General features: G+C 59.1%; 2 protein-coding genes across 10 annotated transcripts; one reads left to right on the forward strand and one right to left on the reverse strand.

Annotated features, from left to right (window-relative positions):
• The first annotated feature begins 22,833 nt into the window (after nucleotides 1-22,833).
• On the forward strand, nucleotides 22,834-194,785 carry HSPG2 (heparan sulfate proteoglycan 2). Of its 7 annotated transcripts, XM_065574960.1 has the most exons (105): nucleotides 22,834-23,314; nucleotides 62,997-63,132; nucleotides 64,721-64,816; nucleotides 69,856-69,930; nucleotides 78,306-78,415; nucleotides 78,689-78,747; nucleotides 79,268-79,428; nucleotides 80,128-80,166; nucleotides 81,802-81,927; nucleotides 82,882-82,989; nucleotides 83,668-83,958; nucleotides 85,530-85,649; nucleotides 87,064-87,195; nucleotides 87,404-87,548; nucleotides 87,968-88,119; nucleotides 88,492-88,638; nucleotides 89,344-89,507; nucleotides 90,018-90,197; nucleotides 90,840-91,036; nucleotides 92,549-92,696; nucleotides 93,070-93,197; nucleotides 93,326-93,412; nucleotides 93,761-93,819; nucleotides 94,025-94,092; nucleotides 95,575-95,715; nucleotides 98,026-98,202; nucleotides 98,744-98,923; nucleotides 99,313-99,431; nucleotides 100,348-100,459; nucleotides 101,287-101,400; nucleotides 102,646-102,773; nucleotides 102,931-103,017; nucleotides 104,433-104,482; nucleotides 104,863-104,942; nucleotides 106,366-106,506; nucleotides 106,610-106,801; nucleotides 109,173-109,211; nucleotides 110,317-110,418; nucleotides 111,652-111,945; nucleotides 112,850-112,939; nucleotides 116,517-116,600; nucleotides 118,222-118,314; nucleotides 121,351-121,431; nucleotides 123,740-123,970; nucleotides 124,090-124,203; nucleotides 124,595-124,722; nucleotides 125,462-125,548; nucleotides 128,156-128,214; nucleotides 130,295-130,459; nucleotides 131,618-131,728; nucleotides 132,422-132,522; nucleotides 133,492-133,672; nucleotides 134,974-135,033; nucleotides 136,159-136,281; nucleotides 137,128-137,280; nucleotides 139,309-139,451; nucleotides 140,743-140,823; nucleotides 146,922-147,057; nucleotides 149,110-149,261; nucleotides 149,625-149,763; nucleotides 150,457-150,596; nucleotides 152,623-152,761; nucleotides 153,635-153,786; nucleotides 154,572-154,707; nucleotides 155,631-155,782; nucleotides 156,179-156,305; nucleotides 156,689-156,840; nucleotides 157,238-157,376; nucleotides 157,551-157,702; nucleotides 158,099-158,237; nucleotides 158,879-159,030; nucleotides 160,244-160,382; nucleotides 161,447-161,598; nucleotides 161,996-162,134; nucleotides 162,559-162,702; nucleotides 163,623-163,757; nucleotides 164,391-164,572; nucleotides 165,219-165,411; nucleotides 167,472-167,651; nucleotides 168,537-168,797; nucleotides 169,984-170,161; nucleotides 170,678-170,775; nucleotides 171,009-171,275; nucleotides 171,520-171,632; nucleotides 177,614-177,761; nucleotides 178,648-178,764; nucleotides 179,122-179,139; nucleotides 180,690-180,774; nucleotides 181,240-181,384; nucleotides 181,618-181,717; nucleotides 181,984-182,093; nucleotides 182,345-182,453; nucleotides 183,839-183,937; nucleotides 184,042-184,263; nucleotides 184,898-185,142; nucleotides 185,608-185,779; nucleotides 186,112-186,234; nucleotides 187,823-187,879; nucleotides 188,200-188,275; nucleotides 188,661-188,739; nucleotides 189,859-189,900; nucleotides 190,388-190,458; nucleotides 191,210-191,293; nucleotides 191,605-191,708; nucleotides 192,897-194,785. In XM_065574960.1, exons 1-105 carry the CDS (start codon nucleotides 23,249-23,251, stop codon nucleotides 193,067-193,069), a joined length of 13,602 nt encoding a protein of 4,533 aa, XP_065431032.1. In that variant the 5' UTR covers nucleotides 22,834-23,248; the 3' UTR covers nucleotides 193,070-194,785. The 7 variants fall into 7 exon arrangements, with proteins under 7 accessions (XP_065431032.1, XP_065431033.1, XP_065431034.1 ...); XM_065574961.1 differs by lacking the exon at nucleotides 179,122-179,139 and having other exon boundaries at nucleotides 158,099-158,252; XM_065574962.1 differs by lacking the exon at nucleotides 189,859-189,900.
• A 1,603-nt stretch (nucleotides 194,786-196,388) lies between these two features.
• Nucleotides 196,389-233,567, reverse strand: LDLRAD2 (low density lipoprotein receptor class A domain containing 2). 3 transcript variants are annotated; one of them, XM_065574967.1, is made up of 5 exons: nucleotides 233,435-233,567; nucleotides 201,956-202,462; nucleotides 199,871-200,020; nucleotides 199,458-199,598; nucleotides 196,389-196,900 (listed from the first exon to the last, which is right to left on the reverse strand). In XM_065574967.1, exons 1-5 carry the CDS (start codon nucleotides 233,565-233,567, stop codon nucleotides 196,485-196,487), a joined length of 1,347 nt encoding a protein of 448 aa, XP_065431039.1. In that variant the 3' UTR covers nucleotides 196,389-196,484. The 3 variants fall into 3 exon arrangements, with proteins under 3 accessions (XP_065431039.1, XP_065431038.1, XP_042712179.2); XM_065574966.1 differs by having other exon boundaries at nucleotides 196,508-197,084; XM_042856245.2 differs by having other exon boundaries at nucleotides 196,684-197,064.
• Between the last annotated feature and the right edge of the window lie 5,679 nt (nucleotides 233,568-239,246).

Consider the following 239,246-nt stretch of genomic DNA (forward strand, 5'->3'; position numbering starts at 1 on the left):
AAAGGGTAGGAATAAATGGTCAGTTTTCAGAATGGAGAGCGATGAATAGCAGTGTCCCGTAGGGGCCTATACTGGGACCAGTGCTGTTCAACATATTCATAAATGATCTGGAAAAAGGGGTAAATAGTGAGGAGGCAATATTAGCAAAAGATACAAAATTATTCAAGATAGTTAAGTCCAAAGCAGACTGCGAAGAGTTACAAAGGAATCTCACAAAACTGGGTGATTGGACAACAAAATAGGAAATGAAATTCAAAGTTGATAAATGCGAAGTCATGAGCATTGGAAAACATAATCCCAACTATACATAGAATCATAGAATCATAGAATATCAGGGTTGGAAGGGACCTCAGGAGGTCATCTAGTCCAACCCCCTGCTCAAAGCAGGACCAACCCCAACTAAATCATCCCAGCCAGGGCTTCATCAAGCCGGGCCTTAAAAACCTCTAAGGAATGAGATTCCACCACTTCCCTAGGTAACCCATTCCAGTGCTTCACCACCCTCCTAGTGAAAAAGTTTTTCCTAATATCCAACCTAAACCTCCCCCACTGCAACTTGAGACCATTACTCCTTGTTCTGTCATCTGCTACCACCGAGAACAGTCTAGATCCATCCTCTTTGGAACCCCCTTTCAGGTAGTTGAAAGCAGCTATCAAATCCCCCCTCACTCTTCTCTTCTGGAGACTAAACAATCCCAGTTCCCTCAGCCTCTCCTCATAAGTCATGTGCTCCAGCCCCCTAATCATTTTTGTTGCCCTCCGCTGGACTCTTTCCAATTTATCCACAAAATGATGGGGTCTAAATTAGCTATTACCACTCAAGAAAGAGATCTTTGGGTCACAGTGGATAGATATGGCCATTCCTGTATTCTTATGTTCTTAACTTCAGCTCTGACAAACCTTCCCAATGGACAGATTGGAAACAATATTTTGCAAGATTTTGGATTGCAAACCAACTCCACAAAGAAACTTGAGATCTTCAGGTATTGTCTCTAGTTTATGCTATAGGGAAACAGGCAAAGGATATCTTTAAAGCCGTTGACTTTACTGAAGACAGTCATAAGACCAGGGCCGGCTCTACCATTTTTGCCACCCCAAGCAAAAAAAAAAAAAAAAAGCCACTCGGACTGTGCCGCCGCAAGAATGGACGGAATGCCGCCCCTTAGCATGTGCCGCCCCAGGCACGTGCTTCCTCTGCTGGTGCCTGGAGCCGGCCCTGAGGATGACTATGAAAGGTTCTGACTATGTTTGATGCATATTTTATACCTTAGAGAAATGGGGTTTAGGAAAGACCATGTTTTCACCAGAGAATTAAAGAACTAGAGGAAAACATTGACTGTTTTAGAAGAGGTCTGCATACACTGGCATGGGCGCCAGATTTGTATAATTTTTGGTAGTGCCCAGAACGGGTCCAAGCAGAGCCATCCCGTCCATAGGAATGACTGGGGCACTTTGGGGAGCCCCACACTTCAGGGGGACGTGGGGTCCAGGGCAGCCTGAGGGGTTAGTGGGGGGTCTGGTGCCGGCAGCAGCGAGCGACCCGGCCCCAGTCCACCCCTGTTGTGGCCCCTCCCTGTCCCCATTCCACCCCTTCCCCGAAGCCCCGCCCCACCTCTTTCCAGCTTCCGTCCCCTCCCCCGAGCGATGCCAGGAACCGGTGGGACAGAGTGGAGCAGGGCGGGCTCAGGCCAGGTCACTCGCTGCTGCCAGCACCAAGACCCCCACTAACCCCCCAGGCTGCCCTGGATCCTGCGTCCCCCTGAAGTGCGTGGCCCCCAATGTGCAGTAAGCCCAAACATTGGTGGAGCTGGGCCCATGTTCCTAAATATTGGTGGATCATGGGCACCACAGGCCCATAGAACTCGCTGCCTATGTACACTGGCCAAAAACTGTGATTTGGGGAATGAAAACATCAGAGACAGGCTGGTTATTGGGTTAACAGAAAAAAGCCTTTCACAGCAGCTCCAGCTGAAGAGATTTAACCCCAGCCACAGCTATACAGAGAGCAAAGCAGTCAGAATTAGTCAAACAAGAGGCCAAATGGTGGGGGGAAATTTGAAAAACCTGAAACTAGCTTAGAAGCTGCAAACAGACACTTGGGTGTATCATAAACCCTTGATGCCAGGAGAGAGACCTCCTAGCTAAGAGGGACAAATTCCAGCCTAGTGCCCAAGGTGTGGAAAAAGTCATGTCCCAAGAGATGATTCATGTCCAGCCAGAGGCGCATGGTGTAATATGTGCATGAAACATGGACATTTTGTGGCTGTTTGCTGCACCAAAGCAGTCAGGGAGTTGACTCATATTACAGACGATCAAGGCAAGCCGTTGTTCTGGGATCTATCACTTGTGATGACACAGAACGTGCCTGGAGAGTGAAACGGACTATTCATGGCGAGACTATTGACTTTAAAATTGACTCAGAGCTGACATCATCTCATCTCAGAAGAGACAGCTCTGACTAGCCCTGAAGGGATTCTGAGCTACATGGGCCAGCTCACCACAGAACAACTTACAAAGACAAGAGCTTTGTGTTCAGAGTGTATGTGATCCAAGGACACAGACCAACAGCCTTCCCAGCCACAGCGGGACAGCCATGATGGGCCTAGTGAGAAAGGTGGACGAACTCAATGGAATATTTGATGTTATTGGACGTCTGAAAGGCGATCCAGTGAAAATCAATCTAAAGAGAGACTGGTGAGCCATAGAGAGGGCAAACCCCCCTAGCAGACAGCCCTGGGAAGAGACTAGCTGCAGATTTATGTACATTCAGAGGACATAATTACCTGGTCGTTCTGGATTATTTTTCCAGATATATAGAAATAATGTACTTGAAAGACATAATGTGTCGCAATGTCATGGAAAACCTGAAGTGCACTTTTGCTCACTTTGGAATTCCAGAAAACCTAGTGATGGACAATGAACCACAATTCACGGCAGCAGAATTTAAGTCATTCCAAATGAAATATGATTTTGATCATATTATTAGCAGCCCACATTACCCACAAGCGAATGGAGAGGCTAAAAGAGCTGTACAAACAGTAGTGAGAGCCATTCCTTGCTCCTCGGAGTTACAGATCAATGCGAAGAGCGGCTACTGGATATAGTCCAGCATGACTCCTGATGGGAAGACAACTCAGAACAAGAAGCGAGTAGCCAAATCAGATAAAAGAGGCTAGAAGAGCTTATGAACACTTTTGCAATAGACATCACTCAGCTAGAGAACTGCGAGGTCTAGAATGTCCTGTGTTCATAACAAATTGGAAGGGGGAAAAGGATGGACAATTCCAACGATTGTAAAGAAAAAGAATTCCATGCCCAGATCATATGGGATTGAGTTGACTGCAGACAGTTCAACAGAAGCCATTGACATCTACATTTTGTTCATCAGAGAGAACAATCAACAGAGCAAACTCTGCAGCTGGCAGATGCAGAACAAGAAGATGGGGACTCAAGGATTCCAACATAGCCAGTCATTGCAACTACTAGACAGCCAGATGACAATGTCGTTATGTGTCATTAGAAACCAGTACAATTCAGAGACGCTGAACAGATTGATCCGTACTGAACATCAAAGCCAGCGCGACAGTGTAAATACTGTAGCTGGTAGGAATGTAGAACTGAAAGGGGGAGATGTAATGGAACGCTAAACTGGATCACACTATTCAGCCACTAGCCGATATACCGTTTTAAAGCTAATATTAGCCGTACCTGGCAGAGCATTAAAGGATCTAACAATGAACACAGCTGGGGTATAAGCGTGCTCTGTGCCCAGCCCACATCTGGTGCAGAGACATGACTACCTGGACAGCCAGATTTGCAAATGAGCTCATCTCTTATCAGCTGCCATGGAGTACAGTGGAGAATCCCCTACAAGGGAGTGGCTGGATGATGAGCTATCCTGAAGTCTGGCCTGTGTGTTTTGCAGGCTGTCTCTCAGTGTGCAGAACGAGGACGGCCATGGAGAACTTGGCAGACCTGCTTTGCCAGTCCTGTGGACCGGTGCCCCAGCTCTGCCAATGCCCCTCAGACCTGACCCACAGTCCCTCTGCTCTTCCAGTCTGGACCTCCATACAGCTCATTAATGCACTTTGTCTCTACCTGCTACCACAGCACAAACGAAGAATAACCTCAATCCTGGCCTGCTGCACCTTGGCCATTGCAGCCCTGGGCTCACACACAGCGCTGCTGCTGCACCTCCGTGCCACCCACAGCCCCCGCTGCTAGTCCAGTCCTGGGATCCCAAAGCACAGCGCTGCTGCTGCCACTCAGTCCTGGCCAATGGCACCTCCAGTCTTGGATCTTTCAGGAACGAAGATCACCAGTCACCATGAATTGGGGGGTGAGGCAGCGTGTGCATGTCCGTGGGTAGGGGTGTGGACGCGTAAATGAGAGAGGAAGGATGAGACACGTTGGTTGTTATTGTCTAGCTCATTTTCCCAGCATTTGGTCCCTGCAGTGTCATGGCTCATTGTCTCCTCTGAGTCTCCGGGGTGCAGCTGCCACATATGCCCCCCATATTTCACTCTGATGATGAGCCCCCCTCCAAGCTCAGTAGCCTCCCAGGCTCTCTTTGCAGCATGCACCAGCTCTGCTCAGACATATGTCACTCAGCCAGGAGACAGCGTCCCTGGTTACGGGAGTTGGTTGAGATGCCACCTCCTACAGATCAGTGCCATGCTGAGTTGGCGCCACTCTTCACTGGCTAGGAGATGCCGTGATCCCAATATAACCCTAAATCACGCTGCCTGGGTTTATATTTCCCCCCTGCGTGCTAGTCTGGGGGGAGATTGGCCTGTGCTGGGATCACAGAGTTAGATCAGCTAATTAAAAAGTAGCCTGTTCTCTCGCCGGGCTGGCGTCTCTGCACTCCCCATGCACAGAGACAGGCTCTGATAGCAGCTAACTACTCACACCTGTGAGGTTCCCAGCTTCCCCCCCCACCACCACATAGTCAATTGCAGGGGGCTGTTAACCCCTCCCTGCCACGCTGGGCACAGAGCCCATCTGGCAGGCTATGCAGGAAGAAGTGACTCACCCACTTGGCATCTCCCAGTGCAATCAGCCCCCGGCTATTTAAAACGGCGAGCTGCAGTTTGCTGTCCGAGCTGCCATCCCGCCGCTGGCCCCACAAGGTTCTTATATCAAGGCAGGGATTTCGCTAGCCACAGGCAGGAAGGGACAGGATTCAGGCCAGGCGTGGTCAGGCGAGATCGTGGCCATGCGCATGAAGCCAGCATGGAGCACTCAAGCTTGCCAGCTGGTGACAAACACCAGCTCGCCTCTGATACTAGGAGCCCCCTGGCCAGGTGAGCACCAAGGGACAGGGTACCGGGGGGGGCACGTCGCAGTAAGCTGCCCCAGCCAGGTCGGGGCCTGGCCAGTGGTTTGACAGAGCAGGATTCCGTCAGCCAGAGGGGGGCCTTGGTTTTCACTCAGCGAGGTCGACCCAGGCCGATCAGCAGGGCGGGTGGCTGTAGCTCGGGATGCTGATTTCTGGCTCTGTCACTGACTCCCTGTGCTCCAGTTCTCTCTGCCTTGCCTGTTGCGGTGAGGGTCTCTCTGGGGCATGGCCTGGGTCTCGCCCACTGTGCAACGTGGCTGTGGAACATCAGAGACCAGGGCAGCACACCCAGACTGCACCCGGCTGGCTAACAGGAACACAGGGGCCGTCTCCATGCTGTGTTTGTCCAGCCTGGGGGATGCCGTAATGCAGATAAGGAATACTGTTGCCCTTGGGATGCCATGTCCAGGTGAGTTTCTGGGCACCGCATGGCACAGCATTGCCAACCACAGTGTTCATACACCAGGTGTCAGACCACCACCACCAGGAAACTGTCTTCAAAGCCATGACATTAAAATCAAGAGTCCCCATTTTGCCGTGCTTGGGTTGGTTGGCCTGAAGTCTGCTCTAAATAGCCCCCAGGGATACCCCCAGCTGCACCCCTTTGCCCCTGGCCATGCCCTCTCTGCCTGCAGCAGGGAGATGACTGGTACAGGAGCCATGCTGGGGGCTGGATCTGCGGCTCCATGCGCAGCTGGGCCAGTGTAAAGCAGCCCTGCGCGGAGGGGCGGGGCTGGAACACCGGAGGCCTGGAATCTGCATCCGTTTCCCATTGGGTGCAAAGCGAGTAACACACACAGTGAGCTGGAGGCTGTGCCCGGGGTCCCAGGAGGCAGCCTGCCGTGCACATGTAACCCCCCCTCCCCCACTCCTGGTAGATCAGCCTTGCGCCCAGGCCAATGGCACACAGGTCATTCCCATCTGGCATAGCAGCTGCAGGCGAAGGGGTCGATCTGTCCCCTCAGGCAGGTGGAGAGCGAGGGGGTTTACACTGCAGCAAGGCCTGCTGTCCCGTCCCTCACCCTGACAGCTCTGGCATCTGGAGGATGGCACCCAGCGCCTCCATCATGATCTCCCCTGCGCTGGGCACCGCCAGCACCTGGCTGCAGGGAGCGGCCTTGTGTGCAGGGAGCACACTGTCTGAACTGGCCTGAGTCCAAGGGTTTCCAGTGTTTACAGTTGGGAAAGCATCCCATGGGTCCTGACCTGCTCCCAGCCAGCCAGGGGGCCTTCCCCTAGCTCCCTGGTTGGGCTAGAGCGGAGAGCTGCAGAAGGACAGGAGTCCCAGGGATGGAGTCTCCTTTCATGGCCCAGGAGTCACTCCAGCTACGCCCACAGGCTCACACTGGGAAACCAGGCTGCTACGGGGAACTGGGGCTGGATCACCCGACCTCATTCAGCCTGGGGCAAAGGGGGGACCCAACCCTATTCCCAGGGGGCCACACGAACCCCACTAGTGGTGCCAATGAATTAGGCCTGATTCCCCCCACTGCGCTCTGCTGGGGTTGTCACTGACCCTGGGGCAGGGCGGCTATAGCGATTGGATATTGCCTCATCCCCACTTTGTTCCAGTGGAAGTGATGCCATTCGGTGCAGGGCAGCAGTGGATTGGGCCCAAACTAGCATGTGCAATCAGCAAGGGTGTTGGCCAAAGCCACCAGCAAGGATCTGGCTGTTCCCGAGTCCAACCTAAGCCCTTTGGCTGGAGTCGGGACTCCGCGTGGCCGTGCCCATAGTGGGTCCGGAGAGGCCAGGGGCAAGGCACCCGAGAGATGGAGCAACGCCTGCACAGCAGCTTCCAGGGCACGGCCTTCACACAGATCCATCCTCCAGGCAGCTCAGAGCCTGGCCCACTCCAGTCCCTGCGGGCGCCTCTCCCAGGGCAGGCCTGGGCTGACAGTGACCTGACTGCATAGCCCCTGGGCCGGGCAGGGTGCAGCCCCCAGTGCTGGTGCGGGAGTGAAGATGCAGCAGAACATGGCCAGGCTCCGGCAGGGCCCCTGAGCACCCAGGGGAGCAGCAGAGGCAGGTTGCAGCTGGCCTCTCGGTACCAGAGAGAGCTGGCCGAGGCCTGTGGAGGCGGAGAGGCCTGGCTGCTTGAATTATTTTGAATTATAATGAACCAGAGCCCAAGAAGGATTCATGAAAGCTTTATGTGAGTTACTGGGGGGTTCAAGAGGGGAAACTGAAGCAAGGTGCTGCAGAGACTCCCCTGGCCATAAGGGGCGTTCAGGAGGCGGCCAACCTCTTACATAGTCACTGGGTGGGGTGGGGGGAGAGAAGGGCAGCACCCTCTCCTAGAAGCCTGGTTGAGGCCTTGTCTGCACCCTGCATGCTGCACCGATGTCAGCCCTGTGTGTCGACAGGCTGAGCTGCAGCAAGCTCTGCCTGGCACTGGTGTAGCCTGGCTCTGCCTGAACCCAGCCCTGCTTGTCTGCACTGGGGGGTTGCACTGGCACAGTGGATGAAACTGGGGCACATTCCCCCCACAAGCAGGCTCAGAGGCATCGAGGAGCAACTATCCTTGCAGCCTTTGGCCTGTGTGCAAGCTGTGTGCCCTGGGGAAACAGCCCTCCCATGTGGATGGAGGTGGCAGGTACCTGCTTTTGGTGTGGCGGTTGTGACGGGTTTGATCATAGAGACCCCCTTGGGACTGTCACCTGATGTGCTGAAATTACCTCTGAGCCTACTTTCCACTGCCAGCTTGGAACTCCAGAACTCTGCCTTGTTGAGCCAGACACGCTAGCCTGCTGCAACACAGACCCAGGTCTGGTCCACGCCCCCAAAGCTGCAGACTTAACTGAAAACAGCTCAGCAAGTCACCTATCTCCAGCACCCAGACACCCAGCTCCCAATGGGATCCAAACTCCAAATAAATCCGTTTTACTCTGTATAAAGCTTATACAGGATAAACTCATAAATTGTCCACCTTCTATAACACTGATAGAGAGATATGCACAGCTGTTTGCTCCCCTGGGTATTAATCACTTACTCTGGGTTTACTAATAAACAAAAGTGATTTTATTAAGTATAAAAAGTAGGATTTAAGTGGTTTCAAGTAATAGACAGAACAAAGTAAGTTACCAAGCAAAATAAAACAAAACATGCAAGTCTAAGCCCAATACATTAAGAAACTGGTACAAGTAAATCTCACCCTTAAAGATGTTCCAATAAGCTTCTTTCACAGACTAGACTCCTTCTTAGTCTGGGCCCAATCCTTTCCTCAGTACAGTCCTTGTTAGTTCCAGCTCAGGTAGTAACTCAGGGATTTCTCATGACTGGCAGCCCCCTTTGTTCTGTTCCACCCCCTTTTATAGCTTTGGCCCAAGGCGGGAATCTTTTGTTTCTCTGGGTTCCCACTGCTCCTTCTAAATGGAAAAGCACCAGGTTTAAGATGGATTCCAGTATCATGTGACATAGTCCTTATGTCCACAAGACCTCATTCTTCATTACCTAGGTCAGGTACACAGGAAGGCTTGCAGGTAAATAGACCCATTCACAACCAATTGTCCTAGTCAATGGGAGCCATCAAGATTCCAAGCCACCATTAATGGCCCACACTTTGTATAATTACAATAGGACTTCAGAGTAATGCTTCATATATAAGAATGATACAGTCATACAAATAGGTTGAACACACTCAGTAGATTATAAGCTTTGTAATGATACCTTACAAGAGACCTTTTGCATAAAGCATATTCCAGTTACATTATATTCACGCTCATTAGCATATTTCCATAAAAATATGGAGTGCAACGTCACAGTAGTCCCAGGGAGGAGCCTGGCTTCTCAAGGGTGGAGGCAGGCAGTGGTGCATGCCACGGGGTGAATTGCACAGGCTGCACCATATCAAAGGCCTGTGTGGTTCAAAGAGCCTTTATCTGTGGGCCCGGGGTGAGGCAGGATGTGTCTGGGACTGGGACAGCCTCCTTCTGGACCCACAGCAACCTCTGTTCAGTTCCCACCACTTGGAAGCACAAAGGACAATGGGAGGCGGTGGATGGAGGCAGCTGGTCGGCTGGATGGAAGGCTGCTCCAAACGGAAAACATGCACCAGGCCATTGTCTGCAAACAGGGCAAAGCAAATTCATCCCAGAGCGAGATGGGGAGCGAGGGGCTATCGCAGCAGCGTCTGTCTGATGGGAGCACCCAAGAACAGCCACGTCTCTGCCAAGCGGGAGGATCTCACCAGAGGGGGTGGGTACAATGAGCCAGAGCAAACCCCCTCCCCCTCCCCAGCTCTGCAGGGGTGGCCCAGTGCGACCTGGTTAGGAAATTGGGGGAGGGGGGGAGATTGCATCTACATTTGGTCAATTTTTTCACAATTTTTCTTTTTTAAATTTTGAAATTCAAAATGTGCAAATCTGACAAAAGTCTCCCACCTCTGCTGGTCAGTGCGTGGCCTTATAGCTAGGCTTCTACGAACATAAGAACGGCCAGCCTGGGTCAGACCAAGGGTCCATCTAGCCCAGTGTCCTGTCTTCCGACAGTGGACAAAGCCAGATGTTTCACAGGGAATGAACAGAACAGGGCAATTTCAAGTGACCCAACCCCTGTTGTCCAGTCCTAGCTTCTGGCAGTCAGAGGTATAGCGATACGCAGCATGAGGTTGCATCCCTGACCGTCTTAGCTAATAGCCATTGATGGACCTAACCGCCTCAGTTTTTTTAGGATTTATTAATTTCATTTTTCAGGGTTTATTTTTAGCATTTTCTGAGTTCTGTGTAGATGTTCAGAAATCGGGAGGGGGCCTCGGGGCTTTTTCTTTGTATGTGCCCGTAGCACTGTTGCAAATGGTACCGCTTTAAAGTGAACGAGGGCCCTGTTAGCATGCACCAGCAGGGTGTACACTGACCAGTTGGTGTCCAGCACATTAGTGCACTGTAGAAAACAGAACCCTGTAGTCCGCAGGCCCGCGTTACTACTTCAGGTAGACAAGCCCTTAGCTCTGAGCTCAGGAGAGGGACATCACCTGCATAAACAAACTGTGCTGGGTAAAGGATGAAGCTACCACGAACCAAGTAATCATCGCCAGGGGATTTCCAGCTTTTAGTGGATGAACACTGAACTCTTGCTTTTGGATTGGTTTTTTTTTTTTTGGTATCTAGGGTGTTTTATTGGTTGCATCCTAAAGTATGCAGCCCCACTCATAAACTAGGAGCCCAAGGGTACTTGAGGAATGGCACCTTCTGTGGTTTATATGTAGGCTTGGAAGGATTAGATTTTTATCTCAGCGGTTTGAGCATTGGCTTGCTAAACCCAGGGTTGTGAGTTCAATCCTTGAGGGGGCCACTTAGGGATCTGGGGCAAAATCAGTACTTGGTCCTGCTAGTGAAGGCAGGGGGCTGGACTCAATGACCTTTCAGGGTCCCTTCCAGTTCTAGGAGATAGGTATATCTCCATATATTATTATAAACCCACAGAAAAATATTCCATTGGCAACAACTGACATTTACAGACAGGCAAAGTAAGAAAAATAGGGCTTGAGAACTCCTTGGAGTTTGATTTAAGGATAGTTATTTGACAGCTGATGTTGACAATTTGTTTGAACAGTTACTAAGTGTTAACATTTCCAGGCCTACCTTCATTAAATAGCTACTGTCCGACCTTCCATTCTCTGACCCCCCATCATTTCCTGCAACTGTAAACATTTCAATCAATTAAAATCAAAAAAATATTGCTTAAAAATAACCATCAATGTTATCCATTAAAACGATAACAACCACCAGTGAATGCTGCCCAGGCCCCAGGCTGTGAGGCTGGGGGTTGGAGAATAGGCAGTGGAGGAGCAGTGTGGCCTAGTGGACACAGCAGTGGCCTGAGACTGCTGGGGTCTGTGCCCTGCCGGGTGACGTTAAACATGTGCCTTCCCAGCTCTCGGAGCCTCTGGGCTCTGTGTCTGTGCAGCACCCACCGCCGCAGGGCCCTGCTCTTGGGGGGGTGTCTGGGTGCTCCTGTGCTGTAGGTAATCTCTGCTCTTGCTGCTTCAACCCACCAGAGAACAGCAGCTCCTCCCCGTCCCGTCACGGGCGAAGGATTCCTTTGCTGCCTGCAGCCCCTGCAGCGCAGCCCAGCTGACAGGAGGCCATGGCAAGAGGGAGCATCTTCTGAGCTGAGTCCCGGGTGCACGTGGGACACTCCATGGAGAGCACAGGCCAGTCCCAGCCCAGCTGGGGGTGTGGGATGACTCCTCACACAAGCAGGGAGAAAAGCATCCTTGGGCGACAACCCGGAGCAGGGTGTTGCACCCCCGCCTACCAGCCACACCTGCTCTGGTGCCCTATCCCCTTGTGGCTGCAGCCCAGAGCTGCTCTAGGCCCTAGCGCAATCCATGTCTCTCGGCTTCCATGGCCTGGATTTGGGCTGTGGTCCAGGTTCTGTGATGAGAACACATTGAGCTCTGGGGGGAGGGGGAACCAGAGCCCAGGAGAGCTTATCCACAAAACAGCTTCTCCCCCACGGCTCAAACCAGACTGGTGGGGGGTGGGGGGGGTGTCTCTGCTGAGCCTCACACCCCTGCCTGCAAAGGGACAGCACAAGCTCCCCACACTCCTGGGGTTTCCCATCCCACTCGGGTGTCTCTCTGCTGTGTGGAAGAAAGCCTGCCCAGAGCTCTTCCCCAGAAGTGGATGCAGTTGGCAGCTCAGCACTGCCGGTCCTGGGTAGGGTGACCAGACAGCAAATGTGAAAAATCGGGATGGGGGTGGGGGGTAATAGGAGCCTATATAAGAAAAAGACCCCAAAATCAGGACTGTCCCTATAAAATCGAGACATCTGGTGACCCTAGTCCTGGGCTCCCTGCTCATAGCCCATCTCTCTGCTCTCCCTCTGGTCTGGTCCCTCGGAGGCCTGACAGGGTCTGGATTTAGCACCCTGGGCTGCAGAGATCCCCATCCAGAACCTGAGTCTGGGGCCAGAAGCCTTTGGGGCTGTGGAGACCTGTCTTCTCAGCACTGGGCTGAGCTCCAACAGCTACTGTCACTACTCCCCAGGGAGCCAAAGCAGAACGGTCCCCAGGTCCCTCCTACCATACACCCCAGCCTGAATCCAGCCCACCCCCAGGGCTGGTGTTGGGCTCCCATCTCATTAGCAGTCACTCCTTGCTCTAGCAGTATCTTTTCAGATGGTCCCTGCTCAACAGCTCTGTTTTCTAAAGAGCCCTGAACTTTAGCCCCAGTCCCTTGTTGCCTCTGACCCCCGCTTTAATCTCCCTGGGAATGGCAAAGGAGCCCTCAATGGCAAAGCAGTTTAGCAGAAAATGATTGACCCGACCTCAGTGTTTTTCAACAATAAAAAACACAGAGGCAGAACAAAAGGGGACAATTCCCTTTGGAAAAAGCCCCAGGCCCGGTCCCACCCAGCCAGGGATCTAGGGGAGAGCACCCGGGCTGTAGGACTGTGCGCTCTGCAGGACCCGCTGGTCCTAGGGCTGCAGGCATTGCTTATCTTATCTGGCTTGTGCTTCAGACTCTAGCAGCCTCACCAGGGGAGGGGGCGGAGTGTCTCCAGGGGTGGGTAGCCACCTAGAGGGCCTTTCACCCAAATGTGACCTGTTCAAGCCAGGCCTGGGTCAGAAGTCCCTGCAGTGGCCTGCCTGGAATGAGACAGGTGCTCTCAGTTCACACCCCAGCAAAGAGGCTGCCTGCCACCCTGGACGGACCTGAGTAGGCCCTTCGCCAGCCATGGCTGGAGATGGAGAGTGAGCCCTTGATTCTCCAGGGTGGGGGAGGCTCACTTATGCTGCTTGTGTGGCTCCGGCCCCATGGACAAAGGAATCCAGTGCCAGGGACCCAGCACAGAGCTCACAAGAGGCAACCTACCCTTGAAACAGGGCCGCCCGGGGGGGGGGGGGGGGGAGTGGGGCAATTTGCCCCAGGCCCCGGGCCTTGCAGGGGCCCCCGCCTCCGCCTTCCCCCATCCCCCGGCGCCTCAGCGTGCCGCGTCAGGAGCAGCTCTGGACAGCGCTGCAGCGGCGTGGCTCCGGCGGGGCCTGAACTCCTCCCACTGAGTCAGAGCCGCGTAGTAAGAGGCAGGGCTGCGAGCTCCGGTCCCGCCGGAGCCATGCCGCTGCAGCGCTGTCCAGGGGCCAGGGCAGCTCCTGGACGCGGCGCACTGAGGCTCCGAGAGAGGGGAGAGGCGGCGATAACTCAGGAGCGGCCCTGGACAGCGCTGCTGGGGGGGTGGGCGGCGGTCAGGGGACGGGGAATGGGGGGTTGGATCGTGGGCATTCTGGGGGTCTGTCAGGACTCAGCGGGGGGATGGATGGGGTCGGGGCAGTCAGGGGACAGGGGGGGTTGGTGGGGGGTGGGGTCCCGGGGTGGTGGTTTGGGGGGCGGTGAGGGGACAAGGAGAAGGATAGGTCAGGGATTCTGAGGGGGGCAGTCGGGGGGCAGGAAGTGGGTGGGGGTCAGATAGGGGGCAGGGCCAGGCTGTTTGGGGAGGCACAGCCTTCCCTACCCTAAAGCTCATTCAGCAGTTGGAGGCTTGCAGACAGCTATTTAACACAAAGAGCCAAGCTGTTACCTTTTCCCTTAGGGCTACCATCCCTTTCACTTCTCAAATGCCAAATTACATTTCATTTCAGTGCCATAGGGAGAGTCATGTCATTTCAAATTAGCCACTTTAGATTAACTGATAGAGCCAAGAGAGCCATAGGGGAGGGATCACATGAGAAGAGCAATGTCCTACACCACCTACCTCCTTCCCAACCCTACCAAGGGAGACCCCCCCCCCTGCATTCCCCGAGGCTCCAGAGGGGTTAATTCAGTGGTTCTCAAACTTTTGTACTGGTGACCCCTTTCACATAGCAAACTTCTGAGTGCAACCCCCCCCCCTTATAAATTAAAAACACTTTTTTATATTTTATATATTTAACACTATTATAAATACTGGAGGCAAAGCGAGGTTTGAGGTGGAGGCTGACAGCTCACGACCCCCAGTAATAACCTCATGACCCCCTGAGGGGTCCCGACCCCCAGATTGAGAACCCCTGGGTTAATTTAATTTTAGCACCCTGTGTCCATTCACAGGCATGTGCTATTTTGAGCATTTCAGTTTTCACAACATAGGCTCATCCCAGATTCTGGAACAAGCTCAAATGCTCAGTTCGTGGAGTATGTACATAAGCTATACTAAAGACAAACCCACAGTAACCATCTCCAGTTTGTGAGGGACCCCATGGAACCAGGTCTGGTCTATACTACCTGCCTGAATCGGCGGGTAGAAATCGACCTCTCGGGGATCGATTTATCGCGTCCCGTCGGGACGCGACAATCGATCCCCGAATCGGCGCTCTAACTCCACCAGCGGAGGTGGTAGTAAGCGCCGCCGACAAAAAGCGGCAGAAGTCGATTTTGCCGCCATCCTCACAACGGGGTAAGTCGGCTGCAATACGTCGAATTCAGCTACGCTATTCACGTAGCTGAATTTGCGTATCTTAAATCGACTCCCCGCTGTAGTGTAGATGTACCCTAGGAAACAGATAAATTCATGGAGGTTAAGTCCATTAATGGCTATTAGCCAGGATGGGTAAGGAATGGTGTCCCTAGCCTCTGTTTGTCAGAGGATGGCGATGGATGGCAGGAGAGAGATCACTTGATCATTACCTGTTAGGTTCACTCCCTCTGGGGCACCTGGCATCGGCCAGTCGGTAGACAGGATACCGGGCTGGATGGACCTTTGGTCTGACCCAGTACGGCCGTTCTTATGTTCTTATGTTCTAACCTAAATGAACCCAAAGTTATGGAGACAGATATGAGTCAAGGAAGCCAGCAGAGTATCAAAACCTGGAAAAATCTCTGACTGGATGGGCTCAGGCGTTTAGTCACAAGCTGAGGTGGTTCAAAAGTTTTGGATTTTTTTTAAGCACAATTTTTTTATTGTTTCTTTAAACAATCAAACACAGCAAGCAACAAATATTTGGCCACACACTTCTGAAACCCCAAACCATGTTCAGGTTTTGGCAGATTAAGTTTAGCTTTTCAATTAAAAAAAAACACAACAAATTTTGAAGGAAAGCAGACATTGTGTGTGATTTTTTCTGCTTTTAAAAAACCCCTAGTTTTCAATCCAAAAAAAGTTTTGATGGAAAATATTTGTTCAACCCTTTTAATGAGCTTTAGTGCCTTTTAGCACTAGCTGATGCTGAGAACCAGAGATACTTTGTAAAGAAGTTTTCTCAAAACTGGGTTTGTGTCAAGATGTGGAAGGTTTTTAAATGTTTATTTTTCCCAGGGCCGCCCTGGTGGAAGGGGGGGGCAAGTGGGGCAATTTGCCCCAGGCCCCACAGGGGCCCCCACGAGAATATAGTATTCTATAGTACTGCAACTTTTTTTATGGAAAGGGCCCCCCAAATTGCTTTGCCCCAGGCCCCCTGAATCCTCTGGGCAGCCCTGCCTTGAACCTCTATGCCAGCATGTGGAAAAGAGGCCACTGGCTCTGCTTTTGGTGGCCTAACTTGACACCCCTGATTTTCAGGGGAGCCAAGCACCCCTGTGTCCAGCTGAAGTCAGTGGGAGCCGTGGCACAGCACCATCCAGTGGGCCCTGCAGGTATCTGGCAGAAAGTAGGCTAGAGAACAGGGTGACCAGCCATCCGTCTCTAATTGGGTGGGACAGTCCCAAAATGTACATTTCCAAGTCCCGGTCCTGGGCTGAATGACTGGGACAGCATTTGTCCCAGATTCCCTGTGGTGTCACTCCACGCCAGCCTGGGGCTCAGGGGCAGCGCCAGGCTCTTCCCAGTGGAGGGGGCTGAGGTGGGCCTTAGCCCCCTCTTGCCACAAAGCCCCGCCCCTGCTCCAGCTCTTCCCCTAAGACCCCGCCCCTGGCCAGGCTGGAAGCCAAAGCCGGACCATGGCCATGGTAAGAGCCGCCCAGGGAGTCTAAAGCACAAGTCGCTGTGGGGAGCCTCACCTGTCCTAGGCCGCACAACCCAGGCAGCGGGGACACTGGCTGGGAGCTGCTTTTGTGCACCTCGCCCAGGGCAGATGGAAAGGCCGGGGCTCCCCACAGCGGCCCAGGCTCCCTGGGCAGCTCTTACCATGATCCGGCTCTGGCTTGGCCAGGAGGTGGGGCCTTGGGGAGAATAGGACAGAGCCATGGGGGGCGCAGCTCCTGCATGTGTCCCGTTTTTACATTTTGAAAAGATGGTCACCCTACTAGAGACCTGGAGGCAGACAGTTCAGGCGTCTGTGAGTCCACCCTGTTTCATTGTCACCAACCCTGGGCTCATAAATCACGTCAGGGCCAAAAAATCCAGCAAGTCATTAAAATATAGTAAACCTGGGATGCTTTTCTCTGCCTTCTGCTCCTTCAGAGCGCACACTAGTCACCTTTGCAGGGTTTCCTCTGCTAGCAGTATGGCTTGAAACTGACCTTTTAAAAAATGAAAGCTGAGTTCTCACCCATTCCCCAGCCTCCAGGAACTGGGGCTTTACGGGGAACACCAAATACCATGGCATGGCAGCACGGCTTGTCTCTGAGCCTCCTTACGACACAGCACATCTGAGACTTGGCCCCGGGGTCTCTGACTGGGCCCGGACACTCCGCTGCTCTCAGAATCATTGAACATATGTAGCCCTTATGCATCCGCAACCCAGGTGCGATGGGGCTTCCCCAGCTGCGCTGCTGAGACTGGAGGGGACGCACGGGGTGCACCCGGGGCTGATACACAGTGCTCTCTCTGCAAGACCCTTTGTCGGGGATGTCCCGGAGGCTATTGCCCTCATACCCTTTAACCGCTGACGCTCTTGTCCTCCTTCAGCACCCCAGGCTGCATATTGGCATCTCCATCTCCCGCCTGTGAAACACCTGGAGCTCCGGTGCCAGCTCTCTCTTAAGGGCTCTGGCAACCCATTGAGAGAGCCCGCCCTCCTTCCAGTTCCACCACTGCGCTGCCATCTCTCATGCCCAGCAGCCCCTGAGTGGGGCACTTTCCCAATCCAGGCTCTAGGCAGGAGCATGCAGCGTGGCTGCCTGGCATTGGCGTGCCTACAGGCAGCAGCCTGCCAGCAACGAGTTGGGGAGGGGCGGGAGGGATCCCCCAGGGCAGCTCGTGCCGGAGCCTCGGCCCCACTCGTCTGGGCAAGGCCAGTGGGGCAGCTGAATGCTGCCTGTCCTGCCCTGTGCAACGTAGGCTTCACGTTTCTCCAGAGAAACCCAGGCTGGGAGCACCTTGGAGGGTTGGATCTTCTCTGGGCAGGGCAGGCGCTGGGGCCAGGGGGCTCAGAGCTGGTGCTGTGGGGGGAAGCTGCTGGGGAGGCAGAGGAGAGAGGCTATGAGGCAGTGGAACTCCACGCTCATGGGTGACTTGGCAGAAATCAGTGCTCCCTCGTGTAACCCACTTGTGGCAGATTCATCTCCCCCCACGATGGGGCAGCATTGCTCGGAGGGGGGGCACAGCCTCTACTACACTGGGGTGGGCGACTGCACAGGCCTGGCCTTGCTGCTAATCAGTGGAATTGCAGGCTGGGCTTCCCCTGTCCGGGGCAAAGGAACCTGTAGAACAATTGGGGGAAGCTCAAGACAGGCGTGAGTCACAGAAATCCAGACAAGGTCACCTCCGGCCCAGCCTGCTGGGACCAGGGCAGGACAGTTCCCCCTCCCTCTGCTTCACAGGCTGCTCCACAGGGCAATGGGTAAGGGAGAGGGAGGGAGTGCCTGGGCCCAACCCACACAGCCGCCAGCCCCTTGTAACTGACCAGAAGAATGTGCCAAGGAGCCAAGCAACTACTCGGAATTAGCTCAGGATGCGAGGAGCCGGGAGGTGGAGGCAGGTCCCTCTGTGTGGGACCTTGCCCAAAGAAGGGTTTGGCTTCCTAGGGCTGCTCCTGCAGTTTCCCTCTGGTCACCCTCTCCTCTGCCCCCTGCTCCCCCCAGGGCTGGTACAAAAGGGGGCTGTTCAGTCCCTCATGCAGGAAATCCAGAGTTAATCATTAATGGCACCTGGATCCCTGCAGTTCAAGGGTGTTACACAGGAGGTGGAGGCCCCTCCCGCGCCGGGTGTGTGTGTGTGTGCAGAGAACTGGGGGGTGCTGGGGAGGTGAAGCAGAACAGGCGCCTTTGGGATGGGGGTAGAGCTGCAGAGGCAGAAGTTGAGTCATTGGCCTGTTTCAGAGATGGACAAAGCCAAAGGGAATTAAAAATCCCCAAGAAGAGAGGTTCATTATCGCCCCTTCCCCAGAGTACTAGGCAGTGTGGCGTGGATGGCACGGGGCTCAGGGCACCTCCCTGCTGCGTCCCAGAGCCTGCAGTAACCTCAGACACGCCAGTGGGGTTCCCTGGTTGTCCTCCCCTGCTCGGCAGTTTGCACCGGGGAGGAGCCAGGGTTCACAGGAGACAGACAGGTCAGAGGGTTTCATGTGCAAATCTGATGGGCTCCACGACCATAGTGCAGAGGGAATGGGAAAGCCACCTCGGCTTTTTGTAGCAAACCGGCGAGGCTTCCACTGGTCACAATCCATATAGTGCCCTTGGTGCTCCCTGTAACAGGCAGGCTGGCAGACTTTGTGAGGAGCTTCTCAGCAATTGTAATGCGGGGGGCGGAGTCAGCGGATGGCTGCAGGGGTCAGGAACCATGGTCACTAGCCGTATGGTATGGGGTGTATGGTAGAACAACTGGAGCACATACTTGCCTGTCCAACACACCCTCTTTGCACTCACTGTCCATGCAAGTCCCAGGAGCTGAGTTTCAGCAGCACAAACTTCTCCAAAGACTTGTCTGTGTGGCCAGTGAATTTTTAATTTGCTCGTGCTCACCTGATCAGCGAGAGGGAACAGGGCCATGTGATCTGTTCAGCCAATCACAGCTGAAATTTCAACTATCGGCCATGGACCCTGAGGGTGAAAATCAGATAGGAGGTTTGCAGAATGTGAGACTATGGGATGAAGTCACAGTGGTTGTAATCTGCCCAGAGATGTCTCCTAAGTGGGAAAAGGAGCCAAGATTCAACCAACAGATTATTGGTTGTTAATTATTTGCTCATCATTATAATGCTGGGCTTTGATTAAATTAAAGGTAAGTGATAGCTTGGCCCATCACTGAAATGCAGCCTCCTCTGGGGTGGGATGGTTAACAGCACACAGCAATGCTGCACGCCACTTTGGGGCAGGAAGTGAAGACGGATACTGTATTCTTTTGAAATGCTGGAGTAGACACAATGACATCACCAGAGGTGGAAATAGGCCAGGACACATGGTCTCAACACCGTGGGACTCTCCCATTGCCCCCGGTGTGACAGCACCCCCTAGCACAGACAGTGCATTGCTGAGCCATAAACATTGAATCTATCTCCCCTTGTAAGTATTCTCACACTTCTTATCAAACTGTCTGTACTGGGCTAGCTTGATTATCACTTCAAAAGTTTTTTTCTCTTACTTAATTGGCCTCTCAGAGTTGGTAAGACAACTCCCACCTATTCATGCTCTCTGTATGTGTGTATATATATCTCCTCAATATATGTGCCACTCTATATGCATCTGAAGAAGTGGGCTGTAGTCCACGAAAGCTTATGCTCTAATAAATTTGTTAGTCTCTAAGGTGCCACAAGTACTCCTGTTCTTTTTGCTCAGCAGTGACAGAGATCCATCCCTGCTGCTCCCAGCCTCCCTGCTTATCTCCTGAGGGTGACAGGCCCCAGACTGGCTGAGGGCTGATCCTTTGCATTGCACAATTGGCCGGGGGCGGGGGAATTGCTTTCCCAACTGCTGGGCATCAGGCATGACTGGAGGCCGCACGCCAGCCTGGAAGGAGCAGTGGTTTGATCTGCAGGGCAAATCCTGTGTTCCCCGAGCCAAGAAACATCCTGCATCCTTCCCATGTCGAAGCGCAGCCCTGGGCCATATACAGCTCTGTCTGCTATCTCCTGTGGGGGAAGGGACTGGGTCTCACCCCTTCTCTCCCCCACTCCCCGGAGACTGAAAGGGGAGGAGGAAAGTCCCTGGGGCTAGGGGATCCTCTCCTGCGATGGAGAACAGTGCTTTGGACAGGCACTGTCTGATGGTGCATGGGGGAGGGGCTCCTAGGTGCAGCCCAGTGAGCAGAGCACTAACCAGTGCCTGCTCTCTGCTCTGCCCCATGGCATGGCAGATGGGCACAGCTCCCCAGTGGTGCACGCCTCCTTTCATGCTGCAGCTGCCTCCCCATGTGGCCTGTAGGATGAAGGAGCCCAGCTGGGCAGGAGGAATGTCCTAGCTAAAGCAGCCGCAGCGTGACCCCATGCAGCACCAGGATCTGCTGTAGCACTGGGCATTGAGCAGAGCTCCGGCTGGGGAGACTGGGCCAAGGCGCTCAGATGTGTATCAGCCAGCTGGGGAGAGGTGGTAACCCTTACCACAGCTCCCTGCTCAGGCAGCCTCTCCTTTGAGTAAGGAGGTCTCTGCTGGAGCAAAGGGTCCATGCTGTAATCCCAGCACTGCTGCTTGTGTGCACAGAGGGCAGTGTGTGTGCGAGAGGCTGGTGCCTCGGCTGCTCCCGCTCTCTGTGAGTCACAGGCCACAGTGCGGCGCACGTGCACAGTGCCAGGGCCTGGCTGTGCTCTTGGACACTGGGGACCCTGCTGGTTTCCGGGGCTTTCAGCAGCAGCAGGCCCCAAGCTCGGTGCAAAAGGCTTTGGTTGTGTCTGCTGGTGTCCGGGGGTCGGCCCCGGCGCTGCAGGGACTCGGACACACAGCCGCTGCTGTTCTGGGGCTGGGATCAGTGGACTGAGCACAGGGCTGAGAGTGGGGACGATGGACTCAGCCTCTGCCACTGATATGCTGCGTGGCCTGAGCCTCTCGCTGGCCTGTACAGAGCCAGCTGAGCTGTTGCCATTATGATTTGTACTGAGCTGCGCATGCCTGGGGCCGAGTGCCGGGGGGTTGGTGCCTGCCCTGGGTTCGGTCCCTCTGTCATTCCCCTGGCTGGGGACCTGAGTTCCCAGCTCACCAAACTGGAACCTCAGCTCTCAGGGGAGCACTGTGTCTGGCTGCGCCTAGCTGGGCACCCCATGACTGGTTCCTGGGGGTGTGGCTGTGACATGGGCTAATTTCCCCAGCTCCATTCTCCCAGGGGCCGGCTCTGCTATGTGTGGTTTGTGCTGTGGGCTGGGGCCACCTGAGGGCTCGTCATCCCCCTCCCCCAGCGCCTGCAATGAGGTGACCATTCTTACCAAAGGTGGGGCCGGGTGTCCTTTCAGGGGGAGCCACAAATTTCCTGATGGTAACACACAACGGCAGAGTGTTGACCTTTGTTTCCCCCTAATGATTGGTCCACATAAGATAAGAGCCTACTACAGGTGCCAACTAATGGAGTTGGTTCCTTTAGTACAAGCTGAAACAGCCCATGCTTTTACTGCAGAAAGTTCTGGGTTCAGACCCTGGGGAGGGGGGGGGGGGGGCTACAGTGTTCCCAGCATCTCCTGGTGCAGCAGTGCACAGGAGTAACTTTGCTGTGGTCATGTGCCCCATCCCATAGCCTGACACACAGGTGGTTCGTGTACCCGCTATTGGCAATATCACACTCATGTCATCCCCCCAGGAGATATTCCCTGCTCTGCTCACTTACCCAGCAGCTACCACTGCTGAGAGACCTAGCAGGGTGTGATTAAAAGGCCTGTGGAAGAAACCATGGGAAAACAGCCAGTCACTGTGAGAAACGGTGCCCCCAGGAAATTAAAACTGCACTCTGTGGTGAGCTGTACATGATGTTTGCTTTGCCTGCTCCACCCTGCACAAGCCTGGCTCCATGTACCTCCACCAAGCTCAGCAAAGCAGGATCACGAAATGGATCTTGCAGTCAGACCTGCACCATCAGATCCAGGGACCAATTCTATAATGAGCTCTGGGCCGTGGTCCTGCCAGCGATGGGGAAATCAGCACCCGGAGCAGTGAGGAAATCAGTTTTGCACTGTTTTAAAGCGACTCCGAACATTTCCCACATTTCAGCCAAAGCAGTTTGTTTTGTCTTGAGTGGCCCCTGAAGCGTCCGTGTCTGAAAACAGTGCAGCGTGTGCTAGGGCTTGAGATCCCTCAAGTGACACAAAGGGGAACCTGGGCAGTTTTATTGAGCTGCCAGTGCAGAAAGGGAGTGAGCACCAGAGCTAGCAGGAAGTACGTCGTTGTTACGTCAAAGTACATAGTACAAAGTACGTCAAAGTTGTTCTTTGCCATGTGGTTTGAGCCTTTGCAGGTCAAGTTTTCAGGCTTTTCTCTGGTCACAGGACAGAGGGCTAGGAACTGACTGTCTTAAAAACTGGAAGGTGAGATTCTCACCCAATCCCAGGACTCCAGGAGCTGGGTATTTAAGAACAAGCACCAAATACAGTGATGCAATGGCAAGAGACAGAAACACTGGATATGGGCCTGGATCTTCCAAAGTGACTAGCGGTTCTGGGTGCCCACCTCAAGACACTAAAAGGGGCGTGGTTCTGCAGGAAGGTCCCCTGGTGTACCACTAGCTTCAGCTGGCAGGAGGAGCTGGGAACCTCACTGTGCAGGGTGAAGTCACTCAGGTGTGTCCTGGTTTGCAGGATCAGGCTCGCCCCCTGCTCAGGATGTGCCCCCCGTTCCTAGGGGCCTGACTGGGACTTCACCCAGCAGGAGTCACTCCTGATTTGCCCCGGCCGCGGCTCCTTCCCCCCGCCCCCGCCCAGCTCCCTTCCGGAGTCCGGACTCCAGGCCGGGTTTGGCCGCCAGCCGGCCGGGAGTGAGGAGCCGAGATTCGAGCGGCGCTGCTGGGACAGGGCAGAGCGCAGGGGAAGAGGGAGGCGAAGGGAAAAGTTGCCAGTGGCCGGAGCGGGCGCCCGGCGGCCCAGCCAGACAAAGGGACGGACCCTGTGCGCGGGCCGGTGCCGGGCGGGATCCCGGGAGCAGGACGCCGCGCTCCCCGACGGACTTTGATTCCTGACCCGGCTGCGCCCCGAGCCGGAACATGGGTCCCAGGCAGCGGCTCCCCGGGGCGCACTGCTCGCTGCTGCTGCTGGCTGCGCTCCTGCGGGTAAGTCCCTGGGCGGGGGACCCCCGCTCCCGTCTGCGCGGAGCCTCTGCCCCGAGCCCTGCGGGAGGGCGGAGGTTGGCCCCCGGCAGCCGGCGCGCAGGTCCCCTGGCCTGGGGCCCCTCGGGCTGGAGCCTGGAGGACCGCGCTGGGGGCTGCCAGTGCTCGCTGGCTCTGTCCCCGGCGGGCTGGGAGCGGCTGAGCCGCGAGTGGGGACCGCGTGGTCCCGTGCGAGAGGGAGCGGGGGCCGCGGGGTTCAGCGGCGCGGGGCTGGGCTGGGGCCCCTGCTCGGCGGGCGCCTCCCCCAGGAGGGCTCCCGGGCGGTAGGACGTGGCCGCTGCCCTCGCTCCCTCCTTCGGCGCCAGCTCCGGGTAGGAGCCGACGGGCCCGCGCAGCAGCCAGCCCCAGTGCTCGGAGCGGGCGCGGTAAAAATAGCCGCCTTAAAATAAAGGCACTGCCCCCCGGTGCAAGGCGGGAGCGGCTTCCCCAGAGGCGCTGGGCGCGGTGCCCGGCTAGGGGGTCCCGTCCCCGGGGAGAGCCGGAGTCAGCCCAGGGTCTGTCTCCCCGGAGCTGGGGGCTCCTAGCGCAGCGGGCTGGAGGGAGCCAGGCAGGGACCCGCCGAGGGGCTGGCACGGAGAGCGCTCCGCTCTGCCAGTCCTGCTGTGGAGGGCAGGGCGCTGTTGGGCAGCTCCTGGGTGCACATGGTTTGGGGGGTGCCAGGGCAGGGAGCTGGAACCTTTCCCCCACCCCCGGCTGCCAAGGGGAAGGCGAAGGCCACTGCCGGGACGGCATCCCAGCAGCGTGGGGGTCCCCAGGGGACGGGGCTGCCCCCTCCTGCTCACAGCTGGGAGACGATAAAATGTCCTGTACCAGCAGCAGGGAACAGCCCCTTTCCAGGGTCTCTGCTCAGCCCCTCCCCCCTGCAGGGGAAGGCAGCCCCTGCCCAGCCAGCCTCCCCCAGGGCAGCCTGCCTCTCCCCTGGACAAGCACTGACCGCCCTGAGTTAGCCCAGGTTAGGTGGGGACCTTACTGCGAGCTGCTCCCATGTTAACAGCCCCTGCAGGGCACTGCTGAGCTTGGCTCCCTCCCCCGATCAGACCAGGGAGCCTGTGCTGGGGAAGGCGCTGTCTGGCACTCCACGCTGCCCTGCTGTGGGGTCCCTGCGCTGGCAGCGGCAAGGGGACCCAGCATGGTCTGGGTGCCGGGCCGCTGTTTGTTGCACATGGAGCACTGGGTTTCGCTGTGTGTTTGAGGGGCAGGGAAGCCAAGCTGGGTGAAAGTTGCCCAGAGTATTTTTGGGCCATTGGCAAGAGCCAGCTCCCCATAGTGCCCTCTACTACTCCCACTGGGCATCGCTACCACTGCTGGGTATGGTGCTGTGTAGACACTGCACCCACTCAGCACCACTGATGCTGTTCAGTCCTGACCTGCTGCCTCTCAGCTATCCCAGCCTTGGGCCCCCCCAGCCCTTTGGTGCCCCTCAGTCCGCACCCACAGGCCTCAGCTATCCCAGCCCTGGGCCCCCCCCAGCCCTGCTGGTGCCCCTCAGTTCCAACCCACAGGCCTCAGCTATCCCAGCCCTGGGCCCCCCAGCCCTTCTGGTGCCCCTCAGTCCGCACCCACAGGCCTCAGCTATCCCAGCCCTGGGCCCCCCCCAGCCCTGCTGGTGCCCCTCAGTCCCGACCCACAGGCTCAGCTATCCCAGCCCTGCCGGTGACCCTCAGTTCCAACCCACAGGCCTCAACTATCCCAGCCCTGGGCCCCACAGCCCTGCTGGTGCCCCTCAGTCCGCACCCACAGGCCTCAACTATCCCAGCCCTGGGCTCCCCCAGCCCTGCTGGTGCCCCTCAGTCCACACCCACAGGCCTCAGCTATCCCAGCCCTGGGCTCCACCGGAAGATCTTCAGTGCAGGAGACCTCTGGGGGCTCTGAAGGTTGTTACATAGTCTGCCCTGCCTGCTCTCCACCCACACGGCCCAGGCCTGCATGGGTAACAATGGACAGCTTTGTGTCTGAGAGTCCGCAGGCTCTGAGAAAATGCAGGCAGCTTGAGAGACTCCTGAGCCTGTTCCTGAAGGGTGATTCCGCGAGCTTGCCCATCTCAGGGGTGTGGGGCACCCCTATCCAGGGGGCCCGCCTGTTGCAGAATGGGCGAAAGCCTGTTGAACTTGGTGCTGCAGCCCTGGCCATGCATTGGACACGATACCCAGGGGTGGCCTGGCTCTTGGAATAGTCCTGGGGGCGCTGGCAGGGCCCAAGGGCACAGAATATAGAGCTGGAGGCAGGTGATGGTGGGCAGAGGCTGCTTGGACCAGGTGGAGCAGTGCATGCTGGGTAGCTGCACTCTTTTCGAGCCCCCTGCCCTGGGCCTGGCTGTCTGACCTGTGACCTCCCCCAGCCTGGGGCAGCGGAGCCTGGCTGCAGCTGCCTTCTCCCCAGTGGGAAGCTGCTCCCATCCGGCCCCAGATTCAGGAGCGGCTGATGACTTGCCCCATCTAGCATGCTCCATCGCAGGCTCCCAGCCTCCCCACATGAGACCTGGTCTCTCCCACCCCATTGCACAGATGGGGAAGGTGAGGCACAGAAGGGGGAGGGGATTTGCAAGTCAGTGGCATAGCTGGAAATAGAACCCAGGTGTCCTGCTTCCCAGGCCCTGTTTGGCTGGCCCTGTCCTTAAGCAGTAGGCCACTTACCTGTCTGTGGGCCGGACTGGGGGGTGGAAGCAGGAGCAGGGCTGGTCCGGGGCTCTGCTGGGCAGCGAGTGTGTGGGGACTCTGGGTGGTAGGGTGGAGGAATCCCTAGGGACTTGGGGAGACTGTGTGTGCTGGGATTGGAAGGGGTATGAGGAGGGGGCTTGCAGGGCGGGTGTGCGAATAGTGCACATGGCCACCGACAGCAGAGGGGCCACATTCCCCAGCAGCTGAATGGGAGAGGATCATGTGACAGGCAGCTATCCTCCACCCCACCCCCACACACCTGCCCAGGCTTGTTCTCAAAGCAGAGGGTCCACAGGGGGTGGGATCTGCTCCTCCCTCCCTGGGAAGGGGGTGGGAGGGGACTGGAGATGGGATGGGATGGCAGGGGGAGAGGAAGTGCGAGGAGGGGGAGGCAGGATTGTAAACATGGCTCTAAATAGAACAGGGATTGAGTGACTCCACTGTAGTATTTATACAATACAGGAATCTCTCCCCGGCACTCTTGCAGGGAGCCCAGGGCGCTGGAGTCAGTCTGCTCCCGGGACCTCAGTGGGAGGGAGCCCAGGCTGTGGGATGGCTCCTGGGACCCTGATCTGGCCACAGCTTAGCAGCCAAAGGGGAGCGTGCAGACCTGCCGCCCTTGGATGGGACCAGGCAGCGCGCTTGGTCAGACAATCCCTGGGAAATGTGCTGGCTTCTTTGTGAAGCTAAAGCCCAGTCCCTGGAATCGCCTCTAACCTCCAGCCTAGGCCATTGCAGTCAGGGAGCTTCCCCCCAGAAGGAGGGCTCTGAGCTGCCTGGAGGATCCCTGACTGGAGGTTCCAGTCCTGTGCTCAGGTGCAAACCACCCCATGTTTTCTTGCCCCCTTGCACCACCCCCTCCCTCAGGGATCTCTCCCTAGCTGGGGTTAGAGAATGTGGGCCTGGTCCTGCCACCACGGACCCCTTCTGGAGACTGGGATAGCCCCCATGCCTGTTCTCTGGAAACCCTGTGCTGGGTGGGGCTGCAGAGCCAGGAGAGCTATCAGGGAGCTACAGGGGGTGGGGCCCCGCAGAGGTGGAAATGGCTGTCGGGGGCAGTAGAAAGACCCTGAGGCCTAATCTACACTACAGTTATTATACACTGAGTATGTCAGTGTCCACACTGCAGCCGTGCTCCCTACTACACCGACATCACACCTCCACGAGAGCAGCAGGGCTTCTGTGGGTGTCGTTAGGGCCGCGCAGTGTCGGTGTAAAGGCTGCGGGTTACTTACAGTGGTTGTCTGCTGTCATTCTTGTCAATTTCACAGCTCCACACAGAGCCATGAAATTGACAAGAAACCCCGGCTCTCCGCTCTACTCTGGGAGCACAGCAGCCTCCAAGAATCCAGGCTGCGCTCAGTGGGGAGCTCCGCGCCTGGAGCTTGGGTGGCTGACGTGCTCCTCGTGGGAAGTAGGGAGCCGAGAGCCCAGGGGGCAGCTGGGTTCCTGGTGGGGAGATCAGTGTCTGGAGCCTGCCATGCTCCTGGCAGAGAGATCCGAGCTCAGGCAGCTGCCGTGCTCCCGGTGAGGGCAGCCAGGCTCCTAGCAGGAAGCCAAGAGCTCTCAGCCCCCGACACTGCCCCTCTTCAGTCGATGGAAGTGCTCCTGGTGAGGACGTACACTATGGACAGAAGGAGGGTAGTGTGGACATGATCCACTGCAGTAATTGTGTAGACATGCCCTGAGTTACAGGGCCGGAGCCCTGCGGGGGAGAGCCTGGGCTAGGAGATGTGCTGAGGTCAGGCTTCCAGCTGGCCACCCCTTCCCACCACTCAGCTCCAACAGCTTTAGATGAGGTATAGTCTCTCTGGGGAGAGGAAGGCTGGGGAATCCAGGATCTTATTCCCATCAGGTGTCTCCCAAGGACACCTCCCTCCCCAGAGGTGTTTACTGCCCCCCAACACCCTGCCAGACACTGACATGCTATCCTGCCAGCGGTGGCTTAATGCAGTTCCCAAAGTGGCCAGAGGGGGAGCTATAGAGCAGTGCATGGTGCTGCCCCAAGCACCTGCCTTCTGCTACCGTGGGGGGACTGGCTCCGTGCTGGTGGCTTCAGCGCTGGGCTCTGGCTCACTTGGTTTTTAACCGGGAGGTGGAAATGACCTGCAAGCAGCCACGGTGGGTGGCCAATGCCAGCTCCAGCTCTGGGTGTCATCCCATAGGCCCCCAGAGGAGTCTTAGCAAGAACCCACAGCCTGTGCTTGGGGAGCCCTGGATCCAGCTTAGTAACTGGTGCCTCTGCACTAGGTGCTGCTGGTTCTTAATGGCGGCTCGCCTTTGCTGAAAGGCGGCCAGTCCTGGCATCACCGGCAGATGGAGCCGCCCCATTGGAGAAAGGCTGGGAGCGAAGGTGCCCATCAGGTGGGGGTGCAGTGGGGGAGGAGGTGCACACTGGGTGTCTCAGTTGTTTGCTAAGTGGCAGAGGCAGCCGTGTGTCTGGGAGGTGCACAAACACACCTCTCTTCGGCTGGCCTCCGGGCCTCCCCCCGCCTGCTCTCCCCTCTTCCTCTGTCTTGCTCGTGTTCTCCTTTGCACCACAGACCCAGGATTCTTGGACCAAATTAAAGCTGACAGTGGCTGAGAAATATGCCTGGAACTTGGGCTGTAGGAGCCGAGATATTTTCCAAATGAGGCGGTTGTCGGAGCGCTCCCACTTGCCTTCTCCCCTCTTGTCAATTGCTGCTTTGAGGAGCCGGGGTGAGGTGGGGCCAGGGCTGCAAGTGTGTCAGAAATGCAATGGAAAAGCCAGCAGTAAAGCCCAGGGCTCTGTGAGTGCCTGCACCCTGGTTCTGGGCTCCCGGCCTGCTGGGGATGAATGAGTCAGCTGCGCTGTCCCACTGCACCGCAGGGACTTTCCCATGCAGATCTCTGGGAGAGATGGATGGGGAGCTGCAGACAGTGATATCATGGCTGTGGGGGGTGATGTCATGCTGCTGATGTCACAATGGGAGGGTAACGTGGGGCTGCCCTGTTGGTCTGGCTGAGCGAAGTAGAAGGCTCTGGCCGTGTGTATTGCGGTGCAGGCCAAGGCAGGCTCCTAGCAGCAGTGTGGAGCCCCACATGCCCGGCTCCACTCCAGCCCCCTCCCCCAGCACCCTCCTTCACTCCTGTGCTTGTCCTCTTCCACGTTAGTATTTCTGTTACGGTAGCGCCTAGGAACCCCACACAGAGCTCCAGGCCCTGTTGTGCTGGGAGCCAAGGGACTAATGGCAAAGCAGACAGCTCTCTCAGCCCCTGTGATGGGGAGGCCATTGAGGGGAATCCGTGGGCACTGGACACCCACTGGCTCCCCTTCATGGGCACACAGCACAGGCCACCATCTGCCCTTTTGGTATGCCTGCTCCTGCTGTGCCCATCTGCCAAGCCTCCATGTAGGCCCTGTGAGCCGCAGTCCAGCAACAGGAACGCCACACACAGCAGGGAATCAACTGGCACACCCGTGGCATGGCCAAGTGCCGCCAGGTGATTGCTGGCATGTGGCGTGGGTGGGGTGGGGATATTCAGTGTCACCAACCCCAAGCATTCAAAATCCCGAGCCAGTTGACTAGCTTAAAAATCATGAGACTTTTTTTATTAAAGTAAATGTAGGGCTTCTCTCTCTTTGCCTTCTGAGCTTCAGGTCACCCTCTGGTCATGTTTTCTCCACTAACATTTGGGCTAGAAACTTTTTTTTTTTTAAATGAAAACAGAAATTCTCAGGTATTCACATGACTCCAGGAGCTGGGGCTTTAAGAGTAACTTCCAGTGTTGTGAGGCTCCTGCTTAAATGGCGAGAGCTGGCGATGCTGGATGCAGGGCTGGATTCCCCTCTCACTTGTGTTGGGAGTAAATCGAGAGTAACTCAGAATCTCTGTGGTGTGAGAGGAGAACTGTGCCCCTGGGAGTTCTCCCTGCGTTCTCATCCCCTGGAGAAATGAGGATGGTCTCATTGAAACAAACTGCCTGGGAAGGGGGATTCTGCTGCTGACAACCCCAACACAGGACAGCCCGCCAGGCCCCCTGGCAGGGTATAATCCTGCTTGTGGCTGCAGGCTGAAGCCAGACACCTTCAGACTAGAAATAAGAGCAAATGTTTAAGGGCGAGGGGCCTACTGGCCTGGGATGTGGGGGATTCTCCAGCACGTGGCCAGTCTTCCTCCGAGCTCTGCGCTGGCTCCACCAGGAGGTCAGGGCGGGATCACGTGGGGAGGCTTCTCGAGTTGTGCTAGGCGGGAGGTCAGGCTCCATCACGCTGGTCCCTTCTGGCCTGATGGCTCGAGCTGCAGAGGTGTGGAGGAGCGAAGAGGGAACTTTGGTCAAGGGGGAATTGCGGGCAAAGCACCCGTAGCGTCTGAGCACTAACAGGTGTAAGCGAGGGTCAGGATTGGACCCTTCGTCCAGCACCGCCAGGACTCTGATTCCCTGTTACTCAGCTGTCCACGCGGGAGAAGACAGCACAGTTATTGAATTAATGTGTCCCTGTGACTAGCTGCCAGACGCCCCTCGGGGGCCAGGCCAGGCTCTGGGCCTGGTGTAAATGCCCCAGCTCCAGTCTGACCCTGTGCCAGGGCGAGCAGAGTCTGGCCCTGGCTGCACAGGGAAGAGGGAAGGTCTGATGTCTTGTGGGTGTGGGTGTGTCCTTGTGGCCAGCCTGTCTGTGTGCAGAGAGACACGTACCCCATGGGCTGTGGGTGGCAGGGTTGCAGCAGTAGAGTGGGGGGGAGGGGCTGGCTCTGACCCTGACCTTTCACTATAGCCCTGCTGCTCCCAGGCCCCCTTCGGTAGTGACCCCTCCCTGCCGGGCGACCCCCACTCACCCCGGGCAGACCCCTGGACAGCTAATGTTTAGTTCTTTTCCCAGCTCAGGTCTCGAGCTTTTATAGGTTGCTGCGATGAAGGAGATGCCATCACAGTGCCCGGAAGCAGTGCCTGCGGGGCAGGGGGCACCCTGGGGGGCCAGTGCTTGCCAGCTGGCTTAGCTGGGTCCCTCTGGGGCCCCCCATGCCCATCCCTAGAAAGGCCCTGCTCCCCTATTCCTTTGGCCAGCACTGAGCCCACAGAGCACAGTCACCTCTGTGCCCCACGGCTGTCCCTAGATTGACAGTGGGGGTCCCCTCCCTCCCAAGAGGGAAGGGCCAGCGATGGCGATGGGACCTCTGCTGGCGGGAGGGGGCTGAGGAGAGAGTCCCTTTCACTGTGGAAACTGGGGAGGGGCCAGACTCCTAAAAGAGCGGGGTTGGGGGGGATGATGTAGGAGGGCTGGTGCCTACAGAAGATGGGGTGGCGAGCTGTGGGCTCGGAGGTTAAGCTGGGGCTCCCAGGCATGCCGCCCCTCCTTCCTTGCTGGCTGGTGCGAGGACATTCCTGTGGGCTGCAGGCGTGTGTGAAGAGTTTTTCATGTCAGCCTGTGGGGCGCTGATCGCCCCTTCATCCCGCTGCCCCCGTGTAGGAAGGGGTTACGGCTCCTCCCTGGCTGGGGGGCCAGGGAAAGGTGAGGGGAGGAATGTTTGGTGAGCAGGCGAGCTGTGTCAAAGCCTGCCATTCCCCTCGCTGAACAGGGTGTGAGCGTGGTGGGGAGGGTGGATGCCAGAAATTGGAGCAGACGGCAGGGTTTCAGGGGCTTTGGCTGGGGCTGTGGCAACCCGAATGCGGGGCTCTCGGGGCTGGGGAATCCATGGCGTGGAACCTGCAGCTGGGCTGGGGGAAGGAGCACCACATGCAGAAAGGCATTCGTGTGCCACCACGTCTATCCTGCACCAGCAGCTGCCATGCTGGGCCAGCCCAAGGCAGGCAGAGAGGGAATCTGCACGGATGGGGGGGCGGGCTCGTGGGCTGCACCGAAGGGGGCCATGTCTTGCTGTGAGTTCTTGTTCTCAGCAGCACATGGAGCCGTCTGAGCCCAGTGCAGTCGCTGCGTTTACAATGTGATTGCTCCGATGTGCAGCTAGAACAGGGATGCCTGGGCAATACCAAGCTCCAGGGGTCCCGTGCTCGGGTCAGGCTGGAAGCACAGGGCCCAGTGGTAGCTCCCACCAGTGCCATGTGGCCTAGGACGCAGCCTGGGAGCTGGATCTTGGAGCATGGTTTGGAGACTCAGCTCCGCCCTTGCCAAGAGAATGCTCAGTGCTCCTCTTTCCTCATTAACTCCCAGCCCCACAGTGCCCAGACTGGGAGCTGCAGGGGGAGCGGCTGCTGCTGTGGGGGGCTGATTCCATATCTGTTTGTGAGAATCCACCCAGCACACCTGCTGCCACGAGAGCTGGGCACAGTGATTTTGGGTGACTAGTGAGAGTCCATTTGTCCTGCTGGGGTTCTCTGAGTGCCCTCCTCTAGGGCGAAGGGCAGGGCAGGGCAATGGGAAATGCCTTTGGAGGCCCCACTGCTGTGGGTCTGATGTACCCAGTCGAGTGCTGCCCCTCTGCCCTGGTGCAGGCTCTGTGTAACGGCTTGTGGGGAAACCAGGATTCTGTCTGGCTTTTCCTTTGCACGCCAAAGGCAAGAGACTCTCTGGTAACAAACCAGCCGAGCCCAGTACTTGTGAGCAAACCTGGAGTGCAATGGAAGTGAGACTCTCGTGGGGAGAGCACAGGCCTCAGTCCCTCGGGGCTATGATAAAAGGTGCCTTAAACCAATTAACCCTGTGGCCGTCTGTATTTCAGACTGTGTGAGAGAGTCATGCACCTTCAGTCGCGCCTCCTGCTGGCCAGCTCAGGAGAGGCTGTGCCAGCTGCTGCAGCCTGCTTTGGCCTGGGGAGATGGATGGTCTTGGAGGTGTTGTGTTCTTGGCTATGGAATGATCCAGGATCGCTGTGCAGACTGGAGGGGGCTTGGGAGAATTGGACTTGGCTTTAGTAATTTTGATGGCTAATATCCATGTTTGTTGTCAAACATTTTTTTCTGTGTTTATTGATTTAAACTTCCACAGGTGCAGGAAGTTATGGGCGCATCAGGCAGTTATTTACTGATAGGCCTTGAGATGCACAGAGTTAAAGCTGCTAAAACGCATCAGCATCGTCTGTGGAAACAGACTAAGTAAATAGCCTTAGACCAAACTCTAGCTCGCTGCCTGCATTCTTCTTCCTTTGCCTCTCTGTGACATTTGCGTATGATCAATGGAAATGTTTTCCCCTTCTGTGTGCGGTGAAATTAGGGTGACCAGATGTCCCGATTTTATAGGGACAGGCCCGATATTTGGGGCTTTGTCTAATATAGGCACCTATTACCTCCCACTCCCTGTCCTGATTTTTCACACTTGCTATCTAGTCACTCTAGGTGAAACTGACACCCGCCGATGGTAATCTAATCCTTCCCAGCCTGCACACGTGGGGCAGGCCGTGCGGGCAGGCTGGGTGCACCCGGGGCAGGCTGAGGGATGCGTGTGTCTAGGCATCTCTAGCTGAATTGGGAGCTCAGGGCTTGGGGGGGACTGGTGCTGTATGGAGCTCCCCAGAGCTGTCTGCTCTGCTCTGCCCTCCCCTCCCCTCCTCATCTTTCCTCTCCTTCTGCCCCTGCTTTGATGTTGCTCCTGCTGCCAAGGCAGGCAGGCAGCTGCCTCTGGCCCTTGGAGGTGGTGGTGGCTGTCTCAGCTGGCTGACACCCATGAGAGGCCCTTGGCAAAGGCTGATGAATCTAGAGTTGGGTTGTGAGAGAAGCGACAGCAGCTGTGACCTCTGGGGTGTGGTGAGTTTGTCAGGCCTGGGCTGAGCTCTGCGCACACGCTGCTTGCTGGCTCAGAACCACCATGGCCTGGAAGCTATCTAGCGCCTGCTCCAAAGCAAACCTGGATGGACTTAGGGCTCATACCTGCCTGCCCCAGGACCCCCTCAATCAGCCAGGGGTCTGGGCCTGCCCTTCTCCTAGGATAATGCACATGCCGGGTATTTCTGTGGCCTCTCGCATCGCTCTGCTCACAGCCACTTGCTGGGTTTGCTGGGAAGAGAATCCTGGAGTCCTGGCACCCAGTCCCCTGCTCTGACCACTAGATGCCACTGCTCTCCCAGAGCTGGGAAGAGAACCCAGGAGTCCTGCCTCCCAGCTCTCTGCTCTAGCTGCCCTTGGAGGTGGGGGATGGACCCTTGCGATGACTGTTTTGTGCCAGCTGTTGGAGTCCATGCAGGAGCCTCCTACCCTGCTGGGCTGTGTTCCTAGTCACAGAGTTAACGATAAAACCAACTCCTTCTGCTTCTTTCTCCATGGGCATTTCCTTCCAGGGAGGAGCTTTCCCCCGCAGCCCCATGGCCAGCTGGTCCCTGGCATCTGATCCAGGTTCCTCTTCTCTCTCCGGCACATGGACTCTGCCAGCTCTTTGGCCAGCACCTGACCCTCTTGATCCCTGCACCCATGGCCCTTGCCCCTGGGTGGCTCTTTCCAGCACCTCTTTGGGCTGCACGGTGGGTTTAAGACCACTGAGCCATGGTCGCCATGCAGCCTGTGTGCCCTCCTTCCAGCCTTCCTCACCCCTGCGTACATGGGCTGCTTGTCCTCCCTCCCCTCCCAGCATCCTTGGTGCCTCTCCAAAGGCCTCGCTGGGCCAGGGTGCCCATTGGCTTGTGGGATGTGGTTGCAAGTGTCAGAGCAGATGCGTTAGTGGGGAGGGCAGGGATGGCACTGCCAGCTTCACGCCCCCAGGCAGACTGAGCAGAGCTGGGGGAGCCTGATGCTGTTTGTGGTGCAAACTTTTGAGGCTGATGTGGGGGGCAGGGGTGGGGGGCAGCTTGGCAGCCAGCAGGAATCCTGGGGCCTCCGAGTCACCTGAGCAATGTGCCTAACTCATCCAGAGGAGTCGCTGCGGAGCAGCACCAGCCCCCGCCACGCCCCTGCCCCCACCTCACCTTCAGAGCCAGCAAGCTGAGTCCTGCTGGCGCCATGGCATGGGTGCTCTGTCCCTGCACAGAGCTCCCCACTGGTCCTTGGCCGGATCCAACTTACTGGGCCCCATTTCCATTGGGAGCCTGGACTGGTTTTCTAGGACTCCAGGGTTCTTTTTAGCTTCCCCATCTCCAAGGGCAGCTAGAGCAGGGCCCAGCAGTCAGGACTCCTGGGTTCTTGTCCTGGCTCTGGGGGGCCAATGTGACTGGGGGCTAGAGCAGGGTGGTCTGGGAGTGTGACTGGGGGCTAGAGCAGGGTGGTCTGGGAGTGTGACTGGGGGCTAGAGCAGGGTGGTCTGGGAGTCAGGACTTGAGTTCTCTTCCCACCCTGGAATGTTTAAATTCAAAGGGTCCGATCCTGCTCCTGCTGAACTCAATGGGGTTTTTGCCACTGACTGCAGGGTGAGCAGGAGCAGGCCCCGCCCAGGCCGCTCCAGCATACGGTGTGAGCCCCTCGCCTGACGGACGCCCAGGCGCTGGACTGTTTAGTTTGGTAATGTTAGGGGCTTTCCCCCCTTCTTTCTCCGCGGCGGCTGCTATTTTGAGTGCGTGCAGAGAAGGAGCTGTGGATAAATTAGGTAACGTTGATCTGGGAGGAATGTGCTAAGCATGGGGCCGAAGCCTGAGGCAGAGAATAGCCTCGTGGGCAGCTGAGACGGAGCCACGCTGTGGCAGGGCGAAGGGAGTGCACCGGAGCTGGGGGAGCTAGCAGGGAGCTAGGGGCGATTGCTTTGGCCTTGGGGCAGGGCTTGGCCTGCTCTCTGCGCCTGACGGCTGTCCTGGGGGCCCTGGGCTGAGTGCTCTGAGCTGCTGTGGGTCCAGGGCGGGGGCTGAATTCTGCTCATGCAGGGCTGTTGGGGCTGGTTCTCGGTGCTGCCCTGTGGAGATCTGGATTGAGGCCCAGCCGCTGGAAGAGCTAGTTAAGGTCAACGGGGGTGTGTGTGCGGGGGGTGCTCCATGGCGCCCTCCCCAGCTGGAAGAGGCCCATTGCCAAGGGGCCCTGTCTGGGTAGCTTTTCGTAGCATTTGTGCTGCATGGTGGCGGACCCTTACTGGCCCCCTACTGCCAAAGAGACTTTGCAGGGCAGAGACTGGCTCGGGGGGTGACTGGGATGTGAGGGCACCACGCGCCCTGTGTATGGCCCAAGGCGAGATGCCATGAGGTTCCCTAAAGCTAGACGGGGCGGGGCCTGGCCTGACCCTGGTGGAGAGGGGCGGGGCGGGGAGTGAAAGTGGCACGTTGGCCTGTCAGCCATCCACTTGCTGAGCTGTCAGTGGGGCAGGGCTGGCGTATGACCTGGGGCAAGGGGCCCTTCCATGCCTGTGTCACACAGGTTGGTGCATCGTATGGACAGCCTGGTGTGCAGGTTCCAGCCCGAGTTAGTTCCACTCTGTGTGTGAGTCCCGCGTTGCACCTGCCTTGGACCCAGCCCTGGACTGGCATCAAGAGCCTCTGACTCATGCCTCTAGGGAAACGGCCAGCCCAGCTGGACAGCGCTTTCCAGTTCCCAGAGTTTTTGCCTTTCCCCCCATTGTTTCACTGTCACTAAGGAGATTTGATAACACAATCCTGCCCCTTTGCTGGCACCTGCTGTCCAGGGGTCTCCAAGCACTACACAGACGGGAGTGACTCACCCAGAGGGGGTGATGGGGAACTGTCACCCCCGTTTTACACCTGGGATAGCTGAGGCCCAGGGTTGCACAGCAGGTCGGATGCAGATCTGGGACGAGGACCCAGAAGTCCTGATTCCCAGTCTTGTGCCTTCACCATGACCTCATGCTGAAAAGCCCTTCTCCCTAAACCCCTACCTCCCCCGCCCGGATACCAGCTGGACCCGGAGACTAGTCCTGTATAAAGGAGAACTGGCTGGGCCAGGCTCCCGGGAAGTGAAGCCCCAGTGCAGGTAGGCTGAGAGAAGTGGCTGGGCGCGGCCCTACTCCCTAGTGCCCTGTGAGGACTGAGCAAAGTCAAGGGAGCCGTTGGGAGATTGGACAATGATAAAGGTCGTGCACTGCAAATGTGGCAGTGGGGGCCGGGGGTGGGAAGAGCCGGGCATGTGATACCGCTGGGTCTTGCCAAAGTGCCAGCATGCTATCACTATTGGCCTGGCCTCTTGGTGCTGTACGGAGATGAGGCCAAAGGCCCCTGCCCTGCTGCTGTGAAATGCTGTTCTGATATTGCCAGGGCTGAACAAACACTGCAAAGCCTCATTTCAGCAAAGCAGCGAAGCGTGTGCATCCGGCCATCCCTCTTCAGCAAAGCACCGAAGCACACGCATCACCTAAAGCGCATGCGTCGGTGCTGTTCAGAAGAGTGGCGGACTGCTGCTCCAGACCTGGCAGTGCTGCTAGTGGCAGAACAGATAGTGCGGCCACTAGCCTTCAGCTGCAGCGGGGTCCGCGGGGAGCTTGTGGGATGAGCTGTTGGCGGTGTTAGGAGAGAGCCAGAGACAGGCAAAGGTTCAGAACATGTTTGGAGACTCCTACAAGTCTGAGCTAAGACCTACTGTTGCCGAGCGGGCTGCGCTGATCAGAAATGATACAGCAGCCATATCCGTCCCCACACAGCCACGCGAAAGGCTGCAGAATCGAGTTAAAAGCGCCAGGACTAAGCTTGTCTGTGCAACCCTAATTTGGTCCCCTTGTACGTATGTATTCTGGTATCGTGGTTTAATGCCGCGAACGTGCTGTGTTCTCCACAGCGCCCCCCTCGCCCAGTGCACAGGACACACACCGCTCTCTGAACGAGCAGCTAGGCAATATTTCCTTTTATCTTCATTGTTCCGGGTCTGGCCCCAGGCCTCATTTACTGCCCACTGCTCAACCCCTGCTCTGAAGACCAAATTTGATTTCCCCCTGGGCTTTTCTGTGGCTCTCATTGCAGTATTTATTCTCCGAGTGCTTCCCAAGCAGTAAGGAACGGATGTCAATGAAATTATTTCCCCAGCCCCTGGGAGGGGGGGGGGGGGGTGTTACGATCCCTGTTTTGCAGACAAGGAGCAGAGGCACAGAGAGATTGAGGTCAAAAGCAGGGGTGCTACAGACCACTGCACAGCTGTGGTTCATCCCCAGGGCAGGTCTCTGTGCACTGACTGAGGCAGGGGTGTGTGTGTGATCATGTTACCAGGGGGGCAAAGGGCAGAGGCAGCCTTCATTCCAGCGTTTTCTGACTTTGGGCTGCTTGGCTTTGCAGCCTTAATACCCTTGTCACATGGTCAGTTTGGCTGTGACCAGTAGAATAATGGTTTGCAGGTGGAATTTGATGAACGTTTGAGGAGCACATAGAAGACTTGGGCAAAACACTGGCTGATAAAGCAAGGCCTGGGCTTTCCTTGGGGTAGACCTTCATCTGGAGTACTGTGTCCAGTTTTGGGCCCCACACTACTTACTGGTTTGAACTAGAGTAAACGATGGATTCTCTGTCTTGCTCAGCCAGAGGTTAGGGGCCCATTCCAGGAGTGGGTGCGTGAGGTTCTGTGGCCTCTGATGTGCAGGGGGTCAGACTAGATGATCACGATGGTCCCTTCTGGCCTTAAAGTCTATGATGCCAGAGTGAGTCCGACTTCCACTGGCTGTCCCTGGGCTGGGCTGGCTCAGCTGCACTGCCTCCAGGTATTGAAACCCTCCAGCCAGCTGCCAAGACACCGGGGAATGCCCCGAGGAGCAGATCTGCTGGGGGAGATGTGGCCAGCTCTGCACTCTAATATAGACGCCATCTGGCCTGAGCAGGATGCATGTATGCGGCGGCAGCAGCTGTGCGGGGCAGGGGTGTTAGGGGGGAAAAAGGATGAGCTGCCCCCCACTGAACATCTGAGTTTAAGTTCCACCCTCCTCCTGCCCCAGATTAAGTTACGTGTTCCCCTGATTCAGCCACTTCTCCGAGCAGCGCCTGTCACCAGGGGTGGGTATACCTGGGCGCTGGCAGCCCCATCGCTGTGCCTAGGGCACTTGTGGAAGAGAAGGTGCCACTCCCCAGCACACACACACTCTACAGCAGAACCGCTTAGCACTGGCTGCAGCTCAGGGAAGGTCCCCATTGTGTCTCTGCTAGTCCTGTCTGGGGCCATTCTCTGGGTTCTGCCTGGGCTACCTCTGCCCAGCACCAGTCCCACCCCATGGCATTGGCCAGGCCTCTTCTCGCTTCCCTCGTTTGCCCCTGAAAGGGAGATTAGGGTTTGTTGTGACTGGGGTCAGTGGGCACTTTGCCCATTCCCTGAGTGCTGGTATCTAGGTGCCAAGTATTTGCTGTCTGCACTTGGCTAAGCCCTGGGCCTTGGCCCCAGGCCCAAGAGAACAGGCCATGTCTGGCATCCTCTGATAGCAGAGGAGATGCTATCTCACCTTTGCCAGTGCACCACCTCTGCTGAGCGCTTGAGCCTGATCCTGCCAAATGCTGAGTGCCTTCCTCTGGGTGCTCAGCCCCCTGAACTCCTGGCTGTCCCAGCAGCAGTAGGGCAGGCTGACTGGCTTTGCTGGTCTCTGCTGCACAGTATAGCGTTGCGTGTCGATGGCCATTCCCACCAGTGCTGCCAAGCTACTGTAGGAAACAGGGAAGGAAACACCTTTAATGCTGCTGAAATCCGCTGGCCTTGGAGGACAATGAGTGAGAGGTTGCTAGGGCTCGGAGTTGGGAGTGGAGATGCTATTAATAAAGTCACGGGTCTATTTCTGGCTGAGCTAGGCTGGTAGGCCACTAATTTTGTTCTTGTCTATTGAGTGTGTTTGGAATGTCAGCATAGACTAGTCAGTGCATGAGCCAGAGAGGTGCTCTACCCCCAGGCCCTCAAAGGTATTTAGGCACTAAATCCCATTGAAATCCATGGGAGCGAGGTGCCGAAATACACAAAACAGCTAAAGGAAGGAGCATTGCCCATTAAATAGATGGGGAACTGAGACTCAAAGAAATCAGAGCCAGGAACCAAACCCTGCTGTCCCAAGCCCAGCCTAGTCACAGGGCCGTCCCTCGTCACTCAGCAGAGCCTGTAATAAACAGATGTATTGAAGAAAAGGCCATTTCTCTCCTGAATCCTGCCAGCCTCTGTGCACCACCCTTCATGTTCCCAGGTCGGTGGGATTCCAGACCCAGGTTGCTGAGAGTGTTTGTAAATGGACAGATTTTCAAAAGAGACGGGCACCCGCCCTGTGCTGAAAATCTAGCCACGGGTTCTGGTGCTTAACTGGGAGCCGTGCTCCAGGGCAACCTGGGCTGTTTTCTCCATTTCGTTAACAGCTATTGAAAAATCATTGGCCTGTGAAGGTTGACAGGTCACTGTGAATCCTATTGCAATTCCACGTCAAACACCATCCCCGGCTGGGTGGGAAGATCTCTCGCTGTGTAACCTGCCCGTAAAATGTGCATGGGGAGGGAACATTAGAGCTGTCTCTCTCTCTCTCTCTCTCGCTGTGTAACCTGCCAGTATGATGTCATGGGAAGGGAACATCAGAGCTGTCTTTTGACCAAATGAGAAACGATGATTGCCTCCTAAGGTGAGCTTGCAAATGTAAGAGGTGGTTGTAACTCTCCTGGCTCTGTTATGATGTCAGCTCGAAGGAGCTAGAATTCCTTTGAATTCCCTCATAACTACCTTAGATATCTTCCTTTCTGGGGTGAAATTTTGCCCTAGCTGGGCCCATCCAAAGGTGAACTTCTTCAGAAAGTTTGGAGAAAATCCACCCAATCAATTACCAGTCCCACAAGTGCATGTGCCCCTTTAACGAGGCTTGTGCTGGGTTAGCAGCTCGGCTTATGTGCATCAGGCCTCTGCAAGGAGGTGAGGCTTTGATGGGGTGGAAGGGACTGGGCTGGCAAATGAAAAAAGAGCCCAAACTGGATGGAATACTGCACCTGGGTACTTTGTCACTTGTATTTTCAATTGCTGGCAGCTTTATTTCCATTTGTAGCAGCAGATTTCTCTGGTAAAATCTGTAGGGAGTTTAATGAACTAACCCACTGTTCAGTCACTAAAAAGAGAGGCTCCTTTTAACAATGAAAACAGGCCGTGGTTTCCTGCTTGTGTAACGCAGGGACAGACCTTGGCTTGGATGGCGATTCCCAGACTTTGGGGGGATTAAGGTGCATGATGTCATGTCAGTAGGACTTGGAGGAGTCAGGGTCCCTAAGGCCAGGTGCTGCAGAGATATGTGATGGGAGACAGTCCCTGCCCCCAAAGAGCTCCCAGTCTCAATAGAAAGGCGAGGCCAAGGTGTGGAAGAGAAATATGGGGAAATGCTGCTGGGCGTGGGAGTCTGAGAGGGGAAGTGAGTGGCCGAGCTGGAGGAGAATCCAGGTGTCCTCCTCCCAGTCTGGTGCCATGTCTTGTGGGCCACACTAGGCAGTGAGCCCTGTCCCATGCCTTCAGGAGGTGATCTCAGCAGCAGCTGGGTCAGGTCCCTGGGCTGCAGCTGTGGAACTGGTGGGGCAGTCCGGCTCTCCTGGGCGGCTTTGAGGCTCCGGCAGTGCTGCCAGGGCAGCGCCAGGCTGGGTGCAGACGGGATGTTCCCTGGGCAAGGGCGCGAGATTCCGAGGTGGAGCTGGGGGGACTAAAGAACTGTGCTGTTTCCGGTAACCTGAGTCCGAACGAGGCAACTTTTTCCCTTGAGGCTCCTTCCCTCTGCTGTCCCGGCTCTGCCCTGGCAGCCCCCTCCCCCTCCCGACTGCCCCATGACAGGTGCGTGAGTGATCACTGGAGCAGGCAGCTCTGATTCCCAGAGCTCCTTCCTTCCCTGCCCAGGATCTGGGCTGCAGAGGGCGGGCGGGCTGAGTCCCTGTAGCACCCTGCTTGCTAGTGCTCCAGCCAGGGCCTGATCCTGGGGGGAGCCAAACCCCACAAACTCCCATTGGCTTGAGTGGAAGCAGGCCCAGACCCGGTAACTTCAGCAGCAGGGACTGAGCCCCGTGCAGGGTCAGGCCTGATCGCAGCCGGCGGGACTACTCCGAGAGATCCTGCTGCCTGGTCACCTTCTCTCTGCCACTTGGCATGCCAGCCACCCAGCGCGTGGGGCAGGCGGGGGGCAGGGTATTTGCACTACAGCCCAGGCCTGCGCAGCACTAGGGGGTTAGCAGCCAGCAGCGCTTGGGGAGAATGAGCCCACAGCTCAGGATGAAAGGGGCATGGTGATAAGGGTGCAACCAAGCCCGGCCTGCTCTTCACCTGGGGCTGGTCTACACTGGGGGTGGGAGGGGGAGGGGAATCGATCTAAGATACGTGAATAGCGTAGCTGAAGTCGAAGTATCTTAGATCGATTTACCTGGGGTCCTCTCGGCGCGGGATCGACGGCCGCGGCTCCCCCGTCGACTCCGCTACTGCCGCTCGCTCCGGTGGAGTTCCGGAATCGACGGGGAGCGCGTTCGGGGATCGATATATCGACGTTATTGATATAATCTGGGACCATATATAATGAAAGGTTTCAGAGTAGCAGCCGTGTTAGTCTGTATCCGCAAAAAGAAGAATAGGAGGACTTGTGGCACCTTAGAGACTAACAAATTTATTAGAGCATAAGCTTTCGTGGACTACAGCCCACTTCTTTGGATGCATCCGAAGAAGTGGGCTGTAGTCCACGAAAGCTTATGCTCTAATAAATTTGTTAGTCTCTAAGGTGCCACAAGTCCTCCTATTCTTCTTTCTGGGACCATATAGATCATTGTTGCAACCAAGGTCCTGTAGTGGCACCCAAATTTTGTATAAAGGGGGTCAAATGGGGTGTCTAAGACAAGGTTATGGTTTACTGGTTATGATTATGCTGTCTGTATGTGTGTATCAGTTTTGTAGTTGAAGTTATGAATATTGGCTCTATACTGTCTGTATTGCAAACTTATGCTATGCTTCTGGGTGACATCCCAGACAAGCTGGTGTTAGCTCTGCCTAGCCTGCTTGATGGCCCATTAAGGACCATCAGCTATACAATGGACCCATTGAGAGAAGGCAAATATGCCTTGAGACTCAGCAAAGTATGCAGGGACTGGCCCATGTGACTCCAGACTCCATTTTGCTGTAATTTTCCACGGTAAGGACAAAGAGGTGTTCTTAACACCTGGAAAAGACTATATGCCTCATCTCCATTTTGTCTTCAATCCTGCTTCTTACCTCTGGAGGGACTTTGCTACAACTGAAGCTCTAAACAAAGGACTGGGGACCCATCCCAGCTGGGGATGTATTCCAGAGACTTGATTTGAACCTGCAGTTTATTCTATCAATGCTACAAGCCTGAGCCAAGAACTTTTCCATTTCTGTATGTAATTGATTCCATTTAACCAATTCTTACTCTCATCTCTATCTTTTTACTTCTATGAATAAACCTTTAGATTTTAGATTCTAAAGGATTGGCAACAGCATGATTTGTGGGTAAGATCTGATTTATATATTGACCTGGGTCTGGGGCTTGGTCCTTTGGGATCGAGAAAACCTTTTTTCTTTTACTGGGATATTGGTTTTCATAACCATTTATCCCCATAACGAGTGGCCCTGGTGGTGATACTGGGAAACTGGAGTGTCTAAGGGAATTCCTTTTGTAACTTGTGGTTAGCCAGTGGGGTAAGACCAGAGTCCTCTTGGTATGGCTGGTTTGGTTTGCCTTAGAGGTGGAAAAACCCCAGCCTTGGGCTGTAACTACCCTGTTTAAGCAATTTGTCCTGAATTGGCACTCTGTTGGGTCCCGCCAGTACCGCATCGTCACAGTGATATATCGATCCTGATAAATCGATCCCGTATCGGCGGGTAGTCTGGACATACCCTTAGGAGTAAACAGCTTTTGGGACCAGCCAGAGGTGCTGATCCTAGGGGTCAGTGCTGCTGAGTGCGATCCCGGAGACCTCAGCTACGGGTCTGGGAGGGGCACTGCTGGGGTGGGCTGTGAGGGGATGTGGCTGCTGCTGGGTAGAGGGGTCCGTGAGGGGTGCTGCTGCGTGGTGGGGGGCTGTGAGGGGACCCTGCTGCTGCTATGGGGGGAGATGGTGAGGGGGCACTGCTGGGTTGGAGGGGCCATGGAGGTGCTGCTGGGTTGAGGGGGCTGTGAGGGGTGCTGCTGCTGTAAAAGGGACCTTTGGGCTCCTGATTTGTATCCCTTCGCTGTCTCAGTCACCGGCTCTCCCCCTCGAGCCAGGATTTCCGTGCGTTCCTGGCCAGCTCCCCTCCACCCGCTCCCTGGCTTCAGGCCTGGCTGTGAGGCCTCGCTGTGGCTAGCCCTGCACAGGGTGGGACCCAGGCCTCTGACGTCTCTGGGTTAGGCTCAGGCGGGACATCTGCAGCGTGGCACCGGGGGAGGGGTGGATAATTCCTTCCCACACACTGGATCCCCCACCTCCCCTCTGCCGAGAGCCCCAGATCCCTGGCTCACAGACAGCCCCTGTCTGAGGCCGGCTCCTCTTGCCTGGGGGTACTGGAGCAGAGAGGCCCATGGGCCTGCTCCAATGGGGCAGCTGCTCGATGCTTTCTCATAGCCAGTTTGGGGGTCCATCTCTGGGCCCTTATCAGCCTCAGCCCTTCCCCTACTCACGGCACCCCCGGCCAGGGAAATGGGCAGGCCAGTTTGGGGGGTGATGGCTCTGCAAGGGCCTCTCCCTGCAGCTGGGCAAGACGGAGTTAAATCCCTCTAAGCTGCCCCAGACTCCCCCCCCCCCCTTGCCTGTAGCTTCCCCATACCCAGTGCCCAGGAGCAGTTTCCCCTGCTGTGGTTTCAGCCCATCGCTCTCCTGATGAGGGAGGTTAACTGACCCCGGGGCTGTTTATAATCTGGCCCTGCTGTGGGCTTGGTTCGGGGCCCGGGGGGAGGGCTAGCTCAGTGGTTTGAGCATTGGCCTCCTAAACCCAGGGTTCTGAGTTCAATCCTTGAGGGGGCCACTTAGGGATCTGGGGCAAAATCAGTACTTGGTCCTGCTAGTGAAGGCAGGGGGCTGGACTTGATGACTTTTCGAGGTCCCTTCCAGTTCTAGGAGATAGGTATAGCTCCATTAATTTATTTAGAGCCAACGGGCTGAGAGGGGTCGACTGTGTCCCAGCTTAGAGGAGAGACTTCTAATGTGACCCTCTGTGCTGCTGGAATTTACTCAGTCGGGAGTGCTCTCCCCGGCAGTCAGTGCTGACCCCAATAGCCCTGCGTAGCACTAAGGGGCCGCTGCGAGGCAGGGAGCAGCGTGGGGGGCTCTGCAGGGGGCGCTCTCCTCGGCAGTCAGTGCTGACCCCAATAGCCCTGCGTAGCACTAGGGGGTGCTGCGATGCAGGGAGCAGCGTGGGGGGCTCTGCAGGGGGCGCTCTCCCCGGCAGTCAGTGCTGACCCCCGTAGCCCTGCGCAGCACTAGGGGGCGCTGCGATGCAGGGAGCAGCGTGGGGGGCTCTGCAGGGGGCGCTCTCCCCGGCAGTCAGTGCTGACCCCTGTAGCCCTGCGCAGCACTAGGGGGCGCTGCGATGCAGGGAGCAGCGTGGGGGGCTCTGCAGGGGGTGCTCTCCTCAGCAGTCAGTGCTGACCCCAATAGCCCTGAGTAGCACTAGGGGGCGCTGCGATGCAGGGAGCAGCGTGGGGGGCTCTGCAGGGGGCGCTCTCCCCGGCAGTCAGTGCTGACCCCCGTAGCCCTGCGTAGCACTAGGGGGCGCTGCGATGCAGGGAGCACGTGGGGGGCTCTGCAGGGGGTGCTCTCCTCAGCAGTCAGTGCTGACCCCAATAGCCCTGCGTAGCACTAGGGGGCGCTGCGATGCAGGGAGCAGCATGGGGGGCTCTGCAGGGGGCGCTCTCCCCAGTGCTGCGCTAGGGGCACTGTGCTGCTGGAGCTGTTGTCTTACGGCCGAGGTATAAAACTGAAGCAGGGTCTTGCCAGGCTAAACTGGCAGCGGCTCGACAGCTGGTGGGGGTTGGTTGGCCCCTTTAAAAGGCAATGCCCCCCATGCACCCCTGCGAGCAGCAGTGCAGCTTCAGTCTGGCCAGGCTGCCCTCCCCTTGCCAGCAAGGCTCTGCCCCATTAGAGGCACAGCTCTCTGGCAGCTGAGTGGCAAGGCAGCAGAGCACAGTGGTGGGGCTGTGGGTCAGTGATCCCTGTGGCCTCGGCTAGGGGGCGGAAGGAACCCAGCTCCGGATTCTCGCCCCGTCCCTTCCCGCAGCAGCGTTCTTTGCCTGGCCCGTGGGATGGATGGTTTGTCCGCCAGGCCCTGCTCCTCGGGGCATTGGGTGGACAGCAGGGCCAGGACACAGGCCTGGCCTAGTTTCCAGAGCCCAGTCCTCCCCTGGCCAGGGACAGGTGGGCAGTTCTGTGTCTCCCATGGATCCCACAGCTGCCCACTCAGTGTGACTGGAGGCCCTTGTGGCCTCCCTGGGTGGGTTCATCTGAGTGTGGGCTTTCACTGGGGCTGGAATAGGCTCAGGCCTGGGAGTTAGACTCTCCTCCGCCCCCTCACCAGAGCACAGGGTGCCCCTATCCCAATGGGAGCTGGTGGCAGGGCACCGTCCATCCTCCTTAGCACCCAGCCTGAGGAGGTGCTATTCCAGCAAGTAGGGGAGTGGGAGCCTTCTGCAGCCACTCCCCTCATACAGCCCCCGTGTCCCCCCTTCCCTGGGCAGGACCCTTTCTTGACCCGACACCCTGCCCCCCACCCCACGCTCCTGTCCTGTCCTCCCGCTCCCTTCCCCTCTCCATGGGTTGCATGGCTGGCTCAGACTGGCGGGCGGCAGGGCTGGGAGGGGCGGGGGGACAGGAGCCCTGCCACGCCCCAGCCTGCCGCAGGCTTGCAGGGTATTTTGGGCTGGGCGGGCCAGCAGGGAGACAGGTTATTTTGGGGATGCTTTGAGCTGATCCATTTTCAGCAGCACTGAGCTCTGCCCCTCCCCACACCCCGCATGTCAGAGCAGCGTGACTCGGGGGGGCCCACGGGTCCCTCCCTCCCCCTTCTGCAGAGCTGGGGAGTCCAAGAGGGGGACAGCCAGCTCAGATGCGCCCCCTTGTGGCAGCGCTTCCCTCCTAGTGATTGATACTGTCTTCCCGCCCGGCAGGGACAGACGGGAGGCATCACCCCATGTGCTTGGTGCCAGGGTTGGAAGGTTAGTCTTGCTGGGCACAGTTGCATCTCCTGGGTAGGTTCCCAGACCTCTCGTGCCTTTCACCCTGAGCAGGCAAAGAGACGACTGCAGGGCCGTAGGACTGGGAGGAATGGGGCAGAGCGGGTGCTGAGGGTCAGGGAGGTGAAATCCTCAACCCAGAAAATGGGGGGGTTTATCCCCCGATTTCTGCCTGGGTCTCAGGAGTGGAACGTGGTTGGACTCTGGGAAATGGACAGGGGAGGGCGGCCCTGGCATGGCGATTGCTGAGATGCTTTCCTCTGCCAGTAACAGGAGGGGCTTTGCAGTGCCAGGCTTGGACCAGCAGAGGTGTTGGGGGATGGGCTAGCTGGGGGGCTGATGGTTGGCACTGGGGGCACCGCCAGAGCTGGGCAGGCAGTGCTGAGCTAGCAAGGCAGGTGAGGAGCTGAAATAAATAACTGGCTCTCAGTCCCACACCCCGCAAATCCCCAGCCACAGGCCCAGGGTGGGGCCAAGCGTGTGAGAAGCAGTGGGGTAAAGGCAGGGCCGAGTGGGCCAGGTTTGCTGCTGATTCACAAACCTCTCCTGAGTTTGCCAAATCCCTGAGCCGCCCCCAGCCACATTCACTTCATTCCTGGAGCCCTCCCCCCCCCGCCCCCCCGATCTAGAACTAGAACCACTGTCCACACACAACTGCTGGACCTGGACCAGCCCTGACCCCCACCTCCAGTCTGCTCCCCTGCCAGCCTGATTGGCTTGCACAGCCAGCTCCTGAAGGGGCAGCTCTCCGGTGGGTTCTCACCTGGCACCAAGCCTGGTGCATGGGCCGCACCATGCGCCCACTCTGGGCTGGTGAGAGGGCTTGGGAGGGGGAGGGGTATATGAGCCAAACCCAGACCCTTTGGCCCTGGAGAAGGGAGCGGGAGCTATGGCAGTGAGGGAAGTGAAGGGGAAATAACCACAGATGCTGTTCGCAGAGGTGGGGACAGCAGGGGCTGCAGGTCAGGAGTAAAGGGGGCTGGCAGAGCCATGGGGTGGGGAAGGTCAGGTCAGGACGGGAATAGCAGGGGGGTATGGGTAGGGATTGAGGGGCACCGTCAGAGCCGTGTGTGGGTAGAGCAGGACTGTGGTAGCCGGGGCGGTGGGATGAGCAGCCCCGTAATGTGAGTTGGAAAATGCTGGGCCGGAGAATGGGCAGGTTTTTCTGGTGGCGAATGAGGGGGAGTTTCTGGGAAGGCTGCAGAGACTGGCAGATTTTGGGATGAGCAACAGCCATTACAATTACCCTGTAAGCAACTGTGATGGTCCCGAGAGCCAGCTGCACCCAGCAGCTCAGCTCCAGGCACTTGGAAAATTGGTTGTAATTAAGTGGTTATTGGGCCCTGATCCAGCCCCTGGCTGGTGGGGCAGGGGGAGGGCAGGTTGGTGGGAAGGTGGGGCCTGATCCAGGTCTCTGGATGGGGGGGTGGGATGAGGGGGATGGTCGGGCTCGGCTGGGGGTTGGTGGGGCGTTTTGCCATTGATTTCAGGCTTGAGCACCGTACTATGTGTGGGGACCCTCATCCTGGGTTGGCTGCAGCTTAGGAAGCTCAGATGGGCTCTTCCAGAGGCGGCAGTGGAGCAGAGGTTTCCTGTAGCTCCAGCGATTGGGCCCTGTGTTGGGAGCCGTGGGGCCTGGGTTCTCGGAACCGGGGGCGGGTTTATTTTGGCGGGGAGATCTGGTCCTAGTTCATGTTACCAAAGGGGCCTGCTCTCCGGCAGCCCTTGCCCTGGTGAGCTGAAATAGGAGTTTGCCTCCCTACTAAGAGTTAGGTGTTCAGTGGCCAGCGCCAGATTTCCGAGGCCCCGAGCACTTTGTTTCCTGGTGCTCGGCTGGGGGCTGTCAGTGACCGGGACGAGGCACAGGGCTGGCATTTGGCAGCCGGGGCTGGTTTTCCAGCTCGATTTCTGGAGTAGAGTCAAACGGCAGGAATTTGGGTCGGGGGGGAGGGCTGCACCAATGGGGACAAAGGGAGCAGTTAAGGAGGGTGAGGACGCTGCAGGGAAGCTCCCTGATTTCTCTGTGCCAGCCTTCAGCACAGCGGGGTGGGAGATGCCTGGACCCTCCACCCTGACCAAAGAGAGGAGTTGGCACAATGCGGTGTGTTAGAGAGCAGCAGATCGCCAGCAGCTGCTGGGACGGGTGTTGGGCGATGCTGGCCAAGTGTTCTGAGCGGCTGTCGCTGAGATCAGGGGATGTGGCAGCGAAGTGGCTGAGCTCGCCGCTAACGCCAGCTCCCGTAGTGGGGGGCAGGTGGGCAGTGACCCTGGGGATTGCAGTTCACTGGGACTCGTGGGCGTACTGGGTACACTGCCTGGGATCTGCTCAGGTGCCCTGACGGCCATGAGCTGAGAGTGAAACCGACACAGCTGCTAGGAGGGCAAGCCAGGCCGGGGCGTGGCATGGGCTGCCCCAGGTGGGCGCTAACAGGGCAGTTCCTGTGTGCTTTTAGCAGGGCAAGGGCGGTGAGCTCTGCGGCTTTGCCAAGGATTGTGGCGCTGGCTGATGGGAGGATGCAGGTGGGTTAATCCAGTCACCCTCTGGGCGGGTTCCTGGCCCTGCCTCAACAGCGCTGGTGCTGCTGCTGTTGGGGCAGACTGGCCTGGCTGGGCCCCTGGCTGACCCCCTCTGGCAGGTCCAGGGTCCCATGGCAGTGGGCCTGGGCTTGGCACAAGCTGGAGACGCCCCTGTTCTGCCCCTGGGTTGGGCTTCAGGCTGCCTTGGGGCAATTCAAGGAGAACCCTCCAATCCCCTGGCCTGGGCCCTCCTGCCCATCTGGCAGGGGTGCTGGTGGAGCAGGGGGCAGTGGTTGGAGACGAGTGGCGAGCAGGGACACGCAGGGGGGTTGGATGTCTGTGTTTGGGGTGGGGGCCCTCTGTTAGTCCCTGCTGAACCGCCTGCTGGCTGGTGCGCTCTGTTCCAAGCACAATTTCAGGAAGTGTCTCATTCCTGCCGAGGCCTGGGGCGGGGGCAGGGGCCTGGTGCTGCCCGGAGCTTTAAATAACCCCTGGGCCGGCTCTGAGGATTGGGAATAGCTGCCATTGTTCTGGTGGCGGAGGGGTCCTGGCTCCCACATGGGGCCAGGCTGTCGGGGGAACCCCCATCCCCATCCTGCAGGAGTGGGATCCAGGGGGCCCGTGGGGTGCTGTGCATGGCACGTGGTGCATTGGGGTACATGGGTGTGACTCGCACTCTGGGGCTGAGGGGCGGGCATATGGACAGCAGGCCCTGGCTTCCTAGCCCCTCTCCTGGGGGTTTAACACCCTTCTGCCTCCCTGGCGTGTCGGTTACACTCCCTTGCACCTCCATGTACATCAGCTCAGCTGTCAGGCCAGGCCCTGGATGGTGACCAGGCTGGAGGGGGCAGCTTGGGGGAGAACTGGTGTAACACAGTGCCCGGTGGGATTCCAGAGCCCTGCGTTCAGGCCTGGGGCTTTGCTCCTCGCCTGCTCTGGGCGATGACCCCCCCAGATGTTAAACATAGCCCAGAAGTCAGCCATGATGTCAGTATTTCCTGGCTGCAGGGCAGGAGCGAGCGAGACAGTGGTGCGTGTGTGCGCGTGTGCATGGCTGACGGCTATGTGGGCGCCCGCCCGTCTGTGGGCGTGCCGGGCCTGTGCACTTCTGCCCACCGCTGCCTTTGCATGCGGCTGCAGCCCATCCCCGTGCCTGGGCGCCCTGGCTCTGCCCTTAGCGCTCCTTTGTAGCCAGTGCTAGCAGTGGGTTGGTGTCTGCTCTGCAGCGTCTCTGGATTTTTGTCACAGCCGCAGGGCAGGGATTTGCAGCCTAGCGCTACCGAGGCATTTCCAGCAGCTTCCTGGGTTCATTTCTTTTTCTTCTTTATTAGCTATACAGCCGGAGCGGTGAGCTCAGGGCCCATTGTGCTGGTGCTGCACAGACACAGAGTAGGCCAGTCCCAGCCCCCCAGAGCTGACAAGACAGAGACAGGCTGGGAAGGGAAACTGAGGCTTGCTTTCTTTCTTAATGTATCCTAGTGAATTTCGGGGAGTGGGGCAGTTTCCAAACTGGCAGCCGCTAGACAGTCGAGTTCCCCTTTACTATGGGGTGGTGGTGCCTGGGGCTTGGGTGTGTATTGGGCCCAGAGCAGCGATGCAGCAGCAGGATCTGAACGGGACACTGAACCACCAACCAGCTCCAGTACCCCAGGATTCCAACCCAGTGGCCCTGCAGCATTACCCCACTGCAGAAATGTTGCCCCTTGCTCAGCTGAACTGCCAGGTCTCCTCTGGGGACAGGGCCAAATTAAAGCTGCCCAGGGCCATAGGCACACCCCAGATAAGACTCCCCCTGGCATGGGCCTGTCCCTCACTGGAATGGCAGCAGGTTTCAGTAGCTCTCAGAGCTACTGGTTCAGGCTGCTTGCAGACTCAGGCAGGCAATGCTCATACTCAGGCCTTGGCTTCAAGCTTTTCTTTGCCATGGCGGAGTAGGAACAAATAGATCTGTAAGTGAGAGCTGAGACTGTGAGCTCAGCATGGGACTCTAAGAACCGGGGCCTTTCTCTGGTCGGTGAGAGAGGCTGAACCTGCAGGGAGATGGTGCTGGCACCCGGCCGCTAGAGGAGGATAGGGGCTAGAGTCCATCCATCTGCAGGCCGACTGAGTGAATCTGTGCCCCTTGCCTGCTGCCTGCAATCCCAGAGCCCCTGTGAACCCTGAACCCGGCCTGGCTGGAGGGAAGGTCTGAGTCACAGGGCCTGATTGTGGGGGCCTTCTGGGAGGAGCTGTGCCCCCTAGTTCCCAGCAGGTCCACTCTGGGAGGCACTGAGGGTTCCCCCGCATGGGGCCATGAAACCACTTGACTCCTGAGGGAAAGTGTCCACATGGGTCTAATGCACTTTACGCTGGCAACGCGCACCTTGAGCTGACTCCCCTTCACGTTCCTGGGTGCAGACGAGCCCCAAGGGTCCCTAGCGGCTGCAGGGTGTGGCATGGCTTCTACCTGCTGCTCTCTCCTCTGCGGCCGTGCTGCCCCTGCCCACAGGATGGTGGTCTGCGCTGGGGTCTTGTTCCCGGGAGAGCCGGTCTGTGGGGGGGGTCTCACTCCCTGGCTTTTCAAAGGAGGCCTGGGGGAGGAGGGGCTGGTGTCCAGGCCAGGGCCTCATTGGGGAGATGTAGCAGTCCTGCCCAAAGGACACACGTTGCTTCCTCTGGGGGACTGGGGCTGCGAGTCGGGATTGAGGGGCACTGGCAGAGCTGGGCGTGGGGAGCTCAGGGCTGGGCGGGCCATGGGTGAGGCATGGGGGGCACTAGCAGAGCTGGGCGTGGGGAGCGCAGGGCCGGACGGGCCGTGGGTGAGGCATGGGGGGCACTGGCAGAGCTGGGCGTGGGGAGCGCAGGGCCGGGCGGGCCGTGGGTGAGGAATGGGGGCACTGGCAGAGCTGGGCGTGGGGAGCTCAGGGCCGGGCGGGCCATGGGTGAGGAATGGAGGGCACTGGCAGAGCTGGGCGTGGGGAGCGCAGGGCCGGGCGGGCCGTGGGTGAGGCATGGGGGGCACTGGCAGAGCTGGGCGTGGGGAGCTCAGGGCCGGGCGGGCCGTGGGAGAGGCATGGGTGGCACTGGCAGAGCTGGGCGTGGGGAGCGCAGGGCCGGGCGGGCCGTGGGTGAGGCATGGGGGGCACTGGCAGAGCTGGGCGTGGGGAGCTCAGGGCCGGGCGGGCCGTGGGTGAGGCATGGGGGGCACTGGCAGAGCTGGGCGTGGGGAGCGCAGGGCCGGGCGGGCCGTGGGTGAGGCATGGGGGGCACTGGTAGAGCTGGGTGTGGGGAGCTCAGGGTTGGAGTACTTGGGGGCTGCAGGTCGGGATTGAGGGGCATCGGCAGAGCCGAAGTGAACTTGCACCATGCTGCCCTCTGTATGTTTCACTCTAATCTAATTTCGCCCATAATTGTTTTAAAGAAGAGATGCCAATGCCCACGCCAGCAGAGCCCCACAGCTCTACCCCCATCTACCTGCAGCTGGGCGATGCTGGAGGCACTGGCAGCCAGTTGTCGTTACCAGTTACTGTTTCTACTTTGCCTGAGTGTCCGGGGGGCTGGGCTCCATTGTCCTGCGGCCTGCAGGGGTGAGAGCCACGGAGTGGCCCTGCTGCAGGCTCCCAGCTAAGGCCCCACGGGGAAGGAGTCCGCATGTCCCACTAGGATGCCTGGCCTGGGAACGCCTGTTCCTACCCCAGCGGCTGGTGTCTGCGGGCGGCCAGAGCTGGGGTGATTTTCCCCTGCTGCTGCGTGATCCCATCCTTGGTGGCCACCAACACCTGCTTTGCCTCTCTGGTGCACCAGTTGTGCAGGGCACGGGGGGGCCCAAGTGCCCATGAGGTGCCCAGAGACAGGATCCCTTCCCCCCTCCTCTGCCCATTCCTTCCCAAGGTCGGCTTGAGCTGGGGAGCTGGTGGGGGCTGTGGTACCATGGTACATCTCCTCAGATGGCATTCCCAGAGGTCCCATGGCCCTCCACTGATAACACTCTGAAGGACCCCAGAGAATGGGGCAGGGGGCTGCACCCATTGGGTCACCCTCCTGCAGGCCTCTCCCCAAAACCCCGTCTCCATCCCTGTGTCTCTGGCGCAATTTTGACAATGGTCACCAGGACCGACACACGGGGCACAGAGCTGGGAAGACATCTCCCGGGCCCCTGGCACAGCCGGGCACGGCTCTGTCCCCCAGCCCCGGTCGACTGGGCAGGGCTGTTACCCCCTGGCACAGATGGGCACAGCTCTATCCCCCAGCCCTGGGCGACTGGGCAGGGCTGTTACTCCCTGGCACAGATGGGCACAGCTCTATCCCCCAGCCCTGGGCGACTGGGCAGGGCTGTTACCCCCTGGCACAGATGGGCACAGCTCTATCCCCCAGCCCTGGGCGACTGGGCAGAGCTGTTACTCCCTGGCACAGCCGGGCACGGTTCTGTCCCCCAGCCCCGGGCGACTGGGTATGGCTATTAACCCCTGGCACAGCCGGGCACGGCTCTGTCCCCCAGCCCCGGGCGACTGGGCAGGGCTATTAACCCCCGGCACAGCCGGGCACGGCTCTATCCCCCAGCCCCCGGCTGCCAGGCAGAGCCCTTGGCTCCCTGCCACTGGGCTTTCAGGGTAAGGCAGGTCTGGAGCCCCGTCCAGGAGCAGGGTTACAATGGTTGTGTCTGTTAGGGTGGAAATTACTCAGAGCCCAGGGGCCCCAGTGCTCAGCCCCAATCTCGCTTCCCAGACTGGTGCCCTGCGCCCCCCTCCCCCGCTCAGTTGAAAGCGGGCCCTGGAAAGTGTGAGGGAGGGGGAGCCAGCAGTGCTCCGGGATGGGGGGAGGGGGGGAGGAAAGGTGTCACAACTGGAGGAGGTGCTGCTACAGGGTAGCCTGGGGCTGGGGTAGGGGAGAGGGGTCTGGAGGCCAGTGCATTTTTCTGGGGGTTGAAGCCTCGCCCTCCTGGCCTGCTTCTGCTGCTGGCCCTCGGCTGGCAGCTGCCTGGCAGTGATGGAGGCGGGCGTGGGCTGATGGTGGTGATGGGTAGGGGGTGCAGGGGCTCAGTGTGGGACTCTGGCAGTGATGGAGGCGGGCGCGGGGGCCAGGCACAAGGGAGTGGTGCTAGTCACAATCTCTGCTGTCCCGCAATGACAGACCCAGCCACTCCATGACTGATGCTGAGCAGGGTCCATGGTCCTGTGGAAGCCTGTGGGCCCATGTACTTGTGTGCCCTGCTGCTGTGGCACTGCCATGGGGCTGAGCCCTGGCTCCTGGCCTGACAACCCAGCAGTTGCTGCAGTGGGAGGGCCGACAACCCGAGGTCACGGTGGAGTTACTCGCCTGGCCCATGGCTGGAGATGGGAGGGATTAGACTCCTTCTGCCGTCTCTTGTCAAGGCTCCTTGTAGGTGCCCAGGCCTGTGTGAAACCCTGCTGGGCTCTTGGCCGCAGAGACACCTTGTGACAATGAGTTCCACAGGCTGACCACACTGGGGGGCATCAGCTTGTGCCTGGATCGTGGGTCCAGGCAGCGCCCGTTTGCCTGCCCTGCTCCTTTGTGCCATGTCTGGGTCTGCACATCTCCCATCATTGCTGGCCCTGCCAGGCATGGCGCTCAGGGGCAGCGCATCAGTGCTCTTTGGCTGGGATATGTGGGTTGGGGCGAGGGTGCTTCTGCTGGGGGGAGCCCCCAGGAGCAGGGAGGATCCTGCTGAGAACGGGCCGGGCCAGACATCACGTCAGGCTGGGGGCAGCCTCCTCCGAGCGGCTGGGCCAAGCCCCAAGACTAAGATTAGAGCCGGTGATGGGGTCTGCCCTGAGCAGTGCCAGTCTCAACCCTCAGCACCCCCAGCCCTGGGCTTAGGGGCCCCTCCAGCCCAGAGCCGCCGGTGCCTTGGGGGTACGGCCAATGCCCTGTTTTTTTGGGAGACATCTGTGAGCCTTAGACCCATCCATGAAGCCTGGGCCCAGCACCCTCTGGCTGCAGCAGATCAGAGCCCTCCAAAGGGGCTGCTGGGGCGGCACTCCAGGAGAGACACAGAGCGGAGAGCCCCTCAGCATGCCCACCCCATGCGGGCTGGGGCTGGGGCACAGACCAGTTCAGGTGGTTCCAGCTGTAGCCCCTGGCTGGCTGCCCCCTGGGGGGACCCTCAGCCGCAGTGCCGTGCCATGTGCCCGCTGATTGGGTGCCCGGGTGCTGGCTGGCAGACACTGCAGTGACCCGCCTGCAAACTCCAAGCCACAGCGCTGTGGCTGGTGTGCCCCGAGCCTGGCACAGGCCTGGGCATAGCAGCTGGTCCCTTTGAAGTGACCTCTGCCCACTTCCTTGCTGTGCTAGAGGGGCTGCGCTCGCATCTGCTCGCTGGGTCAGTGGCTGCCACTCACTAAGGCTTGTGTGCCCAGGGTCTGGGCAGGTCCGTGGGTGGCTGGGACATGAGGCCGTGCCAGGCTGGAGCTTAACCCCAGCTGGGCATCATGTCTTCATTCCACTTTCAACAGGGCCCCTGTGCCAGGCTGTACCCCAGAGATCATGCCCTCGTCTCCATCAGTGCGTGTGGCATCAGTGCCACAGAGTCCCCTCTACCTGCACCCTGATGGCACCTGGTTGTAGGAGATCTCATTGTTCCCAGCGAGTTCCGGGAGAGATGCCAAGCTGGCAGAGGGTGGCATAGGGGGGTAAATAGGGACACCTAGTGCCATCCAGGTTGGGAGCGCAGCAGTGCTGGGCTCTTGGGGGCGGTGTGTGTGGAGCCTGGCATAGTGCCATGCTGGCATTTGCAGACTGCATGGATCGCCAGCTCCTGTTTCCCCTTGGCCTTTTCATGCCCATTCAGACAGCTGGGGCTGATTAAATACCTTTTCTGTTTCCATCAGGCCTTTGTCCCCGCGCCGATCACCCGGGAATAATGACCCGGTGTGTTTGCACAGGAAAATGCTGCTGTGATGAATTCCTGCCTCGTCGCAGTCTGATGCCCCAGGCCACTCACTGCCAGCGGGGTGGGGGGAGAGGGCAGGGGAGTCGGCGCCCAAGCTGCCCTAGGAGGGGACCCTGCCAGGGCCACCGGCTGCCAGTAGGGGCTGGCTGTGGGCGCGATCACGGTGCTGGGATGTGCTCCCTGTAAGGGGATGGGCTGAATGAGTGGGGCTCAGGGGAGGAGACTGGGAGCGCTGGCCCTGGGGGTGCAGCAGGGGAGGGGGTTGCTGATCTCTGGGGAGAAGGACAGGAGGAATGGGGGGGTTGGCCCTCAGGCCATTCTGTGCCCTGGGAGGTGCCCACCCTGCCACCCCAATGTGTCTTCTCTCCCTGCTCCTGGACAGGGAGCTGCCTTGTGGGGCCCCTCCCCCTTCCCTTGCCTGCTGGGGAGGGTGAGCCCCCGATGAGCTGGGCCGTGGTTGGTTCTCCCAGCGCGTGGGCTGGATTGCAGCTGTTCTGGGCGGGGCACACGGTGGGCAGGGGCTGGATGTGCTCAGGGTGGGCACGTGGGCTCAGAGCTGGTGCTAGGTGCTCTGCCAGGGTCATGTCACTCCCTGCCCCGCCCAAGCCCCTGCCAAGAGCTCCCACTTCTAGCTTATTTCATGGTGGCTTCAGTCCTGGGCAGGCCCGTGCGGGGCTGTGAGGGATCCAGCAGGGGCGTCCTTCCCTTTGCACCTGCCCAGAGTAGGAAGTGGAGAGACGCTGCTGCAGGGAGCGGGGTGGGTGGCTCTTCCCTTGCAGTCTGTGCTGAGCCAATGCCCAGTGTGGCACCAGGGCATGGTGCTGCAAGGACCCAGTGGGGGCGCTCTCCCCTCTGAGCCAGGGGCACTGTGCTGCAGGGAGCACAGGAAGGGGGTTTGCTGCCGCAGGGGGTGTCTTTCAGACACCACGTGAAAAGGGGCCTGTGCCCTGCTTTGGACACAGGAGGGAAGTGAATCCTGCCCCCCGAACCTCCTGCACTTTCATACAGATTCTTCTCCACTTCACATCCCAAAGCAGCATTGGTGTGCACTGGTCAACACCTGCTGCCTCCCACCCAGAGCTGGCTGCATTTCTGTGAGCTGAAGCAGTTTCGGCATAGCTTGTGGGGCAGGAGAGAGCCCCTGTCCGTCCCACCACAGGCCCAGGGCTAAGCGGAGGAGTGCAGGCCCCTGCCCCCCACGTTTCCTGCTGACGGCCTGGCCAGCTTGGGGATTTTGCTTTGCTTTAATCATTGTAAGACGAGTCCCGGGCGGAAGTCAGCGTCCTGCTTCCTGCCAGAGCGATGAGGCAGTGCTGGGAGCTGGCTTGGGGGTTCAGCTCTGCCCGGGGGGCACATGGCCCGGGCATGTGGATCCCCTTCAGCTCCACCCCAGGGCGAGAGACAATGCAGCCACCTGGCTGGCGCTGCCGCCCCAGGGCCAACGCCAGAGACAATGCAGCCACCTGGCTGGTGCTGCCACCCCAGGGCCAACGCCAGAGGCCAGATCTTGTTTCCTCCAGTCTGAGGTGGGCTCCTCAGCTCAGGGGCAGGAGCACGTGCCACAGTTCACCCCTAGGTAGTGGTATGCCAGCCCCCATTCGTGCTGCAGAAGGAGGCTGCAAGGGTGTTGCTGCCAGCATGCCCACTCCCTGCTGCCCCTGGGAGCAGGGGGCACATGGCCATCTGCCCTGGGCCTCTTGCATGACATGCAAAGTGCTGGCCCCAGCCCTGCTCTGAGCTGCACTGAACTAGTTCCCACTGGTGCCGAGTTTGCTGCTGGGGGCCGTCCCCTCGCGCCTTCCTGCCTGAAGGATCTCAAAGGCTGGACAGTGCACGGGCCAAACTCTGCTCATGTTTTCCCTGGTGCAAATCTGAGTCACTCCAGGTTCATGGGCCGGGGCTCAGTCCCCCCTGCCATGGAAATGCAGCTGCCTCCGGGGTGGAGGCTGTTGAACAGTGCACAGCGGTGTGTGCCCATGGGGGAGTGGGTGTGAAGAAGACTGACATGGGGTTACCCAGAATGTAGGTGGCCCGAGCTGGCATTTGCCAGGATGCTGCATCTAGCGGCCACGTCCACTCCAGGGAGCAGTGCCAGGGAAGCCTGGGTGGCCGCGGGTGCTGTGGAGCTCAGCTGGAGTGTGGGAGGAGGGAAGGGTGCAGCAGGCCAGGGCCCCCAGTGCGGTGCCCAGAGAGGACAGTCCTGATGCATTGGGGTGCGGGGCCCACTGACATCGGGAGGTTCAAGAAAAGAGGCTGCTTTGGAGCAGGTCTTGTCTGCCCCAGGAGTCTCTGTGGACATCTGGGAGCTGGAGACTGGAAGCTGCAGTCACCACACGGTCGGGGAGAGGAGAGGAGGGGTTTCTGAGCCAGCGGTGCCAGTTTCATGTTGGCACCGAATGAGCAGAGGTAGGAAGGACGTGTCCGGGGAAGACTTGGGGCAAGAGCGCCGAGCGCCCAGCCCTGGCTCCCCGTCACCTGAGATCTGTAAGGAAAAACCCGGCAGGCTGACAACCCCATGGACAAACGCTTTCAGGCCTTCTCCGGCCTGCACGGGCACCTCAGTGCCAAAGACGTGTCTCCCCTGCGGGCAGGGCCGGCAGCGGGGCTGGGGGTGACTGCAGCTAGCGGTGGAAGCCCCCACAGTGAGGTGGGGCCAGTTGGAAGGGAACGTGGCTCTGGTGGGCTGAGCTGGGCCCTGCGCCCAGGGGGAGGCGGTTTCAGTGGGGTGATCTGGGCCCTGTGCCCGGGGGAGGCAGCTCCGGCGGGGTGAGCCGGGCCCCGCACAGTGGGCACATCTCTGGAGCGAGCGCCCAGTGGCCTCCCTTTCTGAGCTCCGTTCAGCCTGTGCCATCTGTGCGGTTGCATAGCCACCCATGGGGCTGTGTCCGCTCCCCAAGGTCACTCCTGGGGGGCTGGCCATGTGGGGGGAGCAGAGCCTGAGCTGAGAACAGCCCCCCTAGGAGCAGCCGGTGGCAGGGGACGCTCCGACACCACGGGGAGGGGAGGCGCGTGCTGAGCCCTGCTGAGGGGAATGATGCCCCAGCTGAGGGGCTGTCTGGGGATCCCCCCCCTCCGCACCGGAATTCCATGGGCTGAGCTCATGGCCACAGCACAGGTCAGCTGCGAGCACGTGGCCCTGGGGGGCGGTGGGAACATCCTCCGAGCATCCCAGGAATGCGGGTGGGTGGCTGGAGATGAGCTCACTGCCCCTTCCCCTCCCGCAGAGGCCAGCATGACTTTACTGCTGAGCAATGTCGGTGAGCCCCTGCCAGGAGCCTGCAGTGAACACTGGCCCGCGCGGGCGGCTGCCAGGTGGGTGGGTCCAGCTGGCGGCAGCGTCAGTAACGAGCCAGCGCCCGCGTGTTGGCTGGGGCTGAGCTGCTGGGAGCTCAGTCAGGGGGATGCAGCAGCGACGTGCGAGCCCCCAGATCTGCTTCCCACGCGCCCATCCCCAGCTCAGCGCTCTCCTCGGGCAGCGCTGCCCTGGCTGAGGTGCCTACATGAGCCTCGGCTGCAGAACTGGCTTCTCATGGAGGCTAGAGATGGAGACTTGTGGGCCCGGGCAGGACTCGGCCCGCAGGGCGGGCTGTCGGTCAGAGTCCCCAGCAGAGGGAGGGTCAAAGGCCCCCCCACCCCAAAGAACTTCCCCTGCTGGTCTGCGTCTCCCTTTCCTTTGCTGCTGCCTGCACTCTGGACATGGACATATTGTGTTCCTCGGGGGGGCTGATCATTCTGCTCTTTACTATAGTAGCAACCGATTTGCCTGGTACTGAACTGGGGCTGCCTGCGCTCCTGCTCAGGCCCCCGCAGAGCTGGTCAGAACACAGAGCCTGGCAGGGCCTATTCCTCCCCTGGCACCCCGTCATTGCAGCAGTCCTCAGCTGATTGCCTTGGCCCCAGCCCCCAGCCTGCTCCGTGTGGGGTGCTGGCACCTGGCTCCACAGCAGGGGGGAGACCTCTGACCATCCCTGATGTCCTGGGGCTGAGGGCCCTCGGGGACTCCCTCTAGCCAGTCACCTCCACACTCCAGGCTCCGTTCAATTGGCAGGGCCTGATTCCCCATTGCCTTGTGTTCTTGCTTTAATGTCCCTAATTAACAGCCTCTCCCCCCACCCCCCGCAGGAATTAGAGACAGCCGAACAAAACAAGATCCAAGGAGCTGCCCCAGATTGAGGGGTCCTTAGAGGAGGTATTGGAACAAATGCATAAATTAAACAGTAAGGAGTCCCCGGGCCCAGATGGGATTCCCCGAAGGGTTCTGAAGGAACTCAGATATGAAATTGCAGAACTACTAACTGTAGTTTGTAACCTATCATTTAAATCAGTTTCTGTACCAAGTGACTGGAGGACAGCTAATGTGATGCTGATTTTTTTTAAAAGGTTCCAGAGGTGATCCCAGCAGTTACAGGCCAGTAAGCCTGACTTCAGTACTGGGCAAACTGGCTGAAACTATAGCAAAGAACAGAAGTATCAGACACATAGATGAACATGGTTTGTTGGGACAGAGTCAACATGGTCTTTGTAGAGGGAAATCATGCCTCAACAATCTATTTGACTTCTTTGAGGCAGGTCAACAAATATGACAAGAAGATCAGGAGTACTTGTGGCACAATATGACAAGGGGGATCCAGTGGATATAGTGTACTTGGCCTTTCAGAAAGCCTTTGACAAGGTCCCTCACCGAAGGCTCTTAGGCAAAGTAAGCTGTCATGGGATAAGAGGGAAGGTCCTCTCATGGATCAGTAATGAATTAAAAAGAGGAAACAAAGGGTAGGAATAAATGGTTAGTTTTCAGAATGGAGAGAGATAAATAGTGGTGTCCCCCGGGGTCTGTACTGGGACCAGTCCTCTTCCACATATTCATAAATGATCTGGAAAAAGGGTAAACAGAGGTGTAAAAATTTGCAAATGATACAAAACTACTCAAGAAAGTTAAGTCAAAAGCTGACTGTGAAGACTTACAAGGTATCTCACAAAACTGCGTGACTGGGCAACAAAATGACAGATAAAATTCAATATTGATAAATGAAAAGTAATGTACACTGGAAAACATCATCCCAATTATACATATTTAATGATGGGGTCTAAATTAGCTGTTACCACTCAAGAAAGAGATCTTAAAGAGATAATAAGACAGAAAATATCATATTGCCTCTATATAAATCCATGGGAATTATTGCTTCTTTATAAATCCATCTAGAATACTGCGTGCAGTTCTGGTCACCCCATCTCAAAAAAAGATATATTAGAACTGGAAAAGGTTCAGAAAAGGGCAACAAAAATTATTATGGTTATGGAACAGCTTCCAGATGAGGAGAGATTAATAAGACTGGGACTTTTCAGCTTGGAAAAGAGACGACTAAGGCGGGATATGAGAGAGGTCTATAAAATCATGACTGGTGTGGAGAAAATAGATAAGGAAGTGTTGTTTACTCCTTCACATAACACAAGAATTAGGGTCACCAAATGAAATTAATAGGCAGCAGGTATAAAATAAACAGAAGGAAGTATTTCTTCACACAACACACAGTCAACCTGTGGAACTCCTTGCTGGGGGATGTTGCGAAAGCCAAAAGTAAATCTGGGTTGAAAAAAGAATGAGATAAGTTCATGGAGGATAGGCCCATCAATGGTGATTAGGCAGGATGGGCAGGGATGCCACCCCCTGCTCTGGGTGTCCTTAAATCTCTGTTTACCAGAAGCTGGGAGTGGTGGACAGGAGATGGAGCACTCGATAATTGCCCTTTGAGGCACCTGACATTGGCCACTGTCGGAGGGCAGGAGACTGGGCTAGATGGACCATTGATCTCACCTAGTAGCGCCATTCTTATGTTCTTGAGACTAATTGGAACCAGGTTTCTACACATGGTATTATAATTGTCCAACCTATTTTTCCTTTGTACAATTGATTTAAAGCGAGTTTGGTGTCTGGTTTGGCTTCTGTGGGGCGTCCGTTCCCCTGCTCCGTTACTCATGTCCTAGTGCACCTGGCTTGTTACTGCCCCTTTTGCCCCTCAGGCAGCCATCACTCACTGGGCTCTGCTGCTGCCTGGACCTTGGTGGCTCCCACCAGGAATTTTTAACCTGCTGATCTCTGAGCCAGTCCCAGGGCGTTGCCTGCATTTGAATGGCTCGGAAGCATGCTTGTCTCTCTCACCTGGTCCCTAGAGCTTCTCGGGGAGAGCCCTCCCTCCATCGCAGGCTGCTAATCCCCTACCGCACGCGGCCAAAGAGGGAGTGTGGGTCAGACACAGGGCAGAATGCAGCCCAGTCGTAAATCGTAGAGCAGCCCGACAGAGGGGCACGGGCACTATCCGGTGTCGCCTCCTGTGCTCGACGCCGGGTGGAACAAAGCCAAGTGGCCTGGGGTGTGCTTGCACCCAGGCAGCTGCACAGTGCCACCCCAGTGCCAGGGAAGTGACTGCATTCCTGCCAGCGCCGCTTGGCCCCTGGAGCATTGTTGCAGTGAGAGGGCGACTCTTCCTCGGCCAGACAAGCCCTGAAGTTTCCCCTGCTCAAGGGAGCACTGGGGCAGTGTGCCGGGTGCACCCTCAAACCCTGCCCCTTGGATCCCATGCACGAGGGGTGCTCTGGGCACTGATCCTGCCCGGGTTCTGATTTGCCAAGAGGAAGGGCTGGCCACTGACTGATGCTGTCTGGGCTTCTCTCCGGCAGGTCTCTCACGCTGCCCAGGGGCTGAACGAAGCCTCTTTCCCTGAGGACACAGAGTCTGACCCAGCGGGCACACCCTGGTGGAGTGACGCCGATCTCTCTGATGACGAAGACATGCTGGCAGATGAGGCCTCAGGAGGTAGGGGCTGCGAGGCTCCAGTGTGCCCTCCCCAGCCTGGACTCCGAGATCTGTGCTTCCCGCCCCACTGACAGCCCCTGCTCCTGCTGAGAGAGGGACAGGGCCAGTTCTTGTGGCCCCCAAATGCACGGCTGCTCTCATATCCCCTGTGCCCCTGCGCCCTGGGGACGTGGGGCAAACGCTCCCACCCAGGCAGGGGCTTTGCAGCCCTGACGTGCTGGGGGGAAGTGCTGGGCTGCCCCGCCTTGGAGAGGGGTCAGCGGATACAGGGGGAGTCCAGCCTTTCCTGACTGCTGCCATCCGCCCTCGGCAGCCTGCAGTGCTGGGCTCCATCCTGGGAGCAGGCATCAAAGCAGGTGGGAGGGAGCAAACTGTCCCCTTCAGAGCAGGCTTGGTAACCCCGCCTGCCCCAAAGAGCTAGATCCTGACGCCCCTTTGGGCCAGAGAGCCCCAAATCCAGACCTGAGAGAGAGCCCTGGGGGTGGCCGGTGCATGAGCGAGGGCGGGTCTGCACTTAAAACGCTGCGTTGGTGCAGGTGCAGCTGCGCCACCGGAGCCCTTTAATGAAGACGCTCTGAGCCGACCAGAGAGAGCGTCTCCCCTGGACTTGGTTAATCCACCTCCACGACCCAGAACTGCCTGCCCCAGCGCTTAGCTCAGTGCAACTGCGGCTACCCCAGCGCTGTAATACAGAGAGAATTTCTCAGTGGAGAGCAGGGCTGAGTGCGTGTGTGTGTCTGTGTGTAACCCACATGCTTGCATTTCAGGATCTAGTGATGTAAGCAGGAGAGTAAACCGAGGGGTCACGTGGGCATGCATGTGCATTTGTGCTTACATGCACGGGCATGCGTGTGTGCACGAGTGTGTGTGCAAGCGTGTACAGATGTGAATGTGCAGAAATGTGTTAAAGCGTCATCTAGCACCCCCCGCTGCCAAGTCCTGAAGGTGTCGTGTAATGGTTCTGGGGCCCCGCAGGACTCTTGTCCTCCCAGCCCCTGCCCGTGTGGCCCCGGGGCTCCATGAGCCAGCAGGGACAGACAGCAGGGACATCCCCTCCGGCCGTAGCCAGGACAGGTCCAGATGCCCCCGTGCAGGCCCCCCCAGCAGGCACCTGTGAACCGGAACCATGCCCAGTGCAGTAATGGGCAGTCCTGAGCGGGGGCTGGGCCCTGGCTTGCGAGCTGGAGGGAATGTTTTGGGAGAGAACGAGACGGGCACCTGCTCTGTTTGCACAGCGCTGTCCCTGGGAGTTACCAGCTCCAAGCGCGACTGTTGCCCAGGATCCCCACTCTGGGGCCTGCTCCTCCAGGCAGGGAGCTAAGTAAGAAGATGCCACTTTCACCAGCCCAGCTCTGCAGCAGCCTGGCTGTGGCCCGTGGCTCCCCGGGCCGCCTCTCACGAGAGAGGTGGGTATTCAGTGCCAGGGAGATGGGCCTGGAACCCTGCACGGGGCTTGGTCCTTTCCTCGCTGGCGTGACTGCCCAGGGCGACTGCCCTGACCCCAGCCGGCCCTGGGGAGCTGGTGCTGCCAGGAGCCCCATGCCGTGGCTGCAGCTCATGGCCCCTGTTCTGTCTGCTTCCATTCCAGATGGCAACGGCAGCGGGGAGAACGGCAGTGGGATCGCACTGCCCGACATGCTGCTGTCCACCAGCCAGACGCCGAGCGTCACACTCTTGTCAATGGGTAAGGGGTGGAGCTGGTGGGTGCTGGTGGGCGGGGCTGAAACTGCAGCCAAAGAGCAGCAACAGAGCGGTCCGGCTTCCTGCTGAGGGGCACCAATGGGCTGGCATGTCATGGGTGTGCCCAGGCCTCAGGGCTGAGATGCCCGGATGGCAGCTCTGAGGGGCTGCTCCGCCTTCCCCAGCATGCTGTGCATCACACATAGCGCTCACTCGCCTGGCTGGGCTGGGCTGGGCAGGGCAGGGCTGGGCAGGACAGCTTGTAACAGGCCTGACAATGCTGCCTGTTTGCCTGGGGTCTATGGAAGAGTCTGAGCCGAGCGTGGAGGGAGGTGGGGGGTATCATGGGGCCTGGATCCACTCTGACCCCAGGGGAGTTACCCGGGATGGGTGTGAGTGGGCATATCCCTGTGCCTTGCCTGGGGCATGGCCTCCATTTATGGGTGGCACAAGCAAAGGAGAGGAGCAGGGGGAGCCCGCGGGGGTGGGGCTGGGGTGCAACCATGGCAGAGAGGCGGGGCGGGCAGGGTGGCTGCTGGGGCTGTGAAGGCCCTGGCTCGGTGGTGGCAGGAGGCAGCGTGGCACTGTGTGGTGGTGGTGGCAGGAAGCACCGTGGCACTGTGTGGCGGTGATGGTTGGAGACAGCGTGGCACTGTGTGGCGGTGACCATTGGAGGCAGCGTGGCACTGTGTGGCGGTGACCATTGGAGGCAACATGGCACCGTGTGGCGGTGATGGTTGGAGGCAGCGTGGCACCATGTGATGGTGACGGTTGGAGGCAGCGTGGCACCGTGTGGCGGTGGCGGTTGGAGGCAGCGTGGCACCATGTGATGGTGATGGTTGGAGGCACCGTGGCACCATGTGATGGTGATGGTTGGAGGCAGCGTGGCACTGTGTGGCGGTGACCATTGGAGGCAACATGGCACCGTGTGGCGGTGATGGTTGGAGGCAGCGTGGCACTGTGTGGCGGTGACCATTGGAGGCAACATGGCACCGTGTGGCGGTGATGGTTGGAGGCAGCGTGGCACCATGTGATGGTGACGGTTGGAGGCAGCGTGGCACCGTGTGGCGGTGATGGTTGGAGGCAGCGTGGCACCATGTGATGGTGACGGTTGGAGGCAGCGTGGCACCGTGTGGCGGTGGCGGTTGGAGGCAGCGTGGCACTGTGTGGCGGTGACCATTGGAGGCAACATGGCACCGTGTGGCGGTGATGGTTGGAGGCAGCGTGGCACCATGTGATGGTGATGGTTGGAGGCAGCGTGGCACCGTGTGGCGGTGGCGGTTGGAGGCAGCGTGGCACTATGTGGCGGTGACGGTTGGAGGCAGCGCAGCACTGCATGGTGGTGGTGGCAGGAGGCAGTGTGGCACTGTGTTGTGGTGGCAGGAGGCAGCGTGGCACTGTGTGGCGGTGGCGGTTGGAGGCAGCGTGGCACTGTGTGGCTGTGACGGTTGGAGGCAGCGTGGCACTGTGTGGCGGTGGCGGTTGGAGGCAGCGTGGCACTATGTGGCGGTGACCATTGGAGGCAGCGTGGCACTGTGTAGCTGTGACGGTTGGAGGCAGCGTGGCACTGTGTGGCAGTGGCGGTTGGAGGTAGCGTGGCACTATGTGGCGGTGGTGGCAGGAGGCAGCGTGGCACTGTGTGGCTGTGACGGTTAGCGGCCGCGTGGCACTGTGTGACAGTGACGGTTGGAGGCAGCGTGGCACCATGGGGTGGTGATGGTTGGAGGCAGCGTGGCACTGTGTGATGGTGGTGGCAGGAGGCAGGGTGGCACCGTGTGGCGGTGACGGTTGGAGGCAGCGTGGCACTGTGTGGCGGTGGCGGTTGGAGGCAGCATGGCACTATGTGGCGGTGACGGTTGGAGGCAGTGTGGCACTGTGTGGCAGTGACGGTTGGAGGCAGTGTGGCACTGTGTGGCAGTGACGGTTGGAGGCAGCGTGGCACCATGTGGCAGTGACCATTGGAGGCAGCGTGGCACTGTGTAGCTGTGACGGTTGGAGGCAGCGTGGCACTGTGTGGCGGTTGGAGGTAGCGTGGCACTATGTGGCGGTGGTGGCAGGAGGCAGCGTGGCACTGTGTGGCTGTGACGGTTAGCGGCCGCGTGGCACTGTGTGACAGTGACGGTTGGAGGCAGCGTGGCACCATGGGGTGGTGATGGTTGGAGGCAGCGTGGCACTGTGTAATGGTGGTGGCAGGAGGCAGTGTGGCACCGTGTGGCAGTGACGGTTGGAGGCAGCATGGCACTGTGTGGCGGTGGTGGCAGGAGACAGCATGTGTCACGAAGTGTGGGGTAGTCAGGGCCCTGCACCCCTCTCTTCCTGGGATTCATCGTGACTCTCAGCCAGCCAGTAAAACAGAAGGTTTATTAGATGACAGGAACACAGTCCCAAGCAGAGCGTGTAGGTACAACCACAACCCCTCAATCAAGTCCTTTTGGGGGGTTTAGGGAGCTTAGACCCCAGCTTGGGGTTCCCTGCGTTGCATCACCCAGCTCAAATGGAAACCAAACCAAAACTCCTCCAGCAGCCTTCTCCCCCCTCCCTTCTGCTCCTCCTCTCCTTTGTTCAGTCTCCTGGGCAGAAGGTGTCATTTCTCCCAACCCCCGCTCCTGGCTCAGCTCAAGTAGCTTCCTTCAAGGGAAGTCACCCATCCCCAGTGCAACCCTCCTGCAACATTCCCAGGTCGAATCTGCCCCACTCCCTGCTCCGTCACAGCATGGCACTGTGTGGTGGCAGGAGGCAGTGTGGCACCATGTGGCAGTGACGGTTGGAGGCAGCATGGCACTGTGTGGTGGTGGTGGCAGGAGGCAGCGTGACACCATGTGGCGGTGACCATTAGCGGCAGCGTGGCACCGTGTGGCGGTGGTGATTGGAGGCAGCATGGCACTGTGTGGCCGTGGCGGTTGGAGGCAGCGTGGCACCGTGTGGCGGTAACGGTTGGAGGCAGCGTGGCACCGTGTGGCCGTGGCGGTTGGAGGCAGCGTGGCACAATGTGGTGGTGATGGTTGGAGGCAGCGTGGCACCGTCTGGCAGTGACGGTTGGAGGCAGTGTGGCACCGTGTGGCGGTGGTGGCAGGAGGCAGCGTGGCACCGTGTGGCGGTGACGGTTGGAGGCAGTGTGGCACTACGTGTCGGTGATGGTTGGAGGCAGCGTGGCACCGTGTGGCGGTGACCATTGGAGACAGCGTGGCACCGTGTGGCGGTGGCGGTTGGAGGCAGTGTGGCACAGTGTGGCGGTGGCGGTTGGAGGCAGTGTGGCACAGTGTGGCGGTGACGGTTGGAGGCAGCGTGGCACTATGTGGTGGTGACGGTTGGAGGCAGTTTGGCACCGTGTGGCAGTGGTGGTTGGAGGCAGCGTGGCACTGTGTGGCGGTGACGGTTGGAGGCAGCGTGGCACTATGTGGCGGTGACGGTTGGAGGCAGCGTGGCACTATGTGGCGGTGACGGTTGGAGGCAGCGTGGCACCATGTGGTGGTGGTGGTTGGAGGCAGCGTGGCACTGTATGGCAGTGGCGGTTGGAGGCAGCGTGGCATTGTGTGGCAGTCACGGTTGGATGCAGCGTGGCACTGTGTGGCGGTGATGGTTGGAGGCAGCGTGGCACTGTGTGATGGTGGTGGCAGGAGGCAGCATGGCACCGTGTGGCGGTGACAGTTGGAGGCAGCGTGGCACTGTGTGGCGGTGATGGTTGGAGGCAGCGTGGCACTATGTGGCGGTGATGGTTGGAGGCAGCATGGCACCGTGTGGCGCTCACGGTTGGAGGCAGCATGGCACTGTGTGGTGGTGGTGGCAGGAGGCAGCATGGCACCCTGTGGTGGTGACCGTTGGAGGCAGCATGGCACTGTGTGGCGGTGGTGGTTGGAGGCAGCATGGCACCGTGTGGCGGTTACGGTTGGAGGCAGCGTGGCACCATGTGGTGGTGGTGGCAGGAGGCAGTGTGGTACTGTGTGGTGGTGACGGTTGAAGGCAGCGTGGCACTATGTGGCGGTGATGGTTGGAGGCAGCGTGGCACCGTGTGGTGGTGGTGGCAGGAGGCAGCGTGGCACTGTCTGGTGGTGGTGGCAGGAGGCAGCGTGGCACCGTGTGGCGGTGATGGTTGGAGGCAGCGTGGCACCGTGTGGCGGTGACGGTTGGAGGCAGCGTGGCACCATGTGGTGGTGGTGGCAGGAGGCAGTGTGGCACTGTGTGGTGGTGACGGTTGAAGGCAGCGTGGCACTATGTGGCAGTGACGGTTGGAGGCAGCGTGGCACCGTGTGGTGGTGGTGGCAGGAGGCAGCGTGGCACTGTGTGGCGGTGGTGGTTGGAGGCAGCGTGGCACCATGTGGTGGTGGTGGCAGGAGGCAGTGTGGCACTGTGTGGTGGTGACGGTTGAAGGCAGCGTGGCACCGTGTGGTGGTGGTGGCAGGAGGCAGCGTGGCACTGTGTGGCGGTGACGGTTGGAGGCAGCGTGGCACCGTGTGGTGGTGGTGGCAGGAGGCAGCGTGGCACTATGTGGCGGTGACGGTTGGAGGCAGCGTGGCACCGTGTGGTGGTGGTGGCAGGAGGCAGCGTGGCACTGTCTGGTGGTGGTGGCAGGAGGCAGCGTGGCACTATGTGGCGGTGACGGTTGGAGGCAGCGTGGCACCGTGTGGTGGTGGTGGCAGGAGGCAGCGTGGCACTGTGTGGCGGTGGTGGCAGGAGGCAGCGTGGCACCGTGTGGTGGTGATGGTTGGAGGCAGCGTGGCACCGTGTGGTGGTGGTGGCAGGAGGCAGCGTGGCACTGTGTGGCGGTGATGGTTGGAGGCAGCATGGCACCGTGTGGCAGTGGCAGTTGGAGGCAGCGTGGCACTATGTGGCGGCGATGGCCTGGCTTTCAGATCGTGGCTGGGGCTCTCCTCTTCTGCTTTGCGGTAGCGTCGTGCCTGTCTCTTGGGTTGCTGGCTCTGACCCTGCATGACCTCGGCTGTAGCTCTTTCTTCTCTCTCAGTAACTGACCCTCTTTCTCTCTTTTTTCCTGTCCTGTCCCTCTCCGTGCTCCATCTTCTTCCTCCTCCTGCTCCTGGGGCGCAGCCCAACCAGGTGCAGCAGGGCAGCCCCATGTGGCGGGTATGACTGTGGCTGACCCGGACGATGAGGCCCCGCTCAGTAAGTGAAGGGTTTGGGGGCCCAGGCTGTGTGTGGGGAGGGGGCACAGGCTGGGCTAGCTGGGGAGGGGAGGTCAATGGCAAACTTCAGCATGTCGATAAAAATGTGAATGCCAAAATATTTGAATTCAGAATTGCTGCCGCAGTGCCTCATGGGAGTTGTGGTTGGGCTCTCTCAAGCTCCAATTCTCCTCTATAGGCCAGGTCTCCTGGTCGGACTACATCTCCCATGATGCACTGTGATCTCCCCTCTTGGTGCAGAGAGGCTGTGCAACATGGGAGTTCCTAGCCATGGTGCATCATGGGAGCTATAGTCCAGATAGGGAGCTGGCCCATAGAGGAGAATGGGGACAACGAGGCATCCAAACTACAATTCTCAGGCAGCACCGCGTCGGCCTCTCCAAATTGAACTGTTGTGTTTTGGGGGATTTTGGACAAAAAATCCTGTTCTGCAGGAAGCTGACGCTATTTGTGAAAAATGTCATTTAGTCGAACCCCGTTTTCTGTTGGGAAGCAGCTGAGATGGAACCTGCCCACCCCAGCCTGTGGTTCCATTGCAGCCGGCATCGTGGGGCAGCAGCATCCCGCCTGCGGGAGCAGGGTCTCAGTGTGGGGCACCGGGGCCGCCCCGTCAGGGACAGGCTGCCATGGCCGCTAGCAGCAGAGCCGGTTCCCTTGCTGCAGGCCTGGGTGTTTGTTACAAATAAAACATTTTATTTCCTACCCCAGTTGGCAGATCTCTCCACTGTGGGTCGCTGGTAGGCTGGAACTAGGGTTACCATATTTCAACACTGAAAAAAGAGGACACTCCATGGGGGCCCCGGCCCCGCCCCAACTCCACTCCTTCCCCGCCCCCACCCCTTCCCCACCCCTATTCCAACCCCTTCCCCAAAGTCCCTGCCCCAACTCTGCCCCCTCCTCTGAGCGCCCTGCATTCCCCCTCCTCCCGCCCACTCTGATCTTGGTTGGGGGTTGCTAAGTGCTTCCCTGCTCCCCACTCGCCCTGCAGCCCCTGCACCCCCCACCCCTGAAGCCTCTGTGACCCCTGCTCCCCACTCGCCCCACCACCACCCCTGCAGCCTCTGTGCCCCCCGCCTCTGTGCCCCCTGCCGCCCCTGCACTTCCCCGCCCCTGCAGCCTCTGTGACCCCTGCTCCCCACTCGCCCTGCAGCCCCTGCACCCCCCCTTGCCCTGCAGCCTCTGTGACCCCTGCTCCCCACTCGCCCCCCACCACCCCTGCAGCCTCTGCGCCCCCCGCCTGCCCTGCCCCTGCGCCTCCCTGCCTCTGCAGCCTCTATGCTCCTACCTGCCCTGCTCCTCCTCGCCCTGCAGCCTCTGCACCTCCCTGCCTGCCCTGCTCCCCGGCTCCCCCGGCAGCCTCTGCCTGGCGGGAACTTCGGAGGCTCAGCGGCGACTGGGGCGGCGCGGGTCCCTGCAGCCCCGGCACACGCCGCACTCCCTGCTGCCTCACACGTTCCCCGGCCTGTCTGTCCCCGCTGGAACAGCTCCCGCGGCGCCGGGTTCTGAGCTGCAGGAAGGGTCCCCCAGTGGCTGGGGGGTCTCCGCCCGCGAGGGAAGCCCGAGCAGCTGGCTGGGCCCGGCCTCCCCGTGGTCCTGTGGGCTCGGCTGGGGCGTGCGGTCCGCTCGGCCTGCGGGGGCAGCAGCGGCCCTTCTGCGGCTGCGCCCTCCTTTCCCCCGCCCGAGCTCGCTACAATGTAGCCGGGCGGCTGGGCTGCGCAGCGGACCCTGCGGATCGTGCTGGGGCCGGGCGGACCCTGGCTTATGCCTCCCTATTTCCCCGGACATGTCCGGCTTTTTGAAAATTCCCCCCAGACGGGGATTTGAGCACCAAAAAGCCGGATATGTCCGGGGAAATCTGGACGTATGGTAACCCTACTGGAACCCTTCCCCAGTCCTCGAGCTACAGGAGTAGCTGCCCGCTCCGGGGCTCAGCTGTTAGCCAGGCTGTAACACTTGGCCAGGGGGCTGCAGGTGAAGGGTGGTGATCAGGACTCCTGGGTTCGGTCAGTGGCTCTGGAGGGGAGCATGGGTGTCACTTTAAGATCTAGTCCCAGCTCTGCCTGAAGTGCCCTTGTAGGACGGCCCCATTGGCTGCTGTATAAAAGGGGAGGGGCCTGGTGCTCAACTGGCTGCTAGGGCGAGGGGCGGAGAACGTGGGGAGCAGTCAGAGCTAACAGGTGCTCAGAGGGCAGCCAGGAGAGGGGAGAGTAGAAACCATCACTGCACAGTTCAGTGCTGCAGGGGATCAGGGCACTGTGCCCCAGGCCCCACCCAGGGCGGGGCTGGCTGGGATCAGGGCACTGTGCCCCCAGGGCCTACCCAGAGCGGGGCTGGCTGGGATCAGGGCATTGTGCCTCCAGGCCCTACCCGGGACGGGGCAGGCTGGGATCAGGGCACTGTGCCCCCAGGGCCCACCCAGAGCGGGGCTGGCTGGGATCAGGGCACTGTGCCCCCAGCCCCCACCTGTGCGAGGCGGGGCTGGCCGGGATCAGGGCACTATGTCCCCAGGCCCCACCCGAGGCAGGGCAGGCTGGGATCAGGGCACTGTGCCCCCAGGGCCCGCCCGTGGTGGGGCTGGCCGGGATTAGGGCACTGTGTCCCCAGCCCCCACCCAGGGCGGGGCTGGCTGGGATCAGGGCACTGTGCCCCCAGGCCCCACCCGGGGCGGGGCTGGCTGGGATCAGGGCACTGTGCCCCCAGCCCCCAGCCAGGGCGGGGCTGGCCAGGATCAGGGCACTGTGCCCCCAGCCCCCACCTGCGCGGGGCTGGCTGGGATCAGGGCACTGTGCCCCTAGCCCCCATGCGGGGCGGGGCTGGCCGGGATCAGGGCACTGTGCCCCAGGCCCCACCCAGGGCGGGACAGGCTGGAATCAGGGCACTGTGCCCCCAGGCCCCACCCGGGCCGGGGCTTGCCAGGATCAGGGCACTGTGCCCCCAGCTCCCACCCGGGGCGGGGCTGGCCGAGATCAGGGCACTGTGCACCTAGGCCCCACCCGGGGCACTGTTGGCCTCCCCAGTTCATTCCCTTGCTAGGTTGGCCAGCTCCAGCTCCTTCCGTCTCTCCCTATAAGGCGACCCCCCGGTCACTCATTGCTCGCTCCAAACTCCCTGCAGTTTGCTGACCTTGTCCTGGCGCTGAGGATGGGTTCCCATTGCAGTGTAGAGGGGATCTCTGCCCGCCGGGCCTTTACCTTCACAGCACCAGCGCGTTGTGGCCACGTCACATGGCCGGACCGTCTCCCCTGGCGGTGTGGGTACACTGGGGCACCACCTGCCTCCTGGCCCTCATCCTGATTCTGGGACACAGCCCCTGTGTGTGAGCTGGGTAATACCAGGGCCACCCTGCCCCCTGTCAGTGGCATTCGCTGGACTCATGAGCTCAGAGATCTCCCCAGGGCAGCGAGCTCGGAGCAGTGGAGAGCCCCAGGGTCCGTGCTGAGCGTGAGCCCCTGGCTGGGTATGCCACCCCCCACACGCCCTGCCCCACCAGAGGAGCCTGCCACAGGGCTGGACTGGGCTCCTGCTCTCAGCTCCAGAGATCCCAGGCACCATGCGGGGAGGGAGTGGGCCAACCGCGCCGTGTCCTGGGGGTAGGGGAGTGATTTCCAGGGCACACTCTGCCTTCCACTGGGTCCTTGGGAGCCAGGACTGCCCCAGGAGCCCCCAGCTCCTTGCAGCACGGAGCGGGCGCCCGGGAGGGGCTGACTCAACTGGAGCCGGACGCAGCAGCAGGAAGCCAAGGGCTCTGCAGCCTGAAACATTTTTTCCATCTCCCTCCCCAGCCAAGTGCAAACAAAGCACAGCCGGGAACCGAGGGCTCCTTAAAAGGAGGAAAAGTGGCTGCTGGGGAAGCCAGGGAGCCGGCTGGGCTTCCTGCAGCAGGCTGCTCTCTGGCCCCCAACGTGCCACTCCCAGTGCCCGGGTACGGACGCAGCTGCCAGCCCTGGGCACGTGGCTGCACCTGCCAATGCCTGGCACTGAGTGTTATGGGCATGATTCTTTGTGCCTTTGCCTGGGGGCATTGGGCATGTTGGTAGGGCAGCGTGGCTGGTGCAAGGCTTCCCATGGGCACCCTCTGCTTGCCCACTCCCATTGTACCCCTGTGTGCATCCCCCGTGTGCACACTCCTGCTTTTGCACAGCCAGAGAGCGACACAGTCTGACGTGAAAGCCTTTGAGTTCTCGCTCTTGTGCCCAGATGCCCATGGTAGCCAGTGGGAGGTGACAAGGGCACATACCCAGCTGGGGCAGGGCTGAAGCTGCCCTCCTGAGCCCATGGCCTAGGCGCAGTGAGCTTGGAGGCTAGGGGCCAGGGCTGTGCCTGCTGTGAGGGCCATGGCAGAGCCCTGGGGCCTGCTGCAGAGAGACCCAGGGCAGGGTGGATTTTACTAGCAAGCGTCTGGCCCTGGCACTGCTTTCTCGGGTTCCTGGGCTGGAAAAGACATTCAGTTCCTCCCCTGGGCAATGAACTCTGGAGGCACATTGGCAGGGCAGTGTGGGAGGGCAGCTCGCTCTGCCCCTGATGGTGCTGCACCCGTCCTGCGGGTGGTAGGGGGCTCCAGGCCAGAATCTCATGCTGGAGCCTGCGGAGCTGGCCAGCAGGTCCAACTCGATGCCTGGCCTGGCGCTGGTTGGGAGGAGGGGGCCACGTCCCCACGAGGCACCCAAGTGAAATCCCCATCCCCGCAGGCCCCTGAGCAGCGTGTCAGCATCTGGCCTCTAGAAGCCATGCGGGCCGGAGCCAGCCACACCCTAGGCTCACCCTGGGGCCCTGGCGCCAGCTATGGGGGCGATCACCCAGTGCCAGGCCCAGGGCGTCTGCAGGAATTGAATTTCCCGTGTGAAGAGGTCCCAGCTCCCTGGCGGGAGGGCTGGGGCGTCGCCCTGCCTGCGGCCAGGCTGAGGGGCTGGCGGAAGCAGAGCAGTGGCTGAGCAGAGAGCTGGGCTCTGGGCTGGTGGTAGTTAGCCAGGACCAGCGGGGACGCGTTGCCGGCTTCAGGCTGAACCCCCGCCCCAACTGCTGCAAGAAAAGGGGCTTTGTAGCGTGAGCCACACGCTGCCTCCCCCTGAGCTGTTTCCTGGCTGCTGTCTTTGGGGTGAGCTGTGCTGGAGGGCAGGGTGTGAGGGGTGACCCCACCCCCTGGCTGCCCGCCATCCCCGAGGTCACAGGGCACTTTCAATGGGCTCTTTGTGTGCCTGACAAGCACCCCTGTCTTTCCTGGGCTGTGGGAGGGGCACCTAGGCGGGGATTGGCAGCACCTCGCTGTGAAATGGGGCGCTGCAAATGGGGGGAAGCCCCTGTCTTCAGGCAGGGCCTGCCACCCCCAGCCCCAAGCGCTCTCTGGCACCCCCCTCTCTGGTGCTGGTGGCACGGGCTCTCCCGCGCCTGGGAAGGGCCTGGCTGGGAGCAGAAGCAGCCCTGGAACGTGGGGAGAGCTCTGGCTCTGTGTGCAGGCCTGTGAGCCAATGTTGCAAGGCACAACCCCAGGGAGCAGCCCTGGAGCAGCTCCATCCAGCCTGCAGGAGACTCTGGCTCTCCTGGGCTGCTGGGGGGTGCCTGGGAGGATGTGTGTGGGCGGGGTCTGGCTGGGCAGCTGCAGGGGAGCTGCTGCGTTCTGAAAGGGGCCTCTGCCCCACACATAGGGCCCCTCTCCATTCTTCCCAGCCCCTGGGATAGCGAGAAGCCTCGCCTGGCCCCCCTGCCCTGCCCCCAGCTGGTTCCAATACCCTTCAGCGGTCCTGCTGGCACCCCAGCCCCCACGCTATCGGGCAGGAAACAGACTCTCCTTGCAGACAGGCTGCCCACTTCCATGGGGTGAACCAAGCTAGGGGCAGGCAGCACCAGTGGGCACAGCAACAAGCCTGCCCCATCCCTACCAGGATTTCAAAGTTCTGCACAACCTCCCCAACAGGTCAGGATCCTTCTCCCCACTTTATAGAGGGCAAAGTGAGGCACCTTGGGGGAAGGGAGTTCACCCAGTTGCAGGACTGCGAATAAAACCCAGGAATCTGACTCCAACCCTCCCCGGCTCTAATCCACTAAATCCTACTTCCCTCCTCAAGCAGGATAGAGAACCCAGGAGCACTGACCCCTCAGCCCACCCCCCACTCTCTACTCCAGGGGGAATTCTGCGCCAAAAAATAAAAAATTATATGCACAATATTTCAAAATTCTGCATATTTTATTTATCAAAATAAAATAATCAGGCCAGTTTCAATTATTTTGGTAATTTATTTCAAAATACTTGTCAGCAAGTATGTCTGTAACAATACAGTAACAAGAAAGATGAACGCAGGGCGGCGGCTGCTGGCCAGGTGCCCAGTTCTGAAGGCAGCACTGCTGCTAGCAACAGCACAAAAGTAAGGGTGGCATGGTATTGGCTTACTTTTGTGCTGTTGCTAGCAGCGGTGCTGCCTTCAGAGCTGGGAGGCTGGAGACCAGATTTCGCTGGGGAAACCACAGTTCACGGTCTGTGATGCGATTTTCATGGCTGCGAATTTGGTAGACCCCCTAAATGTAAGAGGGAGGGCAGCACAGCTAGGGTCAGACACGAGGAAAAAGGAAGCATTTTGGTTGAAATCACAAATTCTGTGTGAAAAAAAAATTCAGTGGGGAACACTAATTCTGCACAAATTCTGCATTGTGCAATGCCGCAGAATTCCAGCAGGATCACAGTCCTCCCAAATCAGGACAAAGAACTCAGGAGCCCTGAGCCCCCCAGCTCTAACCCATTAGTGCCTACTCCCCTCCCCAAACAGGAAATTGAACCCAGGAGTCCAGTCTCCCATGCCAGGCCCTTTTCTCCTTGGAGAAGAGCAGGTAGATTGTCCAGCTCTGCCCGGGTGGTAGTTTGCTAGTGTCAGACCGCACGCTGGGGAATCTGAAGCAGGCAGGGCCCAGTTTCTCCCTGGCACCCGTGGGTGCATCACCATTGTATGCGGTGGGGGATGGGGCTGTGTTCCTGATACTGACAAGGTGCTGTGGAGCGTGCGGGCGGGGAAGGGCATAGGAACTTCCCTGGCACAGTCTCTCTCTCTCCCCTCTGACAAGGCCGAGCCGTGTGCCCCCTCGGTCCCGCACCCTAGGGCGTTTGCTAGCCCAAGCCAGTGCTGCTCTCAGCTGGGGGCTCCCTGCGGGGAGAGCCCGGAGGCCCAGTCAGAGTGCAGCCACACGCTGGAGGAGCTCCCACCCTGCCCTGGGACTCCGGTGGTGAGGGGCTCCATGGGCCTTGCCCCTGCCAATGGGGGGCTCTGCTCGGGGGCAGGCCGCAGGGACTCCTGTGGTGTCTGGCCTGTCTGCAGGGGCTGGGGGAGGTGGTGAGCGGGGCTGCTGTTACTGCAAGGAGCTGAGCAGCTGGTGCTGGGGAGGGGCCCCCGGCTGGATGCAGGCAGTGTGGTTCCCAGCGCAGGGCAGCTGCGAGCGGGGGATGAACTTTGGCAGCCGCAGCCTGATGCAGGGAGCCAGGGGCTGCTCCTGGCACAGCATGTGTGTGAAGCTCGGGGGTGTGAAGCTCAGGGATGCAGTTAGCAGGACTCCACAAACCCCTCCCCCCGGCCCAGAGCTCCCACCTGGGCCCGGCCCCTGCGGCATGGCCCCCTTCAGGGCTGGCTCTCACTGGAGGGTGCAGCTGGAATTGCAATGGGGGCTGAGGATTTTCCCAGCCCGGGAGCCAGCTGGGCCTGCCCCCTCTACCCCACGACCTGTGGAGCCTGGCCCTGGGGAGAAGGTCAGGGCTCTGCTCCCTCTGTCTGCATGGGCGGCCAACTCCTGAGGGAGGGCTCCTCTGCGCCATCCCCTGCCCTGCTGTGGTCCCAGGGGTCCTGGCTGGTCTAGGTGGGAACTGCCTGGGTTGGGCAAATGTCACACTGGGAGGGAGGTGCTGTGCTGCTGGGGGCAGTGTTGGGGGCTCAGTGGGGGGCACTCTCCCACCACAGTCAGTGCTAGCGCCAGTGCTGCAGCACAGCACTAGGGGGCGCTGCGCTGCACAAGGTGCACAGCCAGGGTCCTGTCTCCTTGTGGTCATTAATCATCCCTCGGCTCTTTTTGTCAGAATAAGGGTGTTGGCTCCACTGGCCTGGCCAGGTCCTAACCCAGCGGGAGGCCTTCTGGTGTCCCAGGGTCCTGCAGGTTTCAGTTGGATACCATAGTCTTCCTCACTTCCTGTCCTAACTGTTGCGCTGTGTTGTTATGCGGCTGCAGCAACCCACCCCAGAGGTGGCTACATCTCAGGGCTAGGCAAGGTGATCCCTGGAGATAGCCAGTAAAGCTGGTCGGTGCAGAGGCCCTAGAGTTGGTTCTCCTGGCTCAGCTGCGTCCTGCTCTCACGCTGGCCATCTCTCCTCTCTGCATGCCCAGTCTACTTCCGCGCTCTGGTGAATTTCACCCAGTCCATTGACTACAGCCCGCGGCTGGATGACGCCAATTCGGAGGAGTTCCGGGAGGTTTCGGAGGCCGTGGTGGATACGGTGAGCCCCGGCCCCTGCTACTCCCTGTCCCCTGCTCGGCCCCAGAGGCCTGTCGGCGCTGGCTGCCCAGTCTGGGCGCAAGGGGCTTCAGTCTCTAAGGCCCTTTCCAGGCAGGGTCACTGTCCCAGGGCAAACTGGGGTGGGGGAAGGGCCTGGAGCTGGTGGCTGGGTCAGCAGCTTGGTTCATGGTGCCCTGCGCTCACCATTAGGCCGTGCTTCCCACAGGATTTCCCCACGGCCATTTGCTGATGCTCTCTCTGCCTCTCTCCCCAGCTGGAGTCCGAGTACTACAAGATTGGTGGGGAGCAGGTGGTCAGCGTGGTGTTCATCAAGTGAGTGAGATGCCCCTGGCAGTGCCATGGGGTGGGGAAGGCAATGGAGGCCCCTCTGCCCCCGTTCTCCTGGGCATGGGGCATTTATCTCTGAGAGACGGCGCTTTCCCTGCTGTCAGCACCATGCCCCTGCTGTGCCCCAAGCACCCTGCGCCAGGGTCCAGAGTGCGCATGGGGAGTCACACACAGTGCCCAAAAAGAGACCCCCCGCCCTCCACAGCTGGAGACATCGCAGGGGACGGGTGGGGGTCACGGCTCAGAGTCCCCTGCAGACTGCAGCTGTTTCAAACACACCTGAGCGTGGGAGCTAAAGGGGCAGCCCCATTAGCACAGCAGTAGTAGGGCTTTTATCATCTGTTGAGGGGGAGGTAACTGGGAACACACGAGATGGGCGGATCCCAATTGGGAGACCCACGCACACGTGTGAATCTGCTTCCATCCAGTACGGAGCAGTGGCCGGAGCACACGCATGGACACACGCACACCTCCCCCCATTCAGCCCTGCCCCCACTCTCCCCAGGGAAATCGATGGCTATACCTTTGTGGAGCTGGATGTGGGCTCAGAGGGGAACCTGGACGAGGGGGAGATCCGCGAGGTGCTCTACTCTGTCATCGAGAGCGGCTCCATTGCCTCCTACATCACCTCCACGCAGGGCTTCCAGTTCCGGCGCCTCGGGGCAGGTGAGCGAGCCCCTGCCCAGATCCCCAGCTGGGGTCACTGCCCTGCGCTCTGTTGGAGTGTGCAAAGGGGGCCCGGAGACGGGGGGGCAGCAGCCTGCCAGTGTGTTTAGAACAGATCCTGGGTGTGCGGGGGGCCCCCTCCCCAGCAGTTGAGCCCTGGCGACTGGCAGACTAAGTGAGGGGTGGGGACTGTGCCCATGATGGGCAGTGGCTCAGAGGGGCTGGCACAGATTGGCCTGGCCTGCGTGGACAGGACTGGACTGGTTCCGGTCGCTCTCCTATAGAACCAGACTGCTCCCTGGGCTGTGTCCGTCCATCTGTCTGCAGTCACTGCGGTGCTGGGTGCCGCGGTGTCACTCTGGACTCCCTAGCCTGTCTGCTCCCCTGCCCAGGCCCAGCAAACCCGCTGGAACCTGGCGCCCGGCACAGCAGGGGCTGTTCCGCTGGGAGGGTCGGCTGGCAGCCCAGATGAACAGGCGAGGGGCAGTGCTCCCTCTGCGGGGCAGTGGCCCTGCCACCCATGGGGCCAGACGGAGGGCAGGTGGGAGGAAGGGCAGTGTTGGCTGGTCCACTGAGCTGCTGTCTGGCCAGGGCTGGGCCGGGCGGCCCCGAGCCAGGGACCCCTGCTCCCCAGGTAGCCTGTGCTTAGGCCTGGGGGGGGCCCATCCTCCCCAGCTCTAACCTTGTATTCACTTGCAGCCCAGACCCCGCCTCCCCCCATTGCCAGGGAGTCGCCAGGTGAGTTGGGCGAGGCGGCAGGTGCAGGGGGAACCCAGAGCCTTGGCAGTGTGATTGGCAGCTGGGGGGGAAGGCAGGGGCAGCCCCTGCTCTCCCGTTGCCCCTTGCACCGTAGAGGCCCCCCGCTGACTGGCACAAGCTGGTTGGATGCAGGGTTTTGGCATTGGGCTCCTTCGGCCTGAAGAAACTTCCACTGCTGCACCCAGTGCGAGGCCTTTCCACCGAGCACCCGTGGGTCCCAGTTCGTGCCTCAGCAGTTGGCAGTAGTGAGATTAAAGATCTCAGTTGCCCAGCCTGTGGGTGAGCTGGTCTGGACTGTGCGAGAGGGCGCAGACAGCTTCTTTCCCCTCCCACGCCAGCTGTCAGCCCCCAGGAGGGCTCTGTACCCAGTGTGTTGGGGGTGCTGCCCGCCTGCTTTCGGCTGGTGTTAGGAGCGTAGACCAATGCTGGCCCCCCTGGCCTGGGCCATGCCCCATCGGCCCCCAGCAGGCTCCAGGTTCCCCTGCGCTTGGCCGTGCCCTGCTGTGCTGTGCTGTGCTGGGCGTGTTTGTGGGCGGCCGGCCGTTCGCGTGGCTCCGGTGCCTCTGGCTGATGCCGCCTGGCTGTTGGCCCTGCAGCTGGGGCCCTGGCAGGTGACATCCCCCTGCAGTTGTCGCAGACGCTGTCCTGTGGCTCCGCGCCGTTGTGCAAGCACATGGAACTGGCTTTCAGCCCACTGCCGCCACACCAGGAGACACAGGGCCGTGCCAGGGCGCCTGCTTTCGGGCTGGGAACCAGGGGCCCCCTTCCCCTCGCTCCTGGACCAGGTGAGCTCTGGGGCCTGTCTGTGCTGCTCCTGGGATTGACCAGAGGTGGCGCTGCAGAGCACTGGCAGTTACCTCCAATGAGGGTGAGCCTGCAGCCTCCACAGCACTGCCCCCTGCTGGTTGCATTGTGCGCTGCTCCCAGACCCCCGCAGACCCAGGCACAAGCAATCCCACCCCCACCTGAGCCCAGCAGACTCGACCAAGGTCAGAGCGGGTGGTTAGTGGAGGGACCCACCAGGCAGGAGTCCAAATCCACCAGGTTCTCTTGGTGCCGTGGGCAGGTGGGCCCTGTGCAAAACAAAGCACTGCACATGGCACAGGGCCCACCTGCCCACGGCATGTCTGCCGCATGGTGTGTGTGCTCCAAGGCATGTGCTGCGTGGCGTGTGCCACATGGCACATGCCCCATGGTGTGTGTACCCGCCGCCTGCCTCGAACCGTGTGCAGTGCTTGTTTTGCTTCCTGAACATGTAGCTCGCGGGGTTTCTGGCATTTCCAGTTGGGCAAGGGCTTGCAGGGGGCAGTGAGGGGATTTCTGTGCAGCTGCACAAGTCCGGGGAGGCGGGAGGAGGCAGAGTAGGGCGTCCCTGGGGGTTGGGTGGCAGCGAGGGGAGCTCTGGGGGCCCCCTGTGAGCCTGCGGAAGAGAAGGGGCTGCGAACAAGCTCTAGCCATCTGGCTGGGATTTGACATCCCAGTAGCTAGCTGGGCCAAGGTCGAACTGGGCTGGCCCTGGAGCCCTGGCCCCCGGGCTGAGAGCTTTCCCCAGGGGTTGGGGCCCTAGTGGCATCTCCCCTCGCCTGCGTGGCTCTGACTCCTGCCCTGTTGCAGTGCCCCCGGAGGTGCGTGCCTGCACCGGGGAGGAGTTCGCCTGCACCAGCGGGGAGTGCATCGACAAGGAGTTCCGCTGCGACCGCCGCCCTGACTGCCGCGACATGTCGGACGAACAGAACTGCGGTAGGGGCGGGGCTACTGACGGGGACAGGGCTATTGAAGGGGGCGGGGCCATTGACTGTGAGGCCTGGACCTGGCTGGATCCTCCCAGCTCATCCCCCGTAGTGGTCTCCCGTGTATGTCCTTCCTCTAACCAGCTCCTCCCCTCTGAACCACTCACAGCACAGAGATGGCCAGGCATCCCGCACGAGCCCCCCTCAGTGCCCACGGGATCTCTGGTGGGGTTAAATGCCTCCCAGCAGCTTCCAGGCCTCAGCTCCCTCCCTCCCTGCGACCACTGAGACCCAAGGAACCCCCTGCATGTCCCTGGCGCCTCCAGCTGAGGGGCTCTCCCACCTTGGAGGTGGGAGGGATTACGCCTCATGCTCCCTAAGGTGCTTTGCAGATGGGAACCTGAGGCATGGAGCAGCCAAGTTGAGAGCTGGGGCTAGAACTTGAAGCTAGAGCCCCGCCCGTCCTTGGTGATCCTAAGGAACAGAGAGCGCTGCTGCCCAGGCTGTGCCCTCTCTCTGTCCTTCTCTAGGCCAGAGCCGGAGAGGAGCAGACCCCTGTGTGGCGGCGGAGGGAGGGATTGCTCTCAGCAAGCTGGTCTCCTGGGTTCAGCTGGTCCCAGGTGATGCCCCCTGGGAGCGGATTGCACAGCCTGACCGAGCTCCCCCAGCGCTGGTCTGTCCCCTGCTGTGGCAGACCCAGAATATCCCCTGTAACTATGAGTGAGACCCTCTGTCCCCAGGCCTGGGGAGCATGGGGCTGGCCCAGCTGAGAGGGGGCACCTGCCCTGGAGGCCTGGCAAGCTCCCCAGGGCTCTGCGCCCAGCAGGACCTGCCTCGACCCCTGGGAACTGGAGGCCTCTGGCTGCAGGGGCCAGGAGTTCCCGGGCGCCCGTGGTCCTAGAGCCGTGGCTGCCTCGGGAATTAGCTGACACCGTGTCCTCCCCCTCTCCCCCCGCCTCCGCAGAGTGCCCCAGCGAGGAGTTCCAGTGCGGCACTGGGGAGTGCCTGCCCTTGGCCTACCGCTGCGACCGCAGCCCTGACTGCAGGGACGGCTCTGACGAGCACGGCTGCGGTAGGGAGCCTGGGGGCCCCAGGACTTTCCCTCGCCACCCGCTGCCATTGGGGGAGGGGCTGGGCACCCCTTTCCCAGGCTTCCAAAGGACCAGCTGTCAGGACAGCCCAAGGCATAGCCAGGCGCTGCCCCTTGCCTGGGCTGGGGAGGGGGCATGTGTGTTGTGAAGACTCTTCCCATGGGCATGCTCTGCCGACAAGCCCTCCCAGCATGTATGTGCCAGGGACACCCTCAGACTGCCAGGGGCATCCCAATGCTAGCAAAGAGGCCAGGGCCCAGCACCGCCAGACCTTGCCATGGGACCTCCATGCTGCCATGACCCCGTGACAGGCAGCTGAGATTGGATGGGAGGGAACTAGTAATGTCCTGTGCCCCCCGGCCATGGAGTCCTCATTCCCTAAGGGTGGATCCCACTCCTGCCTATTCTGCAGGCCCTGGCTGCCTGCCTGGTCGCTGCCCCTCCTGCCAGCTGAACCCCCTGTAGCCAGCCTTGCTCTCCTGATCAGATACCTTCCTTAGTGTCCCTGGCCTTTGAACTAGGATCCCCTGCCCCCAGCTCCCCTGCCCTGCCCGGCCTGGCCCAGGATCTCAGATCCCAGGGCTGGATCCTCTGCCCCCTGGCTCTGGCTCTCAGCCCGTTTCTCTCCGGTCGCTAATGTTCTCTTTGTCTGGTCCCAGATCGGCAGGAAGCGGTGATCCTCACACCCCTGCCCATCACCACCGCTCAGCCAGCCACCTCCCGGACACCCACAACCACCCCCTTGACGCCCATGGTCACTACCAGGAGGGTGCCGTTCACCACGCCCCCCCGGCTCATCACCTCCAAGCACCCGCCGGTTCGGCGCCCCTTGGAGCAGCGCCCCTGCCGCCGGGACGAGGCCGTCTGCTCCAACAAGCAGTGCATCCCCCGGGACTACCTGTGCGACGGCGAGCGGGACTGCCTGGATGGGAGCGACGAGCTCAGCTGCGGTAGGGGGCGTGCGGGGGCTGGGACAGGCCAGGAGGGGCAGCAAAGGGCAGCCAGACTAGCGGCTGCAGCACTAGCCCACGACATGGCCCTCGCTCGGCTGGCTCCCGCAATTGGCTGACGGATCATTCCTGGGGAATCGGGTCCCTGTGCAGCACTGGGGGGGGCTGTCACATGGCACGGTGCCGGGGGTACAGGCGCAGCACTGGGAAGGGGCTGTCGCATGGCACGGTGCAAGGGTAGAGGCGCAGCGCTGGGGAGGGGCTGTCATGTTACGGTGTGGGGGTACAGGCGCAGTGCTGGGGAGGGGCTGTCACATGGCACGGTGCGAGGTTACAGGCGCAGCGCTGGGGAGGGGCTGTCGCATGGCATGGTGCGGGGGTACACGCGCAGTGCTGGGGAGGGGCTGTCGCATGTTACGGTGCGGGGGTACAGGCGCAGCACTGGGAAGGGGCTGTCGCATGGCACGGTGCAGCGGTACATGCGCAGCGCTGGGGAGGGGCTGTCATGTTACGGTGTGGGGGTACACGCGCAACGCTGGGGAGGGGCTGTCATGTTACGGTGCGGGGTACAGGCGCAGCGCTGGGGAGGGGCTGTCGCATGGCACGGTGCGGGGGTACAGGTGCAGCGCTGGGGAGGGGCTGTCGCATGGCATGGTGCGGGGGTACACGCGCAGTGCTGGGGAGGGGCTGTCGCATGTTACGGTGCGGGGGTACAGGCGCAGCGCTGGGGAGGGGCTGTCGCATGGCACGGTGCGAGGTTACAGGCGCAGTGCTGGGGAGGGGCTGTCACATGTTACGGTGCGGGGGTACATGCGCAGTGCTGGGGAGGGGCTGTCGCATGTTACGGTGCGGGGGTACAGGCGCAGCGCTGGGGAGGGGCTGTCGCATGGCATGGTGCGGGGGTACACGCGCAACGCTGGGGAGGGGCTGTCATGTTACGGTGCGGGGTACAGGCGCAGCGCTGGGGAGGGGCTGTCGCATGGCACGGTGCGGGGGTACAGGTGCAGCGCTGGGGAGGGGCTGTCGCATGGCATGGTGCGGGGGTACACGCGCAGCGCTGGGGAGGGGCTGTCGCATGGCACGGTGCGGGGGTACACGCGCAGCGCTGGGGAGGGGCTGTCGCATGGCACGGTGCGGGGGTACAGGCGCAGCGCTGGGGAGGGGCTGTCGCATGTTACGGTGCGGGGGTACAGGCGCAGCGCTGGGGAGGGGCTGTCGCATGGCACGGTGCGGGGGTACAGGTGCAGCGCTGGGGAGGGGCTGTCGCATGTTACGGTGCGGGGTACAGGCGCAGCGCTGGGGAGGGGCTGTCGCATGTTACGGTGCAGGGGTACAGGTGCAACGCTGGGGAGGGGCTGTCGCATGTTACGGTGCGGGGTACAGGCGCAGCGCTGGGGAGGGGCTGTCGCATGTTACGGTGCGGGGTACAGGCGCAGCGCGGGGGAGGGGCTGTCGCATGTTACAGTGTGGGGTACAGGCGCGGCGCTGGGAAGGGGCTGTGTCTGGGTGCAGGCAGCGCTCTTGCTGTAGGGGGCCCAGGCAGCACACTGATGGATTCCCCCGCCCGACAGGCACCCCTATCCCGTGCGAGCCCAACGAGTTCAAGTGCCGGAACGGGCACTGCGCCCTCAAGCTGTGGCGCTGCGACGGGGACAACGACTGTGTGGACGGCTCCGATGAGGTGGACTGCCGTAAGTGTGCTGGCGAGAGTGCCACCCTGCCACCTCGGGCCATGCCAGAGAGCTCCCAGCCTTCCCCGGGCCCTGCCCAGCTCCCCCAGCCTGGCTCCGTGGAGCCTCCAGGGCACCAGTCCTTCCTAGCCGGGAGTGTGCGGGCACCCAAGCCAGCTCCGGGCTGCTCCCTGGTGCCCCTGGAAACGGCCCAGGTTGTTGCTCTGACCTCCTGGGAGCAAAGGAGGCCGAGCCGGGAGGACGAATAGAGCTGTCTCCTGACTCCACAGAGACCCTCGGGACTGGGGGCTCTGGCTGGCGGCAGGTTGGGGCCGAGGCGGAGGATGCTGCATAGAAGGGCACGGCTTGTCCCTGGGTGCCTCTCACCCAGCTGGCGCGCTGTGACCTGGGGCCAGGGAGTGATGGGCCAGAGGAGCTGCCACGTGATGCCAGCTGGGCAGGGGGCGATGCTGGTCAGGCGGGGGGGGTGACTCCAGCTGGGCAGGGGGCGATGCTGGTCAGGCTGTGGGGGGTGATGTCAGCTGGGCAGGGGGCGATGCTGGTCAGGCTGGGGGGGTGACCCCAGCTGGGCAGGGGACGATGCTGGGCAGGCGGGGGGGGGTGATGTCAGCTGGGCAGGAGGCGATGCTGGTCAGGCGGGGGGGGGGTGACCCCAGCTGGGCAGGGGGCGATGCTGGTCAGGCGGGGGGGGGGTGACCCCAGTTGGGCAGGGGGCGATGCTGGTCAGGCAGGGAGGGTGACCCCAGCTGAGCAGGGGGCGATGCTGGTCAGGCGGGGGGGGTGACTCCAGCTGGGCAGGAGGCGATGCTGGTCAGGCGGGGGGGCTGACCCCAGCTGGGCAGGGGGCGATGCTGGTCAGGCTGTGGGGGGTGATGTCAGCTGGGCAGGGGGCGATGCTGGTCAGGCTGGGGGGGTGACCCCAGCTGGGCAGGGGACGATGCTGGGCAGGCGGGGGGGGGTGATGTCAGCTGGGCAGGAGGCGATGCTGGTCAGGCGGGGGGGGTGACCCCAGCTGGGCAGGGGGCGATGCTGGTCAGGCGGGGGGGTGACCCCAGCTGGGCAGGGGGCGATGCTGGGCAGGCGGGGGGGGGTGATGTCAGCTGGGCAGGGGGCGATGCTGGTCAGGCGGGGGGTGACGTCAGCTGGGCAGGGGGCGATGCTGGGCAGGCGGGGGGGGTGATGTCAGCTGGGCAGGAGGCGATGCTGGTCAGGTGGGGGGGTGACCCCAGCTGGGCAGGGGGCGATGCTGGGCAGGCTGGGGGGGTGAAACCAGCTGAGCAGGGGGCGATGCTGGTCAGGCTCGGGGGTGGGGTGACCCCAGCTGAGCAGGGGGCGATGCGGGTCAGGCGGGGGGTGTATGGCCAGGCATTCGCAGGCTTATGCCCGCTAACCCCATCGTCTCATGCCCCCGCAGCCACCAAGGGCCCCGACGACACCTGCAGCCCCGACCAGTTCACTTGCGTGTACAGCCGCACCTGCATCCCGGCCAGCTACCAGTGCGACGAGGAGGCTGACTGCCCCGACCGCTCCGACGAGGTCGGCTGCAGTGAGTGCGGGTGTGGGGTGGGCTGTGGGGCCTTTCCCTCAGGGGGTGAGGGGTGGGATCAGCCAGCTGGCTTGGCAGTGGGGTCTCTGCCCTCCGAGGAGGGGTGGGAGAGCTGTGGTCCTGGGGTGCCCTCCCCTTGGAGCTGCTGTGGGGCAGCCTAGGCCTGGGGTGGGGGTCGCCCGCCTGCCTCACCTGGTTCCTCCCCCAGCACCGCCGCAAGTCATCACGCCCCCCGAGGAGTCCGTGCAGGCCACCCCCGGGCAGACAGTGCGCTTCCGCTGCGTGGCCGTCGGAGTGCCTACCCCCATCATCACCTGGAGACTCAACTGGGGGCACATACCTGCCAACAGGAGGTAGGCTGGGGGTGGCCCGGGACAGCCCCGGGAGTGGGGGAGGTGGTTTCAGAAGAGGGCTCTGCAGTGTGTGTGGGCTCTGCAGCGAGGAGGGGCGTTGCAGTGGGAATGCAGTGGGGGTTGGCGTGAGGGGCTCTGCAGTGCGTGGGGGCACTGCAGTGGGGGAGGGGCGTTGCAGTGGGAGTGCAGTGGGTGTTGGCATGAGGGGTTCTGCAACGTGGGGGGGCATTGCAGTGGAAGTGCGGTGGGGTGTTGGCGTGAGAGGTTCTGCAACGTGTGGGGGGGCATTGCAGTGGGGAGGCTGTTGCAGTGGGAGTGCAGTGGGGGGCTGGTGTGAGGGGCTCTGCAGCCCATCGGACCCTCTTGCCAGAGCTCCCTCCATTGGGACTTGCGGGCACTGCCCTTCCTCCCCTCCCCAGAGTGTCCATAAGCAGCGAGAACGGCCACGGGACGCTGACCATCCGGGACGTGAAGGAGGCCGACCAGGGTGCCTACACTTGTGAAGCCATCAATGCCCGGGGCATGGTATTCGGGATCCCTGACGGCGTGCTGAGCCTCATGCCCCGGCGTGGTGAGTCTGGGGCTCAACACCTGCCCTTCCCACCAGCTCTGCCAGCCTCAGACCTGGCCAGTGAGCGCAGGGCCCGGGGCGGGGGGGTGTTCACTTGTGTGTGACCTCCCCAGCTGTGGCCTTGCAGTCCCTGGGGAGGGGGGAGTTGAGCCTGGACGGGGAAGCAGGGTGGGCGGGAACGGGGAACCGACTGGCGTCTGGGGCTCACCTAGGTGAGGTGAGGCCGGATGTTCCTGGTCAGTGATGGTCCCGTCACCCCCACCGTGGGCTCCATGGCACCTCCCTGCCCCGCCCCATTCCCGTGTGGGGCTGCATCGCACCGGGTGGGACGTGGAGCCAGGTCCGTTCGTGATCTCTCTCCACTCCCGCCAGGTCCCTGCCCCGAAGGACACTTCCATGTTGAAGGTACCTCCAAGTGCCTGGCCTGCTTCTGCTTCGGCATCACCACGGCTTGCCATGGCACCAGCCGCTACCGGGACCAGATCCGCCTGCGCTTCGACACGCCCGATGACTTCAAGGGTGAGGGGCCGGGAGGGGCAGCTGCCAATACTATCCGGGCCCTGCCGTGCAACACACCCTCTTCCTCCCTGGGCCATGGGCACTGCCCTGTGGCTTTGCCAGGGCGAGAGTCTGGCTGTGGCTTCCCAGCTGGGCAGCACATCTCCCTGGGAGGAATGCCCCTCACCAGGGCTGTGAGCCCACCGAGGTGGCCTAGCCTCAGGCGTAGTGCTGAGGGCCTCGGCCCCCTGCTGCTGCCAGGCTAGCCGGGGAGGGCTGCCGTGGGCCATGGAAGGGTGGCTCAGGTTGGCTGCCCAGCTTGGAAAGCAGGTTAACTAGCAGTTAGTGGAACAGCCTCCAGAGTGGCTGGCTGCAGACAGGGCTGGGGTGGAGGGGTGTGTAGGGCCCTCATGGCTATACAGTTTTCTCTCAGCTGGCTCCTGGCCAATCAGGCCCCACTCTGGTTCCTGGCTTGTGCAGCAGGTACCTTCATGATGGGCCAAGGACTGGTACAGAGCTATTCCACGGACTCACTCTGGCAGCCAGACCAGCAGGGTCTTATCAGCCACAGCTCAGCTCTGGGGACAGGACGAGGCTCGAGGGAGGGCAGCAGGTCTTGTGGGGGGCCCCTCGCAGCAGCCATCTCCCCTTGCAGCCCTGCCCCTCTCCATGTGGGTGAGTGCTGTGCTGGGAGCAGGGGGGCACTGAACCTTTCCTCCTGGCCAGGTGTGAACGTGACGACACCAGCGCAGCCGGGGATGCTGCCCCTCTCCTCCACACAGCTCCAGATCGATCCCACCCTGCAGGAGTTCCAGCTCGTGGACCTGTCCAGGAGGTTCCTGGCACACGACTCCTTCTGGACATTGCCCAGCCAGTTCCTGGGCAACAAGGTGAAGGGCCGGGACTGGGCACACCCCAGGGCAGGGAAGGGACAGCAGCCTGGGAGGGAAGGTGGCAAGTGGAGTAGCCCATCCCTCCGCTGGCACTCACTGTCCGTGGCACAGGGAAGTCCCCGCTCTGCTGGGGGACTCTGGAACAGGAACTGTGCCACCGTGCATGGCAGCCCAGTGCCACGTCCCCAGGGACCTGGTGACTGTGCATCCCGGCTGGTGCTGGAGAGCAGAGGGGCCCCTCTAGACACACAGCCAGCAGTAGCCTCGCGTGGGGTTAGAGCAGGGGCGAAGGCTCTGGCTGTACCCTGCCCATGCCCCAGGAGTGCCCCCTGCTAGCTGGCCACACACGACACAAGGTCTGGTGGGGTCCCGTCAGCACCATGATGGCCAGAGGCCCTGTGGAGGGTGGGGGAGGGGCTGGCAGGAGGAGGGACCATCTCTGGGTTCTTTGCCTGGGGCTGCCAGCTCCCGACTGCACGCTGACCTGAGCTCTGTCGCTGGTTGCAGGTGGACTCCTACGGCGGGTACCTCAGCTTCAAGGTGCGCTATGGGCTGGCGCGCGGCCAGTCAGAGCCCGTGCAGAAGTCCAACGTGGTCATTATGGGGAATGGGCAGAAGCTCATCTACCGGGTGCAGGTGCCCACGCAGCCGTCGGTCGTCAACCAGCGCCAGATTCACTTCACAGAGGTGGGTGCTGCTGGAGAGGGAGGGCTGGGGGCGTGCGTCCCGTGCAGCATGCTCTCTCAGCCGCCTGTGGCAATGACCGCGTGTTCAGCCTACTCCCTTGGCTTCCAGTAGGGCTCTTGCACCGTGCGGTGGGTGCTGTTCTGCTGCTCATGCCGGCTGGCACTGCTGTTCCCGGCTGGCCCCTTGCAGCAGCGGGAGGCAGGCCCAGCCGGGCGACCGAGGCTCGTTCTGTGGCTCACCAAGTGCCCCCGCATGCCTGTGGGCAGCTCCAAGGCAGGCAAAGGCAGCGGGAAGCTGGGGTGAAGGAGACGAGATGCTGAGACCCGCCACTCGTCCTCAGCTCCTTAGCGAGACTGTCCCGCACTGGGCGTGATGCCCTCAGGAGAAACAGAGGCTGCCTTGGCTCCTACCTGGCCCCTGATTGCCAGGAGCACATGCCAGGGGATTCCCCTGCTCTCCAGTCACCGGGGCAGAGGTATGCGGACATGGTATGTCGCATCCAGTGCAGTTGTCAGCGCCATGAACAGGCTTCTGGAGCTGCTGGGTGCAGTGCTGGGTTGCCCTCCGGTCCGTATTGCCCTGTGTTCCTGGCACACACTCGGGAGGCGAATGCAACATTGTCCCTCCCTGGGCCTTTCCCAGGAGAACTGGCAGCACGAGTCGGGCGCCCCGGTGAGCCGGGAGACGCTGCTCCTGGCCCTGCAGAACCTGGAGAGCATCCTGGTGCAGACGGTCTACGACAACAAGATGGCGAGCGTGGGGCTGAGTGACATCGCCATGGACACCACCACCATGGAGCTCACCAGCCAGGGCGTGGCGCAAGGCGTCGAGGAGTGCAGGTGCCATCAGGAAACTGCCTGGGTTGGGCGGGGGGAGTCGCCTGCTTCCCAGGGAGCTCAGGGCCCCATCGTTCTGGGCCCAAGGAGCCTGGGACTGGCTGGTGCCTCTCTTCCCTGTGTGCACTGTATAGCCAGGATGCACCGTTGCTGCAACAAGGCCGGGGCCCAAACTCGGCTTGGTCCCCTGTGACAGGGCTGTGCCCTGCTGCTGTGCTGCAGGCCCCCCTGTGTGCCGTGGGTACCCCAGTGCCTGCCATGGGTCCCCCCTGCATGCCGTGGGTACCCCAGTGCCTGACACGAGTCCCCCCTGCATGCCACAGGTCCCCCCAGTGCCTGCCACGGGTTCCCCCTGTGTGCCGTCGGTCCCCCCAGTGCCTGACACGAGTCCCCCCTGCATGCCACAGGTCCCCCCAGTGCCTGCCACGGGTTCCCCCTGTGTGCCACAGGTCCCCCCAGTGCCTGCCATGGGTCCCCCCTGCATGCTGCGAGTCCCCCCTGCATGCCGTGGGTCCCCCAGTGACTGACACGGGTCCCCCCTGCATGCCACAGGTCCCCCCAGTGACTGATGTGGGTCCCCTCAGCGTGCCGTGGGTCCCCACTGTGTGCCTGGGGTTCCCCAGTATGTGCAATGGGTCCCCCAGGGCCTGACGCAGTTCCCCAGCGTCCGCTGCGGGGCCCCACTATGTGCCATGGGTCCCCCTTACGTGCTATGGCTCAGGGAGAAGGCAGGGGGGCGCTGCGGGGAGGCAGGGGGGCGCTGTGGGGAAACAGGGGGGCGCTGTGGGGAAGCAGGGAGGCGCTGCGGGGAAGCAGGGCGGCGCTGCGGGGAGGCAGCGCTGTGGGGAAGCAGGGAGGCGCTGCGGGGAAGCAGGGCGGCGCTGCGGGGAGGCAGCGCTGTGGGGAAGCAGGGCGGCGCTGCGGGGAGGCAGCGCTGTGGGGAAGCAGGGCGGCGCTGCGGGGAGGCAGCGCTGTGGGGAAGCAGGGCGGCGCTGCGGGGAGGCAGCGCTGTGGGGAAGCAGGGAGGCGCTGAGGGGAAGCAGGGCGGCGCTGCGGGGAGGCAGCGCTGTGGGGAAGCAGGGCGGCGCTGCGGGGAGGCAGCGCTGCGGGGAGGCAGCGCTGTGGGGAAGCAGGGAGGCGCTGTGGGGAAGCAGGGCGGCGCTGCGGGGAGGCAGCGCTGTGGGGAAGCAGGGCGGCGCTGCGGGAAGCAGTGGGGCCCTGTGGGTAAGTACTGGAGACTGTGCAGTACCCTCAGAGCTGGAGCATCCCCAGCCCCTAGTGAGTCGGGGGGGACCACTCTGGCTGGCTCCCCTCCCCCACTGTGGGGACCCGACCATTGCTGCTCCGTCGCCTGCTGTGCTCTGTCCTGGCTCACGCTCCATCCCCGCTGGAACCAGGGTGGGAGGGCTCCCTGGGCCCACGGGATCACCAGGGGGAATGTCAGCCGAGCCCTTGGCTTTCTGTAGCCTGGGATTGTCCCACTCCCTGCGTCCAGCTCCTCCTGCTCCCTTCCAGGTGCCCCATCGGCTACTCGGGCCTGTCCTGCGAGCGGTGCGATGCCCGGTTTGAGCGGGTACGCGAGGGCCCCTACCTCGGCACCTGCTCCGGCTGCAACTGCCACGGGCACTCCAGCTCCTGTGACCGGGCCTTCGGCTACTGTCTGGTAAGGGACAGGGCCTGGCTACCACCTGGCCCCCCCAGCAACGGGAGGGGTGGGGCAGACGCCAAGCGGGCTGGAGCGGGGCTCTGTGCATCACCCAGTCCCGGGCTCTCTCCTCTAGGGCATGAGCTGGCCAGACCTACACCCGGGCAATGCCAGGTAGACTGTGGATGGGCAGTGTCACTCGTGACGTGCCCAGTCCAGTGCATGCTGGGACATCTGAGCGCAGAGGGGAGTCACGGGGCGGGAGGGGGCGGGCCTGTGCTCCCTTGTTCACGGTGTGGTGCTGCGCAGTGCGGGTGGCATTGCCTGCCGGGGGCACCGTGCCCCTCGCAGCTTCCTGGAGCCTCAACGACCCATCTCCTCCCTCCCCCAGAACTGCCAGCACAACACAGAGGGGCCTCAGTGTAACAAGTGCAAACCTGGCTTCTTTGGAGATGCCACCAGAGGCAATGCCACGGCCTGTCGGTCCTGCCCCTGCCCCTACACCGTCTCCACGCGCAGGTGAGTGCTGGACGGGCACCACCCACGGCTCGCAGGGCATGGGCGCCCCATTGCTGGGCTGCTCTGCCTGGCTCCATGCTCCGCGGGGGCACGCAGGGCGCTAACCGTCTCTGCTTTGCTGCCTGCAGGTTCTCCGACACGTGCTTCCTGGACACAGACGGCCAGGCCACATGCGACGCCTGCGCCCAGGGATACACGGGGCGACGCTGTGAGAGGTGGGTCCCTGAGGCGCTGGTGGAGCAGGGGGGATGTTAACCCAGGGCACTGGGGGGTTCTCCTAGATAGGGAGAGGTAAGCTGAGGGGGCCAGCTGGGCCTGGTCTTTGTGTGGGGGATGGGCAGCAGGGATGGCCCTGGCTCCACGGGACGGAGAAGGGCAGGGGTTGGCATGGATCGGGGGAGCCCTTGGGGAACAGGACACTTGAGAGCTCTCCCACAGGGGGAGATGGATGGGTGCCCTCTGGGAAGTGGGGGGGTCAGGGAACCTGCTCTATAGAGGGGACACCCATGGCCTTGCTCCAGGAGGGCCCGTCTGACCTGGCGTCTTGCTCGATTCCCCTGTAGCTGTGCCCGTGGCTACGAAGGGAACCCCATGCAGCCGGGCGGGAGATGCGTGCCAACTGGTGAGTACCCCCACGTGCCCTCTACCAGTAAGTGCCCCCGGCCCTTGGCACTGTGCTGGTCTCCTTCCCTGCACTGCTCATTGGCATCCTGGGAGAGACACCTCAGCCAAGCAGCCGGGGCTTCCCCAGGGCGTGGTAGCGGGAGATGAGTGGTTTGGAGGGTGGGTGAGTGTCTGACTGGCTGCAAACCCCTCTGCTTCCCCAGGTCAGGAGTTCATGAAGTGTGATGAGCGGGGGAGCAGTGACTCCACAGGAGGCGCCTGCCGCTGTAAGGTACGGTGCGGTGCTGCGCGGCGCTGTGTGGTGCTGTGCGGTGCTCTGTGGTGCTGCGCGGCATGGTACGGTGCTGCGTGGTGCTGTGCGGTGTTCTGTGGTGCTGCGCGGCATGGTACGGTGCTGCGTGGTGCTGCACGGTGCTCTGTGGTGCTGCGCGGCATGGTACGGTGCTGCGTGGTGCTGCACGGTGCTCTGTGGTGCTGCGCGGCATGGTACGGTGCTGCATGGTGCTGTGCGGTGCTCTGTGGTGCTGCGCGGCATGGTACGGTGCTGTGTGGTGCTGCACGGTGCTGTGTGGTGCTGCGCGGCATGGTACGGTGCTGCATGGTGCTGTGCGGTGCTCTGTGGTGCTGCGCGGCATGGTACGGTGCTGTGTGGTGCTGCACGGTGCTCTGTGGTGCTGCGCGGCATGGTACGGTGCTGCATGGTGCTGTGCGGTGCTCTGTGGTGCTGCGCGGCATGGTACGGTGCTGCGTTGTGCTGCGCGCTGCTCTGTGGTGCTGCGCGGCATGGTACGGTGCTGCGTTGTGCTGCACGGTGCTCTGTGGTGCTGCGCGGCATGGTACGGTGCTGCGTGGTGCTGCACGGTGCTCTGTGGTGCTGCGCGGCATGGTACGGTGCTGCATGGTGCTGTGCGGTGCTCTGTGGTGCTGCGCGGCATGGTACGGTGCTGCGTTGTGCTGCGCGCTTCTCTGTGGTGCTGCGCGGCATGGTACGGTGCTGCATGGTGCTGTGCGGTGCTCTGTGGTGCTGCGCGGCATGGTACGGTGCTGCGTTGTGCTGCGCGCTGCTCTGTGGTGCTGCGCGGCATGGTACGGTGCTGTGTGGTGCTGCACGGTGCTCTGTGGTGCTGCGCGGCATGGTACGGTGCTGCATGGTGCTGTGCGGTGCTCTGTGGTGCTGCGCGGCATGGTACGGTGCTGCGTTGTGCTGCGCGCTGCTCTGTGGTGCTGCGCGGCATGGTACGGTGCTGCATGGTGCTGTGCGGTGCTCTGTGGTGCTGCGCGGCATGGTACGGTGCTGCGTTGTGCTGCACGGTGCTCTGTGGTGCTGCGCGGCATGGTACGGTGCTGCGTTGTGCTGCGCGCTGCTCTGTGGTGCTGCGCGGCATGGCACGATGCTGCATGGTGCTGTGAGGCACGGTACGGTGCTGTGTGATGCGGTGTGGCACAATGCTACACTCCCCCTTCCCCGTGCTCCAGGGTCCCCAGACAGACACAGCTCTCCCTAGGGCCCTTGGCACCCAGCGCCAGGACTTGTTGGTGCCATGCCCACCTGAGAGTGGTGGGAGCCCCTTGCCAGAGGCCCAGATCCCTGGAGGACAGGCTGTATTGGAGCCAAGCCAGCGCCCCGGGGCACGCAGGAGCCCTCGGCCCTGCCAGGCTGGGGCAGTGTGTGTGGGGGTGCAGTGGGAGCAGCCCTGCTGCGTGCCCAGCCTGCGCCGTGTTGCTCGGTGCCATCCCTCCATCTCTTCTGCAGCCCAACGTGGCGGGACGTCTCTGCAACGAGTGCACGTCTGGAGCCTTTTACCTGAGCGACCAGAATCCCGACGGCTGCTTGAAGTGCTTCTGCATGGGGGTGTCTCGGCAGTGCGCCAGCTCCTCCTGGAACAGAGAGCAGGTACCGCCCGCGGGCATCACCTCTCCCCCACGAGAGCCCCACCAGGCAGCACCTCCCCCCCCAGAGGCCCCCCTCAGAGCAGGTACCCCCCCGGGAGCAGCACCTCCCCCCCCAGAGACCCCCCTCAGAGCAGGTACCCCCCGTGGGCAGCACCTCCCCCCCCAGAGACCCTCCTCAGAGCAGGTACCCCCCCGCGGGCAGCACCTCCCCCCCAGTAACCCCCCTCAGAGCAGGTATCCCCCATAGGCAGCACCTCCCCCCCAGAGACTCCCCTCAGAGCAGGTACCCCCCGCGGGCAGCACCTCCCCCCCCCCCCCCCCGAGAGCCCCACCAGGCAGCACCTCCCCCCCCAGAGGCCCCCCTCAGAGCAGGTACCCCCCCCGCGGGCAGCACCTCCCCACCCAGAGACCCCCCTCAGAGCAGGTACCCCCCGTGGGCAGCACCTCTCCCCCCCAGAAACCTCCCTCAGAGCAGGTACCCCCCACAGGCAGCACCTCCCCCCCAGAGACTCCCCTCAGAGCAGGTACCCCCCACGGGCAGCACCTCCCCACCCAGAGACCCCCTCAGAGCAGGTACCCCCCACGGGCAGCCCCCTCCCCCGAGACCTCCCTCAGAGCAGGTACCCCCCGCGGGCAGCACCTCCCCCTCCCTGAGAGCCCCACCAGGCAGGTACCCTCCGTGGGCAGCACCTCCCCACCCAGAGACCCCCCTCAGAGCAGGTACATAAGAACATAAGAACGGCCACACCGGGTCAGACCAAAGGTCCATCTAGCCCAGTATCCTGTCTACCGACAGTGGCCAATGCCAGGTGCCCCAGAGGGAGTGAACCTAACAGGCAATGATCAAGTGATCTCTCTCCTGCCATCCATCTCCACCCTCTGACAAACAGAGGCTAGGGACACCATTCCTTACCCGTCCTGGCTAATAGCCATTAATGGACTTAACCACCATGAATTTATCCAGTTCTCTTTTAAACTCTGTTATAGTCCTAGCCTTCACAACCTCCTCAGGTAAGGAGTTCCACAAGTTGACTGTGCGCTGCGTGAAGAAGAACTTCCTTGTATTTGTTTTAAACCCACTGCCTATTAATTTCATTTGGTGACCCCTAGTTCTTGTATTATGGGAATAAGTAAATAACTTTTCCTTATCCACTTTCTCCACATCACTCATGATTTTATATACCTCTATCATATCCCCCCTTAGTCTCCTCTTTTCCAAGCTGAAAAGTCCTAGCCTCTTTAATCTCTCCTCATATGGGACCCGTTCCAAACCCTTAATCATTTTAGTTGCCCTTTTCTGAACCTTTTCTAGTGCCAGTATATCTTTTTTGAGATGAGGAGACCACATCTGTACGCAGTATTCGAGATGTGGGCGTAGCATGGATTTATATAAGAGCAATAATATATTCTCCGTCTTATTCTCCATCCCCTTTTTAATGATTCCTAACATCCTGTTTGCTTTTTTGACCGCCTCTGCACACTGTGCGGACATCTTCAGAGAACTATCCACGATGACTCCAAGATCTTTTTCCTGACTTGTTGTAGCTAAATTAGCCCCCATCATATTGTATGTATAGTTGGGGTTATTTTTTCCAATTCTGAGAATTTACTATTAATTCCTACCCTTTGTTCCCGGTCTTTTAACCAGTTCTCAATCCATGAGAGGACCTTCCCTTTTATCCCATCACAACTTACTTTACTTAAGAGCCTTTGGTGAGGGATCTTGTCAAAGGCTTTCTGGAAATCTAAGTACACTATGTCCACTGGATCCCCCTTGTCCACATGTTTGTTGACCCCTTCAAAGAACTCTAATAGATTAGTAAGACACGATTTCCCTTTACAAAAAACATGTTGACTATTGCTCAACAGTTTATGTTTCTCTATGTGTCTGACAATTTTCTATGTGTCTGACATAGAGCAGGTACCCCCCGCGGGCAGTACCTCCCCCTCCCCGAGAGCCCCACCAGGCAGGTCCCCCCCGCGGGCAGCACTTCCCCACCCAGAGACCCCCCTCAGAGCAGGTACCCCCTGCGGGCAGCACCTCCCTACCCAGAGACCCCCTCAGAGCAGGTACCCCCCGAGGGCAGCGCCTCCCCACCCAGAGAGCCCCACGGGGCAGGGGCACGGCCCCATCAGCTAACCATCAGTGGGGCTGGTAGATCCGCCTGTGTCAAGCCCCGTGTTCACTGGCGCAGATGGGTGTGCTCACCCCGCGCCAGACACAGAACCCCCAAGAGGGCAGTGAGGCGCAGAGAACCCAGGTGTCCTGCTCCGGGCGTAGGGCCGCCGGCTGACAGTGTTTGTGTTGCAGGTGCAGGCCATGGACGGTGAGCGGGCGCACTTCAGCCTAGCCAACCTGGCCAACACCCGCACAGTCAGCGAGGGCATCCGCTCCCTGAGCCACGCCGAGTTGGCCTTTTCCACCTTCCACGCCCTGCCCCGCGACGTCTACTACTGGGTGCTGCCTGACCGCTTCAAGGGAGACAAGGTGCCCCCCCCACTCCACGGTGCCCATGGCTGACACAGCCTCCCTCATGGCAGGCTGGGCTGGCAGCATCACCAGGCCTCTGTGCCCCATAGTGCAGGGGAAGGGTGGACACAGGGGGAGAGCGGGTGCTCCGGGGGTGATCAAAGGGATGGAGTGGGGGAGGCTATGGGTGGGGCCAAATGGTGGGAAGGGGGAGGCTGTGGGTGGTGGGGGCAGGGGACGCTGTGGGCAGGGCAGGGCGGGGGGATGGAGGAGGGTATGGGCAGGGGGCTGGGCGGTGGGGATGGGGGCAGGGAAGACTGTGGGTGGGCCCGGGCCATGAGACCAGGGAGGTTGTGGGCAGAGCCGGATGGTGGGACAATGGAGGCTGTGGGGTCTGGGGGCTGGGTGGTGGGGTCGGGGCAGGATGTGAACAGTGGGCTGGGCAGTGGGTGGGGGTGGCTGTGGGCGGGGCCAGGCAGTGGAAACAGGGAGGCTGTGAGTGGGGCTGGGCAGCCAGGGCATGTCCATCAGTCCAGCTGAGTGGTGCTGCCCCACGCAGGTGACCTCGTATGGCGGGGAGCTGCACTACACTGTTATGCACAGCGCGGCGCCCGGCGCCCAGCCCCTGCGCAGCCAGCCCGACGTGCTTCTGCGTGGCAACGGCATCTTCCTGGAGCACTTCGCCGAGACCGGCCCCCTGCCGGGGACCCCCACCCGCTTCACTGTCCCCTTCCGAGAGGTGAGAGCAAGGGTGGCCCCTGCAGAGCGACCCCTGCCGGAGCTCAGCCCCCAGGGAGTGGGATGGACCCCAGCACCCCTCACCCATCAGCACCTGCGGTGCCTGGGGGGCCCAAGGCTAACCCATGGTACCCTGCCAGGGTGCCCTGTCCTCACTCCCCAGTGACCTCTGCCCACTGACTGACCGGGTGGGAGCGCATATGCCTGCTGCTTGGGGACATGCCACACTATAAAGTACCCAGAATCCCCTGCTCCACCAGCAGCAGCGACTGCTAGAGCGCCCCGGGCTCCAACCTGTTGTAGCCTGTGTGCGGGGAGCGGGGCTGGCACAGATGGCACATGTGGATGGCAAGCGGCTGGTCACCCTGGCGTTTGCTGTGCCCTCCCTAGCGTGCCTGGCGCCGAGCTGATGGGCAGGATGCCACGCGGGAGCACCTGTTGATGGCGCTGGCCGATATCGACCTCTTCATGATCCGGGCATCGTACACGGACAGGCCGGCGGAGAGCAGGTAACGTGGGCGCCGGGGACCAGCCCTGGTATCGGGCTCCAGCCTGGCAAGAGGCAGCGGGGGGCTCGGAGCAGGGGAGAAGCCGTCTTTGCTGGTGTCCCAGCTGTGCCTGTTCTGTGGGGAAAGGGCCAGTCTGCCAGGCTGAGACACGGTGCCAGCTATGACCGCTCCCCAGCCTTGTGCACACCCCACACGCATGCACCATACACACACACACATGCACCACACGCACACCACACATGCACCAACTGTGCACATGGACATGCCACACACACAAGTGTGCACACACCACACACACGCACCCCCATCCCAGCCTCATAGACACACCCTCCGCACCAGACCCGAAACTCTCCTGCCAGTACCAGTGCAGCTCCCTGCTGGGGAGCCAGAGGCTGCAAGTTTTGGGCTCCCCCCTTCTTGTCCCCTGAAGCCTTCCTGCTCTTGACTCTGGCAGAGCCTCGGAGGAGGCCCTCCCTGGCAGTGGCATGGGGCCCAGCTGATCTGGGGGGTCGGAGGCTGTTCCTTGGCCCAACTTGCCAGAGGGCAGTGCGATGGGACAGCAGGAGAGAAGCTGCTCTGAATTCAGCCGTGGTAGCTGCCTCTGCGTGCAGCATGGGTTGCTCCAGGGACCCCCCCTTCTCAAGCTGCTCTGTACCCCTCTGAAAGGCGGGGGTGCATCCCCTCTGCCGGGACAGGTGGGCATGGAAGGCTCCTGTCCCCCAGACGGGCCCACGCACAGAGGCTCCAGGATGGAGGGTGACCCTTGATCTCGCCGTCTCACCTGGGATCCCGTGAAGTCTGGCTGTGACCCTTGGGAGACCCCGGCCGGGGCCAGGGACTGGCTGTGCCCAGGCAGCCTGGCCCAGGCCTGTCTCTAAGCGGATGCTGAGCTCCCTCCTGGCCTTTTGTCTCCCAGGCTCTCCAACATCCACATGGACGTGGCCGTGCCCCATGCCACTGGCCTGGAACGGGCGGTGGAGGTGGAGGAGTGCACCTGTCCCCCTGGCTACCGTGGCCCTTCCTGCCAGGTGAGTCTGGCCCTGGAGTAGGCAGGAGCCCGTCCCCGCACACAGGGCAGCAGCGCCCCCTTTGGCTGGGGGGCAGCCTCCTCCGTGGCATTGGGAGCCATGCAGCAGGGGCATCTCCCAGGTCCAGAGACGATGACGCCTGGCGCTAGATGGCAGCTGTGGAGCGCAAGCCCACTGCTCCTCCCTCCAGCTGCCGGGCAGCCCAGCTGGAGGGGCTGGTGTCCTGCTGGTGCCAGGCCTGGGTGGCAATGGGGCCCTCACCGGCGTACAGGGAGGCAGGGAGCGGTCCCAGTGTTGGGGAGGCTCTACCTGTCACCTCGGGACAGTGTCTGAGCCGTATCATGGGGGCCGGGCAGTGTGCCCCATGCCAGCATGACAGCTGCACGGCCCATTTGGAACCAGAGGGCCAGGGGGTCCATAGGCCCATGCTGAGCTAGTCTGATCCATGTGCCAGACCAACCTCACTGCTGCTATGTGTGGCGCTGACTCTTCGGGGGAGGGGGGAGGGCGCATGGAGGGCAGGGTTGTAGCAAGAAAGGCCACAGCCTCCCGGCCATTCTGAGCACGGAGTCCAAAGGACAAAGCTCCCTGGGAGACCCTCCCTTGGCCTGAGATGGAGGGAGGAGTCTGGGGGCAGCATACCTTGCCTGGCACCGGAGGAGGGTCCCAGCCCTGCCTGGCGCCGGGGGAGGGTCCCAGCCCTGCCTGGCGCCCAGGCCCCGGGGGAAGGTCCTAGCCCTGCCTGGTGCCGGGAGAGGGTCCTAGCCCTGCCTGGCGCCGGGGGAGGGTGGATTTAGGAACCCACTGGCCCTGTTCTCTCCCCCAAGGACTGCGATGTGGGCTATGTTCGCACCACCAGCGGCCTCTACCTGGGTACCTGCAAGCGCTGTGACTGCAGCGGGCACTCTGGCGAGTGTGATGCCGAGACAGGAGACTGCCAGGTGAGCCCTGCCCCTGTGAGCCGCCCATGGCTGGCGCTGCTGCCCTATCTGGGGCGTGTCCGCGAGGACGTTGTGTGACTCAGCAGGGATGTCCAATGCCATGTGACATCCTGCACTTTGCCCTGGCCTGGCTGCTCCCAGGGGTTTCTGTGGGGCTTGGAGCAGAGGGCCTGTGCCCAGAGCCATGCCAGCCAGCTCCCCTCAGGGACCCCTCGGTGAGCTCCCTGGCTCTGGGGGATGAGGCTGGCCTGGGACAGGCAGTGGGTGCCAGCAACCTGTGCAGCACCTTGTGGGGTATCTGGGGCTCCAAGTTCCTGGGCAGATGCCAGGCAGCAGTGAGAGTGAGGGGGCGTCAGGGTGGTGCTGGCAGGGCCTGGCTATAAGAGATAAGAACATAAGAACAGCCAGACTGGGTCAGACCAAAGGTCCATCTAGCCCAGTATCCTGTCTTCTGACAGTGACCAATGCCAGGTGCCCCAGAGGAAATAAACAGAACAGGGAATCATCAAGTGATCCATCCCCTGTCGCCCATTCCCAACTTCTGGCAAACCGAGGTTAGGGACGCCATCCCTGCCCATCCTGGCTAATAGCCATTGATGGACCTATCCTCCATGAACTTATCTAGTTCTTTTTTGGACCCTGTTATAGTGTTGGCCTTCACAACATCCTCTGGCAGAGTTCCACAGGTTGACTGTGCGTTGTGTGAAGACATACTTCCTTTTGTTTGTTTTAAATGTGCTGCCTATTAATTTCATTTGGTGACCCCTAGTTCTTGTGTTATGTGAAGGAGTAAATAACACTTCCTTATTTACTTTCTCCACACCAGCCATGATTTTATAGACCCCTATCATATGTCCCCTTAGTCTTCTCTTTTCCAAGCTGAAAAGTCCCAGTCTTATTAATCTCTCCTCATACGGAAGCTGTTCCATACCCCTAATCATTTTTGTTGCCCTTTTCTGAACCTTTTCCAATTCCAATATATCTTTTTTGAGATGGGGCGATCACATCTGCACACAGTACTCAAGATGTGGGCGTAACATGGATTTATACAGAGCCAATATGATATTTTCTGCCTTATTATCTATCCCTTTCTTAATGATGCCCAACTTTCTGTCCACGTTTTTGTCTGCTGCTCCACATTCAGAGAACTATCCACAATGACTCCAAGATCTCTTTCTTGAATGGTAACAGCTAATTTGTACCCCATCATTTTATATGTATAGATTCCTTCTCTTTCCTTCTCAGAACTGCCAGGACAACACTGAGGGCACCAGGTGCGAACGCTGCCAGCCAGGTTACTATGGCGATGCCCGACAAGGGACCCCAGCAGACTGCCAGCCCTGCCCATGCCACGGGCCATACGCAACCAGCCAGTACGTTCCCTGACAGCCTGGGGCAGTCCCACCTCACAGGGCTTCTGCTCACTCCATGTCTTGTGTCTGTCGGTCCATGGGGTGGGCTGCGGGGTGGACAAGGCTGGGCCAGGGGCAGGGCTGGGCTGGGCATGACTCTTCTTCATCCTCTTCTCAGGGCCACGAAAACCTGCTTCTTGGACACGGACGGACAGCCCACGTGTGATGCCTGCACCACGGGCTACGTGGGACGCCAGTGCCAGAGGTATGGGGGGTGCCAGTCTGTCCCTGCCCAAACACCACTCAGGGACTGCCCCATGCGCCCTACTTGGCTCACCTGAGTGTCAGTCTGTGCCTGCCCTGGGGGTCTGGGGCTGTGGAATCGGCACTGACTTCATGGTGCCAGGGGTGCCCCCGAATGCAAGTGTAGGCCCAGCAAGGCTCCTGACACTGGCACTTGGAGAAGGGAACCCCTCTAGGCCCAGCTAGCCCAGCCCAGCCTGTCTCCTGCGGAGTCGAATGGGTCTCGGAGCTCGGGGTGCCAGGGCTCTGGGCTTGGTTAAGGACTGTGGGGCTGGGGCAGGGGGCTCAGGTGGGAAGGAAGCTCCTCCAGCCCTAGTGCTGAGGCCAGGGCTCCCCATGCTCCTGCCCAGCAACCAGCCCCTGAATGCTCTGGGGGGGGGGCCGGATTCTTCCCCCAGGGGGACGAGTAACCCCCGTCGGGCCAGCGAGAGCCACGCATGTTGGGGGGGAATAGGCCAGATGGAGAGCTCAGGGTGCCCAACTCCAGGCTGGAAGCAGCACGAGGGCAGCAGAAATACAAAGAGCCAGACCAGAGTTGGGGGGGCAGGGAGGGTGGGGGGTGAGGGGCTGTGCGTGAGTGGGCTGTGGGGTATGGGTGTGGGGGGTGTGGCTATGTGGGAGGTGGAGATGCAGGACTGTGGATGAGGGGTGAGAGGTGGGACTGTGGGGGCATGGGAGGTGGTGTGGGAGGGTATGGGGGGAGGGGTTGTGGGTAAGGGGGCTATATGGGGTATAGGTGTGGGGGTGCAGCTGTGTGGGGAAATGGGGGGTAGGGCTGTGAGGTGTGGGGAAATGGGGATGGGGCTGTGCGTGAGTGGGCTGTGGGGTATGGGTGTGTGGGGGGGTGTGGCTATGTGGGAGGTGGAGATGCAGGACTGTGGATGAGGGGTGAGGTGGGACTGTGGGGGCATGGGAGGCGGTGTGGGAGGGTATGGGGGGAGGGGTTGTGGGTAAGGGGGCTATATGGGGTATAGGTGTGGGGGTGCAGCTGTGTGGGGAAATGGGGGGTAGGGCTGTGGGGTGTGGGGAAATGGGGATGGGGCTGTGGGTGAGGGGACTGTGGGGTATAGGTGTGGGGGGGTGCGGCTGTGTAAGGGGCTGGGGCTGTGGGTGAGGGGGTTGTGTGGGGAAATGGGGGTGGGGCTGTGGGGGGTGCGGCTGTGTGAGGGGGTGGGGCTGTGGGTGAGGAGGCTGTCTGGGGAAATGGGGGTAGGGCTGTGGGGTATGGGGGTGGGGGGTGGAGGGTGGAGGTGCAGGGCTGTGGGTGAGCGGTGGGACTGTGAGGGAATGGGGGGCTGTGAGCGGAAGGAGCGGCCGGGGTTTGGTGGGCACAGCCAGCTCCCCATGTGACCAGGAGGTCTCTTCCTTTGCCCCCAGGTGTGCTCCTGGCTATGTGGGGAACCCCAGCCTGGGACAGCCCTGCAGAGGTGAGTGCCATGGAAGCGAGTGGCAGCTGGTTCTGGGGGGGTCCTTGGGATGAGACTAGGGTTCAGGGCCCGGCGCCAGGGCTGTCAGGAAGGAAGGGGCCCCACTGAGTCGTGCGAAATCCCCAGTGCCCAGGAGCCAACCCCATGCAGTGCCCTCGGGGTGATGGGGCCCAGTGCCTGTGAAGGGGCCCCCCTGCGGGGTCCAATTGTGGGGGAGATTGAAGGAGCCCCAGCCTGGGGGAGCCCATCCTGTGGGCAGGGCAGAGCTGGCAGTTACCCCTGGAGCAAGAGGGTGCTGGGCTCGGAGCCCCTCCATTGCTCGGCCCCCAGGCGACCAGGCTCAGGAGTAACAGCTCTTCTCTTCTGCCTCCTTGCTCTAGAGCTCACCGGACACTGCAGCTGTGACCCCCAAGGCAGCGTGAGCAGGCAGTGTGATGCCAGCGGACAGTGCCAGTGTAAGGTGAGAGAATACCTCCCTGCTAGCAAGTTCCTCCGCCATGGGCTGTGGCTCACCTGCCAGGGACCCGTCGGGGAACCTAGCTCCACTCCTCCCCAATCGCCACCCCCAGCGCGTCTCAGTGGGCCAAACCCCCAGGGGTCTCACTCTTCCTCCAGGGCAGGGCCCGTGGCCTGACCACCTCCTAGCCTGGACTTCTGGGGCTCCAGTCCCCCTGCTTCACACTGTGAGCTCTGTGCAGCGAGTCCCACTGAGCCAGACTCCCGTGGAGCCTTGTGAGCTGTGCAGGGGTTAACGCCCCTCACCCAGCGCTGTCACAACAGCCGGGTTTATTCAGCAGCTGGAGCCCAGCATGGGAAGTCCCCAGGTTAGCCCAGAGAACTGAAGGTGAAAGCACGGCCCATCCTGGTCAGCCCAGGGCCCAGCCAGGGGAACAGTGAACCCACTGGTCAGGCTCCGTCTGTCTCTCTGCCTGACCTCCTTGGTCAGTTCTAGGTGAGAGCTCCGACTCCTTCCAGCAGGCACCTCTGGGCACCACCTCACACCTCTCCAGTCCTTTGTTCTCCAGCTGTTGCTTAGCTCCTCTGCAGAGGGGTGGGAAATCCATCTTCCTCTGGACCATTGGTTCCTCGGGGTCAATGATCTGGGATTGGGTTGGCCGTTGGCTTCTCACATACTCCACTGATGTGGAATCGGCCATCGCCAATCCTTTTTAATGACCGGGTCCAGCTCAGTCAGCCTGGCGACACTCCTACCTGTGTTCCAGCCTGCCCTGAGAGCCCTTCCTCCCATCTGAAAAATATAGGGGAAACTGAGGCACACATAGGAGACATATAAATCTTACAGAAAAGTCCCACTTTGTGACACCTACTCCCTGTTCTTGTTAACATCGTATGCTAAGCGTAACTGGCTCTCCTGTGTCTGACGCTGAGCTGTCCTCGGTTCCCCAGAGCCGCACTGAGAACAAAATTCCCAAGCTGGGTTGTTCTTTGCACCTCACCCTTGTGCCTGCCCCGTGCTGCTGACAGCTCTCACTGGGCTGCCCTGGCTGTTGGGTAGCTGGCCTATGCCCATGTGCATTGAGCCTGCACCCTCTGCCTGGCCCCCACCAGTGATGGCTGAGATCTTCACCAGTCTGTGTGCCTGAATGCGGGGACTTCCTGCCTGCCCCTGACACGGGGGAGGGGAGCAGGGTCCCTGGGGGAGAGGATCCCTCCACAGCTGCCCCAGGATTCTGCTCCACTTACCATTTCGTTCCTGTGCTCCTGGCCCAGTTCATCGCTGGGACGTGGAGGATGCTTGGGGAATTCCAGCTCTGGGGAACAGGATGGGGCTGGTCGGACCCCCAGCCAGTTGGGGTCACTCAACCATCGCCCCGGCTGTTGGGCCGTTTCCTCAGCCCCTCATCTGTCCCATTCCCTTGCAGCCTCACGTGGAGGGTCCCTCCTGCAGCAGCTGCCGTGCCCACCATTTCCACCTGAGCGCCGAGAACCGCGAGGGTTGTCTGCCCTGCTTCTGCATGGGTGTGACCCAGCAGTGCACCAGCTCCTCCTACTACCGGGGCCTGGTAAGAGCCCATCTCCCCAAGCCTCCCGGTCCAGTCCTGCAGGGTGCCTGGCTTGCAGGGGCCCCTGGTTGGATTCACGTCCCCCGGTGTCTGTTCCCGGCAGGTCACTAGCCCCTTCCTCCCGGGCGACTTCCAGAACTTCGCCCTGGTGAACCGCCAGCACAGCACCCGCGTCGTGACCGGCTTCGTCGTGGAGCTGTCAGCCGAGGGGCCGCAGCTCTCCTTCGGGCGCTTCGGCCAGCTGGGCCAGGAGCCCTACTACTGGCAGCTGCCCGGGCCCTACCAAGGAGACAAGGTATGGCAAGAGCCCAGGGCCCTGCCCGTCTCCCTGCCCCACCGTGGCTGGAGAATGGTTGAGGGGCCCTCTGGGGCCTGGCCCATGGCGCGTGTCTGTGTGAGATCTCTGCATGCCCGGGGCTGGCACCCTGAGGCCCTGGGCTCCTGCACTGGACCAGTGATGCACCCGGCTCTCCTCCAGCTCTGCCGAGCAGTGGCTCTCATAGTGCTTTACAGAGGGCAGTACTGTGAGCCCTGTGGTACAGATGGGGAAACTGAGGCACAGGCCTGCGCTGTTGTGTCTCCTGGGCCACTGTCATCAGCGTGTGATCCCTGAACCTATGGGCACCCCCGTCAGCCCCATGCTGAGGCCAGAGTCCCGGGCAGGGGATAGCACTGGCTCTAACGGGCCCCGTCCCTGAGGTAAGCAGTGCCATCGCCCCTCGGAGACCCCCCCAGATCCCCACCTCACACGGACCCAGCCGTGCCGACAGCCCAGGGAATGTGACCCATGGGGCTGAGCAAGCACAGAGCCCATCCCCTGGGGATTGCAGCTGAAGGGGGCATGAGCTCTGTCAGGAGCCTGGGGGCTGTGGCTCTGTCTCTGGGAAGGGGATTTGCCCCATGAAGGCAGGGTTGCCTAGTGGATAGGGACTGAGGTGGGACTCAGGAGACTGGGGCTCAGTTTCTCTGGCCTCTTGTGTGACCTTGGGCAAGTCACTTACCAGCTCTGTGGCTTTGCTCTCTGCAGCCTGGGGGCTGTGCCGCCTACTCCCAGCAGGAGCCCACTCTAGGGGCTTCGAGACGAGCAAGGTCCCGGCTCCCTGGTGGCCTCCGTGGGTCTGTCTACACTGTGCACTAACCCCAGGCTCTGACTCAGATTTGAGCCCAAGCCCTTCCTCCATCCACACAGAAATCAGGCAGATTCAGGCGTGCAAGCCCACAAACCCTGGCTCCTAGGACCCTGCTGGGCATTCGGTCAGAGCCTAGGTCCAGCTGCGACTTGGCTCCAAGTGTGGACACAACTCGAGCTGCAGCCCCGAGGCAGGGCTGTGCAGTGCAGTGTGGACGTGTTTGCACGGGGCCAGCCATCGCAAGCCCAGCTTTCCAACGAGTCGACAAGCACGGGTCCCCGTCATGGGTTTCCATGCAGTGTAGACACCCCGTGGCATGATGCCCAAGTAGGCAAATCGGCACCCGGCGCTCAGTAGATGTGCTCGCCGTGCGGTGATGTCCCAGGATCACAGGACAGCGTTGTGTCTGGAATGGACAGTACTTACTCCAGACACCCCTTCCCCACAGGGGGCAGCACTGGGCCACCGCAAGGGGGGCAGAGCTGGGGGCTGCATTCCACACCCACTGCTCCCCCTGGCTGGGCGTTTGTTCTAGATCAATCAGCTCTGCCCCCCCTTCCCTTGAGCCCCAGCAGGTGGAAGAAGAAAATGACTCTGCCCTTACAGGGGGAAAGGGCCCGATTCACTGTCTGTGACCAGGGGAATTTGTTCCTTCCCTGGGTGCTAGCTGTGTGCCGGCAGTGCCCGCCGTGTGCCGGGAGCACCAGCCATTTCTCAGGAGTGCCTGTCGTGTGCCAGCAGTGCCCGCCGTGTGCTGGGAGCACCAGCCATTTCTCAGGAGTGCCCACCGTGTGCTGGCAGTGCCCGCCGTGTGCTTGGAGTGCACCTGTGTGCCGGCAGTGCCCGCCGTGTGCCCGGAGCACAGTCCCACATGGGTCCCGTCCCTGCCCTGGGCTCACAGGCACATTCAGCACAGACTGTGCCGCATGCAGACAGGGCATGCAGGGGATTGCTGGGAGGAGGGCGTCTGGTTCGCGAGTTGGAGGGTGCGGATGAGAGCGGGAGGTGAGTGCGCAGGGAGGGTGAGAAGAATGAATGGCAGGAAGGCTGGGGGCTTGGCAGTGAGAGGAGAAGCTGGAGAGGGCTGTGGAAGAGCCGTGGGACAGGAGGAGCCAGGTTCGCACTCTGCAACTGGCTCCGAGGAGCAGCTGTCCAGCTGAGCCAGACAGGGAGGGGGGCAGATAGTGTGCCAACCATCTGTCACCAGTTCCTGGGCCCCAGGAGTGGGGAGTGCTCTATCCTGACCCCTCCTGTCTGTTGGCCCCATGCTGGCCTGGGGCTTTGCTCAGCCCTGCAGTGGAGTGTCCATGGCAAACCTCTGCTGCCTCAGTCCAGCCTGGCTCGCGGTCAGCACCAGGCCGACAGCTGCTGGGCGGGCGGGGGCGGCTCGGCTATTCAGCCATCTGGAAGGGATTTCCTGCGCGTGGGCGGTTTGGCTGGGCCACGCTGGGTGCAGGTGGGCTCCTGGCGCTGCTCACTTGTCCTCAGTAACCCTGCTCTCTCCTCTCCCTCCCGCTTGCCCCCTCCGTTAAACAGAGAGAAATCTATTTTGCCCGGATGCGCCGTGCGCACAAGGTACTAGGCATGGGCACCGCATGGTGGGGGCGTGAGCATGGAGTGCACCGTGGGGCTGCCGATCTAACCTGCAGCGCGGGCCTGGGGCAGCCAAGCTCTTGGCTCCCAAGGGTCCTGGAGTCCATTGGCCTGGGGCATGTGGCCCTCCTGGATAACCTGGCAAACAGGTCATCCGGGAAGTGGCTGGAAGGGGTGTGACTTACCCACCTGCCAGGGGAGGGGCTCGCCTGCAGGGGGCGTGGCTTACTCACCTTTGAGGGGAAAGGGCCCTGGCTTACCTGCCTGCTGGGGAAGGGGTGTGGCTTATCTCAGCCCCTCTCCCCCATCTTTGGGACAGAGCTAATTACATGGAATTTGCATGTTACTAAGTCCCTGGGGGCATTCGGCCAAACCCAGCGCTGGATTGTCTGGGGTGTCCTGTCAGGGGGCCTTGCCAGTGGGAGGGGAAGGGGCATGGCAGGTTCTGTTGTGGCCAGGATAGCCAGGCCGGGGTGGACGTTGCGCATGCCTTTGCCCGGTGCTTGGCAGAGTAGCACCTGGGGTTTCTAACGAATACTCCAGGCCTCAGAGCCATCTGCCCGGCACCCACCGTGTCCTCGCTCCCAGGGAGATGGCTTGCAGTCACGGGAGCCCCCCAAATTGGGATCCTCATGCCACTGTGCCCTGCTCACCACTGTGGGGCAGGGGAGTCAACGTGTCCCTTTCCCCTCTGAGTCGCCCCCACCAATGCCCCCTCCTGGCCTGGGCATGGTTGAGCCTGGCACTGGGTCCCCAGTGTTCATGGGGGGGACATGCCCAGGGTAACCGGCTCTGGGTGGCATTTTTGAGAGCATGGTAGCTTATAGCGATGACAGCAGCGGACACCTCGGTGCCAGTGTGGCTCTGAGTGGAGAATCCCCTCCCCTCCCCAGGCCAGTGTGCAGAGGCAGTGCCACGGGGACTCGCCCACGTAGCTGCTCATGGAGCTGGAGCATGCAGTGTGTGGCAACCCTGGCCTGTGGCACTGGGCGCAGCCAGGGGCAGGTGGGTGAAGGGTGTGAGGGCTGCTCATGCCCCCTGGCTGGGAGGGCCAGTGGGTTCATAGCCCTCTTGTGCCTCCCATCAGAATGGCACAACCCTTACGGAGGACCAGCTGCGGAAGGCTGTGGCCGCGGGTAGGATCCTGGGCTCTGGAGGGGGCAGCCGCAGGGTCAGACGAGTGGCTAAGGTAATGGGCGGGCATTGGCATTGGCATGGGCATGCTCTGCAGTGATTGGCAGGTCAGAACCCCTGCTTGGACTCTGTGGGGCTAGAACTCAGAGGGGCTGGGACTAGGGGAGGATCTAGGAGGCTTTGCATTATGCTCTTACTCAGTATTTTTCTGTGCTGCCTGTGCCCATCAATCTGCCAAACCTGACCCACTCTCTGACCCAGGCCAGCCAGTCAGTGCCCTGCTCCCCCCATGGCAGCCAGCGCCCAGCCCCACAGCACTCCCTGCCCATTGCAAGCAAGCACCCAACCCTACCCGGCTCCCTGCCATGTGCTGTGTGTTTGGCCCCATGCTGGTGACTCTCCCTGTGACCCATGCACCGGTTTGGGGTCCAGCTGGCCATGGCCCACATTGCACCCCCTTTGGCATTGTGACGGGAGGTGCCCTGGTGCCATTTGCTGGTGCCACGGAAGCTAACTGTTGCACAGCAGCAGGGTGCGGCAGCCCCAGTGCATGGGGGCCGTGCGGAGATGGTGCTGTCCCCACAACCAGAGCCTTGGGCTTCTCCCCAGCTCAGTGGTGGGAACAGCAGGCCAAAGGCAGCCAGGCCATGGCCCTGCCCTACTGGCTGAGGCCAGGTGTCCCAGGCTGGCTATTGCCGTGTGGCATGGAGATCACCCCTAGACTGCCAGGTGCCTAGCTGTGCTCCGAGGAGACGTCCTGCCAACAGCTGCTGCAGGGCACCTGAGCGGGGCCCTCCCTTGAGGCTCCCGCTGCAGGCTGCTTTCAGGGGGTGCTGTTTGGAGACGGCCCAGCATCCCTGGCTCCATCCTGTCCCCATGTGGCATGTGGGTTCGGTACCGCCCTTCCCCAGGCTGGGGCCTGGGTGGGTGGGGGTCAGCGCTGTTCTGGCATGGTGGGTGTGGGATAAGCGCTGCTCTGTCCCGGCATTATGCATGGGTAGTACTTCCCCATCCTGCTGTGGCGTGGTGTGTGGGGTTGGCACTGTGCCTGGCATAGTGTGTGGGGTTGGCACTGTGCCCAGTGTGGGGTTGGTGCTGTGCCTGGCGTGATTTGTGGGGTTGGCGCTGTGCCCAGCGGGGTGTGTGGGGTTGGTGCTGTGCCCAGCGGGGTGTGTGGGGTTGGCACTGTGCCCAGCATGGTGTGTGGGGATGGCACCGCCCGGCATGGCCACTCCCTGCTCTCAGGTCACTCACTGGCTCTCCCTGTCCATCCCCTCCCCGCCCTCAGGCTGACGAAGCGCAGTGGAGGCTGGATGCTGAGATCTGGGAGCTGCTCTCTGGCTTCGCCGTGGGGCAGGTGGCCTCTCCACACAGCACTCCGGCCCCCATGGGTAGGGCCGCCCCAAGACCCCGGGCCCAGCTAGCAGGCCTGCAAGGCCCCCCTGCCGCCCGGCTGGCTCACAGCCCCCCTCCTCGCCCTCTCCTGGCCGCATCTCCCCAGTCCTCCTCCTCCTCGAAGACGTCTTCATCCCCTGCTTCCCTGGCCGCGCCGGGTTCGCCCCTGGCACCGCGGGCCCTGCAGGTACAGCCGTGGCTGTTTGTGACGCTGCTCACGGGCACGGGGGAGCAGGGCAGGGGGCTGCCCTGGCTGGGTTCCCCTCACCTGACTCTGGCTCTTCCCAAGCCCTGGCTCGCTGGCTCCCCCCCTCCCCCGCCAATGCGCCGCACCCTCCCCCTACCCTGTAGTGTGCACCTCAGCCGCTCTCCCTGGCGTGGGGACTCGGAGTGCTCCCCGATACCCCCCTCCCTCCTGCCCCCCTCCTCACCACCCTCCCCCTGCCTTTGCTGCTCTCCCCCACCCTCTCCCCGCCTTCACTGTCCTCCCCCTGCCCTCCCCCACCCTCTCCCTGCCTTCACTGTCCTCCCCCACCTTCACTGTCCACCCCTTGCCCTCCCCCACCTTCACTGTCCACCCCTTGCCCTCCCCCACTTTCACTGCCTTCGCTGCCCTCCCCCACCCTCTCCCTGCCTTCACTGTCCTCACCCTCTCCCTGTCTTCGCCGCCCTCCCTCCACCTTTGCTGCCCTGCCCGTCCTCACTACCCTCCCTGCGCCCTCTTGCTGCCATCCCCCCACCTTTGCCACCCTGCTGAGAAGCCATGGCAGAGCCGCTGGGCTTGTCCAAACCCCTCCCAGGCAGTGCTGGTGCCCAAGGGGATGCCACATGTATGGAGCGGCCCTGGGTCGGCCGTGAAGCTGTTTAAACAGTGTCTGCAAATGGAATCAGTCGTAGGCTCTGCTGCCCCTGTCCGAGGCCCCTCCGGCAGACCAGTGGTCTAAACTCCACCCCACCCGTCTCCGGGGTCTGTGGTCTCCTTCCCCACCAGTCAGTCTATGCCCTGCAATGCTGGCTCGGGCCTATGGCCTTGCCCCCTCAGACGCTGCCTCCCCAACTGAGCCCTCCCTTGGTCTCTTGTGTTGCTAAAGCCCCAGCGGGAAGCATTGCTCGGACCTCGCTCCCAGGAGTCCAGCAACCTCCTCTCCCAGGGCCCCAGGCTTGCTGCTGCGGCTGAGAAGGTACCGGAGGCCAGGGCGTGCCCACCTGCATGGCCTGGGCGGGGCTCTACACGGCAGAGGGGTTTGGTACACACAATGCCGGGGGTGGCACTGCATGTCCCGAGGAATGGCATCTGATACCTGCAGTAGCGTGCCCCGCCCCTGTTCGGAAGGCAGCCGTCTCTCTGGGGTACCGCAGGCCAGAGGCCGATCTCGCGCTCCCGGCGGGGCTCTGCCGGGGTGAACGCGCTTGGGAACGAGAGCTTCGTTTGCCAACTGGATACTATGGCACAGCAGCTCCCCTGGCATCCCCGGCCAGCCCTTCCCAGCTAAGCAGACCTTGCATAGTAGCATGCCCAGGCCTGGGCTGGAGCACCACTGCAGTGGAGCCTAAGGGCCGGATTCAGAGCTGATGTAGATGGTGAAAGCCCAGCACTTTCACCTCATTGACCCAGCCCGTGCATGGCCCTTCCTGCCCATTGCCGGGCCCTGGGAATCTGTCCCGCTCGGGGGTGACGGAGCCTGGCCTGGCTCGGGGCGGTGGAGGTGCCGTCGGGATTGTGTGGTTTGCTGTTGAAGTCCTTGAACTCTGCCTGCGTGTGCATGTGCGGGTGGCTACAGCAGTGCTGTCGTCCCTAACAAGTCTCTGTGGGGCTCCCTGCGGCTGGGAACAGCCGGTGCTCCCTGCTGGTCAACCGCAGACGGACAAGGGGGGACGGGGGTTTCCTAGCTGTGTTCCCTAAGTTGTCCTGCTCTGGGAGGGGATGGGTTAGACTCTCTCCAGGGAGACCCTTCAGCCCCCAGCATCGTAGCCAGGGTCACCCTGCCCCCACAGTGACCAACAGGAGCTCTCCCGCGCAGGCTGCCAGGCATGTCTCCTGTGGTGAGGCTGCCCCTCCGCCCCCAGCTGAGCACGGCTCCAGCCTGCAACGCCCAACCAGGCCGCATTTTTTCTAATGAATAGGAAATTCCACCCATCTGGGAAAACAGCCCCTTGCATCAGGCCAATGCTGGCTCCAGCTTTCCTGCCCCGCCTCTAGGTACCGCTTCATGACAGGCACAGTCTTCAGCATGGCCAGGGCTCCTCCCTCCTGGGGCTAGTGGCAGTGGAGCTAGAGCACAGCTGGGCCATGGCCAGGGGGAGCTCCGGGAAGCTGGGGCACGGATGTGCTCCAGCCTGGCACTGCTGGAGCCTTGGGTACAATCTTAGCTTGGCTCACAGGTGTGATAACTGCACTGGGTCTCGTCCTAGGCCCTAGTGGCCCCTCCCCCCCCTCATTGCAGGGTGACAGGTTTCAGAGCGGAGCCGTGTTAGGCTGTATCCACACAAACAACAAGGAGTCCTTGGGGCACCTTAGAGACTAACACATTTACTTGGCCATAAGCTTTCGTGGGCTAGAACCCACTTCATGAGATGCATGAGGTGAAAAATACAGGAGCAGGTATAAATACATGAAAGGATGGGGGTTGCTTTACCAAGTGTGAGGTCAGGCTAACGAGATAAATCAATTAACAGCAGGATACCAAGGGAGGAAAAATAACTTTTGAAGTGGTAAGAGAGTGGCCCATTACAGACAGTTGACAAGAAGGTGGGAGTAACAGTAGGGAGAAATTAGTATGGGGGAAATTAAGTTTAGGTTTGTAATGACCCAACCACTCCCAGTCTTTAGTCAGGCCTAATCTATGCAGGGCCGGCTCTAGGATTTTTGCCGCCCAAAGCAAAAACAATTTTGCCCCCCCCCCTTATTTAATTACCCCACCCCCGACCCCGCTTCAACTCCGCCCCTTCCCCAAATCCCCAGCCCTGCTTCCTCCCCCCAGGCTCTCAAGCCTAGGGAGAGAGGGGAAGAAGCCGCACTGCGCCGCGGCCACTCGGAGTCTCCCCCCCTCCCAGGTTTGAAAGCCTGGGAGGGAGGGGAAGACTCCGAGTGGCTGCGGCGCGGGCGCCGCTTCTCCCCCTCCTTCCCAGGCTCTCAAGTCTGGGAGGGAGGGGGAGCAGTTTCGCGCGCTGCGGCCGCTTGGGATCTCCCCCTCCCTCCCAGGTTTGAGAGCCTGGGAGGGAGGGGGAGCAGCGGCGCGCGAAATGGCCGCTCGGGATCTCCCCCTCCCTCCCAGGTTTGAGAGCCTGGGAGGGAGGGGGAGTAGCGGCGCGCGAATCAGCTGTTTCGCGCGCTGTGGCAGCAGCAGCGGAGGTGAGCTAGAGCGGCCGGGGCACATTTTTAGGGGCGGCATTCTGGCGCCGGCCATGCCGCCCCTAAAAATGTGCCGCCCCAAGCACCAGCTTATTTTGCTGGTGCCTTGAGCCGGCCCTGAATCTATGGTATCTAGTTTGCAAATTAATTCCAGTTCTGCAGCTTCATGTTGGAGTCTGGTTTTGAAGTTTTTTTGTTGAAGAATTGCCACTTTGAGGTCCTCGCTTACAGACGGCCCCACAACCTGAAGCAAATACTCACCAGCAACTACGCACCACACAACAAAAACACCAACCCAGGAACAAAACCCTGCTACTAACCCCAGTGCCAACTCTGTCCACATATCTATTCAAGGGATACGATCATAGGACCTAATCACATTACCCACGCCATCAGGGGCTCATTCACCTGCACATCTACAATGTGATATATGCCATCATGTGCCAGCAATGCCCCCCTGCCATGTACATTGGCCAAACCGGACAGTCTCTACACAAAAGAATAAATGGACACAAATCTGACATCAGGAATCATAACATTCAAAAACCACTGGTCACTCAGTAACAGACCTAAAAGTGGCAATTCTTCAACAACAAAAACTTTAAAACCAGACTCCAACATGAAGCTGCAGAACTGGAATTAATTTGCAAACTAGATACCATAGATTAGGCCTGACTAAAGACTGGGAGTGGTTGGGTCATTACAAACCTAAACTTAATTTCCCCCATACTAATTTCTCCCTACTGTTACTCCCACCTTCTTGTCAACTGTCTGTAATGGGCCACTCTCTTACCACTTCAAAAGTTATTTTTCCTCCCTTGGTATCCTGCTGTTAATTGATTTATCTCGTTAGCCTGACCTCACACTAGGTAAAGCAATCCCCAACCTTTCATGTATTTATACCTGCTCCTGTATTTTTCACCTCATGCATCTCATGAAGTGGGTTCTAGCCCACAAAAGCTTATGGCCAAATAAATGTGTTAGTCTCTAAGGTGCCACAAGGACTCCTGGTTTTTTTCTCCCCCATTGTTAGTCTGCACTCGGGAAGGCAGCAGGGATAGCAGGGGGCGCTGCAGGTGGGATGGAAGGGCATCAGCAGGGCTGCAATGCAAAGGTGGTGCCCCTGCCCATGGGCACCACTGCCTCGCAGCCTAGGCGTAGATTAGAATGAGTGATGCAGAGCAGGAGCGAGGGCTGCCAACCCCAGGATGCCTGGGAGCTGGCACACACCACTCCTGTCTCACCCATGGCCTTTCCCATGGGGGCACGGCTTGTGGTGCCATCTCAGTGCCACGCCCGTGCTTTGTGTGGCTCCCCTCTGCTCTCCTGCAGCTGGCCAGGTGGGGACGCTCAGCTGTGCCCCCTTTGTGACACGGTGCCATGTGCCCATCTCTCTCCTCTCCCAGTATTCTCTCGTCTACAAGGGTTTCTCTCTGCTTCCTGAAAGTGTTTTCTACTGGCAGCTTCCCGGCACCTTCCTAGGGGACAAGGTAACTGCACTCTGTTCTGGGGAGGGGAAGCACCGCTGGCAGCAGCCACTTTGATCTAGGTCCAGAATGGGGGTGCTGGGATCTGGGGTTCGGCTAATCCCTTGTCCTCGAGCACTGGGTTGTGTGGCTGAGCAGAGCTCCGATGCCCATGGCAGAGTGGCCTTGGGGAGCCCCCTGCCTTGATACCCTGTGCTATTCCCCACTGGTTCTGCCTGTCGGAGCCTGTAGTCCTGGGGAAGGGCCTGTCCTCTTCTGGGGAGCAAGAGGCTCTGGGCTTTGCCTTGAGGGCTCCAAGGAGGAGCGTCGTACTCTCCAGAGCTGTAGATCTCCAAGAAGTCCCCTTCATTTCATCGGCTCCAAGGCCAGGAGGGACCATTGTGATCATCTGGCCCAGAGGGTCCCAAACTCTGCCCTGAGGCCCCCACATGCAGCGGTATTTGGCGCTGCAGCCACCGTTAGCACTTCAGGAGGAAAATTAGTCACCTGAATGATTAGAGACCCATAAACTCCAACCCTGTAAATAAACCATATGTGTGTTACCATGATGGTCCCAATCACACCTTGTCAAGGCAGAAACAGAGCAGCACTGCCGAGCCCCAGTCCCTGGGGGGCTGATACTCCAAGGGGCCTGATTGCCTTGGATTGCAGGGTGCAGCGGCTCGGGGCGGGAATGGCCGGGAACCTTCCAGCCTCCGGGAGCTGTCACCTCTTGGGGCCAGCCCCTTCTCGCCCTCTGCTTAGTAGCTCCACTTCTCTGTCTGCCACCTGCCGGAGGCGCTGTGCCCCTCTGGCCCTGGGCAAGGCCATCTCTGGGCACCACTCTGCCAGCAGGGGGGCTGGCGGCCAGCTCCACACACACGACTCCTCATTGCTTGTCCACTTCCCAGTCAGACATGGCAGCACTGGGTGCCCTGTTAGTGAGACAGGACCTGCTGGGGGTGTGTGACTCGAGCTGTTCGGGGGGCAGCTGAACCTTTAAATTGTGCCCCCCACTACCAACATATACATTGGGGGGGGGCAATGCCCCCAACCTCTGCCTGTGGTTGCGTCAGTAGAGTACCCGGGACTGTGTCGTAGCCCGCCTTTGGGGTGCATCCCACAGTTTGGGAACCCATGATCTAGCCTGACCCCCTGGATAGCCCAGGCCAAAGACCTGCCCCACAGGAATTCCTAGAGCGGGTCTGTTAGAGAAACAGCCAGGCTGGATTTCCAATGGTCAGAGCTGGAGAATCCACCGGGAAATGGGTCCGAGGGTTAATTACCCTCACACATGTGCTCCCACTGCTGGACTGAGGAGCCTGTTAGTAAATCTTTGTTCCCCATGCAGGTCCTTACAGCCTGCGGTCAAGGCCCTCTGAGCCGGCTCCTTGTCAGGCTAAGGAGATGGAGCTCCCTGGGTCGATCACTGTCGGGCAGGTTTTTGATCCTTCCCCCTGCCCTGCCCCTCTCCTCGTCCCTAGTGCCCCCCTACTGGGCTGACCAAACCAGCCCCAGGGCAGACTCACTTGAGGGACCCTTGGCCTGGCTGGTGGCACAAAGCCCCACCCTGCATGGCCAGGCCAGGGCACCACCGAGTCAGAGCTGAGGTGCTGCAACCTGTGCTGTTCCCTTGCTTTCTCAGGTTGGCTCCTATGGTGGGCGGCTGCGCTACACCCTCTCCTACAGCTCTGGGGGGAGGAGTGCCCCGCTGCCGGATGCCGACGTGCAGATCACGGTAAGGGCTGCCTGGGATGGGGGGGGGGGGCTGCCTGGGACAGGACAGTGGGGGGTCTGGGAGGCATATGGGCTGTCTGGGATGGGAAGGGGGCTGTCTGGGTGACGGGGTGTCTGGGAGCAGGGGTCTGCAATCGAGGGGCATGCGGAGAGCTGGGAGAAGGGAGGCTGGGATAGAAGGCAGGGAACACAAGTCAGAACAGGGAAAGGTCAAGGTAATGATGCTGCCTTTGGTGGGACACTTCTGAGAGTGTCAATTCGGGACAAACTGCTTAAAGCAGGGCAGTTACAGCCCAAGTCTGGGGTTTCTTCACTTCTAAGGCACCAAACCAGCCAGCCAGAGAGGACTTTGGTCTCACCCCACTGGCGAACCACACGTCACACAAGCAATTCTCTTAGACCCTCCAGTTTCCCAGTATCACTACCAGTGCCACTCATTATGGGGATGAATTATTATGAAAACCAATGCCCCAGTAAAAGGAAAAAAGGTCTCCCGATCCCAAAGGACCAAGCCACAGACCCAGGTCAATATACCAGTCAGATCTTACCCACAAATCACGCTGTTGCCAATCCTTTTGGATCTAAAATCTAAAGGTTTATTCATAAAATTAAATTAAATAACTTAAATAAATAAATAATATATGGAGATATACCTATCTCATAGAGCTGGAAGGGACCCTGAAAGGTCATCGAATCCAGCCCCCTGTCTTCACTAGCAGGACCAAGTACTGATTTTGCCCCAGATCCCTAAGTGGCTCCCTCAAGGATTGAACTCACTACCCTGGGTTTAGCAGGCCAATGCTCAAACCTAGAATTGGTTAAATAGAATCAATTACATACAGTAATGGCAAAGTTCTTGGTTCAGGCTTGTAGCAGTGATGGAATAAATTGCAGGTTCAAATCAAGTCTCTAGAACATCCACAGCTGGGATGGGTCATTCAGTCCTTTGTTCAGAGCTTCAGTTTGTAGCAAGGTTCCTCCAGAGGCAAGAAGCCAAATGGAGGGGTTTCCAGGGCCTTTTATATTCTCTGCCTGTGGAAGGACACCCCTCCCTTCTTACTGTGGAAAATCACAGCAGCAAGGTGGACCCTGGAGTCACATGGGCAAATCAAATGTCCATGCATGACTCAGTGTGCAAGCCGAAGCCATTGTTCACATGTTAGTTTGAAAGTGGAAACTCAGATGTGGATTGGTGTCTCTCAAAGTCCATTGTTAGTTAAGTGTTTCTTGATTGGGCACTTACTGAAAATAGTCCTTTCTCAAGTATCAGAGGGGTAGCCGTGTTAGTCTGAATCTGTAAAAAGCAACAGAGGGTCCTGTGGCACCTTTGAGACTAACAGAAGTACTGGGAGCATAAGCTTTCGTGGGTCAGAACCTCACTTCTTCAGATGCAAGTAATGGAAATCTCTAGAGGCAGGTATATATCAGTGTGGAGATAACGAGGTTAGTTCAATCAGGGAGGGTGAGGTGCTCTGCTAGCAGTTGAGGTGTGAACACCAAGGGAGGAGAAACTGTTTCTGTAGTTGGATAGCCATTCACAGTCTTTGTAATATACAAAAACCTGTAGGAGAACACTTCAACCTCCCTGGCCACACAATAGCAGATGTAAAGGTAGCCATCTTACAGCAAAAAAACTTCAGGACCAGACTCCAAAGAGAAACTGCTGAGCTCCAGTTCATTTGCAAATTTGACACCATCAGATCAGGATTAAACAAAGACTGTGAATGGCTATCCAACTACAGAAACAGTTTCTCCTCCCTTGGTGTTCACACCTCAACTGCTAGCAGAGCACCTCACCCTCCCTGATTGAACTAACCTCGTTATCTCCACACTGATATATACCTGCCTCTAGAGATTTCCATTACTTGCATCTGAAGAAGTGAGGTTCTGACCCACGAAAGCTTATGCTCCCAGTACTTCTGTTAGTCTCAAAGGTGCCACAGGACCCTCTGTTGCTTTCTCAAGTAGTTGACCAAATGCTTCACTGAGGCTACTTGGAATCAAATACATTTGAGTTACAAGTACATAGCCCATATTCATAACTTCAACTACAAAATGATACACACAGATACACACATACAGATAGCATAATCATAACCAGCAAATCATAACCTTTTTATAGACATCTCACACGACAACCTCTGTACAATATTGCTGCAGATATATAACAGTGGTTGCAACAATGATCTCTACAGTCACAGTTTATGTCAATAACGTCACAGATGGGTTTGATGTATTGAAGTCAGCAGGGCCTGGTGAAATGCACCCTGGGGCATGTAGGGAACTAGCTGAAGCCAGCTGGGAACCGATAGCGACTGTCTTGGAGAACTCCCCAAGGACAGGTGAGGTCCCAGAGGACCGGAAATGCGCAGCCTAGTACCTACCTTTGAAAAGGGGAACAGAAAGGACCTGGGGAATTACAGCCCAGGCAGCCTAACTTCAATACCCGGAGAGATACTGGAACAAATGATTCCAGATCAATCTGTGAGCACCTCGAGGGCAGTAAGGCGATGAGGAACAGCCAGCATTGATCTGTCAAGAACAAATCATGGCAAAGCCGCCTAATTTCCTTCTCTGACGGGGCACTGGCCTAGTGGATGGGGGAAGCTGTAGGTGTGGCACGTCTCAATTTCACTAAGGGATCTGGCACAGTCCCACATGACAGTCTCATAAGCAAACTAGGGAAAGGTGGGCTAGATGAAACTACTCTAAGGTGAGTGCTTTAGAAAGGGGCAGCGGTACCCCGGCACAGAGACAGGCCCTTGAAATCTCCCCCTACAGGGAGGGGCTACATGGGGGAGAGGTGTCCAGGCAGGCTGGGTGAGGAGAGGCCAGCGCCTGCTGGGGGGAGCGCTCACAGCACAAGGGCTCTGTAGGTGAGTGGAAGGGGGCTGGCATCTGATGGAGGAAGAGGATCAGAACAGGTCCAGGACGGACTGGCACGGCGAGTGCAGGGAGTGCCCTGCCAACCTGGAGGAGAGGGTGTCCAGAGCCCAGCCTGGTGGTCTGACCAGCCTCCTCTCCTTGCTGTCTGCAGGGCAACGACATCACGCTGGTGGCCTACCAGCCTGAGCTGCTGCCGCGCGACCGGCGGAGCTTCGAGATCATCCTCCGGGAGGTGAGGGCATGGCTCGCAGGGTGTACTGCTCTGGCCCCCCGGCCCTGCCTTGCCAGCGCGATATCGAACCCTGCCCCCCCCAGCCCGTCCTGTCTTGCCAGCGTGATACTGCCCTAGCCCCCCCCCCAGTCCTGCCTTGCCAGCGCGATACCGAACCCTGCCCCCCCCGCCCGTCCTGTCTTGCCAGCGTGGTACTGCCCTAGCCCCCCCCCCCCGGTCCTGCCTTGCCAGCGCGATACCGAACCCTGCCCCCCCGCCCGTCCTGTCTTGCCAGCGTGGTACTGCCCTAGTCCCCCCCCCCACCCCCCCCCCGGTCCTGCCTTGCCAGCGCGATACCGAACCCTGCCCCCCCGCCCGTCCTGTCTTGCCAGCGTGGTACTGCCCTAGCCCCCCCCCCCACTGGTCCTGCCTTGCCAGCACGATACCGAACCCTGCCCCCCCGCCCGTCCTGTCTTGCCAGCGTGATACTGCCCTAGGCCCCCCCCTCCCCCGGTCCTGCCTTGCCAGCGCGATACCGAACCCTGCCCCCCCACCCGTCCTGTCTTGCCAGCGTGGTATTGCCCTAGCCCCCCCCGGTCCTGCCTTGCCAGTGCGATACCGAACCCTGCCCCCCCCCGCCCATCCTGTCTTGCCAGCGCGGTACCGAACCCTGCCCCCCACCAGTCCTGCCTTGCCAGCGTGATACTGAACCCTGCCCGCCCCCGGCCTATCTTGCTAGCATGGTACTGCCCCAGCCCTGCCTTGCCAGCGTGGTACTGCCCTAGCCCCCCGGCCAGTGCGGTACCGAACCCTGTCCCCCCCCCCCCGCCCTGGTCCTGCCTTGCCAGTCCAGTACTGAACCCTGCCCCCCTCCCACCGGTCCTGTCTTGCCAGCATGGTAGTGCCCTAGCCCCCCGTCCTGCCTTGCCAGCACGGTACCGAACCCTGCCCTCCCCCCGGTCCTGTCTTGCCAGCATGGTACTGCCCTAGCCCCCCGTCCTGCCTTGCCAGCGCGGTACCGAACCCTGCCCCCCCACCCGTCCTGTCTTGCCAGCGTGGTACTGCCCTAGCCCCCCCCCCAGTCCTGCCTTGCCAGTGCGATACTGAACCCTGCCCCCCCCCCCGCCCGACCTGTCTTGCCAGCATGGTACCGCACCCCCACCCCCAGTCCTGCCTTGCCAGCATGGTACTGCCCTAGCCCCCCGTCCTGCCTTGCCAGCGCGGTACCGAACCCTGCCCACCCCCGGTCCTGTCTTGCCAGTGTGGTACTGCCCCAGCCCTGCCTTGCCAGCTCAGTACTGCCCCAGCCCCTCCTTCCTGCTCCTGCCTTGCCAGCTTGGTACCGCACCCCCACCCCCCAGCCCTGCCTTGCCAGCGTGGTACCACCCCAGCCCCCCTCCCACCTTGCCAGGGTGGTACCGCCCCTGCCCCCCAGTCCCCACCTCGCAAGGGTGGTACCGCGCCTACCCCACTGGCATGGTACCATACCCACCCCACCCCCATCCAGCCCCACCTGGCCGGCATGGTACTGGTCCTGCCCCCACCTCTCTGGCATGCTAGTCCCCCCGAACCAGCACCTGCCTCGGCCCCACCTCAGCCCTGCCCCAACCCCATCCCCACCTTGCCTCCGCCCCTGCCCCCACCCCTGATCAGCCCTGCCTTGCCCTCGCCCCTGCCTCACCAGCAGGGGGCCACCCCTGCCTCATCTCCAACCCGACCCTGCCTCTCTGGCATTGTACTGTGCCTGCCCCCACCTCACCTCACCCCACTCTTGCCTTGCCCCCACTCCCGCCTTCTCCTCACTAGCATCAAACCACCCTCGACCTTGCCCCACTGGAATGTACCACCTCACCCCCCCGCCTCCCGACATTGTCCCCCTGCCCCCTCTCCCAGTACACCCCTCCTCTCCGGTTGGAGCCCCCCGCCCTATGAGCACTGGGTTCAGTGATCCACTGACGGGTCCCTGGGCCTGGGGAAGGTGCAGTGGGGCTCCTGGGCTCCCCTGGACTGAAGCCACTGGCACCCCCATGTCAAGCCCACCCACCCGCCTGTGCCAGGAGGGGGCATGTCCCGAGGGGCTGGGCTGGGATGCCCTCCGGCTCCATGGGGCTGGGCTCTCGTCTGAGCTAGGTTCAGTCTCCATTCGTGCCATGGCGGAGTCTCTGCCCAGAGCCCCCTCCAGCCCCTGCTGCATGAATCCAAGGCAGCCTGGCTGAGCCAAGGTCCGTGGTGCCAGCACATGGGCTTCCCTGCTGGGTGGCCCCGCTGCCCTTGCCTCAGAGCTCGGTGGGCTTCTGGCCAGGCGTGACTCTGCCCCTCTCCCCCACAGCAATACTGGAAGCGGCCCGACGGGCAGCATGCCACCCGAGAGCACCTGATGATGGCGCTGGCCGACCTGGACGAGATCCTCATCCGCGCCACCTACTCCACCGACATGGTGTCGGCCAGCATTGCTGGTGTCAGCATGGAGACTGCTGTGCCCACCTACAGCAGCCTGCCACGGGCACTGGAGGTGGAGGAGTGCCGCTGCCCGCCTGGGTACCGAGGCCTCTCCTGCCAGGTGAGGGGGCCCCTTGCCGACCCACATCCCCTGGCTTGGGGCCTGGCAGCTGTGCCTGCTCTGGGGGCGAGGCCCCGGCCGGCTGTATTGCAGGGTGACGCTGTCTCTCTCCCCTGCAGGACTGTGCTGCTGGCTACACTCGCACAGGAGGTGGCCTGTACCTCGGGCACTGCGAGCTGTGTGAGTGCAATGGCCACTCGGACTCCTGTCACCCGGAGACGGGGGCCTGCTCGGTGAGTGACCAGCGTGGTGCCCCCCGGGGCCTGCCCGCCGGCTGGAGCAGCCTTTCCACCCCGCCTCGCAGAAGCAGACACTCTTATTCCTTCTGGGGTCCCCCTGGTCACTGCCATAGGCCAGGTGGATGCCCCAACGTGGGCTGAGAGAAGGGCTGAGACTCCCTCTGGTCCCCCTGGACCTACCTGCGCTGGGCCAGAGCCCCTGGCTTCCTGGGCTTGCACTCTGTGACTCAGGGAGGATCCCCATCTACCCCCTGCCTCCTGCCCCACCCTAGAGGAGGACTGTGCCCCAGGGCAAGCCCCTCGCTATGACCCCTCCTCCCCCAGTGGCTGGGTGTGTCGCTAGCCCTGGTGCACACAGCGCTGTGAGCTCTGTCCCTCTTCCCAGAACTGCTTACACAACGCGGCCGGGGAGTTCTGCGACCAGTGTGCCCCTGGCTACTACGGTGACGCCACCGCCGGGACCCCCGAGGACTGCCAGCCTTGCGCCTGCCCACTCTCCGAGCCTGAGAACCAGTGAGTAGCTGTTAACACTGGGGCTCAGCCCCTGCCAGCAAGGGGCCAGGCCAGGCCTGGGCAGGGCGGAGGTGGAGGTGGAGCGAGGATGTATAGAGGAGGTGCCAGTTGCTGGCTGCCCTATTGCCAGCCAGGTCTGTCGGCGTCTCAGCACCAGCCCTACTGCTGCTGCCAGCCAGTGTTTCTTGGCAGGGCCCCTGAGAGTCTGTCCTGGGGGTGATCCTGAGGGCTCTGTGGTTCACTCAACCTTGTGTGTCTGATAGCTTGGGGGGTATACAGCGGGGACAAGGCCGCTCTTCCTAGGGCAGGGGGCAGGAGGCACTGTTCCCGGGGCAGGGCTCTGTTCCTGTGGTGGTTCCGGTGTGGCGGAGGCAGGGGGCGCTGTTCCCAGGATGGCTCAGTGGAGGTGGGAGGGGGCGCTGTTCCCGGAATGGTTTCGCGGGGGCAGGGGTGGTTGTTCCCGGGGCGGCTGAGCAGGGGTGGGGCTCTGTTCCTGTGGTGGTTCCGGTGTGGCGGAGGCAAGGGGCGCTGTTCCCAGGATGGCTCAGTGGAGGTGGGAGGGGGCGCTGTTCCCGGAATGGTTTCGCGGGGGCAGGGGTTGTTGTTCCCGGGGCAGCTGAGCAGGGGTGGGGCTCTGTTCCTGCAGTGGTTCCAGGGTGGTGGAGGCAGGGGGCACTGTTCCTGGGGTGGGGGTGGGTGCTGTTCCCGGTCGGGCGCTCAGGTCTCTCTCTCCCTGCAGGTTCTCGCGGACGTGTGAGAGCCTGGGGGCGGGCGGCTATCGCTGCTCGGCCTGCGAGCCTGGCTACACTGGCCAGTACTGCGAGCAGTAAGTCTTTCCCCTAGGGCTGCCACCCAGCCAGTTTTCCCCCAGACAGTCTGGGTTTTGGCTTGTGTAGCCTGGTGCCATTTGACAAGCCCCCCCCCTCCTATTTTTTAAAATCTGGGGTGGGGGGGGGAGAGGCAGAGCAGGGGCAGGGACTTGGGGGAGGAGGTGGAGAAGGGGTGGGACTTGGGGGAGGAGGTGGAGAAGGGGTGGGACTTGGGGGAGGAGGTGAGAAAAGGGCAGGGCCTTGGGGAAAGAGGCACAGCGGGAGGGGACTTGGGGGAGGATGTGGAGAAGGGGCGGGGCATTGGGGGAAGAGGCAGAGAAGGGGCGGGGGCTTGGAGGAGGAGGTGGAGAAGGGGCGGGCTTGGGGGAGGAGATGGAGAAGGGGCGGGGCTTGGGGGAAGAGGCGGAGAAGGGGCAGGGCCTTGGGGGAAGAGGCAGAGAAGGGGTGGGGCTTGGGGAGAAGGTGGAGAAGGGGCGGGGCTTGGGGGAAGAGGAGGAACGGGAGGGGACTTGGAGGAGGAGGTGGAGAAGGGACGGGGCTTGGGGGAAGAGGAGGAATGTGAGGGGACTTGGGGGAAGAGGCGGAGAAGGGGTGGGTCTTGGAGGAGGAGGTGGAGAAGGGACGCGGCATTGGGGGAAGAGGCGGAGAAGGGGCGGGGCATTGGGGGAAGAGGCGGAGAAGGGGCGGGGCCTTGGGGGAAGAGGCGGAGAAGGGGTGGGGCTTGGGGGAGGAGGTGGAGAAGGGGTGGGACTTGGGGGAGGAGGTGAGAAAAGGGCAGGGCCTTGGGGAAAGAGGCACAGCGGGAGGGGACTTGGGGGAGGATGTGGAGAAGGGGCGGGGCATTGGAGGAAGAGGCAGAGAAGGGGCGGGGGCTTGGAGGAGGAGGTGGAGAAGGGGCGGGCTTGGGGGAGGAGATGGAGAAGGGGCGGGGCTTGGGGGAAGAGGCGGAGAAGGGGCAGGGCCTTGGGGGAAGAGGCAGAGAAGGGGTGGGGCTTGGGGAGAAGGTGGAGAAGGGGCGGGGCTTGGGGGAAGAGGAGGAACGGGAGGGGACTTGGAGGAGGAGGTGGAGAAGGGACGGGGCTTGGGGGAAGAGGAGGAATGGGAGGGGACTTGGGGGAAGAGGCGGAGAAGGGGTAGGGCCTTGGGGGAAGAGGCGGAGAAGGGACGGGGCTTGGGGGAGGAGGTGGAGAAGGGGCGGAGCATTGGGGGAAGAGGCAGAGAAGGGGCGGGGGCTTGGAGGAGGAGGTGGAGAAGGGGCGAGGCATTGGGGGGAAGAGGAGGAACGGGAGGGGACTTGGGGGAGGAGGTGGAGAAGGGGCGGAGCATTGGGGGAAGAGGCAGAGAAGGGGCGGGGCATTGGGGGAAGAGGCAGAGTAGGGGGCAGGACCTCAAAGGAAGAGGCGGGGCAGGGCTTCTGGGATTTGGTTTCCAGCCATTAGAAAGGTGGCAACTCTGTTGTCCCCTGAGCTCCCAGCTGCCCTGGGTCGGGGCTCAGCCCATGGAGCCTGGCCGCATTGCGCCTGGAGCCCGGGGGGGCTGTGCACACTGGGGCAATAACTGCTTCCCACGCTCCTGAGTCCCAGCCTGCAGCGCCGAGGCGCAGCAGACACAAGGCTTTGTTAGGGTGACCCTGCGTCCGGTTTTCAACACTGTTAAAAGTCTGGTCGGCGGTGCTGCAGCCTAAGGCAGGCTAGTCCCTACCTGTCCTGGGGCACCGCGCTGCTTCCGGAAGCGGCCAGCAGGTACGGCTCTGCGGGGAGGGGGTGGCATGGGGCTCCGTGCGCTGCCCCCGCCCCAAGCACCCCCACTTAGGAGCCAGACCCGCTGGCCACTTCCGGGGCGTAGCATGGAGCCAGGAGCAGCAGGCAGCCTGCCTTAGCCCCACTGCGCCGCTGACTGGGAACTGCCCAAGGTAAGCCCCAACCCCCAGGCCTGAGCCCCTCCTCAAACCCAGAGCCCCCTCCTGCACCCCTAACCCCTCATCCACAGCCCCAGCCCAGAGCCCATACCCCTTCCTGCACCCCAGCCCTGAGCCCCCCAAACCTGGAGCCCCTTCCTGCACCCCAAAACCCTCATCCCCAGCCTCATCCCAGAACCCACACCCCCAGCCCAGAACCCAGACCCTCCCACATCCCAACCTCCTGCCTCAACCCGCAGCCCCCTCCCACATTCTGAATCCCTCAGCCCCAGCCTGGAGCTCCCTCTTGCACCCCAAACCCCTTATCCGCAGCCCCACCCCAAAGACTGCAACCCCAGCCGGAGCCCTCACCCGCACCCCAACTCCCTGCCCCAGTCCAGAGCCCCCCCCACATTCCCATTTAGAGCCCTCATCCCCTCCAGCACCCCAACCCCAGCCCAGTGAAAGTGAGTGAGGGTGGGGGAGAGCGAGCCACCGAGGGAGGGGGAATGTAATGAGCAGAAGGTGGGGCCTCGGGGAAGGGGTGGGATGGGGGCGGGGCCTCAGAAGGGAGGGGCTAGGGTGTTTGGTTTTGTGCCAATAGAAAGTTGGCAACCCTAGGCTTTGTGTGGAACCCCCCCACCCAATAATCATGCTCCCCTGGGAGACCAGTGCCCCCTTCACCTGTCTCTCCTGCTCCCCACAGATGTGCACCAGGCTATGTGGGGAACCCCAGCGTGCGGGGGCAGAAGTGTGTACCTGTGGGTAAGTGCAGGGCCAGGCACTGGTGGCAGAAGGACAAGGGCTAGTAGCCTGAGATGGTGAAGGTCCCTTGCCCCTGTCCAGGCTCAGTAGCCAGCAATTTGCTATGTTCACTGGAGTTACCAGCAGCTCAGTTTAAACACAATGGTGCATTGGGTTAGATTAAAAATCAAACCAGTTTATTTAACTGCAGCCTGGTGGATTTGAAGTGAGTACTAGTGTAAGGCATCAGTCAGAAATGGGTCCAAGAAACATAAATATAAACCCCTTTCTACCAGCTACAACTGAGTGAGCGAGGCTTGGCTGGAGTTCAAACCTGCGCCAGGCTCCCAGCAGTATGGCTGGTGCAGTTCTCAGGTCCGGCTCTCCCCCGCAGGCAGAGGGCTGGTTCCTGTGCCCTGCAGGTGAGAGAGAGGTGGCTTGGGGTGGTTTTGCCGCTCACTGTCACAGTCCAGACCCATTTTGACATGCTCTCTGCTGAGGGTCACCCTGGAGAAAGTTCACTCCAGCGGTGAGGCCGGGCTGGGGAGTCCCATGGGGAAAGAGGCTCCATGCTGCTGTTTGCAGATTGATTTGTTCCTACCCCCATCGCTGCCAAGGAGAGGCCCCGGGACATGCCAGAGGCACCTGTCCTGTGTCTGAGAAGAGGGTTACCCCGCCCGGTTGTTGGGTGAACTCTTCCTACGCGCTTCCTGCACACACTCCCCAAGGACATTAACCTGGGGGGGGGTGGGGGGGGACTTTAATGATTCCTCCCAAGGCACATTGCGGTGATGTGGGGAGTGTGAATACAGGGCACTTGGAGCACTGGAGGGCTGTGACTCTGGGCTCAGGTGGCTGCAAGGGGAGCAGGCAACTCCCAGACCACGGGCCAGAATCCCTAGCATCCAGCCCCTCATCCCTGCCTCTGCCCCGTCAGCAGGGGTGTCACGGAGTCCCCGGGCGATGCTCGGGAACTGCTCCCCACAAAGCCAGTCAGGACTTTGGGGAGCCTCCTTTCCCTCGGAGCAGACTGTCTTCAGAGCAAGAAGCTCACATGGCTTCACCTCCTGGGTCTCTCCTGGGAGCATTCAGCATATGCCCCTCCGTGCGCTTCCCACAGCGAGTCTGCCCCAGCGGGGTCCTAGGGAAGCCAGAAGGTCCTGCACGCACCCCCACTTCGCAGTCAAACGTGACTCTCAGCCAGCCAGTAAAACAGAGGTTTATTAGATGACAGGACCTCGGTCTAAAACAGAGTTTGTAGGTCCAGCGAATGGGACCCCTCAGCCGGGTCCATTCTGGGGCCCAGCGAGGCAGACCCCCATCTGTCCTCTCTTCCAGTCCCCAGCTAGCTCCAAACTCAAAACCCCCTCCAGCTCCTCCTTCTCTGGGCTTTTAGTCTCTTTTCCCGGGCCAGGAGGTCACCTGATCTCTTTGTTCACCTTTAGCTATTTCCTTGCAGGGAGGAAGGGCCCTTTGTTGCCCAGGGAGACGGAGTGTCAGTGATTTATGCACACTGGCCTTTATCCCACCACCTAGAGATTTAAGAAATGCATAGGGGAAACTGAGGCACCCACACAATATTCAGAGGAAACATTAAGAACAGTCCCACTTCGTCACAAGGGGTCAGCAGAGAGATGGGATCCAGCCGGGAGCTGGGAGAGGGATGAGCCCCTCAGGGCGCAGGTGGATACGACCCCTCGCTCCACAGCCCTGGGGAGGCCCAGTTGGTGGGTGCAGAGCAAGGCATGGGTGGATACGACCCCTCACCCCACAGCCCTGGGGGGCCCCGTTGGTGGGTGCAGAGCAGGGCGTGGGTGGATACGGCCCCTCGCCCCACAGCCCTGGGGGTCCCCGTTGGTGGGTGCAGAGCAGGGCGCGGGTGGATACGGCCCCTCGCCCCAGAGGGCCCCGTTGGTGGGTGCAGAGCAGGGTGCGGGTAGATACGGCCCCTCGCTCCACAGCCTCAGAGGGTCCCTTTGCTCTCACACCAAGAGAGTTCCCATGTGGGGGGGCAGCGGGCACAGCACAATTGCTGATCCCGCCCCTATGAGTCTGATGCATCTCCCCAGAATGACTGGCTCCCTCTCTCCTCTCCCCACAGACCGAGCCCCTTTCGTGGTACGAGTCCACCCGCCAAAGACCACGGTCTCACAGGGGGGTGAGGTGACCCTGCGCTGCCAGGCCAGCGGCAGCCCGCCCTACTACTACTCCTGGTCACGGGAGGATGGGCGCCCTGTGCCCAGCACTGCCCAGAGCAGACGGCAAGGTAACGGTGTGGCCAGGCGTGGAGAGAACAACGAACGTTAGGAACCAGGCACTTCCCCTCCACTGAGGCCGTGGTTGCACTGCGGAGGCTATGGCCGCCTAGCTGTGGTGACTGGCTGTGCCTGCGTAGCTCGTCATATAGCTGGAAGGGTTTGTCCGTCGCTTTGGGAACTCCCTGAGCGACGGCTGACAGAGGCATTCGTCTGTCGACGTAGCTGTGTCTACCAGGGTTGGGCTGGCATAGTACAACGCTCAGAGGTGTGGATTTTCACATCCCCGAGCACTGTAGTTATGTCGACCCAAGTTATAAGTGTAGACCAGCCCTAAAATGCAGCTGCTTCTGGGGTGGGGCAATATATCCATTTATGCAGAGATCCCTCTCCTAACACTGGGATCCCGCTGTCTCTGGGGTGGGACATGGTAGCTATTTATACAGTCACACTGCAATGCTGTAGGACGGGAAGGGAAGGAGAATCCGGTGCCCACATGCCACTGCAGGGTCACTGTGGGGAGCGGGTTTGATGGCGGGTTTACCATGATTAGTACTGGTGTTGGCAGATGCCCAGACCAATGGGGGAAGGTTTGAATCAGCAGGGAAATGGGGGCAGGACAGGGGTCCAGCCCTAGGTCCCACAGACTCAGGGACACATTTGGTTGGGGCCAGCCATTCTGTCGTTCAGCCTGCCCAAAGATGAGGAGACAACAGGGAGTCCAGGAGGGGTCAGATCAAGACACCCCGATCTGGTGTAAATGCAGCCCCTTGAGGCCTGAGCAGGTCAGGAGCTCGGATCGATGTTCCTCCAGCTGCACAGCCGCAAGGGAGAGCACCCCCCATGGAATGACCTAGCACCACGCGGGGGTCTATGCTGACTCGGGCGCATGTGCTCCTCCCAAATCACCAGCCTGAGCATCTCGGGTGTTCTTCAGAGCTCTCCGGCCAGACGCGGCCCCAGGCCAGCCCTGCCTAGCTGGGTGCTGGGGCCACAGCTGGGGAGCTGTGCCCAGTGTCTATAAGCAGTGGGGTGGCAGAGATAGGGTCTCCCTGCAAGCTCCTCAGGCCTGGGGATGTTCTCCCTGGCTGCCAGAGGGCCCCTCTGTGCACACGCTCAGCCCGTGGTGGGCCATGTGTGGGTCTCACACGTCCTTTGTCCCGCCCCAGGTGAAGAGCTCCACTTCCCCAGCATCCAACCCTCTGAGGCTGGTGTGTACGTCTGCACCTGCCGCAGCCTGCAGCACAGCAATGCCAGCCGGGCGGAGGTCGTTGTCACGGGTGAGAGGCTCCGGGCTCGGCCTGTGGGTGGGAGGACGCTGCTGAGACCAGGTGGGCCTGTGCACTCTGCGGGGCCCTGGCTGGGAGGTGACACCCTCCTTCCCTGGCAGAGCCGTTGTCATGGTGGCTATGCCCTCAGCGGTGGTGGGATAGAGGCAGAGCGAGTGGCACTGCTCCGCCCAGGCAGCCAGGGCAGGGTCGATGTCAGAGCCTCATACCCCATCCACCACCAGCCCCTCAGGCCTGGGCAACAAGATGGGCTCCTATGGGCAAGGCCCAGGGGTGGGCAGGGCCTGGAGCCCAGGGCCTGGAGTCTGGGGGGTGAGCGGAGTCTGCCTGGGCTCAGGGGAATGGACAGGTCTTCCTGAGGCTGGGCAGGATCTGCGTGGGGGCCAGGGGGTGGGCAGGGCCCATGGGATGGGCAGGGCATGGGGGCCAGGGGGTGAGCAGGGCCCAGGGGGAGGGCAGGGACTAGGTTGGGATGAGGAGGCCTCAGAGAGGAAGAGCCAACAAGAAAACCTGAACTCAACCCTCCCACCCCAAGCTCTGCTCCCTGTTGCCCTCCTTCCCCTGCCTGGCCCTGACCCCAAGGCACCATTTGCCCCTGGTGGCTGGGCCCTGGAGCTGCCGTCCTGCTGTCCGTGGCCTGCAGGGTGTGCCGGGCAGGAGTCTTATGTCTCCCTGTCGGTGCAGAGGCCCCCAGCAAACCCATCACGGTCACCGTGGAGGAGAAGAGGGTCCAGAGTGTGAAGCCTGGAGCTGACGTCACCTTCATCTGTACGGCCAAGAGCAAGGTGAGAGCAGGGCAGCTGCCCGGGGCTGTGGGAGCAGCGAGATGGGCTGGGGGTGGGGGAACGAGAACTGCTGCTCCAGACACAGCACAGACCCGGGCAAGGAACCTGAGGGCCTCCTGCAGTGCCTGGAGTGGCGCCGCGAGGCCCTGGCCAGTGATCGGGCTGGTTGTGCCAGGTGCTGCACATCTAGCAAAGAGCCTGTGCCCCAGAAAGTTTGTGCTGGAAAGTCGATGGGAGCCGAGCGAGCGGCTGGCGGTCCTGTGACTGCTTGGTCCGCATGGCGCTTGTCATTGTTTAATGTGGGGTGAAGCCGAGGGCGGGCACGGCGCAGACGCGGGCTCTGAGGGCAGCGCAGATGGCTGACAGCTGCCGGGTGGTAACACAGCCAAAGCGCTGTGCCCACGTTTGAGATAATGGGCAGCTGGCATGGCACATCCGCTGGAGCCCACACACCCAGGGAAGTCAGGGAAACAAGGCCCGTTCACCCCAGCTTAGAGTCTGACCAGGGCGCGATTCCCAGGTGGTGCCAGCAGGAGAGAGCCCGGGTTCCCCACGGCGAGAGGAGATGACACCTGCTCACCCTGCGCTTTGCCCCTCCCATTGGGGCCTCCCAGCTGCTCCATCCCAGGAGGGAGCAGAGTGACTTGCTGACCTGGGCCTGGGGTCTGACAGTCCCTGAGCAGCCAGGCAGGGAGCCACCCTCCTGATGCTGCCGAGCGCAGCCCAGGGGACGCAGCCTTCCCTGCCTCTGACTGTCTTCAGTGGTATCTGGGTGCCACTCCTGCGCTCTGCCATCCCCTGCAGTGGCCCTAGCCCTGGCGGGGTGTAGGGAGGGGAGCAGGTTTATTGGCTAGGTGGGGATCGACCCCATGTTGCCCTCCCCAAGGAGCCCACCTAGAGCCGGCTCCCTGGGGTGGGGGAGGGTGGGCTCACGCCCTCCTCACAGCTGTGTCCCCTCTGCTCCCGCAGTCTCCGGCCTACACACTGGTCTGGACGCGCCAGAACCACGGCAAGCTGCCACGCCGCGCCATGGACTTCAACGGCATCCTCACCATCCGCAACGTGCAGCCCGAGGACGCCGGCATCTATGTCTGCACCGGCTCCAACATGCTGGACATGGCTGAGGGCACGGCCACACTGCACGTGCAAGGTGCGGGCAGCCCTGAGCTCCCCCTGCACGCCCCATTGCGCCCTCAGGGAGAGCCAGGCCTGGGTTAGTCAGGCGGAGGCAGTTAGGGAGAGCCTGGCTGCTGGCGCCCAGTGTTCACCAGTTCCCAGGAGCCACCCCTGCAGTCCTGAGGCCACCCTCTGCCCAGGACAGTGCCCCCCGATGTGACCTTCTGCTAGCCAGGCTCCCCACTCTGCCCTGGGGGTGCTCGCATTGTTCTGTGGCTCCCACCCCCACCCTGTGGCACTTTCCCTGGCACGAGCAGTGCCCACAGTCAGTCCCCATTCCGTCCTTCTCTGGTTCCATGGTCGGCAGGATGTGCTGGCGCTGCCCTCGCTGGGTGGGTTTTTAATGGGGATGTTCCCCACCGGCTGGGTGCCCGCCATTGGCCTTTACAAAGCCGGATTCGTTCTGGGCGGAGGGGAGAGCTGCATGGGGGGACATGACCATTGAAAAGTTGCACCTGACTTAGGCTAATGCCCCTTCCCCCAATTTCCTCCTCAAACTCTCATGCAGAATCTGATGGGAATAGTGTCAGGGTTTAGGGTCAGCTTAGGGTGCTGGGAAAGCAAAGTGGAACCCTAATCAAATAGGGTTGGGGGGGTCGAAGGGAAGCTGTTCCAGTTTGGGTTTAAGCACTGACTCTTTGCCGCTGCTGCATGGGAACCAGAAATCAAGAAAGCCAGTTTCTTTGTCAAGATGAGAGAAATACGGGGCAAGAGAAGCTAGGTGTAAAATTCCTACCGTGTCCTGTCTGGGCCAAGCAACACAGGGTCGGAAGCTTGGGCTTGTCTCTGTGTTCAATCTGATTTTGGACCCTGCCCCTTTAGTATCACTGCAGGAGGGCTGAACTGCAAGGAAAGATGGTTTGTAGCTAGGGCACCTGGCTGGGACTCAGCAGATCTGCATTCTTTTCCTGACTCTGCCACAGGGTGTGTGTGACCCTGTGCAAGTCATGGAAGCTTTGTGCCTCAGTTTCCCTTTTTTGGGAAAATCAGGAAAATGATCCTTCCTTACATCCTAGAGGAGCTAAATTCATCCACATTCGGGAGGTGCTCGGGCACGGCAAGGATGGGGGTAGAGAAACACCGCCTCGGCCCCTCCCTGGGCACAGAAACCTGACTTGCTGGCTGGTGCCCTCCGGCTGCTCTGCAGCGTTTTGTGAGCTGAGAACAGGCCCGGCACTGGGTGCTGCCGTGCTCCAGCAGGTCCCCGCATGGAGGGGCACAGGCAGCACTCAGTTTTCACGTGGGTTGAAACTGAAAACTGTGATTTGTTTGCAGCCCCTCCTAAGACTCAGATGTTTTATGGACCCATCGAAGTCATGGAAGGCCACAGACCCTGTAAGTTGGCCTGGTGCTGCACGCCCAGCGCTGTGCCGTGGGTTCCCACTCGCTCGCTCTCCCCCGCAGCATGGCAGGGTGGCGTTGCTGCTCTTTGTGCCTCTCTGCCCCATCCCCCCCGTGCGAGTGGCGGGTGGGGCCTCCGGGGGAAGAGGCTGAGTGGGGACCTTGGGTCAGAGCAGGGGGAGGTGTCTCAGGATGGAGCACGGGGCCAGGGCCCACAAAAGGTTAATCCGGCCCTGAGGATACCACACCTGGGGCAGCCCAGTTCCTCTGTCCTCAGTACTCAGGGCTGGAGGCGGGGTTAGACACCAGAGGTCAGTGATGTGGACTGGGCTCCTGAGTGGCCTCTTCTCCTGTGAGTGGCGCTGGGCTGGAGATGGCACAAATGCCAGCAGGGGCAGGAGTCGGAGCGGGTTGAGTGTTTGGGGCTCTGGAACCTGCCTGATGTCAGGCTTCCTGGCCCCTCGTCTCTCTGAAAACTGGCCCGTGGCACAGCACTGCACGGCGCAGGGGAGTGATACACCAGTCAGGGTTCACTGTCCTGGGCCCATCTGCACTGGGCTCCAGGGAGAGACCCCACCTGCCTTGTCCTTTGCCTGCATGGGGGGCTTCAGGATTGTTTTCTTAACATCCCACAAGCTGCTCCCCACGCTGGCCCAAGGGGCAGCAATTTGGTCACAAACTGGGGGATCCCAGCCAAGTCATTGCAGGTGCCAAGACCCAGGCTCTCAGCTGTACTCAGCACTTGAGGGAGACACTCAGGGAGTCAGTTCTGGATCCCTAATTCTCAGTCCTGGCCCTGGGTGCTGGTTAGAGCAACCTAGGGCCTGCTCTAAACTGCACACTTGGCTGTGGTCCATTATGGACCATACACTGTGTTCCAGGGCAGAACAGAGGCTGCCCGGCCGGGACATGGCCTCTGCTCTGTCTTCTGTGGCCGGCGTTACTGTAGATGGGAGCTGGGAGGCCACAGGTAGGCCAGGCCTGGGGCCCATACAGCCCTGAAGCGCCCTGAGTAGGCAGCAGGTCTAGGAGACTGGAGCCCCCTGCAGCCCCTACCACAGGGCTCTGGAGGTTTCCTGCCAGTACAAAGTAATTAACCCGCCATCCATCTTGCCGCAGCTGCCACTGCCGTCCTGCCCACGGCCACCATCGAGCCAGCACAGCTGACGGTCCAGCCAGGCCAGCCGGCTGAGTTCCACTGCATTGCCACCGGGAGTCCCCCACCCACTGTGGAGTGGATCGGTAGGTGCAGCAGACCCGCTTCTGGCCGGGCGGGGAACACTGGGGGAGCAGTCAGCACTTCCCCATCCCGGCCCTACCTCCTGCCTGCCGGGGTTCTGTGTTCACCTGGTCACTCGGAGACCCAGGGCTAGGACGAGGCAGATGGAGGAGACGAGAGATGCTCTGCAATCCACTAGACTAGATCCCATTGACAGTGGCCTGTGGCCATGGGCGGCAGGTATCGAAGACCAGGAGATGCTAAGCCTCCCGTAACCCAGGCCATGGCCCCGCCCATGCTCTGCCTTCGCTCCCCCTCTCCTGGAAGCTGCAGGGGGCTCTGCTCCAGCTGGCAGCCAAGGGCTGGGGCGGCTAGGCTCGGGCCGGGGATCCTCCAGCCACGGGGGGCTCAGGGCTGGGGGGGGGCCTCAAGCAGAAGGGGCAGGGCTGTGGGCTAGCCTCCCTGAATGGGGGTTCACCTGCTGCCCATGCCTGTGGCTGCATCAGCAGGAGACAGAGGGGTTTGAACATTAGAGGGGGATCCCCAGCCCCTCCCACTTGAGCCAGAGTCGCTCCATCAGCTTTGGGTAGGCGGCAGGCTGCTGTAGTCACTGGGGCTGTTCACTAGATGGCAGCATGCTCACATGTACCCCAGCATGTTTCAGTGACGGGCTCCAGCATGGGCTGCTAGGAGCTATTCTCTGGGCCCCTGGCAATGCGTGGCCAGGCTGTGCTGTGCCAGGCCGGCCATGGACTGTGAGCCCGGCTGCTCTCTGGGCCCCTGGCCAGGGTGAGGCAAGTTGTGCAAGGCTGGGGTGCTGAGAGACAGGGCATTAACTGCTGTATCTCTCCTGGCCTGGCTCCCTGCAGGAGGGCAGGCTGGTGTCATGTCTCGCAAGGCTGTGATCCAGGGAGGGACCCTGCGCTTCCCCGCTGTGGAGCCCTCGGACGAGGCGGAGTATCTGTGCCGTGTGCGTAGCAGTGCTGGGCAGCACGTGGCCCGGGCCTTCCTGCAAGTGCACAGTACGTACACTGCGGCGGTTGCTGCCTGCCCTGGCCCAGAGATATATATGGAGCTATATCTATCTCAGAGAACTGGAAGGGACCTCGAAAGGTCATCGTATCCAGCCCCCTGCCTTCACTAGGCAGGATTAAGTACTGATTTTGCCCCAGATGCCTAAGTGGCCCCCTCCAGGATTAAACTCACAACCCTGGGTTTAGCAGGCCAATGCTCAAACCACTGAGCTAGCCCTGTCCAGCTCTGCACCCCTAGACCAAAGCAGCTGCAGTAGGACCCCAGAAGCAACCCTTGCTCTCGCTGGCTGGGGACCCCACCTGACGCTGGCTCCACACACCAAGCGCTGCACAGGCTCCAGCAGTTTGGCCTCTTAGCATGGGCAAAAGCAGCAGCAGTGGGAGCAGGGGTGCAGGATGGACTAGTGGTTAGAGCAGGGACATTTGAACCTTCTGGTAAGGGGCAGTCAGCGTGTGCCATGGAGAGCGGGGGGCGGGGGCAGGGGCAGGGATGGGCGGTCAGTGTGTGCCATGGAGAGCGGGCGGTGGGGGCAGGGATGGGCGGTCAGTGTGTGCCAGGGCCAGCGCGCAGTTACGCTCAGGGGCGGGCGGAGTGGGGGCAGGGACGGGCGGTCAGCGCGTGCCATGGAGAGCGGGCGGTGGGGGCAGGGATGGGCAGTCAGCGCATGCCATGGCCAGCACGCGGCGGGAGCAGGGACGGGCGGTCAGCACGTGCCATGGCCAGCGTGCGGTGGGGGCAGGGACGGGCGGTCAGTGTGTGCCATGGAGAGCGGGGCGCGGGGGCAGGGATGGGCGGTCAGTGTGTGCCAGGGCCAGCGCGCAGTTACGCTCAGGGGCGGGTGGAGTGGGGGCAGGGACGGGCGGTCAGCGCGTGCCATGGCCAGCACGCGGCGGGGGCAGGGACGGGCGGTCAGCGTGTGCTATGGAGAGCGGGCGGTGGGGACAGGGATGGGCGGTCAGTGTGTGCCATGGAGAGCGGGCGGCGGGAGCAGGGACGGGCAGTCAGCATGTGCCAGAGCCAGCGCATGGCGGGGGCAGGGACAGGCGGTCAGCGTGTGCCCTGGAGAGCGGGCGGCGGGGGCAGGGACGGGCAGTCAGCGTGTGCCAGAGCCAGCGCATGGCGGGAGCAGGGACAGGTGATCAACGTGTGCCCTGGAGAGAGGGTGGCGGGGGCAGGGACGGGCGGTCAGTGTGTGCCATGGAGAGCGGGCGGCGGGGGCAGGGACGGGCGGTCAGTGTGTGCCATGGAGAGCGGGCGGCGGGGGCAGGGACGGGCGGTCAGTGTGTGCCCTGGAGAGAGGGTGGCGGGGGCAGGGATGGGCGGTCAGCGTGTGCCCTGGAGAGCGGGCGGCGGGGGCAGGGACGGGCGGTCAGCGTGTGCCATGGAGAGCGGGCGGCGGGGGCAGGGATGGGCGGTCAGCGTGTGCCCTGGAGAGCGGGCGGCGGGGGCAGGGATGGGCGGTCAGCGTGTGCCATGGAGAGCGGGCGGCGGGGGCAGGGATGGGCGGTCAGTGTGTGCCATGGAGAGCGGGCGGCGGGGGCAGGGACGGGCGGTCAGTGTGTGCCATGGAGAGCGGGCAGCAGGGGCAGGGACGGGCGGTCAGCGTGTGCCATGGAGAGCGGGCGGCGGGGGCAGGGACGGGCGGTCAGTGTGTGCCATGGAGAGCGGGCGGCGGGGGCAGGGACGGGCGGTCAGTGTGTGCCATGGAGAGCGGGCAGCAGGGGCAGGGACAGGTGGTCAGCGTGTGCCAGGGCCAGCGCGCAGTTATGCTCAGGGGTGGGCGGAGTGGTGGAAGGATTGCAGGGTGGGACGCTGTGCCAGGCTGACAGGTTGCTGAGTGTCCCGGTCTCACACTGGGCCTCCCCCGCTGGCTGCAAAGGGTGGAGAGGTGCCATGGGGAAGGGCAGAGCGGGGTGGGAAATGGGTGGCATCACATTTGCCAGGCTGGCTCTGCTGTGACCCAGCTAGAGCTCTCACGGGACCTCCCGCAGCTCTAACCCACTGGCTGTTTGCAGCTGCCAGCATGCCGCAGGTGCAGGTGAGCCCGGAGCGGACAGAGGTGCAGGAGGGCAGCACGGTGAGACTGTACTGCAGGGCTGCCGGCTCCCCCACCGCCACCATCACCTGGGAGAAGCAAGGGGGCAGCCTCCCACCCCAGGTAATGTCCCCAGGCCTACAGACCTTCCGGGGGTGGGGCAGGGCTGTGGGGCGGAGTGTGTTGGGGGCATAGCCACTTTGGGGGGGAGGGGCATAGGGTGCCAGTGATTGCACTGTGGGGTCTTGCAGTTTGAGAGCGCCAGGGTACAGAATGCTCAGAGTTGGGACATGGAAACTGAGCAGATTGGTTTGGGGGTGCCACGGTTTAGGGGTGCTGTGGGTTGGGGGTGTTTTTCCCCGCAGATTGGGAAGGGTCCCATGGGTTGGGGACCGGCAGGTTTGGGGTGATGCCGTGGGTTGGGGCGTGGGGCCAGGCAGGTTGGGGATGGGTGCCGTGGGTTGGGGCATGGGGGCAGGCAGGTTGGGGGTGCCATGGGTTGAGGCGTGGGATCAGGCAGGTTGGGAGTGCCAGGGGCTGGGGCGTGGGGCCTGGCAGGTTGGGTGTGCTGTGGGTTGGGGCGTGGGGCCAGGCAGGTTGGGGGTGCTGTGTGTTGGGGTGTGGGGCCAGGCAGGTTGGGGGTGCTGTGGGCTGGGGCGTGGGGCCAGGCAGGTTGGGGGTGCTGTGGGTTGGGGCGTGGGGCCTGGCAGGTTGCGGGTGCTGTGGGTTGGGGGCCCAGCAGGTTGGGGATGGGTGCCGGGGGCTGGGGCGTGGGGCCAGGCAGGTTTTGAGATGGGTGCCGTGGGTTGGGGCATGGGGCCAGATAGGTTGGGGGTGCCGGGGGTCCAGCCGGTGACGCTGGAGCGGAAGCTCTCCATAGGGTTCTTTTCGTGTCTCTTCAGAAGCTGCCTCTTGTCCGTTTCTCGGGCCGTGGGGAACCCGGCAGGTGTGTCCTTGGGGGACGGGGTGTGGCTGGATAGCAGCCAATGGGGCTGCGGCCTCCACCCCAACAAGGCCAGCTGCAGGCAGCCCACTGGTTCTCCCAGGCCCTGGGTAGGGACCTCGATTGGCAGGGGCCTCCCCCACTCGGCCAGAGCCAGAGCCCAGTCCAGCCCTGCCCCCCGGGCACGCGCCCCATGTCTTAGGGGCAGGAGCGCAGGCAGCAGGGCTGGCCCCATGGGCAGGGGCTCGGGCTGTGTCTCAGTGCCTCTGGGCCGGACCTAGGGGTCTCAGGGCTTTGTTGATGGTGCCAGCTCCCAGCCCTGTTCCCACGAGGGAGCCGCTTTCCACTGGACAGGTCGGTCACAGGAGGGGCCTTGCAGACTCTCATGCCCGGCCACAGTCATGCACGCGGGCACACACACCCCCCACTGGCTGCTGTCGCTCTGTCACTTTGCCGCCCTCTCTCTGCCAGGCTCTCTCTGCCTACGGTTTCCTTCACTTCCAAGGCACCAGCCTGGAGGAGATACAGCAGCGGGTCCAGGAGCTCTGGCAGGTAGCTCGCTTGCTCTTGTGCTTGGCATGGCTGGCTGGGCTGGGCACCGGCTTCCTGCTTTCCCCTGCCGGTTCTGCCTGATGGCTCTTCCTCCCTCGCTGGCCCGGGGTGCTGGGGGTCACAGCGTATGGGCAGCCCAGGCCCAGGGAGCCGCTCTGAGCTCCAGCACAGAGTGCCCCAGCCATGAGTTCATGGGCGCAGCTGCGTCCTGAGGAGGGGGGTGGTTTGGCCCCTGTCCTGGTACCACCCAGCCCAGGCTGTCAGGAGATCCTTGCTGTGCCGTGGGTTAGCCCAGGAGAGCCCGCTGACACCCGCAGCAGAGGCCCGAGCCCCAGCACAAGCAGGATGCAGCTCACATGCCCAGGCTCCCCCCTCTCACCTTCCGGCCCCTCTGAAGGGAGCCACGCTGGGTCCCCTTGTGATGGGATCATAGGGTTGCCAACTTTCTAATCGCACAAAACTGAACACCCTTCTCTGCCCCCTGCTCACTCCATCCCCCCACCCTCACTCACTTTCCCCGGGCTGGGGCAGGGGGTTGGGGTGCAGGAGGGGGTGAGGGCTCCGGCTGGGGGTGCAGGCTCTGAGGTGGAGTCGGGGATGAGGGGCTTGGAGTGCAGGAGGCGGTGTGGGGTGTGGGCTCTGGGAGGGAGTTAGGGTGCGGGAGGGGGTTCCGACCTGGGGCAGGGGGTTCAGGGTGCGGTCTCCAGACAGGTGGTGCTTACCTCAGGCGGCTCCTGGAAGCAGACAGAATGGCCAATTCCTAGGTGGAGGGGCGGCAAGGGGACTCCATGTGCTGCCTGTGCCTGCAGGTGGCACCCCCACAGGTCCCTCTGGCTGTGGTTCCCGGCCAATGGGAACTGCAGAGCTGGTGCACAAGGTGGGGGCAGTGCGCGGAGCCCCTGACTGCTCCAGTGCCTAGGAGCCAGATATATCGGCTGCTTACGGGAGCCCCGTGGAGCCAGGGCAGGCCGGGAGCCTGCCTTAGCCCCGCTGTGCCGCCGACCAGACTTTTAGTGGCCCAGTCACCGGTGCTGACTGGAGCCTCCAGGGTCCCTTTTCGACTGGGCATTCCGGTCGAAAACCGGATGCCTGCCAACCCTACAGGATCACCGGGGTACACCCTGGAATTTGGGCAGGGCCGTCCTTAGACATACGCAGCTGTGTAGGGCACCAAATTGCCCCAAATTTCATGGTGCCCTAGGCAGCTGCATGCTGCATACGCGGCAGCCCCAGCCTCAGCGACCAGCTCTATCCCTCGGCCAGCCCCCATTGCAAGGGGCAGGGCCGTCCCTGGGGGGTGTGGGGCCCCGGACAACGCCCTCCACCCTGCCTCTTTATCCTTCTCCCCTGCTCCGCCCCTGGCCCGCCCCCATTCCACCTTTTCCCCCAGAGACCCCGCACTCACCAGCAGCGGCGGGAAGTGGAGCAACCTGGCCCCAGCCTGCTCTACTTCGTCAGCTCCCAGCCATGGCACTCCGCTTCCCGCTGCCGGTGAATGTGGGGAAAGGATCGCCCCGCGCACTCACCAGCGGCAGGAAGCGGAGAGACGCGGCCCCAGCCCACTCCCTTGTCCCGGCCCCAGCCATGTCTCTCAGGTTGGGGAAAGGACCGGCGGCAGGAAGCAGAGCGCCGCGCCTGGGAGCTGGCAGAGTAGAGTGGGCTGGGGCTGGGCTGCTCTGCTTCCCGCCGCTGCCAGTGAGTGGGGGATCCCTTCCCTCAAGCCCCCTCCCCCAAGCAACACGGCTGAGGCCGGAGTGAGGGAAGCAGAGCAGGCTGCTCCCGGCCCTCTGCTAATCCCTTGGGCCACTCTGGGTCTGTGGGGCCCCCAAAAGTGGCCCCCCACAGCTCCTGCCTCCCAGTCCTTGGGGGAGAAGCCTGGGGCCCCACACAGCCCCCCCACCATGGGGGGGCTGCGTAGGGCACCCAAATGGCTAGGGATGGCCCATAACTTGGGTACCGCTGTGCCCCCTTTACTCTCCAGCCTGGGCTGTCTCTCTCAATGCTTTGCTAGTGACAAGCAGCAAACCCCTCTGGGCACTGTTATTTCTCAGCACAACAGGATGTGGAGCCCCACACCCAGCTCTATTGCATGAATGCCCCTAGAGCCACTCACAAATCACACAGGGAAAGGCACCAGCCAATTCCCTCCAGCTCTCCAGCCTTGCACCCCAGAACTGTACCTGACCAGTATATGTTTATTACCCAATCCACCCCTCCCTTGATGTGGAGAGGGCACACACTAGCCTTTGTAAACTGAGCTGAGATTTCCCAAGCACTTGAAGCAAAACACATCATTTTAGGTAAAATATAAAACAGATTTATTAATTAGAGAAAGATCGATTTTAAGTGATTATAAGTGTTAGGCACAAAAGGTCACAGCTAGTTACCAAAGAAAATAAAAGGTAATCACACAGTCTATATCTGAAACCTTATTACACTAGGCAGTATTTGGATCAAGCAGTTTTGTCACCCCACTGGATCATACAATTCTTAATACACTGGCTTCTCCCTTGAGCCTAGGACCAGTCTCCTCAGTTGAAGTCTTTGTCTTCCCAGGGCTCTTGTTGCTTCCAGCGTAGGTGGGTGTCACAGACTCACAGATCATGCCCACTCTTGGCCCCGTGCGGTCCGTGGGGGGAACCCCCTTCAGTGAGACAGCCCTTCTTGGGGGTCCACTCTCCCTCGGGGGTTAAGCCCCTCCACCTCCTGGAGCTGCATTTCTCTGAGCCTTAGCACACCTGTCTCTCGCCGTGGGCCCCCTCAGGGAGTCCACTCGCTCTGAACCTCCGGGGCCTCCACTCCCAGAGGGAATAACGCCACCCTGTTCTCTAGACCGGAGTGACTCTCAGCCAGCGTAGAACAGGAGGGTTTATTGAGCATCTGAACACAGCACAGGAAACTCTCAGGGCCCTCAGGCCTGGCCTCCCTCAGCACAGTACATCCAAGTCTCCCCTGCATCTAGGGGGGCTCTGCCTGCTCTCTCTCTCTAGTCCCGAGCCCCCCTGCTTACCAGCTGGGCATCTGAGATCCCCGGCCCCAAGCCCCGCCTCTGTCCATTGTCTTCTCTCCAGGTAAACATGGTTGCCTGGGCCTCCTCTCCCCTCTTCTGTCCTCTGGCCCCTCTGGCTGGAACCGGCCGGTCAGGTCACCAGGGCCCTCTCTTTACAAACCATTGTCCTCCCACTGTCCAGAACAGGCTGTGAGTCCTGAGCTGGACCTCCGGGTCGCCAGGTCACCAGTCGCTGGGGTATCCATTCTCCAGGCCATTGTCTGGAGCCCCAAGTTCCATCGCCGGTCCTCTGTAACAACAAACTCCCTCTCCCATCACCTCATTAAACCAGTAACACTCAGGGAAACTGAGTCCCACCCCCTCTGCATGCAAACCATTGAAAAAACAGGGGGAAAAACAAGAAACCCCCCCCACTTCGTCACATCTCTCCCCCCTTCGAGTCTGAACTGAGCTGGGTCACTTAGCCAGTGACCTGGGGAAGTTCAGGGCTCCCGCCCCATCATAAAGCATCGACTATAACATTGGCACTCCCCCTCACATGGACCACCTCCATATCATACCCCTGGAGGAGAAGGCTCCATCTCAGCAGCTTGGCATTAGCTCCTTTGATTTGGTGCAGCCACGTCAGGGGCGAATGGTCGGTGTACACGGTGAAGCACCGCCCAAATAGATACGGCTGCAGTTTCTTAAGGGCCCACATCATGGCCAGGCATTCCTTCTCTATGGCCGCATAGTGTTGTTCCCGGAGCAGCAGCTTCTCGCTCAGGTACACAATGGGGTGTCTCTCCCCCTTAGTATCAGTGTGCATCAGTACCGCCCCCAGCCCTGAGTCCGAGGTGTCGGTGAATACCAGGAAGGGTTTGTTAAAATCCGGGTTTACCAGCACTGGGCTTTGGATAAGTGCCCCCTTCACCGCACAGAGAGCCCTCTGACACTGCTCGGTCCAGACCACCTTGTCCAGCTTTCCCTTCCTACACAGCTCCGTGAGGGGAGCTGCCAGGGAGCTAAAGTGGGGGACAAACATCCAGTAGTACCCCGCCATCCTAATGAAAGCCTGGACCTGCTCCTTAGTCTGGGGAGCGGGCCAGTCCTTGATGGCCTCCACTTTGGCCTGCTCCGGCTTCAGGTGGACGCTTCCCACCTTGTGGCCCAAGTATGACACCTCTGCCATCCCCACCTTGCACTTTCCAGGTCAATCCTGCATCCTGGAGGCGACCCAGCACCCTCTTCACCTGGGACACATGTTCTTCCCAGGTCTGGCTAAAGACACAGATATCGTCAATATACGCCAGAGCAAAGCCCTCCATCCCCCTTAGCAACTGATCCACCAGGCGCTGGAAGGTGGCAGATGCCCCCTTGAGGCCGAAAGGCAGGACCAGGATCTCACAGAGCCCTATTGGGGTGTGAAGGCAGATTTCGCCCAATCCTCCATTGTGTGATGCTTGTGCAGCCCTATTACAGTATTGTAAATCCCTTGTTTACAACTCCACTGCTGATTAATAGTCGCATAACACTCCCCAGGGACTGGGTCACCACCTAGCAATAGAGACTCTCAAACTTACAACATAGCTCAGTAACAACCATACAGCAAAATCTCATACTAACGATTTACAGATTTGGACAGAACAGTGGGTTTCAGCAGATCATGAGCTTTCATATGATATTTTACATGGCATGTGTGTTGGGTTGGGGCCTTTGGGGTGTCACCTTATGCCACTGAGTCAGCCTATTCTGCCAGCCTGGGCCCCCTTTACCTGGCCTGGCTGGGCTAGGCTCACAAGCCTCTTCCAGCCAAGCACACAGGCAGAGCCACGCCCAGCTGCACATAGAGACAGAGATCCGCTCTGGGAAGATTCAGCTTTAGGGGCTTGCCCCAACGCTGGTGCCCACTCCCTTTAAGGGGTACAAACCCAAAAGTTTTATGAAATTTGCCCCCTTCCTCAATGTGGAGGGAGATATGCACAACTTCTCCCCCCCCCCCCCCGCCCAATTAGAAATTACAAAAACTGGGTTATATTATAAACAAGAAATAAGCTTATTAACTACAAAAGGTGAATTTTAAGTGAATATCAGATAACTGACAGAACAAAGCAGATTACTGAGCAAATAAACCACAGTACCAAGCTAAGTTCAATACACTCAAGAAACAGGTTACACAGGCAGGTTGCAAAGTTCAGAGTTCCAGTTATATTTCTTTTCAGACTGGACCCCTGTCTCAGTCTGGACTCCCCCGCTGCGTTGCCTTCAGGTGGCGTTTGCAGTCTTTCTTCTTGGGCAGACAGGCCCTGGAGAGGAGTCCTGTTTGCCTTCCTCCCCACCCTTCAGTAGGATTTACATAAGGCCAGAATCCTTTGTTTCCAAACTTGACCCCCCTTCCCTCACAGTGGAAAATTACGAGGAGTCCCAGGTAATGCTTAGTGTGAGGTGACAAGCCCCCCGCCCCTGTAATATCACAGCGTCCAGGAGTCGGGGCAGTATGGAGTGTCCCCAGGAAGGCCGAGCTTTTCACAGCTGATGGGCCATTCGCCCTGTCTGGCTTTTCCATCGTTCTACCTGAAGGGTTAGCAGGGGGCGTCACCCAAAGTAGCATAGTTGAAATACAGATACACAGTCAATATCCCTAACTTCAGATACAGAAATGATGCAGGCATACACACTGGATAATCGCATTCAGTAAATCATAACCTTTCCAGTGATATCTCACATGAGCCATCTTGCGTAAAGTATATCTCAGTTATGTCATAGTCATATCATAAGCATATTTTCATAAAGAATATGGAGTGAAACATCACAGCATGCTTGTATGAAATAGATCATAATTATTTGACGGGGTGAATATGGGGGTTCCAGGGTGCTCCAACTCCCTCACAGGCCCTGTACCACCCAGACAAACCGCCAGTAACCAAGATGGCCACCCAGGAGCCCCTTTCCCGCTCAGCTGGGCACTGATTAACGGTCACCTCAGCGGGGCCTGCTGCTGACCCCGCACTATGGGAACGGAGTCCCAGGTGCCCTCCCCTCTTCCTGCACACTTGGAGCATGTGCCCCTGAGACCCCAGCCCTGACTGCTCCCTTGCTGTGTTTGCAGTCCCGCTCGGAGCGCACCGACATCGCCACTCTGGTGATCCCCTCCATCACGGCCGCTGACAGCGGGGTCTACCTGTGCATCGGGACCAGCCCAGCCGGTGTCGGCAGCGCCAGGATCGAGGTGGTGGTGCTACAAGGTAGGGGCCCAAGGACAGACTTTCACTGCTAACCACTAGGGATGTGCCGGCCGACTGGGCCACCTGTGGCGCTGCCCTGCCCCATGCTGTGCAGCGCAGCATTGGGCATCACCCATGTGCCATCCAGCTGGGGGGGGTGTACCTCCCCAGTGCCCAGGGCATGGCTCAGGGAGGGGGGCAAGGCCCCTGCCTTTTAGCTCCTGCAGCTTCTCTCCAGCTGTTGGTACTGCCAGGACTTTAACAAGAGGCTCCCACCGAAAATCTGCTCCCTTAGGCTGGGCTAAGAGGAGAGGGAAGCAGCTGTGGGGGTCTGCCCCCAAGAAAGGGCTCTGCACTGATCCTGCAGACTAGCCTGTGCTCAGCACAGGCATGTAGCCCTGCCTCCCTCTAGTGGCCAGACCAGTGAAGAGCTTTCCAAGTGCACTGTTCCCCTGCAGGCTGCTGGAGCTGGGTCATTAGCTCAAGCAGTTGATTGTCTGGCTGTGATATCCCACGACCCCGGTTCAGTCCCTGCAGGGACCCATTCAGGAGCATTGCCCAGCTTGTCTGTGGGCTCCTGCTGTGGGGTGGTCTCTGGGGTATTAACCGGTTGCACTGGTGGAGTCTGGAGTCACTCTGGGGTTGCTGAGCACAGAATGTGGCTGCCAGGGTAAGAAGTGAGACTGGCAAGTATTTGGGGCTGTCGTGCTGGGCCTGATAGGTCAGGTGGTGTTGTCCCTCTGCTCCCAATTGGTGGAACTAAGGCTGCAGGACTGAGCTCTGGGGGCAAATGCTTCAGGGAAGCCAGCTCAGTCTCCCCCCTGCGAGTGGCTGGGTGGATGTTTGAGCTTGTGCTAGTAAAACCCCATGGCACAGATGCTTGTGTGAAAGGGGTGTGAGCGTGAGCAGGCCCACACGGAGCTGGCAGCATGTCAGTGGAAGGGGTGCTGGCCCCTGGCCAGGGCTGGCTCCAGGCACCAGCCCACCAAGCTTGTGCTTGGGGCGGCACCTGGAGGGGGGCAGCGCGGTGCTCCGGCTCCCGCCTCCGGGGAGAGCAGAGCCGCGGCGGGCTCTCCGCCCTCCTCCCGGCGCTCTGGCCACGGGGGAGAGCAGAGCTGCGGCGGGCTCTCCGCCCTCCTCCCGGCGCTCTGGCCGCCGGGGACAGCGGAGCCGCAGCAGGCTCTCCGCCCTCCTCCCGGCGCTCTGGCCGCCAGGGAGAGTGGAGCCGCGGCGGGCTCTCCGCCCTCCACCCGGCGCTCTGGCCGCCACTCCGCCTCCCCCCCGGCGCTCTGGCCACCGGGGAGAGCGGAGCCGCGGCGGGCTCTCCGCCCTCCCTCCAGCGCTCTGGCCGCCGGGGAGAGCGGAGCCGCGGCGGGCTCGCCGCCCTCCTCCCGGCGCTCTGGCCGCCGGAGAGAGCAGAGCCCCAGCCTGGCTCTCCGCCCTCCTCCCGGGGCTCTGGCCGCCGGAGAGAGCGGCGCCCCGGCCAGGCTCGCCGCCCTCCCCCCGGCACTCTGGCCAGTCGGGGAGAGTGACCTGCGGCCGGGCTCGGTGCCCTCCCCTGCCGCGCTGGGGGGAGGGGCAGGGGGCGGCGGGAGGCTTTTTTGCCTGGGGCGGCAAAAAAGCCAGAGCCGGTCCTGCGCCTGGCCCAGCACTGATCACAGAGCGTGGCTCCCAGCTTGGGCTGCCATGATCCCACCCCTCAGGGAGGTTCTTGGTGCTGCCACCAGTGCACTGTGGCACTTGAAACAAGTGACCAAGTGGGAGGTCAGCCTGGGTGAGTAAATAGATGAGATCAGCCGGAAAAGGCCAAGCATCTCCAGCAGTTGGCCTACAAGACCCCAGCACAGCCAGCCCCCTCCATTGCTAATGCATTTCAACTGCCGGGCCCACCTTTCTGCTCTGTGGCTGTGCAGCACCTGGCATGCGGGGGCCTGTCCCTGACAGGGCACCTGCAGAGAACGCTAGGCTGCAGTAGCTAGGCATGGTGATGTGCAGGCTGCATTGTGTGCCCTAGTAGACAAGCTTAGCCATTGATCTGTGCTAAGCTGATTTACCCTGTTCTGTCTCTTCCAGCCTCGGTCACGGCGCCCACCATCCGGATCGAGGCCTCATCGTCTTCCATCGCTGAGGGACAGACCCTGGATCTGAACTGCCGCGTCACGGGCCAGGCACCAGCCACAGTGATGTGGTACAAGCGGGGGGGCTCTCTGCCGGCCAGACACCAGGTACAGCTGTAGGAAATCAGTGTGACTCCATGGACAGCTGTGGAGCTGCACCAGTTCACACCAGCTGGGGATGCGGCCCGTGGCACTGCAGAGCCCCTGTATGGACTCCCTCGGGTCCTGGCACAGATGCTCATGGATCCCAAGGAGGCTTTTCCTTATCCCAGGTCAGGCGGGCAGCTGTGTCAGTCTCTGAGAAAAGGGAGATGGGAGGATGCAGAAATGAGAGGCCAGTAGTTGTCAGGCTGAGGCCCAGCGAGTCCCTGGGATCTCCGGGGGGCTGGGCAGGGGACGCAGTGGGGCTGAGGGTTAAGCTCAGGGCTGTTTTCTTCTCTTCCCCCTTGAATTCCCTCATCTCCCTGCCAGGTCTCCGGCTCCCACCTACGCATCTCTCAGGTCTCGGCGGCCGACTCGGGTGAGTACGTCTGCCGCGTGAGCATCGGTGCCAGCTCCCGTGAGGCCTCCATCCCAGTTACTGTCCAGCACAGCGCCGGCTCCCCACATGGTAAGTGTGAGCTGTGTGTGCTGGCTGGCCTGGGGGCAGGAGCTCCCTGTGCTTGCTCCCCTAGTACCAGGGGTCCCTGTGGCCAATGCGCTGGCATCCACTGGGTGAGGGATGGCTCTCACCCGCTGCGTCCCCAGGGATGTGCTTTCCAGACCCTGCCTTGCCCTTGGCAGATCCTGCCTTCCACACCCTGCCCCTGCACAGGGCAGGTTTCGGGGCCACCATTCCCCTTCCATAGGTGAGTGGAGGAGTCTGTGCAGACGAGTGCAGGCTGCAGGGAGTGTGCCCCAGGGATCTGCTCTCAGGGACGGTTGCCCTGGGTGCTTTCTCCAGGGGTACCAGCCTCGCAGTGGCACAACCAGGCAGCACAGGGGTTGCTGTGGGGGGTGTGTGTGGAAGTTTCTGCTGATCTCTGGGGGCAGGAGACCCCCACAATGTATCTGCCCTGGAGGGCGAAGGGCGGGCCGTGGGCTGCCTTCTTTCCCCTTGGTGTTGCCCTGTGGTCTGTGCAGCTGCCTTGCCAGTCCTGGGAGAGCTGCGCTCTGACCCTGTGGGGCTGCGGGCCAGGCAGGTCATTTCCATTGCTTTACAAATCACTTGAGGGTTCTTACCATTCCCCCAGCCAGTGCTGCTCCAGCCTGGCTTTTGGTGATGCTCCGCTCTTGGCTCTACCCCCCCTCTCTGTTCTTCCAGCCCCCCCCATCCACATTGAGTCCTCCTCCTCCGCCGTCACTGAGGGACAGTCCTTGGACCTGAACTGCCTCATCCCGGTCCAGTCGCCAACCACAGTCATGTGGTACAAGCGGGGGGGCTCCCTGCCGGATGGCCACCAGGTATGGGGCCATGTGGGACCACGGGGGGCTGGGGCTGGCACTGGGGCTGGCGCTGTGGCCTGTGCCCGCTCTAGTGTGGAGCTGGGCTGAAATGCCCAGGACTCAGCAATAGCTGCTTGGGGATTCCTTGGGGAACCAGTAAGTCCACAGCGCCGCCTCCCAGTAATGTAGCACCTGGCACCATTGTCCAGCTTACCCACAATACCTTGCTCCGCATGCTTCCGGGAGAGTCTCTCTGGAGTCCTGCCCCAAGAGGTGTGGCATCATAGAGGGGGAGGTTACCGTTGTGACGGGTTCCCCCCGGGGTGCCACCTCGAACTGGGGTACCACTGAGCCCCCCAGACCGACCAGCCTGGGCTTCCTTTATACTGTACTGCTGCGACAAGCTGCCCAGCCCATATACACCCAGCTGCAGTTACTAGGGAGCTTCCCAGCTACTTAGACACGCACCCCCTCTGGAGTGTAAACCCAAAATGATACCGTCCTGTGCTGCACAGGGAACTGTACAGCGTCAGCTCATGAAATTCGCCCCCTCCCACAATGTGGAGAGGAATATACAATAGCTTTCTGCCCCGAGTTATGAATCCCACACACTGGTTTTAAACAAAGCAAAACCAAGTTTATTAACTACAAAACGATAAATTGTAAGTGATGATAAGGGATAGCAAACAGATCAAAGCAGATTACCTAGCAAATAAACAAAACCGCCAACTAAGCTTAATATACGACATAGATCAGATGTGAACAGCAGATCCTCCCCCTAAGTGATGATACGAGCAGGCTGCAGATTCCTAAGGGGAAGCTGCACTACCTTGCAGCTTGGAGTCCCCAGGTGTTCCATTCATAGGCTACAAATCCCTTTAGCCTGGGTCCAGCACTTCCCCCAGGTCAGTCTTTGTTCCTCAGGTGTTTCCAGGAGTCTCTTTGGGTGGGGAGTCTGTGAAGAACCACGATGATGTCACTCCCCTGCCTTATATCGCTTTTGCATGTTGAGGGAACCCTTTGTTTCAAAGCTTGGTTCCCATGCAAGTCAGTGGAAAAATACTGATGTCCCAAGATGGAGTCCAGCACCAGGTGACCTGGTCACATGTCCCTGTAGTGTCACAGCAGCCATGAGTTGGAGGCTGTCTGCAGCCTCCTCAGGAAGGCTCCTCAGGTGGGAAATAAGCTTCTTCTAAGGCCTGTTGGTTTCTCTACTGGCCCTTCCCCACCGAGCTTTTCAGAACGAAAGCATCTTGTCTAGTGGGCGTTCCCCAGGTGTAAACACATTTGTAATACAGATACATAGTCAATATTGCTAACTTCAGATACAAAAATAATACATGCATACAAATAGGATAATCATATTCAGGAAATCATGACCTTTCCAATGATATCTCACATGACTTGCCTTGCATAAAATACATCATCATTATGCCATAATCATATCATAATATCTATGAAGAATATGGGTGCAGTGTCACACCTGTGTCCCTGGGCAGCCCTTCCCTAGCGCCCCTTCAGGAAAATCAAACCAGCGGCACCCCCAGCCCCACTCCCCGGCCATGTGTGGGTGGAGGGTGATACATTCTTGTGTAGGCCTCTTCCTCGCTGGTCCTTCGCCTGTCCCCAACCCACACGCCCTGGGAAAGGCCAGCCCAGATCACCATGCTGTCATGGAGCTAATGGGGCAGCGCAGCCTGGCCTCTGAGTGGGGGCGCCCCCGGCATGATGAAGCATCTCAGGCTCCCTGCAGACTCAGGCCGAGCCTGCCTCGGTGGCACTCAGGTCATGCTTTCACGATTTTCTGTGCAACCTTCACAGCAAGAGACTGACTCTTTTAGCTGAACTCTGGAGAACCACTGCGAGGTGGGTCCACGCCCCCACCCCCACCCCGGCTAGTCCTTTGCCCCACACGCTGGGGGAGGCTGCTTTGGCTGAGGGACGCGGGCGTGGGGTTAGCTCCCCCAGCGGCTCCATTCCGCTTGCCAGTTCCATTCTCTTCTCTCACAAAGCCCCATTGCTTTCCTGCCCCGTTCCCCGCCAGGTCTCCGGCTCCCACCTGCGGCTGGTCCGGGTCTCGGTGGCCGACTCGGGTGAGTACGTCTGCCGCGTCAGCACCGACGCTGGTATCCAAGAGGCCTCCATCATCGTCACCATCTACCGCACCACCGGCTCACCCTACTGTAAGTGAAAGCAGTGCCTGGCACGGTGCAGCCCTGGGCTGGCCTGGAAACCCTGGCTCAGGCATGACCTCTGGCCTTAGGGTTCAGGGCAGCTGCTCCTCTGCCTTGCTGCCAGCTGGGCCCAGCAGTGCCAGCTGGGATGCATGGGGCGGGAGGGAGGGGGGTGAGGAGGTCCCGCCGGGGGGAGGAGGGTTAGGCCAAGGCATCTCTTGTCTCCCAGGAGACGAGCAGAGCAGTGAGGAGTGGAAGGAATCTCCTGGGCTGGCCGTGGCCATGAAACAGGCTAACCACCCCTGGGCCGGGGGGCTCCGGCCTGCATCTAGTAGGGAGCTGCTGACGAGCAAGTGAGCTGCGGTGCTGATCTCCCTTCGCACCCCAGAGTGAAAGGGAGGCCCGTTTGTGCTGCTGGAGGGGAGGTGATGCTCCAGAGAGGCTGCACGGCCTGGGCATGGAGAGGGCTCAGGAGACCTGGGTTCTAGCCCCACCTCTGCCCTAGCTTACTTCCCCTCCCTGTGGAATGTGCCTTGGGTTCCCCCTGTTTGGCCAGCGCTTTTCCCCGTCCTTCGATATTTGCAGCTGGAAGGAGCTTCACGGCCCGGTGCCTGGGAGCAGAGGCTACTGGCCATGAGGCCAGAAGCTCAGAGCACAGAGCTCCCACGTGCCAAGCAGGAGGCGCAGCCTATCAGCCGCCTTGGCCTCTCCTGAAAGTCAGACCCTCCGCTCTTCAGGCTCTGCTGACAGAGCTCCTGCTCCGGCCGTGGGGGCTGGGGGTGGACTAGCCGCGTTGGCAGGCTGTTTCTATCTCCCAATTCCTCTGCTATGTGAGGGGACCTCTCCCCCAGCTCTAACCCCCCTTCCCCCTGGTTCCTCCAGCCTCGGGTGTCGAGCCCCCTGTCCGCATTGAGTCTTCCTCGTCCTCCATCGCTGAGGGACAGACCCTGGACCTGCACTGCCTTGTCATGGGCCAGGCACTAGCCACAGTCACGTGGTACAAGCGGGGGGGCTCCCTGCCGGCCAGTCGCCAGGTAGGAGATCCACACGCCAGACGTGATTGGGGGTTCCTTGGGGCCAGGGAGAGTGGGTCTGGAGGGATTGTTTGCTGCAGATGGGCCCATCTCTGGAGGACGTCCATCTCCCTCCAGAGTTATCTGGTTCCTCACCTTGGCACCCTGGTTAGTACTTGGCAGCTCCATGGGGAAACTGCCCACGTCTGCCATAGCCCAGTGCTGCAGTGGTGTGGGAACAACCTGTCACGGGTCCACAGGCTGGCACTCTCTCATGACTCGGGAACAGTTCCTGGGGGGCCCCTTCAACACATCAGCCCCTGTAGGGTCACACTCAGTCACTGAGGCCCACACACTAGACAGAGGATGGATCACGTGATGATTACTTGTTCTGTTCATTCCCTCTGGGGCAACTGGCATTGGCCACTGTAGGAAGACAGGAGACTGGGCTAGATGGACCTTTGGTCTGACCCAGTACGGCCTTTCTTATGTTCTTATACAAAATACTATGAAAAACTCCCACTCTGTCACATGCATAGCTCCCGTCACCCCGCCTGCGCTACCCACAATGCACTGCTGCTCCCAGGGCGGCAGGGCAGTGGGACTCAGGTTGCTCTCCTAGGAATGGCGACCGGCAGAGCCCTGGCTAACAGGCTGGAATCGTGGCAGCCCTGGTGCTATGGGCCCTTGTGGGGGGAGGGTCGCCCCTCCTGCCCTGAGGAGATGTTATCAGAGCCTGGATGTCAGGTGGGAGGTTCATCCCTCTCTCTCCTTGACTCTCGCTCTCCCGGCTCCTTGCCCGCCAGGTCTCTGGCTCCCACCTGCGCATCCCCCAAGTCTTGGCAGCCGACTCCGGCGAGTACGTCTGCCGCATCAGCACTGGCACCATGGTCCAAGAAGCCTCCGTCATTGTCAGCGTCAGCAGCGCCGGGTCTTCCTACTGTGAGTCCAGGCAACAGACAGCGACGGCCGGACTTCCAGTGTCCCACAAAGGGTGGCTCTGTACATCCGTGGCAGGCAGCCTGGCCTAGTGGACAGAGCACTGGACTGAGGATCTGGGTTCTGTGCTCCCTCTGCTACTGACCTGCTAAATTTCTCTGTGCCTCAGTTTCCCCTCCCTTTTTCTGTTTAGCTCTTCAGGGCAGGGCTGTCTCTCACTCTGTGTCTGTGCAGCGCCCGGCACAACGGGCCCTGATCTCAGCTGGGCCTCGGGTGGCTCCTGCTATGAACAGTAATGATGATGAGCGCGTCCCTCACTGCTGAAGGCCTGTGTGGTGATGGCTGCTGAGGCTCCTTTGTGGGGAAGAGCCCCCTCCCCCACTGTGGGCTTCCCTCCCCATGGAGCATACCGGGGTGTTGAGCAGGCACTTGGCTCAGGGCAGAGGCAGGATCGGGTGCCACCAGAGACACTATTTAAAGTGGGGATGGGGGCACGTTGCAGACTCCGCTCCGGTTTCCCCAGCCTAGCCTGTCCCATGGGCACTAGCCTTGGGAGAGTGAGCTTTAGAGGCAGCCTCCCCTGTATCTGCACAGTTGAGCTTTGTACCCCAGAACACATGGCTGAAGCCCTGCATGTGGGGAATCCAATCCCCTGCCCTGCCTTGGGATCTAGGGGGAGGGGAGGGCAGCGTCCTGCTTGCCTTCAGTGCAGGGGCATCCTGCAGGGATCAGGTTGGGGGCCGTCCCCTTTGAATTTCAGAGGGAGAGAGGAGGGGTTCAGCTCTGAGAACATTTCCTACCTGGGGAAGCCCCATCACTGGGCTGTTTACAGCTGGGGTGGGCTGGGACCGTCTTGGCGTTGGGGTATGAAATGCCCTGAGAATTTGCTGTCAGCCATGCCCACCCCCTTCTCTTGGCTCTTCCAGCCTCGGACATCCACCCCCCAGTTTGGATAGAGCAGTCATCATCCTCTGTCACTGAGGGACAGACCCTGGACCTGAAGTGCCTTGTCGCGGGCCAGACATCAGCCACAGTCATGTGGTACAAGCGGGGGGGCTCCCTGCCGGCGAACCACCAGGTAGGAGAGTGAGGCTGGGCTAGCGGGCAGGTTCCGTCCAGGTTCCCCTGGGTCTGAAGGATGTGGCTATTGGGTGAAAATGGCAGCTCTGGGAATGAGCTGGGCTCTGTCCTGCTGCGGGCTGGCTCCACGGGGCTCCCAGTGCAGTGGCAGGACCCCTAGTCGAAAGAGCAGAGCTGGGAGCGGCATTCTCATCGCTGGCGGCAGAGCAGTTGGGGGCTGGGAGCGTACATGGATAGGAGGGTGAGTCCTGCTCTGCCAGCTGACCAGCAGGGGATCTGGGAGCAGCAGGTGCAAGGCCAGGCAGGCAGCCCCATGCCGTGTGATGCAGGGGTCAGAGGACAGCGACCTGGCTTCCCCTCTCTGACTCCGGGCTCTCCGTGACCCGCCCCCCAGCTCTCCGGCTCACACCTGCGGCTGGTCCAGGTCTCGGCGGCTGACTCGGGCGAGTATGTCTGCCGCGTCGGCACCAAGGAGGCCTCTGTCATCGTCACCATCCAGCAGAGCAGCAGTATCTCCTATCGTGAGTTGTGTGTGGCCACCGTGCTCTCCTCTTCCCCAGGGCGGAGGAAGCTCGGTGCCCTCTGGGGATGTGCCTCTAGTGGGCAACCCTGAGCACCCACAGGAGCTGCCATCCAAGGGGAGATCTCAGCCCCCCAACGGGGTGACTAGAATTGATGGGGTGGCTCTGAGCTCCCAAAGGGCGAGGTCTGTGGGTGGTGGGACAGGCCCCTGGGGAAGCGGCTGGAGCCCTGAACTAGACCAGACAGGGCATTCAGGAGCTCACTGCCGGTGCTAATCCGGCCCCAGCCCTGGGAGACCTGCCCCCACAGCTCTGCTCCATCTCTTCTCCATGGGAGGGAGCCAGATCCCACAGCTCCAACCCTCTGCCCTTGGCCCCTCCAGCCTCAGGCATCACCCCACCAGTGAGGATTGAGTCTTCCTCGTCCTCTGTCGCCGAAGGACAGACCTTGGACCTGAACTGCCTCGTTGCTGGCCAGGCGCAGCCCAGAGTCACATGGCACAAGCGGGGGGGCTCCCTGCCAGCCAGCCATCAGGTAGGAGACATGGGGGGCCTGGCAGCATTTCCAGAGGGCGTTTTCTGGGCCTTGGACTCCCTTTGCCCTCCCAGGAGGGGGGTCTCGTCCCGGGGGTTTCTGGGATACCGTCTCCTCCCGACCGGGTAGCGGGACTTGGCTCCGGTGTCTTGGGGAGCGGAGATACAGTGAGAGGAGGAGGGGCCCCCTGGGCCAGGAGAGCTCAAGGGAGCAGAGCTGAGCAGTCCTGCTCAGGAGACCCAGCGGGAACAGCCCCACCCCACAGCGCAGAGCCTGGGGAGGGGTTGCCCGGGGCCAAGGGGAGGGTAAGGGAGTGGAGGGATCACTGACCTCGCCAGCTCCCCATGCATTCCTTCTTCTCATGGACCCTTTCTCCATGTGATTCGCTGCCCGCCAGGTCTCCGGCTCGCGCTTGCGCATCCCCCAGGTCTCGGCGGCCGACTCAGGCGAGTATGTCTGCCGCGTCAGCACCGGCGCCATCACCCAGGAGACCTCGCTCATCGTCACCATCCAGGGCGGTGCCGGCTCCTCCTACTGTGAGTGTGGCCTGGGCTTGGCTGCGGGCACAGGGATGGTCCGGGAAGCAGGAGGGAGCTTTCTGATGTCCCAGCCTGGGCTGTAGCCTCATGCACCCTGCGGGGTGATCAAAGCTTGGCAGGGCACGTTGAGTCCTTCGCCATCTCTGAGCTGAGCCTCTTCTCCCCTTCCAGCTCTGGGCGTCACCCCCCCCGTGAGGATTGAGACCTCTTCCGCGTCCATTGCCGAGGGACAAACCTTGGACCTGAACTGCATGGTCGCAGGCCAGGCGCAGCCCAGAGTCATGTGGTACAGGCGAGGGGACTCCCTGCCAGCCAGTAGCCAGGTACGGGGGCTCGTGGTGGCTGGGAATTGATGGCCGTAGCCCACAAATTCCCCCATGCTCCTGGGAGCAGCAGACCCATGGGATTTCCTGGCTGGGGCGGCGACGGGGAGAAGGTTGATGCCCTTGGACAATGAAACGCACAATAGGCAGCAAATGCTTTGGAAACCAAATGCCTGGAAAAGTCCGTGGTGTCTCCAGTCCTACCTCAGGAGGAGCCACAAGGGCTGCATGGGGGCTGGGAGACGGTGGGGGTTGGAGACAGTCCGTGCCAGCCTTGTAAGGGCTTGTCCCACAGGCAGGGCTGGCTTTCCCAAGGAGCCCAGCTCCCCGTGGACCCCGCCTGCCGAGCACAGCTCTCCTCAATGCCTCATGGCCTCTGCCCTCTCTCCCCGCCAGGTCTCCGGCTCCCGCCTGCGCATCCCCCAGGTCTCAGTTGCCGACTCGGGCGAGTACATCTGCCGTGTCAGCAATGGCGCTGGCCCCCTGGAAGCCTCCGTCATCGTCACCATCCCCCGCAGTGCTGGCTCCTCGTACCGTACGTCTGGGCAGGGTGGGGCCCACATGTGGAGGGGCCAATGGGAATGGGACTCAGTGCCAGGGGCCGACACAGGCAAGGGGCATGGACCCAGCGCTAGATTGTATAATCCCTCCCAGACTGTATCCTGCCCATCTCCAGGGCCCTGGCCTGGCTCCAGGCATAGCAGGGGCGTCACATAGGAGTACACAGGCCAGGAGCCCATGGGGATCGGGGACCCCGGAGTGGTGAGGTGGGCACTGTGGGCTGAGGGATGGGGCCAGGTGGGCGCTATAATCCTAGGGCAGGTATTGGAATCCACTTTGGCTAACCCCAGTGCATTGTGGGAGGGCACAGACCCTGCCCCAGTGCTGGGTTAGCCATGTGGGGCAGGGTCCGTGAGGGATGCTCCCCGGGCTCTGAGTGCTGGGGTCTGCACAAGGAGGGGAGCCGGGGGCGACAGGACCAAGGAAAGAAAAGGGCGCGCTGGCTGCATGGCGGGGGTCCAATCACCTGGGGGGCCTAGCGTGAAGTCCTTTGGAGCTGGGCGTTGCCCTGGGAACCTTGGCCCCTGCCTAGGGAGATGGACGATGCTGCCTTTGCTCCTTGGCACCATGATGCAATGTTGCACCCGGCGTAACCTTCCCCCTTGGCTCTTCCAGCCTCGGGCCTGGCGCCCCCTGTCCGGATTGAGTCTTCCTCATCCTCCATCGCGGAGGGACAGACCTTGGACCTGAACTGCCTCGTCACGGGCCAGGCACAGCCCAGAGTCACGTGGTACAAGCGGGGTGGCGCTCTGCCAGACAATCACCAGGTACGGCAGCAAGCAGGGAGCTGGGCTGAGCTCCAGGTTGGTTTCCTTGGGTCCTGCTCCTGGGAGGGCTGTGTCTGGAGCTCCCAGACAGAGGAGCTGCCCCAGGCAGGGAGACGGGCTTCTGGGCTTTGCCAAGAGTGGGGAGACAGGCGACTGAGTCACTCCGATCGAGGGAATCAAAGCAGCAGTGGGATGCTTAGGGAAGCAGCAATGGCAGCGATGCCAGCTCTTCCTACCACCGCACCCCACCCTGGGAGCAGGGGGCTCAGGAGTGACTGTGGCTGCGGACTCTGGGAATCAGGCCAGGCTGCTACTTGTTTGCAGCTGACACAAATATCGGGCGAGTGGTAAATAAGAAGAGGCCAGGTCACTGACACAAAGCAGTCTGGATCACTTGGTAAACTGGGCGCAAGCAAACAACATGCATTTTAATCTGGTTAAATGTAAATGTAGTCCTCCAGGAACAATGAATGCTGGCCACACTTACAGGGTGGGGGACTCTAGCCTGGGGAGCAGCGGGGACCATGGTGGATAATCAGCTGAACATGGGCTCCCAGTGTGACGCTGTGGTCAACAGAGCTAATGTGATCCTGGGATGCATAAACAGGGGAAACTCGAGTAGGAGCAGAGAGGTTATTTTACCTCTGTGCTTGGCACTGATGCGACCACTGCTGGCATCCTGGCTCCAGTTCTGGTGCCCACATTTCAAGAAGGATGTTGATACATTGGAGAGGGTTCAGAAAAGAGCCACAAGAAGGATTAAAGGGTTAGAAAACACAATTTATAGTGGTAGATTCAAGAAGCTCAATTTATTTTGCTTCACAAAGGGAAGGTTGAGGGGTGACTCGATCCCAGTCTGTAGGTATTTACACGGAGAACAAGCATTTAATAACGGGCTCTTCAGTCTAGCAGCGAAAGGTCTGACCTGATCCAATGGCTGGGAGTTGAAGCTCGGCACATTCAGACTGGAAATAAGGTGGACAGCGAGAGCAATTAACCACTAGAACAATTGACTAGGGTCGTGGTGGATTCTCCAGCGCTGGCCATTTGTAAAGCAAGATGGGATGTTTTTCTAGAAGCTCTGCTCTAGGATTTATTGTGGGCAGGTCTCATGGCCTGGGCTACCCAGGGGGACAGGCTAAGTGATCACAATGGCCTTGGAATCTATGAATCTATGTTTGTCCTGGTCTGTCACGGACCCTCTCCCTGCCAGGTCTCCGGCTCCCGCCTGCGCATCCCCCAGGTTTCGGCGGCCGACTCGGGCGAGTATGTCTGCCGCGTCAGTACCGGCGCCGTCACCCAGGAGGCAGCTCTTGTCATCACCATCGAGGACAGCACCGGCCCATCCTACTGTAAGTCTGCCCGGCCTGCGCTGACGTGCTACCTGCGTCCCAGGAGAGGCAGGGCTGTGCCCCTGCTGTTGCTGCCCCAGGGGGCCATGACCTCTCTGGCAGGTAGCCAGTCCTCTGGGACCAAATCCCGCCAGCCTTTCTACAGGTGGGTGGGCTTTGGGGAGCCAGGACTGGACATGCCCTAACTCGGGGCTGGTGCCTGAGATGGGAGATGAGTGATCTGCTCCCAGGCCGACTCCCACACGGCTCCCTGCCCACAAGCAGCAGTGTCTGACTTTTGGAATACTAGGAGCCAGGCTGTCCTGGGTTCGAATCCCGCCTCTGCCATAGATTAGCTGCATGGCCATGGGCAAGCCTGCCCCTCTCCCTGCCTCAGTTTCCCCACCTGCTGAAGGGGGTGATGATCCTGACCAGCCCCAAGGGGTTGTGAGCCTTCATCTGCAAAGCGCTCTGAGCTCCTGCCGGGAGGGGCTGGAGGAGACGGGTTGGCACTGCAGGGCAGAGCACAGGAAACAGGCGGGGTGGAAACGCAGTATGGGAGTGTCCGGGCAGAGGGGGAGGCTGGGATTCTGCTCCAATGCGGCAGGCGGGGGGTTCTTGGTAACTTTGGCAGGCTCAGGCGGGTGGGGGGAGCAGCATGCAGGGACCCCTCTCCAGCACAGTGGGGTGATTCTGGGACTGAAAGCCCCTGCTGGAGCCCTGAGGAGGGGAGCGTGAGCTGCCTTGCCCAGCCTTAGCTGGGTCTGGTCCTTCGCTTGCAGGGTGCACCCTTCGCGGGGCGCTGGGAGTGGCAGGGTGGAACTGAGGGATCCTGTAGCCGAACACATCACCTGCCAGCAGAATTAAGGCTGCGGTACAGTTCCCATGGAAGGGCTGGGAGCCGCTTGCCTGGGTCTTTTCAAAGCTGCCTGCACCAGGCCGTCTGGGCTGAGGGGCTCCTGCTCCGGCCGCAGGGGCTGGGGGTGGACTAGCTGCTTTGGCAGGCGGTTCCTATCTCCAATTCCTCTGCTGTGTGAGGGGACCTCTCCCCCAGTTCTAACCCCCATCTCCCATGGCTCCTCCAGCTTCGGGCATGGTGCCCCCCATGCGGATCGAGTCTTCCTCATCCTCCATCACCGAGGGACAGACCCTGGATCTGAACTGCCTTGTCGCGGGCCAGGCGCCAGCCACAGTCACGTGGTACAAGCGGGTGGGCTCCCTGCCGGCCAGTCGCCAGGTAGGAAGCAGCCCAGTGCCCTGGGGCACTTTCTTTCTTTTTCCTGGGGTGTGTGGGGGGATCTTCCCTGGATTGATTTGTCCTGGGGGACAGAGGGAGCTGCTGCTTCAGTCTCCACAGAGCCGTGGCCGGGGCCAGCAGGGCTCTGTCGGTGGCCTGGCTGTCAGCAGGGGTTGGGGAATCCAGGTACGATAGACAGTTGCCAGTGAATGGGGGAGCACTCCCTGACCCGGCCACCCCATGGCTGAGCCCGGCGGCATGGGGAGCGTGCGGGCTGGGGGTAGCCATGGCTCTGGCCCCACAGCGGCTGTCGGAAGTGGGATCAGACTTTCCCAGGGGTTGGCTGCAGACAGACGCTTCAGCCCTTTCTCTCCGACTCCTGGGCTCTCCCCGCCAGGTCTCCGGCTCCCGCCTGCGGCTGGTCCAGGTCTCTGCAGCCGACTCAGGCGAATACGTCTGCCGTGTCAGCACCAGCGCCGGCCCCCGCGAGGCCTCCATCACTGTGAGCGTCCCCTCTGGCACCAGCTCCTCCTACCGTAAGTCTGTCTGGCCTGCTGATAGGTGGGTGGTCCTAGGGCCGGGGCTCAGGGCTCCCCAGGGATAGTCTAACCAGTGACACTCAGACAGGTCATGAGCCGCAAGTGGCTCGAGGTGTTTCCTGGGGCTCTTTGCAGCACATATTAGTAAGCAAGCAGGGCGCTGCAGAGCGCTGTTACCCTGTTATTAACCAACTGCAGTTGATAAAATAATAATACTCGGTTAGTCATTTTGCTGCGTGAATGAGATCGAGATAATTTCCCATCAGACTGTTTCACTCGGAATCTCTAGGGCTCTAGGAAATGAACTGATGGCGTCACATGACTGGGGCTTTTGGGGTAACGCTGATGGCTAATTTGGCTCCTGAACCCCTGAGGTCTGGGTGTCACGGCTCTAACCCCATTTCCCTTCCCTGCCTGGCAGGTCTGCAGAGCCCCATCATCTCCATCGAGCCGCACAGCACTGCTGTGCGCCAGGGCGAGGATGCCACCTTCAAGTGCCGCATCCACGGTGGCGCCCGGCCCATCAATATCACCTGGAAGATGGCCCCAAAGCAGCATCTGCAAGGTACAGAGCGGCTCCTTCTCACGCCAGCTCCAGCTGGCTTCCCTGGAACCGCGCAATGGTTCACTGCTGCCGATGTCCCCTCCAAAAACAACAAGGAGTCTGGTGGCACCTTAAAGACTAACAGATTTATTTGGGCATAAGCTTTTGTGGGTAAAAACCTCACTTCTTCGGATGCATAGAGTGAAGAAGTGAGGTTTTTACCCACGAAAGCTTATGCCCAAATAAATCTGTTAATCTTTAAGGTGCCACCAGACTCCTTGTTGTTTTTGTAGATACAGACTAACACGGCTACCCCCTGATACTTGATGTCCTCTCCCAGTACCCCCACCCTCAGCAAGACAGGGCCCGATATCCCCCCTCCATCACTGTCCCTTGTCCTCTCTCTGCCCCCACTTCTCTCCGAGATCCCATGAGCGCTAGCCCTGCTCCCCCAGACCCACAGCCCCATGTCTCCTGTGGGGCACTCCCATCCCCTGGCCAGGATGCTGGGCAGCCGTGGGCATTGTCCCTCTCCACTGCAGCAGCCGTCTGCAGAGCCTGTGTCCTGCTCCCTGCCTGTGTGGGGCCATGGGGCCTGGACGCCCGTTAGGCTCTGCAGATCTGGAGTGTGAGCGAAAACAGCCCACCCTGCTCTAGCCATGGGTCCGGCTCCCTGGGCTCGCACTAGAGTGAGAGCAAACAGCCTGGGGCAGCGCAGCCTCTCCAGTCCCAGGCTGTGCCAACAGGAGGCGCGGTAGGATAGCGCAGGAACCTGGGTGTTCGGGGTGCGAGGGAGCAGCTCCCAGCTACTCCAGTCCTGGCCTCTCCCAGCAGGGGGCGCTGTCAGTGTTTCGGGTGTTAGGAATCTGGGTTTTCAGCAAGAGCTCCCGGCCCCAGGGGCGAGATCAGCTGTTTGCTCACCTGTGTCTGTCCCCCTGCAGACAATGTGAAGATCAGCCCCAATGGCTCAGTGATCACCATCTCCAGGGCTCGCCCCAGCAACCAGGGGGCCTATCGCTGTGTGGCCTCCAACCGCTACGGAGTAGCCAACAGCGTGGTTAACTTAATGGTGCAAGGTGAGAAGTACAAGAGGGGGCAGCGCTGGGGACAGGCAGTTGGGATACCCAGCCTGGGTTCCTAGCTCACTGACTGGCCCCCGAGAGCCACTGGCTGGCACCCCAGCATTGTCATTGTATCACATCGGTCCACCTCAGCTGCCCCGGGTGGGCCCTGAGGGTCTCGGTGGCGGGGCCAACCTGAGCTGCTGCTCCAGGACTGGAACCCTGCGTAGGCTGCCTTGCTCTGGCAATGGGGCTGGCGCAGGTGCACTCGGGCTGTCCCTGGTCTCTTGCCCTGGAGCCAGTGGAGTCTGGGGATATTCCTTGAGCCGGGGAGCTCATGGGCAGGGATGGGGGGGCCTTTGGGGAGGGGCAGGTTTAACCCCCCCACAGCCTCCCAGCCTGGATTACATGTCCTTGTCAGGCCCCCCACCCAGATGCCCCTCAATGCTCAGGGCTTGTGCCGGACTGCCTGAGCACACCCCACGTGGACTCCACAGCCCTGCCCAGCTGCTCCTTGAAGGCTCTTGGGGCCAGCTTCGGGCTGCCTCCTGCAGTCTGCCGTGGCCAGCTCCCAGCTGCTCCATGAGGATTTCTAGCAGCTCTGGCTGGCAGGCTGTGCCCTCACCTTCCCCCCCCGCACCCTCCCAGGCTCTCCTACAGTGTCCGTGATGCCCAAGGGCCCCGTGACGGTGAAGGCAGGCAAGTCCATCAGCCTGGATTGCCTTGGCATGGGCGACCCGCGCCCACTTGTTCGCTGGAGCCGCTTGGGCATGAGGCAGAAAATGGAGCACCAGAAGTTGTTGCCCCTGGAGAGCCAAGCAGTGCTGCAGGTAAGCTGGGCTCTGGGGCCAGGGGAAGGGGGCCCCGCACCATGGCACAGGCAACTTGGCCTTTATTCTGTCCACGTGGACCATGGGGCTCTCGGGGTCACCAGGGGATCCACCCATGGCTGCACTACAGTCCAGTCCTGTCCTGCCAGGCAGCAGAAGTCCCTTTCTCAGCCAACCATAGCAGGAGCTGAGCAAAGAAACCACCCCTGCCAGTCCCTGATGGGGCATGGGGCAGTTCAGTGCCCGCTCTGAGCCAGGGGGCACCCAGCCTGGCCTCCCCATTGTGACTGAGCTGTCTGCCTGGATTGCACTGGGACAGGGACCTGGCTCGTCCTTCCTCGCAGCTGCTGGGCACAGACGGACCCTGGGTTTCTCTCTGGGTCCCACAGCCTGGGTCCCCACGCAGGTGCCCCTAAATCCTGCCCTGGGCTTGGCGGATGCGGAAGGGGCTGCTGCATTGCTGTCTGCAGTGCACAGTGCTGCACCCCCGGCCAGCTGCAACAGACACGGCTGCGCCCCCTACAGCAGGACCTAGTGCTACCTAACATCACTCCTGTCGCTCAGCCTTGGGGGGACTGGAGGGGGGATGTGGCTGTGTCACACCCCACAGGCCTTAGGCTGCCCGATGCTGTGTCTCTACCCCCAGATCTCGGCAGCCAAGCCTGAAGATGCTGGCACCTACATCTGCATGGCCCAGAACTCCATCGGCTCCGCACAGGTCCAAGTGGAGGTGAGCGTGGAAGCTGCCCACGGAAAGCCCGGCGCCCCTGAAATCACAGTGAAGCCGACACTGACAGTGATAGCTGGAGAAACCGCGACCCTCCAGTGCTCCGCTATAGGTACGTGTGTGCCAGGCAGGGCTGCTGGCTTCCCTGGCGCTGCCCGCTCATAGGGCTGAGCTGGGGAGCAGCCTGCAGCCAGAGCCCCAAGAAGGGATGGGAGTTTGGGAGAGGCTCCATGGGAAGGCTGGGGTGGGGCCCACCTGATTTGGGGCAGATATCCATGCCTCCTGTTCTGCTAGCCCCTGCTTGGCCTTCCCATTCCCCCTCCCTGGTCTGAGTCTCAGACCTGGCAGCTAAACGGGGTCAGGCCTGCTCATCTGCAGGTGGGAGACCTCAAAGGGCAGCCAGAGGACGGGGTGGGGGACCCTCATCTCTTTGAGGCAATGCTCCGTGGGCACCGCTCTGCAGTTGGCACCTCCTCACCCATCACACATCCGACCACAAAACCCGTGTGAGCCCAGAGCCAGTGAACACCTGCTGGAACCACTGCTAGCAATCCCGGCGGGGAGCTGGCTGAGATGGGTGGGCTTCCAGGGGGAAAGCCAGTCCCTGGCGAGAGTGCTGAATTCTCCCTGCATTGTGGAAGGTGGGTTATGCCACTGAATGAGAAGAGAGGAACAGACAGCTCCACTCGGGCTGTTCAATCAAGTTGCCTGAACTACAGATCTGACAGGGTGGGTACGGAAAGGCAAAGCTGCCCAAGTCGGGTACTGGGCCTGTCTGCGTGCACAGGGCCCATTTCTTTACAGTCGGCAGGGTTTTTATGTTTGTTTATCTCACAGGACAATTTGCAGTTAGTCCACTTCCCATGGCACGTTTACTGTGCGATCAATCGTTTTGACTGTTACTTTTCCATCCTCTTTCACGTTCCCCTCTATAAAGAGTCACAACACCTTTGACCTACTTAAAAGAGCTTAACTGGGGTTTCAGCAAGTGTCTTAACCAATTCATTCCATTTGCTCTGTGCGGCCAAGTGCATTTTAAATGGAATCGTTTCCACAAGTTGATTTGTGTCTCCAGTAGTACATTCATTTGCTATTAAATTAACAGTATTTTTTCTGTAACAATTTTTTTTATTTTATCCCTTTTTATGGTTTTATTACTACAGTATAACTTGTGAGTTTAGTAATCCAAGCCAGCTGCCAAGACAGGTTACGGAGGATTATGTACATTCACTTCATGAGCACTTACTTTAGCTGCTAGTAATTGTGTTATATTTAGGGTTGGAAGGAGTAGATTTTTATCAGTAAATATCAGTAAATTCACAATATACACACATACAGAGACACAGACACAGACACACATACAGAGACACAGACACAGACACACAAACAGAGACACAGACACACACAAACATACACACACAAATATTTCCATCAATAATCATTGAAATTCACAGCTAGGCAAAGTGAGAAAAATGCTGCTTGAGAACTAGAGTTTGATTTCAGGCTGTGCACTTTGTTTTGACACATGACGTTGACAATTTGTGTTTTAACAGTTATAAAGCATTAACTTTTTGAGACTCAGCGTCGACTGTCATTAAATAGTTATTCTCTGACCCCCCCATTGTCTGACCCCCCATTGTCTGACACCCCCCCCCCCATATTTTTCCACAACTGTGAAAATATCTATACAAATTGAAAGCAATGCTTAACATGACCCGTCGATGATATCCATCAAAATTGTAAAACCTTGCATTCTGCCCAGCCAAGTACATTTTCAGCAATACTTTGTTGCCCAGCCCTACGCTCCTCGCCCTGGCCAGGAGGGAAGCTGGGAACATTAAGCCTAGCTGGGAACAGTTCCTGCAGCTCCATGGCTGTGCAATGCCATCCAGGTCCATGGGGTGGGCCCCAGATCAGCAAGGGGAGGAGAGTTCTTGTGGCAGCCCCGTGATGTGGGGAGGGCAAAGGAGGTCTCTCCCCCAGCGGCAGTCTGAGGCAGACGAAAGGAACCATCCATTAGCACTGTATGTAGGAGTTAAGTGCCCAGGCCCTAGCACCCCTCTAGCCACCCTCCAATCTGGACCAGACGGGCATCCCTCAGGAGCAGTGTGGACGGCTTGCCCGGCCCTGGGCCTGTCTCGCCAGCACTTCACTGTCTCTTTGTCCCCGCAGGTGACCCCCCTCCCACCATCCAGTGGTCCAAGCTGAGGGCCCCGCTGCCCTGGCAGCATCGGGTGGTGAATAACACTCTGCTCATCCCCCGCGTGGCCCAGCAAGACTCAGGCCAGTACATCTGCAACGCCAGCAATGCTGCCGGCTTCACCGAGGCCTTCGTCACACTGGACGTGGAGAGTAAGGAGCTCCCACGCCACGCGGTCAGCCCCACGCCCGGGCAGCTGGCACTTCACTCTGACCTCAGGCCCCGTATTTCTGTGTGATGTCAGCTGGTGGCAGAGTCAGGGGGGGTGGGGGGGGTTGGCTCGCCGGCGCATGCCACGGGGGAGGGGGCAGGGTGAAAGATTGGGAGCTGGTGCCATGGGGCTCTAGTGGCTGAAATGTGTGAAGCCCCTGCCTGCAAACTGCAGCCCCTTGTGCCCTGGGGCTCCCTGCTCCAGGCATGGGGTGGAGCAGGTGTTTCATTTGGGCACCAGGCTCTCGCTCAGAGCTAGCACTGATCACTGCCCAGTCAGGCCTGGTAAATACAGGGACTGGAGGAGTGACTCCATCCACCCTGCCATTCCCTCCCCATTTCCCTGCAGGGTCTCATGGAGTGATACAGGGCTGCCAGCAGGGGGCAGCGCACTGATCACTATGTGCCCCATGCGATATCTGTGGGCAGCCGCCCTGGTTGGGCAAAGTGGGGCCCAAAAGTGGGAGACTCTGAACCAGGGGTGCTGGGGATAGAGACCTGCTCAGCCCCCATCCCTCCTGCTGGCTTTGCCTGCTCCATGGCAGCGTTCAGTGGCCCAAGCCATGGGGCCCCCATCCCCGGCGGAGATGGTGCCACAGCCAGGCAGGCCCATGGGCTCCAGCTCAGGCCTTTCTGTCCCGACGCAGGGCCGGGGCATGATGGATTCACGGCTGCGGTGGCCCTGGGGGAGGGGGGCACCAGGGGGCCGCAATGGGAGCAGGTGGGGCCCCAGACACAAAGCGCAGAGCAGACACCACCAGGAGGGCCTGTTGCAGGCAGCGCTGGGCTGATCCCCTAATGTCCCCTGCGCCTCTCTGCCCCCCCAGCACCCCCCTACGCCACCAGCCTGCCCGAGGAGGTCTCGGTGTCAGCGGGCGAGGCGGTGCAGCTGCAGTGCCTGGCCCACGGCACGCCACCCCTGCACTACCAGTGGAGCAAGGCCAATGGCAGCTTGTCCAGCAACGCCGTTCTGCGGGAGAGTGCCCTGCACATCCGCCCGACAGTGCCCGAGGACTCGGGTACCTATCGCTGCCTTGTCAGCAACAGGGTGGGCTCAGCAGAGACCTTCGCCCAGGTCAACATCCAGGGTGAGTATCGGGGCAGAAGGCACAGGCAGGGCCCAGCAATGGGGGAGCCAGCCCTGGAGAGAGGGTGGGGATGGGGCCACAGTGATGCTCCAACAAGGAGAGAGGGATGGGGTGGCAGTGGGGTGGTCCCTGAGGGGGGAGGGGGCTTCTGGGGTGGGGTGACCCCAGGCAGTGGGTGGTACAGGGTGGGGGAGGTGCAGTCCCAGCGGGGAGGGGATGGCAATGGCGATGTGGCCTTGGGGAGGACATAGCAGGGTGGGGGCGGGATGGCCCCAGAGGGGAGCGGGTAGCAGGGTGGAGGAGGGGCAGCCCCGGCGGGGAGCGGGTGGCGGGGCGGACCTGGGGAGGGTGTGGCAGGGTGGGGGCAGGGCAGCCCCGGCGAGGGGGTGGCGGGGTGGAGGCGAGGCAGCCCCAGCGGGGAGGGGGTGGCGGGGCGGCCCCGGGGAGGGGATGGCGGGATGGGGGCGGGGCAAGTCCCAAGGTTGGTCACAGACTTAGGAGTGGGTGCACAAGGGCACGTTATGGCTTTGCTCCAATTGGCACAGTGCAGGGCAGGCACAGTGTTGCCAGTCCCCGGGCACAGCGCCAGGGCCAGCCAACCCCCTGCATGGGCTCTGCAGCTGCCAGACCCACAGAGCCTCCAGCTTCTGCCCATGCCCAGCATCCCCATGTCAGCTCAGCCCCTCCTGCAGCCGGGGGCTTTTCTCCCCATGCCCATGCCCATGCCCAGGCAGGGTACCCGGGGAGGGGGGCAATCAGAGAGGGGTTTGCCCTGGGGAGGCTGAAGAAGGCGGTGGCGATGCTGCTCTAGCCCCATTGGGGGTTGTGTGCAAGGGATGCTGCCGGCCCCGCTGGAGGTCAGGCGGGGAGAGGCGACGCAAGCCCTGTTTGGGGGAGGGGGTGCTGCTGGCCCAGCTGGCAGGAGAGACGAATGGTGCCAGCCCAGTTGGTGGTTGGGCAGGGAGTGGGGGACACTGCCTTCGTAGGCAGCGGGGAGTCATGGTGGATTCCAGCAGCCAAGAACTGTGGGGGCTGCCTTAGGTGCCAGGCTGGAGTGGCTGGGCCATCGGGCAGTGGTTCGGCGAGTCCCCTTGAGCTCACCCTGTTGGCTTCAGCACGTGCAGCTCCCCCAGAAATGGGGATTGGGTGGCTGTAGCTGGTACCGCTGTGCCTCTGCCCCCCACAGGATCAGCCCCCAGCGCCTCCCCGACCGTGCGAGTCACACCCCAGACGGACGTGAAGGGTGTGGGCGGCACGGCCGAGTTCACCTGCTCCGTCACCGGAGACGCCCGGGCACGGATCGAGTGGTTCAAGGAGGATGGGGAACTGCCCACCAGCCACAGCGTGCGGAACGGGGTGCTGCGGTAAGGAGGAGCAGGGGCACGGGGCCGGAGCACGCAGGCCTGTGCCCTCTCTGGGGCGTGCCCAGGAACGTAACCAGTGGGATTCACCCCCTTGCCCTGTAGAGGGGCTGCCCCCATCAGCCCTGGACCTCTGCTGAGACGGGGGCAGCTAGTGCTCTTGGGAATGGGGTTCGTGGGGCTCGACCCCCTGCCCACCCCCCCAACAGCAGAGTTAGGACTCTCCTCCCAGGCCTCCTTCAGGGGATGAGCTGATTGCCCCCAGGATCAGGTGGGAATGCCCATCCCTGCCCGGCGTTGTGTGGTTGGCTGGGTGTGCCATGCGGGGCAGATCCACCCCCAGTGCCTCAGGTATAAGCTGCTGTCTGTGGCTGGGTACCAGACCCAGGGAGGGGGAGGGGCAGCACGGGAGGTCTAACCCTCTGTGGCTTGGAGGCCTGGCAGGGTGGCACTGCTGGGGGGGCAAAGGGGCCTCAGGGTATGTGGGAGTCAGTCCATCTCTTTGCTGTTTCACTGCAGAATCCAGAACTTGGATCGTGGTTGCCAGGGGGTTTACACCTGCCGAGTAAGCAGCCCCTCCGGGCAGGCCCAGGACAGCGCAAGGCTGGTGATCCAGGGTAAGCAGGGGCCCTGGCACAGGGATGGGGAGACCCTGCCAGATGAATGGGACTGAGCTGGCCACGCAGCCTCCACACTAGTCCCCGCTGCTCCGGAAGAGAGGCCGGGTGTTCCTCCTTGCCCTCCCCTTGGCACAGCTGCTGTATGCGGGGCTGGCCCTAGAGCTTAACACTGCTCCCATGTTCGTGCCCTCTGTGCCCCCTCGCTCACCTCTGCCATCTGTCCCGCCCAGCTCTGCCCAAGGTGATGATCAACGTGCGCACCTCGGTGCAGTCAGTGCTGGTGGGCGCAGCGGTGGAGTTCGAGTGCCTGGCCATCGGGGACCCCAAGGCACATATCACCTGGAGCAAGGTGGGCAGCCGCATTCGCCCCGAGGTGGTCGTCAGCGGTGGGATGGTGAAGATCGAGCGGGTGGAGCAATCGGACGCGGGGCAGTACCGCTGCACCGCCACCAACGACGTGGGCACCGTGCAGTCCAACGTCATCCTGCACGTGCAGTGTAAGTGCCTGCTCCCCTGCTGGGGGCACCCCGTCCCGCGGCACCTCTCACGGTGGCCCTTGCCCTGTGACGCACTGTGGCACACGCACGACACCAGTGCCCGTCACTGGGGGTCACGGGGCCCTGTGCGAGCGGCCTGCAGAGCAAAGGGTGACACATCCCCGCCCATCGGATGGGCTGTGGGTGGGTTGGTGGCTGGGCACTGCGCTGACGGAGGCCTGAAGAATGTGTTCCTTCACTGCAGCCATCCCCCAGATCGCAGCTCAGCCGGAGGTCAAGGAGGTCACCACGGGGTCGAGGGCAGTATTCCCGTGCCTGGCGTCTGGCTTCCCCGTCCCAGAGATCAAGTGGACCAAGGTAAATCACTGATCTCCAGGGAATGCCCCCCGCCCTCCAGCCCTGGGCAGTTACTCCCCTGGCACTCTCCCAAAGAGAGAGGAGGGCAGCCTGGGCTTGCCAGTGACAACCGCTCTCTGCTTCACCAGCAAGATGGGGGAATGTGCAGTGGGGATGGCAGCAGGGTGCGCCCCTGTTGTGAGAATTCTCTGGTGTCAGTGGAGTTTGAGTGTCAGGGGCCACTGGTGGTAGTGAGGTCACTGCTCAGCCCAGAGGGGTGGGCATGATGAACCGAGTGGGAATGGAAGAGTGGGTAGATGTGTGGATGCATAGACGGAGAGGTGGGTGAACAGTAGGTAATGAGTGGAAGGGTGGATGACAGATGGACAGACAGATGAGTGAATGGATGGATGGGCGGGCAGATGGTGGACAGATGGGTGCATGGGGGATGGATGGGTGCGGGGGTGGATGAGGGATGGATAGATGGAGAGGTGGATGGACAGGTAGATAGGTGGGGAGATTAATAATGGGTGGAAGGGGGAGGGATGGGTCAGTGGGTGGGGAATGGATAGGTGGGGGCATGGATGAGGGACAGATCGATGGGTGGATAGGTGGGGTGGAAGGGGGACAGATGGGTGGATAGATTGAGGGGTGGATGATGGGTAGATAGGTCAGTGGATGGGGGATGCATGGGTAGATAGGTGGGGGTGTGGATGATGGACAGATGGGTCAGTGGATAGGTAGGGGGTGGTTGATGGGTGGATAGGGAGGGGGTGGTTGATGGGTGGATAGGGGACAGATGGGTGGATAAGTGGGGGCATAATGTTGGATGGATGGGGGACGGATGGGTGGATTGGTGGGTGGGGTGGATGATGGGCTGATGGGGGATGGGTGGGTGTAAGGGGTCAGACTCACTCCTGCGGTGCCTCCTGCTGGTCTCTCGGGGAATTAGCTCGACCCAGCCTCCGGAACACCCTCTGCAGGCCGGTGATCCGCCTTGTCACTTCTACTGGGCCCCGTGTCCCTCCCAGGACCCCGGTGCCCCTTGCTCTGGGTGCTGCCCCCTGGCAGTTCCCACACCCACTGGGTCTCCCAAAGCCCAGAGGTAAGTGGGGAAATGGGATCCTGGGAGGAAGCACAAGCAGGAGAGTGCAAGAGGGGAGGACTCCTGTCTCATGATGAGAAAGAGGGACGATCGATGAGTTATCTTAAGTGCCTATACACAAATGCAAGAAGCCTGGGAAACAAGCAGGGAGAACTGGAAGTCCGGGCGCAGTCAGGGAACTATGATGTGATTGGAATAACAGAGACTTGGTGGGATAACTCACATGACTGGAGTGCTGTCATGGATGGATATAAACTGTTCAGGAAGGACAGGCAGGGCAGAAAAGGTGGGGGAGTTGCGTTGTATGTAAGAGAGGAGTATGACTGCTCAGAGCTCCGGTATGAAACTGCAGAAAAACCTGAGAGTCTCTGGATAAAGTTGAGACGTGTGAGCAACAAGGGTGATGTCGTGGTTGGAGTCTGCTATAGACCACCAGACCAGGGGGATGAGGTGGACGAGGCTTTCTTCTGGCAACTAGCAGAAGTTGCTAGATCGCAGGCCCTGGTTCTCATGGGAGACTTTAATCACCCTGATATCTGCTGGGAGAGCAATACAGCGGTGCACAGGCAATCCAGGAAATTTTTGGATAGTGTAGGGGACAATTTCCTGGTGCAAGTGCTGGAGGAACCAACTAGGGGCAAAGCTTTTCTTGACCTGCTGCTCACAAACAGAGAAGAACTAGTAGGGGAAGCAAAAGTGGATGGGAACCTGGGAGGCAGTGACCATGAGATGGTCGAGTTCAGGATCCTGACACAAGGAAGAAAGGAGAGCAGCAGAATACGGACCCTGGACTTCAGAAAAGCAGACTTTGACTCCCTCAGGGAACAGATGGGCAGGATCCCCTGGGAGAATAACATGAAGGGCAAAGGGGTCCAGGAGAGCTGGCTGTATTTTAAAGAATCCTTATTGCGGTTGCAGGAACAAACCATCCCGATGTGTAGAAAGAATAGTAAATATGGCAGGTGACCAGCTTGGCTAAACAGGGAAATCCTTGCTGATCTTAAACGCAAAAAAGAAGCTTACAAGAAGTGGAAGATTGGACAAATGACCAGGGAGGAGTATAAAAATATTGCTCAGGCATGCAGGAGTGAAATCACAGAATCATAGAATCATAGAATATCAGGGTTGGAAGGGACCTCAAGAGGTCATCTAGTCCAGCCCCCTGCTCAAAGCAGGACCAATTCCCAACTAAATCATCCCAGCCAGGGCTTTGTCAAGCCGGGCCTTAAAAACCTCCAAGGAAGGAGACTCCACCACCTCCCTAGGTAACGCATTCCAGTGCTTCACCACCCTCCTAGTGAAATACAGTTTCCTAATATCCAACCTGGACCTCCCCCACTGCAACTTGAGACCATTGCTCCTTGTTCTGTCATCTGCCACCACTGAGAACAGCCGAGCTCCATCCTCTTTGGAACCCCCCTTCAGGTAGTTGAAGGCTGCTATCAAATCCCCCCTCATTCTTCTCTTCTGGAGACTAAACAATCCCAGTTCCCTCAGCCTCTCCTCATAAGTCATGTGCTCCAGACCCCTAATCATTTTTGTTGCCCTCCGCTGGACTCTTTCCAATTTTTCCACATCCTTCTTGTAGTTTGGGGCCCAAAACTGGACACAGTACTCCAGATGAGGCCTCACCAATGTTGAATAAAGGGGAACGATCACGTTCCTCGATCTGCTGGCAATGCCCCTACTTATACAGCCCAAAATGCTGTTAGCCTTCTTGGCAACAAAAGCATACTATTGACTCATATCCAGCATAATCAGGTAGGCCAAATCACACTTGGAGTTGCAGCTAGCAAGAGATGTTAAGAGTAACAAGAAGGGTTTCTTCAGGTATATTAGCAACAAGAAGAAAGTCAAGGAAAGTGTGGGCCCCTTACTGAATGAGGGAGGCAACCTGGTGACCGAGGATGTGGAAAAAGCTAATGTACTCAATGATTTTTTTTTTGCCTCTGTCTTCACAAACAAGGTCAGCTCCCAGACTGCTGCACTGGGTAGCACAGTATGGGGAGAAGGTGACCAGCCCTCTGTGGAGAAAGAAGTGGTTCGGGACTATTTAGAAAAACTGGATGTGCACAAGTCCATGGGGCCGGATGCGCTGCATCCGAGGGTGCTAAAGGAGTTGGCGGATGAGATTGCAGAACCATTAGCCATTATTTTTGAAAACTCATGGCGATCGGGGGAGGTCCCGGATGACTGGAAAAAGGCTAATGTAGTGCCCATCTTTAAAAAAGGGAAGAAGGAGGATCTGGGGAACTACAGGCCAGTCAGCCTCACCTCAGTCCCTGGAAAAATCATGGAGCAAGTCCTCAAGGAATCAATCACTTAGAGGAGAGGAAGGTGATCAGGAACAGTCAGCATGGATTCACCAAGGGGAAGTCGTGCCTGACTAACCTAATTTCCTTCTGTGATGAGATAACTGGCTCTGTGGATGAGGGGAAAGCAGTGGATGTGTTATTCCTTGACTTTTGCAAAGCTTTTGATACGGTCTCCCACAGTATTCTTGCCACCAAGTTAAAGAAGTATGGGCTGGATGAATGGACTGTAAGGTGGATAGAAAGCTGGCTAGATCGTCAGGCTCAACAGGTAGTGATCAATGGCTCCATGTCTAGTTGGCAGCCGGTATCAAGGAGTGCCCCAGGGGTCGGTCCTGGGGCCGGTTTTGTTTAATGTCTTTATTAATGATCTGGAGGATGGTGTGGACTGCACTCTCAGCAAGTTTGCAGATGACACTAAACTGGGAGGCGTGGTAGATACACTAGAGGGTAGGGATCGGATACAGAAGGATCTAGACAAATTAGAGGATTAGGCCAAAAAAAACCTGATGAGATTCAACAAGGACAAGTGCAGAGTCCTGCAGTTAGGACGGAAGAATCCCATGCCCTGCTACAGACTAGGGACCGAGTGGCTAGGCAGCAGTTCTGCAGAAAAGGACCTAGGGGTCACAGTGGACGAGAAACTGGATATGAGTCAACAGTGTGCTCTTGTTGTCAAGAAGGCTAACGGCATTTTGGGCTGTATAAGTAGGGGCATTGCCAGCAGATCGAGGAACGTGATCATTCCCCTTTATTCAACATTGGTGAGGCCTCATCTGGAGTACTGTGTCCAGTTTTGGGCCCCACACTACAAGAAGGATGTGGAAAAATTGGAAAGAGTCCAGCGGAGGGCAACAAAAATGATTAGGGGTCTGGAGCACATGACTTATGAGGAGAGGCTGAGGGAACTGGGATTGTTTAGTCTCCAGAAGAGAAGAATGAGGGGGGATTTGATAGCTCCTTTCAACTACCTGAGGCGGGGTTCCAAAGAGGATGGAGCTCGGCTGTTCTCAGTGGTGGCAGATGACAGAACAAGGAGCAATGGTCTCAAGTTGCAGTGGGGAAGGTCTAGGTTGGATATTAGGAAACACTATTTCACTAGGAGGGTGGTGAAGCACTGGAATGCGTTACCTAGGGATGTGGTGGAGTCTCCTTCCTTGGAGGTTTTTAAGGCCCGGCTTGACAAAGCCCTGGCTGGGATGATTTAGCTGGGAATTGGTCCTGCTTTGAGCAGGGGGTTGGACTAGATGACCTCTTGAGGTCCCTTCCAACCCTGATATTCTATGATTCTATTATTCCTCTCCCAGGGGAACCCCCACCCACTAATCCCACCTCACCTCAGTGTAAGACTACTGCCAGTCATCATCTAGCCCCCACTCCCTGGGGCAGACTGCAGTATCAGCCTACTCATCACTGGCAAGGAGGGTTTGGACCTGCTGCCTTGGCCTACCTCTGGGCTGCCCTCTGCAACCCCCAGTACCCTTGGCCCAATGCTAGGCCACAGCCTGGGGCTTTCCAGGCTGGGGCTTTCCAGGCCTGCTCCACTCAGGTACCCTGCCTCAAGCTCCCTGCAGCCAGGCCCGTCTCTCTCTGTGTTCTGCTGAGATCCTGGCTCCCAGCCTCCTTATACAGCCAGCTGGGCTCTGATTGTGGCGTGGCCCAGCTGCAGCTACTTCCCCAATCAGCCCAGTAGCTGTTTCTCCCTGCAACAGCCTTCTCCCAGGGCTTTTCCAACCCCTCAGGGCAGGAGTGGGTGTCCACCCTGCTACAGTGGGTCAGTGGATGGGGGACGGATGGATGGGGACATATGGGTGGCTAGGTGGGGGAGTGGACAGGTTGGGGGGTGGATGATGGACACATGAGGGATGGATGAGTGGATAGGTGAGGGGGGTGGATGATGGGCGGATGGGGGATGGATGAGTGGGGTACCGATGGGTGAATAGGTGGGGGGGATGATGGGGAGATGGGTGGGTCAATGGATGAGGGACGGATGGATGGGGTAGAGATGGGTGGTTAGGTTGGGGGGTGGATGATGGGTGAAGGGGGGATGGGTGGGTCAGTGGATGAGGGACAGATGGAGGGATAGGTTGCGGGAGTGGATGTTGGGCGGATGGGGGATGGGTGGGTCAGTGGATGAGGGACGGATGGATGGGGGACAGATGGGTGGGGGGGTAGATGATGGGGGATGGATGAGTGGATAGGTGGGGGCAGTGGATGATGGGCGGATAGGGGATGGATGGGTGGTTAGGTGGGGGCGGTGGATGATCGGCATATGGGGGATGGATGGGTCTGTGGATGGGGGACGGATGGGTGGATAGGTGGGTGGGGTGGATGATGGGCAGATGGATGCGTGGATGGAGGGGTGGATGATGGGAGGATGGGGGATGGTTTGGTCAGTGGATGGGGGACGAATGGGTGGATAGGTGGGTGGGATGAATGATGAGCGGATGGATGAGTGGATAGGTGGGGGGGAATGATGGGCGTATGGGGGATGGATGGGTCTGTGGATGGGGGACAGATGGGTGGATAGGTGATGGTGGGGTGGGTGATGGTGGCTGATGCCCTGGTCTGACATCTGGTTGCAGCTGGAAGGAGACCTCCCAAAAGACATTTGTCTGGAGAACAATGTCTTGACCATTCCATCTGTGAAGCCAGAAGATGCCGGGATCTATGTCTGCACGGCATCCAACAGGCAAGGGAAGGTGACGACCTTCTCCATGCTCAAAGTCCGAGGTGAGCATTCTGGGCTGGGTGCTCATGCTGCACTGGCACCTGCAGGATGTGACCCGTGCAGCTGGGAGGGACATGTTCCTCGTGTCCCGCATTGGTGTCTTCACATTACCGCCATTGTCCTTCCTCCCCGTCCCGGAGGCGCCATGTTACAGAGGGTGTCCTTCCAGCTGAGGGCAAGGTGACAGGATCCCCTTCAGAACTGGTTGGCACCTTAGTAACCTCCCCGTCCTGCTGTGGCATGCACAGTGCAGTCCCCACCCTGACCCAAGAGCGACGGGGGACTGAACTTCCTCTCGGACAGAGACACCAGGCTGAGCCCTAGACGTGCAGCCCTGAGAAACTCTATCCTTGGTCCCCATGTGTGCTGCCAGTGGGGGCACTGCTGAGCAGGCCGAGGCACTCACTTTTCCTAGGAGGAAACTACCCTGCCTCCATGGCGTTCCGAGCCCCGCTGGGCCGTGTTTACTGAACCTGAGCGCTGCTTAGCACCAGGCCTCCAGCCGGGCTGCACCGTCCTCTCCAGCTGCTCTTCGGGGGTCCGGGTTTCTCAGCTCTTGATGGCAGGGGGAACAGGCTCTCTGGCATCTCTCCATCTCTGTCCCCATGATCCGTCAGAGTGGAGTCGGCAGCCGCGTGACTGCTCATCGCCCCTCCCATGCACACCCACAAGAGCTGGGTGCCGTGTGGCCCAGCTCTTCCCATGAAGCCGGTGATAGCCACAGATCCCTCAGGTCTGGCAGGCCAGGATCCCAGACCTGAGCGCTGGCAGGGAGCTGGCTGGGAAGGCTCCAGGCATTGGCTCCTCTTCATAAAGGGTGCTGGCAGCCCTGCACATGGGTCTGTTCCGTCACACACTGACCCACTCTCCCTCCTTCCACAATTCCAGAGCGGGTGGTGCCGTATTTTACTCAGAATCCTCAGACCTTCCTTGCCTTGCCCACCATCAAGGACGCCTACAAGAAGTTTGAAATCCAGATCACCTTCCGGCCAGAAACTGCTGATGGTGAGTCAGGTCCATCTGAGAAACAGACACGCCTGCCCACCCAGGGACGCCACCTTCCCGCAGGCGCAAGGGGTGGGGCCCTGAGCTAGGACAGGGCTGGTGGGGGTAGGGGAGAGGTGGGGGGCTTCTGCACTGCTAACTGCATCAGCGAGCCCCTGCCTTTGATTGTAGCCCAATGGCCCCTGTAGCACACGGGTCACTTTCTTCTTTCGCCTGCTCCTGCCTCTTCTCTCCCAGGCAGTCTGAGTGAGCCTGGCACATTTCACTTACCTGTTCTCCTTCTTCTCCCTTCTCGCTCCGCCTTGTCCCTCTCTTGCCTCATGTGTCTCCTTTTCCATCTCTCCTCTCCCCCTCTAGCTCTCATTCTCTACTCAGGTAAGTCTGCACTCTGTTGCCTGATGCCCTTTACAGCCTCCTGTGGGATTAGCTCTTAACCCTCCACAGCCTGGGGCCAGGAGCGCTGGCCCTCTGGGCACCGGACCCATGCACCCCAAGGGTGCCTTAAACCTGCAAACCCTGCACAGACTAACTGAGTGACTGGGGCAGGCTGGGGGGTCAGCCAGGCTCCCTTGTGTGTCTAACTCCTACTAGCCACAGCTGCCACTTAACCTCCAGCGCATCTTCCTGCCTGTCCCAGAGATGTCACTCTCCAGGAAGTGACATCATCCCAAAACACTAGGTACCCAGGTCGCCTTGACTGTAGCTACTCCTACTGGCATTGAGTTACTGTGCTAATCCGTGCTGCCAGCTCCATGCCCGCACCGGGTGGGGGGGCCCTTTGGGGAGTGGGCAGAACTGATGGGCTGAGTCTGTTTATGGGAACACTTTCCACAGATTGCCTTGTCTCCCCTCAGGGGCCTGCAGAGTTACTGGATAAAAGCCTACTATTGCTGTCAGTGAATGAAACCCATTGGCATAGGGGTAGAGCCCTGTGTTGCTGGCTCCATCCCCACCAATGATGCATGGTGGGCGTGGCTCCAAAGGGCCCCTGATAAAGGAGCTGACAGCTGCAGAGGATGGGTTTAACTGATGTTGGTGGGGCCCCAGGCTGCCCTGAGGCTGGACTTTCCCTTGCTCGTGGGCTGGGCCTTCCTGCCCTTTGCAGCCCCACTCTGGCTGGGCATGAAAACCCAGAACTTTCCCCCTTTCCCTGCATCCCCCTCTCCTTCACCTGCCTCTGCAGGCTCAGGGAGCCCCCTCCTCCAAGCTTACAGAATAAAGGCCCTGCCACTAGGGGGAACTAGAGTTCAACACCTGCCTCTGCCCTCCCGCTGCTGCCCACATTGACCGACCCCATGGGCCCACGAAGCACCAGGGCTCCCACAGCATCACCCCCTCTCCTGGCTTGGAGGCTCAAACTTCCTCCAGACTTTGGCCCCTGCGTTAGCAGGATATGCCCCACCAGTGCTCGGGGGGTACCCCGAGGCCTAGTGCAGCTCAGCACCTCTCGCCAGGCACACTCGCCATCAGCTAAGCCATGAGCAGAGGGCAGGGACCTCTCCTTCACCCAGAGCCCTGCTCCCGCCCAGCATAGCAGCTCCAAGCCCTTGGCGGGTCACAGGGGCTCTGTAGGGCCCCGGCTGTGCTGATATCTAGGGGATGCCCTGCGTTGGGGCTCTGCGACAGAGGTGGGGCTGCCAAGGGGCACACACAATGCCCAGCAGTCTCCATTCCCACTCAAGGGCATGAGGCCAGGGCTGCTCCGGCCAGGTCCCCTCTGCTCAGCTGTGCTCTGGGGTTGCCCCCTCTCCAGCCTGCTGCAGTGCTGTGGTCGGGGCCTGAGCGTCTCTTGTAGCTTGTGGTGAGCTGGGGATGGGGGCTGAGCAGTGGGTGCTTCTGGCTGTGATCTGGACCCTCCTGGTGTTCGTTGGCTTGGGTGTGGCACTCACGTCCCCCGCAGCTCAGCTCCTGTGTGCTTTTGGCAGGGATGCTGCTGTACAATGGGCAGAAGAAGAGCACCGGCGCTGACTTCGTGTCCTTTGGTCTGGTGGGAGGCCGCCCGGAATTCAGGTGAGACCTGGCGATGCCAGCCCTTCCCCAGAGCCACAGCCTGCACCAACCCGACCAGCTCCGAGCCCTTCCTGAATCCAGGCTGCAAAGCGAACGGGCCCCGTCCTGTCTACGGCTCCGATTGGCAGAGCTGTCGAATGGAGTTGATGCCTAATTCTCATTCAGATGGTTGTGAACTGGCCGCCCAGATCCACTCGGTGGCTCTGAAATCCCTGCTGCCCCGATGGTGCCCCCACCCCAGGATCTGCAGTGTGGCAGACACTGGCGATGTGGGGAAAGCCACATAAAGTGCCTCTCGTGGCTCAGGAAATGGGTGGCCCAGGGACTGCTTCACCTCATCCTGAACCAGTGCCGTGTGTGGAAGCCAGGCTCCAGGCTGCAGCAGAGCACTGAGAAGTGCCAGGGGCTGGGGGGGTGGAGGCGGCTCTGCTCCCTTCCGTGTCTCCAACATGCTTGATGTTGCAGGTTTGACGCCGGCTCAGGCATGGCCACGATTCGGCACCCAGCGCCAATCCGACTTGGGGAGTTTCACACGGTCCGGCTATACCGGAACCTCACCCAGGGCTCCCTGGTGCTGGACAGCCACCCTCCTGTCAACGGCACGTCCCAGGTAAGAGAACGCTCAGGAGGCCGCATGGTGTGGAGCCAACAAGGTGCACTGCTGCAGCCTGGGAGTGTTGGCCCGCGGAGTGGCAATATGCCTGGGGCAGCTCAGCGGGGGAAGATATGGGGCGGCTGGATGGCTGGGGCTGTGCCTCCACAATGCACGGGGCTCTCCTAGGAACTAAGGAGGGCACAGAGGGTAGCTCTGACCTGCTGTGCCCATCATTCTGTGCCCCCCAGGGTAAATTCCAAGGGCTGGATCTGAACGAGGAGCTGTACCTTGGCGGCTATCCCGACTACATCGCTGTCGCCAAATCCGGCCTCAGCAGCGGCTTTGTGGGTGAGTGCAGGCGGCCTGACTCCCGCTCCCCACGCAGTCCTCAGACACCCGCCCCGGGGCGCCCGGGCTGCGAGCCCTGCATGTGGGTGGAGACACCGCCCTGAGATGGTGATGGAGGGATTCTGAGCCCCTTGCCCAGCAGGGTTCCTTCCTTCATTGCTCCCCAGGCACTCCGCCCTGGCTCCCTGCCGCCCCTCGGCTGGATATTTGCTGTTGCCCCATTGCCCGGCCTGTTCTGACTGCCCCTGCTCCCTTGGTCCCCCCAGGCTGTGTGCGCCAACTGCTGGTCCAGGGCGAGGAGGTGATCTTTAAGGATCTGGACTTGAAAGCTCATGGTGTTTCCAACTGTCCCACGTGCCGGGACCGGCCATGTCAGGTAACTTGCTCCCTTACCCCTGGCCCCTTGGGGCAGAGCTTATGCGCAATTCAGACACGTGCTGGGCCCCTGCTTCCCTGGGGTTGCACCGGTATAACTGAGGGGCTTTGGCCCTAGGGGGCTTTGCTTTCCCCCATGGCATGTGCTGTTGCTGGCCCCAGGACGCTCCTTGTATCATGGGATGTCAGCAGCAGCTGGGGGCAGGGCTCTGTCCCCTCTGCAGTTCTAACCTTCTGATTGCTCCTCCCCAGAATGGAGGCGTCTGCAGGGACTCAGAGAGCAGCAGCTACGTGTGCCACTGTCCACAGGAATTCACGGGGAGCAACTGTGAACATTCGCAGGCACTGCATTGCCACCCAGGTACTGCCCCCCAGCACCGCTGCCCCATAGCTCCAGCACTGCCCCCTGGCACCGCTGCCCCATAGCTCCGGCACTACCCCCTGGCACCGCTGCCCCATAGCTCCGGCACTGCCCCATGTCACCACTGCCCCACAGCTACAGCACTGCCCCCCGACACTGCTGCCCCATAGCTCCGGCACTGCCCCACGTCACCGCTGCCCCATAACTACAGCAGTGCCCCATGGCACCACTGCCCCGTCGCTCCAGCACTGCCCCCCCCGGCACCGCTGCCCCATAGCTCCAGCATTGCCCCCTGGCACCGCTGCCCCATAGCTCCGGCACTGCCCCATGTCACCACTGCCCCACAGCTACAGCACTGCCCCCCGACACTGCTGCCCCATAGCTCCGGCACTGCCCCACGTCACCGCTGCCCCATAACTACAGCACTGCCCCATGGCACCACTGCCCCGTAGCTCCAGCACTGCCCCCCCCGGCACCGCTGCCGCATAGCTCCGGCACTGCCCCACGTCACCGCTGCCCCATAACTACAGCACTGCCCCATTGCACTGCTGCCCCATAGCTACACCACTGCCCCATGTCACCGCTGCCCCATAGCTCCAGCACTGCCCCATGTCACCACTGCCCCACAGCTACAGCACTGCCCCCCGACACTGCTGCCCCATAGCCCCGGCACTGCCCCACGTCACTGCTGCCCCATAACTACAGCACTGCCCCGTAGCTCCAGCACTGCCCCCCCGGCACCGCTGCCCCATAGCTCCGGCACTGCCCCATGTCACCGCTGCCCCATAACTACAGCACTGCCCCATGGCAGCACTGCCCCATGTCACCGCTGCCCCATAGCTCTGGCACTGCCCCATGTCACTGCTGCCCCATAGCTCAAGTGCTGCCCCCCCAGCATCGCTGTCCCACAGCTCCAGCACTGCCCCATTGCACCGCTGCCCCATAACTACAGCACTGCCCCACGGCAGATCAACTAGGGATCCCCCCATAGCTACAGTACTGCCCCACAGCAGCGGAGCAAGGGGGTGCTGTCACCATCATTGGCCCAGCAGGAGCTTTGCCAGGGGCCAGGGTATCACACAAGTGCTGGGACCCCCCGGCTGCCCCGTCCATGTGAGCCGGGCCTGACCCGTCCAATGGGTTTCCCAGGGTTACTGCGCTAGGAGCCACAGGGGCCACGCTGGGAACAGGTGCTGGCCACAGCCTGACTGCGCCGCATGGGCTGCTCCATGCCCCCCACCTGTGCGGAGCAAGGGCACCCCCGCTGCAGCCAGAATGCCCCATCCGGGGGCTGCTGGTGACCCCCCCTCCCTACGCCCCCCGCCCGTCCCTGCCCAGCCTTGTGCTGCCCGGGCGCTGAGTCCTGTTGTACCTGTCTCCCCCAGAGGCCTGCGGACCGGATGCCACCTGCATTAACCGTGCAGACGGGCAGGGCTACCGCTGCCGCTGCCACCTGGGCAAGTCTGGGAAGACGTGCATGGAAGGTGAGTGGGGCGGGGGGGTCTGGCTGGGACCAGTCGGAAGGACCCTGCCAGTCAAAGGGCGGACGGGGCCAGTGGCGATCCTCAGTAACCCCCCCACTCCACAGGCGTCATGGCGACCACCCCTTCCTTCAACGGGAGCGACTCGTTCATCTCTTACCCGCCCCTCACCAACATCCACTACGAGCTGCGCCTCGACGCGGAGTTCAAGCCGCTCTCCCCCGACGGCCTCATCCTGTTCAGCGGGGGCTCAGGCACCCCCGTGGAGGACTTCGTGTCACTTGCCATGGCCAGCGGGCACGTGGAGTTCCGCTACGAGCTGGGCTCAGGTAAGGGCGCCGGGCAGTAGGGTGCGGCTGACACTAGCGCCCGCCCCTGAGCGAAGATGCCTGCTGGGGCCATGGCAGGGCTGGGTGTTGGCATCTGCCCACCCACTGGCGCTCCCCCCACCTTCCCCTGGCTGCAGGGCCGGGCCAGCTCTTGACCAGGAGGATCCAGATTCTGTGGCCTCTCTGCTGTGGCTATGTGCCTGGAGGCTGCTGGTGCCAGCTGCGGGGGGCGCTGTTATGGGGGGTGCCTGCTGGGTGAGGGACACTGCCCCACCACGCTCGTTTCATCTCCGGGAAGGCTGGTCAGTTGCTGCTGCCTTGGGCTGCATTTGGGCCATGGCCGATTCCCTCAGCCCCCCAACCCCCACACCACACTGGCTCCCTTTCCTCCCAGCACACAGACCTTTGTAGCCCGGGATCCAGGACCTCGGAGCCATCTGCCTTGTCACTGGCTCCTGTGCATGGCCCCTGCGATGCCCTTTGGCAGGGCATAGGGCTCTGAAAGCACCCGTCATCCTGAGAGGCCTGATATGCCCTGGCAGGGGACATTGTGGCTACCCAGCCCTCCAGGCGAAGGAGAGACCCCTGGGACGTGCCCTGAGCTCGGCCCCCGTCTCACCACTCTCTCCCGCAGGCATGGCTGTGCTCCGGAGCACAGAGCCACTCGCCCTGGGCCAGTGGCACAAAGTCTCGGCAGAACGGATCAACAAGGATGGCACCCTGCAGGTGGACAGCAGCAAGCCGGTGAAGAGGTCCTCCCCGGGGAAAAGCCAGGGGCTCAACCTCCGCACGCCCATGTACCTGGGCGGGGTGGACAAATCCGTCACGCTGCCTGCGGCCGCCAGCATCAGCTCCAGCTTCCATGGCTGCATTGGGGAGGTGAGTCGCACCCTTCTGGAGTCACTCCTGAGCCCTGTAAGGAGTGGAGTCAGAGGAGGTGGCGGTCTGGGAGCCAAGACTCCTGGGTTCAATCCCCAGCACTGGAAAGGGAGTGGGGCCTAGTGGGGTGAGCAGGGGTGGACTGGGAGCCAGGACTCCTGGGTTCTATTCCTAGTGGTGCCATTAACTCTGGAAGTGGTTTACATACACCAGCCGCATAGGGGGCAGACGAACCCCTCCCTATTTAGCAGCGTGGGGGCTGATGGCTCAGCTTGGGGCAGCCTTGGGCCCAGGGCACTGAGTGGCTCGTGGGCAGCCTGGATTACATATACTGTGTTCTCTACCCAACTCTGAAAGTGCCCTTCTGTACCAGTTTGGGGCAGTGCAGGCCCCAGAGCCCCTGGCTAAACCCAGAGAGGCCCTGGGCACTGAGGCTGACATGGCGTCTCCTTGCCCCTCCCCCAGGTGTCGATCAATGGGAAGAAGGTGGACATCTCCTACAGCTTCCTGGAGAGCCGGGGCATCAGCCAGTGCTACGACAGCTCACCCTGCGACCGCAGGCCCTGCCTGCACGGCGCCACCTGCATGCCCACTGGCGAGTACGAGTTCCAGTGCCTGTGTCAGGATGGCTTCCGAGGTAGGCACGCCATGGGCAGGGCTGGGAACATCTCGGTGCACCAGGGCACTGCCACCTGCCCTGCCAAGGGCCCAGGGACGGCTCGCAGCAGATTGCAGCCCCACCACTAGAGTGAGGAGGGGCTCTGAGCTGGGCATCCCCGCTCATAGGGTGCCACTCAGGGATGTGCCCAGGGTGGGTCCCCCATAGCTGGGGTCCCTTCTCCCTGGGGATCCGTGATCCGTGACATGGGGCAGGAGCGAGTGTTCATGCGTGTACACGTGTTTGTGCTCACACGTGTGGGAAGGCCCAGTGAGAGGCTGTGCCCACAACCCCCGGCTGTCTCCCCACAGGTGGTCGCTGCGAGCTCGCTGAGGATCAGTGCCTGCTCAGGAACCCCTGCCTGAATGGTGGGAAGTGCAAGGCAAACCAGTGCCTGTGCCCGGCCGGCTTCTCGGGGACATACTGCGAGCAGGGTACGCAGAGGTGCCTCCCCCGCCCCAGCACAGCCCCAGAGGACCTGCCAGGGGTCTAGCCAGGCCCTTAGAGAGAGGCAGGAGCTGGAGCAGGGCAGCAGAAGGGCCTCTGGGCGCTGTGGGTGCAGGGGGAGAGGAGGAGTTAGAGTGGGGGTCGGGGGTCTGTAGGGAGCAAGGGAGGGAACCAAAGCTGAGTGTACAGGGGGACAGGGGTGGGCAGCAGCATGCCCGGGGTTGGGGGGATGGTGAGTCAAAGTATCTGGAGCTGGGGGGGTCAGGCAGCAGTGCATGGGGGGCTGGGGGTCTTGGAGGAAGCAGTGTGCCATGGCTTGGGAATCTGGGGGGCAGCATGTGCTCGGGGCTGGAGGCAGCGTGTGCTCAGGGCTGGGGCTGGGGGGCAGCATGTGCTCGGGGCGGGGGGGGCAACGTGTGCTTGGGGCTGAAGCTGGGGGGCAGCATGTGCTCAGGGCTGGGGGGCAGCATGTGGTTAGGGCTTGGGCTTGGGGGCAGCGTGTGCTCGGGGCTGAAGCTGGGGGGCAGCGTGTGCTCAGGGCTGGGGCTGGGGGGCAGCATGTGCTCAGGGCTGGGGCGGGGGGGGCAGCCGTGTGCTCAGGGCTGGGGGGCAGCATGTGGTTAGGGCTTGGGCTTGGGGCAGCATGTGCTCGGGGCTGAAGCTGGGGGGCAGCGTGTGCTCGGGGCTGAAGCTGGGGGGCAGCCGTGTGCTCGGGGCTGAAGCTGGGGGGCAGCGTGTGCTTGGGGCTGAAGCTGGGGGGCAGCGTGTGCTCGGGGCTGAAGCTGGGGGCCAGCCGTGTGCTTGGGGCTGAAGCTGGGGGGCAGCGTGTGCTTGGGGCTGAAGCTGGGGGGCAGCGTGTGCTCAGGGCTGGGGGACAGCGTGTGCTCGGGGCTGGGGGGCAGCATGCAGTTAGGGCTTGGGCTTGGGGGCAGCGTGTGCTCGGGGCTGAAACTGGGGGGCAGCGTGTGCTCGGGGCTGGGGGGCAGCATGTGCTCAGGGCTGGGGCTGGGGGGCAGCGTGTGCTCAGGGCTGGGGGCAGCGTGTGCTCGGGGCTGGGAGCAGTGTGTTCTCAGGACTGGGGCTGGGGGGCAGCGTGTGCTCGGGGCTGGGGGGCAGCGTTTGCTCGGGGCTGGGGGGCAGCATGTGCTCAGGGCTGGGGGCAGTGTGTTCTCAGGACTGGGGCTGGGGGCAGTGTGTTCTCAGGACTGGGGCTGGGGGCAGCGTGTGCTCGGGGCTGGGGGCAGTGTGTTCTCAGGGCTGGGGCTGGGGGGCAGCGTGTGCTCGGGGCTGGGGGGCAGCGTGTGCTCAGGGCTGGGGGCAGTGTGTTCTCAGGACTGGGGCTGGGGGCAGCATATGCTCGGGGCTGGGACTGGGGGGCAGTTGCTCTGGTTTGGAGCATAGCACTTAATATCCCCAGGTCTGTGCAGTGCAGGGACCAGCAGGGAGCCAGCACCAGGGCCCGAGCTGGCAGGGCTACAGCCTCTGCCTCCTCCCGGGCATGGAGCAGCGCTTGTGCCATGTGCTACTCCACTGTGCGGTGCGTTCCCTGTAACTCGTGTATCTGTCTCCATGCAGGCCCAGCCCTGGCGGCGCTGGACCGTGAGTGGGCCCTGGAGGGCAGCGGGGGAAACGGTACGGTACCCACTGCCTCTCTCCTTCCCCCTTCGTGCTAGCAACCCTGGCCCAGCAGCTCCCAGGCTGACCCTGAGGTTCCCTGCGGGGGGTGGCCAAGCGTGGGGTGAGGTAGCTCACGCCGGGTGGGGGGCTCTAATGAGCTGCAGGGGGGGAAGCATCAGGAAGCAGCACTGGCTTCCCTGTGCTCACCCCTTTGCCCCAGGGGATCTGCTCCGTACAGAGGGTCCTGGGTGCAGCCAGGTTAATATTAAGCCCAGGTATGGGACGGGGTGGCTCCCAACACCCCCTGCTGTCTGATCCCAGCTCTCGCCCTGCAGACGCCCCAGGCCAGTACGGAGCCTACTTCCAGGATGGCGGCTACCTCGCGCTCCCCCGGCACGTGCTGCCCCGCAGGTGAGTGGGTCCCCATGCTGTGCAGGGGGAGGAGGGGCATCGCCCCATTGCCCCATGCCGTCTGTGTTCAGGAAGGCCCGGAGCTCCCAGCATGCGCCATCGGGGTGAGCACTGGCTCCGTCTCCCAGTGCCAGCCCCGCGGTGTTCTGCATAGCTGGGGAGGGAGCCTGGAATGGGAGCTGGGCAGGCCGCTCCGTGAGCAGCCATCTGGCTGAGTCCCACCAGGGGCCGCATGGCCTGGCTCCGGGGGCCAGAGGAATGGCAGAGCTGGGCCCTGGGCGGGGAGACTGGGGGTTGGTGGGGGCAGGGCTCCCTGGTCTGGTCTCTGCCCCCCCACCATATACCCTGGGGCCCAGGGCTGACGGCCGCTGCCTTCTCCTTGCAGTCACCCCAAGTCTCCAGAGACCATTGAACTGGAAGTGCGCACGCGCTCCCCAAACGGCCTCCTCCTGTGGCAAGGCGTGGTGAGTCGCGCTGGGGGCTGGGCCCCTCGCTATGTGGGGGATGCTCGGGGTGAGCACAAGGGGGAGAGGAGCTGGGCTGGGGCAGGTGGGAGCCAGCCAGAGACCCAAGGAGCCAGGCCAGCACGGGAGATGGGTGGGTGATGGGGAGGGGCTGTCTGGGCCAGGATGGAGGCTGGGCCAGGTGAGGGTGACACGGGCGGGAGCCAGAGGGAGAGGTGGGCGAGGGCAGGTCGGAGATGAGGGCGGCCCGGGTGTGACTCGCGGGGCTGGGTTCCAGGGCTGAGGGCGGCACCAGGGACGGGCTGCAGCCACGTCCCTGGCCGAGGCGACTCCCATCTCCAGCACTTGCTGGCCTGGAGTTCTGCAGCGGCGGGTTGAGAGCAGCCAGCAAGGGGGGGAGAGGGGCCAGCGCGTGAGGCAGGACAGAGCTGGGCACACCCCACTGGGGAAAGGGCCAGGGCATCCCAGATGGCTGAGAGGGCACTGGAGTTACCAGCTTCTCCCTCAGCACTTAGGGGCACAGTCAGCCCCTCAGGGGCCTATGGGCTGGGGGGAGCCAGGATGGAGGGCAGGGCTAGGTGCATGGGCCCCCAGGAAGGGCAGAGCACGCAGAGAAGCCAGCTTCCTGGCTGCCCTCCGGAGAGGAGGGAGAGGGGCCTTCTTCCAGGAAAGGAGCTGCAGCACACGGGAATCTGGGTGCCAGGCGGGTCTGACCGGCAGTGCCCCCTGCTGTCAGTTGCGGGATTGGCTGCTGAGTGTGATCAGAGCACCCATCCACGAGCATGGCGCACCAGCCAGCATGCTGGGCTGCTCCCTCCCCGGCTATGGCATGGGCTGGAACCCAGCTCCACTCTGGACTCACATCCCATCTCACCCCCATTGTCTGACCTGCCTGCGCATGCATGAAACCAGCCTGTGCCGCTGGCTCAGGCCAGAGAGCCAGGCCCATACTAATCTGCCATGCTCAACTATTCATTCCATGCCATGCGGGGCTGGCGTCGCCCTAGGGTACCGCTCCCTGAGCCGTGCCATGGCTGCCAGGCTCTCCATCACCCCCTGGCGCATGCTGCTTCGCTGTCCGTGGGCATTTCACCGCCCTGTTGCACGTTTCTCCTCCAGGTGACCGGGCAGCCTGCTCTCAAGCCACATGCTACTAACGAGGTATTTACTGCAGGGCCCTTGGGTGCTGGGCCTGGCACCACATGGGGAGCAGCAGTGGGGCTTACGGCCTCCGGGATCACCAGGCTGTGCCGCATCACAGCCGGGGACACACGTGGAGCCCCGACTGGCGAACACTCCCTGCAACTTGGCTCCCGACAGCCGTGTCCCCCACTTGTCCCCAGCCGCGCGGGGTGGGCATTTCCCAAGGCCCGCAGGCAGGGCAGCTGGCTGCCTGTGCAGGTGTTCCCCATTGTACAGGTTCAGTCGGCGCATCCAGCCCGGCGTTGCCAAGAAGCCCTGCAGGGGAGCAAGCGCTGCTTGTTGGCTTCATGGGCCCCGCGGCACTGGCTGGCTCATGCCCTGGGCCCAGCTGTGGAACTGGCTCCCAGCTCAGCTGGACCCGTTCCTGGATGGCAGGCAGGGCCCTTGGCAGGCAGGGTCCCAGCCAGACAGGAGCCAGCAGTCTCATAACGTCTCTCTCTGGCAGGAGGAAGGGCAGAACGGCAAAGCCAAGGACTTCATCAGCCTCGGCCTGAGAGATGGACACCTGGTGTTCAGGTGAGCATGGCCTGGTGCCAGCTGAGGAGCAAACGGCTATGTGGCCCCTGACGCACCCCTCCTGCCAGCCAGGGAGCACATCCAGGGCACAAGCTAGAATCCCCAGAGCTCCTGCCTTGGGACTCCAGATCCACCTGCCCTGTACCCACCTTCCCCCTGCTCCCAGATCCACGTTCCCTCTTCCCCCAGCATCCCAGATCCACCTTCCCACCATCCCTAGGACCCTGGACCACCTTCCCCCTGACCTGGGGACCCCGGATCCACCTCTCCCCAGGACCCCAGACCCACCTTCCCTCTCACCATGGACTCTCCTTCCCCATCACCCTGGGACCTCAGACTCTCCTTCCCCTGGAACCCCGGACCCACCTGCCCCTACACCTGGGACCCTGGACCCACCTGCACCCTAGATCCTCATTCCCCCTGCCTGGGACCCCGGACCCACCTTCTCTCCCCACTTCTTTCACTTCAGATCCACTCTCCCACCGCTGAGCCCCACCCCTAGGGTCCCAGAGCCATCCTTCCCCGGTCTCTCCCAGACCCCATTCCCCCCAAGCACTGGGTAATGCGGACGCTGCCCACCCAGAGTGCTGGGTAATGCAGATGCCCCCATCCCCGAGAACTGACTAATGCAGGCGCTGCCCCCTCCCCCGAGCGCTGGGTAATGCGGACAATGCCTCCCTCTCCCAAGCACTGGGTAATGCGGACACTGCCCCCCAGGAGTGGGTGCTAATACCAGCTGTTCTCCCCGCAGTTACCAGCTGGGCAGCGGCGAAGCCAGCATCGTCTCTGAGGACCCCATCAACGATGGAGAGTGGCACAGAGTGACAGCCATTCGGTGAGGGGTCCCGGGGCTTAGCTCATCACCGTCCTGCAGCCAGACAGCCCTCGCACGGCCCCTTGGGAAGGGATGGGGAGGGAGCCATCCCACTGCAAGGCAGCCCTCCAGCTATTCTGCCAAGGACCTTAGCCCCAGGCTCCCCTTGCAGAGGGGCTGAGCCGGGCTGCAGCCTGGAGCCGGGGAGCCCAGGGGCGGAGCAGGGCTTGTCACTGGTGTCAGTGGGCGCAGCTCCCCCATGGTCGATTGTCCTGCCCCCTCGTTCCCGGCTGGGATCAAATCTGGCTCACGCCTAGCTCTGTGCCCTGCAGGGAAGGCAGACGGGGCTCCATTCAGGTGGACGGCGAGGAGCTGGTGAGTGGGGAGTCGCCAGGCAGCAATGTCATGGTGAACACCCAAGGCAGCGTGTACATAGGTAAGGCTGGGCTGGCGCCCTGGGGACCTGCGGGGTGTGGGCGCCCAGGCTGTGTGGGACTTGGGAGACCTGGGAGTATGTGGTGGGGGGGACTGGGGCTCTCCCCTGCCCCCTGCCTGCTAGCTGGACCCTCCTCTCCAGGAACCTAATGCCCAGGAGCCCTGTCTGAGCCGACACCGCCGCTTCTGAAACAGAACTAGGAGCGATGGGGGCTGGCCTGGCCCAGGCCAGACACTTCCCATGGCAGGATGGGCCCAGCTCCCAGGCTCTGCTGGGACCAGGGCCGGACACTAACCGTGGCGGGATGGGGCCGGCTCTCGGGGCTCTGTGGGGCCCAGGGCCGGGCACTAACCGTGGCGGGATGGGGCCGGCTCTCGGGGCTCTGTGGGGCCCAGGGCCGGGCACTAACCGTGGCGGGATGGGGCCGGCTCTCGGGGCTCTGTGGGGCCCAGGGCCGGGCACTAACCGTGGCGGGATGGGGCCGGCTCTCGGGGCTCTGTGGGGCCCAGGGCCGGGCACTAACCGTGGCGGGATGGGGCCGGCTCTCGGGGCTCTGTGGGGCCCAGGGCCGGGCACTAACCGTGGCGGGATGGGGCCGGCTCTAGGGGCTCTGTGGGGCCCAGGGCCGGGCACTAACCGTGGCGGGATGGGGCCGGCTCTAGGGGCTCTGTGGGGCCCAGGGCCGGGCACTAACCGTGGCGGGATGGGGCCGGCTCTGGGGGCTCTGTGGGGCCCAGGGCCGGGCACTAACCGTGGCGGGATGGGGCCGGCTCTCGGGGCTCTGCTGGGTCCTGCAGAGCCCAGGTGTGTTGCACGGGATGGGACCCTGGTGCGATTCTGCGCTGGGGAGCGGAGGAAGCAACACTCCCAGTTTTGGGATGAGCTGAGAGGATCATGGTCACTTGGGGAATTCCCATAAACCCCCCACCCAAGAAGGGAGGGAAGGTTCTAGTGATTGGAGCAGGGGAGGGGAGGGGGTCCATCACGCCGTGTGTGTGACCTTAGCTCGCTCCGTGTCTCGGTTTCCCTACCTCTCCATGTGAACGGGACGTACGAGCTGCCGTGCTGGCAGTGAAGAGCAGTGCGCCATGTGGAGTGAGCCAGTCCCGGCTGTGGCCGTTGGAGCGCTAGGGACACCGGAGCATGGGGCTGCCTTTGGGAGCTGACTGTTTCTCCTCTTGCCCCCAGGAGGCGCTCCTGCCATCCAGGCCCTGACCGCCGGCAAGTTCCGCTCAGGAATCACAGGGTGCATTAAAAACCTGGTGCTGAGCAGCGAGCGGCCCGGCCAGCCGCCACGGCAGCCCATTGACTTGCAGCATCACTCGGAGGCGGGAATTAACATGCAAGAGTGCCCCTCATAGGCTGGCCGCCGCCTGCCCCGCGTCCGCAGGCCAATCGTGGGACGTCGGCTGTTTTATTATTACGATGATTCATTTTTTTAAAGAAACCCAGAGGAAAATGGTGCTTCGCTGCTACCCCAAACCAGTGGGGGATGGGTTTGTTTGTGTGATTGGTGCGTGGCAGCAGGGGGGCAGCCACGCCTCCTGCCAGCCCCATGGGAACGCGGACCCTTCGGAACTGAGACGGTGGAGTCGACCCAACCGCACTGGGCCCGGGGCCATAGAGAGCCGGGAGCCCAACCCAGTGTCGGCCCTCGCTACGTCCTGCCCCACAAGGGCCCCACAGGATGGGGAGCTCACCCCTCTGCCTTCCGGCTTCAGTGCTCAGAGCATGTGCCCCCGAGCTGGGCGGGAAGGAGGGTGCCAGCTGGCTCTGCTGTGCCCCATGCCCGCCAAGGGACAGGGGGTCTGGGGAGAGGGGCAGACGGGGCATCGTTTCTCCTCTAGGGAGGGACGGGATCCACATTCATCCTCCAAAGTTAGGAGTGTGGGATCAAAGTCACAGCCTGCCTTGCAGTGGCACGCCTCACCCCACTCAGGGGGAATGGACAGGAGAGCCTGCCCCCTCTCTCCGGGAGCAGTGCGGGGGCAGGCAGGGGGCTCCCAGCCTGGTCACCCCTCCCACTCCATTTCATGGGCCAGCACTACAGGAGCCAGCAGGCCGGGGCAGGGGTTCCCGCCAGGATCTGTCTGTTTACACTGTAGCCATCCCCATTGCCTCAGCCAGGCTCCAGCCCCCGCACCACGGCTGCCCCAAGCCACTAGCTGGGCTGTCTCCCTAGATTATCACCTGGAGGGTCGTGCCCGTGGAGCAGGAGGACAGGGGCAGGCCCCGGGAGCCCATGCCTAAGGGCAGCCCCATGGCTCGCTCCAGGTGCTGGTGGCAGGAGCATCCCATGGCCAGAGGCTGCTACGTGTTCCTGTGGGCAGCCAGCAGACCCCCCCCCACCCCACCCAAAGATCATTCCTCCCCAGTCAGATGGGCGGACAGACGCAAGTGCCTTACTAGCAGCAGGACCCTCTGGGGTCCGGGCTGCCCCTATTCATCCAACAACCATTGGGCAGACCCTTAAAAGCTGCCCACCCATCCCCTGCCCTGCCTGGCGGGGGGTGTTTCCGGCTCTGGAGCCATCTGCTCACAGGACAATCTTCACTCACTGCTCTTGCCGGCTCTGCCAGGTCCAGATCTAAGCACTTGCCCAGGGCCGGGCCTTGTGAATCGCACCACCAACTGCACTGGCTGGAGCCTGCCCAGCATCACCGCTCCTTTTTCACCACCACCGTCACTTGGTGGGACAGAGACGACTCGGCCTAGGCAGCGGCAGGCCAGGCAGAACAGCCCACTGCAAACAGCCCTTTGCCCCAGCCCACCACCGGCTCCCTGAGCAGAACCGAGAGCTCCAAGGCACCTCCTCTAATGGAGCCCAGCAAATGTCACCTCTCTGCCTGGGTGACGTCCGGCCGCGGGGCGAGGCGCCAGCACATGCCACAGCTCCCGCTGCCGCTGCCTTGCATTGCCCTTCTGCCCAGGGCGGCTGCCACCCCAGAGAACAGCAGGGAGCCAGGCTGCTTGTGTTCCTGCCGTTCAGATGGCGCCCTGTTAACGCACCCAACCCCAGACCGCGTCCGACTTGTGCTGTTTCACTGGATTCCTATTAAACAACAAATAATGCCTGAGCTGGCTGTTGGAGGGTGAGCTGCGCCTCGCCCCATGTGTCTGTCTCGGGCACCTGCCAGCGGGGCCAAGAGTCAGACCCTGCTCGAAGGGAGGGTCAGACCCTGCTCGAAGGGCACAAGCCTGCAGGGGTCGACCCAGCCGCCCCCTGTGGCACTGGTGGGGTCATACCCCTCTCATGCCCCTGTGAGGGCAGGTTAGTGTCTCTGGCACCCCAGGGTGCTCTGGGGAAGGGGGGGGAGCAGCTACTATCTCACCGGGGGGCTTACCAGCCCCCAAATCAGCTGTGAGCTCCAGGCCCTTGGGATCAGGAGGATCTGGCCTGCCCTCCTGGCAGCCCCCAGGCACCTGCAGCCCCTGCCCAGATCCCAGGACCTCTGGCAGGAGTCTGGGCCTGACCTGCGGGGGTGTTTCCCCATCCTGGAGGGCCTGACTGCTGACGCCCTGTGTCCCCACACCCTCCCTGCGCTCTGCTCTCCTGGCCAGCGAAGACCCCTGGCGGGGGACCTGTCTGTGATGCAGGCCCCACGAGCAGCCAACCCCTGGCTTGGGGCATGGGATCATGGCCCCTGCTGGACCTGCCAGTCCTGCTTGCCCCCATCCCGAAGCCTACGTGGGGGAGCCCAGCTGCAGCTAGACGGAGCTGGTGGTGGTTGTGCAGGAGCTGGGGGAAAGCCCCAGGGCCCCTTTTGCAGAAGATGGGGGCTGGTCACTGTTCCTAAAAAAACCGTGCGGAACCAGATTGTCTGGGGCCCCATTGCTCTGCCTCGACCCGCCAGGGGGCAGGAGCACTGCATCGCACCAGCTTGGTGGCAAGGCAAGAGGGGCAGGGGCCTGGCCGCTGGCAGAACTGTCCCTGGGGCAGGCTGGAGGGGCCCAGTCATTGCGGTCCAAAGCTGGTGTTGGATTCTCCCTGAAAAGGCCCCGAGCCTGCTCCGCTCAGCCTGAACCAACTCAGGGATGGGGCTGCCCCACTGCACGGTGGGAGTGCCCCAGGGCGACAGGCCCAGACTGGTGCCTGGCTTCCCCGCCTCACCCAGGTCACGCAGGCTGCAGAGGGCAGTAGTGGCCATTGGTGTCAGCTGTCCTGAGGTTGGGAGCTGCCTGGGCCTGGTTTCCAGCGAGGCTGAATGCCAGCAGCTTCTGGGGTTGCAGAGGAGTTTGGGGGCTTGGAGCTGCTCCCAAATCTGGCCCTCGACACAGATGGGGCACCTGCAAAAGAAGGCGCCCCAAAGCAGCTGCATATGACAAAGGGGGCACAGTGCCCCAGGAAAGGGCCAGGCCTGGTCACCCCCAAAGCTCTTGCAGTAGCATGACCAGGCAGCACTAGTGATGCCCACCCTCCCTCCCCGCTTGCAGGGCTGGGCAGACACGGCTCCAAAGCAAAGGGCCGACTTGTTTTATTAGCTGTGGACAACCTGCTGGGCTCACGTCATGTGGAGGGACAACGTGTTTGGTGCAGCAGGTGTCACGACTAGGGTGACCAGACAGCAAGTATGAAAAATCGGGACAGGGGGTGGGGGGTAATAGAAGCCTATATAAGAAAAAGACCCAAAAATCGGGACTGTCCCTATAAAATCGGGACATCTGGTCACCCTAGTCACGACAACAATCACACGCAGAGAGCTGAGAGGGACTCAGCCTGCCCCCAGCAGCACGGTGCTTGGAGGCAAGGGGCAAATCCCCATTCAAGCCGGTGAATCAGTTGCTCCTTCCGTCACCTGCATTGCTCACTGGGACAACTCCAGGGCTCCCTAGCAGCCCTCTGGGCCCTTGTGTTTCGGAGGCTGCTGCCGCTGGGGGGCAAGCAGCTGAGCTGATCCATGGGAGGAGCGCGTGGGGCCTGGCCTGTCTATGGGAGTGAGCAGAGGAGGTATTGGGAGCTGCCCCGTCCTCTCCCCACCCCGCCCCCCCAGCTCGTATCCGCAGCCCGTCCTGCGATGACCCAAGCCAGCGGAGAGAATCTCTGTAGCACAGACAGGAAAGGTCGGATCCCTGCTCCTCCGGCCAGGGCGCGGATGGCGTAGCTGACATCAGATGGGCAGGTCGGCGCTGTGCTGCGGCGTGACTTTGCTGGAACAGCCATGGTTCCTGTGGGCACAGCTGTGGGGGCAGAGCTGGCACGAGGCCCACATGGAGTTGCAGCCAGGCAGGAACCGGCAGGCCCCGAGTCTCCAGACAAACCAGCCAGGGGACCAGCAGCACCAGAGCAGGAGGGCTGAGCCCACGCCCAGCCCCAGGAGGAGGTAGAGGGCCAGCAGGGAGCATGAGCTCCTCTCACCTGGAGAGGAAGGAAAAGGGCTGGGGCCAGTGAGTGCCAGGTGCCTCCCTTCTGCTCCCCAGCTCCGCTCTTCCCTCTACGTGCTGGAGCCAAAAGCAGACCACTCTGGCAAGCCTGCCCTGCCACAGGGTGGGCCAAGCCCTCAGTGCCACGGCCATGGGGCCACAAGGCCTGAGTTGCTGCCACCCTGCTCCTTCTGCAATGTGGTGCTAAGCCAGCTGCACTGCATGGGGGCACGAGACACCAGGGAACAGGGTGGACGCAGGCCCCAGGGGACAGCTGGTAACGCTGCATCAGGGTCCCAGGCGCTGGCCCATGGAGGGTCGCTGTAGGGGGGGGGGTGTTGGCAGCGGAATGGCGCAGGCTCCCGTTGCAGGGACCAGTGAGAGACACCAACTGATCTCCCACTCCCCTGCCGAGGGGCTGCTCCTAGAGCACACATACCCAGGCCTGTCATCACACACACAGCAACCTGGCATAGCACATGCGTACATGTGTCATTGCACCCACACGCACCAACCTGTTATTACAAATGCAGCCACCTCTCATTGCACATGCCGGCACATATCTCATAGCACAAGTACACATGCACCTCCGCTATTGCATACACCTGCACCCACCTGTTGTTGCACATTCCTGCATGCACATCTGTCATGGCACACACCTGTCATTGCACCCACACACACGTGTCATTGCACAGATATCATTGCATACGTACACACACAGCTGTTATTGCATATGCACACATGTAAACATGCAACTACCTGCCATTATACACCCATGCACATGTGTCATCGCACACATGCACACATGTCTGTCATTACACACACCTGTCATTACACGTGTCAGATGTTTGTCATTACACATGTACACACACACACCTGTTATTGCATACACATGCATGTCATTCCAAATATCTGTCATTACATACACATCATTGCATATAGACACACACACACACGTCTGTCATTACACATGTGCATACACCTGTCATTATACACACACATGCACCCACCTGTCTGTGCAAGCACCCACATGTCATCACACACACATCCAACTATCATTGGACATGCACACACACAACCACATATTTGCTATTGCACACACACCCATCTGTCATTGCCTATGAGCACAAGTGTCATCACACAAGTACACACTGTCATTGCACATGCACTCACATTGTTATTGCATATGTACATACATGCCTGTTATTGCACAGACACATTGCACATGTACACATCTGTCATTGCACACGTGCACCCACTTGTCATTACACACAACCACCTTCACACACACAAACACCTGTCATTACATGCGCACACATCATACATACACACACACCTGTCATTATAGATGCACGCACATGAATCATTGCACACATACACACCCACCTGCCTGTCATTATACACATGCACACGTCATCACACACGAGCACAAACATCTGTCATTATAGACACATCTCAGTGCACACACACACCTGTCATGACACAGTCTCATTGCACATGCACACGTTTGTCATTGCACATGTGTGTCATTGCACCTTCACACACATCTGTCATTGCACACGGACACATCCATCCATCATTACACAGGTGCACGTGTCATAACACGCTCACGTGTCTCATTGCACACATGCACAGCCACCTGTCATTACACACACGTCATCACACATGTCTGTTATGACACACATAGCTCTCATTGCACACACGCACGTACCCACACATCTGTCAATCCTTTTACAAAGTGCTGGGCAGATCAGAAGGTTTGGGCTCCCCCCAGGGCATGTCGCAGGGAAGGCTGGTCCAGTGGTTAGGGTACTGAGCTGGGACCTGGTTCAAGTCCCTTCCTGTATAGGGTGACCAGACAGCAAGTGTAAAAAATCGGGACGGGGGTGGGGGATAATAGGTGCCTATATAAGAAAAAGCCCCTATAAAATAGGGACATCTGGTCACCCTACCCCCGTGTGACCTTGGGTGCATAGGTGCCAACTCCATGGGTGCTCTGGGGCTCAAGCACCCACCAAAAATAACTAGGGGGTTCTCAGCACTCGCAGGACCTTTTGTGGGCTATGGTGCTTGAACCGTGCTCCCGCCCCTGCTCTGCACGCGCTCTGCCCTACCCCCACTTGGCCTCCCCCCCCCACCCTAAGGTCCTGCCCCCCACTCAGCCTCTTCCCCGATCACGTGGGGTGGGGAGAGGAGGAGGCAGAGCAGAGCACCCACCGGCACAAAGATGTCAGCGCCTGTGCGTGGGCGGGTCCCAGACCCTGGCCATGCCCCAGTCGCCGTCTGTACCATGGGGAACGGCCCAGCCCTGCCCCCAGCCATTAACAATGCCAGGCACGGAGCACATTTCTAGTCCAGGCCCGGGACTTTGCACTTGGACTTAGGTACCTGCTGCAGGCTCGTCCTGGGGCGCGGTGTCTGGGGCCAAGGGCTGGCTCTTCTCTGCCCCGCCACAGGCTGCCATGCAGGGGGTGACGTGGGCTGCAGGGCTGCTCGCAGGCTGGACAAATGCTGATGTGGGAGGGCGGCCTGCATGGGGGAGGGGAAGGGGGTGTAATTGCACCAACTGCCGGTGCAGGCGTCAGCCCAGCAAAGAGCCCCCAGGCCAGGAAAGCCCTTGGAGTGGAGCAGCCCTGAGCTCCCCCGTCCTCCCATCCAGAACACTCCCCTGTGCTCCCGAGTGCACCAGGCAGGATCAGGCCCATATTTTCCAGCCCTCTTATCCATTATCTGCTTTCTGGGGCGCTCCCTCTACCCCACCCCTGCCTGCCCTGCCCTGGGTTCTCCCCACCCACACTGACCTCTGCACGTGGCAGGGGGGTGGGCTGCCTGGTCCGAGCCATCCCCGCAGTTATCGATGCCCGTCCGGTCACACACCAGGCTCATGGGGATGCACTTGCTGTTCCGGCACTGGAAGTACGGCTCCTCGCTGCACTCGGACATGTTGAAGCCTGAAATGGACATGGCCAGCGCTGACAGCATGGCAGCTCCTGGTGCCTCGCACACCCCTGGGGGCAGCTAGTTTCACGCACTGGCATGGGTACGTGACTCAGTGGCCAAGAGGGGAATGTGATCAAGCGTCCAGGCTCCGGGGGATGAGGAGTTTAGGGTACAGGAGATGGCTCGGGGCTGGGGCAAGAGCTTGGGCTGCGGGCTCCGGGAGAGAGTTTGGGTGCAGGAGGGATTCTGAGCTGGGGCAGGGGGGTGAGGCACGGGAGGAGGTTTGGGGGTGGGGCAGCTGGGCGGCACTTACCTCAGGTGGCTCTCAGAAGAAGTCGGCATGTCCGGCTCCTAAGTAGAGGGGCCAGGGGTCTCCGTGTACTGCCTGCGCCTGCAGGCACCTCCCCTGCAGCTCCCATTGGCCGTGGTTCCTGGCCAATGGGAGCTGCAGAGCCGGCACTTGGGGCAGGGGCAGCACACAGAGCCCCCTGGTCACCCCAGTGCCTAGGAACCGGACATGCCAGCAGCTTTCGACAGCCACGCAGAGCCAGGTCAGGCCTGGAGCCTGCCTTAGCCCCGCTGCACCGACTGGACTTTTAGCGGCCTGGTCAGTGGTGCTGACCGGAGCCGCCAGGGTCCCTTTTCAACAGGGTGTTCCGGTCGAAAACTGGACACCTGGCAACCTTAGCCATGCCGCAGAGTTTCAGACCCAGGATCTCTGCAAGCTGGGCCCTGCAAGCAGGACGTTAACGCCCCACTAGCCACAGGTGAGCCTGCAGGGCCAGCCATGCCAAGAGGCTAAAGGACATGGCAGCACCCACTGCTCTGGAGAGGAGATGGCCTCTCCAGTCGTGGGGGGGAAGGCATCAGAGCAGCGGGGGTATCTGACCAGGGAGAATGGCCTATGGTTTCTCTTGGGACCCACTGGCTCTGGGGCCTGGCGGTGACCACTGAGAGCAGAGCCAGGCATTCACGCCACCAACGCCCAGCTCACTGGGGTCAGGGACAGGTCGCCACTGATCTCAGCAGGGCCATGAGTGCACCCTGGCTAAAGGGCTCTTTGCAGGGCCAGGAACCCTGTGTCTCAGAGCCGAGACAGTCGGCACGACCTGAAGACCTGAAATAGACTGGCCACAGTGGGCTCGGCTCTGCGGCGGCGGCAGGGGGCGGGGGGGGTGAGAGAGAGAGCTTGAGGTTGCATGTGAGAGTCCGTGCAACCTTGTGTGAGATTGTGGGTGTGGGTGTGTGCGCGCAGGTGTGTGTGTGCAGCTGTTCATGTGCAGCCTTGTGTGTGTGTAGGCATATGTGCAGCCTTGTGTGAGATGTGGTATGCGTGTGTGTGTGTGTGTGTGTGTGTGTGTGTGTGTGCGTGTGCGCGCGCGCAGCCTGTGTGAGACGGTGTATGTCCAGGAATATATGTGCAGCTGTCCATGTGGGGCATAGGCACACGGCAGTCTGTGTTCCAGGTGACTGTGGTGTCCCTGGCAAATAGGTGCATTTTCCCTGTGCTCTGATGAGTGTTCGGGGTGATGCGCTATCACACGCGCTTGCTGCCAAGTCCATGTCACTCCTGATCCACCCCCGCCCCCACTGCCCGTCATGTGGCCTTTTGAATCTGCACCCCCTGGGCATTCACGTGCCAGCCCTGCCTCTGCCCCCCACCTGCACCTGATCCAGCCACCCCGGGACAAGGCTCCTGTGAAGCCTGGCGGAGATTCAGGAGGTAGCACAAATACTCAGTTTATTTCCGCCACTGAAGCCTTTTGCCACATGTGCCCTGTCCCTGTGATGGCCAGTGACCAGGCCCCAGGGCACAGCTGGCAAGGGCCCCTATGCAGGTGTGGTGGGGGGCTGGGCAGCTGCTCTTTGGGCTGGACACTGTGGTTGGAGCTGGGCAGTCTGGCAAGGTCCTTTGGCTTGTGCCCCCTGCACGCATTGCCCCTCACCCAGACGGAAGGATGTAAAATCGCCCACGAAATCCACCCGGGGCTGCTGCCCCCGTGTCACCAAGCGCAGGGTCAAGTAGTTCCCGGTGGACAGGATGGGCCTGGGGATGCTCTTCCCACACAGCGGGAACCCCAGAGGCTCGGCGGCGCGACCTCTGCCATCATAGAATTGCACATACGATCCAGCATTACAGGGGTCCTGAAGCTCCCAGTCTCCACCGGATGAGGGCTGCCCAGGCCCCCTTTGGCTGGGCCGGGCGGTCTCTGGGGGCAGAGGCGCTCGGGTGGCGTTGGACGGGGGCCCGCCACTGGGGGCCAGGCGCAGCAGGCTGTACACCAAGAAGAAGCGGAACTGGAACTGGACTTTGTCTTTGGGCGACGCGGCCTGCATGGTGAGGGAGCAGTCCGTCCCCGTAGCCACGAAGTAGTAGCGCCGGGAGTCCCTGTGCGAATTGATAATCAGCCCGTCGTCTCTGATGGTCTGTCCACAAAAATCCACCAGGTTAACTGGGGTGGGGAGAGAGAGAAAGAGAGTCGCCATCCGAGCCCCTGAATCCCACTGCCTCTGTCCCTGCCTTGGGAGACGGCAAAGAATGCAAACAGCCCTGGGGTGGGAGCAGGCTCGTCCCGCCTAGCGCCCAGCTGCTCTAACAACGCGCACCAGCTCGGACAGCTGCAGCCTGCTCTGGGGACACAGACGCCGCCTTCCAGGGTTGCTCCTCTGACCCCCGATTGCCAGGATCCACAAACCCCACAGCAGGCAGGAAGGGTTAAAGAGCAGCTGTGGACTCAGGCAGCCCTGCCCTGCGCACCTATGACTGATGCCAGGTTTGGAGGAGCGGCTTTACCAGGGAGAAGCCCAGCTCAGAGGACCCAGCCCTGGGAGAGCATCAGGCCTCTACCCCTCAGCTCCCAGTGGGGAGCCGGGGAGCTGTCAGGCTCCTGCGCACAGTGGGTGCAGTACGATGGCCGGGTCTCTGGTGGGACAGGAGGCATGGTGCTGGGCTCTATTGCCATTAGTTTGGTTTTCATGCTTTGCTGTGGCCATAGGTGCTGGAACTAGGAGGGACTGGGGGGGCTGCCGCACCCCCGGCTTGAAGTGGTTTCCATCGTTACAGTTTGGTTCAAAGTCTCTCAGCACCCCCTCAACACTATAAAAACTGTTCCAGCCCCCCTGGCTGTGGCTGCGGCTGGGACCACGAGCCTGGCCCCAGCACCGGCTGGTGCAGGAAGTAGCGGAGGGAAGAAGGAAGTGGGTTGATGAGGCAGAAAACCCACTTGCTGCAGGGTGCCTGGGCTGGATCCAGGGTAGAGGCAGGGACTGGGTCCCTAGGCTCACCAAGGAGGTTGCGTGGAGGCCCCAGACACAGGGGCCAGAAGGACTAAGGGGCTGGACCTGGGGCAATGTCATGGCACTGCTGAATTAAGCTCTGGTTCATCCAAAAGGGCTGAGCGTAACCGTGGCCTGGCTGGAGGCCATGGGCGGATGGGACAGCCGGTCGCAGGGGCTATGGAGAGACAATACCCGGCAACACCGCCCCCAGCGACATGGCAGCATGTCAGCTTGCAAGGCACACCCCTGCAGAGGGGTAACAGCCCCCCAAGGTCACCATGGCTCCCAGGATGAAGTCTGTCTGGGGGGATAATCCCAGGGCTGCTGGGGGCTGGGCCAGCTGAGAGCAGGGGACTGGCAGACCACAAATCTCAGGCGGGGTTGTTGGCACTGGGGCTCGGGCAGTGATTTCACTGCCAGCTGAGACCCTGGCCCTGCTCCGTCTGGGGGGCACCAGGCTTGAGGGGCTGGTGGAAGCTGTTGTCCACAACAACCTGCACCAGTCATGCCTGCTGCTGCCCAACCCTCCAGTCAGGGAGAAGGGGTAGCAGGGAGGAGACCCCAGAGAACTACAGCTTTGACAAACCTTCCCAATACACAGACTGGAAGCAGTAATTTGCAAGATTTTGAACTGCAAAAAAAAACAAAACACTCCACAAAGAAACTGGAGATATTCAGGTATCATCTCGAATTTATGCCATGGGGAAACAGGCAGAGAATATCTTTAAATCTATTGACTTTACTGAAGACACAGTCACAAAGGATGACTATGAACAGGTTTTGGCTATGTTTGATGCATATTTTATACCTCAGAGAAATGTAGTTTATGAAAGAGCATGTTTTCACCAGAGAATTCAAAAACCAGGGGAAAATGTTGACTGTTTAAGAGTTCTGAATACATTGGCTGAAACCTGAGATTTGGGGAATGCAAAACAGGAAAACATCAGAGTCAGGCTGGTTATTGGGTTAACATATAAAAGCCTTTCACAGCAGCTACAGCTGAAGAGATTTAACCCCAGCCACAGCTATACAGAGAGCAAAGCAGTCAGAATTAGTCAAACAACAGGCCAAATGGTGGGGGGAACTTTGAAAAACCTGAAACTAGCTTAGAAGCTGCAAACAGACACTTGGGTGTATCATAAACCCCTGATGCCAGGAGAGAGAACTCCCAGGCTAAGAGGGACAAATTCCAGCCTAGTGCCCAAGGTGTGGAAAAAGTCGTGTCCCAAGAGATGATTCATGTCCAGCCAGAGGCGCATGGTGTAATATGTCCACGAAACATGGACATTTTGTGGCTGTTTGCCGCACCAAAGCAGTCAGGGAGTTGACTCATATTACAGACAATCAAGACGAGCCGTTGTTCTGGGATCTATCACTTGTGATGACACAGAACGTGCCTGGAGAGTGAAACGGACTATTCCGTTGGTGAGACTATTGACTTTAAAACTGACTCAGAGCGGACATCATCTCATCAGCAATTGCCTTCAACCCCTCCCAGAGCTGAATTTACCTGTCATAGCTCTGACTAGCCCTGGAGGATTCTGAGCTGCATGGGCCAGCTCACCACAGAACAACTTACAAAGACAAGAGCTTTGTGTTCAGAGTGTATGTGATCCAAGGACACAGACCAACAGCCTTCCCAGCCACAGCAGGGCAGCCGTGATGGGCCTAGTGAGAAAGGTGGACGAACTTGATGGAATATTTGGTGATATGTCTGAAAGAAGATCCAGTGCAAATGACCTTAAGAGGCAATGCTGAACCATACAGTGAGGGGTGAAAGGAACTTCGGACACTTACCGATACAGGGCCGGGGCTGCCTGGCCCGCACCAGCCCGCACCACCCGGGGCTCCAGTGGTGATTTAAGGCAGGGCTTTGGAGCGGAGCCTGGAGCTGGAGCACGGAGTAGCTCCGGAGCAGTGGAGCTGCAGGTTTTTGCTTGGAGCTGGAGCGGAGCTGGAGCACAGCTCCAAAGCCCAAATTTAAAGGGCCCGGTAGCAGCAGCAGCGTCCGCAGCCCAGGCCCTTTTAAATCACTGGCCCTGGGGCAGCTGCTCCCTTTGCCTCCCCTCCCCCCCACCCGTCAGTGGCCGGAGGGGGGGGGGGGTGAGGCAAAAGGGGCAGGGACGTTAAAACGCTGCAGGGTCCTTTGCCGCGGCAGTGCTTTAACATTGCTGCGCTCCCCCCATGCCTCCCTGTTGGTGGCCCTGCCAGTATGGATCCTACCAGCAGGGCTGCCGACGGGGGAGGCAGCGCTTTAATGTGGGGTGCATACAGGCCGGGTGCGGGGCCGGGGTCTACCCTCCTGCCACTGGTTGACTTCCTCCCCAAAGTGAAAGGAGCTGCAAGCTGGATGCCTCGAGTGGATTCTGGCAAATTCCGTTAGCCAAAGAAAGTGCTCAACTGACTACATTTATCAGACCCTTTGGGAGATTTTGCTTTCAAAGATCACCTGTTGGAATTGCCAGTGCACCTGAAATTTTCCAAAAATCAATGGCAGAATTGCTAACTAACACAAATGGAGTTGTAGTTTCCATGGACGATATTCTGATATCCTGTCCTCACAGCAGATGGTAACTGGCTCCTCACAGACAAAAGCTGGGCAGACACTCTGCTCCTCTCCTGATCCGTCAGTCCACTATGTCCAATGGAGCCATCGACTCACTCCCGCAGTGTCCTGTCCTGGAGGGGCTGTGCGTGGACCCTGCTTTAGACAAGGTTACTAAGGCCATCAAGCAGCTGTCCAGGGCCAAGTCTCTGCCCCTGGTTGTATTCCACTTAATGTGTACAAATGTGGAGGTGTTCACCTGGTCAGAAAACTCACCAGCTTTTTCAAGACAATATGGGAACAGGACACTGTGCCCCAGGAATACAAGGATGCCTTCATAGTCCAGCTGTACAAGAGGAAGGGACGCATACCTTGCTGTGAGAACCATCATGGAATCACACCACTGTCTATAATGGGAAGATCCTTGCAGTCCTCAGCAGGCTCATCTCTCACTTAGTGGATTCAGTGTATCCAGAGTCACAGTGTGGCTTTCGTCCTGGCCATGGCACCATGGACATGAGTTTGGCAGAGAAGGCTGGTGAACAGAACAAGGATCTGTACGTGGTGTTTGTTGGCCTGACCAAAGCCTTTGGCACAGTGAATTGCGAGGCGCTGTGGAAACGCCTTAATAATTTTGGCTGCCCAGAGAAGATGATTGCTGTCATCCACTCACTTCATGATGGCATAATGGGCAGGGATAGCTCAGTGGTTTGAGCATTGGCCTGCTAAACCCAGGGTTGTGAGTTCAATCCTTAAGGAGTCCATTTAGGGAACTGGGGTAAAAATCTGTCTGGGGATTGGACAAGAACCTCTTGAGGTCCCTTCCAACTCTGATCTTCTATGATCTATGACTCATCAGAAGCCTTCCCTGTCACCAATGGCAGTGGCTCTCAACCTGTCCAGACGACTGCCCCCCTGTCGGAGTTGGATTTGTCTAACCTATGCCATGTTTCACCTCACCTAAAAACTACTTGCTTACAAAACCAGACATAAAAATACAAGTGTCACAGCACACTGTTACTGACAAATGGCTTCCTTTCTCATTTCTACCAGGTAATTATAAAATAAATCAACTGGAATATAAATATTGTACTTCTATTTCAGTGTATAGTATATAGAGCAGTATAGATTTATGGAATTTTAGTTTGTACTGACTTCACTAGAGCTTTTTATGTAGCCTGTTGTAAAACTAGGCAAATCTCTAGATGAGTTGATGTCCCCCTGGAAGATCTCTGCGTACCCCTGATTGAGAATCACTGACCAACGGCACCAAACAAGGATGTGTAATGGCTCCAGCCCTCCTTGCCACTGTCTTTTCAGCCGTGCTCTTGATCACATTCCAGGACTTTGACAGAGGCTTAGACCTCTGGTTTATATTGGATGGGGGTCTAGTCAATCTACAGCGACTCAGGGCCTGCACCGAGGTCATTGAACAGCTACTAAGAGATCTGTTTGCTGACAACTGGGCTCTCACTGCACATGCACTCGAGGACATTCAGCTTATTGTGGACCACTCTGCCTATGCCTCAAAATGCTTCGGTTTCACAATCAGCCTGACAAAGGCAGAGGTCATGCACCAGCCAGCACCAGAGCACCGGCACCTTGATCCCATCCTCACAACTGACAACACACCCCTCAGCTCAATCAGGCAATTCTGCGGCCTGGGTAGTATGCTTTCCAGCAAGATCACTCAGCACCTGGCAAAGGCCAGCTTGGCATTTGGCAGGCTCACCCATGAACTGCAAAGGGAGCATGGAGTCTGCCTCAGAACCAAGATAAAAAACCTACCACTCTGTTGTACTCACCTCACTCTTCCCTGGGGCAACACACGGACATTCCACCGACGCCACATCAAACAGCTGAAGAGCTTCCACTACTGTGCCTAAGAGCCACCTGCAACATCTAGTGGCAGGCCAGGATCTCAGCACAGAGGCCACTGAGAGGTGCCGAATCCCTGCCGTCAAGAGAATGCTAATCAGCACTCAGCTTTGCTGGGTTGGACACGAGGTGTGCATGGAGGTTTCCCATATACCGAAAGCGGTGCTCTCCAGCCAGCTGAGGCAGGAACCTGCTGTAAGGCTCAACCCATCCTCATAAAAAGACACCTTGAAGGCCAACCTCAAAGCATGCAAGATAGACATTAAAACCTGGAAACTGGTTGCACTGGACAGACCCAGAGGGAGAGGTCTGTGCTATGAGGCCATGTCCACATTTGAGGAGTGGTGTGTGAGGTCTTTGCAGGGGAAGAGAACACGTCATTAGGCCAACACCTCAAAACTTCCCCTCAACAACAACTACACTTCCAAGACATAAGAATGCATTTGCAAATCCAGGATTGGACTCACTTTTCATGTAAGATGTCATAAAAACAAATAAACCCAGAACTTAGGTCACCACTAACTGAACACTCACCTATCAAAGCAACGAGAAAATCCATAAGACTCGGATAAGTGGAACTTCCATGGAAGTGAAGTCCTACACCTTATCAGGCAGTCTGGACTGAAGCTAAGAAGGAAAAGTGCATCTTCCACCTAACCCAAAGGAGTTTTTGAAACAAACAAAGAAAGATGGAATCAGTCCTAGCCCTGAGAAAGTAAAAGCAATTCTAGAATTGAATATAACAATCAATGTACCAAAACTGAGACGTATATTGGGGATGGTACAGTATGTTGGCCAATATCTATAAGAACTTTCTTCAGTGACAAAATCACTGAACGAACTGTTCAAGTTCAAGACATCTTGGCTATGGGGCCAAACCAAGAAATTGCGTTCAAAAAGGGAAAAGAAATAATCTCAACAGCTCTAGTTCTCAACTACGATGTGAACAAACCCACCCTGGTCAGTGCAGATGCAAGCACCTGTGGCCTAGTGGTGTATTGTTTTAACAACAGGCTCTGAGTGGAAACTAGTGCATTTTGCTCTCGCACACTTACAGAAGCAGAAAAACAGTATGAACAAGGAGTGCCTGGCAAGCATATGGCCATGTGAGAATTATTATAGATAGCTATGTGGACTGGATTCATTTACACTGATAACATAAACCACCTGTAACCCTCATAAATGGAAAAGATGTGGATCAAGCACCAATGAGATGCCAACCTGCATAGGCGCCCACTCTGTGGAGCACCCATGGGGAAAAAATGGTAGGTGCTTAGCACCCACTGGCAGCCATCTCCCCCCCCTTCCCTTCAGTGCCTCCCGCCTAGGGTGACCAGACGTCCCGATTTTATCAGGACTGTCCCGATATTTGCTCGTTTGTCCCGCGTCCCGACCAAACATCGGTTGGGACACTGGACAAACAAGCAATTTTTGCCCTCCGCTCCGACTCGCGCCCCCTCCCTCACCCGAACTCCGCCTCCTCCTTCCCCCATTGGATAGCTCCCCAAATCCCCACCCTGGCCCCACCCCCTCACTGCCCCATTGGATCCCTCCCCAAATCCCCGCCTCTTTCCGAAGCACGCCACATTCCTCCTCCCTCCCAGGCAAGCGCTGGAGGGAGGAGGCCCGGGGATGGCGGGGTGAGTCTGGCCTGGCCCTGGCCCGAGTGCAGGCAGGAGGGCGGGGCGGTACATGCAGGGGGGCAGCCCCGGGTCCGGCCTGGGGAACCGGCTCCCTACGCGCCCATGGGTAGGGGTGGGGGGGCAGCAGCTGCCCGTGTGGGGACTCTGGTTCCTCGGGGCTTCACCTCCGCCACGTGTGCCCCGGCCCCGGAGGGGTGTAGTTGGCGCCGGGTGCCAGGCACATGCCTGTTGGTGTCACTAGGCATAGCTACCAGGTAACCCAGGGGAGTGGAAGGCCAAAAGTGCCGATGAAGCTCTTCTGCTCTGGGCCTACCTGAACCACAGAACTCCATCTTGTGAACTCTCACCTACTTCTGTGCTAACGGCTTACGTGTTGAAGCAGAAATGTAAGGGTCAGTTTTTCTAGCAGGCAGCTGCTGTAAACAGGCCTTGCAAGGCCAAGAGATAAGCAGACGAATGGGAACTTTTCTAATTGTAACTGTGCTACAGGAGGGAGGGGAGGGAGGGGTAAGAAGGAGTAACAGAACAAAGGCTTACACAGAAACAGCTTGGAATATAAAAGGGAAAATTTGTTTGTATTTGTTGCACTTGATTTGAGACATGCTGGTCTCCTAGTGCCATTTCAGAGCTCTGAAATAAACTTGGCTTGCTTTCTCCCCTCGGTGTCTTTATTGGTGCCAAGCACACCAGGCAACGAACCCTGTTTGCCATCTCGGGGCCCAGTTCTGGGCAGGCAACATGCCTCTGCCTGACATGCGGCGAGGGAGAGGCGGAGGAGCGGCTGGAAGGGCCGGTTGGGCTGCGGCTCCGCCGCGGTGCTGGGGATAATTAGAATCTGTGAGTCTGTCTGCCTCTGGGGAGCAGGGCGGGGGGAGCAATGCGTGCCTGGCTGGGTGTGCGACCCTAGGTGAGGAGATCCCGTCCCGTGATGCTTGGGCGAGTCCCGGCCTGGGGGCCACGGCAAGGTCCCGCTTCTCCAGCGGGGTGTAGCCCAGTGGCGTGAAGGTCGCTACAGCTTCGCACTCCTGGGCCCGCGGGGAGCTGGAGCCCGCCAGGGAAGGGGCTGCCCCACGCTGGCGCACCCGCGGCCAGCCCAGGCCAGTCTCTGCGCAGGGACTTGGCGGGGGCGCTCCCCCTGTTCATGCCCATCTCCGTGGCCTCGGGGTGTCAGTCTTCAGGCTCCGGGCGGGGGTTGTTGCGTCCCGGGAGCCGCTGTTTACATCTGCGTGTGGCCAGCACCAGCCTAGGCGCTTCCTGCTTGCTCTTGCTTTTTTTTTTTTTCCCTCCCCACCAGCTTTTTTATTTTTTGGCTCTCCTCCCGCATCCCGATATTTCGCCTCTGTGATCTGGTCACCCTACTCCCGCCCATCGGCAGCCCCACCAATCATCACTTCCCCCTCCCTCCCAGCCCCTCCTACCTGCCATGGAATAGCTGTTCTGTAGCATGTAGGAGGTGCTGGGAGGGATGGGCGAGGAGCGAGTGCTAGGTGTGCTTGGGGGAGCGGGTGGAATGGGGTGGGAAGAGGCAGGGTGGGGGTTGGGGGAAGGGGTGGAGTGGAGGCGGGGCCTGGGGCAGAGCTGGAGGGAGGGGGGTCAAGCACCCCCCAGCACATTAGAAAGTTGGCTCTTCTGTCAACCTATATTGCTAAGGTTAATGCAATTTAACCTAAATTGTTAAATACATTCCAGGAAAAAATCTGGTAATAGCAGACACTCTGTCAGAAGCCCAGCATTGTTCTCAACTCCCCTGAACTACGTCAAGGCGCATATAGACCAATGTCAGAAAAGAGACTAGCTGCAGACTTATGCACATTCAGAGGACATCACTATCTGGTCATTGTGGACTATTTTTCCAGGAATATAGAAATAATGTACTTGAAAGACATAACAATGTCATCGAGAAACTGAAGTGCACTTTTGCTCACTTTGGGATTCCAGAACAACTAGTGATGGATAATGGACCACAATTCACAGCAGCAGAATTTATGTAATTCCAAATGAAATATAATTTTGATCATATTATTAGCTGCCCACATTACCCACAAGCGAATGGAGAGGCTGAGAGAGATGTACAGACAGCCAAGAAAATCCTACAGCAGGAAGATCCAATCCTTGTTCCTCGGAGTTACAGATCAATGCCAAGAGCAGCTACTGGATATAGTCCAACATGACTTCTGATGGGAAGACAACTCCGAATTACTGTTCCAACTTTGGAAAAGAATCTAGCTCCAAAGTGGCCAGACATGAAGAGAGGAGCCAAACAGGATAAAGGAGCTAAAGAACATTTTTACAACAGATATCACTCAGAGAACAGCCAGGTCTAAAATGTGGTGACCATGTTCATATCAAATTGGATGCAGAAAAAGAATGGACAACTCCAGCTGTTGCGAAGAAAAATAATTCAGCACCCAGATCACAAGTGATCGAGCTGACAATGTAGCGTTCAACAAACCATCAACATATGCAGTTTGTTCCTCAAAGAACAATCAACAAAGCAAACTCTACAGCTGGTAGATGCAGAACAAGTAGACGAGGACTCAAGGATTCCAATATAGCCAGTTATTGCAACTAATGGACAGCCAGATGACCAAGTCGTTATGCATTCCGGTTGTGTAATTAGAAACCAGTACAATTCAGAGACGCTGATCCGTACTGAACATCAAAGACAGCGCGACAGTGTAAATACTGTAGCTGGTAGGAATGTAGAACTTACAGGGGGAGATGTGATTGGACGCTAAACTGTATCACACTATTCAGCCACTAGATGGCACTGTGTGAGACATACTTTATTTAAGCTAACCTTAGCAGTACCTGGCGAGTGTTAAAGGCTCTAAGGACGAACACAGCTGGGGTATAAGCATGCTCTGTGCCCAGCCCACATCTGGTTCCGAAGAACATGATAAGGGGTATCTCAATGGCTTGAATTAGAGTAGCTTTAGTGATCCCTCCCCTGCCACTTCACAGAGCCATGGATTTTTCAAAGAACCTCACCCAATGACTTCTGCATCTCGCTCATTGCCTTTGCTGGAGATCTGGCTTCACTTGCCCACAATCAGTTAAGTCTGTGTGTGGTTCTGAGCAACCTCTCTTGCACAGTGCATCTCTGCAAGCCTTTGACCCTCCTCCCCCACTGCCCCTCCCCATGGAGACCTAGAAAGCTCACAGACATTTAACACAGGAGTTCCTAGGAGGCCCACAAGGTTGGAATCTGAGTGCACACACAACTTGTGTATTTACATTGTTCCCAGACTCTGCAGAGGGCCTCACTCCTCCAGTCCTGTTTTCCCAGCAAGCAAATTTAAAAAAATAACAATGGGGTCACTTTCCTTTCTGAGTAAAAGCAGTAGAGCTTTGCCAATTAAAATAAGTCCCCTTTGGAAATAATTCCATCCCAGCATTAGTCATACTCTGCTCCCCAGGAGCAGGCAGGCTCTGCACCACATGCTGCTGAGGGATTATTTTTCACCATTTAAAAATATTTTTAACTTGTTCATATATGATCAACCCTACAATAACAAATCAGCGTGCCCTTTCCACTGCTCATGACCAACTCAGTGATAACAAAAGAGCATGCACAGCCTGGAACTCAGCAGCAGCAACCCTACAATAACAAACCACCCCATCTTCTTCCATTTCACTAGTAATGTCCCATGTGGAACTGTATCAAATGTTTCCCTTTGTCTACAAAATCAGTTATCTTCTCAAAGAAAGAGGTCAGGCTGGTCTGGCATGATCTATCTATCATAAAACCATGTTGTAGTTTATCCCAGTTACCATTTACCTCTATGTCCTTAACCACGCTCTCTTTCAGACTTTGTTCCAAGACTTTGCATACAACTGAGGTCAAACTAATGGGTCACTTTTTTTCCTTCTCTTAAATATAGAAACTAAATTTGCAATTCTCCAGTGGGTCGTGGTTGTGCTGACACCACGGTTACAGTCTACTGGACTGTTCTTGGCCTCCCAACAGTGTTGCCCAATGGCCAGAGTCAAAGCGGCAGCTCTTGGGTTTGGGCTATGTGGCCTAATGGCCCAAGACAGTATGGCCGCCCACAAGCACAGGGCCATGTGGCCTACTGGCCGGAGTCAATATATTGACCCTCAGGTGTAGGGCTGCATGTCCTAGTTGCCAGAGTCAATAGAGCGGCCCTTGAGTGCAGGGCGGCCTGGCCTAGTGGCAAGAGTCAATATAGCAGCCATTGAGTGCAGGGCTGTGTGGCCTAGTGGCCGGAGTCAACACAATGGCTCTTGAGTGCAGGGCAGCGTAGCCTAATGACTACAGTCAATACAGCAGCCCTTGAGTGCAGGGCAGAACAGCCTAATGGCAAAATCCAGGGGCTGCCACTAAAGGGGGGGTAGGGTCGGGATAGGGGGACCAGGCCCACCCAACTCCACCGGGTCCTGACCCAGGGCCCTAACAGTGGCAGAGTGGTCCGCCACTGGGTCAGCAGGGAATCCACCCGCAACATGCTGACCTTACACAGGTGGGAGATACCACTCACTCCACCTCCTGGGTCACTTCCTACCGGGCTTTCTGAAGCTTCAGTCCAGATGGTATCATGGTCTCCGGGCTCCTCAGCACATGCGACTCCCTGAGACTCTGACTCCAGCCAGTTAACTGTAGGCAACAGGTCTCCAGTTTGGGTCTCCAGCTCTCGCAGGCAAGGGCTGTAATGACTCCTGGGCTAGAGCCTCCACCAAGCACCTTCCTTCTTGGCAGTCAACCCAGACGGAGCTTGGCTACTCTCCTTTATACTAGCACAGCAGTTGGAGCAAGCCCAGCAGGGTCTGCCCATAGTGTGGGATTAAGCCTTTCCTGTCTAGTGTTGGGTATGCACACCCCACCACATCCAGTCAGAGAGTCTGAGTCCCAAGTTTATGGATTTATTAAAAGCCCTTGCTATTGGGATTGCAATTTCATGTGCCAATTTCTTTAATGTTCTTGGATGGAGATTATCTGGGCCCGCGATTTAGTCCCATTAAGCTGTTTGAGTTTGACTTCCACCTTGGATGTGTAATTTCTACTTCCATATCCTCATTCCCATTAGCCACCCATCCACTGCCCCCAAGCTCCTCATTTGCCTTATTATAAACTGAGACAAAATATTTGTTTAGGCATTGGGCCAGGCCTAGATTATCTTTAATCTCCACCCCATCCTCAGTGCTTAGTGGTCCCATTTCTTCTTTCCTTGTTTTCATGTTATTGATATGACTGTAGAACTTTTCACTATTGGTTTTAATTTCCATTGCAAGGTCCAACTCTGCTTAGCTTTTGGCAGTTCTCACTTTATCCCTACACTCTCTGACCTCCAAGAGGTAGTTTTCCTTGCTGATCCATCCCATCTTCCATTCCTTTCAGGCATTCTACTTTCTCTTAATCACCTGTTTGAGATGTTTCAGAGTAGCAGTCGTGTTAGTCTGTATCCACAAAAAGAACAGGAGTACTTGTGGCACCTTAGAGAATTTATTTGAGCATAAGCTTTCGTGGGCTACAGCCCACTTCATCGGATGCATAGAATGGAAAGTGTGTTCCGATGAAGTGGTCTGTAGCCCACAAAAGCTTATGCTCAAATAAATTTGTTACTCTCTAAGGTGCCACAAGTACTCCTGTTCTTTTTGAGATGCTTGCTCATCCAGTTTGGGCTGCAAACTTTCCTTAGGGATTTTTCCTCCTTGCTTGAGCTGCAGGCTTCAGATAGTTGGACTTAAAGAAATTCCAAGCCTCCTCCACATTGAGATCCTTGAGTTCTTCTTGAAGATGTGTTGCTCATGTCCATTCCAATGTAGGTGTGTGTTCGCCCGGAGCACCACCACTGGAAAGTTTTTCCCTCAGTGGTATCCGTTGGGTTGGCTCTGGTGCCCCCAGGAGTTGCGTCCTCATGGTGTTGGTATAAAGGATCCTGCCACCTTGCCACCCCCTCAGTTACTTCTTACTGCCTGTGATAGTCGCTGGAACTGCTATTTTCCCTGAGTTTTTCCACAAGTATTTCTTAGTGAACTTTGCTTATTTACTGTACATAATTCTTTTTGTAGTGTTTAAGTTTCAGTTAGTTAGTAAGTTAGTTAGCTGACCCCGCTTACTGGGTGTGATGCTGTACGGAATATGGGTGACCATTTAGAATATGATTGATACCAATATTACAATATTGCAATGAATCTTACAAAATATGCCATGTAAGGTTAAATATGATAATCAAGTTTGTATCATCTTCGTAGTGCGAGTTATAAATGTGTGGTATATTTGTATATCAAACTTGTGCTGTGTTTCTGAGTGACACTCCAGATTGGCATTGGCATTATCCAGCCTGCTTGATGGCCTATCAAGGGCAATCAGCCATACAATGAACCCATTGAGAGAAGCCAGGGGCTACAACTATGAGTCAGCAGGACACCTAGGGTCATGCCTGTGGACAGGGGACTCCCAAGTGTTTTTCCAGGCCCATGTGCTGTGAGCTTGTGTTTGGGACAGAGGACGTACAAGCCACATGGCAAAGGATAGAAAAGATGCATCTTCTCTATTTTGTCTTCAGAGGTAAGAAGCCGGATTGAAGTAACTTCTCTACAAACCGAAGCTCTGAACACAGGACTGATAGACCCATCCAAGCTGTGGATGTGTTCCAGAGGGTCTTTCAAGCTAGCAAACTCACCAATGCTGCTAAGATCCTGATATATGGACTCTGAAGTCTTATGTATGTATCTGATGGCTTTGACCATTTAACAACTCTCTTCTCGTTCTTTTCTTATAAACCTTTAGTTTTAGTTACTAAAGGATTGGCTGGCAACATGATATTTCAGGTAAGATCCAAACTAATATTGACCTGGTAACGTGGCTGGCCTTTGGGGATCAGAAGAATATTTTATAGAGTGTGACAAAGCTCTGTCCTTGTCTCCGTGGGTCCTGCGTTTCCTGACGGATTTCGCTAGCCTCAGAGGCTCACTGTGACCCTCCCCTTAACCCGTCTCGCTCTAGAGACAAGGGTCACAGTCTAATGAGCCATTTTCATCATAAGCCAGCAAGGGAGGTGAGGAGAAGCAACCCTCCCTTGCACAGTCTCTGTTGTCTCCCAGTCTCAGTGATTAATCAGGGGGCAAACGGGGGAGCCTGGGCCTGCCCTCTACTCCAGTCTCCAGCCCAGGGACCCTAATAGTATCAGCTATGGTAGCTGACCTTTTATGAACAGGACATGTACAATTCCTTGGGCTACTTCCCCACAGTAGCCCTCACTTCCTCAAGCTCCACTTCACCCTTACCTCAGGGCCTTCTACCTAGTATGGTGTATACAGCTCAGTCTCTCCAACAGCACAACTTCTCAGCTCCTGACACACGCACTCACCTGAATGACTGGGAGGCTTTTTAACTAGTTTCAGCCAGCCCCTGACTGGCTTCAGGTGTCCCAATCAACCTAGCAATCTCCACTGCCTTCTGGAAAGATCTTAATTGGCCCCAGGTGCCTTAATTGACCTGGAGCAGCTGCCATTTACTTATTCTGGTACCAGGGATTTGTTTAACCTGGGGCTAATATATCTATCTCCCATTACTTTTCTATAGCCATCTGGCCTTGCCCCGTCACAATAGTGAGCAGAATTTTTTAAATAACTCCTCACCTTACTGGATCTATTTGTTGATTGGGAGCCAGAGAACTGAAATGCAATAAAGGGGGCTGGATGATTTCTATTTTTTAGCTTCTTGATAACCAATGTGGGGAATCAGGAGCACAGTTTGTGACTGGTTGGTGAATCTAACTACAGTATTAACCTCCAGTTCTGGGGGAATCTGCTCTCCTTTTGCAGCCTGTCCTGACCTTGGCATTTTCAGCGTGGGCACCTCGGGTCACAGCAGGGTTAGCCCGAACCTGGTGCCGGGGTATGCCTCGATCCCTGGGGTTTAAGACGTGTGTTGTGCCATAAGCCGATGCCGGTTAGTGACCCACAATCCAGCTGCCTCAAGTGTCCGAGGGAGGCCCACATGCAGGAGTATTGCAGGATTTGCAAGGGCTTCAGGCCCCAAACGAAGAAGGACAGGGATACCAGACTGAAGTTCCTCCTTATGAAGGCAGCGCTTTGTCCTCCTTCAGAGCTGAGTCACACTGACCCGGCACCAAGCACCCCAGCATTTCTAAGGGAGGTGCAGCGCTGTTCTGCTTCTCCGGTGCTGAGGAAGGACTCTGCTTCTATGTTCCAGGACTCCTGGCACCGAAAGTCATCCCTGGTGCCAAGGAAGACAACGCCAGAGGATCCCCATTTGAACCGCTTGCAACATGCTCTCAGCTCTACCTATCCTGGAAGGTGGCCTTCCTGGGCACCATTACTTCTGCCAGAAGGGTCTCAGAGATCAAAGCTCTTACTTCAGAATCACTGTACATGGTCTTCTTCAATGACAAGTTTCAGCTATGGCTGCACCCGCCTTCCTACCAAAGGTGGTCTCACAATTCCATCGTAACCAGGTTATCTTCCTACCAGTCTTCTATCTGACGCCACGTGCTAACAGGGAGGAACAGAGACTCCACTCACGGGATATTAAGTGTGCACTAGTCTTTTACATAAAAAGAATTCAACCTTTTGAGACATGCACTCAGCTTTTAGTAGCCATTGCAGACAGAATTATAGGCCGCCCAGTCTCAGTCCAGAGAATTTCATTGTGGATCACTTCCTGTATCCATACATGATATGACCTGGCAAAGGTCCCAGTTCCTCCGCTGACAGCCCATTCTACAAGGGCTCAAGCATCAGAGGTGGCATTTGTGGGGCAGGTTCCAATTCAGGCAGGGTCGGTGTAACCACTAGGCCAACTAGGCAGCTGCATAGGGTGCCAAGATTTGGGAGTGCCAAAAAGCAAGCCGTGGGAAGAGCATCCCCAGCTCCTGTGGGGCCGTGTGCGCCTGTGGCCACGTGGGGGCGGGGGCTGACCGTGGGGAGGGGCGAGGCAGGCTGTGGAGCCAGTACCAGATTTACCATAGCGCCACTGGTGCCATGGCGCCAGGCCCATGGTCCAAAGGGGCCCCGGCCAGGCCCGCTCGTCTCCATCTCCCCCCCCCCCCCCGCCGTTGGGGCAGAAGCTTAGTGCTGCCGGCTCCTGCTGCAGCAGGGCAGGCTCTGCCGGCAGCCAAGCTCATCCCCCGCCTCTTCCCCCAGCGTGCTACGTTCCCTCCCCTCCCCCGGGCCCCCGATCAGCTGTTGGCAGGAGGGAGGGGGAAGAGCGGAGCCACAGCACGCTCACCGCTCCAGGGAGGAGGAGAAGAGGCGTGGGTGGAGCCTTGGGGAAGGGGCTGGAATCAGAGCATACCCCCTCCAGCCTCCTGCGTGAGCACCCCCACGACCCCAGCCCACACCCCCAGCCCTCTGCCCACCCTGACCCCTGACCCCCCTCACACACCCTAGCCCCCTGCCCTTACTCCTGCATCCCCCCTCACACCTCCCCAGCCAGCCCCCTGCCTGCCCTGACCCCTGCACCCACCTCACACACCCAGTCCTGACTCCTGCACCCCCCTCACACACACCCAGCCCCCTGCACTCCCCTCACACCTCCCCAGCCCCCTGCCCTGACCCACCCACGCCCCCTGCACCTCCCCTACACCTCCCCCAGCCCCCTGCCCTTACTCCTGCATTCCCCCGCACACCTCCACACCCAGCCCCCTGCCTGCCCTGACACCTGCACCCGCCTCACACACCCCCAGCTCTGACTCCTGCACCCCCCTCACACACACCCAGCCCCCTGCCCCCCCCACACACCCCCAGCCCCCTCCCCTGACCCCTGCACCCCCCTCACACACACCCAGCCCCCTGCCCCCCCTCACACCTCCCCAGCCCCCTGCCCTGACCCCCCCACACACCCCCAGCCCCCTCCCCTGACCCCTGCACCTCCTCACACACACCCAGCCCCCTGCCCTGACCCCCCCCACACCCCATGCCCACCCTGACCCCTGCACCTCCCCTACACCTCCCCCAGCCCCCTGCCCTTACTCCTGCATCCCCCCGCACACCTCCACAGCCAGCCCCCTGCCTGCCCTGACACCAGCCCCCCCACACCCCTGCCCATCCTGACCCCGCCCCCCCACACACCTCCCAGCCCCCTGCCCTGACTCCTGCATCCCCCTCACACCTCCCCAGCCTCCTGCCCTGACTCCTACATCCCCCTCACACCTCCCCAGCCGGCTGAACCCCCCCCCCCACATCCTGAGCACCAAATGGGAGTTCCTGCACCCCCCCCATTCCCACCTGCACTCCTCGCACCAAACAGGAGCTGCCGCATGTAAGCACTTCCCAACCCTTCCTCCTGCCCCAACCCTGAGCCCCCTCCCTCACCCTAGCTCCTGGCCAGACCCCGCACCTCAATATTTTTTACAATATTTGGAAAGATCATTAAGTGGTCCGTCAAGACCCTCCGTGCTTTTCAATTGGTCTGTGGAAAAATAAGTTAGACTACAAGAACAATCAAGGTACCTCACTTTATTTTCATTTACTTGTTATTACTTATAGAAGAAGGATGAAGAAAAAAAGAATGAAAAATGGGGGTGGGGGGAGATAAGAGAGAATGTTCTTTTTCTTGGCTGGGTCCCAAGGAGGGGCCCCAAAAATGGAGCTGAGCACAGGGCCGGGGGGCCCCACTAACTTTAAATCCACCACTGGCTGTCACGTCACCTGGGCTGGGGATACTGTGTCAGCTGATCCCCACAGTCTCCAACCTACCTGGGCAATACAGCAGACATGGCCCTGCCCACTAGCTCAGGGGTCGGCAACCTATGGCACAGGTGCCAAAGTGGGCACATGAGCTGATTTTTAATGGCACGCTGCTGCCTGCTGGAGTCCCGAGGACACTCTGCCAGCGAGGGGCAGAGCCCGCGCCGCCCCAGAGAGGAGCCGCCTCAACGGCCTGCCTGTGGGCTCCTGCATCTCCTCATCTGGCGAGGAGCCCTGCCCGGGGCATGGAGGGGCCCGCTCACCTGGGCTGCCTGGGTATAGCTGGCCATGGTGGATTGGCGGCGTGCCGGGGGAGCGGGTTGGCTGCCGGACTCAGTCCCGACTCCCGGTGGCAGTAAGCGGGGGCAGTGGAGGCGGGAGAGGCCAGCGCCGGCTGCTGAAAATCCCCGGGAGGAGGTGCCCGGCCGCGGCCATGGATCGGTACTTGCTGTTCGTGAGCTGGGAGGAGCGGAGAGCCCCACGGCGCTGAGTGCTAGCAGGTGCAGGCGAGCGGGAATCAATGGTGGCCAGAGAGCCCTGGGGCATGGAGCTCACATACCTTGGGGTCATGCGCCGCCCGGCGCGGCTCCTCCAGACACAGCCAGAGGGGACTCTCTCACCGGGGGGAGCTAGTTGCGCTCATGTGGTGCACCGTGGGGCCCCGAGTGGGTGAGCCAGTTGGGGGCCGCAGGAGTGGGGGGAGCCCTCTGCCCTGACCCCCCCACATCCAGCCCCCTGCCCTGATCCCCCCCTCACACCCCCAGCCCTCTGCCCTGAGCCCCGCACCCCCCTCCCAGGCCCCTGCCCTGAGCCCTGTACCCCCTTCATACACACCCAGCCCTCTGCTTGACTCCTTCACACACACACCCACGACTTCAGCCCTGACTCTGGCACCCCCACACATACCCAGCGCCCCCCCCCGACACCTGCACCCCCCTCACATGCCCCCAGCCCTCTGCCCTGACTCTTGTACCCCCCCACATACCCAGTGCCCCCACACCCCATGCACCCCCACATCCTGACTCTTGCACCCCCCCACATACCCACCCCCACCCTGAGCACCAAATGGGAGCTCCTGCACCCCCCCCCCCCACATTCCCACCTGCACTCCTCGCACCAAATGGGAGCTGCCCAGGTAAGTGCCCCACACCCAAATCTCCTGCCCCACTCTGAGCCCCCTCCCTCATTCTAGCTCCTGGCCAGACCCTTCATCCCCAGCCCTGTGCTCAGTGCACTCCCACCCTCAGCTCAGTGCAGAGAGAGGAAGAGAATGGGCAGAACCAGGGAGAAGGTAGGTACCCACTGTATGTGGGCAGGGCCAGGACCCCAGACCGGCAGCGGGCTGAGCGGGTCTGGCAGCTGGCATCCCGGCTGGCAGGAGCTGGCGGATGGAACCCCTGAGCGGCAGTGGGCTGTGGGGTCCCGGCCACCGGCCCCGCACAGCCTGCTGCCAGTCTGGGGTCCCGGCCACCGGCCCCGCACAGCCCGCTGCTGGTCTGGGGTTCTGGCTGCCGGACTCTTGCCAGCCAGGGTCCCAGCCGCAGGCCCCGCTCAGCCCGCTGCCGGCCTAGGTGAACAGAACCCTAGACCAGCAGTGGGCTGAGCGGGCCGGCGGCGTAAGATCAACATTTTAATTTAATTTTAAATGAAGCTTCTTAAACATTTTGAAAACCTTGTTTATTTTACATACAACAATAGTTTAGTTATATAATATATAGACTTATAGAGAGAGACCTTCTAAGAAACATTAAAATGTATTACCGGCACGCGAAACCTTAAATCAGAGTGAATAAATGAAGACTCGGCACACCACTTCGGAAAGGTTGCCGACCCCTGCACTAGCTCCTCTCCACTCCCTAGCGCACCCACCCCTTGCTTCCCACCACTTAAAGCTTAGCCTTCTCATTTTAAAAATGATTGCTTGCCCCTCCCCCCCCGGCTTTTCTGGCAGCCCTGTTGCCAGCAGTCCCAGGCTGGGCATGAGCTCCTTCGCTCGGTACACACACAGACAGGGACACAGACACACCTAGCACACACCCTGCTGCCACACACAGGGACAGACACACACAACCACCTGCTCACACACAGAAACACAACCAGCACACAACCTGCTCACACACACACAACCAGCACAAAACCTGCTCACACACACAGGGACACACACACAACCAGCACACACCCCACACATGACCACCTGCTCACACACACAAATACAACCAACACACACACTGCTCACACACAGGGACACTTTTACTTTGCAGTCATTGACACAGCAATACATTCGGTTGAAGAAAGATTCACATTGATGCAGCAAATTAGTTCAGTATTTGGCTTCCTATATGATGTCTACAGTTTACAGATTTTAAGATCCATGCTATGTTGTGCAAAGTGAAAACAATAACAATGTCAACACTGTCAGATTATTCATTTATTTTCATTAAATATGTAGACTAAATAATGAAATTAATATTTTTTTAAGCTGAACATGTATTAATTCTAATGAACAATGCCACATTATGCAGTATTCATTTTTGAAAGTTTATAATAAGGGATGCTTCAGGAGGAGGGAAGGGGGAGGGGCGCAAGGTGGAAGTTTTGCCTAGTGTGCAAAATATCCTTGAATTCAGGACATCTGTAGAGTGGTGATGTGGTCATCCAGCCACACGTTCAAGTCACACTATGCCATCACCCAGCAAGCTAGAGATGACGCAGGCTTTGGCCGATGGTGCTACACTCAGCATGCCAATGAACTCCAAACCCTCCAGTTGTGCAACTGCTTGGGCGTCACCTCCATTGGAATGGACATGAGTTGGCACTCAAAGAAAAAACAGTTCCTGACCTTCTGTAACTGTTGTTCTTCAAGACGTGTTGCTCATGTCCATACCAACCCCCACCCCTCTGCCTGCTCCTCTGTCAGAGTTAGCTGGCAAGAAGGAACTGAGGGGGCGGTGGGTCAGTAGGGCCCTATATACCATGCCATGAGTGTGTGACTCCAGGGGGCACCAGAACCGACCCGACGGATACCACTGAGGGGAAATCTTTCCAGTGGTGGTGCTTGGGGTGAGCACACAGCTGCATTGGAGTGGATATGAGCAACACATCGTGAAGAACACCAGTTACGGAAGGTCAGAAACAGTTTTTCTTCAGTCCCCAGTCCATTTCCAAACTAATTCCCTTCATTTTTAAAATTTTGCTCTTTTGAAATCAAGGACTCTAGTTGCAGACCTGTTTTCATTTACCCTCCCATTTAGTTTAAACTGAATTAATTCATGATCATTCGAACCAAGGTTGTCCCCTACAACCAATTCTTCTATGAGGTCCTCACTACTTACCAATACTAACTCTAAAACAGCACCACCTCTTGTTGGTACGGTGACTGGTGAAGAAATCTGTCAGCTATCACATCCAGGAATATGTGGGTCCCACCACTATTAGTAGCACTTGTCCTCCAGTCTCTATCTGGGAAGTTAAAGTATCCCATAATCACACAATTCCTGATAGTGTTTATTTCATTAAAATATTAAAGAGGTCTCTATCCATATCCAAATCAGATCCTGGAGGTCTGTACCAGACACCAAACTCTATCCCAGTGGAGCCTCTGCTGGTCCCATTGATGCTCTGACTCTAGCAAAACTGGACAGATCCTTGAGAATTTACCCTGGCTGGCATGCAAAGGTGAGACTCTCTTGGTAAGCTCCCAGGGGTTAGAGGAGCAAAGGAGAGCGGCAAACTTAAGAACATAATAACAGCCATATTGGCTAGACCAAAGGTCCATCTAACCCAGTATCCTGTCTTCCGACAGTGGCCAATGCCAGGTGCCCCAGAGGGAATGAACAGAACAGGGAATCATCAAATGATCCATCCCATGTCACCCATTTCCACCTTCTGGCAAACAGAGGCTAGGGACACCATTCCTGCCCATCCTGGCTAATAGCCATTGATGGACCTATCCTCCATGAATTTATCTAGTTCTTTTTTTAGCCCTATTATAGTCTTGACTTTCACAACATCCTCTAGCAAGGAGTTCCACAGGCTGACTGTGCATTGTGCGAAAAAATACTTCCTTTTGTTTGTTTTAAACCTGTTGACTATTAATTTCATTTGGTGACCCCTAGTTCTTTTTTCAGAGTAACAGCCGTGTTAGTCTGTATCCGCAAAAAGAACAGGAGTACTTGTGGCACCTTAGAGACTAACAGATTTATTAGAGCATAAGCTTTCGTGGACTACAGCCCACTTCTTCGGATGCATATAGAGTGGAATAAATATTGAGGAGATATATATACACACATACAGAGAGCATAAACAGGTGGGAGTTATCTTACCAACTCTGAGAGGCCAATTAAGTAAGAGAAAAAAAACTTTTGAAGTGATAATCAAGCTAGCCCAGTACAGACAGTTTGATAAGAAGTGTGAGAATACTTACAAGGGGAGATAGATTCAATGTTTGTAATGGCTCAGCCATTCCCAGTCCTTATTCAATCCTGAGTTGATTGTGTCTAGTTTGCATATCAATTCCAGCTAGTTCTTGTGTTATAAGAAGGAGTAAATAACACTTCCTTATTATGCATCCGAAGAAGTGGGCTGTAGTCCACGAAAGCTTATGCTCTAATAAATTTGTTAGTCTCTAAGGTGCCACAAGTACTCCTGTTCTTCTTTTTACTTCCTTATTACTTTTTCCACACCAGTCATGATTTTATAGACCTCTATCATATCTCCCCTTAGTCATCTCTTTTCCAATCTGAAAAGTCCCAGTCTTGTTAACCTCTCCTCATATGGAAGCTGTTCCATATCCCTAATCATTGTTGTTGGCCTGGTCTGAAGCTTTTCCAATTCCAATATATCTTTTTTGTGATGGGGTGACCACATCTACATGCAGTATTCAAGATGTGGGCAGACCATGGATCTATAGAAGTGGCTTCTATCCTCTGGGAGAAAGACAAACATGGCACATCCTGTGCAGGTCACAACAGCTGATTGCTCACTATCCATATTGTCTTCCTTCTAAGAGCCTCTTCAGATGTATTTACGGCTCACAGAAGCCTGAAAGGCAAAAACTCTGTGGGAATGCCCCCCAGGCGAACTCCCAGGCAAAATCCCTCTGTTTGCTTGTCCTCTATTTGCAGCTCACTCTGTTAGCAACTGGCTGCTTTTTTACAAGGCTGCTGTCTCAAAGCAGTTGCCCTGGCTCAAAGCCTTCCCTCCAATCAACCACTCAAGGCCCACCTGTAAGAAAGCACTCCCAATTCACACTTTTCAAACAAACAAACACACGGTCAAACAGGCCCTACAACTAGTACCAGTCAAACAAATAGTCACAGCAGATAGACACTCCGATATTCACCCCACCAACTCACAACACAGCTCCCCTAATGCAGCACTCACTGTAGATCCTCTCGGGTGGTTCCAAGGTAAACTCCCTCTGTTTGCTTCTCCTCTGTTCGCAGCTCACTCAGTTTGCAACTCGCTGCTTTTTTATAAGGCTGCTGGCTCGAAGCAGTTGCCCCGGCTCAAAGCCTTTCGTATCTTCTGCAAATTTTGCCACCCCACTGTTTACTCCTTTTTCCAGATCATTTATGAATATGTTGAATAGGATTGGTCCCAGCACAGATCCCTGGAGGACACCACTATTTACCTCTCTTCATTCTGAAAACTGACCATTTATTCCTACCCTTTGTTTCCTGTTTTTAATTCATTACTGATCCATGAGAGAACCTTCCCTCTTATCACATGACAGCTTACTTTGCTTAAGAGCCTTTGGTGAGGGACCCTGTCAAAGGCTTTCTGAAAATCTAAGTACACTATATCCACTGGATCCCCCTTGTCCACATGCTTGTTGACCCTTTCAAAGAATTCTAATAGATTAGTGAGGCATGATTTCCCTTTACAAAAGCCATGTTGACTCTTCCCCAACAAATTATGTTCATTTATGTGTCCAACAATTCTGTTCTTTATTATAGTTTCAATCAGTTTGCCCGGTACTGAAGTCAAGTTTATTGGCTTGTAATTGCTGGGATCACCTCTGGAGCCCTTTTAAAAAATTGGTGTCACATTAGCTATCCTCCAGTCATCTGGTATGAAGCTGATTTAAATGATAGGTTACAGACTACAGTTAGTAGTTCTGCAATTTCACATTTGAGTTCCTTCAGAATGCTTGGGTGAATCCCATCTGGTCAGGTGACTTATTACTGTTTAATTTATCAATTTGTTCCAAAATCTCCTCTAATGACACCATAATCTGATACAGTTCCTCAGATTTGTCACCTAAAAAGAATAGCTCAGGTTTAAAATCTCCCTCAGATCCTCAGCCGTGAAGACCAATGCAAATAATTCATTTAGTTTCACTGCAATGGCCTTATTGTCCTTGAGTGTTCCTTTAGCATCTCGATCGTCCAGTGGCTCCACTGGTTGTTTAGCAGCTTCCTGCTTCTGATGTACAGTAGTTAACATGGGTTTTTTTGCTATTACTTTTTGAGTCTTTGGCTAGGTGTTCAAATTCTTTTTTGGCCTTCCTAATTATATTTTTACACTTCATTTGACAGAGTTTATGCTCCTTTCTATTTTCCTCACTAGGATTTAACTTTTTAAAGGATGCTCTTTTATCTCTCACTGCTTCTTTTATTTTGTTGTTTAGCCACGATGGCACCTCTTTGGTTCTCTTACTATGCTTTTAATTTGGGATATGCATTTAAGTTGAGCCTCTGTTATGTGTCTTTAAAAAGTTTCCATGCAGCTTGCAGGGATTTCACTTTAGTCACTGTACCTTTTAATTTCTGTTTAGCTAGCTTCCTCATTTTTGTGTAGTTCCCCTTTCTGAAATTAAATGCTACCATGTTGGGCTGCTGTGGTGTTTTCCCTGCCACAGGGATGTCAAATCTAATTATATTATGGTCACTATAGCAAGCGATTCAGTTATATTCACCTCTTGGACCAGATCCTGTGCTCCACTTAGGCCTAAATATCAAGAATTGCCTCTTCTCTGGTGGGTTCCAGGACTAGCTGCTCCAAGAAGCAGTCACTTAAGGTGTCAAGAAACTTTATCTCTGCATTTTGGAGGACAGGGTCATAATTCAAAATGATCTGGACAAATTGGAGAAATGGTCTGAGTTAAACAGGATGAAGTTTAACAAAGACAAATGCAAAGTGCTCCACTTAGGAAGGAAAAATCAGTTTCACACATACAGAATGGGAAGAGACTGTCTAGGAAGGAGTACGGCAGAAAGGGACCTAGGGGTTATAGTGGACCACAAGCTAAATATGAGTCAACAGTGTGATGCTGTTGCAAAAAAAGCAAACATGATTCTGGGATGTATTAACAGGTGTGTTGTGAGCAAGACACGAGAAGTCATTCTTCCGCTCTACTCTGCTCTGGTTAGGCCTCAGCTGGAGTATTGTGTCCAGTTCTGGGCACCGCATTTTAAAAAAGATGTGGAGAAATTGGAAAGGGTCCAGAGAAGAGCAACAAGAATGATTAAAGGTCTTGAGAACATGACCTATGAAGAAAGGCTGAAATAATTGGGTTTGTTTAGTTTGGAAAAGAGAAGACTGAGAGGGGACATGATAGCAGTTTTCAGGTATTTAAAAGGGTGTCATAAGGAGGAGGGAGAAAACCTGTTCATCTTAGCCTCTAAGGATAGAACAAGAAGCAATGGGTTTAAACTGCAGCAAGGGAGGTCTAGGTTGGACATTAGGAAAAAGTTCCTAACTGTCAGGGTGGTTAAACACTGGAATAAATTGCCTAGGGAGGTTGTGGAATCTCCATCTCTGGAGATATTTAAGACTAGGTTAGATAAATCTCTATCAGGGATGGTCTAGACAGTATTTGGTCCTGCCATGCGGGCAGGGGACTGGACTCGATGACCTCTCGAGGTCCCTTCCAGTCCTAGAATCTATCCCATCCTGATGTCACATGTACCCACTTAATATGGGGATAGTTGAAATCTCCCACTGTTGTTGAATTTTTTTTATGTTTATAGTCTCTCTAATCTCCTTGAGCATTTCACAGTCACTATCATCATCCTGGTCAGGTGATCAGTAGTATATCCCTACTGCTATATTCTTATTATTCAAGCGTGGAATTACTATCCATAGAGATTCTATGGTACAGTTTGGTTCATCTAAGATTTTTACTTTATTTGATTCTACACTTTCTTTGACAAATAGTGCCACTCCCCCACCAGCACGACCTGTTCTGTCCTTCCGATATATTTTGTGCCCTGATATTACTGTGTCCCATTGATTATCCTCATTCCACCAAGTTTCGGTGATGACTATTATATCAATATCTTCATTTAATACAAGGCACTCTAGTTCACCCTGTGACGTTGCAGTCTATATGGTTTTATAAAAATATGCTAATGAGTGAATATAATGTAACTGAAATATGCTTCATGCAAAAGGTCTCTTGTAAGGTATCATTACAAGCTTATAATCTACTGAGTGTGATCATCCTATTTGTAGAACTGTACCACTCTTGTATCTGAAACTAGAAATATGAAATATAACTCTGAGGGCCTATTGTAATTATGCAAAGTGTGGGCCATTAATGGTGGTTTGGAATCTTGATTACTCCCATTAACCAGGACCATTGTCTGCAGATGGCTGTGTTTACCTGTAAGTCTTCCTGTATATGTGTGTGCTGGCAAGTGGGCAATGACGTCTTGCAGTGACATGTGATCATGTCACCTGAACTGGAATCCATCTTTAACCTGGTGTCTTTCCATTGAGAAGGAGGGGGTGGGAACCCAGAGAGGGACAAAGGATTCCTGCCTTATGCAAAAGATATATAAAGGGCTGGAACAGAACAAAGAGAAGGGAGCCATCATGAAGAATCCCCTAGCTACCACCGGAGCTGGAACAAGAGCTGTACCAGGGGAAAGAATTGTGCCCAGGCCTGGAAGGTGTCCAGTCTGAGGAAAAAACTTTCTAAAGCATCTCTGAGGGTGAGATTATCTGTATTCAGTTTGATTAGACATAGATTTGCACGTTTTATTTTATCTTGCTTGGTAACTTACTTTGTTCTGTCTGTTACTACTTGGAACCACTTAAATCCTACTTTCTGTATTTAATAAAATCACTTTTTACTTATTAATTAACTCAGAGTATGTATTAATACCTGGGGGAGCAAACAACTGTGCATATCTCTCTATCAGTGTTATAGAGGGCGAATAATTTATGAGTTTACCCTGTATAAGCTTTATACAGGTGTGACAGGGCAGCACCGCCCCGCACCAGCCCCTGCAGCATCAGGCCAGTAGCACTGACGGCGGAAGTCCTGCCCCATCCGTACTGGGCATGCTCCAAGTGCTCTGGGAGTATAAAAGGAGGGAGTCCTGCTCAGTCTGGGCTGGTGAGGAAGGACCTGACTGGGAAGCGCCTGTGAAAGACCAGCCACCGCTTGTGAAGGCACCGGGGACGGAAGCCTCTCCAGGCCGACTTGAAGCCCTACTACAGGAGGAACCTGGGGAGGCGACTAACCCGGAGGCCCGCAGGGAACCTAGAGACTCGTGGGAGACCTCAACGCTTAAGCTGGTAGGAAGTGACCCGGGGGGGTGTGTGTGTGATAGACTGGTACCTTGCCCCCAGCAAGCCTCAGTGTGTTTCAGTAGGACCCCCCTGCTGAGCCAGTGGCAAGGTCCTATGCCGCAGTTAGGGCCCGGAGGCCGGGGCTCAGCAGAGTGGGATAGACTCTGGCCACTAGGCTGCATTGCCCTGCAAGCTGGGGCAACTCTATGGACTCTGGCCACTAGGCCGCATTACCTGGTAACCAGAGGCACAAACTCTCACAACAGGGTAAAACGGATTTATTTGGGTCTAGACCCCATTGGAAGTTGGGCAGCTGAGTGTTAAAAACAGGAACACTTCTGTTAGCTGCTTTCAAGTAAACCTGCAGCTTTGGGGCAAGTAATTCAGACCCTGGGTCTTTGTTGGAGCAGACGGGAGTGTCTGGCTCAGCAAGACAGGGTGCTGGAGTCCTGAGCTGGCAGGGAAAGCAGGGGTAGAAGTAGTCTGGGCACATCAGGTGGCAGCTCCCCGGGGGGTTCTGTGATCCAACCCGTCACACACCCATCTTATTATTTAAGACTCCTAATATTGGCATATAAGCACTTAAAAATTTGTCACTTTTTAGTTGTCTGCCACTATGTGATGTAATTGAATGGGACTTTTTTCATTTGACTGTTTCTTATGAGATCCTGCCTGTATTTTATCATCTACCATCCTCTCCTCCTTACTAGGACATAAAGAATCTCCATTAATAGATCTTCCCCTAAGGGATGTCTCTGTCCAAACCACATGCTCCTCCATACCTGTTTAATTTCCCCCAGTCCTTAGTTTAAAAGCTTAGCTGGCTCCATGAACTGAAGATCATTTTCCGAGCAGGCGTGTCCAGCTCTGTTTTGGGTCCTTCACAAGGAGAGCAAGAGCTGCAGTGGATGGTGTCCACACACACATCCCCACCATGGCATTGCAGTTACACACCGAGCCCTGAACAATGCTGCTCTGTGCCTCTGGGAGCCCACACAGTGAAGAATTTACATATCTGGGAAGCGCTGGCTGGGGAGGCACTTTATGGTGCCAGCATATGTCCGCTCGCCTGCTTGTCAATGCCAAAGGGCTGTGTCTCCTTGATGCCATAACATCTTGTTTCCTATGCAGGTGATTTTTATCCAATTACATCTCAAATCATTGGCCGAGACAGCTCTTTTGGAGCAATAAGCCCTGCAGCCTGCTATTGAAATACCCTTTGAAGTTGTACAGTGGAGCTTACTTTGCAGAGGGATGAGGACTTGGCTCCTCCAAAGCCTTCAGCAGTGATTTCCCCAGCAGTGAAGGGGGGCTAGAGAAATCCAACCCCACCTGAAACACAGGGGGGACTGGATTGGAGGTGCCAGTTCAGATCCATGTCTGGGTGAATCCTGGCCCCACTGACATCAATGGCAAAACTTCCTATGGGACCAGGATTCCCTCTCTAATTTTTTACAGCAAGTCCATTACAGCAGAGAAAACCTTGAATGGGTTAAACATTCTGTGCTGTGCTCTGGCGCCCAGTGTGGGGCAGCCAGCACACACACAGTTACCCAGAGGATAGGACATGGTGATGAGGGCACTCCAAACTCTCCTGGGGTCTATGTGCCCTTGTCCACCTGCCCACCCACCCAGGCGTGCTGGAACACTGTATAGTGGGGTGCTGAGAACCATTGAACCAAACTGTAAGCCCCAGATATGATGGAAACCACTTCAAGCCAGGGGGTGCGGCAGTTCCAGCACATATGCACCGACCTACATCCTCCTCTCCCAGTGTAGCCTGTGCCCCTCTCAGATGCTTCCTTGAGGAAGATGTCTTTCTGTCTGTTGACCCCAGTTCATTCCAGTTCCCAGGGGAAGGGAATGTAGGAAACAACCCTGCAAAGTGAACTTCACTGAAACCCAGAGGAAATGGGTTGTGATGGAATTTCCTTCATCACCTCCAAACACTTCCCCGCTTTTCCTCATGGGTATTAAAGTACTAAATCCAACACAAGAAAGCACCTAACGCTCTGTAGCGGTGTGAACACCCACTCCTGCCTGGGAAGGGTTAAAGCCAGCCCTGCAGAGGGCTGGGGCTGTGGAAGAAAAACTATCTAGGCTGATTGGGGAAGTAGCTGCAGCTGGGCCACGCCCCAATCAGGCCCCAGCTGGCCAGTATAAAGAGGCTGGGAGCCAGAAGCTCAGCAGTCTCTCTCTGCCTTCAGAGAGAGAAGGGCCTGGCTGCAGGGTGCTTGAGACAGGGTGCCTGAGTAGAGCAAGGCTGGGGAAAGGCAGAGGAGCTGGGGAGCTCCAGCCTGGAGAGCCCCAGGCTGTGGCCTAGCATTGGGCTAAAGGTACTGGGGGTTGCAGAGGGCAGCCCAGAGATAGGCCAAGGCAGCAGGTCCAAACCCAACCTTGCCAGTGATGAGTGGCTGACACTGCAGTCTGCCCCAGGGAGTGGAGGCTAGTTGGTGACTGGCAGTAGCCTTACACTGTGGTGAGGTGGGGTTAGTGGGTGGGAGTTCCCCTGGGAGGGGAGACCCAGTGTGTGTGAGTACTGCCAGGGGACAAGGGGCACTGGGGTCCTGGGAGGGAGGTGAATCACCGGCCTGTAGAGGGCGCTTTGGAGGCTGGATCGAAATGATTCCCTAGACAACCAGCAGGAGGTGCTGCAGGCCCGCTTACATGCTCCTACCCCAAAGGGTTTGACTCCTGGACTCCGCTCTAGAAACACCCTCTTAATGTTTCCACCTCCTGATGGGGAGCCACCACTTCCAAACTAACATTTGCTTAGGCCAGTAAGATTACTGGGCTGGTGAATTACATGCAATGAATGCGTTCATTCTCTATGGTAAGATAGCTGTTGATAATTCTAGCAGTACAGCTCCACAATGGACAATAGATAGCTTTCTGTCTATGGTGCTGCTAAGGCACCTGTCACTGTCTTGGCTAACCAGACCTGGATGTGACAGAGAGCCAAATGCAGCACTTGGTCACACCTATACAAGCTCCTTGTGCAGTTTACTGGGGCTGCACAAGGGTGAGAGAGGGCTGCATTCAGCCACAGGACTAAAGTCAAAATGCTGCTCTCCAGTCCACACTGTGGATCTCTTACCCATGCTGCAGAACAGAGGGGAAAATTTTGTTCCAAGGCAAATTAATAGGTTCTACCTACTACTCAGTCATGTTTCCCTGGACAGAAGATGCCATGTAGGACTCATACTGCCTGGCTGGACTCATTGAGCCTGATTTTCCTCTAATTTCCACCAGTTTCACACTGGTGGGACTCCATTAACCAGAGCAGTTACTCCTGATTTGCACCTGCAGAAGTGATGGTAACAGTGATTCTTCTTGCACGGTGAATGAGAGTTTGGACTCAACACCCTAGGAAAAATATTAATTTCAAACAGTCTGTCAAGTAGCTGTATGTGAATGCCAACGTGTCATTGCACAGCTCAGCACAACATCAGGGCCCTTGAAGTGTGCCAAGTGTCTTCCATGCTTAGAAAGGTCGCAACTAGCAGTGAGGAGACACAGGCAAATACACACAGGGGCACAGCCAATCATGATTTGGGAAACTACTGATAGTCACCTGCTAGCCACAGGTGCCTGTCTACCCTCAGACCATATGAATCATTCAGTGTTATGCAGCCGCCTTTTAAACCAGGAAAAATAGCAGCATCTGTGTAGGCCATGCACAGATCTCTCACCATCCTAGTGAAACTGTTTAGCTCTCACCTATGCGAAGATAGGAAGGAGTGTGGCTACAGTGCATGTCAGATATGCACTTTAGATTCAAGTGTAAAGTCAGGTTTCTACAAGTAAACCAAACAGAGAGCCCGAGTTCTGGATCAGCCCAGCTGGGGAGCAAAAGAAGCAGTCTGGAAAAACCACCATACCTGTTTCTATGGATGAGACCTCCAAGGCCGTGAAGTTCAGCAGAACCAGCCACTTTGATAGCATATGCAAGTGTCCCCCCATCTTTGTGTTTCCTTTTTCAGGAGCCCCAAATCCCAAGCTACAGCGATACATGAGGAAGTACTGGCCAGGCCAGCAGCAGCTGGTAGACTGAGGAGTGTGGTGACCTCCTAGCTTTCAGTGAGCAAATCAAGCTGGAGGTTGCTGTGACATGGGAACAAAGGGGAGCAGCTGATCTGCTCATTGCGAAAGGCAGCAGCCCCGGTTGTTGATTAAAAGGCAGAGGACTTCTTTCTTGTCTAGGCACAATGACTCCTAGAGCTTTACTTTTGTCCTTGCTTCAGTCTGCTTTTTACGGTCAGGATTTGTGTTGGTGGGTAGTCATGGCAACTATGGGAATTTGATGGAGCAGTAGAAGAGCCAAGGGGAACAATAAAACATGCTGCCCTAGGAACCTCCAATCCATTACAAGACTAAAAGGCATCTATATGGTGCCAGCAAACCGATATGGACAATATCTAGCCAGTGAGGATGAGGGCATAGCTGCTGGGCATGGACATGCCACGGCCCTAACAAGATAGGTATTCGGAGATCCAGGCTGAAAAGGATGGGCTCAGGACTGATTTAGAACTGATGGAAACTACTCAGGCCCTGATTCCGTTAGGTGCTTGAGCTCTCCCATCAACGCCGCTGAACACCCCTTCCCCTTGGCCGCCCCAAGCACCTGCTTGCTGGGCTTGTGCCTGGAGCCGGCCCTGGCCAAAAGTGAAATCCCTGCAAGCTGCATGGAAACTTTTTAAAGACACCATAACAGAGGCTCAACTTAAATGCATATCCCAAATTAAAAGCATAGTAAGAGAACCAAAGAGGTGCTATTGTGGCTAAACAACAAAGTAAATGAAGCAGTGAGAGATTAAAAAAGTATCCTTTAAAAAGTGAAAGTTAGATCCTAGTGAGGAAAATAGAAAGGAGCATAAACTCTGGCAAATGAAGTGTAAAAATATAATTAGGAAGGCCAAAAAAGAATTTGAAGAACAACTAGCCAAAGACTCAAAAAGTAATAGCAATTTTTTTAAAGTACTGTACATTAGGAGGAGGAAGCCTGCTAAACAACCAGTGGGGCCACTGGATGATTGAGATGCTAAAGGAGCACTCAAGGACAATAAGGCCATTGCAGTGAAACTAAATGAATTCTTTGCATCAGTCTTCATGGCTGGGGACATGAGGGAGATTTTAAACCTGACCCATTCTTTTTATGTGACAAATCTGAGGAACTGTATCAGATTGTGGTGTCATTAGAGGAGGTTTTGGAACAAATTGATAAATTAAACAGTAATAAGTCACCTGACCAGATGGGATTCACCCAAGAGTTCTGAAGGAATTCAAATGTGAAATTGCAGAACTTTGTAATGTGGAAGCAGAGAAAGAACTGACAGGAAGGGGATTGCAATGCATGACAGTTCGTTAGCAAGAGTCAGGCTAACTGCAACCCTAATAACGCGAGACTTGTAGAAGCGAGGAATGTGTGAGGCGAGTGGGAAAGAACTGTGTGAGAAGTTGTTGCGACCTTGTGTAGATAATATAATATGGACTGTAGACTAAGAGTCTACATTAGTGAGCAAAACAAGATATCAGAATGACCTACATATAAACAAAATGCAACTGTTGCTCATTATTGTCTGTAACAAAAGGTATAAATGCTTGCTGTAATTGTTTACCTGTCGAGAGACCTGTTTAGCTCTCTCCCTCTGCGCAATTGATAGAGAGAAAATAAAGTATCTGACTTGCTGTACCCAAACAAAAAGTGAGAACTCGGTTATTTTCCGACAATTTGGGGACTCGTCTGGGATGGCAACATCCGCAGAGGCACCGGCAGCTACTACGGATCGTTCCCCTTCAAATCCCATGGCGCCACAATAGAGGTAGGAGACCTTTTGAAATCTCTATTGGGGTGTCAGAGGAGGACTGTCCCTGGGGCCGTCTGTCCCTGTTGGGCTCACGCCATCCGAACTTATTGACTGTGCAGCAAGATCAGATGCAGAGCGGTTCTGGGGAATTGTTTTGCCATCCCCAATAAGGTAGTTGTATGTGGTTCTGGGGAACTGTTAGTTTGGCCACCCCCATATGCATAAGAGAGATGCATAGGTATGCACTGGTGCTGAGGGGTTGTTACTGCCTCAAGAGGGGTTGTTACTGCCTCCTAGTGTATTGAGTCCGGACATGAGGTACAGATGCATTGTGGTATTTGGAGATAGAGAGGGGTGTGTGTGTGTGTGAATTGAGAGTTACTGGAAGATGCCCAGAGTACTCTGCAAAGTCTTTTGGCTCGTGACCAGAACTACTCTAACGCAAGCCCGGTAACTAGAGGATCTTTTAGGAGATCTGACCCACGGTGGGCTAACTCGGCCTGGCATCGTCCGGCGAGGAGGCTACCTGGGTCTAGGAGTGTGTGAACCCATCTTCCCTCCCCTTTTCCTCTCTGTGTGAGCCACTGACAGTCTGATCATCTCACTGGATGCAACGAGAGTAAGCGGCGCCGTCTCTCTGAGACTAGCCGACGCTCTTTGCTGAAGGGAGGTGTAGGAGGGTCGTGGCCATCCTCGTTAGCCTCTCCTGTGTGAGTACCCTGTAGGGAGAGATCCTTAGTTTATGTGCTGCTAGAGCAGACAGGGCATCCTCCCTGTGTGTGTGATTGGAAAATGGGTGGGGGACAGTCTAAGCATTCCCCCTCACCCCCTAAAGGTGTACCCCAGCTTATTTCATGTACGTACATTATGGTCCTAAAACCTGCAGGTATTTAGAGAATTGGAATCATTACACGCGTGAAAATTCATCTAAACAATGCCCACTAGAAGGTACCTTCAATCTAGATAAGATCATACATCTCAGAGGAGCTTTTAATCACCAAAAAGCCTCTGACACACAATGGGAGCAATTTGTCTATTGAGGAAAGGAACGGGTTAATTTGAAATTCAGCTTGGTCCAGAGATAAAGAGAAAGTTAATCTGCGTTCAAGGTCAAGAATCAATGCAGACCAGGCTAAGTACAAAGAAAAACTGCTTTCGGCCCCAGCTGGCTGTGGGAAAAAAAAATATAGACCTAGTCAAACCAAAGGCAATACAAGTTACAGTGCTGAGATTACATTTTGCAAAGCTTAACTGTCCAGTCAGATTCAACAGTCTGCCTTTGCGACCCTGGAGCTGGCGTGGTTTGGGGACGCTGAAGAAGCCACAGGCAGCCGGCCTGGACTGGAATCACTGAAAAGACGCCCCAGGAGACCCCAGGGCGTAAAAGAACTGCCCTCCCAAGAGAGGAAGCAAGTTGGAGATTGCACAGCGCCTTCTCTGAACGTTATACACGTACGTGGCCAGTCTGGATGTATGTGTGTGAGTATGAAAGTGTGCCTACTCTCAGCCGCAGTAAGTCTGAGAACCGGAGAGGGGTTTAGCATTCCTCTCTCCACCCCGGTTGACCGGGAAGGGTGTCAGGTGGATCTATCCCAGTCGTAGCGGGACTGGGCAATAGAGAAATTGGAGAAAAGGGAAGAGTTGTGTACTTGATAACTAGAATTGAGCAATTAAGAGCATAGATCATGAACCAGGCAGCAACTCAAACCTACGCTCAGGGCAAGTTGCAAGCCTTGAGACAGGACTTCCAGGCAGAAAAGGAAGCACTGGCTAAGCAAGTACTGGTCCTTCAGGGACTTGTCAGAATTTAACCATTTGTGTTTGCATATGCTGGAACAGCAGTGTGTTTGCCACAAGAGAAAATTGAATAGTTAAACGCCAATGGGCCATGCGTTTTGCCCAGGTGGCAAGCCTCACGAGGGAGGACTCGGGTAGCCTTGTGAGTAAGAATGTTTAAGGGAAGAGACCAGGAAGGGTGGGGGCTAGTTGAGAAGCCCACCCTCCTAGCTAAATTGGTAGTGAAAAAGCCAGTGCCCATGGAAGGGACGGTTCAGCGAGAAAAGCAGGATCAGGACCAAGCGGGCAGGCAACCAATAGAGAGATTGGAAAACAGGTTGGAAACTTTGAGGGCATAGTGGAAGGAAAGGAGTAAATAATTATAAGCATGGGGATTTCAAATCCCCAGGATAATAATTGGAATGGTAAAATGTGTGAAAGATAGAGTCTTTGTACCAAGGTGCAAGGCTCTCCTTTTCTTCTGCAGAATAAAGCAACTCTTCCTTATCCCTGTCTGGCTGTTATTGGCTCTCAGCTAGGTGGACCCGATATTTCAGTGACTGTTTCTGGCAACTCCGCCGGGACTCTCCTAGCTCTGACATTGGACTCCGGACGGCTGCGGCGAACTGGGAATGGCGCCAACGGGGTGTTTCGCCCCTTTTCTCTGCTTCACCGCAGCCCCTGGGCTTCGTGTTCCGATAAGGTGACTCCTAATAGGATAAGGAGACACTGTCTGGTTCTGTTTTGGTTAACCGGTTAATGAATTTCTGTCTTATACATTTGGGCGTTAGGTGTGTGGACAGAACTGAGCCTCTCATTCATAATTCCTCAGAGTGGAAGCCATTGCGTGTGATGAAGCTCTGAGGTCGAATTGGGATCCTTCTGTCCCGTCCCCTGTAGCGGTCAGTATTAGTAGAAATTCCTGTAATAGGATCCTATTAGGCCATAATTTCCTCTGTTCTCTGTGTAATTCTCTGTTAGAGTGTCAGCAGGCAGATGGGTGGGTCTCTGGTAAAACCCTCTGAGGATAGCCCTTTGGATTATATGTTAAGTAAATGGCCTTTACCCGGTGTTCAAAAAAGAAATAGTTACACCTTGTGTAAAAATTGATGTGGCTAGTGTTGTGGAAATTGAATTGTGGAGAGGATGTGCATTTTCCCCAAAACATGTGCAGTGTATATTGTAGCAGAGGTAAAAGAAATGCAAACCTACCAATATAGGTTGTGTTGTCTTTTTCATATCACTCGGTGTTTGAAAGCAGGAGTTAGAAGTAAAAGGCAATCAAAAGTCTGGGAAAGTTAATTGTGTCTTTTTTTTTTTTTTAAGTAAGAATCTTTAAGCTGTGGATAGCTTTGGATCTGGAAGCAAGCCAGAAAGCATCTGTATTAATGCAATTTTCTAACTAATAAGGTAGAAGCCACTGAAACCTGGGCTGCCTATGAAACAAATACAAGGAAATATGGGGTAATTCCTCTGTTTTGCCTAAAATCAACAAGAGTATGTGTATATAAAGGAAATATTTTAAGCAATGACTGACTACCCAGAAGGGGTAGACCTCTGGTCTTTTGTCTTTCAGATCATCAGAGAAAACGGATGCCAGCTGAACAGCATTCAATGTACCATGCATTTACTGGTACAATAGGAATTATTTTTGTGTTCTATGTCCTGTCTTGTGGCCAGAATTGTTGTTTAATATTTTCATAAGACCGTCTAGTTCAAAATTAAATAGAAGGGTTAAATCAAAAAGCAGATACTTGTTTTATTCAACTTGGAATACAAAGTGTTTGGATAAATCAGGAAAATGTGATATACTAAAGTCTAATACATTTGCTTAAGTAAGAAAAAGAAACTTCATTGGCCAGATTTCTTTTAATTGAAAAATTGTTGTTAAAATTTGCATACCAACAGTCTTTGGAAGCAAGGATATGGAAGGTTAACCCATTCCCCATATTGCACATAGGATCCTTCTGGCTACCTCAGATTTCTAGCCAGAGGGCTGCGGAGGGAGGAAAGCTATTGGACACCAGAGATTGTACCGAGTGGACTCCTCAAAAGTGGGTGTTCTCGTCCTGGCTTGTTGCTCCATAGCTCTGTAATAAAGTTATTTTAC

This window comes from Chrysemys picta, chromosome 21 (assembly GCF_011386835.1).
Source record: "Chrysemys picta bellii isolate R12L10 chromosome 21, ASM1138683v2, whole genome shotgun sequence".
NCBI lineage: Eukaryota > Metazoa > Chordata > Testudines > Emydidae > Chrysemys > Chrysemys picta.

What these genes read in the sequence shown, in the direction of transcription:
- HSPG2 (XM_065574960.1), top strand. Translation starts at nt 23,249, where the DNA reads ATGGGTCCCAGGCAGCGGCTCCCCGGGGCGCACTGCTCGCTGCTGCTG. An exon ending in ACCCACTGTGGAGTGGATCG is followed by an intron (nt 136,282 to 137,127) that starts GTAGGTGCAGCA and finishes GGCTCCCTGCAG; the next exon opens with GAGGGCAGGCTGGTGTCATG. An exon ending in CGCCCAGGTCAACATCCAGG is followed by an intron (nt 168,798 to 169,983) that starts GTGAGTATCGGG and finishes TGCCCCCCACAG; the next exon opens with GATCAGCCCCCAGCGCCTCC.
- LDLRAD2 (XM_065574966.1), bottom strand. Translation starts at nt 233,567, where the DNA reads ATGTATCGCTGTAGCTTGGGATTTGGGGCTCCTGAAAAAGGAAACACA. An exon ending in CCCCCCTGCCACGTGCAGAG is followed by an intron (nt 199,599 to 199,870) that starts GTCAGTGTGGGT and finishes TCCCCCATGCAG; the next exon opens with GCCGCCCTCCCACATCAGCA. An exon ending in CCAGGACGAGCCTGCAGCAG is followed by an intron (nt 197,085 to 199,457) that starts GTACCTAAGTCC and finishes CACTGGCCCCAG; the next exon opens with CCCTTTTCCTTCCTCTCCAG.